At 44.9% G+C, this 255,978-nt stretch overlaps 78 protein-coding genes across 78 annotated transcripts; 35 read left to right on the top strand and 43 right to left on the bottom strand.

The window, feature by feature from the left end:
• Window positions 1–8,528: 8,528 nt before the first annotated feature.
• On the top strand, window positions 8,529–9,891 carry BHQ10_009950 (uncharacterized protein; the record flags this gene model as incomplete). The annotated part of the gene is made up of 4 exons (XM_040882921.1): window positions 8,529–8,550; window positions 8,697–8,975; window positions 9,073–9,164; window positions 9,265–9,891. 4 exons carry the CDS (start codon window positions 8,529–8,531, stop codon window positions 9,889–9,891), a joined length of 1,020 nt encoding a protein of 339 aa, XP_040738452.1.
• A 1,339-nt stretch (window positions 9,892–11,230) lies between these two features.
• BHQ10_009949 (uncharacterized protein) lies at window positions 11,231–13,074 on the top strand (the record flags this gene model as incomplete). The annotated part of the gene is made up of 3 exons (XM_040882919.1): window positions 11,231–11,350; window positions 11,408–12,222; window positions 12,276–13,074. The coding sequence occupies 3 exons, from the start codon at window positions 11,231–11,233 to the stop codon at window positions 13,072–13,074; spliced, it is 1,734 nt and encodes a 577-aa protein (XP_040738451.1).
• Window positions 13,075–15,144: 2,070 nt separating this feature from the next.
• BHQ10_009948 (uncharacterized protein) lies at window positions 15,145–17,148 on the bottom strand (the record flags this gene model as incomplete). The annotated part of the gene is made up of 7 exons (XM_040882918.1): window positions 15,145–15,275; window positions 15,336–15,566; window positions 15,623–15,930; window positions 16,004–16,273; window positions 16,330–16,591; window positions 16,660–16,878; window positions 16,938–17,148. The coding sequence occupies 7 exons, from the start codon at window positions 17,146–17,148 to the stop codon at window positions 15,145–15,147; spliced, it is 1,632 nt and encodes a 543-aa protein (XP_040738450.1).
• A 981-nt stretch (window positions 17,149–18,129) lies between these two features.
• Window positions 18,130–23,317, top strand: BHQ10_009947 (uncharacterized protein; the record flags this gene model as incomplete). Its single annotated transcript, XM_040882917.1, has 6 exons — window positions 18,130–18,196; window positions 18,259–20,290; window positions 20,352–20,641; window positions 21,568–22,231; window positions 22,300–22,427; window positions 22,476–23,317. The coding sequence occupies 6 exons, from the start codon at window positions 18,130–18,132 to the stop codon at window positions 23,315–23,317; spliced, it is 4,023 nt and encodes a 1,340-aa protein (XP_040738449.1).
• A 4,919-nt stretch (window positions 23,318–28,236) lies between these two features.
• On the bottom strand, window positions 28,237–29,842 carry BHQ10_009946 (uncharacterized protein; the record flags this gene model as incomplete). Its single annotated transcript, XM_040882916.1, has 4 exons — window positions 28,237–28,874; window positions 28,925–29,205; window positions 29,264–29,632; window positions 29,688–29,842. 4 exons carry the CDS (start codon window positions 29,840–29,842, stop codon window positions 28,237–28,239), a joined length of 1,443 nt encoding a protein of 480 aa, XP_040738448.1.
• Window positions 29,843–30,503: 661 nt separating this feature from the next.
• On the top strand, window positions 30,504–32,165 carry BHQ10_009945 (uncharacterized protein; the record flags this gene model as incomplete). Its single annotated transcript, XM_040882915.1, has 1 exon — window positions 30,504–32,165. One exon carries the CDS (start codon window positions 30,504–30,506, stop codon window positions 32,163–32,165), a length of 1,662 nt encoding a protein of 553 aa, XP_040738447.1.
• Window positions 32,166–32,202: 37 nt separating this feature from the next.
• Window positions 32,203–33,294, bottom strand: BHQ10_009944 (uncharacterized protein; the record flags this gene model as incomplete). Its single annotated transcript, XM_040882914.1, has 1 exon — window positions 32,203–33,294. The coding sequence occupies one exon, from the start codon at window positions 33,292–33,294 to the stop codon at window positions 32,203–32,205; it is 1,092 nt and encodes a 363-aa protein (XP_040738446.1).
• A 272-nt stretch (window positions 33,295–33,566) lies between these two features.
• On the bottom strand, window positions 33,567–34,649 carry BHQ10_009943 (uncharacterized protein; the record flags this gene model as incomplete). Its single annotated transcript, XM_040882913.1, has 5 exons — window positions 33,567–33,617; window positions 33,672–33,720; window positions 33,768–34,237; window positions 34,290–34,303; window positions 34,376–34,649. 5 exons carry the CDS (start codon window positions 34,647–34,649, stop codon window positions 33,567–33,569), a joined length of 858 nt encoding a protein of 285 aa, XP_040738445.1.
• A 7,205-nt stretch (window positions 34,650–41,854) lies between these two features.
• BHQ10_009942 (uncharacterized protein) lies at window positions 41,855–44,022 on the bottom strand (the record flags this gene model as incomplete). Its single annotated transcript, XM_040882912.1, has 10 exons — window positions 41,855–42,400; window positions 42,463–42,585; window positions 42,654–42,997; window positions 43,059–43,179; window positions 43,264–43,298; window positions 43,371–43,561; window positions 43,613–43,688; window positions 43,752–43,800; window positions 43,862–43,882; window positions 43,942–44,022. 10 exons carry the CDS (start codon window positions 44,020–44,022, stop codon window positions 41,855–41,857), a joined length of 1,587 nt encoding a protein of 528 aa, XP_040738444.1.
• A 1,610-nt stretch (window positions 44,023–45,632) lies between these two features.
• On the top strand, window positions 45,633–50,381 carry BHQ10_009941 (uncharacterized protein; the record flags this gene model as incomplete). Its single annotated transcript, XM_040882911.1, has 8 exons — window positions 45,633–45,669; window positions 45,727–45,833; window positions 45,892–46,002; window positions 46,074–46,460; window positions 46,522–46,700; window positions 49,146–49,573; window positions 49,677–49,780; window positions 49,884–50,381. 8 exons carry the CDS (start codon window positions 45,633–45,635, stop codon window positions 50,379–50,381), a joined length of 1,851 nt encoding a protein of 616 aa, XP_040738443.1.
• A 259-nt stretch (window positions 50,382–50,640) lies between these two features.
• Window positions 50,641–52,114, bottom strand: BHQ10_009940 (uncharacterized protein; the record flags this gene model as incomplete). The annotated part of the gene is made up of 3 exons (XM_040882910.1): window positions 50,641–51,478; window positions 51,532–51,720; window positions 51,774–52,114. The coding sequence occupies 3 exons, from the start codon at window positions 52,112–52,114 to the stop codon at window positions 50,641–50,643; spliced, it is 1,368 nt and encodes a 455-aa protein (XP_040738442.1).
• A 2,925-nt stretch (window positions 52,115–55,039) lies between these two features.
• Window positions 55,040–55,450, top strand: BHQ10_009939 (uncharacterized protein; the record flags this gene model as incomplete). The annotated part of the gene is made up of 2 exons (XM_040882908.1): window positions 55,040–55,229; window positions 55,296–55,450. 2 exons carry the CDS (start codon window positions 55,040–55,042, stop codon window positions 55,448–55,450), a joined length of 345 nt encoding a protein of 114 aa, XP_040738441.1.
• Window positions 55,451–55,857: 407 nt separating this feature from the next.
• Window positions 55,858–56,754, bottom strand: BHQ10_009938 (uncharacterized protein; the record flags this gene model as incomplete). The annotated part of the gene is made up of 1 exon (XM_040882907.1): window positions 55,858–56,754. One exon carries the CDS (start codon window positions 56,752–56,754, stop codon window positions 55,858–55,860), a length of 897 nt encoding a protein of 298 aa, XP_040738440.1.
• Window positions 56,755–57,374: 620 nt separating this feature from the next.
• Window positions 57,375–58,771, top strand: BHQ10_009937 (uncharacterized protein; the record flags this gene model as incomplete). The annotated part of the gene is made up of 4 exons (XM_040882906.1): window positions 57,375–57,649; window positions 57,712–58,136; window positions 58,189–58,313; window positions 58,370–58,771. 4 exons carry the CDS (start codon window positions 57,375–57,377, stop codon window positions 58,769–58,771), a joined length of 1,227 nt encoding a protein of 408 aa, XP_040738439.1.
• Window positions 58,772–59,795: 1,024 nt separating this feature from the next.
• Window positions 59,796–63,809, top strand: BHQ10_009936 (uncharacterized protein; the record flags this gene model as incomplete). The annotated part of the gene is made up of 1 exon (XM_040882905.1): window positions 59,796–63,809. The coding sequence occupies one exon, from the start codon at window positions 59,796–59,798 to the stop codon at window positions 63,807–63,809; it is 4,014 nt and encodes a 1,337-aa protein (XP_040738438.1).
• A 520-nt stretch (window positions 63,810–64,329) lies between these two features.
• Window positions 64,330–65,282, bottom strand: BHQ10_009935 (uncharacterized protein; the record flags this gene model as incomplete). Its single annotated transcript, XM_040882904.1, has 2 exons — window positions 64,330–64,606; window positions 64,669–65,282. The coding sequence occupies 2 exons, from the start codon at window positions 65,280–65,282 to the stop codon at window positions 64,330–64,332; spliced, it is 891 nt and encodes a 296-aa protein (XP_040738437.1).
• Window positions 65,283–68,086: 2,804 nt separating this feature from the next.
• Window positions 68,087–69,922, bottom strand: BHQ10_009934 (uncharacterized protein; the record flags this gene model as incomplete). Its single annotated transcript, XM_040882903.1, has 6 exons — window positions 68,087–68,116; window positions 68,181–68,818; window positions 68,878–69,176; window positions 69,239–69,462; window positions 69,522–69,575; window positions 69,632–69,922. The coding sequence occupies 6 exons, from the start codon at window positions 69,920–69,922 to the stop codon at window positions 68,087–68,089; spliced, it is 1,536 nt and encodes a 511-aa protein (XP_040738436.1).
• Window positions 69,923–70,375: 453 nt separating this feature from the next.
• Window positions 70,376–73,821, top strand: BHQ10_009933 (uncharacterized protein; the record flags this gene model as incomplete). Its single annotated transcript, XM_040882902.1, has 4 exons — window positions 70,376–70,512; window positions 70,582–72,358; window positions 72,414–73,150; window positions 73,209–73,821. The coding sequence occupies 4 exons, from the start codon at window positions 70,376–70,378 to the stop codon at window positions 73,819–73,821; spliced, it is 3,264 nt and encodes a 1,087-aa protein (XP_040738435.1).
• Window positions 73,822–74,004: 183 nt separating this feature from the next.
• Window positions 74,005–77,141, bottom strand: BHQ10_009932 (uncharacterized protein; the record flags this gene model as incomplete). Its single annotated transcript, XM_040882901.1, has 5 exons — window positions 74,005–75,629; window positions 75,722–75,800; window positions 75,850–76,001; window positions 76,057–76,664; window positions 76,717–77,141. 5 exons carry the CDS (start codon window positions 77,139–77,141, stop codon window positions 74,005–74,007), a joined length of 2,889 nt encoding a protein of 962 aa, XP_040738434.1.
• A 1,243-nt stretch (window positions 77,142–78,384) lies between these two features.
• BHQ10_009931 (uncharacterized protein) lies at window positions 78,385–80,095 on the top strand (the record flags this gene model as incomplete). Its single annotated transcript, XM_040882900.1, has 2 exons — window positions 78,385–79,328; window positions 79,951–80,095. The coding sequence occupies 2 exons, from the start codon at window positions 78,385–78,387 to the stop codon at window positions 80,093–80,095; spliced, it is 1,089 nt and encodes a 362-aa protein (XP_040738433.1).
• Window positions 80,096–84,012: 3,917 nt separating this feature from the next.
• Window positions 84,013–85,063, top strand: BHQ10_009930 (uncharacterized protein; the record flags this gene model as incomplete). The annotated part of the gene is made up of 4 exons (XM_040882899.1): window positions 84,013–84,088; window positions 84,147–84,205; window positions 84,260–84,634; window positions 84,725–85,063. 4 exons carry the CDS (start codon window positions 84,013–84,015, stop codon window positions 85,061–85,063), a joined length of 849 nt encoding a protein of 282 aa, XP_040738432.1.
• Window positions 85,064–87,635: 2,572 nt separating this feature from the next.
• On the bottom strand, window positions 87,636–89,475 carry BHQ10_009929 (uncharacterized protein; the record flags this gene model as incomplete). Its single annotated transcript, XM_040882897.1, has 6 exons — window positions 87,636–87,816; window positions 87,871–88,748; window positions 88,809–88,911; window positions 88,962–88,978; window positions 89,036–89,243; window positions 89,294–89,475. The coding sequence occupies 6 exons, from the start codon at window positions 89,473–89,475 to the stop codon at window positions 87,636–87,638; spliced, it is 1,569 nt and encodes a 522-aa protein (XP_040738431.1).
• A 679-nt stretch (window positions 89,476–90,154) lies between these two features.
• Window positions 90,155–96,431, bottom strand: BHQ10_009928 (uncharacterized protein; the record flags this gene model as incomplete). Its single annotated transcript, XM_040882896.1, has 7 exons — window positions 90,155–92,592; window positions 92,650–93,176; window positions 95,366–95,507; window positions 95,566–95,877; window positions 95,933–96,086; window positions 96,137–96,342; window positions 96,395–96,431. The coding sequence occupies 7 exons, from the start codon at window positions 96,429–96,431 to the stop codon at window positions 90,155–90,157; spliced, it is 3,816 nt and encodes a 1,271-aa protein (XP_040738430.1).
• A 453-nt stretch (window positions 96,432–96,884) lies between these two features.
• On the top strand, window positions 96,885–98,797 carry BHQ10_009927 (uncharacterized protein; the record flags this gene model as incomplete). The annotated part of the gene is made up of 7 exons (XM_040882895.1): window positions 96,885–96,932; window positions 96,989–97,287; window positions 97,339–97,940; window positions 98,011–98,250; window positions 98,324–98,481; window positions 98,540–98,657; window positions 98,718–98,797. The coding sequence occupies 7 exons, from the start codon at window positions 96,885–96,887 to the stop codon at window positions 98,795–98,797; spliced, it is 1,545 nt and encodes a 514-aa protein (XP_040738429.1).
• Window positions 98,798–99,587: 790 nt separating this feature from the next.
• On the bottom strand, window positions 99,588–100,519 carry BHQ10_009926 (uncharacterized protein; the record flags this gene model as incomplete). The annotated part of the gene is made up of 4 exons (XM_040882894.1): window positions 99,588–99,644; window positions 99,696–99,847; window positions 99,922–100,357; window positions 100,457–100,519. The coding sequence occupies 4 exons, from the start codon at window positions 100,517–100,519 to the stop codon at window positions 99,588–99,590; spliced, it is 708 nt and encodes a 235-aa protein (XP_040738428.1).
• Window positions 100,520–100,884: 365 nt separating this feature from the next.
• On the top strand, window positions 100,885–102,567 carry BHQ10_009925 (uncharacterized protein; the record flags this gene model as incomplete). Its single annotated transcript, XM_040882893.1, has 6 exons — window positions 100,885–100,895; window positions 100,951–101,145; window positions 101,207–101,379; window positions 101,432–101,957; window positions 102,008–102,458; window positions 102,520–102,567. 6 exons carry the CDS (start codon window positions 100,885–100,887, stop codon window positions 102,565–102,567), a joined length of 1,404 nt encoding a protein of 467 aa, XP_040738427.1.
• A 135-nt stretch (window positions 102,568–102,702) lies between these two features.
• Window positions 102,703–104,484, bottom strand: BHQ10_009924 (uncharacterized protein; the record flags this gene model as incomplete). The annotated part of the gene is made up of 4 exons (XM_040882892.1): window positions 102,703–103,171; window positions 103,224–103,847; window positions 103,921–104,330; window positions 104,380–104,484. The coding sequence occupies 4 exons, from the start codon at window positions 104,482–104,484 to the stop codon at window positions 102,703–102,705; spliced, it is 1,608 nt and encodes a 535-aa protein (XP_040738426.1).
• A 2,350-nt stretch (window positions 104,485–106,834) lies between these two features.
• Window positions 106,835–107,333, bottom strand: BHQ10_009923 (uncharacterized protein; the record flags this gene model as incomplete). Its single annotated transcript, XM_040882891.1, has 2 exons — window positions 106,835–107,218; window positions 107,319–107,333. 2 exons carry the CDS (start codon window positions 107,331–107,333, stop codon window positions 106,835–106,837), a joined length of 399 nt encoding a protein of 132 aa, XP_040738425.1.
• A 1,675-nt stretch (window positions 107,334–109,008) lies between these two features.
• On the bottom strand, window positions 109,009–112,008 carry BHQ10_009922 (uncharacterized protein; the record flags this gene model as incomplete). Its single annotated transcript, XM_040882890.1, has 11 exons — window positions 109,009–109,099; window positions 109,154–109,235; window positions 109,295–109,429; window positions 109,492–109,624; window positions 109,677–110,134; window positions 110,394–110,654; window positions 110,708–110,868; window positions 110,918–110,997; window positions 111,335–111,486; window positions 111,548–111,763; window positions 111,828–112,008. The coding sequence occupies 11 exons, from the start codon at window positions 112,006–112,008 to the stop codon at window positions 109,009–109,011; spliced, it is 1,950 nt and encodes a 649-aa protein (XP_040738424.1).
• Window positions 112,009–112,579: 571 nt separating this feature from the next.
• On the top strand, window positions 112,580–113,589 carry BHQ10_009921 (uncharacterized protein; the record flags this gene model as incomplete). Its single annotated transcript, XM_040882889.1, has 3 exons — window positions 112,580–112,739; window positions 112,798–113,040; window positions 113,096–113,589. The coding sequence occupies 3 exons, from the start codon at window positions 112,580–112,582 to the stop codon at window positions 113,587–113,589; spliced, it is 897 nt and encodes a 298-aa protein (XP_040738423.1).
• A 1,209-nt stretch (window positions 113,590–114,798) lies between these two features.
• BHQ10_009920 (uncharacterized protein) lies at window positions 114,799–115,923 on the top strand (the record flags this gene model as incomplete). Its single annotated transcript, XM_040882888.1, has 1 exon — window positions 114,799–115,923. One exon carries the CDS (start codon window positions 114,799–114,801, stop codon window positions 115,921–115,923), a length of 1,125 nt encoding a protein of 374 aa, XP_040738422.1.
• Window positions 115,924–118,249: 2,326 nt separating this feature from the next.
• BHQ10_009919 (uncharacterized protein) lies at window positions 118,250–119,544 on the top strand (the record flags this gene model as incomplete). Its single annotated transcript, XM_040882886.1, has 3 exons — window positions 118,250–118,382; window positions 118,445–118,600; window positions 118,655–119,544. 3 exons carry the CDS (start codon window positions 118,250–118,252, stop codon window positions 119,542–119,544), a joined length of 1,179 nt encoding a protein of 392 aa, XP_040738421.1.
• Window positions 119,545–119,804: 260 nt separating this feature from the next.
• On the top strand, window positions 119,805–120,308 carry BHQ10_009918 (uncharacterized protein; the record flags this gene model as incomplete). Its single annotated transcript, XM_040882885.1, has 1 exon — window positions 119,805–120,308. One exon carries the CDS (start codon window positions 119,805–119,807, stop codon window positions 120,306–120,308), a length of 504 nt encoding a protein of 167 aa, XP_040738420.1.
• Window positions 120,309–122,156: 1,848 nt separating this feature from the next.
• On the top strand, window positions 122,157–123,064 carry BHQ10_009917 (uncharacterized protein; the record flags this gene model as incomplete). The annotated part of the gene is made up of 2 exons (XM_040882884.1): window positions 122,157–122,726; window positions 122,777–123,064. 2 exons carry the CDS (start codon window positions 122,157–122,159, stop codon window positions 123,062–123,064), a joined length of 858 nt encoding a protein of 285 aa, XP_040738419.1.
• A 4,206-nt stretch (window positions 123,065–127,270) lies between these two features.
• BHQ10_009916 (uncharacterized protein) lies at window positions 127,271–128,442 on the top strand (the record flags this gene model as incomplete). Its single annotated transcript, XM_040882883.1, has 3 exons — window positions 127,271–127,748; window positions 127,818–128,049; window positions 128,103–128,442. The coding sequence occupies 3 exons, from the start codon at window positions 127,271–127,273 to the stop codon at window positions 128,440–128,442; spliced, it is 1,050 nt and encodes a 349-aa protein (XP_040738418.1).
• A 193-nt stretch (window positions 128,443–128,635) lies between these two features.
• On the bottom strand, window positions 128,636–129,618 carry BHQ10_009915 (uncharacterized protein; the record flags this gene model as incomplete). The annotated part of the gene is made up of 2 exons (XM_040882882.1): window positions 128,636–129,264; window positions 129,318–129,618. The coding sequence occupies 2 exons, from the start codon at window positions 129,616–129,618 to the stop codon at window positions 128,636–128,638; spliced, it is 930 nt and encodes a 309-aa protein (XP_040738417.1).
• Window positions 129,619–133,327: 3,709 nt separating this feature from the next.
• Window positions 133,328–134,830, bottom strand: BHQ10_009914 (uncharacterized protein; the record flags this gene model as incomplete). The annotated part of the gene is made up of 1 exon (XM_040882881.1): window positions 133,328–134,830. The coding sequence occupies one exon, from the start codon at window positions 134,828–134,830 to the stop codon at window positions 133,328–133,330; it is 1,503 nt and encodes a 500-aa protein (XP_040738416.1).
• A 1,777-nt stretch (window positions 134,831–136,607) lies between these two features.
• BHQ10_009913 (uncharacterized protein) lies at window positions 136,608–137,131 on the top strand (the record flags this gene model as incomplete). The annotated part of the gene is made up of 2 exons (XM_040882880.1): window positions 136,608–137,030; window positions 137,090–137,131. The coding sequence occupies 2 exons, from the start codon at window positions 136,608–136,610 to the stop codon at window positions 137,129–137,131; spliced, it is 465 nt and encodes a 154-aa protein (XP_040738415.1).
• A 2,485-nt stretch (window positions 137,132–139,616) lies between these two features.
• Window positions 139,617–144,308, top strand: BHQ10_009912 (uncharacterized protein; the record flags this gene model as incomplete). Its single annotated transcript, XM_040882879.1, has 13 exons — window positions 139,617–139,944; window positions 140,010–140,230; window positions 140,291–140,576; window positions 140,631–140,864; window positions 140,921–141,705; window positions 141,756–141,918; window positions 141,972–142,251; window positions 142,568–142,639; window positions 142,689–142,739; window positions 142,798–143,478; window positions 143,529–143,612; window positions 143,669–144,043; window positions 144,101–144,308. The coding sequence occupies 13 exons, from the start codon at window positions 139,617–139,619 to the stop codon at window positions 144,306–144,308; spliced, it is 3,768 nt and encodes a 1,255-aa protein (XP_040738414.1).
• A 621-nt stretch (window positions 144,309–144,929) lies between these two features.
• BHQ10_009911 (uncharacterized protein) lies at window positions 144,930–145,669 on the bottom strand (the record flags this gene model as incomplete). Its single annotated transcript, XM_040882878.1, has 4 exons — window positions 144,930–145,012; window positions 145,072–145,193; window positions 145,251–145,309; window positions 145,415–145,669. The coding sequence occupies 4 exons, from the start codon at window positions 145,667–145,669 to the stop codon at window positions 144,930–144,932; spliced, it is 519 nt and encodes a 172-aa protein (XP_040738413.1).
• Window positions 145,670–146,043: 374 nt separating this feature from the next.
• On the bottom strand, window positions 146,044–147,241 carry BHQ10_009910 (uncharacterized protein; the record flags this gene model as incomplete). The annotated part of the gene is made up of 2 exons (XM_040882877.1): window positions 146,044–146,467; window positions 146,532–147,241. 2 exons carry the CDS (start codon window positions 147,239–147,241, stop codon window positions 146,044–146,046), a joined length of 1,134 nt encoding a protein of 377 aa, XP_040738412.1.
• An 890-nt stretch (window positions 147,242–148,131) lies between these two features.
• Window positions 148,132–149,856, bottom strand: BHQ10_009909 (uncharacterized protein; the record flags this gene model as incomplete). Its single annotated transcript, XM_040882875.1, has 1 exon — window positions 148,132–149,856. One exon carries the CDS (start codon window positions 149,854–149,856, stop codon window positions 148,132–148,134), a length of 1,725 nt encoding a protein of 574 aa, XP_040738411.1.
• A 486-nt stretch (window positions 149,857–150,342) lies between these two features.
• BHQ10_009908 (uncharacterized protein) lies at window positions 150,343–151,932 on the bottom strand (the record flags this gene model as incomplete). The annotated part of the gene is made up of 3 exons (XM_040882874.1): window positions 150,343–151,618; window positions 151,722–151,784; window positions 151,880–151,932. The coding sequence occupies 3 exons, from the start codon at window positions 151,930–151,932 to the stop codon at window positions 150,343–150,345; spliced, it is 1,392 nt and encodes a 463-aa protein (XP_040738410.1).
• Window positions 151,933–153,218: 1,286 nt separating this feature from the next.
• Window positions 153,219–154,334, bottom strand: BHQ10_009907 (uncharacterized protein; the record flags this gene model as incomplete). Its single annotated transcript, XM_040882873.1, has 1 exon — window positions 153,219–154,334. The coding sequence occupies one exon, from the start codon at window positions 154,332–154,334 to the stop codon at window positions 153,219–153,221; it is 1,116 nt and encodes a 371-aa protein (XP_040738409.1).
• Window positions 154,335–155,562: 1,228 nt separating this feature from the next.
• On the bottom strand, window positions 155,563–156,689 carry BHQ10_009906 (uncharacterized protein; the record flags this gene model as incomplete). Its single annotated transcript, XM_040882872.1, has 2 exons — window positions 155,563–156,586; window positions 156,643–156,689. 2 exons carry the CDS (start codon window positions 156,687–156,689, stop codon window positions 155,563–155,565), a joined length of 1,071 nt encoding a protein of 356 aa, XP_040738408.1.
• Window positions 156,690–158,146: 1,457 nt separating this feature from the next.
• Window positions 158,147–159,908, top strand: BHQ10_009905 (uncharacterized protein; the record flags this gene model as incomplete). The annotated part of the gene is made up of 5 exons (XM_040882871.1): window positions 158,147–158,259; window positions 158,316–158,774; window positions 158,829–158,887; window positions 158,950–159,088; window positions 159,137–159,908. The coding sequence occupies 5 exons, from the start codon at window positions 158,147–158,149 to the stop codon at window positions 159,906–159,908; spliced, it is 1,542 nt and encodes a 513-aa protein (XP_040738407.1).
• Window positions 159,909–160,697: 789 nt separating this feature from the next.
• On the top strand, window positions 160,698–162,662 carry BHQ10_009904 (uncharacterized protein; the record flags this gene model as incomplete). The annotated part of the gene is made up of 9 exons (XM_040882870.1): window positions 160,698–160,912; window positions 160,971–161,116; window positions 161,164–161,267; window positions 161,331–161,381; window positions 161,488–161,748; window positions 161,810–161,993; window positions 162,047–162,228; window positions 162,284–162,374; window positions 162,430–162,662. The coding sequence occupies 9 exons, from the start codon at window positions 160,698–160,700 to the stop codon at window positions 162,660–162,662; spliced, it is 1,467 nt and encodes a 488-aa protein (XP_040738406.1).
• A 382-nt stretch (window positions 162,663–163,044) lies between these two features.
• Window positions 163,045–164,616, bottom strand: BHQ10_009903 (uncharacterized protein; the record flags this gene model as incomplete). Its single annotated transcript, XM_040882869.1, has 1 exon — window positions 163,045–164,616. The coding sequence occupies one exon, from the start codon at window positions 164,614–164,616 to the stop codon at window positions 163,045–163,047; it is 1,572 nt and encodes a 523-aa protein (XP_040738405.1).
• Window positions 164,617–165,474: 858 nt separating this feature from the next.
• Window positions 165,475–167,411, bottom strand: BHQ10_009902 (uncharacterized protein; the record flags this gene model as incomplete). Its single annotated transcript, XM_040882868.1, has 6 exons — window positions 165,475–165,588; window positions 165,651–166,199; window positions 166,270–166,608; window positions 166,659–166,830; window positions 166,891–167,249; window positions 167,310–167,411. 6 exons carry the CDS (start codon window positions 167,409–167,411, stop codon window positions 165,475–165,477), a joined length of 1,635 nt encoding a protein of 544 aa, XP_040738404.1.
• A 575-nt stretch (window positions 167,412–167,986) lies between these two features.
• BHQ10_009901 (uncharacterized protein) lies at window positions 167,987–169,683 on the bottom strand (the record flags this gene model as incomplete). Its single annotated transcript, XM_040882867.1, has 3 exons — window positions 167,987–168,692; window positions 168,740–169,533; window positions 169,585–169,683. The coding sequence occupies 3 exons, from the start codon at window positions 169,681–169,683 to the stop codon at window positions 167,987–167,989; spliced, it is 1,599 nt and encodes a 532-aa protein (XP_040738403.1).
• Window positions 169,684–170,523: 840 nt separating this feature from the next.
• BHQ10_009900 (uncharacterized protein) lies at window positions 170,524–171,377 on the top strand (the record flags this gene model as incomplete). The annotated part of the gene is made up of 2 exons (XM_040882866.1): window positions 170,524–170,923; window positions 170,977–171,377. The coding sequence occupies 2 exons, from the start codon at window positions 170,524–170,526 to the stop codon at window positions 171,375–171,377; spliced, it is 801 nt and encodes a 266-aa protein (XP_040738402.1).
• Window positions 171,378–171,424: 47 nt separating this feature from the next.
• On the bottom strand, window positions 171,425–172,438 carry BHQ10_009899 (uncharacterized protein; the record flags this gene model as incomplete). The annotated part of the gene is made up of 1 exon (XM_040882863.1): window positions 171,425–172,438. The coding sequence occupies one exon, from the start codon at window positions 172,436–172,438 to the stop codon at window positions 171,425–171,427; it is 1,014 nt and encodes a 337-aa protein (XP_040738401.1).
• A 273-nt stretch (window positions 172,439–172,711) lies between these two features.
• Window positions 172,712–173,689, bottom strand: BHQ10_009898 (uncharacterized protein; the record flags this gene model as incomplete). The annotated part of the gene is made up of 1 exon (XM_040882862.1): window positions 172,712–173,689. The coding sequence occupies one exon, from the start codon at window positions 173,687–173,689 to the stop codon at window positions 172,712–172,714; it is 978 nt and encodes a 325-aa protein (XP_040738400.1).
• A 711-nt stretch (window positions 173,690–174,400) lies between these two features.
• Window positions 174,401–175,997, top strand: BHQ10_009897 (uncharacterized protein; the record flags this gene model as incomplete). Its single annotated transcript, XM_040882861.1, has 3 exons — window positions 174,401–174,421; window positions 174,477–174,810; window positions 175,549–175,997. 3 exons carry the CDS (start codon window positions 174,401–174,403, stop codon window positions 175,995–175,997), a joined length of 804 nt encoding a protein of 267 aa, XP_040738399.1.
• A 526-nt stretch (window positions 175,998–176,523) lies between these two features.
• BHQ10_009896 (uncharacterized protein) lies at window positions 176,524–178,394 on the bottom strand (the record flags this gene model as incomplete). Its single annotated transcript, XM_040882860.1, has 4 exons — window positions 176,524–176,967; window positions 177,018–177,477; window positions 177,528–178,207; window positions 178,263–178,394. The coding sequence occupies 4 exons, from the start codon at window positions 178,392–178,394 to the stop codon at window positions 176,524–176,526; spliced, it is 1,716 nt and encodes a 571-aa protein (XP_040738398.1).
• Window positions 178,395–178,789: 395 nt separating this feature from the next.
• Window positions 178,790–180,384, top strand: BHQ10_009895 (uncharacterized protein; the record flags this gene model as incomplete). Its single annotated transcript, XM_040882859.1, has 2 exons — window positions 178,790–179,251; window positions 179,323–180,384. 2 exons carry the CDS (start codon window positions 178,790–178,792, stop codon window positions 180,382–180,384), a joined length of 1,524 nt encoding a protein of 507 aa, XP_040738397.1.
• A 113-nt stretch (window positions 180,385–180,497) lies between these two features.
• BHQ10_009894 (uncharacterized protein) lies at window positions 180,498–182,189 on the bottom strand (the record flags this gene model as incomplete). The annotated part of the gene is made up of 4 exons (XM_040882858.1): window positions 180,498–181,292; window positions 181,339–181,552; window positions 181,602–181,932; window positions 181,976–182,189. 4 exons carry the CDS (start codon window positions 182,187–182,189, stop codon window positions 180,498–180,500), a joined length of 1,554 nt encoding a protein of 517 aa, XP_040738396.1.
• Window positions 182,190–182,857: 668 nt separating this feature from the next.
• On the top strand, window positions 182,858–184,279 carry BHQ10_009893 (uncharacterized protein; the record flags this gene model as incomplete). Its single annotated transcript, XM_040882857.1, has 6 exons — window positions 182,858–183,004; window positions 183,053–183,193; window positions 183,250–183,591; window positions 183,651–183,718; window positions 183,764–183,843; window positions 183,894–184,279. The coding sequence occupies 6 exons, from the start codon at window positions 182,858–182,860 to the stop codon at window positions 184,277–184,279; spliced, it is 1,164 nt and encodes a 387-aa protein (XP_040738395.1).
• Window positions 184,280–186,397: 2,118 nt separating this feature from the next.
• On the bottom strand, window positions 186,398–186,661 carry BHQ10_009892 (uncharacterized protein; the record flags this gene model as incomplete). The annotated part of the gene is made up of 2 exons (XM_040882856.1): window positions 186,398–186,534; window positions 186,589–186,661. 2 exons carry the CDS (start codon window positions 186,659–186,661, stop codon window positions 186,398–186,400), a joined length of 210 nt encoding a protein of 69 aa, XP_040738394.1.
• A 2,209-nt stretch (window positions 186,662–188,870) lies between these two features.
• On the top strand, window positions 188,871–189,856 carry BHQ10_009891 (uncharacterized protein; the record flags this gene model as incomplete). The annotated part of the gene is made up of 4 exons (XM_040882855.1): window positions 188,871–189,453; window positions 189,510–189,538; window positions 189,594–189,673; window positions 189,733–189,856. The coding sequence occupies 4 exons, from the start codon at window positions 188,871–188,873 to the stop codon at window positions 189,854–189,856; spliced, it is 816 nt and encodes a 271-aa protein (XP_040738393.1).
• A 429-nt stretch (window positions 189,857–190,285) lies between these two features.
• Window positions 190,286–190,972, bottom strand: BHQ10_009890 (uncharacterized protein; the record flags this gene model as incomplete). The annotated part of the gene is made up of 1 exon (XM_040882854.1): window positions 190,286–190,972. One exon carries the CDS (start codon window positions 190,970–190,972, stop codon window positions 190,286–190,288), a length of 687 nt encoding a protein of 228 aa, XP_040738392.1.
• Window positions 190,973–193,871: 2,899 nt separating this feature from the next.
• On the top strand, window positions 193,872–195,967 carry BHQ10_009889 (uncharacterized protein; the record flags this gene model as incomplete). Its single annotated transcript, XM_040882852.1, has 5 exons — window positions 193,872–194,240; window positions 194,668–195,057; window positions 195,130–195,453; window positions 195,526–195,606; window positions 195,668–195,967. 5 exons carry the CDS (start codon window positions 193,872–193,874, stop codon window positions 195,965–195,967), a joined length of 1,464 nt encoding a protein of 487 aa, XP_040738391.1.
• Window positions 195,968–196,431: 464 nt separating this feature from the next.
• Window positions 196,432–200,950, top strand: BHQ10_009888 (uncharacterized protein; the record flags this gene model as incomplete). The annotated part of the gene is made up of 5 exons (XM_040882851.1): window positions 196,432–196,716; window positions 196,807–198,391; window positions 198,474–198,712; window positions 199,831–200,723; window positions 200,785–200,950. The coding sequence occupies 5 exons, from the start codon at window positions 196,432–196,434 to the stop codon at window positions 200,948–200,950; spliced, it is 3,168 nt and encodes a 1,055-aa protein (XP_040738390.1).
• A 424-nt stretch (window positions 200,951–201,374) lies between these two features.
• On the bottom strand, window positions 201,375–202,635 carry BHQ10_009887 (uncharacterized protein; the record flags this gene model as incomplete). The annotated part of the gene is made up of 2 exons (XM_040882850.1): window positions 201,375–201,464; window positions 201,523–202,635. 2 exons carry the CDS (start codon window positions 202,633–202,635, stop codon window positions 201,375–201,377), a joined length of 1,203 nt encoding a protein of 400 aa, XP_040738389.1.
• A 4,985-nt stretch (window positions 202,636–207,620) lies between these two features.
• BHQ10_009886 (uncharacterized protein) lies at window positions 207,621–209,359 on the bottom strand (the record flags this gene model as incomplete). The annotated part of the gene is made up of 4 exons (XM_040882849.1): window positions 207,621–208,265; window positions 208,350–208,894; window positions 208,965–209,073; window positions 209,138–209,359. 4 exons carry the CDS (start codon window positions 209,357–209,359, stop codon window positions 207,621–207,623), a joined length of 1,521 nt encoding a protein of 506 aa, XP_040738388.1.
• Window positions 209,360–211,963: 2,604 nt separating this feature from the next.
• On the top strand, window positions 211,964–213,393 carry BHQ10_009885 (uncharacterized protein; the record flags this gene model as incomplete). The annotated part of the gene is made up of 4 exons (XM_040882848.1): window positions 211,964–212,140; window positions 212,435–212,626; window positions 212,695–212,994; window positions 213,067–213,393. 4 exons carry the CDS (start codon window positions 211,964–211,966, stop codon window positions 213,391–213,393), a joined length of 996 nt encoding a protein of 331 aa, XP_040738387.1.
• A 970-nt stretch (window positions 213,394–214,363) lies between these two features.
• On the bottom strand, window positions 214,364–215,828 carry BHQ10_009884 (uncharacterized protein; the record flags this gene model as incomplete). Its single annotated transcript, XM_040882847.1, has 3 exons — window positions 214,364–214,977; window positions 215,048–215,333; window positions 215,451–215,828. 3 exons carry the CDS (start codon window positions 215,826–215,828, stop codon window positions 214,364–214,366), a joined length of 1,278 nt encoding a protein of 425 aa, XP_040738386.1.
• Window positions 215,829–218,394: 2,566 nt separating this feature from the next.
• BHQ10_009883 (uncharacterized protein) lies at window positions 218,395–219,532 on the bottom strand (the record flags this gene model as incomplete). The annotated part of the gene is made up of 2 exons (XM_040882846.1): window positions 218,395–219,074; window positions 219,154–219,532. 2 exons carry the CDS (start codon window positions 219,530–219,532, stop codon window positions 218,395–218,397), a joined length of 1,059 nt encoding a protein of 352 aa, XP_040738385.1.
• A 4,576-nt stretch (window positions 219,533–224,108) lies between these two features.
• Window positions 224,109–225,894, bottom strand: BHQ10_009882 (uncharacterized protein; the record flags this gene model as incomplete). Its single annotated transcript, XM_040882845.1, has 3 exons — window positions 224,109–224,513; window positions 224,601–225,557; window positions 225,619–225,894. 3 exons carry the CDS (start codon window positions 225,892–225,894, stop codon window positions 224,109–224,111), a joined length of 1,638 nt encoding a protein of 545 aa, XP_040738384.1.
• Window positions 225,895–227,143: 1,249 nt separating this feature from the next.
• Window positions 227,144–227,497, top strand: BHQ10_009881 (uncharacterized protein; the record flags this gene model as incomplete). The annotated part of the gene is made up of 1 exon (XM_040882844.1): window positions 227,144–227,497. The coding sequence occupies one exon, from the start codon at window positions 227,144–227,146 to the stop codon at window positions 227,495–227,497; it is 354 nt and encodes a 117-aa protein (XP_040738383.1).
• A 258-nt stretch (window positions 227,498–227,755) lies between these two features.
• BHQ10_009880 (uncharacterized protein) lies at window positions 227,756–228,852 on the top strand (the record flags this gene model as incomplete). The annotated part of the gene is made up of 3 exons (XM_040882843.1): window positions 227,756–227,983; window positions 228,035–228,626; window positions 228,683–228,852. The coding sequence occupies 3 exons, from the start codon at window positions 227,756–227,758 to the stop codon at window positions 228,850–228,852; spliced, it is 990 nt and encodes a 329-aa protein (XP_040738382.1).
• A 2,342-nt stretch (window positions 228,853–231,194) lies between these two features.
• On the top strand, window positions 231,195–232,721 carry BHQ10_009879 (uncharacterized protein; the record flags this gene model as incomplete). Its single annotated transcript, XM_040882841.1, has 1 exon — window positions 231,195–232,721. The coding sequence occupies one exon, from the start codon at window positions 231,195–231,197 to the stop codon at window positions 232,719–232,721; it is 1,527 nt and encodes a 508-aa protein (XP_040738381.1).
• Window positions 232,722–232,760: 39 nt separating this feature from the next.
• On the bottom strand, window positions 232,761–233,849 carry BHQ10_009878 (uncharacterized protein; the record flags this gene model as incomplete). The annotated part of the gene is made up of 2 exons (XM_040882840.1): window positions 232,761–233,608; window positions 233,672–233,849. The coding sequence occupies 2 exons, from the start codon at window positions 233,847–233,849 to the stop codon at window positions 232,761–232,763; spliced, it is 1,026 nt and encodes a 341-aa protein (XP_040738380.1).
• Window positions 233,850–234,374: 525 nt separating this feature from the next.
• On the bottom strand, window positions 234,375–235,619 carry BHQ10_009877 (uncharacterized protein; the record flags this gene model as incomplete). The annotated part of the gene is made up of 1 exon (XM_040882839.1): window positions 234,375–235,619. One exon carries the CDS (start codon window positions 235,617–235,619, stop codon window positions 234,375–234,377), a length of 1,245 nt encoding a protein of 414 aa, XP_040738379.1.
• A 422-nt stretch (window positions 235,620–236,041) lies between these two features.
• BHQ10_009876 (uncharacterized protein) lies at window positions 236,042–237,379 on the bottom strand (the record flags this gene model as incomplete). Its single annotated transcript, XM_040882838.1, has 1 exon — window positions 236,042–237,379. The coding sequence occupies one exon, from the start codon at window positions 237,377–237,379 to the stop codon at window positions 236,042–236,044; it is 1,338 nt and encodes a 445-aa protein (XP_040738378.1).
• A 1,974-nt stretch (window positions 237,380–239,353) lies between these two features.
• Window positions 239,354–241,042, top strand: BHQ10_009875 (uncharacterized protein; the record flags this gene model as incomplete). The annotated part of the gene is made up of 1 exon (XM_040882837.1): window positions 239,354–241,042. One exon carries the CDS (start codon window positions 239,354–239,356, stop codon window positions 241,040–241,042), a length of 1,689 nt encoding a protein of 562 aa, XP_040738377.1.
• A 604-nt stretch (window positions 241,043–241,646) lies between these two features.
• BHQ10_009874 (uncharacterized protein) lies at window positions 241,647–243,529 on the bottom strand (the record flags this gene model as incomplete). Its single annotated transcript, XM_040882836.1, has 4 exons — window positions 241,647–242,426; window positions 242,671–243,036; window positions 243,092–243,349; window positions 243,413–243,529. The coding sequence occupies 4 exons, from the start codon at window positions 243,527–243,529 to the stop codon at window positions 241,647–241,649; spliced, it is 1,521 nt and encodes a 506-aa protein (XP_040738376.1).
• A 1,515-nt stretch (window positions 243,530–245,044) lies between these two features.
• On the bottom strand, window positions 245,045–247,376 carry BHQ10_009873 (uncharacterized protein; the record flags this gene model as incomplete). Its single annotated transcript, XM_040882835.1, has 3 exons — window positions 245,045–245,518; window positions 245,601–245,915; window positions 245,970–247,376. The coding sequence occupies 3 exons, from the start codon at window positions 247,374–247,376 to the stop codon at window positions 245,045–245,047; spliced, it is 2,196 nt and encodes a 731-aa protein (XP_040738375.1).
• Window positions 247,377–255,978: the final 8,602 nt, after the last annotated feature.

Below are 255,978 nucleotides of genomic sequence, written 5' to 3'. Positions count from 1 at the left end.
TGGCCTTCGTGGAACAACCCCCTAGACTCTGCAAATTCGGTAACGAATTCTGCCACCAGCTTCTCCACCACCTTACCTAGGCACTTAAACAGGCTTATAACCTGGTAGTACTTCGCTATCGTATAGCGGCTCTTATTAGGCTTCCGTAGAAGCACCCCTTTAGCGGTTTTCCAGGTTCTGGGGTATATCCCAAGCCTAATACACTGTCTAATCAGCGCTATCACCTAGGCCTGATCTAGTTGCCAAAGTAGCCGGATAGCATGGAAATTAAGTAAATTGACCCCTAGAGCCTTTTCAACCCCCTGGCTAAAAATTGCGTTCTATACAGTTAATTCTGTTATCAGGTTATGGGCGTTTCTAGACCCTGGGAGGTCAATCTCGGCGTCACCCTCCAAGGCTTATGGAAAGGCCTGCTCCCTAAAGAGAGCCTCCTTCTTACTAAATATTACCGCTACCACCTCCCCCGTATCCAGATATAGAAGGGCTGGCGTGGTGCCGTTAGTAGTGGATTTGATGTAACGTAACACCATCTAATACTACTTTTCTTCTGCCTTAGAGCCCTCATCCGCTTCTTGTAAGAAGGCCTCCTAATACTCTCTTTTTGCTTGTCGTATAGTAGCGTAGTAGGCTTTCTAGACTTCTTAGTGGTCCTTCTCATTAAGCTCTCTAGCGTGATATGCCTTATAAGCCTTTGTATAGACCCCCTAAGTCTTAATCGTCTAAAGGCTTTACTAGCGCTTTAACCGGGCATAGAGTCTAATTTCCCGGGTATATGCTCTAAGCACCCTAATAAGGGAGTTCTTAATTAATATAGCTTCTTTTTCTATATCCCCCAAAGAGCAGTTATCTGTTAGGCTTGGATAGGGGCTTATAAGTCTTTTCCAGATATGCTCTACTACTTTTATCCTCTCTGCGTCCCCTATTAGAGCGCTAATATTCCATCTAGTTACTATTGCTTCTTAAAGGTTAGATTCTTCTTCTTAGGGCTCCTATGAGGCCTAGATAACTAGATAATCCAATATGGTTAGGCCTAGTTGCTCTATTTCCTAACTATTTAGTGGCCCTAGCGCCTCATTACTGATTGTAAGGTCAATAATCAAGATGCTAGGCTCCTTCTCATCCCTAGTTACTCCTTAAGAGACCTAGGTCTTATAGAGCCTAGTAGGTATATCTAGTTTGTTGTTAACAAATAGGCTATATCTATTAATAAGCCTCTCTAGGGTCTCCGCGTCTTTCCTTGTTGAATTTAGGGCATTCTATATGGGGCTATAGGCGTTAAAATCCCTAAGAATCAGGCATCTATCCTATAGGATAGGGTCCCAATTCACATCTGTAAGGGCTCTCTGGTTACGCTAGCTCATGCTAGTGTACGTGTGAGAGGCCTTTAATCAGCTATCGTAACAGTTCACTACCCTAGTACGCCTGCCTTGCTTCACGATATCCACTACTATAAAATAGGGGTGGTTTACTAGGTCTGTTTGGGCTTCGATAACCATATTAATCACTATATCTCGCCTAACTGTGGTCATCACATAGGCATGCTCTCTAGGGCCCTCTAGCCAGTAAAATAAGAAGTCTGGGTAGCTTATATTGTGCTTATCTACTAGGGGCTTCTAGAGACATGCTATCTCCGTACTAGCCTCTAACACTGCCTCTAATGCCGTATGGACTACGGCGCTAGTGCGGGCATAATTGTGTTGAAGCACTAACATAATCTCTGACTTGGGGGCGAGTCTGGAACCGCTGTAGGCGTTGCTTCTGCGTCTATTAGCTTAATATTATTTGGCTCTGGGCCTGGGGTGTCCACTAGTGCTAGGCCTAGAGAGCTCTCCTTCAGGGGCTCTGATTGGGGCTTTGGGGGTAATGGTACCACTACGCCTATCTGCTGACCCGCTGGGAGTTGGTGTTGTAGATGGTGATCCTGTATATGCTAGAGAGCGTGTTTACGCGCCTGCTTTATCAAGGGGTATTTTAGGGATGAGGTCTTATGAGCCTTACCGTAGTTGGTGCACTTGATTAGGTAGTGTTGGTATGCTTTACTGGGTCTACCCCTATAATCTATTATGTTGCAGGTATGGCTTAGTGTCTTATGGTCCCTGGTGCAGATTGAGCACTTAGGGGGTCAGCCTTTGCACCTAAGATGGTTAGAGTGCCCTATTCTGCAACACCGAGTGTATATGCTCTCAGGGTTGACCTCCTTATAAGTCTCTGTTGTATGGCGCTGAGTGCTGAATTAGAGGCTTAATTTGATTATTTTACAGGCATCTTCTTTAGAGCCTATGGTGACTACTATAGTAGCGCTTTATTGATTTCTAGTCTTTAGTTTTCTAGGGCTTATTAACTAGATAGGGTCCCGCTTGAGCCTAAATACCCCCTGGAGCTCTATCTCTTCTTGGGCTAGGCTTAGGCCGTTCTCACTGTTTATATAGCGGTGCATGGGGACTCTATGGACCTTAATATGCTGCTATTGCTCACTAATCTCTACTGAGATGACCACTGGGTTATATCTCTGTATAGCAGTGATAAGCATATTGTTATAGGCAGGCACGAGCATGTTGCTGGGTGTGTCCTCTTGAAGGAGTACTATAAGGTGCTCTGAAGTAGTGTATCCAGCGTTAACTGTTTTTATAAAGTTAGGCATGCCTACATTGCTCAACGCCCAGTTAAGCCCTAAGACGATATCCTGAGTATCCCCATGAAGCGTATCTAGAGGCTTCTTACGCCGGAAGATTAGGCGTTGTTTCTCTTTGCTCCGGGTGCTAGTAGGCTTTATTGGGACTGGCCTAGGCTCGTTAGTCGCTGTAGGCGTTGCTTGTTGCTTGCTATATTGTATGGTAGTCTATTCTCTAGCGCTTATTTGTTGGGCGTACGTTGCCCTCGGGTCCTGCTTTCTAGGTGCTGGCTCTGGGGGTGTCTGAGTGGGTTTAGGGGCTAGTTTTGGCGCTCCAGGCCTCACCTGGGAGCTTACTAGCGCTGGTGAGGTTGATTTCTGTTGATTCTCTTGAGTCTAATGCTGGGGTGGGTCCTGGGGTCTATTCAAACTAGGTGCTAGGCTACTAGCTATGGGTGCTTGCTCGTTTTGGGTAGGTGCTAGCCTAGATTTGGGAACGGGCCTTGGCACTGAGTTGCTTGTCCTAACCTCTGTGGATATAGGTGCGCTGGGGGGAACAATTTTCGAGGTTTTTAGGGCCTGCACTATATGTTCTAGGCGGTCCACCCTAAGTTGTAGGGACTCTATAAGGGCTGCCTGATCTTTGATAGTCGTCTTAAGCCCTGCGCGTTCTTGTAGGATAGGCTCTATAAGGTCCTTGTAGTGCTCTATAATCAGGCCTGAGATGTCTGGAGTGTTGTTTTTTATGCTGGAGCCGATGTGGGGTCTCTTCTGGAGGTTGTATTTGTTGCTAGGGGCCTTAGTGACCTTTATTCCACTCCTAAATGGTGCCTTAATAGTGTCTCTAAGCCCTGAGAGCAGCTGGTCTGTAGGGCCTGTTTTGAAGGCCTGTTAGGGTCTCTGGGCTTGTGGCAATGCTTGGGCGACGCCTAGAGACCCCTGGATTGATTTTATTGAGTGTAACCAGCTTAAAGATGGCTGGGTTGACGCCTGCGAGGCCTCTGGGGCCTGATTTCCTGGTGTTGGGGGTTGGTGGCCACCAACGACCCTTAATCCACCCCCTGTCGATATGGGGCCTCTAGGGGCCTTTGGGGGTCCTGGTGACGTCCACATAGGGGTTTTTAGGTGCTGAGAAGCCTAAAAGGCCCTCTAAAACATGTAAAAACGACTGTTTTTCAAAAAGTGCCGAAACTCGTGTTCCGGCCGGTTAATTTAGGTAACTTTATAAGTACCTCTTTTAATTCTTATTTATATTATTTTTTAGGTTTTAATTATATTATAATTTTCTATTTCTTAGATTTCTTACACTTTTTTTTAGATTGCTTCTAATTCTTTTTAAATATAACTTACTTTCTTTTAGTTTCATTTTTTATAATAGGCTTTAGCATCTTCTACGCCTCTAGTTTATCTAAGCTAGTATTTTTCTTTAGTCTTATCTGCGAGGATATTTTTTCTAATTTTTTCTATAGACTTATAATTTCTTTATATTTTTCTAATTTAGTTCTTAGGATATGGTTATTAATTAAGACTATTCTAGTTATTTAATTAATAATAGGATTCTATTCTTATAGCTATAATATTCCTAGTACTGTATCGTATCTACTTATTATTATAATATTAAATATGGTTATTATTATATATAATCCTAATTTTAATAATATTAATTTAATTTTAATCTTATATTCTTACATAATTGAATTTCTATTGATTTCTATAATATTAATCTATTAATTTATTTTATACTTTTTAATCTGTAGCTTCTTTATAATTTTAGAATATATATAATTTCTAGTAGCTTCTAAATTAAGTAAGATTTGTAATTTTATATTATAAATTTCTACTAGAATAATAATAGTTTAATATTTTTAGTTAATTATAGTAGTAATTATATATTTCTCTTAATACTATTCTATATAGCTTTAAATAGCTTGAATATATTCTTTTAGATAGTTTATATATAGCTTATTATAGTGATAATAGTAAAATATTACCTTACATATTTCTTTTAAGAGGTTTGAATAAAATAGATATCTATTTTCTTTATATATATATCTATAAGTTAGGTTTTTATTAGGGTATATAAATTTTACTTATATTATAATCTCTAGTATTCTAGAGAATTACTGATTGATTTTCTTACTAAGATAGTAGAATTTATATCTATTATTATAATATATTGTTTAGTGAACTTTAATATATATATATCTTTCTAAGTATAAGTAATATATATATAAATAGTTCAGTATATATCTTAATTATCTACTATATAATTAGTATCTAATAGAATTTAAGATTCATTTATATATTACTGCTAGAATCTTATTATTATATTTATAAATTAGATAATCTTAGTATATCTATTTATAATATCTTTTATATTATTTAATATATTTTTTTTAAATATATTAAGATTCTTTCTAATAAGTTGCTTTAGTAGATATATAATTATATAGATTATCTTTCTAGTTTTATTTTATATTTTAAATTTCTTATTTAGTTATCTATATTATCTTATAATTTTATTTAGCTTTATAGTTATTTATTTCTTATTTAGTTATATATTAGTGCTGTTTTTCTTTTCTGTATATTTTTATAATTTAATTTATTCTTTTATAGAGATTTAGATAGGGTTTTGATTATTCTTAATCTAAAACTAGCTAACTTATTACTTATTTATTATTATCTTATAATACTAATTAAGAATAAAATAATTTAATTAGTGAGAAATCTTTATAGTTAATATTTTTACTAGACTCTTCTGCTTCTGTAGGTTTTTCTATATTTATAGATGCTTATATCTTCTATATCTTATAGCTCTATTTATTTCTTAAAAGCATGTGGTAAGTATTCTTATATATAGCTATAAATACTTAGGTATTCTTTCTTTTTAATATTTTTTGTATTTTTTTTTTATTTAATGTTATTTATTCTTATAGGAGTTTTTCTATATTTTTAAATATTTTAATTTTTTTATAATGTTATATTNTTAATGTTATTTATTCTTATAGGAGTTTTTCTATATTTTTAAATATTTTAATTTTTTTATAATGTTATATTACTTTTTTAATATTATTATTTAAGTCTATTAGCTTGTCTAATATTTATTAAATTTCTTTTTATAATTATTTTTATTTTTTAGTTTATTATTAGATTCTTTTCTTATATTATTTTAGTAGTTTATTATTAATTTTTAAAATTTCTTTAGTACTGTTTTTATCTAGTATTATTATATAGATAGCTATTATAATCTATTATTATAAATCTTAATTAGTTATTTTTTAGTTCTTTTTTGATTTTTAATATTTATTTATAAAATATTCTAATATTCTATAATTAAAGTAGGTTTTTTTTTAATTAATTTTTCTTTTTCTTCTTTAGTTAGTGTAGTGTTTATTTATATAATAATATTATTATTTTTATCTCGAGTTCTTCTTTAAGATATATTTAACTAGTATTCTTTCTACTAGTATTAATAGTTTTAAGATTAGTAATATCCTTTTTTCTCTAACTATTATGTTTAAATCTATAAGTTAATCTATAATATAGCTTCTATTATCTTCTTTAGTATATTAGGCTGTAATATTATTTATAAGATTTAATTCTTTATANTCTATAAGTTAATCTATAATATTACTTTTATTATCTTTTTTAATATATTAGATTGTAGTATTATTTATAAGATTTAATTCTTTATATTTTTTTTTAAATTTTTATAGAATTAGTTTTATAGTTTTTACTCTTCCTATTATAGTTTACTAGATATTTAGAGAAATTTTATAATATATTTTTTAATAGATCTATACTATTTGATTCTTTTAATTTAATATATAATATTAAATTCTTTATTTACTATTCTATATAGTTAGTTTAATTTTTCTTTGAAATACGCGAAGCTATTAAAGTAATTAATTATCTTAAGATTATACTAATCTTTATTACTAATTAGATAGTTATTTATATAAGGTGTAAACTATATTATAGTATCTCTAGTAAAGAAGCTAGTAGCTATTATGACTTTATTGGCTTTGATAATAATCTATCTAATATTATTTATAAAGTAGATTTGTAGCTTTATTAGAAAAACTTTTAAAATTTTTTATTTTTTTAAGAATAGTTTAATTTTCTTTATTTTGACTTCTTTCTAGATAATATTATTATTAATATATATCTTTATAACTTATTCTTTAAGTTCTTCAATCCTTACTAGGATAAATGTGATGTTCTAGTTATTAGTAGTTATAATATTACTAGATAAATAAGATAGAGTTATAGTTAGTGTTAATAATGCTAGCTTATAGATCTAAATTCTAAAAGATACTAGTATTTATTAAGAAATAGATATTACTTTCTTATTAAAATTTTTCTTTCATAATAAGGGTCTTGAATTATTATAAATTAATAATTTATAATTATCTAGATTAGAATAAATTTATTACTTAATAGTAGTTAAATAATATTCTATTTAGAAAAGAGCAGTATGTCTAAATAATAATAAGAAAGCTAAAATTAATTAGATCTATAAATAATAGTATACTTAAGATTAAATAGTTAATTCAAGATAATAGACTAAAACTAAATATATAATAAATAAATATCCTTATATATTCTATCATTAATATAGCTATTATATCTAATCCTTAACAACTAGCTCTGATAGATCTAATCATAGCTATTATATCTATTTACTAACAAATGGCTCTGATGGCTCTGATACCCTAACCCTAGTAATTATGGATAATTTTTTGTTCCGTCGTGCATTAGCTTCCGTGCATGGGGGTCTGATTCATTGGCTGTGACTTCTTAATTTCTTCTGACAATATAGCATTTTTATAGGTGGTTAGGGCTTCTACAGGAATTATCCACGCTCTAGCATGAAGCTATTCCCACCTGGAAGCTCTCCACCTTATTATTAGAAATAAGCAAATTATTATTGTATAATATTAAAGATTAAAATAATTAATATATCTACAAACTAGCTAATTTTAAGGATATTCAATTTACTAGCATTGATCATTAAGAAGTAAAATCAATTATAATATAACTTTGAGGATTAATTTTTTTCAGTGATTGTCACGGACCTGGATCCACCTTAGCTAAATAGTGTTGTTTGAGGTATGCTAGGCTTGGTTGAACCATACAAAGGTTCGATAGTTGACATCGATAAGATAGACTAAGTATATAGAGTAATAATAGTTAGTATAAAGCACTGAAGTCTTAATATAAGTAAAATAGAAGAGATCCTCTATATAGCTTAGTATCTATATAAGTATGAATATCTTACTAATTCTTACTATATCTAAATGATTTAGATTAAAGAGCTATTAATAATATACTGATAAGTATATTTTATATAGTTTCTTTTAGTATAATTTTCTATATATATCCTGCCTATATACTAGTATATCTATTAATATATAGTACTAGTATATACTAGTATATATAGTATACACTTCCCTTTTATATATACTAATCACATATCTTCTTATTAGTTATTCTTAAGCCTATGTTTTTAGTTGACCGCCCACGTACCTAGTCATAGAAATGACTAGATGTGGTGTTAACTGCTATAATTAAACGCCTTCCCTTAATAGTACTAGATTCTGCCTAGTATCATGCAAGTTGGTTTCATAACAGTGATTAATTCTATCTATAATTGTATCTAGCCCGGCTACAATTCGATATTTATGGTTAGAATCTCCTAGCTAAATATGTGAGCTAATCTACCAAGCGGGGTCAGGCAGGATTAACTCTTGGCCTTGTACATTATTGGTGGCCAAAGCGAGCTAATAAGAACCCAGGGTCCTTACACCAATTCCCCCTCCTAGACTTTCCGCTTCCAAATTTTGTACTGAACTGCCGAATCATAAAAGGATAACATTGCTTCGACTCAAACATTTGCTCAAATCCCAGAGCCAACATGGCCACAATGCGCGCGATCGGTATGTTATAACTCACTACCCTAGCCCTAACCCATGAAGATAATGGCTATGGAAGTCATCACAGATGTAACAGCTTTTTAAGGCTGATTATTCTCTGTTACCTTCATTCCTTTCTAAACTAAATTAAGCATATTGACAACCACTAGCTATCGAAGGCGGTAAAGGCCCTGCTGCAGCGATGTATATTAGCGACATCTGTAAGCCAGTTCCGGCACCGGGCGAAGCGCTCGTGAAGATTCGTGCCTTCGGCCTAAATCGCATGGATTTACTCCAGCGCGAGGGGCTATATCCAGTATTACCACCTCAGGCACCGAAAACCATGGGTGTGGAGTTTAGCGGTGTTATTGAGGAATTTGGCGATGAGGATGCTAGTAAGGTGGCTAGATTCAAGAGTGGAGATGAGGTGTTCGGATTAGCATATGGCGGTACGTATATTGCCAATGGATCCAAGAGGGACTTGCATGCGTTGGGCTAATGGAAGGGGGAAAGGGTATGGTATTTGAGCTTACAGTGACTGATTAGGCGCCTATGCCGAGTATATCGTGGTCTCGACGAGAATGCTAATCCATAAGCCAAAGGAGCTTTCATGGGAGCAGGCGGCTGGTATACCAGAGGTACGTGATCTGATATCACATCATTTGGAGATATTGACGTCGGGTCTTTATGTATTCGAGGAAGCTTATACTCATGTTGATAATGATGAATTACTTCTAGACCTGGATCACAGCGTCGCAAGCACTCTTCTTCATTGGCGAGTTCAGACAAGGCCAATCTATCCTATGGCATGCTGGCGCCTCCTCGGTCTCTATTGCTGGTATTCAACTAGCTAAAGCTGAAGGTGCTTCTGCAATTTATGCTACAGCAGGTTCGCCAGAGAAAGTCCAATTCCTCGAAGAAGAGCTCGGTGTAACGAAGGCCTTTAACTACAAGACAGAGAACTGGGCAGCCAGACTTCAAGAGCTCACTAGTGGTGTTGATCTGATCGTCGATTTTATTGGAGCACCCTATTTTCAGGGTAATCTAGATACTGCGGCAAAGAATGGGCGCATCGTGCTTTTAGGCCTCATGGGTGGAGAGAAGTTAGCAGATGGTGTGAACATTGCGCCATTACTATTCAAAATGCTTCGTGTGGAGGCCAGCGGGCTCCGAACTCGGGATCTGGATTACCAGGAAAAATTAAGAGATCTGTTGGTTGAGCATGCGTTACCAAAGTTCTGTGATGGATCGTTCAAAGTTCATATAGAGAAGGTTTTTCCATTTGAGGATATAGTGGAAGCACATCAGTTGTTGGAAGGTAACCAAACAAAGGGCAAAATCATTTGCATGCTAGGGCCCCGATAAATCAATCTCATAGCAATGTGATGAAATGCGACTTGTTCCTGTGGAGTTCATTATGGACCACATCTTTTGTACTTCAAGGTATGTGATGTAAGTGGATATTCATTCTTCAATAGGCCGGCACCGGTACGTCGTTGATCCTGGCCATGATTGAACAACGAGTACAAGTAACTACGTACACAATAAATATCCTGATGTAGCTCGCTATTAAAGAAAAAATATTTAGAAACAACATGCGCGCCGATTTATGTGGCTTCGCCGGATTAGACATACGGAGGAGGCTGGAGTTAGCATGAGGGTGCACTCTTGGAGCATTCGATTTCAAGTTCTCAAGCCTGTATGATCGAGCTTCCGCTATAAGGAATGAAGCTATTTCATTACTCGCCACAATACATGCAGCGCTTCTGAAAACCTATCTCTAGATCATCAATGATGAAGGGCGGCATTTGAGTCTTATTGTTCAATAAGACGTCCCGGCCAGTTTCAGCTTAGGGGTTAAATTTCGCAGCAAAGGTAATCTGAAAAATACATATCTCCTCGGCCACCTAAGCTGCTGAAATGAGACTTAGGTACTAATATAGTAAGATTTATAGTAATTGAGTCGTAGTCAAACTCCACAGTCCCTCGCAGATAGTCTCCTTTCGGATCTTCATAGCCTCAAACTCAACCGTCCCGCAGACTATTCTCAGATACCGCGCGACTAGCGGTTTAGGGCCACGGGTACTGCACCTTTTTAGCAGTATGTAACAGGTAATGGATAATGATCGCCCAGGCTGATGCCATGCATATGATCATTTCACGCCAGTCAGCTAACCCTAACTGCTGCATGTGTGTGCTGTTGGAATAAATGCGTGTTATCATTATCGTGCTTAGTCTTTCTTGATCGTAGTAGGCGGGTAATAGCGTAGAGCAATATGATCAGGCGATAGGAGAGAGAGGAGAGTTGATAACCAGGGCGGTGAATATAGTTGTCTATTGGACAACACAATCTTGCGATCAGATATAACATCGAATGTACAAGGAAAATATTGGTCCATCGCTAAACTCCACGTCCTTAACTAACCCGAACCATGGTCGATAGGATAGTACCCCTTTCTCAATAGCAGTAATTCGGCTGTATCCCTCGCTTATCCTCCGAAAACATGGTAAATTTGCGATAAGGCTTCCGAGTTCCCGATCTTGCTTCCCGGGAGGGCTCGAGATCTCGGATAAGGCCAAGTAGTTACCGCAGTCGACGAGAACGAGACATAAACCACCGGAAGTATATCTTCCACTAAACGGCAATAGCCGCACTACTTCTAACTTTGCTAACAGTACATCTTTTCTCTCTTCAAATATCAATATGCCACCTGAAATTTGCTCTGTAGAGGTAATTGTGATAGGGGCAGGAGTCGGAGGCCTCGCTGCCGCAAAAACCTATCTTGAACTGTCACCGTTAACCAACCTTGTTATCCTCGAAAAGGTGTGTTCCAGTCTATCTCTCTCATATAACTAGCATGATGTAACTCAGGGGATTTAGAGAGCAACCATAGGTGGTGTCTGGTCCGAAGAGAACTGCTACGAAGGCCTTAAGACAAACAACCTTGGTGGAACGTATGAATTTAGCGACTTCCCCATGGGTGAAAAATACGGCGTTAAAGAAGACCAGCATATCTCCGGCTCGATACTACACTCTTACTTGAATGATTTCGCGGATCATTTTGACCTCCGCCGCCGGATCCGCTTCAACACCCAGGTTTTAGAGGTTGAGAAGATCGATCAGAGTTGGCGCCTAAGTATAGGTACCACCGATTCACCCTCTGGTATCGAGTACATATGCGAAAAAATAATCATTTGCAGCGGTCTGTCGTCAACTCCCAATCCCGTTAATATCCGCGGCAGTGACGAATTTGAAAAGCCGATAATCACTCACTCGCAGTTGCGCGAGGAGGGAGCACGCATCGCTCACGATCCTGCCGTCGAGACTGTTACTGTTGTGGGGGCATCAAAAACAGGTTACGACGTTGTACAGATGATGGCATCGAATCATAAGAAAGTCAATTGGGTCATTCGCGAGTCTGGGGGCGGTGGAGTCTGGATGGCATCTCCATGGGCCAAGTTTGTGGGAGTAAAAACGAAGCTGGAGTTGCTTGCAACCATGAGATTCTTTACATGGTTTAGCCCATGCGTTTTTGGAGATTTTGACGGATTCGGCTGGGTCAGGAAAGCCCTGCATCAAACTCGCTTGGGAAGATATTTCGTGCACAAATTCTGGGAAGGAATCAGGATGGATATCATTGATTCGAACGGGTACAGGAAAGAGGAATGCTTGCAATACCTCGAACCCCTACAAAGGTGAGGATAAGTATCTTTTCCGTTCAAAATACCCGTTACTGACATTAGGAAAGTTTATTTTGGTCTGCGCGAGTCGGAATTCTTAATTATCCGACCGATATTCACAACTACCTCCGCTCCGGCCAAGTCAAGATCATACGGAAAGACATCAAAAACCTAACTGGGCCCAGAGTTATCACATTTTCAGATGGTAGCAGTGTTCACACAGATGCACTAGTCGCTATCACCGGATGGAAGCTCGCTCAATCGATGACTTACAAGCCCGATGGCCTGAACAGCAGTCTGGGAATTCCTTGCAGTGATATCAGCGCAGAAGACAGAATCCTCTGGCAGCGATTAGATGACAAAGCAGATGAGGAAATTCTAGCCCGCTTCCCATACCTCTGCAATTCTCCACCTGCTATTCCCTACAAGCAGAATGTCAGCCCCTATCGACTGTATCGCGGCATTGCACCCCCATCGCTCGCGGTGAAGGGAGATAATTCTATTGCATACATTAAGATGGTCCACAGTACAAGCAATATAATTATTGCAGAGTGCCAAGCGTTATGGACGTACGCTTATCTGAATGGGAAAATATCCCTTGACAAAACAGACGTATATCACCAGGCCGCTCTCTTGAATCGCTACGGAAAGCACCGTTATCCCTGTGGATTCTCTGCGTGGTATCCAGAATTTGTCTATGATGCTATTCCTTACGCAGACATGCTCCTCTATGATCTTGGGCTTAAGCGTTGGAGAAAGCCTACTCTCAAGAAAGAGATATTTGAGGGGTATACTATTCATGATTACCGGGGGATTAATAGAGAGTGGCTAACGGCTCAAATGAAGGCAGCATCAAATATGTTATGATCTGTAAGATAAAGAAAAACGCTATTTTATTTACTGCTCCTTCTGTCGTCTTTATTGCTCACTTCTTTCGTAACTCACTCTGCTTCCGGGTTTGCTTTGCCTTCTCCATTGCTACATAGCCAAGCAAAAATAAGCACATCTTTCATGTCACGAGGCCTGATAATCCTTTTAAGGCATTAATTTCCAAGTTAGTATGTTATATATTCTGTAGGGGAAATAAGAGATCGTTAATCATTGCTTTAGATTACCAAATTTCTGTATTTTGATGCAATACACGTAAACACAGATGTTTATATATCTTCCTCAAGTAGATTTCGCGTTTTTGACCTCTCCTGTGGAAGATTCAACTTAATGGAAAACAGCTTCTATTCAGTATTTCATCCACCATGCCTCGTCGTAGTTGGCAAAATGAAATTGCAATGACTTACCAGACGGACATATCCGATAGAGCGCTAAGGTAAGAATAGTAGCCAAAATCTCTTAGTCTATCATCCAGCTTAAAGTACTCTAACACGGCAGCCTATTTCGAGGACTTAGATTCATCTACTATATAGCGATCTCCAACTTAGTAATCTGTGAGCTATTAAGGTAAAATCATGATAAAATAATATTTCCTAAAAGGTCCAATATTTATACAGTTACACTACCTTTCTGTAGCGCCCCACACCAAGAGTGGAAGTGGTGCTAGCACAACATCTTTTATCAGTCGGTTATGTACCCAACAGGAAAGACGTGCCTTTATCATTATAACATCGGTAAGAGACTACAACATTAAAGTCCACTTCCGAGAGATCAACACGCCAGGAAACGAGATGTTGATTTGGATCCTATACCCTATATTAACATAACACCCTGGCGAGCCGGCCTACTCCTTAGATTAAGTTGATTTGTAGTGATTGGCGCATATTATTCATCGATATTGTATCCGAATAAAATAACTAGCCGGTGAATTAAACGTACTTCACGGGTGGTACGCGCATAGGTAAGTTGCGCACCATGTAATCCTATACAAAATGGCTATTTACAACATATCAATATTATCACGACAAATCTATATTCTTCATTAAGAATTTAAGGGGTAGCCTGAATAAATTACTTATCAAGATCTTTTGAATATAAAAAGATTTTCCTCGGCATTCATCTATATAAATCATAACCCTAAATATTATAAGGTAATTTTCTGTAACTTTTAGTACGAAGCGATTCTTTATATAGCTTAGTATTTATATAAATATACTTGTATTCTATATATTAATATGTATAAACGTAAATTCCATAAGTTTTTTTATGTATAAATTTTGTATATTTTAATATTATTTTAGACATATATAATTATACATTTATTATTTATATTATTTATAAGTTTATATCTTTAGCTTGCTACTTTTGTACCTAGTTATAGATATAATTGGCTGTAGTGTTAGCTGCTAGAATTAAATATCTTTCCTGAACAGTGCTAGATTCTGTCTAGTGTCATGCAAGTTGGTTTCGTAACAGTTGTCTGTACCAGTTTTCAAAGTCTTATAATCTGACTAATTCTTAATTTAATTCTAAATTGGAGTATATTGAGATTGGCCAAAAGAAGCTCTATTGAATGGTATTGATCAGATAGCAACAAATTCAGGTGTAAGGGTAGTATAATACCGTGATTTTGCCCATTAGATAATGACTCGAGTATAGATAAGCACACTATTATGTTACATTGTGTCAATATCTTGCTCACTCCATCCGATACTTAGACTCGTTCACAAAGAAAGGAATAGCGCATATGAGTCTCTACACAAGGTTTTAGATGCTTCGGAACTTTTAACAAGATCCATTGATCTTTGAAAATAGCTCGCAACTTAAAAAATTGAAAATATACCAACCATGATTACGATCAACTAGGATGTGCGTTCCCTGGTGATAAAAGGCAGTTTTATAGACATAGATAAAGCACAAGGTTATTGATCACTTGATGCACGATTTCGGCAAAATATCATGTAGGCTATTTATCCAATTCCATCCAATTCATGTTAAACCGACCCAAAAGATCCGATAGTCGTATCATCTAACAATTCAAGCATGGAATTATACAGCCCTTTTCACCTCCATGACCTCAATATGCGTAGCGTCCAGAGCTTTCTTCTCATTAGTCTCCTCCAGAATCTTGGTCGCGGTTGCATTTGTGACTTCATTTGCTTTTTCTTTTCCTTCGAATACTGTTTCAGTTAGCACACTTCATTCCTATCATCTCAGAAAGGGAGGGGGAAAACACTCACAGAATGAAAGCTCTTCCAAAGTTCTCCCTGCCGTTTCGGGAAAGAAGAAGAAAATAAAAACGATTTCAAATATCAGCCAACAGCAATACACTATTAGCCATCTCCAGGCAATACGTGCCAGTCCGATAGGGTTCACATATGTCGCGAAGAACGCTGCACCGCGGCCATAGAATTGAAACCAGGCGATACCGCGAGAACGGCTCATGTAGGGGAATATTTCGACGAGATATGCTATAGGGAGTTATCAATTATCTCCTTGCTTCGAAGATTGAAGGAGGAGTACTTACTGTATGTTAAAGCATTATATCCAAGATTATAAGCTGGTTGATAAGCAAAAATGAAAAAAATGGTTGCTATGGCAGCAGCATGACTCTTTGTAACCATGAACCTCTCCATGGAGATTGTCCACGCAACATAGACGGTCAATAGACTACAAGCGCCCAGGAGATAGATTGGTCTGCGTCTGAATCGTGGTGCCAATAGGGCAGCTGTTGTTCCGGTGACTAGACCCCAGCAGGCGATGCCGATGTTGATTTTAGATTTGACTACACTGTCTGTGATGCCAATGAGATTGAGTATGTCGCTTAAGTAGTACCTATTTCAATATGCCTTGGTTAGCCAATTACCTCCCTTTTGTCCTATCCATTGAGGGTAAAGGGCCAACCCACGAAATCAAAGTATTTCCACTCCATTGCGTAAACAGCCCCAAGAAAGCAGTAATAAACAAACGCCTCCTCATCCCAGGTGTCTTAAACACATCGAACCAACTCTGCTTGGAATCTTCCATCTCAAGTTTTATTGATTTCTCTATCTGTGCCAATTCAGCTTTGACGAAGAGAGAATTAGCGTCGCCCTCGGCATGGTATTTGACTAGGATTGCCTGGGCTTCATCGTAGCGATCTTTGCTGATGAGATACCGGGGGCTTTCAGGGAGGAAGCTTCGCATGAATCTTTTCAGTGATCATTCCTTCTATCAGAAAGCAGGTATGCTCACAAGACAGTTGCAATTTGAACGCATGCCGGTGCAATCTGCAATAATGAAGGAATCCTCCACGCCCAATTACCAGCAATAGTCACGGTCCCAAGTCCAACTGAGGCTGCAATGATTTGACCGATGAAATAGGATGAATTGAAAAGAGAAGTAAGAAATGGTCGTTCTTTGGGATAGCCCAGTTCACCGATCAACGCTGAGCCTGCTACAATGCAGTAGGGGATACCGAAACCAAGGAGAAGACGGGCAACGATATACATTCCCACTGTAATACCAACGAATGAGTCATGATTAGCTATGAAACGGGCTACCAAGAGGAGTTGCATAACGTACCTCCGTTGGAAAATCCTTGGATTAAAGCACCGACTAGACTAATCATTGATCCGATAAAGATAGTCCATCGTCTTCCAAATCGCTGATTTACCCAAGGAATAAACGGCAAAGCACAGATTGCCCCGAGCGAATATGCAGCCCCAAGAAATCCTTTCAACTGGGGATCTATCACATATTCCGGGACTCCATTTTTGAGATGGCCGGTTGGTGAGCCAAAGTCTAGGCAGTAATTAGTCGGTTAAACATCCCAGTTTGACAGTAAGAAAGAGCAGCCGTACACTTATTCCAGGAGGGTACAATCTGCACCGTATTGATAATCTGCGAATCAAAGCCAGACGTCATTTCAATTCCCATGGCAGCAGGGAATAGGACCAGATATAGCGAGCGAAGTTTCTGCTTGTGGTACCAAGGGGTATGGTCATCTTCAAGGAGACCAGCAAGCATAGGGTCAGAAACATCTTCTTGCCGCTGTTTACCGATGGCAACCATTTTGACTCTGGTTACATATGAAGATCGGTCTGTCTTGAGTAAAGATAAATGATGTTTCAGATCGGTCGACCGGGTCATGGGGCAGCGTATCCTTCTTATACGACGGGGTCTATCGTGTCGGGATATATGAAAACAATAATATAGTTTTGGGTGGCTGAAATATCTTCTCTATTTCGCCATGCTTTGAAGTGGATAGGGCTAACAACTTCAAAGGGGTGTCGGAGAAGGAATGACCAATCGCTAAACTGTTCTAACTTCTCGCTAAACGATATTTCATCCATTCAGCGAACAGTTCACAGACTTTTGAAGCGACTTCCGAATTAACCAAAGTTCCAGTGGCCCCTGCGTTTTCTTCGTTCAACGTGACTTAGTGCTGAAGAAACTTTTCTCCAGATTCGCCCCATGCCAAGTGAATCCCCACGCTAAAGCAAATGCTGAATGGTGCGCAAACAGAAGCCAAGATTTGGGGCTTTCTGTAGTAGCCTCACCCCGCATGTAGACTCGGGGACACTCCCCGACACAGGAAATCATGGAGGTCAGCAAAAAAGGGCGATATTTGGTACTACTGGATAAATGCTAGAAATAATCGCGTTTTAGCCGGAAACCGTCTATCAAGCCAATCGGCTAACTTGGTTCTCCCGGTTTCGCAAATTTTAAGCATGTTGGTCACGTATTCTGCTGGAACGATAGAAGAAGAGCGCCGGGGAGACTCCCCGGTTGACTCTAAGCGAAGCTAAAATATCTGTCGTTCATTCACATGATAAGAAAAATGCTAACGAGACTTATAGCGAGATGCAGGGACAAAGTCATCAGCTCGCTCTTCGCAGACTGAAGCATTATCGAATTACTTAATTTTAATTGAATTGAAGTCACGGCTCCAAGGGACTTATGAGGACCAATTGTTGGTATGCTTCATGATATAGCTCTTCAGACCACGGAAGTACCTTCAATACGATCTTTGTCGAGTACATAACAACAGTCATGACCTTTAACGTTGATGCCGTACTGGCCAAACTGAAACAAAATGACAAAATCGCGCTCTTGTCCGGTAAGCTGCATCCGTATTCAGGATTCTACATTGCGTATCTTCGATTAACCAGAGACTACCAGGAACTGACTTCTGGCACACGCAACCCATCCCTGAGCACAACATCCCCTCCATCAGAGTCACCGACGGCCCCAACGGCATCCGAGGCACCAAGTTCTTCGCAGGCATACCAGCCGCATGCATTCCCTGCGGTACAGCTCTAGGCGCAACATGGGACAAATCCTTAATTCGACAAGCCGGTAACTTAATCGGCCAAGAATGCCTCGCAAAGGGAGCGCATTGCTGGCTAGGACCAACCGTCAACATACAGCGCTCTCCTCTCGGTGGTCGCGGGTTTGAGTCCTTTGCTGAAGATCCGCATCTGTCTGGTAAGTTGGCTGCAGCGATGATTGTTGGTTGTGAGCAAGACGGATCAGGCGTAATATCGACCGTCAAACATTTTGTGGGTAATGATCAGGAACACGAGAGACGGGCAGTGGACTGTTTGATTACTCCACGTGCACTCAGGGAAGTGTATTTACGGCCGTTCCAGATTGTTGCACGAGATGCGAAACCGGGAGCGTTGATGACTTCCTATAATAAAATCAATGGGAAGCATGTTGCAGATAGCTTGGAACTGTTGGAGGGTATAGTGAGAAAGGAATGGCAATGGCTACCGCTTATTATGAGCGACTGGTACGGAACATACACGACAATAGACGCCATGGTAGCAGGACTTGATCTTGAGATGCCTGGTGTATCGAGATATCGTGGAAAATATATTGACTCTGCGGTTCAAGCACGTCTCATCAAGCAGTCTGTAATTGATACGCGGTCTCACAACGTACTAAACTTCGTGAAGAGAGCCAGCCAGGCTAAAGTGTCTCATGTTGAGAAAGGCCGTGATTATCCAGAGGACCGAAAGATCAACCGAATATTGTGCTCTAACAGTATTGTGCTACTCAAAAATGAGGAGAATAACCTACCTTTGCCAAAGACTATCAGAAAGATAGCCCTAATCGGCTCCCATATGAAGCACCCCCAAATCTGTGGTGGAGGAAGTGCAGCTCTTCTTCCGTATTACTCAGTTTCCCTGTACGATGCCATTACCGAAGTTCTTCCCAAATATGCCGAAATCACATACGAAGTTGGAGCCTACGCACACAACATGTTGCCAGTCATCGACCGCATGTTGAGCGGCGCCGTTATGCATTTCTACAACGATCCTCCTAGTATAACAGGCAGAAAACTGCTGGGCACAGAACCTGTCACTAGCACAGCCTTTCAGCTTATGGATTACAACAATATTCCAGAACTAGATCGCTCCTTATTCTGGACATCGTTGGCCGGAGACTTTACACCCGACGTCTCAGGTACATGGGACTTTGGCTTAAGTGTCTTTGGGACCGCAAACCTTTACATTGACGACGAGCTGGTTATCGACAATACATCTAAGCAAACTCGCGGGACCACATTCTTTGGTAAGGGTACAGTACAAGAGACCGGCTCAAAAGAGCTTGTCAAAGATCGAAAATATAAGCTGCGCATTGAGTTTGGCTCTGCTAATACCACAACCATGGAAACAATCGGTATGGTTAATTTTGGCGGTGGAGCCGCACATCTTGGTGCCTGTCTGCGCATGGACGCGAAGCAAATGATTGAGGACGCCGTGCAAGCCGCTGCCACTTCTGACTATACAATCATCTGCACCGGCCTTAGCGGAGAATGGGAATCAGAGGGCTTCGATCGACCGCACATGGATCTTCCGCCGGGAGTCGACAAAATGATCAAAAGGGTGATCGCTGCGACTCGAGGTAGAGCAATCATCGTCAACCAATCTGGTACGCCAGTTACTATGCCATGGGCTAATGAAGCATCATGCATCGTCCAAGCGTGGTATGGTGGAAACGAGACCGGCCATGGAATTGCAGATGTTTTGTTTGGCGACGTTAACCCTTGCGCAAAACTTCCACTCTCGTGGCCGGTACATGTTAACCATAATCCGGCTTATTTGAGTTTTGCGAGCGTTGGGGGTAGGGTACTTTATAGCGAAGATGTTTATGTTGGATATAAGTTCTATGAAGCGACCGGGAGGGAGGTGTTATTTCCATTCGGGTGAGCATATTTTCTTCTGCTTCGAAGTAGGTTATTCGTTACTAATTCTGGGCTTTTCTAGTCATGGCCTCTCTTACACCACATTCGAACTCACATCGCCAACTATTACAATAACACCAGAAACATATGACCCGGAACACCTCAGCGTCGTGGAGCTTTGCCTCAAAAATACCGGCCAACGTGCCGGTGCACAAATCTTACAACTTTACATATCGGCACCCAACTCGCCTACACCGCGGCCAATCAAGGAACTACACGGATTCGAAAAGGTCTTCTTTGAGCCAGGACAACAGAAGACGGTAAGCATTACAGTTGATAAATATGCTACCAGCTTCTGGGATGAGATTGAGAGTATGTGGAAAAGTGAGGAAGGAGATTATGAGGTCCTCGTGGGAACTTCAAGTGTAGATATCCTTGGGAAGGCAGTACTAAGGGTTACTGAGACGAGATATTGGTTGGGATTGTAAATCATTACAGAATGGGAATAAAGATAGATTTGGTTAGACGTTATGTCCAAGCCTGGCTTCCCCATCTAAACGGACGAGCAATTAATATACTTCAGGGCGTACTTGCCGGTGGTTAGATTAAACGGCGAGCGTACGAGCTGAATAGTTCGCTCCGAAGGTGAATCTTCCAGCCTCAGTCCGATGACGTTATCCTTACAGCCATCTTCGAAATGGTGAAGATGGAAATATTAAGTTCACTTGAACAATATAGATCTAGTTAGCTAATCATATAATTTGAAGTTTACATGAAAAAGCAATTTGTGTAGTGTCGGCTCTGATTGAAAACCAGCAATAATGAGGCTAGGATGTTCGGTATAAACAGGTCCTTCTGACTGGTCAAGCCAAGAAGTTAATTTATTCTTGGTTTCCCCTCACCAACCACGACACCGAGACCGACCATCAACTACCGTGTGTATGCACTAATTGTTAGTTGTTATCATCGAGAAAGATAAAATAAATCAAAGAGATGGACGCCCCTGATTCGATTCTCGAATCAACCAGCAAAAAGCGCAAGCTAAGCCGATCTGAATCTTCTTCCATTGCAGCCACCCGCAAGCATACTCGCGTCCTAGCTGCATGCGATGAATGCCGGATCAGCAAAACGAGATGTGACTCGGTGAGGCCGGTATGCGCAAAATGTCAGAAGAAGGGGGTATCGTGTGTTTATTCGGATAAAGATCCTTTTTCGATGTATGTTACTCCCTTAATAGCAATAATTTACGTACTGATCTGATGGAGAAAGATTTGAATCTTTGGGCGAACGCCTTTTAGGCGCTATCGAGCGTCAGCAGAAGGTCCTCGATGAGTTAGTAGCTCAGAAAACAGATAGAGGACGGAATGAGGTACAGCATTTGCATACAACACTTGAAGACGCTGATCTGGAGACAATCTCGAGAAATGACACCCCGAAAACACATATCACCGGATCAGATATGATTCTCAGCTGGCCCATTTTCCCGAAAAATAAGCCAGTTCACACATTTCCAGCATATGCATATGCGGAAAAGGAGAAGAATATTGATCACTGTCAACACACCATGGTTCCCGGCTTGATTGGCTACGACAGCTCTCAACGCCGACGCATTTTAGAATTGAGGGATATCTACATGAGAAAAATTCAAATCAAGAACCCCATTGTCGACGCATGTGAATTAGATAACCATCTCATCAAGGTCCTGGAAAAGGGGTTTGACTGGAGTGCGTCGTCGTGCTTGGTGTTGCTGGTACTGTCGCTAGCTGCTATATGGGGTGATTATCCGCATAATGATCGGAGGACGAACGTTGATTGCATTGCATCGCATGACGGATTTAAACAGGCGGGGTTTGTGACGAATTCGGTTCCGAGACATCGGATGAGAGAGTCATGGGGTTATTTCTCGATGGCAAGAGAGCGAATATCGACGGCGCTATTGGATGACTCGTTACTGGGAGTTGCGTGTTTTTGTCTATTTGGGTTTGTAAATAGCCTCCTTCCTGTCACAATTTCTTGACTAACATTGATAGAATGTGGTATCAGTATAATATCGAGCCAATCCCCGGTTGGAAGATGTTTCGCACCGCGTCGATGTTATGGGAGGCTTATAACTTGAAACACCGAGATGGAACGACGGAGAGATCTAAACAGGAACAAAGTATATCACCTTTCCCTTTTATTCTCAGTTCTATGCTAAATAAAACAGGCCTTGAGCAGAGATTATATTGGACATGTCTCAAATCCGAATGTGAAGTACGCTACGAATTGACCGATCTTCCATCATGTACGCTGTACAAATCGGATTTTCCGTTCTCTCTTCCAACATTTTCGACCTCTTCAAATCTGCGTACCTCATCATCGACAGTGAGCAGTGGTCATGAACAGCCCATCGAAGACTCACCCTCGTATTACTACTACCTCGCCGAAATCTCTCTCCGCAGACTCCTCAACCGCGCACGAAACGCGGTCGTAACCCTGAACCCCGATATCGACTTCACCGCCGCATCAATCCTCGCTGAAACATTATGCAAACTTGACTGTCAGCTTGAACAGTGGCTTGAGTATCTCCCACCAGTTCTCCGATTCAACAGACCACCTGAATGTCTTCCGCTACCTAATGAGCCTGAACTTGTCAAGCTCGTGCGTGAGCGTTACGTCGAAGTGCGCGAACTTCTTTGCCGCGCTCATCTCTACCTTTGTCTTCACTGCGGCACTACCCTCAGCCATGAACAAGCTCGCGTATACGGCGCAAAGGCTAGTGAAGGACTAGCTTTATCCGTCTATCGCATTCAGACCGAAAATCCATTTTTTCGACACCCGGGATCCTGGGGAGCATGTCGCGTAAGATTCAATCATTCATTATGCTTGATTGCTGCTTTTAGAGGGAAAGTCAATGGGGTATCTTCGGCAGAGTATGTAGTCGTACCCCCCACTTGGGCGGATAGTGTGAGGGTTGTTATTGAGAGGTTGGACGTGTGGAGCGAAGAGGGGGGTGGGATCAGGGAGTTGGCTAGGTTGTTGAGATGGTTGATGAAGGACGTTCCTTAGCTATTTTCAAACGTCGTATTTGCTTCCATCATGATGTCCCATCAATTTTTACTTATAGCTGTTTAGTTCCACTGATAATTCTCAGATGCTCGCTTAGTGTCTGACGGTCATAAAGCACGCTATATGGTGTATCCTTTAAATGCCGTTGCCGAAAACACTTCGTGATCGTTCAATTTTTAGAAATCGATCATTAATTGGGACAAGGACTATAGTTTGCGCACTTATACATTCAGCACTGTATATATCAATGAACTTTATCTACAGAAAGTGAGGCCTCGCATTGACATATAGCGAGTTGGGATTTCGGGGAACAATTAAAAGTGTGGCGGATAGAATATTACTCAATAAGGACTGAGGACGTTTAAGCCAGTTATATCCGAAATATATATATCTGCCACTTATATTTGACTTTCTTATATTTGCTTCTGTGGAAGCTTTTTGTAAGAGGGGGTTTACAAGGGCGTAGTAGTACGGGGCCCAGTCCCATAGGACTTGCAAAGGTCTAAATATTTATATATTTTAATAATAATTCAGTGATTTAATCGTTTTATTTCAATAAATTATATATAGATTTTAGTATTCTCATAAATAGCTTATCAGAATTCTACAGGAGTATAGATATATCATATAGGAATGATTTAGGAGCGATCTTATTTGAGTCTTAGCCTGTTGTAGTCATTATCAAGATCTATTTTGACCAAGTCTAGAAAAAATGATTAAGAATTTATAAATATTATTTTATAATATTAAATTGTAAATTTTTAATAGATTTTCTTATAGTCTTTATAAATAGAATAGATTTGGATAGTGTAGCGGGGAAGGTGTATGCTGGGAAGCGGCGCAGAACGGAGAAGGATGAGCTGGCCAATCAGAGGCCATATTAATCTAAATGCATAACCATACTGAAGTGTAAGCAACTACATGAGCTGATAACACGATATTAAGAGCATGAATTCTTGTATTTTGAAATGAGGCTATCCCCATTGTGCGCCTACATGAATATCCAGCCGGGCCGGATCAACCAGGTGCCGAGACCAAGGCAGGCTTCGTATGCAGTGTGACGGCAGTCACCGGTACAATATTCATCATATAATATTGATATATTAATAAATATTATCTACCCTATATTCATATTTAGTAAAGTACTAGATTATAGTCTATAATAATATTAGATCTCTAAATACTGACATGTAGCCACTAGCAAAGCTAGTATTTTTTTAAATAAATATTTCAATAACCCCTAAGACCCGCACCGAGCAAGACCTAGTAAACACATTTATATCTGTTACTCAATTGACTTTACGGCGACGGATTTGAAGAGTCGGAGGTTTCAATCTCGGTCATATCAGATTTGAAATTGATGTCCGTAGAAAAGGCTGATCAATAAAGAAAAGCAACTACTCAACCTCGTACCACATCGATGTCAAACGAGCCATTTCCACTACATCCTCGGGTCGTCGAGGATGCATGGCCAATGCCTGTTGAAACTGCGTTGCGGCTTGAGCCCCGGCGCTAGTGGCATATCCCCATCCGACCTGCGAGTTACCATACTCATATGACGGATGCTGTCCTACAGCAATAGACATTCCCTCCAAGCCTTGATTCTGAATAGAAGCCATGAACAATCGTGTCTGCTGATCTTGTTGTCTGATTTGCCTCAAGCGAATCTGTAATATTCCGTTCTGAGCGAATTCTTGTATCTGCCTGCGCTGTATAGCAGCAGCCTCAAACCCTTGTAGATCATTTTCTTCACAGGCTTGCAACCAAAGCTTTCTCATCCTCGGAGAATACAATTCACACCGTGTCTCTCGAGGTATAGTACCGCATCCTAAACGATTTGCGAGACTCGTAGATTTGACAAACTCTTCGTAACATAGTTCACAAACTGAGAAGGATTTCGTTCCAAACCATTTTCGATTTTTCAATCCGTTGCTCTTCGGACAGTCAGGTAGCGCGGCATATCTCATCACGAACTTTGACAGAACTTCCAAATCCCCCTGTGCGACAGCTTCATCATATTTCTCCATATAAACCATGAAGCGCGGCTTGACCGGGTTGAAATCACATATATATGGGCTGCCATCCTCTGGACCCGATATCTCTCTGAAGTAAGATCGGAATCCTGGCGGAATCATAAAGGCCGCAACGCATCGTCCACAGATCGCAAAATCACTACCAAGGTATGTCCGTGGCGTATACCATGTATTATTCTGAATTCCCTCTGATGCGCACTTCGGGCTTTCCATAATAGTCTTAGCGAGATCTTCGAACCGTTTGTAGTTATCTTTGTCCTTTGTCTGAAAACTTTTCCATGCCATCTGAATGGACATCGTTGACATGGCACATTCAAGATGTAATTCTTCCTGTTCGCTAGTAAAAGTTACAGAGTTCCAGAGGCTACCAAAATAAAGCCCAAACGTATCCAAATAACATTCACCACAAATCAGCAAACTTCGAACTGTTGCTGACGAATACCAGTCTGTCCTACTAGCTTCGAGCTGACTCATTTCTTGGCAGGATGGCAGTTCCAGTCGTCTCTTTATATAGGGCAGAAGTTCATTCCAATCATTGTCCGGAAGGAGAGAGAGGGCAAGCCCATCCCTAATAAGTGGCACAGCAGCATCGCATGTCCATGTTTCCTCTGATGTCTTTACTAGTGGCGATACGCTGAAGAATTTCCTAAGCTCGTTCCACGCTATCAAATCCTCATAGCATATTTCACATACTGCCATGTTTGCCACGACTGATTGATCCAGTAGTGTATACCATCGCGAGCCGTCGAGGCCCGTATGACCCGTGGCGCCCTGACACTGTGGTAATTGTGCCCGCCGCACCATAAATCTCTTGATGGGTTCCCAGTCACGGGCTACCTGATAGAACATGACACGGGGTGTATTCCACTGACACCTTTGTGAAGAATCGGCGGGTCTCCATGCTGCTTTGAAATACTTCGCCAGATCGCTTAATTCGACGTGTTTTGTGTAACAATATGAACAAACCAGGAAGTTTGTAGCAATCAAAGGATAGTACCACACAGTCTCGGAGGAGATGCCAGCGTCATTGACGCATCGAGTGAGGATCTGTCGAGTCTTAGCTTGAACGCAAAAAATAAAGAACTGGAGTTAAACGTACTGGATTTTGATTAACTTCGGTTGTTGACATAGTTATCGCTTGTCTTATCCAGATGATCACATGAGTTTTATATCATGTGTAATTACCTAATTAGGAGGTGACAGGTAAGCCTCACGTTTGTGTATTGCCAGTATGCAATCTTTAAACCGAATCCGTATTATTCTGGGGAAAGATCATTTCTTATATATTCCGACACCAAGGTCCTGATTGGTAATCGTGAAATGAGGATTGTACCAGGCGCTCTCAAAAATTCGGTTACGGAGTCAATTGATTGGCGCAGCTAGTCTCAGGTTCGGTTAGAATTGACCGGTCAAGCTGAAAAGGCACCGGCATGTTCAGCTGTTACGATCAACCTGCATGACACTGATTCATATTATGACCTAGTAGGAAAGATTTATGATAATATAAATAATAAGAATCTAAACTATATCTATAATATAGAAAACGTATAAAATTAAAAATTGGCCTATTTTTTGGGAGTCCCATGGAATGCCCATGGGATTTGATTTCTTAATCTCCATGAGACTTGCAGAGGTCTATTCATAAAGCTTAGCACAGGACTGGATTACAGAATGAGATCAGTGGCAAGACGAGTTGACAGAAGAGACTACAGTGGTATCGGGTATGACACCAAGCGTCACTTACAGCTGGGAAGGTATACTATTAGACTTAATTCAGCGTGTTTATACGGGCATATATCAAGCGCAGAGATACCTACGGCTTTTAACACAAGTGTCACATTCCATATCATTTAAGTGGAATTTGCCGATATATCTTGATTATTAGCATATATTCAAAGTTAATCACACTTCCCTTCAGATGTAATCTCGATGCTTCTCGATCGATTCCATCCCAGTCTCTCAATTCGCGATAGAAATTGAATATTCAAGTGTACATATTCAAAAGGAGTACCTTTCATCTAGATTATCTTCAAATCCCTTTGTACATCCACACTGCATTCATGTCCGGCAATATAATCAAAATAGCATTGGAAATAACATAGGCCAGGCAACTATGTCTATGTACTTTGACCTAAAGCAGATCTATTCAGGGCTGAAGACCATTGCCCACGGGATCAGTTTGGTGCATCAGCCTTTTTACGACTCTGAAAATCCTTTGGTACATAACGACAAAATAATTTCACGTGTTTGCAATAGTATCAACGGGAAGTGTCCCACTGATCTACACTATTTACAGGCTTGGGGCACATTCAAAAACGCCATCGGCTGTCTCCTTTTCTGCTCTAGTTCTGTGCTGTTACGATTGTACGCTTTGTAATATGCGGAAAAGAGTGGCAAAAGGTATCACAGATACTAATTAAATGAAAACCACATACTGGTGCATTGACACTGCCGACAGAGTTCCACGTTCCAAAATCCACAGCAACCTATCTGGGTAACAACCTTTAATCATGTATACTGTCACCTTGTTGCTATGAATTACTCTATATCACGGAGTCGTTCCACACCTGATTTGGATTGTGCAATGCCTCTAATTGCTGCCGCCGGTGTCTCCTAATCAAGACATTTGCTCAAGCGCTGGCTTGCCGTATGTTGATGGAACTTGGTGGCAGTGGAGCCTTATTCAATTAGTCAGTTAATCGGATGCCCAAATGCGTGACTGGAATGAATCCACAAGGTTTGCTATATTTTCTAACGCGGGGCATAATTTCTCTCCTTCATTTCAAACACCAACTGCTAACTTCATTGTGAAATGCTACATCCAGAAAAGTGTATATCATTGCTCCTTTGCTGTTCTGAATATGTAATCGGATGTACTTACAGACATTAGGCTGTCTCATCCAAGTCTTCGCCCTTATGTACATACGCTGTCTGCTGGCCGGCATGTGCAGGAACTTCCTGGATCGACCGCACAAACGGGATCACCCAGATCAGAGCGAAAACCACAAAAGCCCAGTCAACCGCAAACTCCACATTGTAATTCGTTTTTGTTGAGTTCACCTTAGACGCGATCGCACTACCCACCGCCTCGGCGCATTTGAAGGCTCCTACGTACCGTGCCGCTTGTTCAGGTGATTCATGCGATAAGTAACCAATGGTCCAATAGACCAGGGTTTGCCAGATAGCATCAAAGCTCCCGTAGAAGAAATATAACAGAAATGGCCCAGCGTACTTGGGGCCGGATTCGATGAGATCCATTTCGTTAAGGCCGTAGTAGGAGCTGCTTGGCCCACGTCTGAGCTGTGCTGCCAGCCCGCCACCCCAGACAACCATGGAAATGATTGCGGTGATTATAAAGCCCCATATACCACGCTGGCGCCGATTCATACATTTATTATCGAGAAAGAGACCAAAAATGTAGCTTGAGACCATCTGAGCTAGCCAGTACATTCCGCCGTTGAAGCTTCGGGTTCGGATCGTGAACAGTTTAGCATTGTAGGTGTTCTGCTGGTAGTTGTATGCATCTATCATAGTGAGCATCAATTATTGAAGAGAATGATGGAAGAAGACTCACAATTTGCAGCCATCCAGAAAGGAACAAGAGACACGACCCTCCAGTCCTTTAAAATCTTCAATGTCTCTACAAATTCACCCCAAACACTGGGCTTCCGAAGAACGGCCGCACGGGAATTATCTTCTCTAATGACGTTGTAAGGTTGGAGAAGTGCAAGGGCACATATACATCCAAAGGCCATGATGCACATGAATGCAATATACGTCGAATCAGAAACGGAGCCCGATTTGGAGCTGAAGTTTAAACCAAAGGAAATTATGGAACCCAGAAATCCACCCAGGCTAAGAACGCATCAGAATCTCTACTATCATAAAGAAAAGATTTGAATTGGGATCTCACTTGAAAATAATCCAGAAGATGCCAATCATCCTGCCCTGCTGCTGGGGTAGGGGATATCCAGTCATGATTGCACCTTGTGCAATCCACAGCAACGATGCTCCAATACCAAGAATAGCACTAGCACCAATTACAAAGCCCTGGTTGGAGGTATGGTTGTAGGCCAGTAGTGAACCAGCATACAAAATGTATGGAATACCGCCAATAAAGATCGTCCATTTCGGTCCGAGAACGTTTGTCAGTACTGGAGCGACAAATATGTTTCCAGCTGCACTGACAGAAGCAAGAGCAATATGGCCTTTTGCCTGTGTGGTAGTGTCCAGTTGGCCACCTCCCCCAATACCAGAGAGTGCATTGTACATGCCAGGGCATCTCGTTGTTCTATTCAGTTTCAATACATTCACAATATGTAGTTGGAAAAACTCACCCAAAGGCAACTATACTCACTATGACAACTTGCCAGAAGGGGGAGCTGTATCTGGTGTAGCATATCTTCTGTGAGACGCTCATGATTTCTCCAATGACACGATCGTCTTCCTTTTTCGTCGAGGTAGTGGCCGTTTTCTGTGCGTTAGAATCCATTTTTGAAGTGGCTATCTAACCTCAAGTTTATTTTGCAAAGTTTATTTGAATTGGAGTCTCTCAGTGATTGCGGAGGACTATATATGGTCCGCTTGCCTGTTGGTGCCAATCTCGACTCGGCTGAAAGTCGCGGGGACTCCGCACTCCCACGGATTTTACGGGATGGAAAAACCATTGTTTATCTGATAAGAAAGTTTATCATAGTATTCCAAATCACAACCCTCAATTATCGGAGAAATTTAATCTATTTGTTCTCGGTTATGTGGGATGTATCTGATAATGATGCTCCTTTGAAGATTTGACAGATAGTCAAGCTGTGGGGTTGGCTCCCTTCAGAAGAATTAAATCAAATGGCTATAGCACGACCTCATTACAAGCAACATGTTCGAACTCCCTGTTTTACCTTCTATTAAGTAAAATGTATTACCTTACTTGGCTGTTGGCTTTTGCCGCCGTCGCGACTGCGACAATCGACTTCACAAGTCTCCCAACTCATCCCCGGTTGATGTTTACAGATGAACGTGTCAGAACAGTTCTCGAAATGAATCAGACTGATTTATACTACCAAGAGGTTCTTGGGTATCTGGAAACCACTGCCAATACTGCGGTAACAACACCTTTGTCATTGTCCTCTGCAACCTCATGGTCTAGTACCATCAGAATGAATCTCGGTGCTGTTGCAGGAATGTATCGATTGACCAATGACACAATCTATTCAGACTGGGTCATTGATACGGTCATAAAGTTGTCAAGTCTTTCTGACTGGGACCCATCCAACTTCTTGAATACGGCGGATATAACTATGACAGTCTCGTTGGGTTACGACTGGGTGTATGATGAGTTGACGGGTGCACAGAGGAGCGCGATCGAATCGGCAATTCTCAGCAAGTCTTTTCTTCCGGCTCTCAACTCCTCAATTAATTCCTGGTCTGAGCATACGAACAACTGGGCACAGGTTACCCACGGGTGCCTGATTATAGGATCCCTTGCAATTGGGGACATAAACTCCACGCTATCGAACGAGATCATTGAGTTTTCTCTGCCCAAACTCAATGTATCGTTGCAACAGTATGCACCAGACGGTGGTTGGATGGAAGGTTACTCTTACGGAACGTACGCAGGCATCTTCCTGGGGCTTATGATGGGGTCACTAGACAGTGCGCTAGGTAACGACCTTGGTATCTCAAACCTTCCAGGAATGAGCAATCTTGGTGCGTGGCTAACGCATGGATTTGGCCAAACCGGCGGATTCAGTTGGGCCGACGGGTCTTGGACATTCTCAAATGCCAACAGCCTATGGAGTATTGGATACTGGGCAACACGGTTCAACAGAGCCGAATGGCTACAGGGAATGCTTTCCAGGTTTACCGCCTCACAAGCGGCTACCTTTCAAGCCTTTCTGTTTTACAATTCCTCTCTGAAAACCACCAATATTCTACCTACTATGCCAAGATACGATCAATTTGAAAACGTTGCTGGATTGACATACCGCTCCTCATGGACCGATTCAACTGGCTGGTTCTTCGGATTGATGGGTGGCTTCAATGGACGTTCTCACGGCCATCTGGACGCGGGATCATTTGTTATAGATTATAAGGGGTACCGATGGGCGGAGCTCCTAGGCTCAGATAGTTACAGTCTTGCCGATTATTTTGTTGCACCGCGTCGTTGGACATATTATCGCTGTCGCACCGAGGGTGCGAATACCTTAAGTATCTCGAATCAAAGTCAGGTGGCACTCAGCTTCGCCAACCAAATCCCATCAGCCAATAACTCTTTATTATGGGCTGGAAGCTTTGACTCGTCCAGCCGCTTTGGTGTTGTCAACCTCACAGATGCATATGAAAATGTTACGACTAGCGTTCTACGCGGAGTAATCGTCCTAAACGATTCTCAACTTCTGATCCAGGATGAAATCAGTGCACCCGCTCCAGTAGATATTGCTGCTAGCTGGCACACAATTTCAACTGTCAGCTTAGATTCCGATAACCGCACTGCCACTCTGACGCAGGGGAATATAGCTATGGACTTGAGTCTATTGTCGCCATCCAATGCCTATCTTGAACTTACCGATACCAATCCGTGTGATGCGTATAGTGGGTGTTCCGAGCTTACCAACTCGGGAATCTATAATATTGCTGTCCGCTTGTCAAATTTGACCACCGAGGCGACCATACAACTGGCCCTGACGCAAAGTGGCACTACAGTCAATAATTTTGCCGTTACTTTAGCCGATTGGTATTCTTTATGTAGTGTGGACTGCTGGAAAGGAAGCAATGTCGAGGATCCGTACTGGCTTGACAACTCGGAAGTATATTACTAACTACCACAGATTACTGTTCATAGTGCAATCTCTCGTCTTACAGCGATACCCATTTCCTTATCCGTGCAGACTCATATAGCGCATCGTAGAGCTTTAAAAGTTTTAAGGCGACCCTTTGATCACAAAATTCGCCCTCCATTTTCCCAATTCCCACTTGCTGAAAGAACAAATCCATCTGCTTTTGAAAAGCGGCGGAAAGATTAACCTCTTTTTTGCTTAATGAGTTTTTCCCTACGATCCATCCATTCTTCTCCTCTTTCGAAAGGACATAACTTCCAGGCCCATCAATATTTAGATGTAATGATCCCTCGGTTCCGTAAACTTCTACACTCCAATCTCGGAGATACCGACTTGCCTCCCACGCGGTAAAATCCAAATGGACATTGAACGTGTCAAATTCCAGAATGGCAGAGGCAATGTCCTCATGAACAAGGGTGCCGATTGCTTTTTCTGGGTTCAATTCCCGTGCCTGGAATAGACCTGGCACCCAGGAATACCCGTGATGACGCTTTTGTTCCGGTAACTTCCTCACAGACGATATTATTTGATCAGGCAGCCCAAATAAATCAACGACTATTTCAAGGACGTGTCCACCGAGACTATAAAAGAAACCACCGATATTCCGCTTGTCTGACTGCCAAGGTTCAGCACCTGCGCCTCCCGGACAACCGCCGTGGAACCTAGCCAGTGTTATCGAGCCTAACAACGATTGTCGGACGATTTGACGAGCCGTCTCGACGGTCTCGAGGTAATGCAGCTCCCATCCAACTTCGAAAATTATACAGCGTTTTTCGATCTCCGCTGTCAGTGAATAAAACTCTTTAGGTTGGGCTACCCCGGGTTTTTCTACGAATATGCCCCTTGCACCACTGTTGAGTGCAAGCCGTATGTATTCTGCATTTTCGTGATCTCGTCCATGGATAAATGCTACGTCGTACGGGACGCTAATAAGGTCGGCAGACTCGATGAAAAGAGGGCACTGTGCGTAGGCTTTCATCTGTTGGGCGATATCTGGATCGCTGTCGTGGTAACCGAGAAGTTTGATGTTGGGGTGTTGCTGGAAGTACGCATAACGGTGGAAGATGTGTGGATGGCTCGTTCCTAGGAGGATAGCTTTGATCTCTGACATTTTGACTCACCAAAAACGGCCGCAACATTACTGGAAAGATTTTATGGGTTTGTTGGTGCACTACCTGTTATTTATGTATAATAATTTTAATTGGAATACCCCACGCAAAGCCATTCTACTCTAGGATTCGTTAACTGATTTTCTTACGTTCTTACCTATTCAACACCCACTTGTGTGATAAACTACCATTGACTATATTTCTACGCCATGTCTGACAGTTCGTAATTCAACTTTTTGTTATTTTCATCGCATCAATTACAGTACTTCAGTGACTACGCAGGGTAGGAGAGTACTTTTGAGTATCCTCCATCCACCAAATACGCCTAGATGTCCATCAGTAAGGACTCTGCATGTATAATCTGAAGTCTAACACTTACCCCACCGGTCGTAAACCCGCCTTCCAAAACAGCCAAAAATTCAATCCACCTACAAGATAAGCATGCTGCTACTCGGTAGAAATTGCGGCGACGTACCTGGCAATATCCTCTCCCCTCCCAATTCTACCAACAGGATGCGCCTCGTTCAGCGTATTGCTTTTGCCTGCACCCCACGTTGGCGCATACTCACTCTGAAAATCCCTATTCAGATCATTTTTTAGAGTCTCCAAAGGGGGCAGGAGACTTTCGTTGCGCTCAGATCGCACATCGACCATCCCCGGACTAACGACGTGGACTCTGATCCTCGGTCCAAGACTTACCGCCATTGCCATGCTTAGGCCCTCAATCCCAGCCTTGGAAGCAGCGTAGGCCTCCCCGTGCTTGCTCTGCTGTGTAGAGCGACAACTGGACATATTAATTATCACGCCGCCAGTGGAAGATTTCTCGAGGTGCGGTATGGCTTTTTGCGAGACGCGATAAGTGCCAACGAGATTCACGGACAGGATTTTTTCAAAATCCGAAGTTGGGACCTGATCCATACGAATTCCCGAGCGCATATATTGGCTCTGTTTGAAATCGTAAGTAATTATTTATTCGATGGCAGAATGAAGAAGTTACATTTATTCCCGCGTCTAATGTTTGTCAGTCTGCTCGTACATTGCTTTCTCTTTAAATGTTTATTTTCAGGGTAATAGAAAACGAACTGTTGACTAGGACATCTATACCCCCAAATCCGCGAACGCAGAGGGCAATCGCATTTGCAATCTGCTCGTCATCACTGACATTCATCGGTGACCATTTGAAATTTTGGTGTTTATCTTCGGGAACAACCGACGGAAGATGTTTTGTGCATGTATCTTCGAGAAAGGATTCGTTGTAGTCGGTCAGGAACACACGATAGCCTTTAAGGAGGAGCTCGCGTGCTGTCACTCTGCCGATGCCACTCCCAGCACCCGTAATGAAGAAGATCTTTGGCATTGTGCGGTTTTCTATTTCCGCTGTAGCAGGACTGTAAAATACTGCAATCGATCACCTACCATTCAGGTATCTTTGTGCGTTACGAGCTTTTAGTAAGTCGACCGAGGTTTCTATTCAACGATAGGTCTCACGGATTCAACGAAAGGCTATGGTGAGTGGTGGAATAACCAGCATCATCACTTCCCACGCAAGGAATGGGATAGCAAGAGGAGGTATTCTTCCGTTGCAGTTGGGTACATGAGAGGTGCCTCCACCTGTTTACTACACTTTAGGCCCCACACATAGATGGGTTGATGAAGCTGAAACTCCGCTTGGCCACAATCAATTTCAACTATAAACAGTCGTGACTGAATCAAATTCATCTATTACTAACATAGAAATATCACGTGTAGATAAGTTAGATCGAAAGTCAAACCTAAAAAGGTCATCTGTTGGATGTCTACGACTTTCGAAGCGAGATTCACGATAGGCTAGCTAGCTAGCTACATCAGGCAGGCGCTACCGCTTTCGATAGATAAATGCGCAACATTTGGTAGGTCGGCTTGAAATCTAAAGAGATTAATTACCCCGAGGAGTGTTGTTGATCACGACCCCTCTTCACGGCATATGTAAAGATTTTTCGAGGAACTCGACGTGGGATCACTCTTCCTTATCGGTCGAAAATTCTGTCTGTCCGTCACAAGACTCTACGGCCGAGGGTACTGGCTGGCCAAGGCAAAGCGATCTAGTGTTAGCCTGATCCCACACATCTATTGCTCCAAGGTTGCCCCAGCTCATACTCGGACAAAGTTCTTAGCAACAATGAAGAGCTTTTTGTAAACAGCACAAGTCAAATATTGAAGTTGGTACCCTACCTTACACCATTGTAACCTTGCAGGCATCTCTTAGATACCTTAAATGAGTGGTGGTGAGCATTTTCTAAGTAACCATTCATTCTCAGCGGTAACCGTAGGTTCGTTACACTTTTTAAACAGTCTCGATATGTCAATGCGAAACCACGACATTTACCAAAAGAAATTGCGGCAGGTAAACCACCAAAGAATAGTATATCATGAAAGATCGAAAGCACTGGACTTGCCTGCCTGGGACCTAAATACATGTATAAATTTGATACACGCAAAGATAATCAGTAAAACTACGGTAATGACTGTTTACTTTAAGTGCGAGACTAAACTATAGCTTGACAAAAAGCCAGATACCCTTTTTTGCATACTGAGAAGCACCTTCAACATTTAGCATTGGAGATCATAAGTTTATGACTGAGGCTACATATTACCGTGACTACCAGAAATTAGTTCAATTCAACAAAGCTTAACCAGGAGTCATGGCCCCAGTGATTCAAGTCAAACCACGACATAAGATCATCACCATTCCCGATACCAAGGTTGCTATCACCGAGCGATCCATCGGCTGGCAATTGAGAAACAATCGGCCTGTCGGGATGGTCCAAAAGAACATTATCCAAGACGGTGGCAATAATTCTTGATCCCTGCTGACAAAGCTCGAAGTTTATTTCATCTTCGCTCACAGAATTCAAATGTGAAACAAAAACACTCAATTTCTGGATGATCCAAGAACGTGATTGACTCATATTTCGGGTTGAAGGTATTGAATGTTGCAATTCAGAGGTCAGTATGCCTGCAGTAGGGAGGCCCATGTAGCATAGCTTAAATGATATAGAATTTAGAGTCAGCAAAGGTACCCAACAATAGGTCTAGAGTAGGGATAGAGATTCCTACATCCCACGAGAGAGACCGAAGTGGTCGACCAGACTTCGTCATTAATGTGGCGATGTCTAGCAACGTTGAAATAACTTCACAGGAAGTCTCGAAAAGCCCCTCTGATTTCCGCCCAAGCCGTTTCCAAAGAATTCGGTGCAACAGGAACTCTTGATATGCGAAATCCATGTGAATAAATAGACGGGCCTCTTCAACTTTGTGGTTGCAGACTGAGCCTGGAGAAGTTGTCGACCAACGTAGAAATGCCGGAAGATCTTGCTGCATCTGGCGAGCATCCAGGATGACCTTTCTGTAATTACGACCGAATTAGTAGGTAGATACGTACTGGCAGTGTGTCTTTTTTTCCCGCTTTAAATGCGACTAAGAATTGGGAAGAGACACATACTCGACTCTAGCTTGCAGGTCGCTAGTTGTATTGCACATCGATAACTCTAAGACTCTTTCGCGAATCAGGCTTGTTAACGTGGCAATCCGCAGCTTAACTTCGTGAGTGGCCTCCCCTCGGGTATTCCAGCCATTTTCATCTAATCCCTGAAGAGCTAGGTCTATCTCCTCGGGCGACGAAATAATCTCGGTATGACTTAGATCTAACGGCATTTGAATGAAACAATATCGCGAAGAGATCCGAGGAGGTCGTCCAAGCATGGTAGCAAATTCTTTGTCCATTGCGTAAGCACTTGACATAACTCGCTTACGTATCTCTGTGAGGAAAAATGGACATTCTTCATCATTGCTCAGTTGGTGCAACCCAATGGCAGATGTTATCGTGGATAGATCGCCCATTTTTTGCCAGGTTCGATAGTCTATGAGCCGCGAAATTAGAATACAATGATAGATTCAGAGAAAACTGAGTATATGGCGCGATACGTACCGCTTGGCCCAACCATATGATTCAGCATTACTGTTTGTTGGGCTACAAGCCAGCACATTGGATCGTTTGGGAGCCCAACAGTATGGCAGTGCTGTAAACACTTTTCACTTATTGCCATAGAACTGCTACGAAGTTGGTTTCTGTCCATCTTCCAAGGACTGAAACGGGTAAAAATGTCATCTTCTTCGTCGATACAAAAGGTAGCAGAAGCAAGCATAACAAATAATACGCCTATCGTCTCCCATCTGCAGGCAATAAGGGACGAATATTCGGGTAACGTCATTGAAGCGGTAATATCAATCTTTCCCGTTGCGTTGGTGAATAATTTTCGCGACAACGCCAGGAGCGAGAACTCAACGTCGCTCGAATTTCTGATGGCTGAGTCATATAGATTCGCGATGGCTGTACAAATACTATTCGTCAACGATGGTCCCATGAACCAACCTGGACCAACCTTATTCTTAATATCGATGACACTTTGAAACCAACGAAGCTTATCCAATTCACGCAATATCTCCATTCCCAATCGAATTTTTTCCGTATCTTCGGCCGATTGAATCACATCGCAGTTATCATCGAATTGATATTTTTGACCTTCGTCATTACCATGATTTTCAGCTAGCAGCTCCCCTGGAATGGCAATGCCCATATTACCGGGTGGCAATGGTCGCTTTTCTGAAGGTATCTGTATTCGCTGCGACAAGTATCTATCACAAGGGGTCATCGGAAGTAAGGATGGGGTATCGAGAGCATTGAGAGTATGGCACCGAGTCTTGACTGGAGAAATATTCTTATCTAGGCGAAAGACAAGTTGATTATCAGGACGCCGCTTCCTTGGCCTCTGTAACGACGGTAATTGTGGCAGCGAACTTCGTGCTGTGGGTTGTGTGAGGGGCGCCGGGTGATAGAAGCATTGCGCATCCTGGCCACGGGTAATACATCGATCGCAGATAGGAGCTTTGTGATCACATCGCAGCTTGGATTTCCGGCATGGCTCACACGAAGAGAGCTTTCCATTGCGACGAGGAGTGGCCATTGCCCCCTCTCAAGCGTTCACAGCTGCTACAATCCCTTCCTCCAAGTAGCCAGGGTACTAGTCAACCGACTCAATTATTGGTGAGTAAACTCCCGCCTTACGCTGATGATTGATCGCATACACCAGGCTCAGAGACTGATTATTAGACAGAGATCTTCCACAACAATGACAGCAACAATAACTCGCCGTACCTGAACGATCGGAATTAGTCCCTGACTTAGCCGTTTGTGGTTAAGACGGCTCGCATCATTAAAGATCCGATCGCCGAGCGCCGACATTCCTATTCGAGCAGTTTTTCGATCTGTTCCGAGACTGCTTCTCGGAGTCAAACTGCCCAGTTAGGCTGTTCTTTTGCTTACTCCGGCTTTAGGTACCTACGAGTCTACCTAGGTGGGTATGCTATGGAAGTCGGTCGTGCTTTCATACAAAGGCGATAGGTAATGTAGCCCTCTGTCGCTGTCGGATGCCAAATGATAGAGACCATCAAACGTTAAGCGCAGTAGGAATCGCTACTTAGTAGACAAGAGACGGGATGTAACGATATATATCCTTGCAGCGGCGCGGCGAAATCATCGGTCACACTCTCCATCGAAGTTTACGTGCAGGATCGTCTATATCAATTGATAGCACTTGGAAAGGATAAGTTAAATTTACATACGATGTACTTTCACCTGTTCAGCGTCAATATTTGTGCCAGGGCTGAAGTTTTGTGAGACAAATTGTTAAATCGAGTATCTATTCAGCATTACTTCAAGGGTCCGTATACCTCTTCAAACGTGGTGAAATTGGGCATTTGATCATGTGTCTGTCGTCACACTGTGCGTTCACGTTATTATCACTTTTCAGTAAACATCAATTTAGCGATTATGGATCAGTTTCAACTTTGAAGCTATTCCATCCGTCGGATATTTTACCTAACCGTGCTAAAGTGCCCGTGGTACGCGACTCATGTATGTACTAACTTTAATTTGCACAAATTCGCACGGCATGTGAATCGGTATCTAAGGAATCGGGAACAGTGCCGAATGGACATGAAATATTATATAGTATTCGGACGACGCTAAAAGGGGCAAATTCATTTTTTATCAAACTATTCCACGCAGCGTAAGTCCTCTAGAGATGTAAGCCAAGGTCGCCGAGGGAGAAGAGTAGTTTCGAGTTGCCAGAAAAAGATTATTTACTATTAGTTAGCTGTTATAAGTTAACTAAATAACGTCACACTTGAAGAGCAAAATAGGAAGTTTGCCCGCGAGTGGGTTCAAGCTTGCAATAATGGACATGTGTATTAAATTGCGTGATCATAACGGCATTTGCCTCATCGACATGGTATAAGCCACATCCAAAGCTTTCCACGGGACCAGAAGAGACAAAGTTTTCAAGCGCATGTATATAATACCAAAATTGCCTTTGACTTTCTAGACAGATGACATTGGAGCCGGGGTACTAAATATTTTACTACTTACCGAGTTGAACAGCAAAAATTGAGCCATCTGTATAATGTTAGATAATAGGCAATAACAATCAGGACCTGAATTTTTGAGGAACGAATTGAGGTCTTTATGTCTGTCATCTTATGGTTTGAGAAAAGCTTCATTGTCCTCATTTTGAACCATAGATTATCATGAAAAGCCAGACTGCAGGCTACCATGCGGATCCGGAGCTACATACAAGCTTGTCTGCTGGGCATAACTTCATGGAAAATGTAAAATGTATTCATTTCTGCTTTCTGGAGGTCCCCTGTACTGGTGGCTACTTGACAGCAGGACAGCGGAGTTGAGTTTTTTGCTTAATTGTCTCGCCTTTTGCTATCACGCTTATTCTGCTTGTTGTTAATTCAATTTGACCACCGAACTGATAATCTCCCAGGCGCACAGAAGACACATCCACAAAGACAGACATATTGAATTTTTATTTGACTTAGCTCGCCTCGCGGAGCATGGAAAAATCTCAGCCGTGTTCCTTGCCCAGTGGTATGTGGGTTCTGATGTGTATGACGGATCATTGGATAACTGCCTCAATCGCGGTCAGCAGGTCGGGCATCTGGATCCTGTAAGGATTATATCAGCAATGGCCACTGTCACAGAAAGTGTATCATTCATCCTCACGATGACCACCACATACGTCGCTTTGTCCGTTCTGGCAAGGCACATGAGCAACTAGATCACCTAACAAATGGACTCTGTGCGTGGAACATTGTCACGAGCCACACAAAGGGTAATGCTCTTGCGTTCGGTCAAGATAATATTCTCCCTCATGATGGAAGATATGTCCTACCAGACGAGTATATGGACGTAACTTACAAGTAAGAAGCCCTAGCATGATCTTTAGCGAAATATTGGCTGACGTCTAAAGACTCTAGAAATCTTGTTGGGCACCAGATTCAATTCTTTGGGATAAATAAGAAGGCTTTGGGTTTGATGCTAATAAAATCAAGCGCATCGATCATAATCGACAGTACTTCAAAGTGAAAGCCTGCACCAGGTTCATCCATCCCCACAGCGTACACCGGTATTGTTTCAAGCAGGGTCGTCGAAAGTTGGTTCACAAATTGCTGCGAAGCATACTGAAGCCATGTTTCTCAATCCCTGTAGTGTCAGACAGGAAAGAGAAGTTATTAGGGACTTGCGCAAAGCTGCGTGTAGATAGGGACGCGATCTAAGTAGTATAAGTTTCCGTGCATTGTCTCTTATATAGAACGAACGGAAGAGAAAGAAGCAAAGGCGAAGGCGAGTGCCTCCTCAATACCCTTCACTGCATGGAATAGATAGCAGTAAGCCGTAAGGCAAATAATATTGCGATTGTCACAAATCCGTCTTCGTGGGGAAAAATAATACATTTTTAGCTAAATTCTGTGGATCTCCTATGTCGCGGGCTTATTCGTCGTGGATTGCCCTTGGAAGATTACGACGCTCCTAGTTGTACGGTAGAAGAGAATCTATTCGGTAGGTCGACACTTAAAGATGATCATTATGGCTCCAATTTCCGTTGGGAGACCGAGATGACCAATAATGCTGCTGCTCTATAGATAAGACCACAGGTGTCACAGGTATTCCAGGATGAATGCCAGAGATTCGTGATATGTCTTAATGAAATTGATCATTGGCCACACTTATATTCAAGATAGTATATATGCAGTAGATGTTATGTAACAAAAGGAGAACTTATTGTCTTACATGTTTCCTTCCCTTTTTAGCGTAGACCTTGACATACGCTGGTTGTCAGCAGTAGAAATATTGGTCGTCATACAAAGATCAGACTGTGACGCAAGATGGAAAACAAGTGCGGCCTGTCGTTTGACAAGATGCCTATAACAAAAGTCAGAAAACAGATTTGAATTCTACCAAATAATCCGAGGTATGGGATCGCACGAAGCACAAAAACTATTTGTTTCTCCTTTAGTATACATCGAGCTGGGCGTAATGATCTGGTCTGGCAAAGGATCTAAACCATGGAGGGCACTTGAATGATGGAATGATAAAATTGAAACAACTTGACATGGCGGGTCATCTCCATTTAGGTAAGGATCAAAGCAAAAAGTTTATTCTTCAAGGATGACCAACTAGACCGAGTCAGAGGTCGGCTGCGTCTCATCTGCGTCCAACATATGCTGGATGCTCTTGTTCGGAAGCCAACTTTCAGCGGGGAGGATCCACCATGATATTAGCGCAAAGATCGTTACGATCGCCATAATCACAGGGGCGTAATTCAGCGTACTGGCTTCCACGGGGAAGATGTAAGGTGAGTACAAAACCGCAACCACCCAGGCATTCCAGACCACCGAAATAGCCTGGAACGGTTTGCTGAGACGCCCCAGGCTCCAAGCAGGCTTGGGAAAGTTCTTGGGCGTGAAGAACAAACGGCCAAAGGAGATCAATCCATACGCAGCTGCTGATGGTACACCGGCTGCTGAGACGAGGGATGTGAAAGCAACTGAAGAGGGTAGGATGGTGCACGTAATTATTGAAGAAACAACCCAAACCACAATGACAGCATTGCGCGGTTGTCCATCTACAACTCGTGATGTCCAACTTGAAAATGGTAGCACACCATCTCGAGCTACGGCAAAGACCAGACGAGATGCAGCTAGGATTGCAATAGCAGTATTCTTTGTCAAGTCAGATAAATTTCCATTGAATCAAAGGAAGTGTCATCATCAAAAATACTCACAAACCAAAGAGCAAGAATGCAGACCAAGTTCATGACGATGTGTCCTCCGTCACCAAGAATAACGGCATATAATGGAACGAATGGTTGGGTCCCTCCAAATGAGAACAAGGTGTCGGCATCAGGCTTCATTTGCATTACCTCGTTAGAACACTCGATTCTAATATCATTTAACATGAATTTTGACAACTTACCGCGCAGAAAAGAAATAGGATAACGACAATGAATCCTCCAATTCCACTCACTACCGTGCCCCAAAAGATGCTTCTAGCCGCGGATTCTGCTGCGTTTTTGGTTTCTTCCGCAACGTGACCAGATGCATCAAACCCGATCAACACTCCGGCGGTCGCTAGATACGAAAGACACCAATTCCACCCTTCAGGAGCTCCGGTTCCGTTGTAGGTGGTCAGAAATGCGTCACTTGCTGTTCGAAAACCAATTGTACGACTCGTCGCAACGGGTAACCATATCATATTGAGAGCAAAATCCAGAAGGACAAATGCGGTAGACACGGCGAATATCCACTTGAAGTAGCGAGCTATCTGGAGATTAGCAGTCTGTGATGATTCTCGTCTACGCGGAAGTACCAAGTAACATACGGGGAAGCAAGTTCCAAATTGCGGCGGTCGCCAACATCACCTCAGTACAAATCCATTGCACAGCTCGAAATTTGACATCGTCAGTATCGGACGGAAAGTCTAGATTGAACACCACGATTTCCTATTTATGATTCTATTGGTCAGAATATTTCCCTTGTCCCTGACGTGGAAGTAATCAGCGAACAGCTTATGACACCCGACGTACTGAAAGCATGTAATTGACGGCCCCCTGGGTATTGCCTGAACGCAGAGTAAGCTATTGACTGGTCATAATATTCTCCTAGTACACATAAGACTGATAAGTTATCTTACTTGCGCAAAAAGTCGTCCATGCCGTCGTGCTCCACCATGCGACAATGAAGCCGAGCAACCGTCCAAAACGAGGGCCACCTGCTTCTGCCGCCCATAGATATATGGATCCGGCAAGAGGCAAAGACGAGCATATCTCAGCTATCACAGCAGCCGTAATGAACGTAAAAAAGCAGGTTACCAAGAAGCTTGTCCTGGAAGATCGTAAGTGCTAGAACAATTTTTAAGATCTAGGCGAATCTTACCAGTAAGCCAAATTACCACCTGCAGCTATACCGGTCGAGAATGTCACTCTTACACCACCAATAAAGTAAAGGGCAGCTGGAATGATCACGAGTATTAAGATTTGTTTTCGACGTGAGGCAGCGATTTCTAGTGACCTACCAAAGTTGGTCGCGAAATTGTGGAAATAGTTGTAACTTCTCTTCAGCACCTATATATCGCATATACGTAAGAGTTGTGCTCGAAAATGTTGAGATTTGATAAAGACGTACTGGCTTATAGCCTAAACGTGCCTATTTTTCATGTCAGTAAATCCCTAGTCCACAATCCATGGCACATATCTTCGTCTTACCAAGATTTCATCATCAGCTTTGTTTCCATCGGACTCACCACCGTCCTTCCTCAAATCGGTCTGAACTCTTTCACCCTCCATGTTAACAAATTCAAGCAAATGATCCAAGTTCTAAATTTGTTAGAGATTCTCAGGTAATGATATCAGCAAAATTGGAGTTCATCTCCTGATAATTGCGATAGATATTAAATAACAGTCAATACATGCTTGTGTGAATTCAAATATACGAGTGTCAAAAACGTACTTTGTTCCGTAATCGAATCGTGAAATATTGGCGTTTAATGTCGCCATCGATATAGCGTAGATTTAGTCTCAAAACAGGCAAACCCCGGTACTAGTCAAAGAAAGCTCCACAGCATTCCGAAAGCCCTAGGTAGCTACGACTCGACTTATATTACGACTTTTAGTCTCTTGGAAAGGGAGTACACTTACAAACCTAAAGAAGAGGAACAAATTTACCCAGTGAATCTCAGAGCATCATGCTACATAGCTCAGTCATACAAATTTGGGCTGAATAGAGCATGCACAGGCTTACCGCAATGCAGATCATATAGTAGCACATCGAATTGTATCCCAACTAGCTTATCATTCTCATCAGACTTCCACCGGACATTTTAAAACTATGTTACTACATACTATTCAAAGCATAATACGCGTGGGACTAATCACTAACGTGGTTTGAAACTCAAAATGGCTGCTAACAGATATGAGCGGGAAGTGCTGACATATGGGGAAATGGATACGGTCAAATAGATCACTTTGAGCCACGAAAGAAGAATGGTCGAGGCTCGGGATTGGTCTCAGCGGCTATGGCGTGATACCTGCTACGTAGGTAAGTTTCTACAGGTTGATGTGGAGATCATATTTTGATGAAATTTGCCCAACCATTCACCTGCCAGTGCCATGGACGACAAGGTGAAAATTACTGCCCACCAAAAGAATCATCATCCTCTTGATGATCAGTTTGCAGCAATATCAATAGGCAAACAACGCAACAATACATCATGACATCGTTATACTATCTTCTTGCGTTAGCTGCTGTCTTCGTGTTGATTCACTTATTGTGGGTGAGTTCCAACCAATCCCAATTATGCACACTTGGATAGAATTTTGACATAAATCAGGTGGTGTATCGTGCAAGTGTATCTTCTTTGGCACAGATTCCGAGTTCTGGGTTCCTGGCCTCGTATTCGCGAAATCTATGGACTTTTCCACGCGAATTTCGGGGTTCCATAACACAGGATCTTCCGCTTCTTCATGAAAAATTAGGTATTATCTGGACATAAATATGTTGTTATCGTGAAGTAGATCATTCGCTTACCAGTAAAGGACCCTTGATCCGTATATCACCCAACGAAATATCATATTATTCCATCGGCATCTATGAAACAGTGCACGGAGCTGGGAGCAAATTCAAAAAAGACCCTAAATCCTACGGAGGCTTTGTTCAGGATGAGCATCCGGCACTATTTTCTCTCATGTGAGCTTATTTTATTTTATTTGTGATCCGAAGAGCCTTTGAGTGTTAAAATTCCTGGACGTATAGTGACCCAATTGAGCATTCGAAGAGACGCCGTCTTATGGGTCAGCTTTACAGCCGAAGCAAGATATCCGATTTGAAGGGTTTGATGAGAAAACATGTAGCACATTGGATTGAATGCATAAGTCCCCAGCGCTCCGCAATCGATTTAATGTCAGCTTGTAGAGCACTTGAGGCAGACATTGTTTGTAAGATTCTGACGCTGGGGTGGTTTAATTGAACAGGATATGACTGACCTTGTGTAGCCGAATTCAGCTTCGGTGAAGCAATTGGTGCTGTTGATGCATGGCACGATAGAAAAGAATTGGACATGGTCTCTGCAAATGATGAAATAGCTACATGGATGCCATTAGTGAGTCTCACAAATCGTACAATGTACCCAGATATTTGGAACTAACACCGTGTAACAGTTGACTAACTTTCCTGGATTATTCGGTGCGCTGAGCTCTCTCAGATATATTCTTAAAAAGACTACAGGATGCCAAATCCCAGATAGTCGCCATCTTCAAGACTTTCGTGGCGTGAGTAATCGAATTTGGAGCTTGGAAAGACGAACGCCACTTGACAGACTCGGCTGATATGACTTTTACAGTGGGCTGAAAAGACTTGCCGCAGTGCTCTCCTTGAAAAGACTCCATACAACCATAATTTGATACACACATTGACACGATCCGGTCTACCACTAAAAACAGCACTATCAGAGGCCAAAGAAAACCTGGGTCCAGGAACTGATACAACTTCAGCAACCCTCGCGCACATTATCTGGGCTCTTAGCCATAATCTTCAATTCCAAGGACGTTTATTTCAGGACCTTCAGAACATCAGATTCTCCAGCGCTATCTCCGATCTTGAAGCGGTACCAAGACTACGTGCATGTGTAAAAGAGGGAATTCGTTGGACCGGAGCTGCTGCAGTGATGTTGCCTCGAATTGTTCCACAAGGCGGAATCGAGCTTCACGGCAAATTCATCCCTGAAGGAGTGAGTCTATTCACTTTAATAATGGGAGGTTGAGTGGTATTGATGATAGTCAAATTCTCAGGTCATTCTCTCTTCTTCGCCCATTTGGTACCTTAGAGACGCGATTGCATTCCCTAATCCTAAAGACTTCGATCCATATCGATGGCTTACTCCGGATGGGTTGGAGTTCAGCCACAACCAACTTAGAGATAAATTCTATATACCGTTCTCAAAAGGGGGAAATACGTGTATCGGAGCCCAGTGAGTCTTTTCATCAGCAAGAAACGGGATCTCGAAGACAAATTAACGAGCCAGTTTTTCTTATTACGAACTCTACCTTGCCTTGTCACAGCTCGTGAGGAATTATCGCATTCGCCTACCAGGATCGGCCGAAGCTAAACATGAGAATACGACTGAGGCGGGAACAAAAGATGGTTGGGTAAATATCTCTCTTCCACCAAGAAAGGAATGGGTGGCCGCAGTCCCAATGGACCGTCTGGTTGTTATGTTGACACCCAGGTGAAGCACATCAATGTTTTGAAATATTTAAACAGGTTTTTTTCAAAGAAAATGTTATTTGAGAGTATCCTCAGTATCCTTGATTTTCATATCCGTATGTCTACGTATATCAAGTGATGTGATCTGGGCTATATTGTGAATATTGTACGAAATTTTGAACTGTGGGAATGTCAATTTGGTTGCCAAATGCCCTCCAGGATAACTGATCTGGTCGCTTCCAACGTAACTATATATTGCTAGCTACTGTTGTTCAAATGAAATAACCGCCGTTTTCTCCCTAGATCGTGAACATTGTTAAAGTAGATAGATCTGACATGTTCACACATGTAAGGAGCCTCTTTCTACTAAATGTACCAAGTTTTTCTTTTTGCGAATCGGATCCATGATGGCTACATCGAAAACTAAATCGTGGAACTATCCCTCTCACCTTGAAAAATGGCGTAAAAGCATGGTTTTTAGAACCAAAAACCCTTTCCTGAGATTGATCGGCATGATAACAAATATTGCACCTTTGTTTGTTTTATAGTTGGCTGTGGCTTGAAACTACTGACATTGCGGCCCTCACGTAGTACGGATTACTAACCTCGGACTGCTTATAGCAGACAGGGTTTAGTTGTCCCCAGCAGCTCAGGTGACACCTTGCAGTAATTTACACGCCAGTAGCCCAACAAGCCGAACAAGAGGGTCCTCAGTCGCGCATGAGATTCAGTCGACCGCGGATAGCACGTGAACTCCAGGACAAAGCAACGTTTTGAACAGCATGATTCTAAACATGAACGCCGATAGATAGAGAGTGGTTGCCGCAAGTGTCACGGGTTTGTATATTCAGAATTCTGACTAAACAATACTTCAGACATAGAACATAAATGATTGATTGTCTGCTGTGACCAATCGGTGGATGGTAGGTCGTACGCTAACTCTACAATCTAGCCACAGCCTCCGCTCGCAGTTACCTGGATTGATTATAAGACTGATTATAAGACTGATTCATGCTAAGAACCGTGTATAATCGCGAAAATATTGAATTGTGTCTTAATCTTACCACTTGTCTCTTACTGCCTCGGACCGCTCTGTCATTACCTCATAGAGGAAGTTCGGTGTAGGGGATTCATCTTAATCATATAGTGGTATATAAGAACTATGAATTAATTGCTATACAAAACATCAATCGAGTTTTCTGGACTGCTAACCAAAAAGCTACAATGGTTCTGACAGCTCTGTCCTTTCTCGCACGATTGGGAGTGGTTGCGGCATCTACGATTGTTCTTGGTCTGAATGGCGTTTTCATCGCCGACAGATCTTGGCTCACCGGGGTTCTCGTCTATATTGAAGTAATAGCGGCGATAAGTATTTTCGGCGCAATTATACCTCCATATCCGAACTTTCTATACGACTTCATATTCTTCATGGCGCTTATACTTGGGGCAGTATTCGCGCTCATTGTACAGGTACATTTATGAGACTAGTTACCATTATCACAGATGATTTTGAGAGCAAGAGCAAGATTTCAAGGCACTCACTATCACGCAGGTCTTCCAATCTCCATGCTATGGATTTCGAGTAGATACTCGTGCCAGTTGTTCCAGCTATAAGGCAGGCACGGCGTTTGCATTCTTAGCTGCTTTCGCTTGGCTGGCGAGCGCCACTTTTGTACGTCCACAGATAGGATTGAAAGCTTTTGATAAACCTGAGCGGACTGATCACTAACTTTGTATTTTGAGGGAGCATTGCGCATCCTTGCAGTCATTTTTGGAATTAGTGAGCAGCTGGACAGCAGGTAAGACCGAGTCTTGTCGATTTTGTCTCAAACGCGGTGGAGACGAGCTAATGGTCTAAAAGCAACAATCATGTTGGCGCAAACTTGGGGAGATTAGAGAATAAAACAGATCCAACAGAAGAGGTGAAAAGACAAAGAAATACGAAAAGAGTCAAGTTCAGTTCTCCTAAAAGAACTCATGATCTCATTACAATACTGATTGATCTGGCAGAGGATTTCTCAATACCAATATTGCAAGATACTTTATGTGTTATGGACTTTTGGCGGTCGTTCTAGTAGCGACTGCACTGCCCCTTCTGTGAGTCAACCGCGATAATTCCTCTATCCTTTAGTAAATGTTGAAAAGCACTCTTACGGATCCCTAACTTTTTCGAAATTCGGCACCGATATTCCTGACATCAATTGACTAGATTTGCTTATGCTGTACCTGTGTTTGGACAGTATCTTCTGGCTGGGGTACCGTTACCGGCCGTGAACATAACTTTGTCGAATCCTGGGAACAGCACAATAGAATTCGCGGTTACCAGCAATATCACTGTTCCTGACAAATTCAAAATCAATCTTCAGCCAGCAACAATATCCTTCTTTCAGAACGGCCCCGATCCAGGAAGCAGTCCATTCGCTACCGTAGATCTTCCCGAAACCACCTGGTATTCGCGCGAGAAAGTTGGAGTTGTGAACCAGACATTGCAACTTAAAAACCTGACGGAATTCACGAAGCTGATACAACAAGTCGCCTACTATCCCACTTTCAAAGTGTCAGGACGCACTAGAGCCAAGGTACATGTTGGGCCAATCAATACTTGGGTTGACCTCTACAAACTCGTCGAGTTAACAGGTACGGCAGACTAAGCTTCAGGCACACCTAAGCTCGTTTTGACGACACATATCCCGCCAGGTTTGCTAACTTTGTATATTTCCAGCATTTGATAATTTCACAGGGTTTGATGTTCGACAAATTGGAATACAAAAGCCAGACGCAGATGGTAATGACGTTTATGGAGAAGTTGTTGTGTATAATCCATCCCCAGCCAGTGTTACGTTGGTATGTCCGAGCATTCCTTTTCCTATAGGTATATCTATGATTGGGGTTTCAACTCCGCCTATGGGGCAATAATAATTTGGCACCATTTGTTAATAAATAATAGGGCGACGTTACTCTGGACGTTCTCATAGGGGACGTCGTCGTTGGTCAAGCTTCCACTACCGTGAACAATATAGTTCCGGGTAACAACACTTTTGAGATAAGAGGAAAGCTTAACTCAACAGCAGTACTGAACGATACGTTGGCTTTGGTGAAAACCGAGCTACCCTATTTTGAACAAGAGTTGGTCGTTGCGTCGGCAAGAGGCCGTTCAGTGGTATATGATGGCCAACATCTACCCTACTGGGAGGATGCATTTCAGCTGCTCAGAATAACTGCTACCAAACCAGTTCTTCCCCTTTTAAATGCCTTGGTAAATAGCACAGCAGATGAATTACTTGGAGATAACCAGTTCGCGAGTCCGGCACTCAACTTTCTGGTGGATCTATTGATCCGACTGCTCAAGAGCATACCTCCGCAGGAAGAAGCTGGTTTTGAGCAGGTAGTCAGTGAAGTCGCTGCCATTGCGGTGAAAATCTTTCAAGGATTGGGTCTGCTATAGGAACGTTTGAAACGTTCTATGTTTTTGACATTCGACCATTAGGCGCTTCAGATTCGCGGTAGCTATTCCTGCACTGTATAATTGAATCTTATCTGATGTTGTAATGAGGCAATCAAAATGTACAGTGTATGCTCTCTGTATCGGAACATGAAGGCTAGTCATTAAAGGTATTGCAAATCTGTTTTATAACACACTTATATTGCAAATAGTAAATCAATAGCTTATGACAGATTAGACTATATTACATACAGATACTTGACTATACATTCAAAGTATAATCATCGTCGCCAGGTTGCATATTGAGGCATTCGTCATTCAATGGATTTGCACTTTCATCCGTGATGATTCCTCTGTTAAAGCCAGGTAGCTGTTCATTTTCATTTTGCAGCAGGGCCAGGTACCAGGGATCGTCCATAAGAGGTATGTTCCTGTTGGTGACTTCTGCAGGAGCTTTGGTGCTATATTTTGCACGATGGTAAGGCTTTCCACGAATTTTCCTGGATTCCCTACTGTATGTCATCGTAGTAGTATTGTCCAAGGTAGCATTCAGAGTCAGTGTCCAGGGAAGGCTAGGCATCTTTACTAGGAATGATGCTGTCTCCCGGACTAACGGTGGCAGCGACTCATCGCGGGGCAACCGGCCTGTTGCCAGGCTATAGTCGATACATGTGGAGATACGCAAGTAGGCACGAGGATATCTTAGAAATGCATCAGTCCAGTTTCTCACCCTCAAGTTCCTGAAAGTTGGTAATAGCGGTTGGCAGTTGAGATCCCCACCATCAGGAACACCTGTATTAAAATCGCGCTGATCCTTGAGCCCAATCGATGCCATACCGTTCTGAGTCCGATGTGGAGACGGCTGTGAAGGAGCAGCATCCTCTTGGAGGAAAATATCCCGTGTGATTGCATAGGCCAGCTGAAGAATGTTGTTGGTGCCATCAGAGAAGAAATCAGTAATATCGTAGATCTGCCGGGATTGTTTAATGATCTCGGAAAAGTACTCGAGTGAACCTCTGCGTTCCATTATTTCCGAGTTCGAAGCTGAGAGCTTGATATCTATGGCAGATAGTACCATTGGCGTGCCACAATACGCAAGACTATATCGTCAGCCAAATACGAACGTTAGTTCTGAGAATCAGGCGTCGCTTACACTCCAAGCGGTATGTTCTCAGTCAGTTTCTTTGAACCAAAATATCCCATCGATTGAGTGATCTGCTCAACTGCATCGCGGAGATCTTTTGCGATCATAAGTAGCAGTGTTCCCGATTCTTCCTGGATCAAATCCAGGTGATTCTCAACAAGTAGTGTTTCGTGATGCGCAAGTGCCATACGTGCTGTTCTGATTCGAGTTAGCGCGCTTCGCGTATACCTTATTCCAAATGCTCTCCTTACTGGTAGTAGATATGAGTCAGGTGGATGTGCACGTTGATGCTCTCTTGCTCGGCTAGCTCAAGATGAATCAGCGGTAGGTAATGCTCATCTTTCCACCGTACAATTGTTCTTTTCAAAACTTGAATTCTGGTCAAAGTGTCCCTGAAATCCTCCAACGAGAAATACGGCACAAATCCATCCGAAGCCGAGAAGGCAATGGAAATGACATCCGTCAGAATTCTCCCCAGGTGGCATTGGGCCTGGAAAACCTTGACGAGTAGGCGTTTTGCATTTGGGGTATAAACTTGCGAGAACATAATCTCATTCTCAAAGTCTGTTACATCCGGACAGTCGAAGTTCATGTTGAATTTTGTTGAAAAAAATTGGGGGCAACGATGTCGACCGAGCCAGAGTGTGCGATCTCTCACAAAAATGGACCACCATAGTCTCTTCTTTAGCGAATTTTGATGGTCATGAATTGATAAGTTACTGAGATGGAGTTCCTTGGACATGGCATTTTGTATGGCGCATAGGTTCCAGGTCAACATCGCTTGAGGGTCTTCAGCCGTGGTGTGATATGTCAATAATAGGGCTCCCTGCGCTCTGGGCAGAGGATGATCCTCAAAGTTTGTATCGTATACGACCTGCGCAGAAATTTAGAAATTTTTTCAAAACCTACAGCAAGTTTATCATCAAAGCTGACCTTTGCTCGATTATAGAAAGTTCTTCTAGCGTCGTGTATATTCCTAAACCCGCATTTGTGGATGATATCAATGGGAACAAACTAGAAGTGTCACAAGCGATTAGATCGTAGATTCATATGCCGGTATTATAATTATAACTTACTGCACAGCTTGCTAAAAGCATTGTTTGAAATATGAGGAGCGAGATTCTCGGGGCGCAGCTCGGATTCTCATCAGATTGACCATATATATCCCAGAATTGCGCTTCATCGAGGATGGGCAACGATGGGTGCACCAGTAGAAAGTACTTTCTGACGAAGACGTCAATCACGGTTTTTGGAGGTATTTCCAGACATCCATTCACCGCTAACACATGTACATCATCCATAGGTAGCAAACGTACTCGGTCGAGATTGATAAAGTGCTGATTTGGGAAGATGTGCCCTCTTAAATTGTGATGATTATCTGAGATAAATTCCGAAGAGTCAAGGTTAAATGACGGCATCATCAGGTTTTGGAACTCCAGGTCACCCGAAAAGGTGAAATTTGTCGAAAGAATAGTATCGTCGCTGTTTTCATTATTATTATAATCGTTGTCATTTGATTCCAGTATCGCTGGAGGTGGTGGAATGTTAACGTCTATGATGGGAGCGGCATGATTCGCGATTGTATCATTTGATTCTGTAGCCTGTGACGGCCAGATTCGCTCTGTTTGCTGAAGACTCTTGAATCGTGAAGTGGAGTTTGGTCTCAAGACGCAGTCTGTCCTGCCGTCCAGTGCGCAGTTGGTGCAAGGGTTACCATGGATCGCGGCATCGCAGCGCACTTTTCTCCAGTGGCAGCGATAGCAGGCTGCCGCGGCCCTGCGGATAGGTCTCTCTAAGCGCTGTTGGCGCCTGCTTTGATCCATAGTTTTTCAATAAGGGATTGACAAAACCTTTTATAAGAGTCGTGATGAGAAAGCAGATTATTAGAGGGACGATTTGTCCTTAGTTGTCAAATGATGATAAGAATCGAGATGGTAAAATAGATACCATATGAGATATATACAACGAAATTTCTCCTCATCTAAGCCATCTTACGGATTACAAAGATTCAATTGCTCCAATGTGCTAGAAGGTCTAGATGCTGTCCCAATAATCAGACTGTCTCGTGAATCCAGTATCACGATCACCATCATCTAGGACAGTGATTTCGCTAAATCCCCGCTTTTCCATCTCGGCTACCCCGGATTCATTCCCCTCAAATATGAGTGATATTGATGAATCCTAAGGACAGGGGTGGTGACCTTCGCCACTAGCAACTAGTCTCGCCGCACCCCTGCTTGCCTCGGACCGCTTTCTCATGCAATGCCGTTACGCTCTAGTGTGCTGTAGATCGTCGATGAACGGCTTTCTCCTTGGAAGTTTGAATGTAGGTCGAAGGGGTCTATGCGACACTACCTCCGTACCTTGCTCGACCATGCCAGGAAAGAGCTTAGACTCGCATTTTTTTATTTTTTTTTCTTTTCTTTTTTTTTTTTCTGTCACGTTGCATTTCCTTAACACGTATCCTGCGATCTACTTGACATAGATAGAGCCGCGGTGTCCGATCATACTAGGATTTGCTTGTAGCTCTATCATGCGTGGATGTAAATGGAGGTCGAGAAAATTGATAGAAAAGATTGCATGAATAGCCGCGGTGAGGCCCCCAGAAAGAGCCCGAGGCACGAGCAACCCAAGTGCCTCGATGGTATCAAAAGTATCAGGCGAAAAAAACAGATAATAGTTGCGAATAAAATGTCTGATGACAGTTAATCAATTTCCGAGTCTCTTTCGGACTTATGTATGTCGTGGGATGGATAACTATTCAACTCGGTTTTTAGTCATGGATAAGTTCAAAGCGCCAGCATACTCTCCTCAACTACCTCACGGCGGCATAGATTTGGAAGCGACCGGCGACTACGAGTTCCGACCAAGCAAAACCAACTATGAACACTTCTCGAGCGCCGTGGAGCGGTTGTTCTGCGCGCTTCTTGCAGTCGTCGTATTTTTGGCATTTGTTCTTCTATATTGTAAGGAATGCCACATGTACATGTCAACGCTCTCTGCTAACAATGAATGGTAATAAAGACACATCCTGACAGTTTAAATTAGATCGACAGCAAAGGAAGGCATGAGGGGGCGATATTATTGAGGAATGGGCTGTGACTATCAGGTGTCATTGCAGGACCGCGGCGGTCGAGTCTACGCGCATTGTTTAGGTAGTGCTTTATGAGCTCGAAAATTTAATCTTTTGCATTGCCTTTCATCTACTGTGCATACATTGCAAAATACAGTTATTTTCGACGGTTTCTTTCAATTGACTGATGTCCGCTGTATGTTAGGTATGAATAATCGGTGGAATTAGATCAGCTGGAAGGTTCGGCACCTCATACCTGAAAAGCAGCTCCGAATAACAACCCTCGGCATGCTAGTCGAGGCGGCGTTCCCCGCTCCAAATGGGCGATCGGATTTAGAAATGTCTCTATATAAAAATACGATCATCAAGTCTAGTGCTATCTGCAAGCTCTATTTACTCTCGAGAATTCTACGAGGATGCTTCGTAAGCATCAATACCGTCATGATGGCCACCACGACACAACTCTCGGACGAGACTTCACTTCAGACAGAACCAAACGAGATCACACTGATAAAGCGATTTTCACCAAAGGAAGTGGCAGAGCACAACAGCCTAGAAGACATCTGGATCATTGTGGATGGCGGTGTTTACGACCTTACGAAATTTTTGAGCGAGCATCCGGGCGGGAAAAAAAGTATTCCACCCACTAGGCAGGATATTCTGCCCTAACATCTCCTTCGCTAACTCCTTATCTACACAGTTCTTCAAGGAGTCGCTGGAAAGGATGCTTCCAAGAAGTTTCACAAGTACCATCGTAAGACGACTCTTGCTGAATATAATCGGCTACGCATAGGCGATCTGGGTAGCGGAAAGAAGAAAGCCATATTTTTCGGGTTGAAATTAGGAAATTCTTGAGTGTATAGAGTATCCTGCATATGTTAGGAAGAAACCTTGGAACTTGCACCTGGAGATGATTGCGCTCCTCATCAATAGAACCTCTTAGGCTGGGGACGACATCTCGGAACAGTCTTCATAGTTTTGGGCATAGAATATTTGAAGATCCTCGTACGGCACACGGGAGACATTTCTTCTTACAGTAATGATAGATTCAGTTAATCCGAGATTTACAACACTAAGAAGGACCAGAGGCTAGCTAACGACCAAATGGCACGTGAAACTTCCGAACCCTTGCAACATCTGTTATAGGTTGCACTGGGGGTTCATAAGCAAATTTAATTAGATAATAATGATCATTGTTGAAGATACAATTTATAAGGTAGGAAAGTAGGAATGAAGGATCCCTGTACAAAATAGAGGTGGCTTTAAACCATGTTCCTCATCCGTTTGCGCATGTCTCTCATGTAATATTTGACCGGAAGTGTTCGGACAAACTTTGGAATGACAGGATATGCAATCTTGGCTCCGAGAATGATGGTTTTATAAGTTGTGCGTCGCAGGCGACCTGACTTCAACCCATAGCCTTCACGAATAGGTTCAGGCAACATTTGTGCAGTCATAATGCGCACAATGGGAAGCAGTCCCAGACGCAAGGGAAGAAACAGATGTTGGTTGTAAAGCAAGTCATTGGCGATGGTTCTCGCATGATCGGTGATTTCGAGTTTGTCGATTGTCTTGTGCCAGTATGCCCAGAATTCCTTGCGGTCTTTGGGCCAGCGCGACCGCGGCACTCTCAGAGATACAGCGAGAACGGAGTATTCTTCGTAGATCTTATCAGCCTTACTAGGCTCAATGGCCCCGTATACCTCTTCATAGATGAAGATGCCGCTTGCATAAAGCGTTGCTGCTACCCACATCTGCAACTCTACGTCGTCAGCGGAGTAGTCCGGGCCACGCACAGTCGAGTGTGCGCGATTGACCATTTCAATGATAAATTTCTTTTCCTGTTTGGTGCCGAACGCCATGCAGTACACGTAGGTGAGCGTGGTACGCAATCGGTCCAATGGGCGGTAGGCAAAACTGCTGTGGTTGTCGACGCCTTTGGCGACTCCCGGCATGGCTACCTGAAGAAGGATTGCAGCAGCGCCCGTTGCAAGCAAGACTCCCTCGCGTACGATTTTCTGCACATTGTGTGTGTTTTCGAGTGAGTCGAGTATCTCGTCTGTTGGTGTCAAGCTTAGCTCGACTGGCTTCTTTTCAGAAACCTCATCAAAATGAAATTCATTTTCCTTGCTTTTCTTTTTCTCTGTCATTTCGGCCATTTTGGAAGACTGCTTTTTTCGCCTGGACTCAATGTTAGAATCTTATATCTGGACAACTTCGCTTTGGAGTCAAGGTTCGCAGTCACTTCTCAAGTAGAAACCAAAAATCGATGGCAATAACGTCAAACTATGCTGCTCGGGGTGACCCATGTAGGTTATTTAAACATTAATTCAAAATTATGAGCTGATCTAATGAAAAGCTTGAACAGGAAGTGTGAGGCATGGCATCGGACCGTCTGCCGCGGACAGGGGCCAGGCCTCGGTCGGGCAGGAGAGGATTTGTTCATAGTGTGAAATAGCGCCGCAGTCAGCACACCACCTAATTTCGAATTGTGATATAGTTGCTGAGCGGGGAAAGATAAGAAAGTCAGTGCATGTAGCTAGGGTCCGGGGTAGGGTGTTTCTTTTGCAAGAATAGCCCCGAGCTCTCGTGTCGGCAAGGGTGTAAGTGGGCGGTCCCCCTCCTAGTAGTACTAGCATATAGCTCTCTAAGCAGATTGAATGCAGAAAATTTATCAATTAACATAACCCCAGACAGAGGTCTGCTTTTGTTTTATCGAAGCAGCAAGAACAGAACACAAGTTGAGAACAGGGAGACGAGAATCCGAAAAATTGTGACAATGCCTATTGGTGAATCGTATACATCGGCTGGAGTCATTGGTGCAAGTAGACCATCCATCGACTCCAATATCTCCGAGAATGTTACGAAAGGTAAACAACGTGAAGAGATAGAAGTCTCAAGTCAAGGTCATTCCGGAATTGGAGGCTCAGGTAGAGATTTGGTCAACCGGCAGCCCAAGGGGTTCTGGGGCACTATATGGCGACATTTCAAGCGATACTGGCTGTGCTACGGACTTTTGGGATTCGTCTTTCTTGCAGTGTTTCTGCCGGTCTTGTGAGTGACTTTCTTTCCTTACATTTACCTCAAACACAAGGATACTGATATCCGGGTAATAGTTTTGTGGTCATCTTTCCCGCCATAGCACAAAGATTGGTCGATGATGCAGGTATTCCGATTCACTCGGCTCAGATCCTAAAACCTACACCTGACGGAATTGTTTTTTCTCTGTCGGCAACTTTGGATGTGCCACTAGGACTGAGCGTTCAGATCGACCCTTTCAATCTGAGCCTTTTCAACCGTGATATAGCGCCCCGGATTCCGTATATATCTGTGGAACTGCCAGCATTTCACCTGAAAGGCAAATCTGAAATCACTATAACCAATCAGACCACTAAAATCCTGGATATGGAGCAGTTTACCGAGTTCCTTTCTGTGGCAGTTTATTCAAAAAGTTTCACGTTGTCGGCTTACGGGAAGACGACTGCGCATCTAGGTGCACTGCATGCACCGTTGACTCTAGATAAGGACGTTACGCTTAATGGTATGATTCATACATTAGTATCTCCTCGCCTTAGATACTGACAAATCGATAGGACTGGATATGCTAAGCGGCTTCGCTATTAATTCTGCTAGCCTGCAACTGCCTCCCGAATCAGACGGCTCAAATCTTATTGGAACTGCCACGCTGCCAAACTATTCAGTGGTCACGTTTGCACTCGTAAGCGACTTAATCTTCTTCCCCAACAGCTTTTAATCCAGCTTACAATTAAAAAGGGCAATGTTACTCTGAATTTAAAGGTTGACGACCTAGTACTTGGAAACGGCATCATTGAGAACGTGGAATTGGCCCCGGGCAACAACACAGTACCCTTGCGCGGCACACTAGATATCAGTACTGCTATAGCGAATATCGGCAAACTCTTGAGTGCAGAATCTAACGCGCTTTCGGACGGGAACCTAGAGCTTTCGGCCTCAGGCAATTCGACAATCTACAATGGAGTCCACATTCCATATTTTGAGGAGGTCTTGAACAATCTCACCATCAGCGCAGATGTACCCGTTCTGCAGGTTTTGTTCGGTACGCTGGCCGGCCTAATTTCTTCAAACTCGGGGATCCTCTCGAACATTACGAGCATACTTCGAAATACAAACTTGTCATATGGGCCTAACATGTAAACTCTTTTGCGGATGTGCGGAAGCTCACATGGACAATGACGAAATGTTGTATTCGAGTCCGCTAAAGGCTTTGAATGAAACGTTGTTTGGGTCCGAGCCATGGCACAGCTCACTCTTAGTTTTAATGATATAATAATACCACTTTACTAATGAAATATAATCAATGCTTTTAAGTGTCTACTACTCACTTGTACGTTACCTAAACCTAGAAGATATTTTCTTCCTGGGAAAAAAGCTACTAGCAAGGGGTACCATCTTTACCCCACGGGGTTAATCTCTTCGTACCCCTGTCGTAACACGAGCAGTCCGGCGCTCTCTTGTTATCTTCCTCGGATCAGCTCTATAATTTCAGCTTCCATGAAGTCACTTTATTTTAGCCTGCTTCATTGGCCGCCGAGGATTGCTGAGGCACCACCCGTGTTGGAAGTACGTATGTTAGCCCCAACATCATTAAACGCATTTGACGGCAGGCCGCTTGCTAGTCCGTGAGTCAGTAGCTTTGACAGGGATCTTGCCTCGGATCGCTGCGGCTCTAACGATATGGTAATTTTAACAACAGCCCACATGACGAGCTCTTTTTACGTTCATCAACTATGGCAGCCATGAAATTGTCAGCTTTATTGACCATTCTTTTAGCCAAAAGGGCTTGGATGAAGATTTGAAATTGAACTAACTAGCTAGGTATGCCTGCATCGCTAGCGACTCGTGAGGACAGTTGCTCTCAAGCTCCCCCGCACTAAATAGGTACTACTGAGTTAATCTCTCTCGGTAGGAGTTCCTTTGGGTAGCATTTGCAAAGTCCCTGAAGCGGAAGCGCAAAAAACCATTATAGCTTTTAGTATGTAGCTCAAGGCAGTGGTCACAGCGGGGTCCTCCTCGGCAAGCCAAATGACTACAATGTTAAAGCAGGATGACAGACGTAGATAAGAGCTCGATGTTTATGTTCACACGATACTTCAGGGTTTAATCACACCTCGTTGCAGGGTTTCCTGGAACTACGCTTTGTAATCAGATTTCATACAGCATGCGTGTTTTGTCAGCCGTGCTTACGTTGCTCATTTCTGAGCTGACGGCGGCGTCGTCAGACTCTAGTCTGTCAAGCACATCTACGGCAATGCTGAACGGATCCATTGTCGCCGCTGCCGTACACGGTTTTGCATCAGTCGCATCGGACTCAGGATCTAGTACAAGCTTGACACCAAGAGGCGATGCAACAACGGTTGTTCAAGGAGCTCCTGCGATTGTTACAGCCTCTACGAAAAGCTCATCCGTAAGAGATGCGCCCATACAAACGGCCTCACCGGCCTCCACCACTGCTGTAGTAGCAGATAGCAACACTTCCACTACGGGCGACGAACATTCCCCGGCGGATTTAACGGCAGCGTCTGCTGTACAGGTATTGACCGAATCAGTCTCGGTTCCAATAACAATCACACAGTCGGTGCCCGCAGCCACGGCCACAGGCAGTGCTTCCGTCGTACAGCAATCTTCCAGTGTGTCTAGTGCTCGCTCCACGCAGACTTCATCATCGTCTTCATTCTCGGGAAGTAGTGGGGATCTGGAGGGCCTTCTTTCAGATCTTTTAGGGGGGAGCAGTAGCAGTGGTGACAACATCATCACCGACTTGGAAGCTGGTTTGAAGGATTTCCTGGGCTTATTCACGCCCAGTTTCATCAACGATACAACGTACATCGTCGGTCAAGCCGCGAATTTACTTGATGACAATGTAGTGAGCAACGCGAAAACGATGATGAGCACTATTGCGGGGCTACAACCGTTGCTGTCATCAAGTAATGTTAACGGCGTCATGTCATTGCTCAATGGCAATAGCTCTAACTCTATTCTCTCGGACATTGACAACATTATCCAAGACATAATCGCGCTAGTGCCGATTATTGAAGAAGTTTTGAAAATACTGACAAGCAATGAAGTCACGGAACTGCTGCAGTCTCTGCCCTCGCTTCTTGGTGGAATCATGCCACTCTTGAAGAACGACACCCTATCCGCTCTAGAGTCCTTGATAACAACGAATGTCACACCGGAGCTTTTAAATGACTTGTCGGCAATTCTCACTGGGCTTCGGCCGCTGCTTGCCGATTTGGTGCCTGTCTTCAGCAACAGCACGATAACTCCACTTAGCAATATCATCAAGACTATTTTATCGGCTGACTTCCTCGACGATATACAAACCCTGCTTGCCGATGTACCACCAATCCTCAAGAACATCATCCCACTTCTTGGTAGCGATATTATCACGCCGCTGATAGATCTCATTAAAGCTATCATAACGCCTGATTTTATAAGCGAGCTTCAGTCCATCATTACTGCTTTGCCTCCCATAATCAAGGACATTATACCGCTCATTCAGCCACTGGAGGAGCTAATTACCGACGTTCTGACAGAGGACTTTATCAATGAAATTAAGTCTATTCTTCAGACGCTACCCGGGATTATCAACGATCTGTTGCCTTTACTTGAGCCACTTGAGGAAGTACTAAAGAGTCTCCTAACTGCAGACTTCATCAACGATATTCAGACACTGCTCAAAGATATTCCACCTATCTTGAGTGAAATACTGCCATTACTCAGTTCCGATATAATTGACCCTCTGGTTAATCTACTGAGGAGTGTTCTGACGCCGACATTTGTCAGTGAGATTGGATCGCTGATTAACGCATTGCCCCCTATCATTAACGCCATCGTCCCGTTGTTGCAGCCTATAGAGGATCTAATCAAGGACATATTCACAACAGAACTCATCAACAATATCAAGTCCATACTTTCATTAGTACCCGGCCTTCTCAACACGCTGTTACCTCTCGTGCCATCCATCGAGACTCTCATCAAGGATATTTTTACTGATCAATTTATTGCTGATATCGAATCGTTGTTATCGGCATTACCCGGGCTTCTAGACACGCTGCTGCCGCTTGTTCCGGAATTCGAGACGCTGATCAAGGATATCATCACACCAGAATTAATTTATGTCCTGAAAGAAGTCATCGTCGCTGTTCCAGGTCTCTTGAATGCCGTCTTACCTCTGTTGCCAACTTTCGAAACCTTGATTAAAGATATATTTACAGATGAGTTTGTGAAAGATATAACATCGCTGTTGCAGTCAATACCTGGGCTGCTCAACACCCTATTGCCTTTTATTCCGTCGCTAGAAGATCTACTGGAAAAAATTATAACACCTGACATTATCAATGTTCTTGAAGAGGTCATCGCTGCAGTCCCTGGACTTCTTAATGCTCTACTGCCACTTCTGCCCACAGTCGAGAACTTAATTACGGATATTCTTACCCCCGATTTTATCAGCGCTATCCAGTCTGTTCTTACTGCTGTGCCAGGACTTCTCAGCACACTATTGCCACTTTTGCCATTTGTGGAAAATCTCATCAAGGATCTTGTGACTCCCGATCTTGTAAAAGTACTTCAGGAAATCATTGAAGCAGTTCCAGGGCTAGTCAACGCTCTGCTACCGCTGCTTCCATCGATTGAGAGTCTGGTTACCGGTATCCTGACACCAGATCTGGTCAGTGCAGTGGAGTCTGTTCTCAGTGCTGTGCCTGGATTACTAAACACGCTTTTGCCCCTTCTACCATATATAGAAGATCTTATCAAAAATATAGTGACCCCTGACATTATCAAGGTTCTCGAAGAAATTATCGCAGCCGTACCAGGCTTAGTCAACGCACTTTTGCCACTAGTGCCACCAATTGAGAACCTTATCACTGGCATCCTCACTCCCGAACTTATCAGTGCAATTGAGTCCGTCTTTGCAGCAATCCCGGGTCTCATCAATGATGTTCTACCCTTGCTTCAACCCGTTGAGGACCTTGTTGAGAAGCTCTTCAGTCCAGCAATAGTCAATGCTCTCGGTGCTGTGATTGAAGATATTCCAGGTGTTATTAATGCATTGCTTCCTCTTGTTCCACCTCTAGAGAAACTTATCATCGAAACATTCACAGCAGACTTTATCAGCGAGATTTCACAGGTTTTTGCCGCTGTACCAGGAATATTACATGACCTTTTACCGCTCATTCCGCCAATTGAAGATGTGATTGCCAAGGTTCTTACACCTGACTTCATTAGTGCTATCGGGTCTGTACTCGAAGCTGTACCTAGCATAATTGGGGGTCTTCTACCAATTCTGAGCCCAGCTTTGATTGAGAGCGTCGAACAGCTTCTCAAGGCGGTGGTTACACCAGCTGTGATTGACGATATCACTTCGCTCATCACTGCTGCGATTCCCGTTCTGACTGCAATCATTCCCGTTCTGACTGCAATCATTCCCGTCCTCGGCAGCGATACCATCAAGAATCTCATTGCTGGCCTGCCTAGTATTGTTGCCAGTCTACTGCCAATTCTCAATGTTGATATCATCCTAGCTCTTGAAAGAGCGATTGTTAAAATAGTCACGCTGTCTTTCATTGCTGACATCGGATCAGTGCTGGCGGCAGTGCCACCTTTGCTTCACAGTGTGGTAACTATTTTTGGCACGGAGCTTCTATCACCTATCGAGGATGTTCTCTCCACTCTACTAACCCCGGACTTCTTGTCGGATGTTGGTGGACTGATCAGTACAGTGCCGCCGCTCTTGAATGATACCATACCCCTGTTTCATGATAACATTATCTTGCCTGCTGAAAACATTACTAAATCACTCTTGACGCCGACACTTATCCAAGACGTTGGAACAGTTCTTGATGCCGTGCCTCCCATCTTTACAAGCGTGATAGCGGTCATCGGTAGCAAGGCTATTTCTTCGATTCTTGACGCTGTGCCAACTCTCTTGAACAGCGTTATGCCTCTTTTGAACGGTGATATTATATCCCAGCTGGTTAAGGATGTTGTCGGTATATTCACGACAGATTTTGTCAATGATATTGGCACGATTCTCAATTCAATCCCCGGCTTGGTCTCAGCGATTACCCCGATATTTACAGGAAATACTCTCACAACCCTTTTCCAAAACATTATTCCATTGATCAAGGCATTGGCAGCTGTATGTTCACTTTACTCCATTCTCACTTAGGATGTTTCACAAATTCTCAACTAACTATCATGCAGTTACTACCATTACTCACGTCGATTCTTGGTTCCCTTTGAAAAGACAAGATTAAGGAAGGTCTCGTTGATTTTAGGTGGGTATAGTATTGAAAGAGATTGGCTGTTTTTGATAACTTCGTGGTGCTCTTCTGATGTCTCCACGAATTTCAAGAATCAGGTGATGCTGCGATGCTGAGTAGTGAGTGAGTAGCTTGAATTTAGCTTAATAATAATATATTATGATTTGGCAATTACAACTTCAAAAGGTTAGAGTGTACAGAGGAAGAGATATCATAGATGCCGAATGCCTCATTAATCAGGTTGAATAGAGTATTGAGACTCCGGTGAGTAGTTGCAATCAATCTATATATTTAAGGGTCATTCTAACCGGCACCAATGTATCATAGACAAACAATTTCATTTTATTAACAATCTGGGAATATCTACGACATGGAATGCAGTAAACAAGACACGGGGATGCGCTGTTTCAAGATATAGTCATCGCATCAATGTGCCCGACACAAAGTTTCAAGTACTTGTCCGACAATCATGGTTTTATCAGTTGACCACCTCGCTTCTTCATCCGCCGTCTCATCGTTCTCATCATGTAGGTCTTTGTGGCCTGCCTCAAAAACAAAGGCAGCATGGGATATACACCAGACATCCCAGAGATAAACAGACCAGATATTGCTCTCGATGTCTTGGTTGACTTTAGCATAAACTGATCGCGCACCGTGGGAGGAAGTTGCTCCAATGTAATGCGACGCACGAATGGCATGGAAACTATGACCAATGGTCGGAGCAATAGGGGTAGGCTTTTCGCTGGATGCCAAATATCTTTCAACACGGCTCTGGCATCATTCGTAACCAATAGTTGGTGTTCTACCATGTCGTTCCAATATGCCCTGAATGCGCTTAGGTTTTTTGGCCACATCTCTTGAGGAAGTTGTAAGGATGTTCCCATGATAGAAAATGCTTGATACACACGCTCTGCTCGAGCCTTCGGTAGTGGTCCATAAATTAGCTCATACATGCCGACGATGGAGGCATATATGGTGGCGGCAACCCAAAGCTGTAGCTCAGGGTTTTGTGCGTTGTATGCTCGCTTACCCTCTCCACCGACCACTCGTGAATGTGCCTTGTCGACATAATCTTTCATGGCTGCTTTCTCTGAATCGGTACCAAATATCATACAGTAGATAAACATCTGCGTATATTCAGCTCTGCTGATGGCTCGCTTAGCAAAAGTGCTATGATCTGCTACGCCTTGTCCGACGAGAGGGTGTGCTATTTGGAGCAAGATAGCTGCTGGACCCGCTACGTACGTGATACTTTCACGGGCTACCATCTTAAGCTCCATCATTGCGAGTGATGAGATCTCTGGGACGTCCATTTTCTCTTCCATTTCAATCGTGATTTTGTAGGAGCCATCGGACTCCGAAGAGATGCTTTTGTTCATTTTGATCGCTTTCGCCACGTTTGACAGATTTCCGATAAGATATAAGCGGTAGTTGGATTTCAAATTGAATACATTGGAAAATTTCCGTATTTTATATGTCTAAGTTCTCGCCGAATATTAGAATTCAGGGATTCATAGCATGTGTGATTTGTATTCTCATGGCTAACCATCATGGGATCATTCATTACACGCAGCCTTGGGAGATTTTACAAACTCTCGGACCGCAGAGGGGACCGTGAAGCATTTTCCTAAGCTTGTCAAAAGACCTCGCCGTGAATCAAATAGTAATCTCAGATATTGCTACCACACCTCGGCATACAAAGTGTCTGGTGGTGGTGGACTTGAGGCTAAGAAGCCCGCGGACCGCGGACGGCACACCAATCAAGGACAAGCAGCTCTTCATGGACAATCAGCGAGGTGAGAGTGTGGAAAAGCCTGCTAATCGACGAGTGCGTGAATTCTAGATATCATGAGCAGAAGAGATCATCAGTCGGCTTCAATTGGACATCCCCTCAGTGTTTCCCTCACCTTGTTGTTGAGGGACTTAGTGAGGGCGCGATAAGCTATGAACTCCGATCTTCTGATATAGTATAGTTACGCATGGGTTATGAATCAGAGGCGCCAAAGGCTGTCTGGCCAAGAATTAGGTTTCCCTCTTTTTACACGCCTGGATTTAGAACTGTGCCCATTGACCTCTGCTTTGCCATACTTAAATCATCACTGGGGAGACCAAGCAGTCATGGATTATGATCTAACAGGCTATTAGTCAGGACGCCGAAACTCGTAAAGGCGATTATTACGCCGAGTCAAACAGTTTCATCCCCTCATACCCCCTTCTATGGTAGGTGGGTATGATGCCGCGGTTCAACAGAGAACCCCGGTTCTTGAGTTGTAGATACAGTAGATGCCAGGTTCGTGAAGACACATGGCCTTGAATGGGTTTAGTATAGAAGTATTGACCTAAATGATAGAATATTCGATACGTCCACCGATCCTCATTAAATTACAATGGGTAGGGTTCAGCTCAGTCACGTGTAAGATTGGACCCGGAACGTTGACATGCGAAGCCTTTATTACTCTGCTGTAGCTTACCGAAAGAATCATTACACCATCTCACGTCGACTGGGTAATAGCAATTGCGTTTGTGCGAGGGCCATCGTTATCAACATAGAAATGCGTCGGTGTCCACAAAAACATTGAGAACGCTGAGAAAAATACGTCACGTCTATTAACTGTAGTATAAATATCGTGTGCACAATTTCCTCCGTTTAATATAAGCAGTACCAGTACTTTCACTACTTCATATCCAAAATTCTATAAAAAAAAAGAATTGCGTATGAAATCGATGAATCAGAACACCGACTTCACAGTCCCGGAAGACAACCACGCTTTTGCCAACATCCGTATCCCGAAGTAAAGGACAGAGTATGTGAGAAATTTGGCTTGAGAGTGGGCATCATATTGTTTGTCTACGTTGAGTTTTCATTCAATTAGGGCTGATTTTCATGATGTGGCTGCATATTATGGTCGTCGTGCCAAAGGATCTTTTTGATAGTACTATTATGATTATCAAGGTCGTAACAAATCTGTATTGATGGTTGAATCGAAATTATGGCATCAAAAAAGTTGATTCTTGCAAGTGGGATAAGTTCTTCTGCGAGCATAGTTGAAAATAAAGACCCTATGTAATGTTCATTTTTTCTTTATCGACCCAATAAACTTTGAAATTAAATTGCAACGTCTCCGAGACTTATCATAAAACGCTTTCTTGATACCTTACCCAACTCAAAATCGGTAGCATGGATCTGGCAGCTCATCTTGACGCAGGCTACAGTGCGCGATACCCCAAATTGTTCTACGTCCTATACATCTGTATGATGATACCAATTAAAATTCGAATTTTACCACGCTTTAAAGTCAGTCCAAGCGGATCCTCAGTGAGGTCGCTTTTTTTCCACGTGATAAGCCCGATATATCCTAGGTTTTTCTGGAGCATATCACCAAAAGAAGTATAATAGTGCTACTTAGGTAGCTGAAAAATCGCGCACCGCTCTTGCCGCGTCTTCCCGTTCGTTTGTGGGAATTATGATTCCGAATGACAACAAAACCGATATATACCAAAAAAGATGAGCTCCATTACTCGCGAAGAGAGTTTGGGCATACGTAAGCCCTGGTTTATCCCGCAAGATCAGCAATATAAAGTTCCTTTAGGCCAGCATCTCGGTTCACCAAATTGTTTGGAGAACGCCTCACGGGACTTGGTTTCCGGTAAGCAACAATTCCAATTATTCAAAGTACGCAGTTGTAGGCTTAAACTGTACATTGTTTCGTGCCTCGTAGTGATGATAAGATGATCAAATGCGGTACTTTCGAAGTTGCTATCTGCCGGGAGGCTTGGTCAAGTCCAATAACTTCCCAGATCTCTAAAGTGTCTCGGCATGGCAGCTGACAGTGCAACTTAGGTATCTCTACAATTACATCACATCTCTAATCTATAGATGACCATACATTTTCGATCTTCGTATTCCGTCTCTTAGCTTACCAGCTCTAGTTTACACCCCTGAACTAGTTAGATATTCATGAAAGTCGTTTATATTGATGGAAATGGTTTGTGATGAGATAGATGTCTTCAACCAGAAAGTGATGGACCGCCAGTTGATATCCTTAGAGCGATGCCAGGCACAATAAAATGCAAGGCACAGAATTCATTAGCCTGTTGTTGGCATCGATATTTCCATTCGTGTTCACAGACTCAGTGCTCGTGCCATTGGTGTACTGTTCGTCATTTATCTAGTTTCGCCGACTCAATAGATGTACCGGAAATGCACATTTTGCTAAAAGTTCAATCAGCACATCGAATTACAAATTTCAAAGATTGAAATGGAGCAAGAAACTTACCCGATCAGTAACATCCTCAAAAGAGTGTGTATAGGCAGTATCTGCTACTACCTCGCCACGCTCAACAAGTTTATCCCGTTTCTTGTTCTGGTAAATATAGTAGGTCCGCAGCGACAGCAAGACCACCTCCAAAAGCACAAAGCACCCAAGCACAATCGAAATTGCAGCGAAATACCGCGGTGCTTGGTTAGACCGATATGTCTGTGGGCCAATTGCGTTTCCAACAGCCCAGAAAACGAAGTTGATGGCAATCACAACGCTTTTCTTCGTCTGTCCAGCAATATTGCGTGTCACGAGTGAAAGAGCAAGACCGGCGCAGCCCCAGTATGCAGTGATGATGTAGTAGGCAAATAGCAGGCCGACACGCTTACTGTGCTCGAATGGGACAGTCAAGAGAATGATAACACCGGCGATCGTGGGGAGAACAGATGCCATCATAGCGAAGATGGTTTGTTTGGAGCGACCGTCAACCCACACGGCCAAAAGCATGCTGATAACTTGAATTACACCAGTGACCATCTGCAAAAGCTGGACTTGCCATGTTGAAAAGCCGAAGGAGGAGACAATGATATTGTTGAAGGCGCCGAGCCCACCAGACGGGATTGTGAGGAACAGCTGAATGAGAGCAATCGCATAGACTGTGAAATGTCAATAGATCGTTCTTTAGATAGGTTTTAGGAGAATGAGTATCTCTCACCTTGCGGGTCAGTAAGGGCATCCCACAGCTGATCTTTGCGAAATTTGCGGTTCTGCAGACCCGTACGATTCTTACGCACTCGCTCCACCATCAAGCGCTTATCGTCTTCGCTGAAACAGTGAGCCTTCATTGGAGAGTCCGGCATCCACCAGCCAACAAAGATTCCCCAGAAAACTGTTATGATACCATAGGTAATGAAGAGAGCTTGCCAGGATTTGAGCGGGGCAGTCTTTGGAACATGAGAGAAACAGAAAGCGAGGAAACCACCAACAATCTGGTTTACACCGTTCATCATAAACCTGTTCGAAAGTCAACTAATGCATTACGTACACGTACAACAAAAGCGAAGGTTACGACGAACCAAAATGTGACAGCTCCAGCTTGTTCTTCACGAGTATACCACATGCCCGATAGGAGGGTGAACGTCGGCTGAGTGGCAGCTTCAAAAACACCGAGGAAGGCTCGCAGCGCAATAATGCCTTGGAAATTTATCATTGCGGCTTGCAAGGCGAGGGTAATACCCCAGAGCGTGATGTTGATTGCCATCCACTTTCCCAAGGGAACTCTTTGGATGATCCAATTTTCCTAAATTTGAAATCGTCAGCATGTCCGGATGCGTAGATTTGACCGCGGGGATGGCATACCGGATATTCCACAGTCAAGATGATAAGGTACAGAATGGTCGTCAACCAGGAGTACTATTTTTTCATCAATACCGATTTCCCCTCAAGGTGTTATCGCCCACTGTGCTTACCTGCTGGCCGTGCAAGTGAAGGTCGGTTTGAATGCCCATAATTGAAGCATATGACAGAGTTCCCTTGTCCAGTGTTTGAATCAAGTAGGTGACAATCATCACGGCCATGATGCGCTTGTCAATCAACTTCTTGAGCCGTTTGTTGGTCTCATCGTCAATTTCGACAATAACCTCGTTGGCATACTGGGCGACTTCCTTGTCGACTAGCTCATAGTTCATATGATCCTTCACTAGCTCCATCTGATCCACGGCCGGTGCCGCTGCCTCGTTAATTTCGTCTGTCTTTGTCATGGCTTCAGCTGTCAGTCAGGGCCTTCAGAATGTGGTTGGGCTGGAGTACGACTACCAAGACAGGTACCTGGCCGAACCCGGGGAACATGCAGCCTTATCTATGTACGAAGTACTCGGAACGTCCGTTCTCTCGTTCTCCATTCGTCTAGAATGCGGGGTCCCCATAGTGCGCCCCGCGAGAATCTCATTGATGGAGAAATGCGACGTGGAGGTTGGGGGATACCCGGCGGACTGCAAGCGAGCCAATAAGCGACACGGCGTCAAAATACTTAGTTTTTGGGCGGCTTAGGCCGACATGATCGGAAAACTGATTCCGATAAATTCATCCAGCCAGCTCGCTATTTCTTAGCCGAGGAAGCTGACTGTTTGACAACCCAGTTCACTGCCTCATTTCATGTTGGAACTTGGAACCGCCTCCGTTATTCTGTCTTCAATATGTGTACGGACAAGGCAATGCCGGCCTCAAGGCCCTTGGGTTTATACCCTTTGCGTGCGGCGGCTCCAATTGGGAAGAGGATTCCGCGACTGGACAGAAATAGAATTGCCAACTTTTATACTCCAGGACAGTGGGAGAAGGTCAACCTGTTGAGGTATGCCGATTAACAGGGTGTCGCGGGTTCACGTGAGACTTTCGAGCAAGTACTAATCAAGTCCGACAGTGTCCTGAATGAAGCTGTCTTCTCAGGCGCGCCCCATGTGAAACTTTCTGTATGGGATGCTCCAGGAACAACACGTCCGAGCTTCAGAGAGGCAAGTGACGCGTCAAATTCGTTTCGAGACGCCAAAGTAGGTGACAAATTTGGCCCATCCTGGTCGACGCACTGGTTTAAAGTCTTTCTTACCCTCCCCCAAGAGGTATGTGGGAAAGATAACATCGAGTTGCACTGGGATTGTGAAAATGAAGCCACGGTATGGACCGAAAATGGACTCCCTCTCCAAGGGCTTACCGGTCGAGGCGAGCGAGTGGAATGGATCATCCCGGACTCTTTCAAGGATGGAGAAGAGCATCTTATCTACATTGAGATGGCATGCAATGGTATGTTTGGAAATGGACCTGGCCGACCGATTTTCAAGAACAACGCTGGAGGTGACTCCATCCAACCACCCGATCCGGACAAGTACTTTCAACTCTCCAAAGCAGAAATTGTGGTAGTCGACTTCCAGGCCCGCATGCTCCATATGGATATCGTCGCCATCTGTGATGCTGCGACAGAGTTTCCAGAAGATTCGTGGCAGCAGCACAAAGCGCTGGCTGTAGCCACAAGAATCGTCAACACTTTCCAAGCGCAAAACAAAGATTCCATTCCAGAATGTCGCTGCATTGCCCAAGAATTTCTTGGCCCTAACATTGACTCCACTGAACTCTTTCGACAAGACAGCTCCGAAGAAATTGATGTATTTGCGATCGGCCACTGCCACATCGATACTTGCTGGCTCTGGCCCTGGGCAGAAACAAAAAGAAAAGTTGCACGCTCATGGCTCAATCAATGTGATCTGATGGAGCGATATCCTGAACTGCGATTTGCCTGCTCGCAAGCGCAGCAATTTAACTGGCTCAAGGAAGATTACCCCCACGCCTGGGATCGCGTCAAGGCAAAGGTTGCAGAAGGGAAATTCCATCCGATTGGAGGTTGCTGGGTTGAGCACGATACCAATTTGCCCAGTGGTGAATCTCTTGTTCGACAGTTCCTTTATGGCCAGAGGTTCTTTGAAAGCAATTTCGGAGCTCGTAGCACAACCCTCTGGCTTCCAGATACGTTTGGCTTTGCCGCCCAGCTGCCACAATTGTCCAGGCAGGCCGGTATGAACCGCTTCCTGACGCAGAAAATTTGCTTCAATAATATTAATGAATTTCCTCATACAACATTCAATTGGGTCGCACTCGATGGTAGCCAGGTCATTAGTCACATGCCTCCAGTCCGAACGTACACAGCTGAAGGGACTGTTGCCGATGTGAAGAAGAGCGTATCAAAACATCTTTCGATGGACCAGGATCATACCTCCTTAATGGCTTTTGGAAAAGGGGACGGTGGTGGCGGCCCAACTTGGCAACACCTTGAGCGACTAAGAAGATGCCGAGGCGTTGCTGATACAGTAGGTCTGCTACCCAGAGTGCACCTTGGAAAGTCAGTCGACGAATTTTTCGATGGTCTTGAAAAAAAGGCAGGCAGTTTAGTCACCTGGCACGGCGAGCTTTACTTCGAACTACACCGCGGTGTTTACACGACGCAGGCTAAAAGCAAGCTGAATAATCGCAAGTCTGAATTTTTACTACATGATATCGAGCTGCTTGCTACAATTGCTTCGGTTTCAGATTCCACGTACGAATACCCGAAGAAGCAAATCGATGACATGTGGAAAGGTGTGCTTTTGTGTCAGTTCCACGACTGTTTACCTGGCACTTCAATCAAAATGTGCTATGATGACTCGGAGAAAGTGGGTGAAATAAACAATTCTTATTCTGCATATTGCAACTAACCACAGCATATAGGTCTATGGTGAAGTGTTTGCCACCGGAAGTACTCTTTTGAATGAAGCATATAAAGCTCTTGGCCTTGAAGCCTTACAAGAGAATAGTCATGAAGCCAATAATGTCATCGCTCTCAACACGCTACCGTGGTCACGCAATGAAGTAATCCAACTTCCAGATTCAAAATTGGCGGTTGCTTCTGGCAATGGAAATATTTTATCGGTTGAAAGATGTGCTTTAGCAGATGTTAAACCTCTAGTCACTGTTCTAGAGACATCAAAGAATGTGTTCCAGCTCCAGAATGACCAACTCTCCGTGACCGTTGAGTATGGCTGCATCACATCTCTATACGACCGGCTAGCGGATCGCGAAATAATACCCAGTGGCGCAAAGGCCAATCAGTTCGTAATTTTCGACGATAAGCCAATTTACTGGCAAGCATGGGATGTTGAAGTCTATCACCTCGAGACGCGACATCAGTTGCCCTGTGGAAACACAAGGATCGTTGAGAACAGCTCGCACAGAGTGAGTGTTAGCACTGAAATCAGAATCAATGATAGCAGTTCAATAAAGTCGACTGTGTCCTTGTCTGCTGCCTTCGCTGGGCAAAGGTCTTACGTCGAATGCTCGGCTGACATTGACTGGCATGAGAGCATGAAATTTCTCAAAGTTGAATTTCCAGTAGACATTCGCAACACAGAGGCTGCTTATGAGACGCAGTATGGAATTATCAGAAGACCTACGCATTATAACACATCGTATGTCATTGCTATTTTCTCGGTGACCCCTTCTCTTCTATTGTGCTAACAGATCTAGCTGGGATATGGCCAAATTCGAAGTCTGCTGCCATAAATTCGCCGATCTGTCCGAGCACAACTACGGCGTATCCATCATTAACGACAGCAAATACGGCTTCGCAACAGTCGGGAATACGATGCGGCTATCTCTTTTGAGATCTCCCAAGGCACCTGATGACACTGCTGATATGGGCTGGCACCATATCCGTTGGGCTATAATGCCACACCGCGGTGGTCTTAGCGCTGACACTGTACGTACAGCTTACGCTTTCAACAACCCTCTTAAACTACTCGTCGCCAAATCAGAGACGGGGTCATTGGCCAGTGGGTTTCCAATTTTCTTGGAAGGTGACGACAGTCTCGTGCTCGATACTATTAAGCGTGGAGAAGACGATGAGGATGTCACCAACGACGACTTGTCTGTCCGCAAGGGGAAGAGCGTGGTAGTTCGTGTCTATGAGTCTCTCGGCGGACGCTCGAGAGGATCTGTAGTGACAAAATTGCCCGTGAACAAAGTCTACAAGACAAATCTACTTGAGGATGATGGAGGGGAGGTTGCTTTCAATAACGGACATTTCAAGATTGATTTAGGGCCATTTCAAGTTGCCACCTATCGCCTTTGTCTAGTATAATTTTTTGATTAATTCTTTGGCTGACAAGTATGATCCATGGCTTGTGAGCGGTTACTTAAAAGGTTCGCTCTCTTTAGCTCCCTGGCTGTGCCTATCTTTTGTTTGAATTGTTATTGTTTGGAACTCTTGAATCTAGATTATAGATATAGATTATAGAGAAGAAATAATTTTAAAGACGGGGCATCATGAATGTACAAGACCATCTTTGACAAATGTACTCGGTAGCGGACCCAAGTAACTCTCTCTCACTCCCCCAAAGTCGACCACTATCTTCTCCAGCAGCAAATTTTGGTTACAAAGACGAATTCTAATTACATGCTCTCCACTATGGACCGTTTCGTGCAAGTCCAGAGTTCTTGTCCAGACACAATCTTGAACAGCTTGAGTCCATCCTGGTGGGAGGTCCCCAATCTTTGGCGCATCTTCCATCAGACGTAATTCGCCGTAGCTTCTCTTGTCAACCATAACTTCATAGGTAAGAGGATCGGAGGTATCAGTGTCTAGAGTTGTGGTGAAGTATAAAACCAGCTTCGGAGGTTCTGTGCGGTTGGAGAAAACATAAAAATCGTACTCAAGAAATCCCATTTCAGCAGCAGTTGAATTCTTCTTCGCGTGACTTCTTTCCACAACTCCATACTCAGTCCGACCCAAAAATGGAATGATTTGATACTGAGAGCCTTCCACAGGACGCGAAAAACGAGTCGCGGGTATCGAGATACATCCATCGCTCTCGATAAATCCTGTAAACGATTCAACGAGAATTTTGCGACGGATTATTGGAAGGTGAACATGGTCGTAGTCACCCACAGAAGACGATATCGCTAGTTGCACTATTTCATCAAATTCCGGCGGTGCACTGTTCCAGTCCACTTCAATATATACTCTAGCATCATTGGTGTCGTTATCCAGAGTTCCAGAACTGGGTGTAGCTTTAATCCAGTCATGTGGGAGAGACACTTTCCAGGTAAACAGGGCAGTTCCGCGGCGAAAAATCTCAAAGTAGCGCGTCTTCTGACCGAAGGTCTCCAGTGGAGGCAATGTTAAACCAGGTATCAGGTCACCTCGCGAAGGATGAGTCCTATCAGATTCTTCATTTGTCAGACCTGGCCTGGTTCCTTGCTCGCCTTCAACTGCGACTCCCATATGTCCGACAATAGGGTTAGAATCCTGTCGGGTCTGGACGTAGCAAATACCATCAATCATATCTCTAGATGGCGCATGCCATGTTTCGCGGTATCCGTAATGTGGTTGGCGCAGCATATGATTCCATTTTCCACCCAACAGGGAGTGATATTCTTCACTCAGATCAAAATCGGCGTCGAAGAGGTCCAGCACCTCCTGGGCAACTTCATTCGTTGTATTACGTCTTTGTAAACCGAACAACCTATTTTTCGCCTGGCTCACTCGAAGCCTTGTATATATAGATGAGGCTTTGATAGGGTGCAGGACGAGTTCAAAAAAGGCGGCGCGTTCGTGATCTTGCAATCCGGTATATAACTCCTCGGCCTGCTTTGCCAGTATCTCCCAAGCATCCCAAATGTTTTCGGCTTCGTTATAATTCAGAATTGAAAAGGTATCATGTTCAATATGCTCGTGTTTCCGCAGCGCCAATAAACGGTCAATATGATAAAGAAGCTGAGCACTCTGTGAGGAAATTGAAGGAGGAAAGTTGAGACAAGAAAATGACTGGAAAAATGACTCGAAATCTTCCATTGGAATTGAAGCAATGTCCCAAGCCATCTTCATCGCAAAGGTGATAGGAAGTTCAAGGGGTTTGATATCGCCGACATTAAAGACCCAGATTTGATCTGCACCCCGGCAATGAGCCAGGTGTAGCTGTTGCCAGATTTTTCCCTGTAATAAATCCTTAGCATTGTATCATGGGATCTCTTCAACGCACGAGTTGAGCTAACACAAGAATTACTGTTGATCCACTTATAGCTCCGCGGCTCACCCACGTACTCGAGGTGAAAGTATATCTGCATTTGTGTAAGTTCACAATTGCAAGGAGGAGTAATTTGATCCTACCCCAGCTCGCCCAGCACGATTCTCTTCCATTCCCACTGGCAAACGTCGGATATTACCGAAGTTATCGTCGGCAAACAAGAGAGTCACGTCGTCTGGGACAACAAGGCCATTTTCGAAATACTCCTGCACTTCTTTGTATAATGCCAGTAGCTCTGCGGTTGGAAGTCAGATGTTGCATGAAAACCCTGTGTGTTATCAGAAACTCACGATTCGGCTTGTCCGGGGCCCCATAAACATCGTTGATAATTGATCTCTGAACTTCAAGTATCTCTCGAAGCACGGCAGGGGGATCGTCCACGGCCATTGCTCTATCTCCATCTCCCCTCATACCTAGAGTAATATATGACTCATAACCGTGGGCTCGTGACGCACCATCTTTGAAATAATCCTGAATCTTTTCTCGACTCTTAATCCACGACCAGCTTCCTGCTGGATTCTCCGCAAACCATTCCGCCATCGCGCGTTGCATTGGTTCATGATGAGACGTCGACACAACAATTCCCCATTCGTTCGCCGTCTTCTGGTTCAAAGCGTCATCTGCAAAGAAACTATTCCCCGGGTTTGGATAGCCTGGCCACATCGCCGGCCACATGAAATTCGCTTTGAGTCGCAATAACAGCTCAAATACCTTTCTATAGAATTCCACATTGTACTTTGGGCCGAATTTTTCTAGAACCCATCCAGTCAACGAGGGGGCTTCGTCGTTGATGAATATTCCGCGGTACTTGACGGTAGGTGGACCGCATCGTACTCGTCCGGGCTGAATGAAGATGTCAGAATGCTTCGTGGGAACGACATCTGCCCACCAGTACCATCTACCCTGATGATCAGTTATGCTCTAAATCTCATAAGTCAATGAAAACTAACGGAGAAACTCCAATCTGTTCAGACAGCGTATAAACACCATAAATTGTTCCTCGTTTGTCACTTCCTGCAATTACCAGTGATTTCTTCACACTGCCCATAGGATTATCAACCACGGTCATCACGAAGGATTCCCAGCATCCTTGAATCTCATCAACATTCAATTTTCCGCTCTGGATCAAAGTCTGGATCGGGCGGGAGGACTCTATAGTGCCCACAATTACACAGTGCTTGCCCTCGACTTCTGTAAGGCTCCCTTCGTACGTAGTCAGCGATAGCGGGGATCCAGTGACCATCTCAAAGTCCTTTGACAAAAAGGACGCTGCGATATGCACGCCTTGAAAATCATCGCGGTCTAGGAGGATGCAGCCTCCTGCTAAACTGATTTTTCCTTCCTCAGGTTGGAATGTGACCAGGTTATCTGCCATAGTTGTGTGAATGTCGATCTTAAATGTCTTTTAATCGGATAGATTCGAGGTTATTGGTGGACTCGGTATAATAATAGTGAAAACTAGCACGAATAAACCCACCAGAAGACTTCGGAATTATGTTCCCGACGCGTCCAATGAGGAAATTCCGTTCCTGCATTGCGACAGGTTCACTTTCAAAATGCGTTTGTAGTAAATCCATATGGAGTCCCTCAAGAGTAGATAGATAGCTGTTGGGGCTGTTCGGGGAGAACCCCGACTGGCCTACCGCTCCACACGCTTGTACCCCTCTTTTCATCCTCGTCAAATCGAGCGATTGACTAAATCATTAGCATTAAGGCATCTTATTGTAATAGCCTCATCTTTGGGCAAACAAAATACGATGTTGGGTCTGATTTATTCTTAGTAGGTTAGAGCACCAGACTGCTTAGATTCGCCTTACTAATTAGGTTCTTAAGCTTGTGCGAGGCTTCTTATTCTAATCAAGATACTCAGAATGTGTTGATGTTTATTGTGTGGGTCGTAGTACGCAAATAGCGACGGGATGAACGTCAAATAGACAGTAAAGTCCTAAAACATCGAAGGGCTCTAATATATGATATTGCGATAGCCTCAAAGGAACCATAAAAGTTGAGCTTCAGCCATCGAGGTTAGTATTCCATATTGAAGTCCTTAGTCCTTCTTACTTGGTCTATTTGATCAGTCTCTGGAGGAAGACTACTTTTGATTTTCACCTACAATCAGGCCAACTTTTCAGCGGAGTACCCATTTCAGTCAACGAAAAACCAGCAGCCATACCATATTCCAATCAACCGAGTTTCTTGAAATTGACACACAACCGCTCGTGATGGTAAATTCCTCCGTTGGACTTGGTAAGTTCGTTACCGGATTTAAGAATATGCCGGGCGGAGTTTACCTGACGAATAGCCCTATCTCCCGAAATTTTGAAGAATGGTCTCAGTAAGCTACTGTACTTTAACCTATAGGAGATTCTAGAAAAAGTATAAGTTTGTAGGTTTTCACAACCATTGAGATTGCAAGAATCCAATTGTCGAGCTATCACTTCCGAGCCAATTTGGCCATCACCTCGCATAACAGCCTTCATTAGCTGTACCCGAGCACTCTATACATACACACTGCAGCAAAGATGACTTCAAAGCAACATCAGGCTTTAGTAATTGCTGAAAAGGGCGCAGGTCATGCCTTGATTACCTGAGCCACACCTCTACCTAGCTCCGGACAGATGCTCGTCGAAGTCAAGGCCATTGCTTTGAACCCCGTCGATTATTTTCAGAGAGACATCGGCGCCCTGATTCAAGGCTTTCCTACAGTTCTTGGATCAGATATTGCGGGAGTTGTGGTTAGTGTCGGCCCAGATACACCATCAAACACACCTCAGCCTGGTAGCAGGGTAGCGGCTTATGCTTCAGGTTACTTTCACAAGAGCGCGGCGGACTTCGGGTCTTTCCAGCAATTCGTGCTTGTGGGCGTCGAAAAAGTGGCTTTGCTACCAAATTTCGTAAGCTTCGCCGAGGGGTCTATCTTGCCAATGTCGGTCTCGGTAGCGATGTCGGCCTGGTATGGATTTGGAATGCCACACAACACTAAATACTCGCCCGGTGACAGACAAGGTATGCTGGTTTGGGGAGCGTCTACCAGTGTCGGTACAGCCGCCGTCCAGAGCGCCAAGTCCATGGGCTTCTATGTCTATGCCACCGCAAGCCCTCAAAACCACGGATACCTGCAAAAGATCGGAGCTGACCGAGTTTTTGATTACAAATCCGACAATATTGTGTTGGAGATAATGAATTCATGGAGCCAGGATCATATAACGCTTCAACATTGCTTCCTAGGTCAAGGAAACCTAGACTTTGTTTCTGACCTGCTCAATCGGCTCAGAGGCGACGGCATTGCGAAGATTGGCTCAGCGCCAATAATACCGCCGGATGCTAAAAAGATAGACGGCGTTATAGTCAATTTTCTACATCCCCCGAAGGAGGCAAAGGAATCCTACGATTATTTCCACTGGGTGTTCAATGAATGGTTGACGGAAAGACTCGCTAAAAAAGAATATATTCCTAGTCCTCGCTTGAAGGTTGTTGGGACAGGCTTAGAAGCTATTGACAGGGCGCTTGACGAGCTCAAGCAGGGCGTTAGTGGGACCAAGTTGGTCGTTGAGCTTGATTAGTAAGTAGCAGGATAGACATTTTATACAATGGCGCTATTGAAAACGCTTATTCTCCACATAACTTAGAGCTATACATGGGTTAGGAATGTGTTCCAACAACGCAAATAACCTTTCCGTCAAGTAATCTCGAGTCAATTTTGCACGTATTGGCATGCAGTGCGAATGTCCAAAAGAGATGCCACTTGCGCAAAGAGCGTTGAGTCTCTTACATACATGACTATTATCCATGGACATCTTCCGTACACTATCATCCAGTAAGATTAGGTCGCTATACTTGATCGGGCAACAGATACGCTCCGACTCTGTGAAATATATCAGACAACCCAGCAGGAGCACATTCTCAACCTTCTATCACTTACGTTATCCCAAAGAAACACACGAGCATAATTGCTCCCTCGAAATAATTGGTCTTTCCACGAAGTATCATGAAACTAACGATCAGTGTCGTAGTTATCATTATTGCTGTTTCGAACATATCAAAATGCAGGGTCATATCTTGTTGAATGATCCATCCTACCATCACAGTCAGCGGCGTCATTAGCAGTCCAATTTGTATTGCAGATCCAACGGCGATATTGATAGCTAATCCCATTTCGTCTCTCGCTGCGACCAAAGATGCAGCCAAGATTTCGGCGACGTTCCCAACGACTGGAAGGATAATGAGTCCTACGAAGGACTGGCGGAGAATGCCGTTTTCATTCAGAGCCCCAAAGCTAGATACAATAGCATCGGCACAGACGCTGATGAGGCCAGTCGATATGATTAATATTGCAACAGCTTTAATTCTTTTAATGCCGCCATTAGTCGTGCAGGCAGTGAGGTCGAGATCGGAAACGGAATGATCTCCATTATTAGACTCCATGTCTAAAAGAGGAACTTCGGCAGACATGGATCGGGACACAGAAGGAGTTGGTACTGAAAAGTTATCAGATGTCGAACTCACATCTGAGGCGCTGTCATGGTCATTAATGATTATTGAGGGGTGCTTGGGTCTACTTGTAGCTTCAGCTGCTGCGAGCGATTAGCTCGATATTTTCATAAACTATCAAGTTACGTACCATAGTTCTCCCTAGGCCACGCGTCTTCCAATTCAATGTCATCAGTCATTGAAGACTGCGTCATGCGAAACAAGTGCGAATGAGTTTTCAGTTGAAAGATCAAGTAGAGTATATAAACGAAAAAGAGAGCAATTGAAATCGCTCTGCTAAAGACCATGACCGCATAATCTGCTGTCGTCTTGTCCTGAAATGCACCATAAAATGCAGTCTGTTGATCCTGGTCAGGGTGTCTCACTACAGCAGGAGGTGCACATATAACTCACTGGAATCACCAGACTAAAGACCGTCAAGTTCATCAAACTAACGAATAGATGAGTGGTGGTGGTGTCATATACTTGCTCCTTGTGATTGATCCCCCCTACAATAATAGAAAGACCAAGGACGAGAAGCAAATTGACTAGGATCGATCCAATCAAAGATGATTGTACGACTCGTACATGTCCCTCAGATAGTGTCATGCTATTTCAAGTGTTGGTTGTCATCCCACAAAGAATTTTATCAAAAGGGGTCCAGATTTTCAATCAGTTATGGATTCTCACATTCTGCTTCCATGTTAGTCATCATGTGTAGAGGCATTTACCGTGGCATAGCTTACAATATAATAATCTCGGCCAGGTTTCCACAGCTCATATTCAATAGAGCCCCTGGTATCACCCCCATATCAGAAGCTAGTGTCTCCGTTGCCGCCGTAAGAACGATCGATAATGGGAACACTGCTATGAGATTCATCGTAAAAACCACCCCGGGGTGAATACCGTCTATCAATCCGAGAACGATTGCGACGGGTACAATTGCTAGTGCGAGGCTTGTCCGATAATTTGAAAGAATCGTGTGCGCTATTACCCAAGACATGTCAGAAAGCCGTGTCGTGAAGCGCCGAGATGGGGTAGGTAGAGGATCATAGTCTGGCATCACCGGAGATGTTAATGTGTGTCCATGGAATTCGGGGCTCTTGTAGTTGACTGGTATATATGTGACGGATGGTTCTCGCCATATATTCTGGAAATATCGCAATACACGTTCTTTGTATGCGTGATTAGCTTTGGTAAAGCGCATGAATCCCCCAAGGTCCATGTATGACTACTTACGTGCTTTGGGGGAAGCACCAGATCGATCCAAGTCCTCATTTCTGCTTTTTATCCCTTAGTACAAATGCCCAATGATGAAGTTTGGAAAGTGATGGCAACCTCGAATTTATAATGTTCTTTACTTTCTCCAAAGTCAGTTAGGGAACATTGATCTAATGCTTGAATCGTCAGGTCGCGGACTTTACTGACTCTTGTCTCATACCGAAGAGGGACATTCACCCCAAGGGAAGCTTGATCATGACCATTCCGTGTATCCGATATGACATTCTGGCACCTAGCTTCGTTATTCGCCATATGCCGAAAGCGCCGATAAGATAACGATGTAGAAGCGTTGATTGAGTAGAGAAGTTATATTATATCCCACTATTTCAGTGTACAGCCTGAGTTCGATGATGCCGAATGTCTATTTTCGAAGATTGTATGATTGAAAATGATTAGATTCTGTTTTCTGAATCTTCCCGGGACATCCCACTTCACTGCCAATCTGGCGCTAGCTACATACATGATGCTGAGGTATTTGTCCTATGGCCCCTGATCCAATCGAAAAACGGCTAGTTATAGAGCAGCTCTTCGAAAACGTGATAAAATCAGCAATGGAGTGGGCCATACTAGGGCAAAGAAGCCAATAGAAATACAGATCTCTGGGCCTCAGGTAAATCGCAGTCTTTTCCGAAATGATTTACGCGCCAAAGGATGACTTGCGAATACTTAGGCCAAAAATTGTGTGACTATTTCGCCGGATAAAAACAAAGGGTTTAGCGGGAAACTCGAATGGCTGTCAGTGCCCCTTTTTGCGGGCGGTCAGCCTTCGTTCGTAATGAAACTCGCTCTAGATTAGTTCTAGAAGATTGCGATTACGCGTTTCGCTTTAGATCTAGAAGTTCTGTCTCCGTCAAAAGAATTGGGATCAAATTGTCGCAGGCGTCATCCAGCCCAATATTTCATTGCATTTGAAGAACAACAAATTCCGAACCACAGCAAGCAGAAAATCAGTCTGTAATAGCCGATCAGCAGATCGCGAAAGGTTTGAGTTTCAAGAAACAAAGACACTCGTGCTCACTTACCCCTTGGGTGAGCTTCCGGTAGCGTGGCTTACTTGCGGGGCTACTGGGGCGGTAGTACGTGGTAGATTTTCTTAGCAGTGGGCACAATCTAAGGATAAACACACAGGTTGCCGGGACCCGGAGATTGTGTCTCGAATATTCATCTCATTTCAGTCGGAAAGAAAAGGCGCGTTGATTTTCTAGTAGTGTCGTGTATTCCAAACATTGGACAGTCACAATCAGAAAATGCGGCTTGGTAAGCGCGCTTCTTGCTGATTTCGCAGAGATATTCAGGGGCTGACTCTTTAAGACCACCGCTAAATAACAGTCCCCATACAATTCGAAGACTTATACATTTCAATCTCCAAGTGCTCCTTGGCGGTCCAAGATACCCACTTCAAGACGTGCCGCTTATAGTCATCTTGTGGGAAAAAAAGCAATGCAGAAAACGCCATTGCACTCCTCCATGACAACTTGCTGGAAGAAAAGCTTTGCTATTCAGGTTTCGCCTGGAATATTACCCATTTGCAGGCTTGGCCTCAATGAACAGGTTACATGTCATTTCATCCCACAAATCAGACACTCAGGCGATTTCCAATGACTAGAAATCGGTCACATACTGTCATTCTGTTACCGGAATCCTTGCGATTTGTCGACTACGCAACAATTCCGGTTGATCTTTATGCTCCCCTTAAGAGCTAGAGAAGAACACCAATACATCTCCCATGATAATTGTTGAACTTGGACATTTTGAAGTTGGTCCAGCGTTCATGCAGTAGTTCATGACAAGGTCGAGTCGAATAGCAGCTGAATCATTACTGTGTCTCTACATGATACTTCGAGCCTTTGACAGCGCTTGGTATCCAAAGGCCCATCTCTCTTTCAACTTCTAAATTTAGTTAGCCATAACAACAGACTCCGGCTTGTTTCAGCAACCTAGAATGGAGGTAGTCTGTTATACGGCGGGCGACCCTTTCAAGTAGTGTTTAAGGATGTATAACCTGCGTTCAATGTTATCCGTGACCTCTCTGCTAGCGAGTGTTTAAAGTCGATAAATATTTCTGCGGAACTAAGCCATACTACTATCCGATGGTGCGAATCAACAGACTCGACATACGTGCAGAGACTAAAACAGCGTATATCTGAAGAATCATTGGTCCCGATCTAAGTGTTCAAGTTACTTAAATTAAAACTTGGAATCCAATACTTTTATTTACAAGAACATGTCACAAGAGTTTAGCATATTCCGATGGCTGTCAACAGATTTCCAAGGTTGTCCCGAGACGAGGTACTTACTGCCCGCGAGACGGGAATGTAATATGGATCATCACAACACCATTTGCAAACTGCTGGAGAGTCTTCCATAGAATGCAGGTGGGCGGTGCAATAATCAAATGTAAAGTAATGTATAAAAGGGCACTCGGCAAGATGATGGTTGGGACCAGCACAAAAAAAATCTAGAATATCAAGACAATTGACCTTATCCCGTTGAGAATGGTTCTACACAAACCCGACGAAGTCCCCGTCCAAAAGTTGTTCGATCTGACCGGCAAGGTCGTCGCTGTGACGGGTAAGCATTCTACCGACAAGCAATTTCTACTTGAATATTGATCGCAGGGTTTCTACAGGAGGCGCGAGAGGAATCGGATTGGCCGTGGCTACTGCATATGCAGAGGCCGGGGCTGAAGTATGCTCTGAGTAGCGATGCGGGAATCTTGTATGACTTACTAATTTCTCGAAGGTTGCAATCCTATATCGTACCACATCAACAGCCCCCGAGACAGCATCGGCTTTTACCTCAAAGTTCGGAAAGCAATGCCGTGCCTACAAAGCGGACGTTACCGTTCCTGCACAAATATCAGCTGCCATCGACCAAGTCGTTAATGATTTCGGTAAGCTCGATGTGGTTGTCGCTAACGCTGGTGTATGCTCGGAGCATGCTGGAGAACAGTACAAACCGGAAGAATTTCAGGAAATAATGGATGTGAACGTCAACGGAGCTTTCTACACTGCTCAAGCTGCGGCACGGATTTTCAAGTGCCAGGGTTTTGGAAATGTCGTTTTCACAGCATCCGTCAGCGCGACACTAGTAAATACTCCTCAAAAACAGGCTGCTGTAGGTTTCACCATCTCATACGTACAATAAAGCGTTCTGCCAGATGGTAGACTGACCTAAGCTAATCTAATGCTTTGCGTGCCTCTGCAGTATAATGCCTCGAAAGCCGGTGTTCTCCAACTGGCTAAATCTCTTGCAGTTGAATGGGTCGATTTCTGCAGAGTGAACTGCGTCTCTCCCGGATATATCCAGACACAAATAATGGAATATGCATCCCAGGAGATGCTAGAAAAATGGCGCAACCAAATCCCGGCGCGTCGATTTGCATCTCCATACGAACTCAAGGGGGTAGGGTATAACAAAACTTTCTCACGATTACCGCTCGCTGACTTGATTACTCGCAAGGTTTACCTCTTCTGCGCATCCGATGCGTCCAGTTACATGACCGGTTCGAATATTGTGGTAGATGGCGGGTTTACTCTTCCTTGATTTCCTGCGATCGAGCTCAATGAGAACAATTGAATGTAGCCTATAGGTATAGCATTAAGTAGTAGTCAAGCAAGACTACCAGTGAGTCCACAATGACCATGTCAAAGCAAGGCAATCTTCCAAACCTGACCGATATATTCTCCATCTAGAAGTGTACCATGGAGGCATGTTAACCGGTTTATTTATAAGATCTGCCCCAAACTCTCGGGCTGGGGCCCCAGGATTCCTCCAAATCTTCACTCTGAACCCCAGATGTGGCTTTCATGTGAGGATGCAATCAATTGCCCAGAAACTAGAGTCACCGTAGATAGGATGGGTTTTCAATACATACGTAGGTTCAGCCACACTTAGATTGCTTTCTTCCTATCTTTGTTTCATGTCTCAGTACTCTATTAAAATTCATCATGGCCACTAACAAACACTTACGATGGAAGATTACTTGTCGACAGGAGAAACTATCACTACTGGTGGTAGTCAACTGCCTTGCTGGTCTTGCTATCCTCTTCTTTGGTAAACCCTGTTACATTGCTCATTACTACTGAAGACTTAGTAATAAGAAACACGTAGGTTATGATCAGGACATAATGGGAGGAGTAAACAGCTCCCAGCCAGCCATACGTCGAACAAAGGAGACTTAACTATACAGCCGACGGCGAGACAGTCATCACCAACACTCTTATACAAGGAGGTATTACCTTCGTCTACTATCTAGGAACATTGGTTGGCTCCTTCTTAGGTGGTTGGGCTAACAACCGGTTTGGTTTGATTTAGTCTCTTGCCCTCGGCACCATCTGGGGAATCCTTAGGGCATCGTTTCAATGTTCCGCTTAGAATTCCACGGCGATGATTGTATCCCGATCAACAATGGCTTTGATACTAGTATACCCAACGCTGCAGTTCTGATATACGGCTCAGAAGTTTCGGACTACGAGTCGCGCGGTGATTTAATGCTATCGAATTCACATTGAACATTGTCCGTGTGGTTATTCCCTACTGGCTATGATATTTCATCTTTTATGTCGATGACGGACATCACAGATCCAGTGACGCTTCCCAAACGCCTTCCGAATCTTCAAGCTCACCCTACTTCTAATGATTTGCTGGTTCTTCCCTGGGTCGCCTCGATGGCTATGCATGAAAGGTCGGCGCGATGAAGCGCTTAATGTTCTCACTAGACTTCGCGGTTCCGAAAACCTCCGGGCAGTCGAATTAGAGTTGAGTGAGGTTGAAGCTATTATTGAGCTAGAGAGAGAAAGTATGATGAAATTATGTATGTCCATATGTTTTTCGGTTTCGGAAAGAAGTATTTGAACATTGCCCGACGATTGCGGCTAGTGATCTGGCCACAAATCCGACAATGTTGGTCGGGAATAGCAGGTATAACAATGTACGCATCGAGTAAGTCACTCCAGTCAAAATCTACAATTACTCGCTGCGGAAGCTGCACATTAACATTTACAAGCGAACTTGAAGATCGCCGGTTCGGGCATCAGAAGACATTGATTTTCTATACCTTTGCCATACTGATCTGAGCCTCACTCTTAATCGAATTGGTCGACGATAGACTTTCTGGTGAGAAACAGTAGCTTAGGCCATTGCTATATTCCTAGCTGGAGGCTTTGTCTAGGCAAGGCTGGTACGTGAGAATAGCCAGGAGAAATGGGGAATTACAGCCACCCCAAGGGTGTATCTATATACCCTCATTTTTGGTGGTACCTGGCCGACCGTACCATGGTTATATCCAGCTGAAACTTCTCCACTGAATGTGCGGGCCAAAGGCAATGCATGGGGAGTTGTTGGCTGGAGCTTGGGCAATGGGTGCGAAACTCCTTTTTGTAGTCAGTTTTGAAATCAGGAAAACTTCTAACATAAACCAGGTCGCTCAAACTAGCACTACCATAGGTCTTTGACGTCATCGGCGCCAGCGTAATGTATTTTTTGGGGCAGTCAACATAATTATTATACCCATCGGTATGTTTGCAAATTTCCTGTCTCATGTCTACTTCAGGCATGTATTTCGATAAAACCAGCCTGGGCATTCTATCCGGAGTCAAGTCAACGTACGCTCGAAGAAATCGACCTCTTATTCGCTGGCAAATCTCCATTCATTTGGGCAGCTGTAGCAAATTTGAAGAAGCTCGTTGCAGAGGATCCAAACCTTAGGGCTGCGCACAGGAGAGGAGATGCCGCAAATACTAATAAGGTTTTGAACATAAATGTAGAGCACTCATAGATACATACAAGATCTTCGGAGTTTTACAGCCATCGATTGACATACTACATTGACAGACCAAATTTTTGTGAGTATTCGAGTTGTGTTATAAGCGCAGTATTTGAGTTTAGTCACAGAGTAATGGCTAGATCCGTGCAGCACGGTGAATCATCCAGCTACGAGATCGATGGTCACACTGAGATGAGAAAATAAAGGATTATCGTACCGGGTTTTCAATGCTTGCGATGCAGAAAGGAAAACACGTTATAGATTATTTACTTATCTGAAGTTAAACCTCGCTAGGTTCAACATAATCAAGAAAATATCAGCAAATTCAAGCTTTTGCGCTTGTCCTTCGTATTATTTGCGCTCAAGAGCTTTATCACGGTTAACCATCATCCAGTACTTAGTAGCACTTTTGATCCTCAAAGGTTTTCCAAATTTGATCATCACCAGGAAAACTAACGAGGCAGCCATGCCGATAAAAGCCGCCGAGATGAAGCAGTTTTGATATCCAAGATTTGTTAACCATGGTGTGATTCTGCAAAAGATAATTCAGTCGCATTCTTGTCCTAATGGGCAGGGATGATCTTACCCATATGAGATGGCAAATGACATCGTATTACGAACAAGAATAACAGTCACAATTCCATCAGTGCTGATATCATGATAACTGTCAATGAGATAGTTGACGCTCAAAGTAATGCCCATTGTCGATGTAAAGGCAAGGGATCCCATTCCAAATATCAGTCCAAACCAATGCACACCGTGCTGAGCTCCAACACCCCATAGTATGAGAGACGCTGGTACTGTGATGACACAGATCACAAATGGCCACAAGCGATGCTCGGCTTCCATAATGCCATTGTTACGGCGCGCAAGCTTGATGGTCAGCCAATCACTCAACCTACCAGAAATAAGGGATGCAATGACGACGCCAATACAGCATGACAAATAGCTAAGTCCAACTATTGAAGATGAGAAATTGTATGGAGCAGCTGAGAGAATAATGGAGGCTGTTGCGTTGAGAACGTTGAACCAGATTAGATACGACCCGTATGAAAATCCTGCGTAGAGGATGACCGGCCATCCCAGATATTTCAGGCTCTGGAGTGCATGTTTGAACATGTTTTGTCCCGGATTGAATTGCACAAGTGAAGTTTTTGCAACGAATGACTTTGGCTGAATGTCGACTTGTCCTTCTTCGGTCACTCGAGGGGTTGAGGTTGATTTTTCTCTGGTCGCATGTTCTTCTAGAAACACTGCTACTTGGTTGCGATCGAAGTTGGTCTCTTCCATGAAAAAGACTAAAAAGATAAAAGTTGCCCCTAGAAAGATAGCGGGCCAGTAGAATACCCATCTCCATCCCTGGTACTCAGCGATGAATCCACATATCACGGGAGCAAAGTAATTGCTACCTGCCAGTGTCAAGGCATAAATGCCCATATATGTACCTCGTTCATGTGTAAAATACTGTGTAACATTAGTCGCCCTTGTTAAATAAGTTTGTGGCTCGATCGCTTCCATACCTACCAAATCAGTGACGCAGAGTTCCGGAAGAGCTTCGATTGGTGAAATGAAGAAGCCCATCAATATGCACTTGGCTATCCATTCGCCGTTGGTCTTAACGTATGCACTTCATGCATGTGAGTTTCATGCCGAGATTTTCGATCACGATCGTCTTACCTCCAAATTGACGTACCCTTCATAGACCTGTTAGTTATATATCCTGCCCAGGTTGTAAAGAGGGGCATACGAACAATTCCTCCAAGGATAGAAATCAGAAAAGTGAGGCGTTTGCCGTATCGCAAAGAAAATGGCTGCCAAAATAGCAAACTCCAGCCCAGAAACAAAAACATGTACCCTGTTCCTTGGTTCAAGGTATCGGTAGACACTCCGGTTGCCTCCGAGAGAGGAACAAGAACGGAGTAAACGGTCGACACTGCAATACCAGTAAACCAAGTATACCTATGCTCCATTAATAATTAAGTGAAGTTTTTATTTTCGAAAAGCCTTACAGATTCTGGCAGATCAGCGACAATAGTTTACGGCGCGGGGACCAGTTGAGGGGATCGTTCGGGTCGCTAGATGGTGTCGGATCCAGAACGATATCTTGATTCTTACTCGCATGGCGAGTTTGCATCGTATGGTCCACATCGACGAGGTGGACGGTCCCAGGGATATCAATTTCGTCTGACATGGTAATACTCTTTAGATAAAAATTTCAGGCTGCCGATGAGGTGGCTCTCTGGGATACAAAACATATAGTCGTCACCTTAGGCTACAAGAAGACAAAGGGATTTCAAACCCGGGCTCTGAGGTATCTTTTATACTAATGACCCACTCGTTATCGACAACTAAATAAGAAGCACATGAGCACCGCATCACGAAGGAGAGGTTGCGCAGGCTTGAAATCTGCACTAGACGTTAAATAGATAAGAATCTAGGCGCTAGGGTTGTGACAGCCTATTTGGGAACCCCAGTGGACTCGGCGGGGTAGATTAGGTCAATGATAAGCCCTAGTATTATTACTAAGGCATGTTTACGTGTTTTCATTGGATGTAAGACATGCCTTGCTTGTCAATGCCTGATAAGGGACGATGATCGGGGGACAAAACATGCATATGAAAGGACAGACATTACATTATGGGCCTAGATAGGAGGGGGGATACGGATTGGAGCGGCCAATTTTAGCCCGACAATCCAGGCAAGAAATTTTCTAAATTGGAGGAAATTTGGATAAAGCCGAATCCTGACATCCACTTATTAAAATACTTTCTACTTCATCATAGTATTATGCGTATCCTATACTGCCATTTCAAGAGGGTACAAATAGAAAGATTATGTTGCTGAAAACAAAATAACACCTCGTACACTCATCATCTGCGGAAATGATGAGTCAAGAGCATGCCAAAGAATGCAACGATTCTATAAATCGTTCCAATGAGAAGCAAAATCGCCATGTTGCGCCAAAGCCAGTCCAGGTGGTATCCCGTTAACTGAGCGGCTAGGTCAACATCATAGAGATACGCAAATGGCGAAACCAAACGGCCGAAGTACAATTCGGCGAGCCATACACCTGGAGATCCACGCCACAACCACCCGAGATGCCACGACTCGACTTTTCTCAAAGGAGGAGCCGCACCAGACAGAATACCGACAATGAGACTGACCATGGTCGCGAAAAGGGGCGCATCTTCCCGTCGGGCGACTGCGCTGACGATACTTGCAAGGCCATAAATGCAATAGAAGTAAAGCAGGTTTGCAGCAAAGGCAATTCCCCAATTGATGACAGGAACCGACAGGAGAAACAAGGGGGTTGAAAAATGTAGACAGCCGAGGAACATGCGAGGTATCAATGAGATAACCTTGGCTATGAAGTAGGCGACCCTTGAATGACCGGCCTCAGCTTCGCGTCGCTGCAAGAGCATTTCTTCGGAATATGCCTTCACACCAGGCGCAGCAGCCACGAGACCAATCGCAATGGCAATAAGGAGAGCCAACTCTGGAGCTGAAGAAATATCTGTTGCAGACGACAAGATGCTGTATGAGTCCTTGTATGTGCCTATGAATAAGATTCCCTTCTTCGGATTCTGAGCCAGACCAAGAAGAAAACCGGCCAATGTGGCAAGACCCATTTCAGCCCAATAAGCAGACATGGCGCGATATTGCTGAAGCATTGCTCTGCACAAGCAGAGCCAGACCTGTTGGATTCTTAGCGCGCCGCGGTTTTCCATCGCTTTTCGCATGGCAGTATTTCCCAATGCTGTTAGGGTGTGTCGGTCGGTATTCGTTGCTCCCATCTTGCGGCGATAGCTGGACCAGTGGTCGATCAGGGCTTCCTTTGAAATATTGCCGTTTGGTTTGTAGTCTCTGCCATTTCCAGTGATGATATCTGTGATGATGTCACCATGGTTACTATAATCTGGAAAGTGGAAGCCGACATTTTCAAAGTAATGCTTTGCGTCGGACTGAGGGCCTTCATAAATGGTCTGCCCATTACCGAGCAGAATGAGAGTGTCGAACAGATCGAAAATCTCAGAACGAGGCTGGTGAATAATAACAATGACCGAAATACCCAGACGGGCGATGGCTTTCAACGTTTTCATCATGGAGGATGCTGAAGTTGCATCCAGACCACTCGTAGGTTCATCCAAAAAGATTGCCATTGGTGCTGCTGCCAATTCCATTCCAATGCTCACACGTTTTCGCTGTCCACCACTGATAATAGGCTTTGCGACACTACCAACTTGTGAATCTCGCACGTGAGATAATTCGAGACAGTCAATGACGGATTCGGCATGGGCTATGATATCAGCATCTTTCCATCCTCGAGGAAGGCGGCATCTGGCGGAGTGGACAATGTTCTCGTAGACAGTCAATTCTGGAAGTACAATATCATCTTGAGGCACATATCCAATGACTTTCTTGTAGCGCCTTAGTTTTCCTGGACTATTGTTCACAGCCACAATACCATCGGTATTGTTGGTCTTTCCCATCAGTACGTTGACAAAGGTTGACTTTCCAGCACCGGATCCTCCCATGACTGCGGCCAGAGTTCCACGATCAATTGAACCTGTAACGTTTTGCAAAATGGGCCTGGAACTTTTCTTCGGGTGGAATTTCAGGTCGGAATAACTAAAGGACAGACCAAAGTCGGTCGCATCGGTTGCTCGGCGCATCGACTCGACAAACTTCATGACATGAGGCGGCAGTTGGTTGTCGGTGAAACGACCGTTTATGTGTTGCAAATGATTCATATCTAGAGCCAGCTCCAGACCACTGAATGTATCAGCGCGACGCGGCATGTAAGTTGCATCTAGAGGAAGCATTTCCTGGTCTTCGTGGTTATCATTTTCGTCGCCCAGGGCTTTGTATCCAGTGATTTTGGCAGACATGCCACCAAGACCCCTTTGTTTTATTTTTCCAATTCGCTCTCTATTAGCCTTGCTGATGCGCTGGCGAAATCTCCAAAATAGGAAGGCAATAACAGAAAAGACGTCCACAACGATTAGGACTGCTAGAGGAATGAAGAAAACTTGATAGGCCGAGCCTTCCGGGCAGTGGCTTCCGACAACACATGGTGTTGGTGTTGAGGCCCCGGGTTGGCAGTATGAACCGCTTGGGCAACGGATCGTTTCCATCCCGTTTGCAGATTTCGGGCAATAGTAACCACCCTGACAAATCACTGGCTCAAAGGGACCCATACCAATATTCTTGCCTTCAAAGGTACAGGTTGCTGATGACAGTCTCACCGATTGGCAAGCGTCGAGTGGTGGGCAATATTGTGGTAGAGAGTTCGCAGTGTTGTTGGCGCCTATACGATGGGATTAGCATTGATTGATAAACAAGGCACTTATTTCTCTGAACGTACACAGAAACCCTTCGTTACATCCTTGCGACTGCCACTCTGTAATGTTCTGTATCTGCACCGAAACCGCTCCAGCTCTCCAACACGGCGCAGCATCCACCGCAGTCTCGTTATTTGCGATTTCTTGATTCGCTCGATAGAATGCCGTCGAGAACGTAGTTTGGTTTTGACCGGTGCAAGCGAGGTCGTAAGGACTCAGACTATCGTTGCCTACCCACTGCTGAAGCGAGGTTGAACCTGAATCCCATACGAACGTCTCATTCGTTTGCGGTCCATTGGAGTCATCATAAATATTTCCGTCTATAGTGGTACCGCCATTAACGGGGTTGAAGAATTTCCCACCCGTTGTAAGGTATACGTTTTGTGTCTGGTTTCCGATACAATGCCATACTGCGTTGTTCGAATTCTGCATGGGTGTTTCTTGTAATGCGCATACACAAGCACCGGTATCTAGAAAACTTGGTCCTTCAGGTGTTTCTTGAGGATAATAGGGATCCTGAGGTAGATCCGCGGCCGTAAGGCCATAAGCACTGAGACTCATGTTGTAGCTCCGAGTCTCAGACTGCAGAGTTTAGTTTGTTGATATTTGTACATTGGAGGGAAAAAGACGAAAGAAGTTTCTTATTAATTTACATTTCCAGTTTCATTGAACATACTAGCTATGATTTGTCATAGCTTAAGTTATTTTAATCCTTTTAAAAATTCTAGCAAAGCCTTACCTAGCTCGTGGTTGGCACGTACATACATAGCTCTCTAGCTACCACTAAAGAGCTTCATTCTATGCTGAGACCTGAATTGTCCCCATTTTTATCAAGCTACTGTAATGAAGCTATGCTCTATTTTCCGACAAACAAAGTAGAGCCATTTGATGTTGGTGCCAGGTGGGTCTGAAAGTCAATGAGACCCAAGCAGGCGAATTGGGGTGCAGTGAGGCTTGGAAAAACAGGGGCACTTGGTCGTTTCTAATTTAGCTTCCAGCTTATTCTTTCTGACCCTGCCAGGATCATAATAGCTTGAAGAGGGCTGAAATTCTAAAATTATGATGTGTACTCCGTAGTCACTGTAAGAATTTACTTACTCGAACACATATCAGTTGCTGGAGAAGTGCAATAATGGCACAATCAACGTCCAGAAAATACTGCAGTCATATTATTCTACCTTATACTAAAAAGGTACCCCCGTACATCTACAATTGAATGTGCCACTTGTACTTCGTTGTTACGACTAACAACTAACACGCCTTTTTCTGTCCCGTTGAAAATCAGCTGCGGGGGACCCCCTTGATAACAGACACGTTATTGTAGGATTTGGGGAATAGCTTGCGGTGTATCACTGAAATGCGCCGGGGCTGTTGTTGGTTTAATTTTGGCACGTCGACGAGCTAAAAATGCTAAATAATCGCCGGTGGACCTAATCTCAGCCGCAGCGGGACGGCATTACTGTGAGTAGTATGGTCGGGGAGATTGGAATTAACAGTCTGAATTTCAGATGAGCATGGTTATTCTATGTGCCACGCCACGGGGTGAAAATATCTTCGTCGCTCCCTTGTGAGTGTAAATCCTCACAGAGAGGCTGTGATAAAAGTCATTCCTCCGCTGTGGACACAATGTACAACGATCGCAAAGCCACACTTGCCGACAAGACGTATAACTGGTACTTAATGTAATTGAATTTGTCGAAAACAAAAACAAATATGAAGCAAAAATGTGCAAGCCCCTGGGCTTCGATTGAATCTTCCGCACGGGCTTTTCTCTAGGTATCCCCTTTCTTAGGCGTCTTTCGTCGCTGTTAGGCGAACCTATTCTGCTGATTAGCCCCCCGCAGCGCAGACTGTCGGACGTACATTTGCGACCCCCGTGGGTTGGCCACTCCAGCGGTGTTTGTCTGGCGAGAAATGAATGAAAATTTGCCTTTGCGCGAGTCGAACCAAGATACCTCACGACCTCATAGCAATAGAGGTAGCTGATCTCGTTCAACCGATAGTTCACCGTTCGGCTAATGTACATAACTCTGATTGCTGGTTGAATGCTTTGTATGGTGATTATCTCTTTTCGTTTGTAGATTCTTGCTGGACAGATCGCGACCGTGGGGTCTCAGGCAGCACTGCATGGTTCTTCAGAAGACTCTTGGTCATAAGTCACGTTCCCAGATAATGGCGTCAATATTCTATGTTAATCTGACTGAAGATCCATAGATTTGGGGTTTTGTTTGGGATGTAAGTTCTTCTCAGGGTCATTCTCGAATATTTATAAATATCCTCTAATGAAACCCGAGTATACATACCACTTCCAAATGGTTACAAGACCACCTGGCCAATTTGATATTTATGGTTATGTGCGACACGAAAGATGCATGAAATTATAGATGAAATCTTATATAGTCACAAACATGATATTGCATCCATTTCTGCTTTACGTGTTGCACCTGCAGAGACGCGGTTCGGATAACGCGACAAATTCCATGTCAACAAAAGAGACATCCTTTGAAATAAAAGTACCTATCTGGATTACGTATGAGAATACCTGATCTATGCTTATTATGCGTTTATTCATCTGATTCAGTATATACTGTATTCGAAATGGGCTTCAATTCGAACTAGTCGCCATCTGTCTGCTGAAGTTCTTTGCAACCGACTGCGCAAAATAGTCGCCAACACTAATAGGTGGACTGCAAATGATCAGGCCTGGAATATATCTAAAACCGTATAAAATTGACTTACTACTTTTTTTTGGGACCTTGCAATACAAAGTCGCGTCGCGCTTGGTTAAAGTATGCGATCGAATATCTGGAAGGCGATTTGCCCACGTCCTTTGCGCGCACTCGGTGGAAATTGGATTTCAATCGGTCATCAGACCACGCCACTTGAAGGTCAGTAAGCTGAGAATTACATATCGCTTGATAATTGGAAATGATTCTTACTCAGCATATCGCCAATATTGACAACAATAGGACCAGTCTCTGCAGCCAAAGGTGTGAACATATCACCCATGGCAAAACTGGAATGACTCTCACGCCCAGGGCAAATCTCAAGACCGTCTTCTCCATCGCGTTGAAATAGAAGAGTGACACAGCCAATATCAGTGTGGCTTCCAGCTCTCCACGTACCTTGAGCGTTATCGGAAGGAGGGTAATGAATCAGTCGCAGCTGCGTCAAGCAGTCAGGCTGAGTCGGATCATTGGCAATTCTGAAATAGTCTTCTGGAAAGCCGAGAGCAACTGCAAAGCAGGATACTATGTTGATAAACTATTAGATAGGGAGAACGACGTATCAATATCCGATACCTACAAACTTGATCGGAAACGCCTTCGCACTTCTTCATAAATTCCTTTGTTGTTTCGCTAAAACCAGGCACGTCATCATCGCTCGGCCATTGGGAATTGCGCTGCAGCCAAAGAGACTCCTTCTGATCGTACGTCCCAGTGCTCGGACGGTGTTGGGCCTTTCACAGCACGATTAGACAATTCTTCCTCTCCGTCGGATATTACTCACCTTATACTCCCAGCCGTTATTGGTTTTGGTATCATGAGGTGTCTTGCCTTTGGTTTCAGCAGGAAGATCGAAGAACTTCTTGGATATAGAGAACTGGCATTCAATCTCTTCGATGGTTATTCCATGATCCATCAGTATGAAGAATCCGGCATTCTCCGCTGCTGCTATTAATTGCTCGGTGATTTCGTCTTTTCGCTTCTCAAAGTCTATATTTCTCGATTAGCGTATATTCACTCGAGCCGGTACGGGTATAATTACTCTTTAACGAAATTATAGGGACTATTCGTGCGGCCATCTTTTCGGCGTGTCTTTTTTTTTAAAAAAACGATTCTATCACGTCACTTATTGACTGTAAGGATATTTTAACAGACCTCCAATCTGAGATCCAATTGTCGCTCAACATTTGAATTAAATATCATGCCATTCAAATATCGTCATTCCATTACCATTCTAATAGTACGTACGCAAGCCTATCAGCCTATTCAAGCACCTGTCTTATCGCTCCCTATCTCGGCAATGTTCCTCTGATTGGATCAAATCTTAAATTTTCGGAAATGTACCGCCCAAAATGACACTTCGATCGCTCGCTTAAGTCTCCGCCGATAATCGTTGTGGCTTATCTCTAGCAATACTAGGATATTTGATAATAATAAATGCGGTCTACAAACGGCTTGTGGTATAATAAAGATGGCCTGACAGCTAAGCATGGAGTGAAATTCATGAGGAAGTTCTGAAGACGGAGTCGAAAATGTCTGAACTCAACAGGTCCGCCGATAAAGCATATGCAATGGACAAGGTAAGACTAATACATAACGCGATGCTTGATGCGAAGCCCGACTAACGGACTGCCAGTCCAAGGATATAGGAATTGCGGAGACAGGGGAACGAATGCATGGGGTCAACGCCCAGATTGCAAGTAGAGACAAAGCCCTTGTTTTGCTCGGGCAAAACCATGTCTCTTTTGATCCCAATTCAGAAGAAGCCAGACGTGTTCGCCGGAAAATTGATCGGCGTATCATGCCATTGATATTTACGGTGTATCTCCTGCAGCTATTGGACAAGAATAGCTTGTCGTTTGCTGCCATCATGGGGATCAAAGATAGCGCCCATCTTACAGCGTCGCAATACTCATGGCTGGGCTCCATTGTCTAGTTAGTTGCTCTCTGGACGCGAGCCGACAAAGACTGATTTTTTTCTTGCAGCTTCGGGTATCTGGGAGGTGATGTCCCCTCAATCTTCCTAATGCAGCGACTTTCAATAGCCAAGTATCTTTCAGTTATGTGCATGATATGGGGTGTCATCGTCGCATTACACGCCGCTTGCCATAGCTTTGGAAGCCTCGCTGCTGTACGATTCATTTTAGGCGCTATCGAAGTTTGTACTGTCCCTGTAGCGATCCAGATCACAAGTGCATTTTACACAAAAGAAGAACAAGTCGTTCGTGTTGCACTGTGGTATACGACATCCGGCTGGGGAGGCGTGTTTGGTGGATTTTTTGCCTGGTGCATCTATAATGCCAAAAGCTTTCGATGGCAAGGGTTGTTTATTCTCTATGGTGGTATGACATTCGTCACGGGCCTGATCATGTTCTTTCTGCTTGCTGCTTCGCCGACAGAAGCCAAGTGGCTGACCGAAGAGGAAAAGGTCATTGCTCTGGAACGCGTAAGGCACAACAAGACGGGTACTGAAGTGTGGAAATTCAGCTGGCCTCAACTGAAAGAGGCACTCATGGATGTGCGCTTGTATATGATGTTCCTGTTGTTGGCTTCTAGTGGATTGCCTAATGGGGGAGTGACTGCATTTGGTAAGGTCTTCTTAGAAACGCGATACCGTTTTAAAACATCTGTACTTACTATGATTTTCGTAAATAACAGGACCGACAATTATTTCAGGCTTTGGCTTCACTACCGCGCAGACCACCCTCTTGAACATGGGTCCCGGTGCCGCACAAGTCGTTGGTACAATTCTCGCACTATTCCTGGCAAGGCGCACAAGCCGAACGTTTGCCGGTGCGGCTACTTTATTGCTTGCTGCCGTTGGCTGTATCATGATGTTTGTTATTCCGAGTAGTAATTACAAAGCTCGCTACGGAGGATATGTGCTAGTTTATCAATGTAAGTTGGCCAACTTGTTCCGCAGTTACGGCAAAGATAGTCAACATATGATCAAAAAGCTAATTTCAGTAAGACCCCGTTTGTGTTCTGTTCATCATCACATTCTTGACTTCTGGCGTCGCGGGTACCACAAAGAGATTTGCCTTTTCCTGTTCGTATCAACTAGGGTATGCCGTGGGAAACATCATCGGTCCCCAAACGTACAGAGCAAAGGATGCGCCAAATTACTACGTGGGTTTTACCCTCCAACTACCTTCTGTCCGATAATTCCTTGCTAATGAAAAGATAGCCCGCAAAATATACTATGCTCGCCTTCCTTCTTTTCAATGCCTTGCTCATAACAACGTACGGAATGCTTCATAAGATCTGGAATAAACGTCGCGATAAGCGTGATACTCTCGAACCAGGTGGGTTTGACCAAATTATCATTTATTGCGACATTAGAGCTGACTCTCTCTTTGACAAAGGCGTATCACGGCATGTTGAGAATGAAGAATTTATCGATATCACAGATTTCAAGTTGAGATCGTTCAGATATCCAGTGTAGGGAGAGGGATGGCTGCCATATATCAAGCCAAGAATCTATAATAATGGGTGTTGAGATTGAGTCTTAAACATAGGGTTGACAAAGTTCAATAAGAATGCAGATTTATGCAGTTTTCTCCTGATTCAACTGCAAAGTGCCGAGTCTTCAGATTGTGCAAGTATACTTAGGTAATTCTAGTCAAGTTACTAACTATAACAATTACAAAGATTACTTTTTCAGTTTTTAACAATATACTTCACATTTTGAAATCTCTTGCAGCTTCACAATCGTGACCTGGTTTCTAAACTACCCTTGGCATCCGTCCTATGAAATGGCCTATCAGCACATCTTTCTCGATCCAGTTTGAGTCACGATTAGACTGACAATTTTTGAGTTACGTCCTTGCCAACGCAAGATCCAATGAACTCTAACAACGGCTTGCCTTGGGATGTATCCTCCGTCCCGATTGACAGGACATCGCTTGAGAAAGCACTGTCAGTAAACACTTCTGATCTGAAGCTCGCGCAAAGTGATCTCACCTAACATGATTGTGCTTTTTGAGTACATGAAAAAGGGGAAGTGTTCCGGCTGGCTTGCTTCGGCTGCGGTATGCGTTGAAAAACATGAGAGCCCCTTCGGCGGTCTCGGGTCTAGATATCATTCAGTTGGATTGGCGGGTTGGTCATGGGGTTTCTTGCACTTACACTTCCCATTCTACCGATCCCAAATAGGTGGGTAGGTTTTGTGAATCCCTTAAATCACAAATATTAGTCCGAGATTCTCCTAGCAAAAGTGCAACGCCGAGAAAACCCTACAGAACTGGAGAAGTATCCGGAAGACGTTGAAATAGACCCACTGCACATTTAGGCTGGATATTTATAAGCGATGGCTTAGTATTCGGACAGTATATACGACTTACTCCCCAAACGCTTTCATCATCGGAACCATAGTACGATTGGATAGTCCTCTGTCGCACTGGTTTATTTCTGTCATACCAGAACGGCACGTCGAGATAGATAACCCCAGCTACAGGTGGAGTGAGAGGGTCTCGAAGAGGTCGGTGAGGATCGCCTGTTTATGCTTTCATCTTAGAAGGTGTATAGAATTCAATGGCAAAGAAAGTAGTTCTTTAACGCGTTTCTTACCTGCGGCATATAAGTTCATAGCAATATGTGCACCTCCAGACGAGTGCCCAAACAATATGACCTTATCGACCGAGCCCCGACCATATCTCTCTGTTGCAATTTTGTTATATATCCATTCTCGCGCAAGTTGTATATCATCTGCGCCCCCGGGATACTGAACATGAGGGACCAATTGATGGTTGATGACGACCGTTACGATGCCGTGTTGGGCGAAGAACCACCCGATATTCGAGTACACCTTGTCCGTCCACAGTTTGTCGCCGGAGAAGAATCCTCCTCCGTGCACGTACATTAATACTGGTCTATCGATTCCGTCACCATGCGGGACAAAGACGTCAAGTCTGTTTCTTTCGGCTGGCCCATATCGCTCGTCTCTGATGACGCTGACGTTAGAGGGAGGCTCTGGGTAGAATGGCTCGTATAGCTTTCGCCATTTCTACATTGATAACATAAAACATTAGCACATTACACTCTCACTGACCAACCTAGAAATAAGCTGTAGATTTCCAATTCATAAAATAAGTTTAGTATGTACCTCCTCATCCCCGAGACCAAATTTGGTCGTTTCTTCTGCGATTTTAGCAAAAACAGCGTCCATATTTCGTCAGCAGTAAGCGTGTTAGATCACAGGAACAGGATGACAATTAGATTGCGAAGATTTAAATCTACAGTCACTAGAAGTCGTAGTTACTGATATTGAACTATGTTATCAGATTATCAGTGAGGAACATAGCCGAAATACTTACCAAATTAACTAGTTGTTTACCCGATTAACGGGCTCGGTTCAGTACCAGCATGAGTTGATAACGTATCGGCTAAAGAAATTCGGGATGAAATTGAGGATACAATTTGTGTATGGATGAATTTCGTAGTTTTCTCTACTAAATCACCATTTTTCTGTTGACTGACGAACAGGCCCGGCGTAGTCAGGTCGATGTCAAAAAACCCCGGTCTTCCAGCATCATGTTAACACGGTGAGCTACGTCCCCTCTTGAAGTCACTACTGTATCTAACGATGTTTCACTCAAGATCGGAAGTCAAATGGCACTCCACCAGAAGAAGCTGTTGGGTCATCATCAACAATACGGTATACGACATCACAGACTTTGTAGATTCGCATCCGGGTGGATCTGGTATTTTGCTCAAATATGCAGGTCGCGATGCAACAGAGGCATTTGAGCCTCTTCATCGAGCGGATACTTTGGAGAAATATTTGAAACCGGAGTATGTATTGATTTGCGAATATCCATCCACAAGAACCGTAACTAATATGTCTGTATACTAGCCAGAATCTGGGTCCCGTCTCGATAGAAGAATCTGACATCCAAAACAAAAACGCAAGCAGTAAAGTAAAAGCTACTACCATCAGATCAAATAGTGTTAAACTATCCTCGATCATAAGCATATCAGACTTTGAACACGCCGCATCACAGAATCTCCCCTTGAAGTCTTTTGCCTGTGAGTGCAGTTTTAAGTTGATAGCGAAGACGATCCTGATCCATCCTATTAGTTCTAAAAACCGGTGCCGAAGACGAATATGCCGTCAATTGGAATCGGAACAGTTGGAAAGCGATACAATTACGACCCCGTGTATTACGACCGATAGACCGCATTGAAATGTCTCGCACCATAATGGGGAACAAATTGTCGGCACCATTTTTCATCTGTCCGGCCGGTGGTGCAAAAGTAGCGAACCCGGGAGGTGATATCTGCCTAACAAAAGCTGCTGGTAAACATGGCATTTTGCACTGGGTCTGTAATAATGCCGGCTTCGATGTGGAAGAGATGGCCAATGCGCGAGCACCAGAACAAACGACCTATTGGCAGATATATGCAATGACCGATCTGGCTGTTACTGAGAAGGAGGTAAAGCATGCCATTAGCCTTGGGTATAAGGGATTTGCCTTGACCGTGGATGCGATATGGTCTGGGAAGCGTGAGCGTGATGTGCGAGCGGGAATGTCCGAGACTGAGACTGATGAAGATGATGAAGAGGATGATGACAATTTCAGCAAGGAACCATCCGTCACGCGACCGTAAGCTCGCCCATTCTCTCAGCCGAATTTCTATTGCTCATAATTTGCAGATCAGTATATTCTCATTTTGACTGGGCTACTGCTGTCAAATGGCTCCAGGGGCTCACAGACCTGCCTATTGCCATAAAGGGTATTCAATGCTGGGAAGACGCAGCACTATGTATGCACTATGGCGTACATCCGTGGCTCTCCAATCACGGTGGCCGGCAATTAGACGGAGCCCCATCTGCAGCGGACACAATTGTTTCTATTCGCAAACATTGCCCAGAGGTGTTTGATAATTGTGAAGTAATTGTCGACGGCGGCATTACTAGAGGTTCAGACATTGTCAAAGCAATTGCACTTGGAGCTCAAGCAGTTGGGTTAGGTAGAGGATTTCTGTACTCCCTTGTTTTCGGAGAGAGAGGAACGAGCAAAGCCATCCGAATACTGAAGCATGAGATTGAGACTACGATGGCGTTGCTCGGTGTCAGCTCACTGGACCAGCTCAATCCTTCTTATGTAAGTGTCCCTGCCCCTTTTGTTGATGCCTTATCTGCTGACACGATCTGAACATGACCAGGTTGATGCATCTTCCCTGGATTCCGCATTTTCGAGGGCGCATCTTTGAATCGGGCACCATTGAGTTAGTCAGGCCTATCGTAACAATTATAGCCGACGACTGACTAGTCACTTAATTAGAAGCATCCATCGTACAACATCGTATAAGGAAATTCAAAATGTGAATATAGACAGCATCGATTGCTTATTCAACACTGTAGAATAGTCTCTCCAATGGTTCTGTATCTAGCAGAAAATCTTCGGTCACCACAATACTCGCATCACAATTATTTTTCCCCGTCTGATTACACGGCATAGTGTCATCGCCTAGAGCAATAGAAAGGTCAAAAACACTAGGTATATCGGGTACATCTTGCTCGGCAGCATAGGGTCTATTAGCCATTTCATCGTCTTGTGAGGTTTCAAAAACCAGAATCTGACTCATATAATGCTGAACTGTGTGATGGATCTCGGTAGATATTCGCGAGTGGTAATTCTGTATACCCTCGGCAAAACTTTCCAGGATCTCACAGTAAAGGGTAGCTTGTGGACTTGTGAGAGCAATGCTATCGAGGATGTCTCGGGCATTTTCAAAGGAGTCATCAATGTCTTTTCGAGGTTCACCGGCAAACTTGGCGAATCCGAGGACAAGAGCCGCTCCAAATATCCAGGCTCTGAATAAAAAATGTATCAGTATCGATCAAGGTCAGAGGAAGAGGATCTCACTTCAGTAAACACAGATTGCCGAAGAAAAATTCGGACGACTTTGCTGTCTGACACATATTGACCATATACATAGCAGAACTCACACAAACTTGACCAAGTTTTGACACCTTGTTGTTTTTGATATTGATATCTGTTGCCTCATCCGGATCACTTATCAATTGATCTGGTGCTCTTCCACGGAGACGAGACAATAGGTATGCAATCAGAAACGGGCGAGTGATGAGTATCACGGAAAAGTAATACACACAAGACACGTGAATATTTCCAACTAGCATTTGTCGATCGACAGGATCTAGAGAAGCTCCCTCGCCAGGATGAAAGGTAAACCTGAGAAGGACTGGAGGTAATGACTGGCTCCAGCGGCGGAACTGTTGGAGGAGCACTTCAGCGGTCGGGATATGAAGCATGTTACCTGTGCTGAGCTTGTCGACTATGTTCTCCAACAAGGAACACGCTTTGACGATTTCGCTAAAAGCAGCTTGTGAATATTGAACCATCGTGCCAGAGTTAACATGCGCATGATCGTCTTTCTCATTCCCTAAGGTAGTGGGCAGATTCCGCGGCTTTCCCAGAATGAAACTTGAGAGGATATCGACATTGCGAAGACTATCCCATATTCTGATTCTGGAGCCCAATAATCACATTCGTTAGATACGATCTAGTATTTGTAAATCAAGTTCAAGAAATGGAAGCCTACCGTTTGTTATACTCCTCTGTGTCAATATTTTGGTAATTCGCGGGATTGTGCAGACTTAGCACAATAGCTGTCCTAGCAGCTATACCCAAATATATGGAAGCCGTATTTCTACGACAAGCTCCGATCATATAAAAGGCAAGAAGAATAAATAAACGGACCATGCTCAAGTTCTGACTAGTCAGCATGTTCTCGAAGGCGACTCGTTGTGCTCGGCAGAAATAGTCCAGCTCAATTCGGGATGAAAGGTCTCCCAAAGGTCTCACTTGAGCCCCAATGGCCAGAGCAGTGTAGAGAGAAGCTGCGTCAATCTCGGTTATCGATGGCGGTGATGAGGCTTGTCCATTAGTCACGATATAACTGATGAGTAGGTCCACTTCGTCTGCTGTGAATAGATCTAGTAGGCCGCTGGACTAGAAATTGGATTAGTCGTACCGAAACATTTATGGGGTTGATAGAAACAGGAGTTCGCACGGCTTCAAAATAAGAATCCAATAGTGAGTAGATTTCTTCTGGAGAGGACTCTAGTTCCGCCGCTCCTGACGGCGTGATTTCTGCATCAAGCATAATAGAGTGGCAATCGCCATCGGTAAATGGTACCAGGCCGACATATGATCTTAGCGTCTTGCGCAAAAAATGAAGAAACGATGAGGATGTCTCGCAAACATGGACTAGAGTCAGAATTAGTTTGAATCTCAAGTTTGTGTTAATGCAAATGGATTGCAAGCATATACTCTTTTGCTTGGTCGAACTACCCATTGATCGAGATCGAGAGTCTGGTACAGAGTATCTTCCATTGTGTCCAGAGCTGCTAGCAACTGGTTGCCCATTAGTAGATAAAGTCCCTCGCGGTGTATTCAGAGAAGATGCATCTATGAGGCGACTGAAACCAGGGGATGGGTCTTCCGACGACTGGGCGCTCTGGTTGGACATGGCTTCGCTGTGTCGCGTTCGTCGGCGATCTGTCCCTGTATAGACGCACTCAAGACTTTGTCCTCGTCTCACACATGTCGCACATGGCAGTCGAGAGTCACATCTTATTTTGGAAGCTTTGCAGGACACACATGCCTTGCAGGACCGCTTCCGATCCTCCGGCCGGACCTTTGGACGCGGCATGAAGAACAGAGGGGAGTACCAGACTGCAAAGGGCACAATTGCATTTACAATATCCCCAGTGGAAAAAATCCGGATTAAGCTGCCTTGATTTTTTACATAGGGCATGTGGAAGTGAATGAAGGAGGGGTTGCTGTTGAGAGATAAGGTTTCGGAAAGGTACCCGGCAATAGCGGCTGAGGGACCAACCGCCCAACAAGAAGAATATTCGATGGTCGGCTCATCTAAATTCACTGCAGATTACGCCATATCAACAAAACCAGTGTCTTCTGTATACGATATCATGGGTCCAGGGATCAGATGCCCAGGGTTGGCATACAGACATGGCCATTAAAACGCGTACTTCACGGGAAAGTGGACTGCACGGGGTAAGCGGGACTGGTTTTCCATACAAATCTAATATCCTACTATCGCAATAAGATTATTTGTCGGTTCGTCCGGTCCAAGATCAGTTCAATTTGAATTGGGAACAGGCTGATTCGACAAGTCTATAAGGTGAGGCACAAACGGGATCTGTTTTGATTCCTAATTTCTGTCTAATTTATACATGTATTGACGTTCCGACATTAATATATGAATCTTACCCGAAAATCAAATACATTTAACAAAACCTGATAAGAATCTAGCTGTAATATTAATCTTTAAAATCGTATTATTTATTTACCTCGTAATAAACACTACAGCGTAATTTTTAGGTTTAAGAGCTATTTAAATAATTATTCAATAGAATCTTTTGAAATTCTAAGTAACTTGGTTCTTATCAGCTCAGCTAGTGTCTAATATAGTAAACTGTAGTAAATAGCATTTCGTATGGAATTAGAAGGTGTCCCACTTACCCTTGAAATACGTTATCGAGAACACAGCTTATCAGCAACCAATTGACCAATCACACACCCATACGCATTATTTTCAACTATGTGAACTGTAAATGATATTGGGCTGGTATTCTTAGATAGCTTCGTATCAAGGAAGAAATTTAAATAGATATGAAAAGTATGCGGAAGAGGTTAGCAAGCATCGCATCATTTACCGCCTCATGGTGCCATTGAGAGTCGCAATACAAGACAATTGGATCAACCTTGACCTGCTTCGTTTCCTGCGAGACCAGCAGATTTCAAAGCTGCCTCATCATGAGTGTCTTAGGCTTCAGAAGATACTGTACGAGTGTGCGGATCCATGATCTTCAGCACACTTTACATCTCGCATCAATCGTCGCAGTGGTGACTTTGATACCGGCTTAACACTGGGCGGTAAAAGTTATACTGTGGCAAGGTCACTTGCTTCTGGGGCTGGTGATATAGTTGATACTGCAATAACATCGACTTCGACCGCCAGAAAGATGGAGGTTTTGATAAGCTGTATTGGTGACAGGCTTCCAGCAGCACCAGCTGAGATGCTTTGGCCAGGCCTAACGCGCTCGATAAATCATTTCATCTGCGAACATCGCACTTCCTTTTTGAAGATCCTACAAATTGCCCCACAAGCAACAAAAGACATTAGATCAATGTTATCACAATACGCAAGACTGTTGCTTTACAAAACTAGATAAGAATATTACAAGAATGATCAGTGAACGGCTGGATTTTGGTAGTGTTTCTCTTGTTCCGTGTTTATTTTTGTTAATGCCACTTTTTGTATCTGATCTATGTCACCTGTTTTGGCTTTCTTTCCTGTACAGTCTTTATTCTCATTCATTCCCGTTTCCATTCAGAAGGTTATCTTCAACATGACGTGTGCCTTATGCGGGTTATACACATATCTTGAGTATAAAAACGCCATTCGTAATGTCATAATCAATGATCTTCTAGGCAGCATCGCATTCAACAAAGCCGTCGTAGCTAGAAGCTCCAGTATGGGTGATCAAACCAGCGTAGTCACCGTCACCATTGAAGATAACACGATCGGTTCCAGGTGATCCACCAGTGAAAACCTTGTAGGATGAAAGAATTGGGTATTCGTACCAAGGGCCGGATACGGGAAAATCGAAGCCTTCGTCGTCGTTGTATTGGTGGGGGTAGTCGTCGTCTGTCTTGCCGGACTGCAAAAGCGAGTATCCTTGGTTGAGGGCGTCATCGATGTCTGATTGCCAGTAGCATGTGCTGCCACAGTATTCAACGCAAGAGGCACGCTTCTGCACAGGGGCAGCAGCGTAGACGCTGGAGATGAGGAAAAAGGTGGCAGCGGCGACCTGTATGAAGACGAAATTAGTATGTAGGTAGGTTTGGCTGATCCGTAATCAACCATTTTTGATATAAAAATTGTATTCGAGGTGTATATTATGAACGCACCTTTGTGAACTGCATCTTGATGATTGACTTATGGAATTATTGATATTTTTGACGTTCCAGGAAGCTATGTGAGAAATGCTCGCCATTTATGCCATTTCAGAAACAGCAGAACGGGGAGATAACCGGGGTCTTGAGATATGAGTAATTGAATTGTTTATTGAGAAATGCATCAATAACGACAATGGTTAAGCCCGAGGTAGTATCTGGTGGGGATTTTGCATAACTAAACATCACCTCCTGCCTATCAGGGTGATAATATAGTCGCATGTCAACAACACCGCATCGTGAAGACTTGGCATGGCCACAAAATTTAATCAAACAGCCGCTGGAAGATCAACAAGCCCACAAAGTACTGGTCCACAAATGCAACGCAGGCTTGCGATCACACTGCCTAATGTTTAGAGACTTGAGGCCTGAAGGTGACATCGAGAGAATCAAGCATCAAAACAGTGGGCGGGGACTGTTTTAGCGGCGGGACTGTGGCTTGCCGAGCTGTATATAGCGCCTATAGAGCTGATCTACCGCGAAGTAATCTCTTTAGCGGCTCCTATCTCGTGAAAAGATGATAGGATCTTATCTCTTGTCGTATTTGTACAACCCAAGCCTTCGAAAGCCATCTTTATGCAGATCACAGCGGAGACGGACATCCAGACTAATATGGGTGGGTATGCCGGTGCAATTTATTGTTGTTTTGTTTTCTGTGCTTCGCTCTTTAAGGTCTAGTTAGAGGCTAACATTTAGCGAGCATTGGCAATGCAACCTGAGTATATATTGTACGAGTAAATTGTAGTCCTGGCCTGGCATGGGGGCATCTGACATACATTAAGTCTCTGGATTCACATTATGCCGAAGCATGTTCCAATACGTCCCGTGGTGATTACTTTGATTCAGGGTACGCAATGTTTAGGCGTCGTAGGTCCATTATCGGCAAATCTAAAAAGTGCATTTTAGGTTCTTGCAATATATTAAGCGGCTGTCTATGTTCAGCCTCTTCATAGGATGACTTACTTATCAATAGTATACGTAGTATGCTTTGATAGCACGGTCTAAGTTCGAGTTTCGTTTTAAGTCTGAAGACGGAGACCTCCGATGACAGGGGTTCAACACCCACCTCCATGCGGTGCAGGCTTACCAGATCTGGATCCGGCGACAAAATTGATACGCTTTGACAACTCCCTGATCGGGGTAGTTTGTGATTGATATCGGCAAGAAAATATCCGGGATCGTATTGACTGGGGCGTAATTTTGTTTGCAGTAACTGATACCAAACTACTAATGGGCCGTCACGGCTCTTACTTCGTCTTCGGAAGCCAACATATTACCCACACAATGATTTTTCTCTAACAATTGACATATTTGGAGCTTGACCGGGCATTTCAAGAACAAATTGTATTAGCATCGCGATTGAATGATGGCTATATTCTGTCAAATGACCACGATGAGACCGGTGGACATGCACAAACTTATAATCATGTATATGTACTTGGGCACGCATACATAGGTATATGGCGTAACGTTGAAAATTTCCAATGTAGATGGTTTTAACGCCAAATTAAATGAATGTTGTACATATAGGGTCCCAGCATAACATCAAGCTCTGGTCTTTCGGCAGAAGAGGGAAAACGGTTAACAGACAGTGCATGGGTCATACTCAATATACCACAACCCTTTCAACAAACTCCTAATAATTTTACTCCTGCTTATCCTCCCAACTATTTCTGTTGTTTCCAGAGTGGGCCAAACGCCCTGGATGATCAAATCTGGAATCGAATGAGGTTCTCCTGTTTAGCGGATGCAGGTTAGGATGTGGTCTCGATTGCGTCGCAAACGCTGACCTTGAAGCCGATAATGCACGATTATAGGCATCGTCCCTCCGGGAAGGAAGATAAATCTGTCTTTCGGTATTCTTTTCGGCTACTGAAAGGGATTATCAGTTGGTAAAGATCGCCTTCAAGCCTGCATTCTTCATAGCATACCTCCTCTTAGATCTCCAGTTGGCCTTTTGTACCAGTTCCTATCCGGGGTGAGGTCGTGGTTCCTTGATTCGTGTCGATCTAATCCTTTCAGGGCGCGTACTCCGTATGACGCCGTTTCGCTCATATAGTATACAGCTGGGAAAGATTCAGCGACAAACATATTGAACTGGATTGACATTGATAACTGTAGAACTCACTCTTGAAGGGCAAAAGAGCAATTTTACCACAGGCGACTGCAGAGCCGAAGCCTACATTTTTCGCCACTTTCTTGGCCGTATCGGCCTTCGATAGATCGCTTTTCTGTTTTCCTTTCAGAGCCAATGGATCATCCTAAGTGTGGAAGACTTAGTTTTGAAACTCTCTTGATTTTCAGGAAACATACTTCAAACTTATTGTACGCATCGGCAATGTGGGAGACTGTTGGCTTGACAATGGCTTTCATCAAGTTCCTACTCACCCCTTTCACCTCAACCAGGATTGTGGGCTTCGCTTTCACAACTGAATTTGTTGCTGTTCCTTGCCAGGCATGTGGTGGGCAATCTACCTCGTTCACATCTGCATTTCCTGATCGAACGGCTGATTTGGGAGAGGATGTAACCAGCGGCTCAAGTCGTAAGTGATGTGACTCGGAGTCTGATCCAACAGGCTTGCGTTCAAACTTGTTTGACTGCAGATGATGATAAAACGAATTCACGGCATTCGCTGTCCCATTTTCCAATTTGGTATGTTCACTTAGTCTCTGCGCGCTTTCTCGAACGTCTTGTTGCATACAGTAGCGGAAGGCTTCGACAAATTTCTCACTGAAAAAGTCTGGTTCTAGGATGGGGAAAGAACCTAGACCTGCATAATAAATGGCGGTAGACCAAAATGGCTGACTATTGTATCTATTAGTAAAGTCATATCCACTGGGGTAGCGAGAAGTGCCTACTCTCGAAGAAGGGGCAAGGTCACCATCGGCTTGCCAAATTTGAGCGCTAGATTGATTGAAGGGAATTGTCCACTAGTTAAGAGTACCGAAACTTTGGGCATGACCCATTCTTTGAGTAGGCTATTAGTGACGAATATATATCTATTTTTTGATTTGGATTAATATACTTACCGAGCGGAACACTATCCAGAACAAAAATGGTCGGAATATCAAGGGTACATCGGAAAATCTGAAATTTACTGTCCAGAAGGATGTGAACTCCGTATTTAAGAGAGGTCTCTTTGAGGGTTTGCAGAAAATCATCCGGGTTCTTCAGTTGTGCTGTATCTAGCAGAACGAGTATCGGGCTCTCTGCGGACTCCAAGAAACGAGAAAGGCCTTCAGAAGGCGTATAAGGCGCTACGATGTCCGTTGTTACATAGCCGGCGATATCTGGCATCTTATATCAGCACTAGTTTCCAGATTTCTCGGAAATCTATTCATACCAATGACATCGTCCCAGTCATCGGGTTTGGGAAGAAGACTTGGAGACCAAAGATACGTATGAGGTATCTTGAATTGTCCTTGGAACCCTGCTCCTTGAACAAGTGGTAGCTTGGGTAGATGTAAGGTAAACCTTCGGAAATGTTCGATAATACGACAGGTTCTAGAGACTTGTCAATATCGGTTCGCCCCAATAGACATCAGTCACTTACTCGTGTCCCAAGGACTCCTGCACAAGAAGATATGAAAGATAATTCTGAGCTCCTAGGTCGAATCCCCTACCTCCCTCTATCTGGGTTAAAGGATGTGCAAATCGCGTTGTTGGTGACCAGGGGGATATAGACATGATATGGAGCGGGATGGTTAGGCGTTCCGCACAATGTATGTGAGCATGAGCAAGCGGCGTTGCGATGATGGCATTGGCGACAAATGGCCTGTCTTCATGTGGTCCAGGTTGTGTGCAAGCATCCCAACATTTTCGGAGGGTATGCATGAGTATCTTGCTACTTTTGAAAACCTCTTGCTTGTCCGCGCTGCTAAGGCCAGGTATGAGTCCTGAATCATTTTTCTTTCCAGGCATGAGCTCTCGGATTCGTCAAGGTATAATCATATTTATAGTAATTACTCACCGCAATCGGATGCTGCGCGTCGTTACTGAGAGCGAAAAACTCCAACCCTGCTTTTAGGACAAATGTTTGAAAAATTGAGTGTGTAACAACTCGCACTCGGTGACCTTTCTTGCAAAGCTCTTGACCAACCAGGATAATTGACTTGATCTCATCTTTGTCGTACTTTAAGTTAGCAAGACAAAAGACAATAAACATTGTTTTATAGACTCTCACCTCTGCATCCAACAAGCATAAGTACAATGTTCATCACCTGATGGTTGGGCTTTGATGTTGTTCTCAAGTCCTCCTGTCTCTGGGCTGGAGATGAGAAGGTCGAACCGCTTGCCGGGATTTCGACTAATCTAGGACGCTGCGTAGGGATCGAAAACGCGTGAAGTGAAGAAGATGTCCTATTTCCTGCACTTAAGTCAATGCTGAAACGGTCGATATCTATGTGCTCCGAGTCTAATGTTAGTATATTCTTTTCGGGGAGATGCTTGTTTCTCCCCCATACCTTCTAAGAAGATCGACTGACGCTTGTCAATTGAGTACGATGGTGATAAAGGCAGGTCTTCTGGGGAGAGAGAATTGTATGCTGGTGGTGCTTCATCAGATTCGATTTCACTGTCAATTACACCATCTTGGTCAGAGATAAATTCATCTTCTAATGTTCTCGAGTTATTCTTAGAGTCCATTATTGATAAAGTTGCCCCTATTGTTCTTCAAAAAGTTGTAGTGTTGACTCGCTGGATATTAAAGTAAACCGATCAAAAAGTTCATCCTTTGTACATTGTGTATTCGGGAAAAGACTCGTAAGGCAGCCAAATCTTTTGGAAAATAAGTAATCTATTCTTGGATGTTATCGCGAAGTTGAAAAGAGATTCTTCCTGAACTATCAAAGGAGCCTGGGTGTCAAACCGAATACGAGATTCAAATTCGTATTCGTATTCGCATTGTCGCATAGCCCTAATCTCCACTCACTGATATTTTGGCATTTTAAACATGTATCTTATATGCAATTAAGAGAATTCGGTTCTGGTACCAGAATTTTTTACCATTCTTATCTACCTCCAATCTCACAATTATGCTGCCTACATGTAGACGAAAAACTTTGCGATGGCGAAAATGAAATGGATGGCCTATATATATAACATTCGAGTTTGCCCGAACTGCTGATGATCAATATCGAATAATCAAGTTCACATCGGATCAGCTCGAATAGCGAACATCTTCAAACACTATCTTTTGGAGTTAATTCTGCTCATAATGACCGGATCTTCCACCGTCGTTCTTTACCACTATACGCCTAGCGTGATAGCCGCAGTGTTGTTTGCTGCCATATTCTTCTTAACAACTGCATTACATTTGATTCAGCGGATCAACAGTCATGCCAAATATATGAACCCATTTATAGTTGGCGGTATTTGTTAGTACAGTATTTATTCGATCGAAATGCCCTTATGGTTGACTAACAGTTGACATAGTCCAAGTCATTGGTTACGGTGCTCGTGCGGCCTCCCACTTCAAACAGACATCCACCATTCTCTACGCCATGCAATCGCTCTTTCTTTTACTCGCCCCAATCCTGTATGCAGCATCAGTGTACATGCTTCTTGGAAGGATCATTAAATTTTTGCGAGGGAAACATCTGAGCTATGTGCCAGTGGAACTCATGACGAAAATCTTTGTCGGGGGCGACATCCTATCTTTTATCGTTCAGGGAGCAGGTACGCGCATCAGCTATAGTCACTCACACATAAAAATCTTAACAGTCTTTTCTAGGTGGTGGTATCATGTCTCATGGATCGGCAAACACCTTGGTAATTGGCCAGTGGGTCATTGTCGCAGGTCTCTGCATTCAGCTTCTTTTCTTCGGAGCGTTTCTTCTTTCGTCCGTCCTATTTCACCGCAGGATTCTCAAATCACCAACTTCACAGTCAGAACGAACACTACAAGTTCAGAGAGATATCTGGCCTCGAGACTGGAGAGGACTGTTGTACGCATGTTACGTCGTCAGCGGATTGATTTTGGTCCGGTCCATTTATCGTCTCATTGAGTTTGCACAAGGTAATGACGGTTATTTGATTGACCACGAGGTCTTTCTGTATGTTTTTGATGCTGTGATGATGGTCATTGTCATGGTAATCATGAATTCATTCCACCCTTCTGCCATTTTGCAATCTGACGGCTCTGAGCACTGTCCGTCAGAGGGCAGCTCTCTTGATGCTTTGAAACAAGTGCCAGAACGTGGAGATCAAGCAAGTGCCGAGGTTTGATCGTCACATTTCGAGAGCCGGAAGATCTAAGCGTTACCTTAGGTTATCGGTTACAATTCAGAGGTAGAGTTCCTTGTTACATGTGCCTTTTCATTTTGTTGCGTCTGGAGTCTATGAAGTTTTCTATAAGCATTTCTTGTTTACAGCCTTGCTTAGTAAAAGTTAAAGGTTTAAATCTTTAGACAACCGGTTAGACACAAGAGATAGATAGTTGTATAAATAGAGAACGCATAGATTTATAAGCGTGTTAGGATAAAATGTATAAAATACATAGCATAAAGTGTAGTTGAACCTTTTCCTGAAAGACTCGACTTGGCTAAATCTCTAAAATCTAGTATATCTACTCTGCGTTTTCTGCAATTTTTAATATAGATCTGTTGTGACATCAACAGTGAATTAAGCAAGGAATCTATAGAGGTCTTTATTTGACACTTTTCTTATTAGTGCTCATATTCTGGACTATAGATATGATTAGGATTGTAATTTGGATGGCGGTAAATATAGAAGAGGGGATTCTGCTGAATGTCATCTACATATCTGAACAATATAATGTCGTAACTTACTGAACCGTAAATTAAAGGCTTTTAAGTTTAATGGCAGCCCCTCAGTTCCTATTGGGCTCTTAGATCAATTACATTGCATATATACATTCAAACATATACTTTATATTATTTTTGGATATTTTGAGTCGTAGCAGCGGGGAACACAACACACCATATTGATATGATATGGCGTAACACACGTTACAACCCGCCAAATCTGACCTGCATATATATCCACTAGCTAGTCAGTCATCGTATGGATATATCGATACATCGATGCATTTTTACAACTATCAACGTGATCTTTCCACTCCAGTGATGGTTTGACTCAGCATCATGAATGTTGATTTGTAAGAGAAGTGGCTAGATCGCTTAGTCAGTGAGTTGGTCAGGCCGCTTACTGATCATGTCATCAGATAGTTACTACCGTATAATTAGGCGAATATGCTACGTTGTACATTGCTACATAATCAAAATTCAAGTTTAGATGACCCCGTTTCCAAGTGTTTCAACCTCATGAGATTTTCAAAGCAAAGTGAGCCGTCATATGTGCCCTCTGTGATATTCAGAAAAAAAGAAATATAGACATTGCGCATACGTGTAACTTCGGCCCTGCTGCCTTTCTTCTGCCATCAGAATCTCTTGGGCCGCTATTCCTACCTTCTCAATGGCTGCCAATACTACCGAAACCGCACCTAAGAATGAAGTGCCCATTGCTACTAGTCCCTTTAAGCCGCTATGGAAGTGGCAAGCACCCTCAAAGTATCGGCGAATCAACACCATTGATACTCATACCGGTGGTGAGCCGACACGCATCATTGTTTCAGGTCTTCCACCAATTCATGGCTTCAATGTTCTCGAGAAGCGTCGCTATTTCCAACAGCACTATGATCATCTGCGATGCGGACTATTGCTGGAACCACGGGGCCACGCCGATATGTATGGCGCCATCTTGACAAGCCCAAGTAATCCCAAGGAAGCAGATCTGGATGTGTTCTTCATTAACACCCACGGGTACAGTTCGATGTGCGGACATGCTACTCTAGGTATTACTAAAGTTGTTTTCGAGACTGGACTTGTGGAAAAGAATGGCCAGGAGAGCCGAGAAATCAGATTGAGCAGTCCAGCCGGCATAGTCAACACTCGTGCGACATTCGATGACAAGACAGGCGAGGTACTGCGGGCATTTTTTCTAAATGTGCCTTCATTCGTTTATCAGCTGGATCAGACTGTCGCTGTTCCTGGGTTAGGAGAAGTCACCTTCGATATTTGCTTCGGTGGCGTCTTTTTTGCCATTGTCTCACTAGACACCCTTCATATCCCCCAGCGACTAGAAATGGTGTCTGAGAATAGTACCTCCTTTGTTTCTCTTGGGCGAAAGATTCGCAAAGCAATCCTCGACTGTCCAAAGATCGTGGTCGAACATCCAATCAATTCAGACCTAAATGAACTTCATGGGGTCATTTTCACAGGCCCACCTTACGATCCCCGAAATCACAGCAGGAATGTGAATGTTTTTGAGGATGGCGAGATCGATCGTAGCCCTACAGGGACAGGAGTAAGTGCACGCGCTGCGTTGCATCTTGCAAGAGGCGAACTAGAGCTCGGGCAGGAGTTCACTGTGGAAAGTATTGTGGGGAGTACGATGACAGGAAGGGTAATAAGGGAGGTACAACTGGGAGGTTTTCGTGCTGTGATACCTGAAGTAAGTGGAGCGGCCCATATCGTATCTCAGACTGAGCTCTTGTTTGATCCGAGTGATCCTTTTCAAGATGGCTTCGTGTTACATTGAGTACTCTAATAGAGAAAAGGTCTAGTCGCGAGTGACCTATGACAATACAGGGGCGATAATCTGCAAAAGGGCACCTTTCAAATATGGAATTTAAAACTGGTATAATATACTGTCCCCTAAACACAGAGCTTAATCTAGAGCTATAAGAGTCTATACTTCTTATTTCCAGAGCAAAGATCTACCTAATATACTCAGCCGCTGATATAAAGCATAGACTAATAGGTAGCTAATATAATTAAATAATCCTAGACCTTTTCTAACAAGCAATTAGATATAAATAAGATAGTATTCTCTATATCCTATCTCTTAAAGTAAATATCTATTTATATTTTACATCAGGCTCTAGCGGACAGCCAAAAGATGTTCTATATATGTACTAAGGTCTGGTTATGTTTTAGTAAGATTAAGAGGTCTGATTGCTTGTGTAGTTAGAGATATAGATTATATAGGTTATATCTATTTCTTTTGATAGCAGTATTTATGAGATTTTCTTTATATGAAGTTATGGTGTGATCTTGGTTTTACTAGATTCTAGTGATCTATTTACCTATTTATGTGAGGTTGATATATGTATTCTTATCCTATTACTAGCTACTATACTTAATCCGAGCGACTATAAAAATCTATAAGCTGTATGTGTTACTGAGAATATTCTGATCATTGATTGAAGCTAATCTAATTCTTTTTTTATGCAGGTGTACCTCGGAAGCACTGGATAATATAATGGAGTTGATAATTTTAACAGGTTGCTGACGAGAACAAGGTTAATTTTACCCCTGCAAGTATATGCAACGCTCGATTTGCGAAAGAAAAAAAACAAACAAACTAGGAGGGTAGATTTAGTCATTAGTGGACGTAGTTTTACGAGATATAACAAATCTTGTCATTGACAAGCTTAACAATTACAAAAGGAAGTGATAATTGCTGGTTGTTGCAAAAGCAAATTCTCACATAAGAGTGAATCCAAGTTACAGCATGGTTATTGTTATATGATCCGCTTCCATACATGGTTCTAAACACGAAGTATGTTGGGTTTTAACTCTAGATTGCATCTTAATGTATATAAGGTCGGGAAGTGCAGTGGAAAAGAAATCCTCCTTTAGACCACTACATCTCGTGGCATATTAAATCCAAGCAATCTATCATCGTCGCAGCGCCATGTCATGAATTCGAAAGGAGATGAGGATGGGGATTAGACATAGGGCGGGGGACTTCCAGTCAATTCTTGCACTCCTCTTCTTTTTTTTCCCTTTTCTTTCTCTTTTTTTCTTTTTCTTTTTTTTTTTCTAAAATAGCTCCACGATGGTTCTGACATGCATATTGAAAAGCAAGTATATAACAGCACGATGCAAGATCTTAGTGTCTCAGACCGCGATACGCGACAACAAGCGGAGGAGATCTTCATCAACGAAATGAACGGGTCTAGAATACTCGGAAGAACTGCCTGTTGAGGAATGGAGCAAAATGCCTGTCGATGCATGGACCCGCTGCAATTACCCTAACCCCACCCGCGGGCCGCGGTGTTTCTACACGTGGGCTCACAGTGCGTTAACATTCGCAGCAATCTGATTTCTTAGTAAAACACTCGCTGTGATTGGCTTCTGGAAGAGAAGAAACAAGCTTTTGTCCTGCGTTGACAAGCTTCGGCGAAATGTCACTGTTGGAGGCTTAGAGGCTTCTATCTATCAAACTACTCCGGAGGTACCCTGTGAATGGCGTTGCAGTCGACGATACGGTCGCGTGTCTCTTCACCATCTATGTTCTTACACTTCGAGGCAAGTACTGGCGACAGTTGCTACCATGCCTTCGCTGCTGAGTAGTCTGGCTATCCTGACGAAATAGCTGCACGTCATGTTGGAAAAACGTGCCTTGCGAACCTTGAAATCACCGATCAATCCACCAAAAAGCTTTTACATTCAAATGAATTAAATCTCTGGTTGATTACCAGGTGTCCGTGCCCTGCATCATTTTCCCAAGATGGTTACCATTACAGGCCTAGTTGCAGGGATGATTAGGCAAAATCAAAGCACTAGAGCTAATGCACCAATTGTGCTTGCCGTTTCAACGATCGATGGCTTGCTTCGCCGAACAAGGTTTCGAACCAATACAATGGAAACCCGGAAAGCTTCTGTGTAGCTTCTATGGCCATTGTCGAATCATTTGGTGTCAATCATGCACCTGCCAAGCTATCGCCTGATTCATGTTAGCTGATATGTGCAACCACCCGTGACAGCTCTTTGGCATAAAAGGGCAGGGTATGTCCTGAATTGTGAGTTGAAATGGACGTTTTACTCTACTGTGCGTAATCTCGAAGTACAACTCCAAGATGGCCATCTCTCTTCGTTCCGTTCTATTGGCTGGTGCCGTGATTGGCGCCGCCTCTGCGAAGACTCAGAAGGTCGCCGGATCTGTTGCTGCTCCCAAGGGTGAAAAGACCCTTACCCTGGGCGTTCTCGGTGGTATGTCTTCAGCTATCTGTTTCCACGTGTGCATGTCCCACAATTGACTAAACAATTTGCAGACTTCGGTTGGAGTGGTTGGAGTCCCGCCAACGACTACTTCTGCAATGAAGTGACTCCCGTCTTGACTGCCAACAACATTACAATCCCTCGCGAGTTACAGAATGACTGTGACACTGGTGACCGCGCGGCTGCCCAAAATGCTTCGTGGTCTCAGGGTAGGAAACAAAAAATGTAGTCTTACACCATTTTTTTACTAACAAACGTCATAGCATCTACTGCCACGTACATTGGACAGATTTGTGCCATGAAGGACTGCTCAGCTTTCATCTCCGTTGGAGACAACTTCTACGATAGCGGCATTGGCTTCACTACCACCGGTGTCAACCGCTTCCAGGAGACCTGGGTCGACATGTACTCCGAGGGCGTCTATGAAAATGCCACCTGGTACCAAGCCCTCGGTAACCACGATATCGTTTACGGCCAGGCTGGTGTTGATTTCCAAACCAAATTGGCTCCCTTGTACGATGACCGCTGGTACTTTGGTACCGAGGGATTGCCCTACTATACCTACGACCTTGCCGGCCAGGACTGGACTGCCACCTTCGTCGTCGTCGACTCTGACTGCTTCATTGAGAAGTACCAGGAAAGCACTTCTGTTTATCAGAATGAGTATACCACCTCGTGCTATAAGACTAAGCAGACCCAGGTCGACTTCGTGACTCAGGCGTTTGCTAAGTCCAAGGCCGACTGGAAATTCTTGCAGATCCATCACGGTTTCCTGTCATCCAGCACCAATTACACCGAGCTCTGGCCCATGATCTCTGTCGTCGAGAAGCACAACGGTGTTGTCCTTAACGGTCACGATCACTGCGCTGCCCACTACGTCGGTAACAACACCAACTTTGTCCTCTCCGGTGCTGCTGGTTACCCCGAGGCTGGCGATTGCAATAACGGTGTCGCCTTGGGTTCTTATGTCAAGTTCTTGGGTGCCGATGCTGCAGGTGCTGGCAACGGTTTTGTTACCTTGGATATTAGCTCTGAGAAGTTGGTGTTTGAGTACTACATGCGCGACATGCAGTATGAGGGTGGAGATCTTTACCCTGTGAAGGATGATCTGAAGCCTAAGTACTCCTTCACCGTCAAGGACAAGGCTAAATAGACTGTATATTGTATAGATATTCTATAGTGAATTAATAAAAGAGGATGCACAAGCCTGGTCGTTTCTTTTCACAAAACTTGACTGGATTTGACTTAGGGTAGGGGCAGGACACTACCAATCGGGTCGATCCGCTCCGAAGCTCCGAGAATGCCTATCTCAGCCCCAAACATCAGGCCATAATTCAGCTTTCTACACGTTCATTCAAAGACAATAGAAGCTCCCAAAAGTAAGCAGTCAGATTCAAATACGTGACGAGAAACATGGCTTCCCGGCTGGTCTTCGACCCAATGGCTGCTCTCGCCTTAGCCCCTCTCATCTCATCAACCTGCACACTGTGGTATGCATTTGATCAACACCATTTCCTGCGCATCTTCACCTCGCCCACCAACCGTCCCAAATCCGACTTTATTCTACCCACCTACTTCAAAGAGTTCTTCACAGCAGCACTGCCTCGTGTCGTCGGGCTTCTCGGCTTGACTTTCTGGACCTCAATCGGGAACTATTACTGGCGCTATGATTCGTTGGTCGCCAATCGGTCGCTACGGTGGTATGTAGCAGGTGCATCGCTTGCGGCTAGTCACTTGCTATTTGTGCCTATGGTGGCGCCGCGGATTCGCGCGATTGTGGAGGATGATCGGTCAAAGGGAACGCCGACTGATGTTCTCGATGAATGGTTGAATATTCATTTGTTGCGTACCTGGACGGTTGATGTGGCTGCTTGGACTTGTTTGGCGTTTGCTACTAGTCTGAATGTGAAGATCTAGCTATAACCATAGTATTTCTAGAACGTCTTTGAAGGGATGGAATCGGCTATGGGTATAACGGTCTCGATATGTGAATTGATTCTTGGTTGTATGATAACTAAAGATCAATAATTCAACTGGATAAGATAGATATGGATCGACTTTTCAAGTCGTAACATCTTTCAGACAATATGCTGGCCAAGAAAATAGGTCACGAAATAGAATTCAGTACGTGGTCGCTTGCGATGGGTTAGGAGTGGGATTGACGGTAGATTGAATTTCTAGCCGTCGAGAAGAAGGATCGGAAAGAAGAGCTGGAGGCGTTTCTCACTTTGCTAACATCAACCCGATAGCCTACTCTACGCGTTCGGCAGCATTGCCTCTTAATGCCACCAGGGGACAGCCTTGAATTATGGGTAGTCTTCGCGCATTCTACGCAACGATATTGATCGATGGGTGACAATTCTACAAGATCGATGCAGCTAAAGTGCTGCCAAGAGTAGCAGTTGGTAGAAAAAACGCCGTGCTGTTGTGAAAAGGTACGCTTACCGCAACACGGGATAGAAGATCGATACTGTTACACGGTCATCTTGTCCCGTTGAGGCACAGAAACATAGTAACACTGCTGTGTCGTAGGGGAAGCCGTTGCAAATGCTATAACATCTCGCCATTCTAGCTCCCCAAGAATCACATGAAGTAGATCTGGTTGGAAATTCCGTCGCCATCGTCCTTAAAAGAGCCCGGACTTCCAACAATCTGACCACAAAATGCGGGTGAGAGCGCGGGAGCCAAGGGAGCATTTTGTTGCCGAGTAATTGCTCAGTAGGGCCAGGTGTTTAGAAATCAGGATGACATCAACCGACAGTTGAACGTATGCAACATGATGAGATGAGAGGAGGATGTAGTGGACTGTGTGCTTCCCTTTTGTATCACCAAGCACTGATCTACCTTTCGTAAGAGCGTAGATGACCGTAGCCTCAGATTGGATATCTTTTTGTACAACAACAACAACAACAACAACAACAACAACAACAAAGAAGCCATGATACCAATATACGCCATTCCCAGTGCAGTACTTGATTTACGAGTACTTGATTTACGAGGCGAGTGAGTTTCAATAAGTAGCCAAGATGCAATGACATGTAATGGTCTATAAGTTGTACGATTGTGGTAAGACTCTACGCGACTTCCTGTTATTCTGGTCCATCATCTTCTGCCACCCTTTGAAGCTCAATATATCATTAGAGATACTAGATTTAACAACTTAGAGCATCCAGCCTGCAGCAGGTCAAGCTTATTGTCGTTTCAGCTAATCAACTGTAGACTCGTGATATATTTAGCAACCAACACTCGTATTGAAGGCCTATTGGTTCAACTTTCTAAAATAACGGCTCTTTCTAACCAAGATGCTTTCAGCTTTCAGCTAAGTGACCAATCTGTTGAAGATCTTGAATATGCCGGGAATTAGAAATTATGCCTTATTGGCTATCTTCATCTATGTCTCCGAGAAGTCTCCGCATCAGCCGCAGTACGATGGAGAGTATGCTTCGTGCCTATGATACCGAGCATTCTTGGCTAAAGCGATCGATCTGTTATGAAACTTGTACAAATATTTTGAAGGTGGGAATCTATGTAGGACTCTACTGGCTTATCTCCATATGTCTCCGAGAAGTCTCCGCCTCAGCCGTAGTGCTCGGAGGGTACCTATGCTTTTTGGTTAAGAATCGCAGCTTCTTGAAGCTATAAATATCTTTCTGCGTTCATGTCAGATCTTCATTTCTGACAGACCAAAATCTTCATCTAATGCATTCTTCCTACTTAAAAACACTATCACTATTATAGTAAAATATCGACGAGCTCACAGCCAAGATGTCCTTGTCAAACTCATCAAAATGGGACAACACCGCCGCTGAATACGAAAAGATGCCCATTGACGGCCCATTGTCTATACCTTGTACAAGAATGCTGAATGTCGTGAATACCACGCTCCCATTCAGCACTGCTTCGACCATCCTCGACATTGGATGTGGGCCTGGAACGCTGCCTACTTTACTCTTCAAGAAATACGGAGAACAAATTCCAGAGACAACAAAGTTGATAGCCACTGATTTTTCAGCTGGTATGGTTGAAGCTGCCAGAATGAGAAAGCAGAAGGAGATGCACTCTGAAAATGTTCACGCCGCGAAATGCTGGGCCAGGCTCGAAGTGGATGTAATGGATGCACAGAATCTCGAGAAGTTTGCTAGCAATAGTGTGTCGCATGTGATGGGAAGTCTCGTCTATTTCATGTTGCCGGATCATAAGAAAGGTTTGTCGGAAGCACACCGTGTTTTGTTAGCCGATGGTGTCTTTGCATGCACCAGCTGGGCAAAGGTAGGGTGGATGGGATTTGTCGTCCAGGCGGCTCAAAAGATAACCCAGAAGAGTATCGACTCACCGGTAAGGACAAAACCAAATAAATGCTAAACTAAAGCTAACAAAAGTGAAAGATGAAATTTGCCGAGATATGGAAATCACCTGAAGGAATCAAAGCTGAATTGGAGGCCGCCGGATTCCGAGATGTTCACGCTGAATTTGTCGAGGTCAATTGGCAAGTTCCTGAACCAAAGGAGTTTGTCAAGACGTTTATGAAGAGCTCCAATCCAGGATTGACGACGATCCTGAAGGATCTAACTGAAGAGCAAGTGGCGCTGTGTAGCGATGAGTGGGTAAGGTTGGTGGAAGAGAATGGAAACGTCTGTCATGGTCAAGCAGTTCTTGGTGTTGGGAGGAAGTGAATCTAGTTCAACCTTAGATGTTATTTTCATCGTATCTACAAATTTGTTTGATATAGAACACAGACCTTTTCTCATAGCTGAAAACTGCGCTCCTTGAATGATGTCTGCCACGCTGATTATTCCAGATGCTGAAGGCATTGCGGAATTTCTTCAATTTCTTCTCTAGAATGATTGGCTTCATCTTTCCAGCTCGGAGAAATCCGAGAGATTTCTTCGTATGGACTATTTTCCCTGTACTGGTGCCTGTCAAGCCTACGCCTTTTGCCACAAAATATTCTAATCCTAGAGGGAAAGCCATTTTTTGGGAGCTAGAATAGATTGGCCCCGTGACCATCCACTGGAATAACACACGTATGTACTAATGCTGATGCAGACGAGTACGCCGAGTCGACGGACGTACGTCAAGGCTTGTTTATATGCTCGCGGGCTTGAGCTTGTGACTACGATACCGTCTGCGCCGCTGTTTGTCATCTTATTTGTGTCTGATGTTATGTCCTATATATTGATTTAGTAAGATGTTTCCATGCTAGACCTGGAATCATGATCTGCTCAGAGAAAGTAAATAAGTTAGTCTTCATAAAATCGATAACCGCATCACCTAATTTCTCACAGAGAGCAACCTTCTCGGAGCCACCGTCTATCGCAAGTACTATCAGGCCCATTACTTTAGTATATTGAATTACCCTATATGAAAACTAATCAGCTTGTGATTGACATCGCCTGTATTAGTCCTGGAGTGTCTTACAAATGACTAATGCCTAGCCTTGCACCAACAATTGCAACCCATTGTCCGGAAGAAGTTGGCTGTTCTTAAGCCGCGATATACGGTTGTTTCTAGTCGTAGCAATTGCATCGATATCTCTATATGGAAAAGGGATATATTTACCTGCACTTAATATTGGTGCAGCTTCTGACGGAATACATCTTCAGGGATACGAAGGTATTCACTATCCACCAATGTGTAGACTATGTGAAATGTCAGAACCTGTTCAATAAAAGTCATAGAGAAGTATTCCGCTGCAAAAGCGCCAAGTAATAGGCAAATTGCAATCTGTTATGTTCGGTTCTCGATAATTCCAGTGCATATCCTCACAGTTCCCCAGCAGATTACTGCTGTCGGGGAAGTTCCTAGAAAATGGTCAGATTTTTGGCATGTTGATTTGGGTATATCTGAAGCCTACCTTAGTCCGAGATACTTCAATAAAATATTAGTCGGCAGTTCTAGCGAGATATAAGGAACCAGGAGCAAGGAAGCACACAGCTTTTAGTCATTCGAGATCAGATCCAAGGTCAACAGTTCGAGCATTTCCTATGCCATAGCATATATCATTTCGAATTCACGCAGGATAGACACCAAACGTATTACGAGACACAATCGTACCAAGATTGGCTTTGTCGAGGAACGACATCATGTAAAATATCACTAGGATGGGCATGATACGGAGATCCGTCACTGGCAACAGACGTTTCTCTTCCTCTGCTGAGATGAAAAACTCGGCAGATGCATCTTCGAGATGATCCGGGGAATAGCCTTTAGACTCAACGGCCTCTTCATTCGTAGCCGTGGTGATTAATGACTAGCAATTCTTAAGTATTTTCTTAAGAGTACTTCATCCGTCGTAGTCAGTGAAGAAAGAAGTGCTGTCATCTCAATCAAGTTTAATATTGCAATTTAGATAGTCAGATTGTGTACAAGCTTTTCGCACTGATTGAGCAACCAACTAAAGGGTGCATCAATCTGATGAGAAGTATATAGTGTCGCAATGAGTGTTAACCTGGGCAAACTAGACATGATTGTGATGCTTTTGTTCATCCGACTGCGGGATGCCTCGAACCGTCGGAACGGATACTTGGATCCCGAAGTACCCCGGACTATCAATGGGCAGGACATCAGTTTTTTGCCCACGCTTTTGTTTGATGAAATGCTAGGTTTAAATACAGAAATGTTGTTCAAGCGACACTCGTCTTCATAGTCATTTCTGGATTCCGTGCTTTGCGCTCATCGTGCGTATGAAGACCAGCAACGTAGTCAATCACTCTAAGCATCCTGGCATTGCTAAAGATAAAAGGCCGAAGAAATATCAACCAGCGACTGCACAAGTATAATTATGTAGCTCAATGAACCTGAAATGGACTTCGAAAATATTGATCTGGGAATTCTGCTGCCTCACACAAAGCTCTTGCGATCCTGATATGTCTCGCCGCTAGGCTTGAAAGCAATAAATATTATTGGTTTATTTAAATGACGGAGCAACATTTATCCATTCACATGGGCCTTTCATTGCTGGACTCTGATACGCATCGCCCAATCCAGTCTGGCTGCAACTCCTCGGATAGATTGAGTTCACCCCTTCTTCGCCGACGCAGTCACATTTTTGTCATCAAAGATGAAACCAATTCTCTGTATTACTTAACATTCAAAGTTTTCTAACCAACCGGTCAGAGACGGAACAGTTATTCTCCATTCACGTGTTGCCTTCCCATTTGCCCCGATTGGGTGTACGTCGTAGGGTTAGGGCTACGATACTAGCCTCGGCTTTTGCCAACGTGCCGATCGCGTGTTCTTTCACAGCTCTTGCGATCACTTGCCAGACTCCGACTAAGCTGAATCTTCAACAAAGCTAATTCCGGACACCTTCTATTTTTCCTACACAGCTCTTGTGATCAATTGCCAGACTCTGACTGGGAAGCATCTAAATATCGATGGGCCGCGTCCTAGGTACGGCACTGAGCTCTCTGCGCGCTATCTAGGGGGGTCGATTACCAGCGCTAAGCCAAGTAAGCTTTCAGCGCAAACTCTCGGCGCGCACGCTCCGCCATTGAGCAGTGGAATTACCGATGATCAGAGATCCGACCGTTCAAGGAGGTCCAGCTGTTAGGAGCCTAGAAGGCGAACGGTGGTTAGCGTGGAGAAGAAAAAAAAAGGAGACTAACGCACAAACCCCGATTTCCAGTCCGTCCAGTTGGCAGTTAGTCAGTTACGAATTACATTCTAACAATAGTACGTAACGCACAAAAGCCTCGAATGGTGTGATCCCAATGCCCATTGCCGTTCCAAAAATTGAAAGTTTCCACTGGTCAGGCTAAAATTGCCTGCACGTATAACGTTCAGCCACTACACGAGAATGAAACGAGGTCAATGGCCGGGAGTCACCGTGGCGCGTTAGGTGAAGAAAATATTGTCCGCAAAGGATTGCGCTAGACCAGACGAGAAATCGTTTCGACAGTCGCAGAAATCAGAAATACATTATTACATTTAATTGCTCGTTTCAGCTTCTGTCTGTCGTACAGGGGAATTTTTTGTTCCGTGTCTTTGAAGCAACCCCCTGAAATAGTAAAAAATATATGAAAGAGTTCGTACAGCCATCCGGGCGAATGGACGGACGCTGTTGGCTGAGAAAAAGGCGCATATGCTCGTATTCCGTGTTTCTCCTTTGGTCAAACAGCCCACCACCCGCGAAAAAAAAAAAAAAATGCAGAGGAGTCATTTCTATTATTTCCCTACGTATTTTACTTATTTTTCTGCCTACCAATCTCCTCTTTCCGCTTTGGGTAGGACGCAGCGCTCCCCATCCGGCGATCGCGACAATGCTACCTGACCCCAGTCACTCAGTGTAAAGCCGTGTACCAACTGGAAGAGACTGACCCCGCGACTGGCAACTCCCAGGTTGCGAGGTCAAACGGCCTACCAGAGCTGCAGAACCAATACGCGGTAGAAACATGGAGCCCGGTGCTTCCGAGGACGGTCAGACAGCAATTTCCATACTTTTGTCAGGTAAATTGTAACAATGGTACCGTAAGTTATACACAATACCGTAACGCGGACACGGACAACTTCAGGCAGACGCATAATTAAGTTACAATTACAACTCAGCATCATCGCGGACTGCTACTATTGGTTAGCCCGTCTAACAAAAGCAACCAACACTAACCGCAGCAAGTCAGCCAACAAAATTCGTCGCCAACGTGACACAGCTGGAGCAAGACAAATTGCGGCTTAGCGTTGAGCTTAACTCTTTAGTCTTGAGCTTAGCCATTCAGCCTCAGGGTCTGTGTGCGCCCAATCATCGCCCGCACAACAAGCCGTGTTAATAATAATGCCGTTTCGCTGGCCCTGCTGGCAACTTTCTGCACTCAAAGTTACTTTCCCCTCTCTAGTCTATGTCTAGTCCATGTCACTCTCCCCATCTTTGGTAATCTGTCAATATGACAATGCCTTCCCTCCGTGTACGAATCCTGATCGTGCTGTGTGCTGTGCTGGTGCTGTCGCAGCGGTGGTGGGCGCCGCTTGGTAACACCTTATTCAACCTGGTGTCACTGTCTAGTCGCTGGAGACACGCTTCTGTTGAGTCGTGGATTTCGAAAGATCGCGATGATTTTGACGTGACTTTTGCGTCGTACCCGGTCAATCAGACGACTGCTGGACCTTCGTATCAGGATGTCGTCCCGCCTATACTACACCATATTCATCTAGGACCAAATGCACCGCGAGCAGAGTGGCTGGGCGCGCGAGATGAATGCATCAAATATCACCACAACTGGACGGCGCTCATCTGGGACGATGCCGCAGCCGAGAAGCTGGTCAACGAAGAGTTTCCGCATCTCAGCGACATGTGGCATAATTATCGATACCCGGTAGAGCGAGTCGATGCTCTGCGATACATGGTGCTGCAGACGTATGGCGGTAAGCCCCCTATTTTGCTTGTGTAAATGAACTTTCAATCCGATCATCGGCTGATTATCGTTTTATCAGGTGTCGTGCTGGATTTCGACCTCGCGTGCAAACGCAGCTTGGGACCGTTGAGGCGATTCGATTTTGTTGCTCCGGCCGCTCATCCGACGGGCTTCTCGATCGGCTTTATGATGGCCAGCAAGGGCAACGAATTCGTCAAAAATCTCGTTAATAATCTCGCTCCCTATAACCATGTATGGTTTTATTTGCCCTATGTCGCAGTAATGTTTAGTACTGGCTGCCACTATGCTTCGTAAGTTTACACCCCCCTCTCGTCTTGGTACGAAACCACTGATTTTTTTGAAGTACCATCTTCACCCTCCAAGAAGACCGCGCCTCCCTCCGAATACTCGGCGGCATCACCGGCTCACCGCGCCTACACATGCTGAACGGCTTCGTAGACACGCCGTTATTCCGCCACTTGGGTTCCTCGTCGTGGCACAATTTCGACGCTGCGCTGATAAACTGGATCGGGCATTTGCGGCGGGGGTCGATTCTCGTCTGCCTCTCGTTTATGGTCTCGCTCATGTTGACCGTGTACTATCTCACGTCTCTGCGACGACGACGATGCGCTGCGAGACGAAATAAATCTACGGCCGACAAATTCGATTCGGAAAGTGGAATATCTTGCCTCAAACACGCATAGCCGGTTTGCATTTTTTTTAATCTATTCATCGACACGTATATTAATTTCCTTCTTTTTCTTCTTCTTCTTCCTCTCCTTCAAAGTTTGTGCATCAGCGGTCTGTTATTGTCCTAGCCAGCAACGGCGTTTTTTTTACTGTACATTTAGATTAGAAATACGACATTTTATACAAATTAAGCTATGCAATAATTAACTACAGTCTCTTCAAATCGTTAAACCACATATACCGGCTGACAATCAGGTACAGCACCCGGTCCCAGGAGTATTGCGATGCGTGCTGCTTGAACGCCTGTCGCCCTTGCATATATAAGCCCCAATCCGTCACGAGAAGAGCCTTGTCGCCGTATTTATCTCCGCCCTCTGGCGGTGGCACTGGTTTGTCTGCGACCGAAATGGAAGTCTCGTATCCTTGTGGTACCGGTCTGATAAGAGCTTCCAATATTCGCCAGGTAAATGGCACCGACGTAGGTATCAAATCGAACAGCGACGAGTATTTCCTCAACAAAAATTTCGACTGATTCGCGTACACGGGCGGCATATGGTCATGTTCGTCACAGAATTTCTTCACGCCCTTGCTGACGGATCTATGGTTGACATGGCCAGAGACACCGTAGTGGTCAAAGGTGATTATTAGGTCGATTTTCCATTTTTTGATGTACTCTTCGAGTATCTTTTCGACGATGGAGTCATCCCACCATTGTCGCGGGTTATCTTGTAGGTCTTTATTATCGAGTATCACGCAGTTGTCGTCGCGGATTCCTAGCGCGGCGCAGGAGGCTTTTGTTTCTGTGCGGCGATGCTCTCCGAGACCATTGAAATTTCCTGTTCACTGTCATTTCACCGCCGTTTTTTTTGTTCTGCTCACTTGGTCTTACCAGACGATAAAACAAGCAAATGCCGATTTACATGCGGCTTCTCTGAATTGTGCAGAATACTCGGACTGAAGAACAACGACTCATCATCCGGATGCGCTGTAATCAGCAAGACGCTGCGAGCATTGCGAATCGCGTGCGGGACTAATCGTGGATCGTTCGCGAGTATGGTGCCGAGTAAAGTGTATAGAAAGATGGGGACTACAAAGAAAATGACAAATAATAAAGAAATGACGGAGAGCTTGTGTCTGTAGGCGCGGCGGCCAAGGTGCGTCGCGACTGCTAAGATTCGAGACTTTGCCATTTATTCGTATTGTGGCCAGAGATGGATAGAAACAAAGGTCATGATGATAGAGATGGAGATGTATTGGTGAGAGTTGATGTCTGTCGATGGGCGGCAGATTAATGGCTTGTGGCTGCCTCACCGCCTGAGCAGGCTGCCAAATCACATGCTAACTCATGCCCTATTTGGGCTTTCCTTTAGGCTGTCCGTTTGCAGCCAATTCTGAACTTATTGCCGTGGATTCAAACTTACCAATGTATTGCGATGTCAATTTACTCTAATGATTGTGTGAAATTTGAGATACCATCGATATACTTATCCCTAATTTTCGCAACGGGTACTGGTTCTACACTTCGCCTGGAGGCTCCTTTGACTTGTGCTTAGGGGCTTGCTAAGGCCGTCAATCGTGGAGATCGGTCCTAATAGCGCCCTCTTAGTGCCCTCTTAGCGCTTACACCTCTGGTGTCCACTTCCCGAAGCTGCCGCTACAATACACGTAAAAGGGAACCTTTGGAGAATTGTCGCCGGGTCGCAATGGCTTAATTAAACCGCCATCAACTGCGCATTATACTTTTCCCTGGCTAAACTATCACGACAGTTCTCATACAGAACCTCACATCTAAACCATGACGAAGCTTGCAACTCAACCTTCCAAGGAGGTGCCGTCTTTAATTGCTCAGCATCACAACCAAACTACCAGTCCTGTCGTTGCTTGTAGCCCCAGAATACTGGATTTGATTCAGCATTTTGTCACATTCTAACATAGCTCTCACATTGTTCAGAGCCATCATGAATGTGGAGAATGTATTGATGTTCATGTGTCCTGGGCTGGATCAAGGATGCTCCCGGACGACGAATGCTCTCGTATTGCTTCAGTGCGTTGTGTAAATCCGTCTGCGAGGCAAGATATTGTCGTAACGCATCAGAGTCTGAGCAGCCTGAACAGCACCTTGAGCAGGATACGGCAACATGAGATGGCAGGCGTCTCTCAGTAGGCATGCCTTTCCTGAAGAAGGACCCATGTGGAGAGAATGGGCAGATCGCACAGACACCATTTCAAGGAATTTTTGAATAGTTTGCATAGCTTTTGTACGCGAGGCTCCCACGACTTGAAACGCTTGTGGAATTCTTGATTGTCGCCTTTGACTGTACAGACTCCATCGGTGGTCTCGTTGTAGGAGGTCGCGCAAACGAGGATGTCGTACTAGTGATGATTGTCTCTACCAGCTCCCGAGATACTTATAGTCCAGCATATCCGTCAAACACGACTGATCTAACCATTATAAGTCCGAAAAATAACATTAGGACATTTGCGAGCATCTACGTCTCTTCAACATTCCGCGTTGCTACTTTCACTCTCGTTCTCGACAACCTCAACCTACTCAATGGTCTAACATCGTTTGATGTATACTAATGCTGCTCAGCAGCCATGGTCCTACTCCTTCAAGTTTTCTGGGACCCTTATTTAAGTGCCTCACTTGATGTTCTTTTAACCGAGAATTTCTCTAGGGTTACCGCAATTCAAGTATTGATGGCCATCTGCAAATGTCTTCGGCAATTCAGCAAAAGCGCAACCACGCACAGATTCTCCTCTGTTGTGGACAAGTTCGCGGATGTCGTTACAAAATCCGTGCTACCAACCATGCGGCAACATATCAGTGGTTCGTGTCACCTTTCTAATGCGGAAGAGAAATACCTACTGATCAAGATAGCGTCTTGCAAATCTTTCTCTTGGAAGGTGTGACCTAGTTCAATCATGCGCCCTTGACTGCCCAAGCGGACATAGCTAATCAAACTACATGTTATGGAAAAAATATAGTACAGATGCAGTTGTCTCTTAGTCATCCAACCTTTGATCTTCATCACTACCGTGAGAATAATGCCCTTACAGAAGCCGCAAAGGTGATTTATCTTTCTCCCAGGATTCTATGTATACAGAGAGAATGTCATGAGATGACCCATTTCAATCTGTTACTCGGCAAGTTTTGAACTGGAATGATTTTGAAAATTTTAAAGTAGATGTCCTAGTAGCTAATCATGGACATAAAACCACTAGATTCGAATGGTTGGAAATCATACATCACAGTGAATACCTCGTTCCAAGTCTCACTAGAGTCAGTGTCTTCCTCTCGGTGAATTCCTCCACTCCAGCGATTCCACCAAACCTTTACATAACCACTCTTACCACCTACAAAAACCATTAGGAAGCGGTTTTTCAATAATGCTATAACTTGGGATTGCTTTCTGGTCGTTCAAGATTGAATGTAAATACGCAGATTAGTGGTGAAGCAATTGCTCGTGCAGTGAGGTTGACCTATGCTACGCTTTAGCAAGAACCAGCGTCCACAGACGATGTAATGAAACAAACACATTAGTGCATTCCAAGGGCTTATAGCAAATATCACACACACAGCTCCTCTTTTCACCAGTATCTTTGTGCCGGGTCGATCAGATGGAATAATTTTTTCCTTGATGTGAGTCACCGAACCAGCGGTGTCTCGAAGAATCGTTGCTCCTGCGAGAATATTCAACTTTACGTGCGAAGCAACTGTAGAGACCTCATTTGACAGAATATCAGCACCATCTTAAGAATCTTCAAGGTAGCTCGTCAAGATATTTGCCGCTCGGAGAAAGATGAGTCGTCGAGGTAAAGACGTACTCTTTGACCGGGATTTGAAAGCAGTGTTTGCATGTTGAATTGCAATCTCGTAATATTCCACACTGGCCGGTTGCACAGTCAAACAAATTTTTACCAGTCATAAGGTTCGACACGGAGAATATTTTGTTCGACTGTGCCAGAACTTCTTGGCCGTTGAAATGCAGTTGAAGATGTTAGTAAAACCGATTGTCGATTACAACTTGATATGATATGTTGAAAAACGTAGAGAAACAGTAATCTACTATAATGTATTCTATTCCTACTCATTTCCATACACTTCTCGAGTTGATTCCGAGGTGTTCGCCTCCAAGTCCGCCCAGGGACGTGGAGCAACTTGAAATATAGGTACAATCTTTCGATATGCAAGATTTAGATCACTCTACAGCATTCAATGAGAACCAGCCCGTGATCTTGAATCTAACAATGAATAATGACTTGATTCCGGTCATGTGTGGAGGCCTATGCGAGGAATGCTTAAAGATCCATCTGCTGTGCCTTCTTTTTCGAAGTAATTAGGGAACATATACCCGGGGCTTCTATGACCGAGCTAGCTTCCCCCTTCAACTCCATGTCCAACATCTCAAAGCGCATTAGACAGAGCTCAATCACCACAAATTTGAGCCTACCTCGAGATGAGAACATGATACTGCAAAGTTTGAAGATATTTGACATCTGGCAGTCCGTGTTGGGTCAGAAGCGCACCGTTGAACATTAATCCCTTTCTTCCAGTCCGTTCTTCGATCTGGGAGGAGACTTGGTTGACGCAGCGCGATTCGTTGCTACTATGCAGCAGCATGGTATTAACATCACTTCGGATGACCTCTTGGAACATCCAAGTTTGGAAAAATTGGTTGATTTTTTGGCATGATACTATTTCTTTTGTCATACGTGTTTCATGTTTTACCATATTTAGTGCTGTATAGACTTGTCGAGGTTTGATATTTAGATTCTTGTTTACTGCTTGTACAATCATGACTATCTTTCGTAAATTCATTTGGAGACCTCTTGAACCAAGTAAGTCGATCATCATCCACTACTTAGTCTATATTATCATTCAGACAACAAACACAATTACTCATACTGCTTCCAGATAGCCCCCAACTGCGACATCTCCGCCATATCCCCCGTCGGAGCAACATTCATGCCTAACGCCTGCTGAAACTGCGCCGCACCCTGCGCACCAGCACTGGTCTCGTACCATCCCAATTGTGTACTACCATACTGATACGGATGATAATTCGACGATGCTGCAACAATATTGTTTGCTCCTGTTAACATGACAGAGGACATGAGCAGTGTCTGTTGCGTTTGCATGCGCATCTTTGCGATTTCAAGGATTTGGCGCATGCGTGGCACGGTTGCTAGATATACCTGCATCCTTTCGCGAAGGGCGGCGTTGAAGGGTTGGATGTTGTTTTCGGCGCAGGCTTTGTTCCATATGCCGCGCATACGGGGCGAGTAGCCGTCGCAAATGCATTCATCGGGACGTTCGCGGGGGGTCAAGGTGTGCGCGAGTTTGGTGTCTCGGAATGCTTCTTCGTAGCAGCTTTCGCAGATTGTTGCTTCTTCACCGCAGTACCATCGACGATTTACATGTGGAACATCCTTTGGACATACCGGTAATGGAGAAAGTCTTGCAACATAATTCGAGAAGATGGAAAAGTCTTGGAAGGCTATCGCCTCATCGAGCTTCACATAATAGCTATGTGCTCGGGGTATGCTTGGATGAAAGTCGCATACATGTGCTGAACCATCTGTCGGGCCATTGATCTGCTGAAAATAGCCACCCATTCCGAACGTCTGGACTATTCCAATGTAGCAGCGAGCACAGATTGCGAAATGAGGATTTCCATTAATAGTATACCAGGTCACATTCTTGATTCCTTCTTTTGTACAAGCTGGCAAATTGGGGATTGTTCGTGCTGCGTTTTGCCAGATGGCGATGTTCTTTTTGTCGCATGCTTCAATCCAAGCCATAGCCATGGGTAATACGTTGGTCGAACTTGCGCATTCCCACACTTCATTGCTCCGGTTCGGAGGGACCTGGACTTGCGAGAAGTTCGCAGCCAACGGAGTCAGATCAGCGCCGTCGTGGAAACAGGCACCGCATATCAGAACATTGTGGATTGGTGGGTGAGGCATGTACCAAAGCGTGGACGAGCAGGCTGCTCCCGAGAGGGCCTTGCAAGCTGGGACTTTGAGTCGCGCAGTTGCCCATTCGACAAAAACAGGCCAGTTCTGAGACGGCGCGTGTTCCAAAAGACATTTCTTGATGAAAGGGACACACATATCACAGGTCGCCTGATTATTCTGGTTGACGACGTTTTCATCTAGAATAAACCTATCTCGGAAATTTGTCGCAGAGACTACATCCTCATAGCAACCCTCACAGCACACGAAGCCTTCAATCTCATTGTTACCGGGTCTATACCAACGGTAACGATTAGTGATCGTCGATATTCCGACGGGGACCCCTGGTCCAGTACAATTCTGAAGTTTGCCCCGGTGAATCATATACCGACGGATTGACTCCCAGTTGTTATTGCTGAGGCCATACGCTAGAAGCGACTCCATGCGCTTTGTGTTCCAGAGACATAGTCTATTGGGATGCGGGGCTAATGTCTCTGATTGGAAAAGGCTCGCAAAGGGTGGTGCATGGCTGATTTTATCTGTATAGCATCTTGAGCAGATGGTAAAATCGGGGCAGTCTCTAGGAAAGAACCATGTTGCTGTGTATGAAGTCGCAGAATTTTCAGGACATTGTTTGATGGTCTGGAGAATTAGCATTGATATTAGTCTTCCTTGACAGTTGGTGGATATTTCGAATCAAGACGACGGCATCGAATACCTACTTTGTAACTCATCTTGTCGATGTGACGCGTATAATGTGCTCAGATGCAACGACTCAGATTGTTCAAGTTTTTAGTTTTAAAGTTATTCAAAGGATCTATAGCTTATATACAACAAAGATGCCCCTCGATCGCGGACATTTGCGGCTCTGCGCCTCATCTCGTTAGAAATTTCCCAACTCGGATATTCGGAAGGCGCCAAGTGGGTGACCATGAGGCTTCGCTGCCTAATTTCAGCCATGCAGCACCCATGCTGCTACCACAAGGAGTGGCTGTGTGTTTACAATCCCTACAATTGTCCGTGCAGCACTGTGTGCTGCCAACACTCGATCTATCCATGTTGTATAGTGGGATGATGGTGGAACAAATCAAATATACGCGGTAGTCACAATTAGGCTGATCGGTGATTACTGATCTAGCTGCGTTGACTAACCATCTAGGCCCTGCATTTTCAGGACTTGACTCATGAGCGAGAGTGAAATGGCATGGCTGTAAGGTTCTCTTACGTGGGTTGAATGGCAACCCCAGCAAATTCCTAACAAATCTGGAAAGCAGGATAGCTCCACAGTCTAGAAGTACACTATACGATCCTAATAGTATGATAAATCGCCCATAAGTCCGGGTATATCAAAACCGCTACTATGTGTCTTCGGTAGTCCGGTATGGACACACATGGGTAGGATATGATCGCAATAGTGGCTGAGTGGGTAAAAGTGCCCTGGGCCAGGAGGTTAATTCCATTACCATAATTCTTACGAACTAAAGGCTCCAGATGCGTATACAAAGGTTATCGGCATATTTCCTGGGGGTGTTCTGTCTCTGCAAAGATTAGGTTCCGGGAAAAAACAATCGAGCTTCTCGTCCAATGGGTTGATGTGGCGAAACAGAAAAATATTTCTTCATGCAATCCTAAATGCAGAGATCGTCCGAGAAATTCCGTACGTTACATCTTGGCCTTAACATCGTGAAAGTCGTTCGCAAGCTATAGTGAATCTAGATATTGATATTGAATGAAGCAATCATCATATTCGGTGCTGCTTCGATGCCGCCGGTGTAGGGATTAGAGATCAGGTATGGCTCTCTCGGATCGGTCGAAGGCTGGCTAGATAAGCAGAAATAAACAATAAACAATAAACAATACAAATGGGAATTCCCCAGAGTCTGGAGTATGGTCGATGTCAAATGAAAAGGGCTTTCCGACCGTGAAAAACCGGGCCAGTTTGCGGCAGGTCACGTGCAAGCCGCGAAGGAGAAAAAAAAAGTCATCGACCCGCAATCCCCGACCTTTATTTGTTCGACGTCTCCTCTCTCGAATCCTGCCATCTATCAACATTCGGCCTGTTTTATCCATTGCCCATCAACTACATCTATACACTCAATACCGACCATATTATCATCGCGCGCACCTCCTAAATTGGTCTGTCCGCGGTAGTCGACCTCCTCCCGACCTCCATCCTTGACCACCACCACTTCCATTTCCTCCTTCATACCACACACACATAATGGATCACTCCCGCGATCCCTGCCCCTGGGTTGCTCTTAGTGACTTCGGTGGTGCCTTTTCTATGGGCGCCATCGGTGGCGCTGTATGGCACGGTGTGAAGGGATTCCGCAATAGCCCCTACGGTGAGCGTCGGATAGGTGCCATCACAGCCATCAAAGCGCGCGCGCCTGTGCTTGGTGGTAACTTTGGTGCTTGGGGTGGTCTCTTCAGTATCTACGACTGCTCGGTCAAGGGCATCCGAAAGAAGGAAGATCCTTATAATGCTATTATCGCTGGTTTCTTGACGGGCGGTTCCCTCGCCATCCGTGGTGGTTATAAGGCTGCCCGAAACTCTGCTATTATGTGTGCTGTTTTCCTTGCTGTTATCGAGGGTGTCGGTATTGGTTTCCAGCGCATGATGGCCGATAACACAAAGCTCGAGGTATGATGAGCACCTCTATCACGTGATGTACGGCAATGCTAACAACTTTCTGTCATTAGCTACCACCTCCTCCTCCATCGGAACAAAAAGCTTTTGCTTAATTTTCTCTGTCTACTTCATGACGCGATATTGACCTATCTACCTTCGATCGACCTTCCTCCCGTCCTCTTTTTTACCGCCATTTTACAACATGCCCGCATAAAGTCTCTCTTCTTCGGTGTTCGGTTTGGGTCATCATTTCTAAACGACATAGCATAGAGGTTTCTGTTTTTTTTTTCCCTCTCAACTTTTCTTCAATTATATTATACCGCCTCCCCACGGGCTTGTGTTGTTCGGAGCGTTGGAATTTCTTCGTGGACACTGGGGTCATTCTTGCGGCCGGTTCCCGTAACCAGCGGGTTGAATTCTAGACGTGCGGCGATGGACGAACTATTTTCCCAGAAATCTATATGGAAAGAGAAAAGGCGTCGAAGACCGGACCGTGTTGGATACTTGTACATTAACGCATAGCTCATTTAGAAGCATAATATGTATTTTTTCAGCATATATTGAATGTTCGGGCTTCGTTTTCAGGTCATATTCGATGAGAGAAGCGGCGAAACAATCCACGAGATGACAAGAAAGGACATATAGCGACGCGACACGTTCTTTCTTTTTTGTCCCTCTCTGATAATTGCTATCTTGGGAATGTGAATTTCTGGAGTCGGTATGATTGAACGATCAAGCATCGAACAGACGGTCTCGTTATCTATGCAAGACCAAGCAGCTCAACAACTCGCAGTACCTGGAAGGAAGAAAGAGACATGACAAGCTCCCAAATCCGCGGTCACCTAAATCGGTATAGCGTAGTCACTAGTCTAAGAAGACAGTGCCCACCATACTCGCAGTGGTATGTAGGAGATATCGAAGTTTGCAGGTACCTACCTGGGTATACGGGACCTAGGTGATGGAAAAAAACATGAAACCCATGTGGCTAGGCCACCGACAGACAGCTGCTGCAAACTAGTTAGGTCATCTCTGGTTGCAATTCCAGTAATGCGTTTCCACAAATTGTACACGATATCGGTCAATTCTAGGAGTCTTTGAAATGGCTGGGTGATCCTTGAGTCGTGCCGAATGGGAGACTCTGCGAATACTGTTCAACTTTAGACCCAGCTTTGAAGTAGCCAATGTCGAAGCTGTGCCGGCGCACTTTTGATCAAATGTCCATACGAACATGTCCGTACGAAAATATCCCAAATGTCTGAAGGCCCACAATTATATATCCGCTACTCGCAGAATGCTAACTGTATCGGGGCAAGCTCAATCGAATCTCTATAAAAACCAAATATTTGATTCGTACGTACGCAATACATTTGTTTAGTCATTTTAGTCCCAGCAGGTTACATACAACAATTACCACCATACTTAACACGTTGTCCGATATTACGGCCTATTAAGCACGAAACATCCGAAGTGTTATGTACATCCGAGTGATAATACCGAACGTGACAATACGACATCGGATGTAGCGGAGAAGCAACCGCAGCAAGCCCCTTTCTTACTACCTGTCAGTCTCGCGTATTTCCAAGCTAGCAATAGGTTCTTACTTTGCATCAAGTTTGGCCTGGAACCAACCAACCAACCAACCAATGCACTATATTGACTTGTCATCATCAACCCACTCATAAGATTGAGATTCTACAAATGCCAGTCGTAGGATTGCGAAACCGGGCCCATGTCAACGGCAAAGTGTTCCTGTTTATTTAGCCCGACGCTCCGAATAGTTGCTCTAGGCTTCTGGAGCTCAAAAACAAATCCCTGGGCGGTAGTCATTGTTGATATCGTCTAGACTACGCTAAAATAGATTTCACGACTGCTATCTTTGTGGGCTGTGGCCGTTGTACATCCTTAACATTCAATGTACAGCCATTTCAAGGCCATATTATTTCGGCACAACATTTTAGCGCCAGTCTTATCACATGCACAATAACAATGGATACACACTAGCAATTGTGCTGCCTGACGACCTTATATCCAACGTCTACAGGCGATACCACTAGGAAATACCATCAAGGTGGAGGTGAGGGAAAGTCAATGCTCCTCGTGGCGAGCGAGCCACTTCACCTCCCACTATGTGTTCAATAACGGACATGAACAGCTGGTCTGTTTTCAGCAATAGTCCAGAATGCGGCACGCAGACATTTACGCTGGTGTTCGCAGAGTCGATAATGACTCTTTTGCCAACATGCTTGGCCATAATTGTTGGTGTTTTGAGGTTATCGCAACTTCGGAAGGGGTCGTATAAAGCTCGCAGAGAGCAGTTATATGGGCTAAAAATGGTAGTACCCATACTATGATTTTCTACGGATTTTGGGTTTAGAGCAATGCTAAATCGTCGTATAGGGCTTTTGGTTGCTGCTTACAGTGCTACAGCTAGCCCAGTTGGCCATCACGGCTCTACCATCAACTCCCAAAACGCGAGTGTCAATAGCCGCAGCAGCGGTTAGCTTTGCTTCATCCATACTCTTTACCTGCGTGTCAGATTTCGAACACAGATTATCTACCAGGCCATCAGATTTCTTGGCAGTATTCTTATTTGTGACTATGGTGCTGAACATTATCCGTCTTTATTGTCTGTATATTATTGATGGCACGATCGTTGTTGCCATTATGCTGACGACAGTGGAAGCCGTGAAGTTTATTGTACTAATCCTCGAATCATGGAGCAAGCGAGGTGCATTGAGGCAACCATACTCAAATTATCCACCAGAGGCTCTGGCTGGAACTATCAGTCTATCCACTTTCTGGTGGCTCAACCGCTTGATGTGGCTAGGATACAAGGACTCGCTGACTTTGAATATGCTGTCTGAACTTGATCCAAAAATGAGTGCGAAGAATACGTCGCACAGATTCAGTGCTGATTGGAAACGAGGTATGAAAACCCTTACTTATCGTACCTAATTACTCGGCTGAACGAAAGCTAAAGTTATCATTTAGTCGACCAGCACAAACCCGCTGCTTTGCTCAAATACTGTTTCTGGAGCAATAAATGGCTTTTGATAGCTGGTGTCATTCCTCGATTGTGTCTTATTGCATTTACATTTTCACAGCCATTTTTACTAGCGAGGGTCATTGCTCATGAAGAAGACCCCAATTCATCTCAGGCGTCTCGTACCTGGGATGTGATTGCATACGTTGTGGTCTATGTCGGCATTGCTGTAAGCCTGGTCTAATGCTTCCGGGCGTTGTGAATACTCTATTATTGACTTTGATCCTAGCTTTCAACCGGCGCATTCATGTACTTCACCACAAAATTCGTTACCGTAATTAGAGGGGGCCTTATAGGGCTTCTTTTTGAAAAGGCCTTGGAACGCAACCCAAAAAATACCGGAGAAGCCGTTTCCTCCACCATCACTCTTTTGAACAGCGATACCGAGCGAATCAACCTTGGTCTCCAACAGATTCATAACACGTATGCCTGTTTAATTGAGATTGGTATATCAGCGTGGCTTTTGGCTCGTCAGCTGGGTCTTGCCACTGTTGGAAGCGTATTGTTTTGTTTCTGTAGGTGAATATCGTATTCTCTACTCCTGATCTGCGGGCTGACTAGTTTTACAGCATGTGTCATAGCCGGCAATATAATCGCAACAATGGCGAACAAATGGCTCAAGTTGTGGCTCGGTGCTATCGAAAAACGAGTCGATTTTACGACACGGATTGTGAATCAATATCGATCCGTGAAAATGGCTGGTCTCTCTAAATTGCTTGCATCCAAGGTGTCTTGGTTCCGCGAGGATGAGATTAGGATTTCCAAGACATATCGGACGTATATCGTTGGGATCTTCAGTTTAAGTATGTTTCCCTGAATGTGCAAAGTTTTGGAAGTTCATACTAATGCCAATGTATAGCTTACGTGTCGAATACGATTGCGCCGGTACTCGGCTTCACGATCTTTGTTCTCTCCAAAACAGTGCACGGTTCTCGAGTTCTGGATTCAACTCGTGCCTTCTCTGCCCTTACGGTTTTTTCTTTACTAACTCAGGCAGTAAGCATGTTCATTCAATCGATCCTCGAGGTGATAAATTGTCTTGGCTGCTTTGGGCGATATCAAAAATATCTCGCCGGAGAAGGAAAATCCGAGGAAATCAATGTGCCAAACCCGCTCGAAGAGATTGAAGAACGATATGACACGTTGCCTCAAGCCTACGAAATGAACACTAGTTTTGAGCTGGCTGGCTTGCAATCCTCGCCCAGCCATGACACATTCACCGACCTTTCAGTCGATCAGACTATCGTCGTTGCCAAAAACGCATCGATCGGCTGGGACAACGAGCGACCCATCATCTCAAGCGCAACATTCACCATAAACCAGGGCAGTTTGACCGTTATACAAGGCGACACTGCTTCTGGAAAATCGACGCTGGTAAAAGCCCTTCTCGGAGTTGCGGTTGTACAACGAGGCAGTTTTGCACCGCGGTTCCAAAACGCTGGGTATAGTAGCCAGGATGCCTGGCTCATGAAGGGGACTGTGAGGGAGAATGTCGTTGGTCCGTCAAAATTTGATGCCAAGTGGTATGAGATGGTACTTGACTGCTGCGCGCTGAATATGGATATTTCGCGTATGGGGCAGGGGGATCAGACTCTTATCGGAGGTGAGGGTATTCGACTAAGTGGTGGTCAGCAATCACGTTTGGTTCGTATATCTACACTGCTGATGGGGTGTTAGCTGACTGTTGTTTCTAGGCGCTGGCTAGAGCCGTGTATTCACGGCATGGCGTTATGATATTCGATGATATTTTCAGTGCTCTTGACCCCGCCACGATGAACACGATTATGACTAAACTGTTCGCTCAGAACGGGCTCTTTAGGAGATTGAAGACCAGTCTCATCATCGTGTCGAATAACAGTACATCCTCTTCCCATCAAAACAAATCGTCGTATGCTGATATGGCTATACAGCTTCCCTTGCCCAACTAGCAGATTCCATCCTCAAGATAAATAACGACGGAGGGATAGAGGAAACAATCAACGAAACCACTCCTATATCAGACTCTTCATTCCAAGTTCCCGAATCCGAATTCGTTTCCAACGCTTCTGCGCCCACTCTTAGTTTTCAGACAGAGAAGCCGCAGCATAGGAACTCCGCAGTAACAGCTCTGCCCGCGGTAGACGGGAGCCCAGAAACCAAAAACGCGATCAAAGGGAAAAAGGAGCAAAAGGGTAATGACAAGGTGTATAGGTATTATTTCAAATCTGCTGGAAGAAGGAATATTGCGGCTTTTTTGGCGTGTGTTATTGGGTTGGTGTTTGGGCTTTATTTTCCACGTGAGTACCATTCTCCGATTCTACGATATGACTTTCTGATTACTTGGTCAGAGATTTTAATATCCTGGTGGACGACACCCGGTGATACAACTCACCGATGGGGTGATGGTGTTTATCTTGGTATTTATTTCTCACTAGGAATATTTTCTTTGATTTGCATTGGTTCGGGGGGGCTGTAAGTACAGATAATACACACATTGGAAGACTCTGCAACTAATGCGAGATTTCAGGATACTGATGTTATTGATCGTGGCTAACTCGGCATCGAAATTACATGCTTCGATGATCGGGACATTATTTAGGTTCGTTGGGATCTCACTTTTATGTGAAGCTTCATCTTACTTTTAGTAGGGCGCCTGTACTGTGGATTCTGCAAAGAGACGATGGCGATGTTATCAACAGGTCTGTAACAACCCAACAATTGAAAATGCGACTATCAACTAACGAGATTGGATTACAGATTCAGTCAAGACCTAGGCCTGGTCGATGCCGTCATACCTCTGTCCAGCTTCGTCACAGTCTTTTCCGGATTGACATGCATTATCCAAGCAATTTTCATTTGCGTCTCGTCCAAGTATCTGGTCATCGTCGTCGTCGGTTCCATCTTCATCTTATACATCGTTCAGATATTCTACCTCCGTACATCACGACAACTACGAATTCTGGATCTAGAAGCAACAGCACCCCTCGTTTCGCAGGTCCTCGAAGCCCTGCAGGGAAACATCACCATAAAAGCTCTCGGATGGGAATCGGCCTTCCGAGAACGACAACTCCAATTACTCGACCAATCCCAAAAACCATACTACCTACTTCCCATGGTCCAGCGATGGCTCGGCTTCGTCCTCGATCTGATCGTAGCCGGCATCGCAGTTGTCCTCGTCTCTCTGACTGTGATGGTAAGAGGAAGCGCAACCACTACTTTCCTGGGCGCCGGTCTCACTGGTGTGATTAACTTTGCGCTGAATATGAACTTGTTGATTCAGAATTGGACGATTCTGGAAACTGCTATTCAGGCAATTTGGCGTATTAAGCTATTTTGTGAGGATACGCCGTCTGAAGAGACGGGGTCGACTATTGAGCCTCCACCGAATTGGCCTTCGGCGGGCAGGGTTTCGTTTCAGAATGTTTATGCCTCTTATGTGTAGGTAGCCTGTGTTGTTTACTGTTGGTGCAGGACTGAAATGATACTAGGGATGGAGCGATGGATGTTCTTGAAGATATCACATTCGAAGTGGAGCCTGGTGAGAAGATTGGTATTTGTGGGCGAACTGGAAGGTATTCCTCATCTACCTTTGTAACATATGAATTTACTGGTTGACATTGTGAAATAGTGGCAAGAGCTCCATGCTATCCGCACTCTCCAAAATCCTCCAAACCTCTCGCGGGAGCATCACAGTCGATGGCCTTGATCTAAAATGGATATCACCGGATACTCTACGTGAGAAAATACTGACGCTCCCACAAAATGCGGTCCTGGTACCAGGAGACATGCGAGAAAATGTCGACCCGAGCGGCACTCTGTCCGATAGGGAATGCATTTCCTTCCTCGAAAAAGTGGGATTGTGGGAGTTCCTTGAGCGGCAAGGTGGGCTCCATGCACCTGCGAATGAGCAGTCGCTTTCGGCTGGGCAGAGTCAGCTTTTGGTTCTGGCTAGAGCACTCGCGCATCCTAGTTCTATTATGATGATGGACGAGATTACAAGCAGGTAAGCAATCTCATCTGGTAAAGACATCAGGCAAAACGTAACATTCCATGGCGATAGTCTCGACGCAAAAACGGACATTCTCATACGAGACCTTATCAAAGAAAACTTCAAATCCAACACAATCATCAGCGTGGCGCATAAACTCGAACATTTGATTGAATGCGACAAGGTAGTGGTAATACACAATGGTCGTCTTCAAGAATACGATGACCCTCGTGTGCTGTTGGAAAAGTCAGATTCGCATTTCAGAGCTTTATTCTTTTGATATGCCAAGTTTTATTGAATACTGTGGGGATTGAGCATATCATGATAACGATATATTATAGATTTTGAAAGCATAAGGGTTTTACTGTTCATGGCTAGACGGAGATCATATGGCACATGTATAATTGAGTAGAGGTTTGATGCATTCATATTTGAAACCGGAAGAAATATCATTGCATCCGTTTACAGGTTAAGTCATTGTTGGAGTTTAGGTATAAATATATATGTGAAAATATAAAGCCTTCAGTCGGATCAACTTGACCAATAGGAGATATATAAGGTGGCGTCCCGGACTTTTGCTAACTTGAAATTAGCTACAGGAATCTTCTAGTCGCCCTAGATGTTGTCTATAGCAGCATGTAGAGAGTTTTGCCTCGAGCAATATGAGGGCGACAAACGTATAGAAACTCCGGGGCGTTACGGCGTATTTACGCAAAATGTGGGGTAATATTCCACGCGCAAGCCTCGACATATCAGCGAGGTGTACGTAATTATGGTAATACGAATACATCATGAGTCCGTATACCTCGGAGTTATGCTATTCAGGTGCTTTATTTTGCGATTTAATCTTGGCAACAGATTTCTCAACTAGAATTAATCAATTATTGAGCGTAGCGGTATCTCATTTACCACCCGATTCTACTTCCTCTTGCTTGAAGCCATCACTTCCCAGCTCCTGTCCATTGATCTTAACTGGTTCGGCAGCTAGATATGAAAGCGTCAGAATCCAGTCTCTTATAGAAGGTAAACAAAAGAAGCCATACCGGTCAAGATAAAGTAAACTCTTGCGGGTTTGTCTGAGTAATTTGTCCAGCCATGGATGGTGCCTCGCTGGACACACACATCGCCGGCTTTCATGTCGATTCTGACTCCGTCATCAAGGTGGCTATTGGAGAGAAGAGAATTAGATGTGGCTTTGGGGTATATTGGCAGTAGAACAAACCATGTAATCTCTCCTTCATGAAGAATACCGAAATCGAGTGATACGGTGCGATGATATATCTATGCAGATCTTATGAGTACAGTGAATGCACCCAGCCACTCAGACTTGAGGATCGTGTCTTCTCATTGAAAGGCGGGGTAAATTAGACCGATTGAGAAACTCACTGTAGCTGTGTTGGGCGGAAAATCCACCACTCTCAAAACAACACCGTCCTTGTTTGACAAGTCCGTCGTTCGAGTAGTGACCGGATCAACCCACTCATTGTTAGACGCTGGAAACTTGTGGGTTTCGTAGAGAACAGCGAAGTTGCATTTGATCGGTGTCGGCTCGCAGGGAATTATACTGTCTGCTACCACGATAGACCGGCCTTTGTCGTCGTGGCCAGTGACGATACGTCGTGGATCGGGAAGTATGCTCATATTTGGGATGTGCTTGTTGTATACGATAATAAAGAGCAAAAAAGTCTAGGAATACATAATCTGAGAGCGGATGGAGAGTTTATTTATATCCCAGACAGAATAATGACAGGTCATATGCCGAATGCCGCAATGCTTTATGCAGAACTAGGGTTGGTATCGGAATTGCAGAATGGGGTTCGTATGCAGCACATCCTTGTAAGTATTCGAAAGGTGTTCACCGCATATTATGAGTTAGTAGATTGTGGAATCCTATCCAGCCCTTGAGTACTATCAAATAATACGAAGTGTTTTAAAGTCTAAATTTGTATATAACTATTGTTTAGAGACCTTTCACGGCTAAGAATGTCCGTCCCATGCGTTTCCGCCATCTCGGTCTACCTCGCAGTAAAAAGAGATGCTAATGCGCTATCCCGAAAGAAGTCCCTATCCTTCGCCCATCCTTTCAACACAAAGTCTCTTCCAATCGTTAAGCCTGCAACGATCACATCCGGCGGGGTTGCATTCAGTACCTTCTGGGGCCGCCTATTGTACCAGGTGATTAGATGAACACCGACGTATATGGCAGTCCGAAATGCCATTTCGTCGCTCAATGTGCCGTAGCCGTCAATAACCCCTCTCATAATAGATATGGCAGTGTCAAAATTGCTGTATATTTTTCGTTCATAGATATCACCGATTATTTGGCCGAGATCACAGGAACGGTGGCCAAAATGAGAGAACTCCCAGTCGATAATGAACAACTCGTTATTCCTTCCTTGCAATGGCGACTCTCGCCAGCCGGTACTACCAATTAGAATACTGTCATCGGAAACGTATATCAGCAAACTTTGAAGCATCATAATGGGTTAGAGTTATCACTTACTTGCCTGACCAGAAATCTCCGTGTAGAAGACTATAACCATCACCACCCTCTGCCGACATCCTCTCGTCTTCCTTTGCTAGCGCATCACCAATAGTGTCGAGAGTTTTCTTATGGCTCTTCAAAAGCTCTGGGAAGTTTTCAAGTGCCCTTATAACCCCACCGTAAGTGAAGGAATACTTCATTTCCCGCATAGGGTCGTTCTGCCACATCTGCGCCCGGAGAGCAGCTTGCTTTGGCGCTAAAGACCAGATATGAAAGGACCGAAGCCAGAACCCTAGCTGGTGACCAATAGTAGCTGCGCTAAGCGAAGGAAGATGATTGTTTGCGCCAACGGAGAAAAACATGGTCTTGAATCCCTGGGTATTGGAGAAATCCTCCAGAACCTGGGTATTGGTCTCTCGATCGTACAAGTAGAGTTGCGGTGTCTTGATAGTGGCTATGGTATTTGATAGAGAGAAATTAGTCAGTGAGTGGAGTAAAAGCTCTTCGAACGTCTTAGGCGCTCTATCTGCATAATGCTTGACTATGATGCTCTTAGCCGCGGTGTCATCTTGCGCAGGGATGGGTCGAGCCAGGATACCGCGGTAAACAAAGTTACCCGGCCTGCTGCTCAGTGGCGACAGCGACGAGCAAGCATATGGACTCCGTAATAGCTGCTGCAAAAGCGCGGTGGGAACTGTGTCGTCCACGGCGCGGTCGACTGTCGACATGGTTCTAAGTGCCGGGACTCAGTAGGTAGTGACGATTTCGTACTGATTGAAAGAGCTACTCACAGTACACAAAGGTTTATAGTGGGTTTGGACTGATATTTTTTTTAATCGTTGCAACCGCTAGTCTCCTACTTAAATTCGCATGCCAATTTTTAATAAAATGGTGACATTGTGATCCAATGGAAATCTTCTTTTGTCCATGGTGAGACCCCGCATTGTAACAGATGTGCGCTTCGTAATGATCCTTTCTAAAAGAGCGAGACTGATTTCAATTCTGAGAATCCATGACTTTCCTTCCCACAAAGTGTCCAGACTTTGGAATTTCGAGTGCGCAGCAAATCACTTTGCTCGTCCCGTTTATTTTATTTTATTTTTTTCAAAAAAACTTTCAGTATTTTAGAGTAGAGACTCGCGGCTAATTAGGACAGTGAGGGTTGGCGCAACCATGGCTGGGCTTTTCACTCTTATGGTATGATGGATTTCTGAGCCGCGCCCAGAAACGTCAGCCCTATTGGGCGCTGCATGAGTGAGTATAGGCGTCTTCAGCTTGCATGCCTGGGAGGATCTCCCTGTCCAATTCATTGTTCTGGCCGATAAGTAAAGTTGTAGGTACCCAGGTATCTGCCTATCCACACATACAACTATTAGCAGTTGGACATTTTTTCATGGCAAGGATGGACATACAAACGACGCGTGTATATAACGCAAGCAATTGGTTACATACCCAATGATATATTGAACCTTCATTTACATACTGATGTGTGCAAACGAGAAGATCCTTTTGATATGCCAGTAATTGATATTACAGAAACGTAAATCCACTTTGAAGAAAAGCAAGTACACAATTTAATTAAAGCCAAATAGGCTTCAAGACTGGTAGGCTATGCCTATCACCTTGACTCAATGATAGGCAGAAGTAGATAAGATGCCCTGGATCCTCCTCCATAGATAGTAGTTATACCTCCAAATATCTCATGAGGTCGATCCTCAGGATGTGTGTGCAACCACGGCCCAGAACCACGACCAGCCCATGCCTCATTACCATCCTTCGTCGGATCCGTGCGTTCAAAGTCTTTTCCACTCACCTGAATTGCAAGACGGTATCCGGCCGGCAGCAAGATGTTTGTGGGCCATATTTCGACATCGAGCTCATAAATTCGATTGGGTTCGAGTGGTTGTATTTCATCATGACTGTGATAGGGTCGATAAGGTAAAGTCCTCACTGGGTCAAGCTTGCGATGCGAGGCTCGAAGCCAGCCTTGCGCTAAGGGTGTGTGAGGATCGACAGTGCCTTGGAATTCGACTTCTCGGCCATCGGGTGAGAAAGCTTGTAAAGTGACGAATAGATCCAGATCCGTAGTCGAACTAGATGCAAAAATCTTTGCAGCCAGCGGACCTGTAAGTTCTGTAGCATGTTCCAGAGGCAAGGATACAAAATTGACAGGATCCTGAAGTGCAGAAAAAGACACCGAACTCTCCTTTTCAGGTGTCGAAAATGAAAGAAGTTTTTCCGAGGCGGAAAAGTAGATGGGAGTCCACTTCGTGTCTTGCAAAGGCCATGTCAGCTCGTGTCGCACTTCAAATTCCTCGCTGAATGGACGTCGCAGCCGGAGCAATACAGGAGGCTGCTTATCCCATCCAATATCAACGCCCTTGAGGAAATGATCCAAGAAGCGTTTTTGAATTTCTATGCCTTCTTTTAGATAGAACCATTCCTCATGACGTCCTGGATGACATTCCAACCATTTCTGCTTCGATGCAGATTGTGTGAATGCTTCAAAATTTCCTCGTTCATGCAGACCAAATCCAGCCCAGTTGGCAGCACTCAAGAATGGTACAGTGATTTTAGAAAAGTCCGCCGATTTTTGACGATAAAAATCACCGTCTAGAGGGCGACGGAGTGCATCCGCAACAGGGTTCGAGCGGTTCTTCTCAAGCTGTTTTTCATCAAGCAAACTGGACGGTGGGCCACTAGCTCGATCATTGAGCCAGGAGTCAACGATAGCATCGGGGTTTCCGTGTTGAATGCTGACCACCTGCCTATGATACCACATATCGGTGAATGTATTCGACAGGATACCACCATGACGACACCAATCGCGGTAAGCGTCTGCAACTCCTTCCCAAGGTATCATGGCAGTCAGATGGGGTGGTTGAAGGGCAGCCACTAGCCACTGATTGATTGCATAATACGATATACCATTCAGACCAACCTTACCATTACTCCATGGTTGGACACCGGCCCATTCAATGGCTTCGTAATAGTCTCTTGTTTCGCGTGGAGAGAAGATGTCCAAGTAACCAGGCGAGCGGCCTGCTCCTCGGCTATCGACTCTTATACACACGTATCCCCAGGGCACCCATGTCTCTGGGTCGACTGTTTCCCAGGTCATGAATGACCGAGTTGAGCCGGGTAGGATGTCTGGGTGGGTTTTAATAAGCCACTCCCACTGGGGTCTGTATCCATCTTTGTAGTGAACACCTTTGCCATACGGGCCTAGAGTCATGATGACCGGAGCCGGGTTGCCACCTTTAGGACGGAATACATCCGCTCTCAAGGTGATTCCATCTGATGTGGGAATCGAGACATCACGCTCAATAATCATTTGATCCATGGTGGATGACAAGGACGAGGATACACCTAAACAGTATAGGAGATTGAACAATAGATTTTATGGATGGAATGTTATTTTACCATACTGCTTGCCTATATTTATATAGACTTGATGAATACAATCGCCTAGCTGGCTTCCAAAAGTCCTTCCATTTTCCGAACTATACGCGCACTCCGTCATACCCGAATTTCTTTGTTTGAGAACAGAGTTCGACGACTTCCCCGCACTTCATCCCTGAGCACGGCCACATTGCAATGCATTGGAACGAATGATAGATGAGTACTCGGTTATGATGAGCCAATCCATGAAAAGAGATCGGTCGGCAATCGACAACTTATACGAAAGGCCCATGGTGTTTGTATGTACGTAAGTGGTATTGCTTGTTTGTGATATATTTCTATTTTACATTCAAAATTAGGTAAGAATTGCAAGCAGAGAAAAGATCCATAACCGAAATCCCTGAATGCAGGCTTCCCATCGTCAATTTTATCTCAATTGGATGGGCCATCTCTTTCGTATGGCGCCTCCATACTTGTAGATAATCAACGGGACAGGAATGAGACCAAGACTGAGAAACCCCAATAGAGAATTGCCCCATCCAAGACCCAGTGCCTCATACATCTTTGGTCCAGCAAGAGGAAGCAAACCTCCAAAAAGACTTCTGAATGCTGTAAGCCCCGACAGAGCCGATGCAGCAAAAGGGCCTCCTACATCAATAAAGTAGGTTTGGACGGGAATAAGAATTCCCATTAATCCAAATCCGAATGGTATCAAGCCAAGAATAGGGACTATCCAGTGGACAGCATAATCTGCAGACCAGCCGTACCAGAAGAAGCTGATAGGAACAAATAGAGCAAATATGACGCAGCTTGCCAGTCGCATCTCCGGCTCGTAGACGCCGTTATTTGCTTTTGAAAGACGTATGATGGCAGCATCAGATGTTTTAGCAACGGTTATGATTCCGGTCATGCACCCTAGCCCCAATCCCAAGTAAGCCAATCCGCAAAGTTCTGGTTGCCAGTGGTAGGTATTAATGTAGAGGGCAGTCAAAGTGGTGAAAAGAAGATATAGCAACCCAAACACGAATGCCACATATATGGACAGGAAGAGCAGGATGGGAGTGGTGAATAGCATCCTCAGGGGTCGTATCAAACCGCGGCGTAACACAGAAATACTCGATGCATCAGACCCAGCTTTGGCGTCGAGGACGGATCTTAATTCTTGGCGATTCAATTCCTTGCGCAGTCTGTTGGTCTTTCGTCGCAACAAAATGACCGGGCTTGTCTCGGCGCTGAGAAAAATGTTACCCACGGTGACGACTCCAGCAGCACATAGGGACACCCAATATGCCCAACGCCAGCCAGCTCTCTCGGCAATAAATCCGCCGATCATGGGTCCAATGATCGGTCCAAATAGCGCTCCGAAAGTATAAGCTGATGCTGCTAGACCACGCTGCTGAGTTGTGAAAAGGTCGGCGATAATCCCACCGCCGATCGATAGACACGCGGAGCCACCGACACCAGCTAGGAATCGAAAGGCGATTAGTGAGCCGATATTGGGTGCTAATGCGCATCCAATTTGCCATAGTGTTAGAAGGGAGTTGCAAATGTTGAGAATGATTTGTCGTCCATATATTTCACTCAGCGGCGATATAATCAATGGACCGCCCGCGAAACCGAGAACGAAAATGCTGACTGCGAGTGAAGCTAGAATGCTTGATGAATTGTTGAATTCGGCATCCATATAGCTGATGCCGGGTGCACTAATTGTTGAAATCAATGGACTGTTTTATTTAAAGAGTAATAGTCAGCATAATCACTATCTGCAATGAGTCTAACTATCGTGAGTGTTATTCTCAAACTCACCTCAGAAATGTAATTGCGGCTATTAACGTCATACTTCTAATCTTTTGAACGCGTGAGAAGTTCCTGTTGGTCAAAAAAGTCAGTCGTCAAGTTGGCTAATCTTCAATACACCGCAATAAATTGACAGAAATCCGAGCATACGAATATGATTGACGTACCTTGGGTTCTCGGGATCATCCTGGCTCTCCCAACCCACGAGCCCTTTCTCCATATCCGATTCTGGATATACCTCGCCCGCCAAATCTTTGCTTGGTTTGGAATCATTTTTAGCATCTGTAGATGGCTGTCGACTTAAATTTGTTGATGACGAAATCGCGTTTTCCTATTGAGCCTCTGTCAGACGTTGAGTTGTTGCCACAGCCCGTTTGTGAGGTAATTTTCATTCTTCAGAAAAAGCCGATCATACTTTATCTTCGACACCAGGAAGTGCTCCTTTCTCCAAATCTTCCTTCCCCGACATTCCAACGTTGTCTCCCTGCTCGACGTAAGAATGGATTCCAGAATTCAAATGTTCGGAAGTTGTGGCAAAATCTTCATTGGTTGTCGAGATATGGATTCATGTAGCACACAAAGCGGTCCAGAAATGTTCAAAGAAAGAGTAAGGAGCTATCTTGAGATTTTTTCTTTATGGCAATCTTCTTTTTATCATTTCGGCCCCTACCCCATTCGTCTAGCACTGCAAAATCACAAAGTGCCGAACTTCCGGGATCTGCCTCCCACGTCCTGTCGGATTTAGCACCGACCCTATGTCTAGCTGTGACTGGCTTGTCTAGATGCACTAATTACAAGGAATGACGGAGTAGTGTTGGATGGTCTGCTAGATCGAAATAACCATCCACTGTATTACTACGTGTGACGCTACGCCGTTTGCCCTTATCTCCACTTAAGTCCATCACAAAAGTACTCCGTCGGAGTAGAAACTGCGCAAAAGCCGCAGATCGATATGAAATGGACTAGTTGACTATTCTGTATGATTATAGATTACTTGAGCTATGTTTTACCACGCGAGAATGTATTTTCCGATTCTCTTAGTCTCCAAAATCTCACGACCGTGCAATCCATTCACAGCGACAGGCATCATGAGTTGACTCTACGCGCCCAACCCGCGCGCTACCTAACCATCTGGCAAGCAGCCTAGAGCCTACTTGGGCTAGTGGAATACCCTGAACAGATTTAGCTGCTGACGAAGCCTCGGTGACTGTGAGCACCGAGGCCGAGGGCGCCTACGACCTGCCAGCTTGATTGGCTTATTTTTAAGTACTAAATCATTCGAGGTTTGATTGACTAACTATTCCATGGAATCTTAATTATCATAGGGTTATCCTTTTGCGTTTAATATTTGCATTGATATTGACGTTTCAATGAACCGCAAACTGTACTCTCGGATTTGAACACTCAGAATAGTGTTTTTCCACTATTAAACCAAAAAACCCTGACAGTTCTCAAATACTCAACAAAAGGAAGATTAATCTGAACAGCATTGAGAAGATGAGCAATTTATGGCGCCAGAGAAACAATCCTGCCAATACCGGTGTACTCAGCTGCGGTATCAAAGGCCTTCTTCCAATCATCCAAGCCAAATTCGATCGTCTGGACAAAGTCCGAGCCCCGTGGGAATAGACCCCTTTCCAACATCTTGACAAATTGTAGGATATCTTCTCTCTCGTACATGAGCTTGCCTTTAAGCATCAGGCTTTTGTTAACGAACTGCCAGCCAACGACAGGATGAGCGATGAAGCCCATCGCACTGATTCGCCCATCATGTCTTATGGCGTTTATGGCGCTCTTGATATGAGTCGACTCTCCTGCAAACGGTGGGGAAACATCCAATACGGCATCAATCGTACCAAAAGCCTTTAGTGCTGCTGTATCTTTGCTTTCGTCGTTTGTGATTTTCACGGTTTCAATAGTGGCAGATGGTAAACCGATTTTTACCACTTCTTTGATTCGCGCAAGCTCCTTTTCGTTCCGGCCCATGGCAATTACCCTACACCCCATTGCAGCGACAACATGGACACCAGCACCGCCAAAGTTACCAGTGGCTGGACTGACAATCACTGTCTCACCTGGCTCGACCTTAATGTCTCGCAGCCCCCCAAATGCCACTAGAAGGTGGGAGAGGTAAACCAGGTCCTTGGCTGTGTATCCTAGTTCCTTAAATAATCTTCCCTCGTCAAGTGGGATACAGTTCTCGAGAGGCACCTTCATGTATTCCGCAAAGGCTCCATCATGCCACACATTATGCGACAACTGTTTGCTTCGCTCGTCCATGCCCTCGTGGATGCCCAGAAGGTATGTACTGTTCGGATCGTCACGACCGCGAATTACGCAATCAATCCAAACGAGTTGTCCCGGCGTCAAAGTCGTTGCGTCTTCCCCGACAGCTGCGATACGTCCAACGGCACTGTAACCACCCACGAGTGGCAGTGGTAAAGGATATGGGCGCTGTCCACTGTAGATCTCTCCATGATAAGATAGTACGCCAGCCTGAAGGACACGGCAGACAGCGGTTCCAATAGCAGCATTAGGTGTTGAAAGGGTCTGGATTTCCAGATCTGAGCCAACTTTGGTCACAACGAGAGCTCGATGCTGGGATGGGATTTGGGATGCCATAATTGAAGCAGGGTGATTGATGTTATGTTGTCAAAGAGAGAAAAAATTGAGATCTATCAATAAGGATAAAATAAATGAGCTGGTACTTTTCATAATGCACTTTATGACAAACAAGTAGCTGTTTATATACCTGTCCGGGAGGTTTATTAAATCCGCGAGCGGCTTTCTCACTGCGGGCTTAGGCTTACCAGTTGGAACGATATAGATTGGCGTAAGCAAGCCAAACGACAATAAAACTGGGGGGCTTAGAGTTACCTAACATATACACTAACTACCTACACGTAACCTGGCTTGGGTGGGCAGCTAGAAATTTTCCGTCATCTGTTCCGCTCCGCTGCTTATGGCCGCACTACATACAACAGAATTGACCTTTCCTCTAATAATTACACAATACTCGTGGAAAGTAACTTATGTTAACTAAGTTACGGGCCTATTCAATGGAAGACTAGCCGCGACGAATATAACCTGCAAAAATGGACTAGCCCGTGTCAGGATTGTCCAGCTCTTGAGCTTGGTCATTAAAACAAGCCTATTTTACATTATCTCCGCCATCCTAGCCGGACTCTTCTATATATTCTAGGTTACGGAGGGTCAAGTCGGTTAGTCCTTCGTACTCAAGCATTAGTTGAGTATATTTTGCAGATAGTATTGATACTTGGAGCACTGAATTCTGGTCATTGTGTAAATGAGAAGATTTCACAACATTAGCCACCTAAAACCTTGTTGACCTGTTTCAGAGGTGCTGGCAAGCATCCATTGCATTTTTGCACCGGTGCTTCTTGGGCCCGTCAATTTTCCAATGACTATTCAGTTAAATTCCAATTCTTCATTATGCAGTGTTACTAGCCTATGAATATATTGTTATTTAAATAGATAAAAGGTACCCGGTAGTATTTAGCTATGCGCTTTACCTCCATCGGATACTACCTCGGACTTGACTTTCTTTCATTGATGCATTAGCGTAGCGTTGAACAATCGCAACGCAACTGCACTTACGTCTCGTCTGAGAGCTTTCAATTATAAAAGGTTATTCCGGTATACGCTTCCCTGGTGTGAAGTAAAACATGTGTAGGGCATCTCGTGACTATGAAAGTGATATCTTAGTTATTATTTCATGTGCTAGTCTTGCCCATCCAAGCAGTTTGACCTCTCGACAGATATATTGCAAGTCTTCTACAAAGTCTTTCATGCGCAGGTTTTCCGATAGGTAACAATTAGTAAAACAAGTTTAGTACATAGAGGACAAAGACGCGGTAGCTTCGTCCAGGGCAAGGTCCGCAGCATTCAAAATATCATCAAAATTCAACAACGGCGAGAAATCCTGCATGTTCAAAGTGACATCATACAATGGACTGGCTGGTAAACCTATATTTGCTTGTATAGTTGCATATGACATTTGTAGACTGTCTCTGGCGCTCTCAATCATTTGTTCTTGGAGCGATTGACCCAGCGTAGGATCCTCCGCTTTGGTCAGAACTATGCTCAGCTTCATATGTAGCTTGACATTTGTTTCGCCGAACTTCATGCGTTGGGCCGATTGTGACCGTGCTTCGTGTACAGCAGCTACGAGCATGGATCGGTAATCCCAGGGTTGTTGCGTGATTGGGTTGGATCCTTTGTCTTGGATCTCAATTAGTAACTCTGAGGCTAGTGCCAGAGACACATGAATGATACGGTTCTTGAAGATGCCACTGCCGCGTAGCAGTAAATGTGCGAAACTATCGTCCGTTGTGGGGGAGAGTAAGGTAGCAGCAGCATCATAGCTTATCTTTCGAGAAAAGTAGGACAAAGGGCCTGCATGAGCTCTACAGGCCCAGGGGCGATGCAGGCTTAGTAGAAAACGACGAATCAACAAATCAGACAAGTTATGGCGGAAGACATCGCTTCCAGTTTGGGGATCCTTCTTCACGAACTCGCGACAATTATTGCAATGATTGTTAATTTCCGATGTCAGAGCAACAATCTTGTCCCTGCTCATGTCTGGGTTGAGACCGTTCATCATTCGTAAAATATTCAATCTAGGACGCAGACAATCGAATAGAAATATCTGTAAAGAAGTATCCGTCACAACAGTATGTAGCTTTGGTGAGATCTTCTGGGTAGAATCGTCCATGTCAGTGTCATCTATATTAGACGGTGGCTCTGTGTCAAAATCTTGTATCGAAACAATTGGCGGCATTCCGGCATCCAGTGACGCTTGTACGTTCAACTCCATTATAGTCGCCCAGAGTCTTCTTCGCAACTCCGTGTCCCTGATGAATGCAGGAATTAGTACTATCTCTATCATTCGCTCTATCGGATGACTCACAAAACACTCATGTCATCGTAATGGCTCGGATCGAGGTGTAGACCCATTTGCATTGCCGTACGAACAAGGGTTCCCATTGCAACCCAAATCAGATCTCCACTTATTGATAGGCACTGGCGTGCGAGAATCAGTAAACATTGAATCTGCAATCCACTTATCCCAATTCGATTCTTCTCCAAAGGAGCAGACAGCCATGCCTGTGCGGAGTAAACCCATTGACATACTGTCGAGTACACTTCCAAGTTATCAGACTCGTGGTAAATGCTGTATCCCAAGGCAATAACGAGCTGGACCTTTAGCTTCATCGCATCTGGAACATTAACAGGATCTTGCCAATATGATTCATATTCGGTCCAGAATGATGGGATATGGAGAATGCGAAAACACAGTTCAAAATGTGACACATATAAACGGGCCATTGTATCCGCAAACACCCTTTTGGGCAGTTGGGGCTCCACGAGCGGTAAACATCTAGTCGGCCTGGATGCTTTAATTGTTTTGGCGAGAAGCTTGGATTTCTGGAGTAACATGTGTATCTCTGATTTCAAAGTCTTGACGCGTTCGATGTCAGTTGGGTCGTTCGTTTCTATATTCATAAATTTACTTATTCGTTTGAACTACGGTATATATATTTTTAGCTACTTTGCCAATATACAGGTGTAGACACTTACCTCAGGAACATCATTCGTCCAATGGGTTCGTCCGAAGAGTCGAGACTTGTTTAATATTGGCTTTGCGCCTTGTAAAACTGGATTTGACGCACATCCGCTTTCAGCCAGGCTCGTGGCGCGTGAAATATCAACACTGATTTTTGGCTCACTACACGAGAGCAGATTTTCCAATCTTCCAAGTCGACTTTCGAGCTCATTGATTCGATCATCGCGCCCCGGCTTTACATTGAAAATATTATTCGACGATTCATTCACCTCTGGGGGTGGATCCTGACGCGTATTTTCATGAATCGGGTCAGCATTTCCACATGCTTCAGCAGGCACCGGTTCCGCTTGTCGTGGCGTGATAAGAGATCCATTAAGTTGGCTAGAGCTCGTGTCAATCAGTCTACTAGTAGGACCACTGCTAAACACACAATGTTTTCTAGTTGTAGTACAATGATTGCACGGCATTTGTCGGTCACATTTGATTTTACGACGCCGGCACTCAACGCAGGAACGAGCAGGCCTTCGGCGCCGCCTCGTGACTCGCGGGGTTTGATCTGTCATTCTTTTCTTTTATTGATGATCATTGGAGAACGGGGATTGCCCGAAGAACAAAAGAGGGAGATGAAAAGTGACGGACAAACTCCGATTTAAATTTCTAGCGTCAAAAAAAGTAGACCATCTTTTAGCGAGTAGTTAAACCCGGTAAACACCGGCTATCCCCTGACATTTCACCCAAGGATGTTAATAAACGTTTTTCAGCTTTCGGACGGTCAACATCAACTTGCGATAATTGTAAACTCAGGCATAAGCAAATTGATCATAAACAGGGATTCCCGGAGGACATGATGACAACCATCACAGTACTCGCTGATGATAACAACAGTCAATCAACTATCACTCTCAATCCAAGTCATACAATTGCCAATATAGACCCGTTGATCTATGGAGGATTCACGGAGTTCGTCATTCATCCTCTTTTTTTGAGCTAATTGTTGGCTGATTGCGAGGATCTAGGCATATGGGCCGCTGCATCTATGGAGGGTTGTATGAACCAGATAACAATCACGGGCTGGTCAACTCGAAGGGCTTTCGAATCGATGTGATTGATTGTTTCAAGGAATTGAATGTACCGGTCGTGCGATACCCAGGCGGCAATTTCGTGGCTACTTACCGATGGCAAGATGGCATTGGCCCGAAAGACAAGCGACCATCACGTCCAGAACTAGCTTGGAATGGCATTGAGACCAACCAATTTGGAACTGACGAGTTCATGGACTGGTGCAAAGAGGTCGGTACGGAACCATATTTGTGCCTGAATATGGGTACTGGCACTTTGGAGGATGCGTTGGCCTGGCTCGAGTATTGTAATGGCAACAAGGATACGTACTATGCAAACCAGAGACGCAAAAACGGTCATACTGAACCGTATAATGTGAAATATTGGGCTTTGGGCAATGAGATGTGGGGGCCATGGTAAGCGAGATCTCGACTGCACCAGCAAACACTCCAAATTAACCCATAGAGAAGGCAGGTCGAACAGCATACGAAAGAGGATTATGCCAAGAAGGCTATCCAATGGGCAAAAGGTATGTCAAAATCATGCCGCGGGGGAAAATATTGTTTTGATCGACTGACTTGCCTGGGAAAGCTTTAAAACTTCTAGACCCTTCCATTCAGTTGGTCTCTTGTGGCCAGGATGGCTGCTCAGACTGGGATCGATATGTGATACAAGAGTGCCATAGCTGGGTCGACATGCATTCTATACATTTTTACTCTGCCGGAGAAAGGTAAGCATGTTTACCCCAAAGTTCATGGGCATATATTAACTACTTTAGCCATTATCGAAACATATCCAGCCCATATGCTGCCGAACGTGCTATCCAAGTGACTTCAGCCCTGATTGATCTAGCACGATGTGAAATCGACTATTCCCCCTGGCCTAACACCGCCAGAATATACACAGGACCAAGAGGCAAGCGCCGCCCGAAAATTTGTTTTGATGAATGGAACATCTGGGATGCGGAGAGAGCACCGGGCGATAAGGGTGCTGAAGAGCAATATACCCTTTCTGATGCCCTTGCCATGGGAACATGGCTCAATATTTTTATTAGAAACTGCAAGGAGCTCGGAATGGCTACTATTGCCCAAAGCGTGAATGTCATTTCACCTTTAATGACCTCGTCTACCGGGCTATTCAAGCAGACAACATATTGGCCGCTGCTACTATTTTCCAAATTCATGAGGGGTCAAGCTATTGCAGTACATGTTCAATGTGCGGCATACAAGGGAGAAACAAGACCGGAATGGATTCAATCAACATGCACTATTCCGAAGCTCGATGTTAGTGCAGCAACTGACGGCGAATGGGTCAACCTTGCGGTGGTTAATGTGGACGAAAACAGTAACTTTGAGACGGAATTGACAGTTCTGGGGTCGCAATCAGAAGTTGAGGTTTTTATCGTGGGGGGAGAGTCGCATCAATTGACGGACTTCAACAGTCAGGGCAAAGAAGTGGTCAAGATCCAGGAAACGGTCTGGAGACCTGAGGGATCGACAAAATTCACTTTTCAGAAACACAGCTTCACTCTTTTGCGTTGGAAGATGTAGCTGGCGAGCAATACCTATAGCCATAGAATCCCGCATGATTCAAAGCATGGCCAGGCTATTGTGTAGACCAATAGAGTCCCTAATCTCAAGAAAAGCATCCTTCCTCAGTTGACAACCTTGTTAAAGTCTGGAATTTAAAGCCTAAAACGTGCTAATCATCATAACTGCCGGGCATGTGACTTCAACATATTTGTATATACGTAGTCAGAAAGCCTCGGTCTTTAGACAATACCTGGGAAGACCCGCCACGAGGATCCAAGTTGAAATAAATCTCATAGCACAGTGGTAGACAGGTCGACCATTCTTGTTCGCTATTCCTACGGTGCGCAATCGTATCTCTCCAGTATAACCCCGGAATAACCCCGGATTTTGATTGAGAATCCACAAATGTAGCGGAAATCACCGGTTTAAGCCGTACACTTCTACAACAAAGCTATAGCGTGAGATAGATACCTCAGGAACGGCCATATGTGGCTGAATGTAAGCCCCATGATTTGATTGCCCAGTCTTGCACTTAATTGCAGTTTAGTAACGATATGCCAGATAACGGTAAGACTCGGTCCACCAGCCGGTAATTTAGCCGGTGGAGGTATTGCCTATAGATAAGTGGCTTAAACCATATCTTGCTCTCCCTAGTCATCAGCAGGATCTGATAACTTCTTCTTTCCGATGTAGAACCCGGAAATTTGATCCTAGGGTACTGTTGTAAGCATACATATGTAGCGTTGTCAGCCTTTCAGTCGCAAATTTAACATAACTTTTCATGGCCAAATAATCAAATCGCCCGTCATGGACTCCACCGCTCTCACGATGGCCGACGTGCTGGCCAGCCGCAATACTGGTTGGTTTGCCAATACCGGTATCATCAAGCTCAATGCCATTTTATGTCTATCACTCGTCTCAAGCTACGCAACTGGGTACGATGGAAGCATGATGAACGGACTCCAGAGTCTAGACGAATGGAATGCCTACTTCCACAACCCTACCGCAAATACTTTGGCTCTGTAAGTTCGTCGAACAGTGGTCCTTCTGTTTGCAGTAAAGTAATAATGGCCGATGTAGGCTGAATGCGATTCAGAATGTCGGCCAATTGGCTGCCATTCCATTCTGTGCCTATGCTTGCGATACCTTTGGTCGAAAACGAATACTGGTCGCGTCGTCCTTTGTGCTACTAATAGGAGTTTGCCTACAAGCCGCGGCACAGAACAGTCAGTACAATGAAGTCTATCTCAGTAGACCTACTAACTTTTTGAAGATGGAATGTTCATCGCCGCACGTGGTATACTAGGAATCGGGCTTGCATTCAATATAACGGCCGCCCCTCTCCTCATCATGGAACTCGCCTTCCCATCGCAACAAGTAAGAAACCTAGTGACGGGCCTGGACTACCTTTATTAATCCATAACAGGCTATATTGGTTAGTGTGTACAACGCGTTGTGGAGCTTAGGATCAATCGCAGCTTCATGGACTACGTACGGTACCTTTCGAATCAACAACAGCTGGGCATGGAGGATTCCCTCTGCACTACAGGCGCTCTCCAGTGTCGTTCAGATAATGGCGTTCTAATTTATTGTGGAGTCTCCCCGTTGGCTCATTGCTAAAGATCGCGAGGAGGAAGCGCAAGCTATCATCACCAAGTATCACGCAAATGGAAATCCGCATGATCCGATAGTAGCGGTTGAGATGCATGAAATTCGCGAGGCCTTGCGCATTGAACAAGAGTTCGCGCAAAATAATTCTTACTTAGCCTTCTTCAAGACCAAGGGCAACCGCACCCGATTTTGGCTGATTCTCTGCGTTGGATTTTTCTCGCAGTGGAGTGGAAACGGTGTCATTTCTGTAGGTCTTCTCGCGTATTACGAGTCAAAATCACCACGATCAAGTTCTGATTTTGATTTAGTACTACCTTACACTTGTTTTGGATTCTATTGGGTACAAAGATGAGTCCACCCAAACGCTGATCAACGGTGTTTTGGCCATTTGGAGTCTTATCTCTACCACAATCGTCTCCCTTTTTGTCGAGAAGTTCTCTCGCAGGTTCTTATTCTTAGCATCCACAGCAGGAATGCTAGTCTCCTATATCGGTGCGAAGACTGACAGAAATCAAGAAAAGTTCTTTCGCTAATATATCTTTCAGTTTGGACGGCCTTAGAGGCAGAGTATGAAAAGCAAATCGATGCTGGCGAAGATGGGAGCCCTGCCTACGCTAGGGGCGTTCTAGCTATGATAATCTTATTTAACACTGCCATGGCCGTGGGATGGGGTCCACTACAGGTCACCTACGTGGTCGAAATTCTTCCGTATAACTTACGAGCTCGAGTAAGTCAAGTCCGGCGCCAAATCCCAACCGTTTCTAGGGCTTACATATTCTTAGGGCTTGGTATTATACAATCTCTTTGTGGCAATGGCATTGATATTCAATCAATATGCCAACCCTATCGCACTGACTAATATCAAGTGGCGCTGTAAGTAAAATGTAGCTGTGGTGTGGGTTTTTTCAAGATTGCTGACAAAAGCTAGACTACATTGTTTACGACGTCTGGCTCTTATTTGAATTAATCGTCGTCTATTTTCTCTGGGTAGAGACCAGAGGTCCTTCGCTTGAAGAGATTGCTGCTATACTTGATGGCCAAGAAGTCAAAGAGAAGTTGATAGAGACTGCAGCCGATGCTGCCTCGCGTGATATCGGACACTTCAATGATGTAGACAATGAGGTGAAAGGGGGCAGGGCGCGGGTTATTCAGAGTGCATGAATCCTGACTTTCTATTCAATTATATCGGCAGAATACTCTGTATTCCTATGAATATCATCTAATATGATGCCAAGATAGATATAACCTTACATGCTGTCCTTTATTAGGTAGCCGGCCAGGTTCTACGCATGATACGCATAGGCCCTACTTGCAGCCTAAAAATCGACGCCCTCGCTCTATTAATGTCTACAGAAATGGACCAAGATTTCTCGTTTAATCAAAGGTTAGTGCTTCAAGATATGAAAGAGGCCAAGGCTACTTCTCTTCGCCATACATGGTCTGATAATGAATCTTCCATATTTCCTGATATGAAAACTGAATATTCCATAGGGATAGCTAGTATGGTTTCCTTGTTCTGCCGTGTTACTAGTAGAAAGACAAGCTAGTACGGCACTTGAGCAGCGAAATAGTCCAAAATCAACTGTAACCGCTCGCTAGTCGCCGTTTCTATCATTCTGTATTCCGCGCCAATCAGGAAAGTCTGATTTCGGTCAGGCGAGTTTGTTTCCCATACAGCAGGCAAAGCACCCTTATTGTATGTCCCACCCTCGTTAGGGTCAGAAGTCTTCATAAAATTGGCCCAGTAGCTGCTCAAAATATTAGAGACATCATAGGCCTCGTCTGTATAGTTTTCGCTTTGGGCCCACAGGTTCCCTAGTACATAAACGATTTCTGATGCGTGCGTAGCTTCGCCGTAGTTCCAGTAGTATGTGTATGTCTTTACTTGATTCGCAGAACTGGCAAAACCATTCATGTACTGCCAGCTACTGACTCGGAAGGTGTCTCTGATGATATTATTCTCTTGCTCGCCAGCCTGGGTGTCGTTGGCAGCTGGATATAACTCCAAGAATTGAGCTGCCCATTCACTACCTAATGTTGAGTTGAGCCACTCTTCGTATTCACTGACTGTTGTAGAAACAGTCGCCGCTGCACCATCTTCGTTGGCATTGTTGCCTGTTATGTAAGGTACTTTGTTACCGGCGCCTTTAGCCAGCGTGTCGATATATGTAGACGGAATCGCGTAGTAATCCAGAATAGGCTTAATAGCCATGCCGTAGGAACCGGTCGCATTGACCAGAGCCTCTGTATCGAGAGCTCGTGCTTCAGTGATAGAAGTCACGTTCAGTCCCTCAAGAATTTCGGCGCCCAATTCTTCTGCGTCGGTAAGGGTTGAATAGGAACACTCATATGCATTAACATTGGGATCATTGGGTGACCGCACGCCCGACTCGGAAATTGCGTTTACAATTCCGAGACCTGCGGTCAGTTCACTGTTCACAATGTGATATGTTGCAGCAGCACCAAAAGATTGCCCAATGATGGAAATGTGATCTGGGTCTCCTCCGAATGCTGCGATGTTCTCATGGACCCATTTTACAGCAGCAAATTGGTCAAGAATCCCCCAATTACCAGAGGAATTTTTTCCTGAAGTCTCTGTCAACTCGCTGTTGGCCAAAAACCCAAATACGCCACTGCGGTAATTATAGGAGACGAAAATGATTCCTTTGCTAGCGACTCCAGCGCCGTTATAGGTGCTCTCTGGCGGTGCGTTTCCCGCACCATAGGTCCAGATGGCGACAGGGAGTTTTTCGTCCGGTGACTTGGCTGGTGTCCAAATGTTGAGGTTGAGACAGTCCTCACTCTGGGAGTAGCCCTCCAGCGCAGATTGACTGGCCGGACAGATGTATCCAAAGTCTGTAGCATCGAGAGTGCTTCGCCATGGAGAGGCTGGCTGTGGTTCACGCCAGCGGTTGGCCCCAGATGTATCGGCACCGAAGGGAATGCCTCCAAAGAAGGATATATCAGCCCAGTTGGTCACATACTCTGCCACAGAGGAATTAAGGGCGGCCTTGCCCTGGACGGAGCCGTAGCCTGGGATATTAACGAGGTTCTTGTAAAGAGGCTCTGTGCTCGCAGCAGCTAGAGATTCGACAAGTATAAGGGAGAAGAACATGATGATGATTTTGTAATTTACATCTAAAAGCCTTTAGGATGATTCTATGAGGAATGTGTCCCACATGTTCCTTATATAATGTTTTCTTAGAATCACGCACAGATACTTCGCTTTGTTAAGACTTGGCTCAGCCGGACTTCACATGGTTAGATTATATGAACCGACGTACATGATGTAGTTGCATTAAATATTAGCTCTCACAGTGGAACACACACGCGAGATACTAATGATCTACGGGCGATCCTCGGGTTTCTATTGTAGAAGTCTCCATAGATACACGTACAGGTATACGTAAGCAATTACTAGTAATCCGTGCTACGTAGTATTGGATGCCCTCGAATTGATTCAACCAAGAATGCAAACATCAGGGGATTGCCGCTAGCCTACACACAACCTAGACTACTACATGACCGCAGTGTCTGCGCAATCTACGGGACCTATATATTTCCGTCAACCTGAGCATGAAATTAATGTTCACTAGGTGACTAGGTACGTAACACTAGGCCCAGTGCCCGAGTCGGCCGAGCGGCCGAGCGGCCGAACGCCGGCCAGCAGCGTATCCTAGTGATGGCCCGAAAACAGATACTATAATCGTGGATAATGGCAGGGTCATTGCATAATAATTGTGGATGGCCTTTTTCAAACATTGAGCCGTGCTGTTTCCAGACAACAATATATACTAATATCAAAGCTCAAAATACCTAGGTACTAAGAAGTTTCTAATTCATACACGGATTACGACCGCTGAAAGTTAATATTGTCAAAGAGAACCCTGGCGGACTATCTCCAAGTATGAAAGAAGTCCGGAATGAGATCATCACTGTCTCTCCACCATAGGTCTCCAATCATGGAGTTGTCTTAGTTCTCGATATGAACGCTCTCAATCGCCTGCTCCTTCTTGCCCAACTCCAAATTATCAATTGCCGAAAAGTCGGTAACCCCAAACAACTCGTCCATTCGTTCCAGCGAGATCTGCCGTACCCAGTCAGCTTCAGTCAATCCAGTCACGTATACAGCAAATCAAAGAGACATACCCCCTTAGTCTCGGGCAAAAAGAACGCAAGACAACCCATCGCAAAACAGAAAGAGCCGTAAATAAAATACGTGCCCCAACCTGTCTTCCCACCAACCGTAACCAGCATAACAGGCGTAACCCTCGAAACCACAAGGTTGAACAACCACTGACTCGCCGCCGCAAGCGAAACATTTAATCCTCTCAGCCTATTAGACGGAATCTCACTGACATAGATCCAACACACGGGGCCCCAACCAAACTGAAACGCAGCCGCAAACAGATAAACCATCACCAGCGCCGCATACCCCGCCGACGAAATCGGTGCGCCAGTCGCCGGTGCATCGAAGCGCACATAGAATCCGAGATAGAACATAAATATCCACATTGCGAACGCGGTCCAGACGAGGGACCAGCGCCGACCGAGGGTATCTGCCAAAAAGGTGATGAAGATGCCGCAGGAAACCATTTTCACGATGCCATACACCCCCGTGGCGAGGAGGCTGTTGGATTCGCCGGTTATGCCGAGGGAGGTGAAGATTGTGGGGGCGTAGTAGTTTATTGCGTTTGTCTGTTTGTCCCAACCCCTTTTAGTCAGTATGATTTGTTAATGGTAGAGATAGGAGAAGAGGAGGGCTTACGCCGGTCCATTGCTGGCAAACCATCAATCCAATCGAGAGTAAAGCTCGATTTCGGTTGCCGGGGATGAGCCAACATTCTTTTTGCAGGGCCCAGAAGCCATTTCCGCCTGCTGAGCGACGCTCTTCTTCTAGCGCTGTGCGCAGTTCGAGTAGTTCCTGCTGGATATAGGGGTGGTCGGACGGGAGATGGCGGACACTGACAAGCACCTTAGTTGTTTCTTCCCAGTTATCTTGGCTTGCGAGCCAGCGCGGTGATTCTGGGCACAGGAGGATACTGCCGAAAATCAGTACTGGAGGGAGCGCTTGCATTGCTAGGGGGACGATCCATGATGCGTGGCCCTGTATCTATCAGTGAGTGCACAGAGCTGTCTGAATAACAATAGTCTGACCGGAATATGCAAAAGCGAGCCATAATCAATAAAGAACGCAATCATAGCACCCATCGTCTCAAACAATTGATAAAACCCAATCAAAAGTCCACGAATACCTCTCGGCGCATTCTCAGAGACGTACGTCGGCGCCAACATGGTCGCGCCTCCAAGTCCTAGCCCTTCGATAAATCTATACTCATATCAGTCACCCTACCTACCTAACAAGACATAACAGAGGTGGGTGGCATACCGCCCGATATAAAAACAAGCAATATGCCCATAAGCAAAAGCCTGCAACAACGGCCCAACAAACGCAATCACAGCAACAATCAACAGACTCTTCTTTCGGCCAAGTCTTTCTGCAAAGGGCAATGCACCAAGCGCACCAGCAAAGGCGCCTGCTTGGACGGTGGTGACCAGGTTCGCGGATAGGTTTGCGCGGGCGACGGAGTCGAGGTTACTAAGACCGAATTCTCTGCTCTCGTCAGCTATACACACTTGAAGAATTGTAGTTGAGGAGAGGTTGGCGTACTTCTTGAAATCGGGAAGCGTCAATACACCACTAATGATTCCAGTGTCCATGCCGAACAGCGTTCCTCCAAAACATGCCTGCCACAGACAATAAGCATTTGTTCATTCGCCATTCGATCAAGGATGGAAAGATTGTACCGCAGCAGCAAGCGCAAAGGCGCGCCAATTGTAGACTTCGGGAGGATCGGATTTGATGGCGTCGTTGCGCACGATTTTGCGCATTAGCTTGTATCCGTTCATCTTGACGATTTTGTCCCCAGCTAGGGTATGCTCCGGAATACTTGCCAATTATTCCTCATTACAAGATAGAGTAAACATAATTTCACGATTACATGGGTATGTGCCAGTTACTTATAAAAAAACAGTCAGAAGTGTCTCATTAGTGGAAATAAACATTTCTACTTTTCCCAACACCTAGACATCTCTCGAGCCACTCATAGCTTTAAGCATAACCCTGAAATGTCGCTCATTGCCATTTTTGGGTTTAGCTCGTTGGATTCTGCCTGAATGTATTGCGAACTAGCTAGCAGTAGCTGCAACAGAGAGTAGAAGAATGCAACTCGAAATGCGGGGTTGGCTTGGCTGGGGAGATTTACGTACATGGAGTTGTAGGCCGATGTTGGGGTCTGAAGTTGTGTATGGGCTGGTTCGGGGAGCATCAGCTCAGGGTAAGATGCGCTGATGGGTTCGAAATACATATCTATTTGGTCGGTGTATTTACGTGAGATTTAATAAATGGAGGCAGAATAGTGAAAGAAAGTATTCAAAGTTCATTCAATCCTAACATACATCAGACATACGACGCTATATATCAATTATACCTTCTCAATATACTGAGCCTCACCGCCCTTCTCGGAACGGTGTATCTCGCTAACAGTCAGACCAGTCTGCTTGAACTCATTGTAATGCTTCTTAGCAGCGACAGCAAAGACGCTGACGTCCTCGCCGAACAAGAAGTCCATTTCCTCGAGAGGAACACCCTTGGTCTCGGGGACAAACAGATACGCGAAAGCGAGCGCGACAAGAGTGCAGGCAGCGAAAAAGTAGAAGATACCAAAAGTGATGGTCTTAACCATGTGAGGCAGAGAGTAGACGACCATGAACTGGGCGAGCCATTGCATGCAGACCGAAAACATCATGCCGAGGGTACGGACACGGTTGGGCAGGATTTCAGAGGCAATGATCCAGGGGATACCGTTCCAGGAGAAACCGTAGAATATGGCGTAAATATAGATCATGGCGACAGCGGCGTTGGAGCCAGAGTCCTTGGGTGGGATCTTGTGGAAGGAGCCGCTGAGCTCGGAATATATGCCGAGGTAGAACATGGCTACGGCAGCGCCGACGGCACCAATAAGCAAGGCTGGGCGTCTGCCAAATTTGTCCACGATGAAGACCATGAAGACCATTGTCGTGGCCATTTTTACCAACCCATAGACACCAGTGGCGAGGAGCTGGACAGAGGTACCGGTGAAGCCGATGGACTTGAAGATGGTGGGAGAGTAGTAGTTGATGGCGTTGATTCTATACACTATTAGACAAATTCAATAGACCGAGGAAAAAGAACATACCCAGTAAGGTTTTGCAAAAGCATGAGCATGACAGAGATAATGATACGGTTACGGATTCCAGGAGTACCGCATTCGCGCAACATCTGGAAAGCGCCGCGGGAACCATTGACGAGTTGGAGTTCGTGTTCAACACCAGCTTGAATATCGGCCATCTCACGGAGGAGGTAAGGGTGGTCCTCGGGTAGGTTGCGGACCCAGGCCAAGTTCTTGATAGCAAGCTCATTGCGGTTCTTGCTGGCCAACCAACGAGGAGACTCAATCATGAAGGGCATGAAGATCAACAAGAGACCAACGGGGATGAGCTGGATACCGACGGGGATTCTCCACTGCTTAGAATCTGTGCCGGAGATGTTCTTTTGCACGCCATAGTTGACCCAGAAGCCAAAGACGAGGGCGATCTGAAGCATAATCTCAAACATGCCGACCATGCGACCACGAATCTGGGCTGGCGAACATTCTGAAATGTAGATAGGAATGATCATAGAGGTACATCCAATGGTCAACCCAGTCAAAGCGCGACCAGCGTACAACAATCCGAGATGACCAATGAGTTGGAGAATCACACCAACGATGAAGACCAGGCCGAAGAGAATGATGACGAGCTTGCGACCGAAACGTTCGGCCAGGAAGAAACCGAGGATAGCGCCGAAAAAGGCGCCGGCTTGGAAGGTAGAAACAATGTTGGATGAGAGGTTAGTGGTAGTCGCAGTAGTCAGACCGAAGGAGGTCTGGAAGGAGGGGAGACTGAGGGTGCCTCCGATGAAAGCAGAGTCATAGCCGTACATGGCAGATGCCTATGCATGTTAGTCAGGCACTTATTAATGTCGCATTGATGGAATACGTACCCATGTAGCCGATAAGGCAAGCAAGTAAATGCGATATCCGAAGATCTGGCTGGGAGTGTCATCTCCGACAGCGCCAGTAAGGGCGAATGGGTTCCTCATGATGTCGTGTCGTAGTACAGACCGTAGATATGGGGTGTCAAAGCAGGTGGTCGAAATAGGAGAAAGAGAGAGAGAGAGTCTCGTCTGGGGAAGAGGCAATAAATAGTAATTTTCCGTGCCTGAGGAAAAAAAACTGCAGTTTTACCTGCACGTGGGAAAAATGGCATGGGGAAGGCGCGGGTCCGCCCAAGCAGCGGTGGGGAAACACACTCCCCCGCAAGTCGACTAGCTTATTGCCACGGCCAATTAAAATACATAACAGTAAACGAATCACAGCTTGGTTTTTACTAGCTCACCAATCGTGTCGCTGCGGTGGAGAGCTTACCCGTTCTCCAGACCCCGAGCGCGCATCGGCTAAGTAAAGCGCCGTGATGTCTCTCCCAGCACCAATCGTTTTTCTTCCTCGCTGTTTTTCTCCAGATCATCCTCCGTGTCATCTCCATGTCCCCAGATTCCCCTGGTTATACGCTGGTTATTTGATTCTCCGCATTTCCAAAATTCGCTCTCTGGGGTTGGTATACCGACAAGTCGTCTCCGTACGCTGCTATGGTGCATTTTCTGAAGAAAGTTTAGATCGGACCGGTGTGGAGTGTGTAGAGTGTATGGTTCATTGGCTGGGCAGCGATGTCGGCAGAACACAGAGACGGCGGGCTTCTCCCCGGGCTTGCTGCTTGCTGCTTGTGTCGTTGTCGGCAAAATTCAAATTGACTTTAAAACAGTTGTTATTAAGTCGACAGTTGCGCATTGAGTCTACCGGGGTAATCGCTGAATGTACGCGTCACCTGGACAAAGCGCACTGAGTCAAAGCAACAAGTGATCAATCGATAAACGAACCGAAATATGATGAAACTCCCCCAGCCGATCCCGGATCGCCTCAACGGCAAAACCGCGCTAATCACCGGTGCGGCTGGCAACATCGGCTTCGAGACAGCCCGTCGCTTTTTAGCTGAAGGCGCAAAAGTGTCGCTGATTGACATTCAAGAGTCTGCTCTGACTGAAACAATTAAAAAACTGCAAGATGCGTTTCCAGACGACGAGACGCTCACTGAACGCATATTAACGATACAGGCGGATGTCACGGATCAGCCTGATGTAGAGAGATTTGTGAGGCAGACTGTTGAGCGGTTTGGCGGGTTGGATACGGCGTTTTTCTGTGCGGGGATATCGTATTCGTCAACGAGTATACTGGATACAGATGATGAGTTGTGGGATAAGGTTATTAGAGTGAATACTCGATCGGGTAATCTACCCAATTCCTCTCAAGTCGAGTCACAATGCTAATTATTGAGACAGCCTTTTTGGGCATTAAATACGCCGGTCGCATCATGCGCGACTCTGGCAAGGGCGGCAGTATCATCCTGGCCTCATCCATCGCCGGTCTGCGCGCTACGCCTGGATTGTGCGCCTACTCGAGCGCCAAGTACGCGCTGAGAGGATTATGTCTGACTGCCGCCGCTGAGCTCGGTCAACACCAGATCAGAGTAAACACCGTGCACCCCTGTGGGGTAAATACACCTATGTTCCAGGCTACTTGGCCGCCCGAGAAGATGAAGCAGATGTTGTCGACGGTGCCGCTGGGAAGGTGGGCTGAGGTTGAGGATGTGGCTGCTTTGGTAGCGTTTTTGGCGAGTGACGATGCGCAATTTCTGACGGGGGGTGCGCTTAAGGTGGATGGGGGGATTGTTTCTTCTTAGTTTGACATATACCATAGACTATTCTAAACTTTTGTTAAAACATTATTCTACGATGACGCTTTTTGGAGCTCCGCTACAAGTCTTTTCCACGATTTAATCCCCCTTCTTGCATTCTCCTCAGGCCCATTTTCCTCATCTCTCATCCTCCAGTCAAAAATTTCAAGCGAGACATACCCCTTCCACTTCTTTTGCACCAACCACGCCTTGGCTACCTCTATAACCGGCATATACCCTCCATATTCCGTCTCGAGAGGGAAAGGCCTCGAGTTTCTCGACCAGGTCAAAGCAGACGGAAAACTGGCATCGTAGAACCGATGATTGGGGTTCAAGGGCGGGGAAAATCTCTCTCCATCCGAGAGCTGCACGTAAAATACCTTTTCAAGCGGGCAGGTTGCAACAAACTCGTCGAGTGATTGTCTCAGAACTTTGTCCACATCTTCACCAGTCTCTTTCCTGCCAGATTCAGTCGTGATATCACCCCACAGCCGCGCAACGACATGGAACGAGTCCAGACACACGCCAAAATTATTTCTGTCTACCAACTCCACAATCCGTAACGAGTCCTGCCAAGTATCGACATACCTGCCCCAAGCAACGGCTTCATACGCAAGTTTCAGGTCTGGCGCAATCTCTGCAGCCAAATTTGCCAACTGCTGCAATTCGGGAATGATCACATGTTCATCTCCGACACTGTTCTGTGTATCGAATTGTGACGGGATTTGCAGATGCTGCGCTTTGAGTAGACTGGCGATTTCGATCCAGTGTCTTGCAGAGTCGAGTCTCTCGCTAAGCGGTGAGGAATGGCCCTCAAAGTTCTTGAATGGGTTTAGTGATAAAACTGCAAGTTTGTGAGAGGTGCAGAGAGCAGCGATTTCTTCGGCAGCGGCTTTGATGGTTATTTTAGGTTGTTTAGACGCTGCATAGTTGGCGAGGTCGTTGTATACGATTTCCAGGCCGGAGAAGCTGTTGTGCGATGCTGCGGCGATTTTGGAGGGGAGGGTGTGAGAGGGGTGTTGGCCCAGGGAGACTGTTGCGATTGCGATGGGGTTTTCCATTGTCATATCGCTCGATGTTTAGTTTAATTTTGAGTTCGATATTTAATTCTACCTAGGTAGGTAATATGGGATTGTCGTGTATATACTATATATTGATCTCTCGGTGATTTCTCCGAGATGATTGTTTGACTTTACCCGACTGTCACTTGGCGCGGTTAACATACCTAGGTATACACGACTACATTCCCTGGGCACTTTATTGCACGTAAATCATGGACCAATTGATTATGATATGAGAGTCAATCTTTTACGCCGAACAAAAATGGTTAATCGTATCAATCAAACGGCAATAGACTTCAACTTCTCCTGCAAAGCCGCAAAATTTCTCTTCATCGCATTCGCCGTAAACTCCTGCCCTGTCACCATGGGATATTTCTTCAGCGGTCCTTGTATCTTCGCATCCGAGCACGGCTGATTAAAAAATGCGATACTATACCTATCGCCATAATAGTCACCCTTTTCACACGGCGCCTTCACCCGATGGAAAGTAGACTTGAAACGATCATCGGACCAAGACATTAGCAAATCGCCAATGTTGCAAACAATCTCGCCGGTTTTGGGCTCGATTTTGGTCCAGACATCCCCGATGCCGAATTCGGTGACGACTTCGCGGCCAGGACAGATTTCGAGGCCGCTTTGCCCAGCTTTTTGGAAGAGTAGAGTCAAAAAATCCCAGTCGGCGTGAGCACCGGCGCGGTGGTAGACTTTGCCGTCTGATTCTTCCGGGAGAGCAAAGTAGTGTAGTAAGCGACACACGGTTTGTGAATTTGGTCGCGAGACGTCGTGCGCGGTGATGAAGAAGTCCTCGCGAAACCCTAAGCCGCGCGCAAAACAGCGCATCAATTTTTCCGAGATTCCCTGCACGCGAGTCATGAATTCTAGAGAAGCGGTCTTGAATCCAGGAAGGTGACTCTCATCAATCCAGACATCGTTCATATTCTCCCCAAACTGGAGTTGATACGATTCCTTTGTGTCGGGCATCCCCGTCGACGGCCGCACCTGGGCATTTTTCTCCCATCCGACGTTCTTGGAGCTCCAGGGGACGGTGGCTTTCACATCGTCCGGCAACGCGAAAAAGCGCTGGGAATTGGAGAACATGCTCTCAATGTCTTGGTCGGAGAGGCCATGATTGATGACGGTGAAGAAGCCGACGTTTTCGGCGGCGTGAATTAGTTGGGCGGTGATTTCGTCGATGCGGGCGTCGAAGTCGTGGAGGGAGATTTGGGGGATGGGGCGGTCTGTGTATCTTGTTGCCATTGTAATGTTGTATCTGTGTTTTTAGGATCGAAATAGTCCTAGGTAGCTAGTTGAAAGGTTGTTGTGAGGAGAGTGCGAATGATCAGAGATATATCCTGAGGGATGGAAGCTATATATCGGATATTTGCAAGAAGACAAAAATCTACACATCAAGTGATCGGCCGACTGACTTAAGAATCTGCCACAGCCAATATAACGCACTTATTAATAAAATCAATACGTATTGACTATCGAATATCATTTGTATCAATGTCCAGGTCGTACAAGAACAACAGATGCACTGCCCCACCCTCGGCCGAGGCTTATCAGCAACCCGTTGATGTGGCTGCCTGATCACTGAGGCACCAAGAAGAAGTCCTTATCGCGGGAAAGGCGCGATGGACTCGCGACTTCCACGCTGAATGAACGGCGGCACTCGCCGTCCGATGTCCCTCGCTTTTACTGATACTCCATGGCTCTGTATGTTTTTCCTGTCGCTGACTGCTCGATTGTGACCGCTCGAACCCTCGGCCGAGCATATTGTGTTTGTGCACAAAGTCTGGTTATACGTCTGCGCGATTGACATTACAACGGAAGATTGTTGCTTATAGAGATGAGTTTCTCAATTCGCAGAAAGCGGCTGGCATGCTCGGAATGCACGCGGCGAAAGGTCAAATGTGACAAGACCCTGCCTTGTCGCAATTGCATCGTGAAGTGAGTCAACCATTTTTGATGTGGTGGACATCAACTGATGTAAGCACATTCTAGAGGCATCAATTGTTCGCGCCCAAGAGGCCACATCGACCAGGTCGACACACCGCGTTACGAGAGGACTGAATCGATCGACGAAAACCCGAACAGAGCGCTGTTGAGCTTGGTGGAAAACCTCACCGCAAAGGTCAACACTCTTGAATCCAGACTTCATCAACAGCAGGCTTTCTCGGACACAATGTCGAATGAACCGCTCCCACTATCTTCAGTTAATACACCAGTGATCCCTCAGGATATCGACGGGAACAACGAGATTGATGAGTCGTCACAAAGCAGTTCTGAAGTTGAAGACGCCGCTACGATCCTCGAGTTTCTCGCATGGGGCCGACGCAAAGACCCGAAATACCAAGATCTGATTACCATTGGCGACGGTAATTTTCCTCAGCATTCCCCGAGAGACATCGACACAGAAAATTATACACCCTTCTTCCCGTCCAAAACGACGCTTCTTTCGTATTTACAGTCTCTTCTACCCGGGCGATCTCAATTACGCACCCTGGTCAAATATCATTCAGACTGTCTTCTTTGGTATCATGGTTCATTCCACGCAGTAGTGTTTTCGAGATCGCTGGATGACTTTTTTGACAAGAAGAATGGCTTGATTCAACTATTGGACATGGAATTGCAATGGGCTAGTCTACTGTTTGCTATCATCTCAGGTTCTATTACCTGCGCGCCACGCTCATTGGTTTCGTCATGGGGCTTCAATGATGACGAGCGAAAAGAGCTATCGCATAGATGGTTTCAAGCGATGAATTTGTGTCTGCAATACTCGGATTATATGTCTTCGCATTCTATATTCTCGGTCCAAGCGATCGCTACTGTGACTCATTCCGCCCACATGCTAGGTCATTCGAATAGTCATCCAGTGCTCCTAGCTTCGGCCGTTCGAATTGCCCAGAGCATGGGTCTGCACAGACTGGGGGATGAGGCGGAGAGTGACCCTGACAGATTGATCGATCGAGAGCTTGGTCGGCGTGTTTGGTGTCAACTCTGCACACAAGATTGGTTTTCGATACCATTTACAGAAAGCTATCTCATAAATCGTACCTCGTTTAATACTGCAAAACCTAGGAACTGCAACGACGAAGACATGATAATGAAATCAGACGACATACCAACCACGACGAATTACATGCGCCATCACTACGACGTTGCAGCTCTTATGCCTCAGGTCCAAGACGCCATTGTCTCCTCAAACACGCTGTACACAAGATATGAGAAGGTTTTGGAGTACGACCAGCAATTGCGACTTTTGGCTACCGTCGGTCTGCCGTATTATCTGCAGAATGTCCCACTTGATCCGTCCTGGCCGTGTTATGTTCCATGGGCTCGTCGTGCCCTCGCCATCAGTACATCGCACAAGGTCATAATGATCCATAGGAAGTTCCTAGGCATGAGTTTTGTGAATCCGATGTTTTCGCGAACTAGACGGACGTGTGTCGCAGCGGCGAGGACTATTGTCAAGGAACTCAAGGAAACCGAGACTGATGGTCCAGTTCTTTGGATTCACCACGCGTTTGTAGTAACAGCAGGAGTAAGTGAATTGTCTGATTAGTGGCGTGTGCTAATGCAAGTAGATTATATTATGTCTTGACATGATCCACTCTCCAGAGTCATCACGCGAATGCGACGAACATCGCCGTCTCGTACAGGAAGGTCTCCGCATGCTGTCAATATGCGAGACAAATATGATCGCAAAGCGCGGAGTCCCGTTACTACAAGCTATGCTAGCAAACGAACAAAGGATTCGAGAAAAGACACTGCAAGTGGAATCTCATCATGAAAGTATGAACAAAACCGATAGAAGGAATCTTGATATCAGCGAAATCATCCGACATTTCTACCAGCAGGATCGGCTGAACTTTGCAGCTACATCTAGGATGCCTCGGACCGATTGGTTTGAGGGGGAGAGTAGTTGGCCGCCAGAAAGCAGGCCCACAGAGGGACGAGCAATCATGGCGCCAAATCAGTCGATTTACGGGATTGATTTTCCCGATAATTTTGAAGAAGTATTTGCTCTGGCGGCGAATTATATAACCTGATGAACTAGAATATTATAGATTAAGATATATACAGACTATCTACATCGACTCGGACAATTCAGACTGTCTCTGCCATGGGAGCATAGTACTCTTTGCTCCCTTGTCTTCCGGAATCACCAAATTCAGCAAGACCCCAATGACAGCCGCAATAATGAATGGAGTCTCAACAATAAGATTCAACCCTTGCTCAAATCCCTGCAAATTGACGTTTGGTCCGCTATAGTCCAGAATCTTTGCAAACCAGCTCGGTGAGACAATGTCAATAAAGCCGATTCCCAAAGCCGCAGTCAAGATGAATCTATTTCGTCGGGTGAACTCAACGAGACTCAAGACACGAATTCCAGCGATTGCGATTGTGCTATATAAGAACACTTGCATACCGCCGAGAACTGAGGGGGGCATGGAACCAAAGACGGCGCCGAATTTGCCGAATATGCCCATCAGGACGAGGAAGGCGGAGGCACACCAGCCAGCGCGGCGGCTCTGCATTCATTAGCCTGAAGCCTTGACTTTTGTGGTACCTGAAAACTTACTGCGCATCCTGTCAATGAGATTACACCGTTGTTACCAGCCTGACTGACCATAGGCAGTCCAGTGCCCAGGGCACTAATCAGACTACCAATGCCATCACACATGATCCCGCCTTGGATACGACTGTTGAATTCCGTGCCGTCGATGTCGACTCCGGAAAGCTCGGCAGTCGCCAGGATATCGGGCATACAACTCACGGCTTCGCAGACAAACATGATCATCAGCGGTAAGACGAGCGCTCTGTCAACAGAGAGTTTGAATGTGTGAACCCATAAAAAGGTGCCGACAGGGGCAGCATCGATTTCGGCTCGGGACCAGTACCCAGCTGCGCCGGAGATGATGCAGCCGACAGCCAGACCGAAGATGACGGATGCAGAGCGCATGAGCGGAGATCCAAAAATTTCGACGAGGATGATGGTGACGAAGACGCTGAAGCCGAGTCCGATCAATTTGGGGTCGCCCCTATTCTTCGTAAGCACTTGAAAATTATCTCTCGGAGGAAGGTGGAATACCAAGGCAGCGGCTTGGGAGCAGCCGTATCCGGACACAAAGCATAATACCCTGTCCCGCCATTGCAATTCGAACTTCCACCCCAATTCTCCATCCCGTTTCCGATCAGATACACACCCACCAGCACCAACAAACTACCCGTCACAATCTTGGGGAAGATCCGATTGAGGATCTTGGGCGGGACGAGAGACATCAATATCTGCACCCAGACGGTACACAACATCGTGCCCAGCATGGCGCCCCATGCTTCTGGGCAGGGCAGTTTTGCGCCAGTTTCGTCGACAGGACATGTCCCGTTTGTGTAACGCATGTCGGTATAATTAAACGCGATATTGAGAATATCAAACGTCGGCCCAACGACAGACAACAACCCTGTCCCGATAAAGAACGGCGTCTTCGTGATGTGTACGCGCGTGACTTGCAGTGCCGTCGCGATACCAGTAGTAATAAATGCCGCCGAAACCAAATACTGCGTCTGGGCCGAATTGAGATAGAACGCACCGCCGGCGATGGCCAGCGGCGGCGAGACTACGGAGCCAACCAGCGTCAGAGCATGTTGGAGGCCCAGAATGATAGTAAGCAAGATCGGGACGTGGTCGTTGAGCCCGTAGAAGGGCGTTGAGAAGTCCTTGTATTTTTTGTTGAGGGGCCAGATGTTGGGGGTTATGAGGTACATGTAGTCCTGTCACCGTCAGCGTTTATCGCATATTGGCTTGTATGGATCGGTGGAAATGTACGTAATCACCAATCCAGCCATCGCGACTGGTAAAGTAATGCTTCAGATATGCCCATCGCGAAGAAGAAGACGAGGCGGGCTCCGTCATGGAAAAGGAGGTTTGGGTGTCTGCTACTTCTTGCTTTGTCTCCATCTTCCCTTCTGTCGTTGCTGGTAACTAAATTGCCTTGAGTCAAAACCTCGACGTCAGAAACACGTGGGAAATCAGTTTATATCTTTATTTCACTCATAACCACCCATACTAAGAGCCTATCGCCATGTCTAGTGAGGCGGCTTATCATTTTATCGATGATTTTGTTATCTCCAGATATGAATGGAGGATCTTATCTATTGGGAATCTTCCCACTTTGGGAGCACCGTTAGCAGTGGGGCTCGGCCGAGGAGCTTATCTTCATCTTTTTTTATTTACATGTTTTACATGATGAAATTCGAAAAGAAGAAAAACGAGGAGAGAGAAAAAAAGATGAAATGACTTGTTCTGTCTCGCTCACGCCCAATTCAAGGTCTAGTTAGTATAATACGTCCATCATGGCAGACAACAGCAGCTCCATCCTCTTCCACTCCGCTACCATCATCACCCTCAACGCAACGCGCCAAATCATTCGAAATGGCTACATCCACATCATTGCCGACCGCATCTCCTCCATTGGGAAGAACTATCCTTCTTCCAACCTTCCAGCAGAAACGCGCATAATAGATTGCAAACACAAACTCATCATCCCGGGCCTCATAAACACGCACGCGCATCTCGTGCAGTCGCTGCTTAGAGGATTAGCGGAGGATCTACCGTTGCACAATTGGCTCTGCGATGCCGTGTGGCCGTTGGAAGCGGCGTATGACAGCGACGATGGTGCGGATGCGGCGAGGCTGACAATAGCGGAAATGCTGAAGACGGGGACGACGTGTTTTTTGGATCCCATGTTGACGCACAGGGCTGGGTTTGAGCGGGTTTGTGAGGTTGTCGGTGAGATGGGTGTTAGGGGCTGTTTGGTTCGTTCCTCAACCCTTACTTTCTTAGGTCTTGTGAGATGCAGGGGTTGATGGTGGTGGTGGTATGGTAGGGAAAACTGGTCAAATTCACCGAAACAAATCGTCAACTCTCCATCACCGACCCGCGCGACAAGGATTTAGTCGCCATGTCCATCCCGGCACTTGTTGAAGCGCACGCCGCACTCCACGGCTCGTACAACGATAGACTCCACGTTTGGGCAGCAGCAGGTACACCGCGCGGCGCACCCAAATCCGCGTTTCGCGAGCTGGGCGATGCGTGCGATGAGCATGGGATATCGATTACGATGCACTGCGCCGAAGCGCCGCGGGATTTGGACATATATCGCGAGAGTTATGGGTGTAGCCCGATGGAGTTTGTGCAGGAGACTCATTTATGCCCTCTTCCTGCTGCTCCTCGGTCTGTCGAAGCTACGAAATCGCGACAACTAGTGCTGGCGCACATGGTAAATCTAGACCTGGAAAGGGATATCCCCTTGCTAGCATCAACAAAGACAACAGTCGCGCATAACCCTTCGTCGAATCTGAAATTGGCATCTGGCATAGCCCCTGTACCGGAGATGTTGACCCATAGCGAGTACATAAACGTCTCGCTGGGGACGGACGGCGCGCCGTGCGCGAATCATTATGATATGTTTCAGGAGATGCATCTGGCAGCCATTTTGCACAAAGGAGTGCGCAACGACGCATCGTTGATACCCGCTGAGACGGCGCTGGAGATGGCAACCATCAATGGCGCGAGGGCGCTGGGTTTGGAGGACGAGATTGGCAGCCTAGAAGTTGGTAAGAAGGCGGATTTGGTCGTGCTTGATCCGTATGGGAAGGGGAATATGGGTGTTGCGCCGTGGGATGATGGCGACGAAAAAGGAGAAGGGGTATCGCCGGTTACGACGGTCGTGCATGGTTGTACGGGGAGGGATGTTGATATAACGGTTGTGGATGGGAGGATTGTTGTAATGGACGGGCTGTTGGTTGATGGGGGAAGGCTTAAAGAGATAAATATTATTGGTAAGGCGCAGAGGGCTGCGAGGGGAATATTGCAGAGGTGTAATGCAGATCGAGAGGACGGGGGGAAGATTGGGGGTCGGTTGAGGAAGGACTGGTCTTATGTTTAGTGATTACTGCCGAAGACTATGTTTCGTTTGAGAATGTAAGCATGAATTAGGTAGGTTAAGACAGCTACAGTAAGGCTACTACCATAATGATCAAAATACCTCATGTCTTTCCACTATAAGACTGTCGCATTAACCCTCACCCCCTTCGAATCCATCTTCGGCATCGCAACCTGATAATCATACAAAAATCCCACATCCGTCTCATCCGTCGCGTACAACGCCATATCGAACCTCCTCACCAGCGCGGCCGTCATGAGATATAATTCCGCACCTGCCAGCTCAATGCCCAAGCATTTACGTCCGCCTCTGTTGAAAGCAAACTGGAACCGACGGCGTTCGCGCGCCTCCTCACCGAGCCATCGCTCCGGATCAAATGTGAACGGGTCCGGGAAGACGGTTTCGTTGGTGTGCGCACTCAGAGTCGTGATGCTGACAGGTGTGCCAGAGGGAATGGTGTAAGATTTGGAGTTTGTGGCGTTGACGTATTGGGACGGAGTGTATGTGAGCGGTTCATAGGCGATGCGAGCTAGGCGAGCTGTGACACCGAAAGAAAGTCGATTGGCTTCCTCGATGACTGCCGACAAATATGGGAGCTGCTCAAGCTGGGTCCAAGTTGCGTCTGGTGGCAGTGTGTTGATTTCGTCGCGTAATTTGCGCAGGATGGACGGGTTGGATAGAAGATGGTAGAAGAGAATCAGCAACGATCTGCTGGGTGATTCGGTGCCGGCGAGTACAAGCAGTGCACCCTCTTGCTCAAGACGGAGAAGCGACTTTTCCTCTGGCGGTAGAACAGGACTGTCGAGGACAGAGTCGTAGACTGACTCCTTGCCTGTTGGGCCTACGGGTTTCTCGCTGGCGATTCCCGACGATTTTGCTTTCATGATGGCCAGCAGTTCGGTGCGCACTCTCTGCGTCCCGTTAGTAATATCTTTTGTGGATAGTTGGTGCACTTACTTCAAACAAGTCCAACATGTCAATCAGCCCAGGAGGCATCAAGGGCTTGCTAATAGCCAGCGGCAGACTCTCGAGGAAATCGGGCAGCCATGGAAAGTGCTTGTTGATGTGAATACCTTGTAAAAGCTCATAACTGTTCTGGCGCAACGTAGCAGCCTTCGCCTCGTCTGCCAGATTATTGCTCTGTTGCGCGAAGAGAAAGTTTGTAACGACACTACATAGCATTAGCCGTCAGTCACCTCGCAGAAGGATAATAGTCATACTCGTTCGAAAACGCGAAGAAAACATCTGACAAATTGACAGGCGTCTTTTCAGCCGCGTGTTTCGCAACAACCTGGCACAGCTGCTCGACCTTTTCAGCAATCAATGGCTCTAGGTACACCACATTGCGTTTGCTGAAAAAGGGACTTAGAGCTTCACGTCTTTTTTTGTGGACGTCGTAATTGGCGGTTGTGCCCACGCCGCCTGGAACGCGCAAAGTCTTAAGTTGGTACTCGTACTTGTCTCTACGTTTTGATGAAGGCGCGTATACACTATCCAAAAAGCCGATGTCGTTGACGTGAAGCTCGTCGGGCGTGATGCGGATGATGGGTCCTGTAACGTTAGCCTTAATCTATGCCGAAGTGTTGTGGCATACCGTATTTCTTGTGTAGTTTCTGAATATGGAACACGTACTGCCCTGGCTGGACAACGTCGTAGTAGAACTCATACCACCAGGTCAGAGCGGCCAATCTGGGGCCTGGGATGTGCGCCAGTGGGTGAAAGTACAACCGACGTATCGCTCCTGCTGCCGTCAGCAGGAGCGATACGAGCGCGGTGGTCTGGATGATCTGGAAGATAGCGACAGCCATTTGAACAATTTCTTTAATTCAGAAAAAGTTCGACTCTGTGTTTCTGCTGTCTTTTTAGGCACTTTTGTAAGTGGCAGAAGTTAGGCAGAGCCGGGCTTTCCGACCGGAGCTTCCTATTGCTGTAGCTAAGACCCATGGGTTTTGTCACGATCATCTTTGTGCAACGACGAACAAAGAAAAGCACATTGCCTGACTCCGCAAATTGGACCAGTCCAGCCCAATGATTAACTCGTGTCCTGTAAGACGTGAAGGTATCGCTGTAACATTCCGCAATTCAGCCCCATCTCCAAACGGTCTGGGAGTAAACATCCACCATTTCAGATAATAGACATGCATGTTACCCACTGCGCTGGCGATGATCGGCGTACACTTGCTATAAGTACATTCAAGGATCAACAGACTTCCCCTCCTTGCACAACCTTGCAATAATATGTTGCACAGTACTCGTCCAGACTGATCATCGACCCCGCCACGATGCATATTCAAAGTTTACTAGAAATAATTAGTGCATGCATGAGAACGCCATCTTTCGAGCTGAAGAATCGTCTTGGCAGTCAGACGTAGGCAACGCCTCTTACACGGTAAAGAGAGCTGTTTTTCTTCATCTATTCCCTGGCCCTCTTTTCGACTAGACACAGATTCCATATTCCATATTACTTTTGCTAGTCATGACTTACGCCACACCCGCCGCGGTCATTGTTATAAGCGTTCTTTTCCCCATCCTCGGTATCCTCGTCGTCTCTCTGCGCTTCTACACGCGAGGAAGGGCAAAGATTCGGCCATGGATAGACGACTGGCTGACCATTCCGGCATTGGTACGTGTCTTCGTACTTACTACGCATCAATTCTAACCCGAAGATCAGCTGCTGGAAATTGCGCTCGCCGGCCTTCTCATCTGGGGCGCTGCGACGCATTCGCTGGGAGACCTTCTTCCGCCGCCGAATGTGCCTGGTCCGGATGGTTACTTGCTATCGGACTCTGATCAGCAGATTCGGCTTCAACAGGTATTACCTGGTTACTCTCACAATCAAGTTATCATAATGACAACTCAATTGTGCAGATACAATACTTCTTCGACTTCATCGGCGTCTTCGCATTCGGCACGCTGAAGCTCAGCATCCTATTTTTCTACAGGAAAATATTCTGCGCCATACCATCGACAAACAGTGGCCGCGCTCCAATCTTCGACATTATCACCACGGTAATGATTGTCCTGGTGGTCGTGTGGACGCTGGCATTCGGAATCGGCGCAATCTTTCTGTGCGGAGTGCATCCCAAAAATGCATGGGCGCCGGTGGCTGTCGTTGCGGAAAAGTGTAGTGCGCAATTGATATTCCTCGAAGGATACGCTATTTCGGATTTTATTATGGATGTTATTATATGGGCGTTGCCGCATCCAAAGGTCCGTACCGTCAGTATCCAGTCCCTCTGGATTTAGGGCTGCAAGACTAATTGGATTAGATTTGGGCTTTGCATATGGACTTTCAGAGAAAGCTTGCCGTGACGGGTGTTTTCTTTGTCGGTCTTCTGTAAGTTTGTTCTTTCGTTTTTATTCGTCCTACTGACAGGAAAAGCACAATCGCGGCATCCGCTACACGAATGGCGATTTACATCAAATACATCGTGAACGCGTTCGCCCAATCCGACGGCGAGAGTAGGGACCCTGGTCAAACTTTCCTGAATTCCCTACTAACAGTTACATAGCACTAATAACATACCTCCTCTTCTGGACCATGATCGAATGCGGCCTCGGTGTCATCGTTGTCTGCCTCCCGACACTACGCAGTCTGCTCGGCCGCTGGACTGTCAAAATATCTCCCGGATCCATCCTCAGCAATATACGGAATGTGTGGACTCTGCACTCGTCTACAGCCTCAAACACCGAGCAGCGCGACAGTCGATTCTACGGGTTCGATAAATCGGATAATCCGCCGTATCTGCTTTCAAATATGCAGAGTAGTAGTGCTGGAGGGGTGGGAGCGAGCGTGCAAACGCATATTGTGGGAGCGCCGCATGATATGGAGGGGCGCGAGTCGGTGGGTAGTGGAATTGGGTTGAAGAGAGAGGTAGAGCAGTTTGAGTCTTGCTGATACTACATATCCAGGATTGAAGTCCGGCTCCGACTTTGGCCCGTTAGTGGTTGACTGTATAGTAACTTCTAATATTAATTTAAAAACAGGCGCCGGATGAAGGCTTCCATGATTGCCCCTCAGCAACACTAATCCTACACACTTGCACATACGTAATGCCAAAAGACGAGTGAAAAATACAAGTTATCTTCCGGTAAATACCACATCATTCCAAACGGTTGAAACAGTGAAAATAGGCGCATGACTAAAAAAACGGGATTTGGCAGGGATGGTTGCATGCAACTTCGGCGATCCCTTGTGATGTGTCGGATATCCAATCGGACTGGGCTGGGCTGTACGCACTGCGCAGCTATCCCTGTAGAATGTAATCAACAGCTGTATAGGTAGTATACGTAGCATTTATTTCGAATCTATTGGATAATCCATTGGACAGCTGATTCAGCCCAGTACTAAAGACGTTAAAATATATGTTGTATAGCATTCATGGACGTAGACGCGCTGATAGATGCCGCACAAATTATTACTTATATTAAGGATCAAGCCGGGTTGCTGTTTGAACCACCCAATTGACGCCCTCTGAACTAGATCTGCGGCTGACGGGCTGCGCACGTATAACGACCCTTTAAGATTGGCCTACCGAGGCACATAGTAAAGAATGGGTTTCATGCATGCTCTTGATTGGAGCGTTTATTACCGGTAGCTCGTTCATCGTCCGACGGATCTGATCAACGGGTTCTAAGTGGTTGGGTTTTCGCTCAGTCTGCTAACATGCAGGTTGGGGGCCGGCCAGAACGGGGATCGGACTCATTTTAATACTTACTGTATTTTTCGATGAATGAGGCAAGTTGACATTTTGTTCGCGCAGTTACTGACTGGAGCATGCACGGTGGATAATCATTTCAGTTAGCTAGGTAGCTGCGATATAACACATTTGTACATACGATCTAGACTGGAGAAGTATATTACAACTCGAGTCGCTAAATCAATAAACACACAACGCCGGATGGCTGTGTGAAGTAACGATCATGTTTCCCAGATTCAGATCATCAGAAGCAAAATATACGTCTCTAGACGACAAACAAAATAGCGAAACACGTCCCGTGTATCGCCATACCACGGATGCCATAACCCTCTTCTGGCGGGAAGTGGTGATCTTCTTTCTGGCAATCGTATGCGCTGTACTCGCTTTGAAACATGTCTACTACCCTGTAGAAGTTACTGCACACAGGGCGACGGTCCCGGAATATCGTGAGTTATAACCTTAGCCAGCGAGATTGCAAAGAATGCAACTAACATATGCCCGTATCGACAGAGCTCACATCCTCAGACACGCGCTGGCGTCAATTCCAATGGGACAGCGGCATCTACAGCTCCCCGGACCCAGAGGATGAGCAGGCCGTGAATGAAGCCTGGGACCGAATTATGCCCGCCCACGGCATCGTGGCAGTAGACCATAAATGGGCCGCATCGCATCATCTGCCTGATACCATGAATCTGCCATCCGACTCTAGTAAAGGGGTTTATATCATCGACGCGTGCGTTCCCTTTCCCTTTATCATAACCGATACAACAAATCTAACTATGTGGTAAACAGCTACCACCAACTCCACTGCCTAACCATAATCCGCAGAACCTTCAAAGAGCTATCCATGAACCAAGCTCCAACAGTCCCCCTGGGCCACTCACGGCACTGCTTCGATAGTTTGTTACAGTACCTCGTGTGCGGGAATTCGGGGGATACGTTGCTGTATACCTGGGGACGGAATCAGACAGGTGACGGACAGCTTAGGAAATGCATTGATTGGGATGGGCGTCGGAAATGGGCGAGAGATAATACGGCGTGTTATGTTGATGGGGATCATCCAATTCCGTTGAATGACCATTTTGGGCATTGTGAGGGGCATGAAGATGATGGGGTTAGGATCTATAATTCACTTTGATAGACTGCTTTATATTTACAAGATTGAAACCGTTATAAAGAAAGCCAATTTCAATTCACTACCTAGACAGGCAACTTTGACAAATAAGACGCATTGTAATCATTGATCGTATCCCATTCCACCTCAAAAAGAAACATAGAACTAAAACGACAGAAACACAGTCGCCTTTGACACGACTCTACCATCCTTCGGCAATCTGAGTACCGTCCTCGATCTCATCACCGCGAACAAAGATTGCTGCGTCATCAGATCGCTTCCAACCCTCGGCGATCTGAGTGCCATCTTCGATTTCGTCGCCGCGAGCAACGTTTGCTCCTGGAATCTTCTTGTTAGAGTTTATGACATGTGAGTGGTTGATCATGTACGTACGGGCTGGGATAGACAGGGCAATGGTCTGAGCGGCCAGGCACAGGCTCAGGAGCGATAGGTAGTTGAATTTCATTTTGGTGGGTTTACTTTGGGTCGATTGTAAGGATCGATTCAAATAACAGATTGAACGGAATTATTTGGAATACTTTGACAGTGGATTGATATATTGTTTTTTTCGGAGTTTGGTGTCCTCGAGCTGCAAGTCTTATGTATCTTTATAAGGTACAACAAGATGACCCACGTGCGGACATATTGAGACGCTGACTGTTAAATTACAAGCTCGGTCTACTTTATTGATCCCTTAGGCTGATTTCAGCAGGAGCATCACAAATTGATCTACTATGTACGCACTTGCCAACGCTTGGGGGCTGAATTTGCTTGTCCAGTTGTTTTGCGCCGAGTCTGCGCCGCTGCGCTTAGACGAAGCTGTATGCCTTAGCTGCTGATTCGTGATCGACTGGCAGCGGCGATCACTGGTTGACGGGAAGTATGTCTCATGCATCAGTTCGTAAAAGTGTTCATATCAGCCGTGTTCCTACGCTTACGGTATTACCCGTAGGTTTACTAGATAAGCGTGGTAAACCGCCGCTATTATTAGGTCATTTACTCCGATAATTTCAGGAACTATCACAGTAGGATTAGTTGATTGAATACAGAGTGCTCTACTATCCTGCCTCCGCAATCCACCAAAATGTGCAAAAATGTCTTCCACCGAAGACCGATATCGAGATGACTATGAGGTGGAGTCTTGTTCTACAGACGAAACCAAACCATCACCAAGAACTACGAGACCATCAATTTCATTACTCTCTGTTCCGTTCTCGTTGATCATACTCTGCCTGGCATTACTCATTAGTAATGTCAGCCTGTATAGACAAAACCAACGATTGAAGCTCGCTGCGAAAGACGACGGGTTTAGTAAGTGCATACCCTTTCGTCTTATGACTTTCAACATCTGACAGCCTCCAGCTGGAATACAAAATCAAGAGAAAAGATGGACTCAGTTTCACACCTATACCAAATATAGTGATGTGAACCAGTCGGTATCCGACGCAGCTTGGGATTCATTTACGACAAACGGTTTCGTGGCAATCCCGCACAACGAAGCAGCGGAATTCGGCCTTCCGGCTGCAGAAAACTTTCCTGATGATGAAAGTAAGGGGGTTTATGTTCTTACGGGATTTCATGATATTCACTGCGTGGTAAGTTACCTTCTCAACCTGGCTTTCTCGTGTTAACTAACTCGTGAAAGATGTATCTGCGAGATGCAATAAAAGATTTAATGGCAGGCAAAAGTGTAGAAGACAAGCTCGTTCATATCAACCACTGCTACGACTCTCTGCGCCAGTCAATACAGTGTCGCGCCGATGACACTCTGTTGTATATCCCATACCGGTCCAGGCTAACGGGAGACGGGCAGTTTAGGCGCTGTAGTGACTGGAAAGCTTTAACGGCATGGGCGCAGGAGCACACGGCTTGTTGGCCGACGGGTCATTGCGCGGATCTAGAATAATCAATAGATAGCCTACTGTAGTAGTCAAAGTATATCGAGCGTATTATAAGCACAGACCTTTATAACCTAGAATGATGCCGCTTGAGCTAAATTAAACCTTGCCAAAGAGCGGCAATATTTGGTGTCCAATAGGGCATGTAATCTAAGGTCTTGGTTAAGGGCTGAGCGTGTATACTCGATAATCAGCTCTATCCGAAGCTAGCCCGAATCACAATGCATGTGCACTGTGGAGCTTGTGTGAGTGGATCCAGAAAACGAACTTTATGTAGTAATCTACTTGTTCCTCGAATGTCGTAATTGCCTAAGAGTCTCCTGCATTGCTTCGCGTTACGTTACCATACATATCCCGTCAATAGGTAGAATAGGCATTGCGCCACCACTTGTGGAAGGGGGCCAAAATTGCGATAGGGACGGTGATCATCACGCATGGTGATGGCCTTGCGCTTTTAGAAAGCTGAAAGATTTTGGTGTTCATTTAGCCTTGGCTGGCTTATAGTGCAGCGCCTGGAAACGAATTCTGTGCAATGATGTACTCTGATTAGCGCCAACGGTGCGTTGCTCAAATTTATACTCTATCGTATGATGCTACGCAGCTGCAATTTCAGAATCAAGTCATCGTTCAGTACTGACGGGATCAGACAATAATATACACTATCACTAAAGAGTGAAATTGCTGCACTTTCAGAAGCCTCTACCATGAGGTAGCCTTGAGGTTCCTTGAGGTGACCGATCACTTATATCCATATTGAAGGAAAAAAAGGCCGGCAGAATGTTCAAATACCAACGCGTGGATGGCGCAGAAGATGCGAACAGATCTAGCTATGACGAAGACACCATCGAGAGCGAGAAGACGGTCAACAACCATCGTAGTCATGGGTGGAACCTCCGATCGCTCGGCGTAGGAATGATACTCGGCATCATCCTCAGCTCCCTTACCTTCATAATCATTTCGACTGAACCAAAAAACAAGTGCGTACAACAGGTATCAACTTGGTCACCCGCACTTGAAATCTTCAACGATCAAGACCTTACCCAACAACGATTTGACGGCGCGCTCCGAGATCCCAACAAATTCCGTGGTCCTCCGAGCCAGGACATTGATGAAGCGTGGGAAGAAATCACCTATCCCAGCGGAGGTCTAGTGCGACTATCCAAAGACCAGCTCGATCGAGTTAACGCGTCTGAATATGCGGCCGAATACACGGAAGAGATGGGTGGAGGGTATATAGCTGGTATTGAGGTGTTTCACCAACTGCATTGCGTGAATATGTTGCGGCAAGCGACATATATGGATTATTACCTACCAAGGAACAAGGAGTGGGAGGATCAGAAAACTTTGAGATATCATCTCGGTTAGTCTCTTCATGGACAAACTAGAGAGAAGTGAGGCATACTGACTGTGTTCCAGATCACTGTATAGATATGCTGCGTCAAAAGGTATGCTTCTTTGTGAGCCTAGGAACATTGGACACTGATGCTGATTTTTTAATAGCTCATGTGTGATCCAGACGTTGGTATGGTCACGTATGTTTGGGCCAAGGGCTGGAAGCAGGCATTTCCAGACTTCAACACGTAAGGCTCTACACATTATTGCCCTCGGAATAGTTGAAGCTGACTCAGTCCTTATTTAGCGTTCACAAGTGCAGGCCTTACTCGAAAGTAATCGACTGGGCTCGTGACAATTACGTGCATAGCAGGAATGTCTCCGAACTCGAACGTGCCCCAGGAGCTCTCGAAAGAGATACGCGGCCCTAAGAAATATGTGCTTAAGAAGCTCATTTAATTTATATCTTAGAATAGAAGCGTGGAGTTGATGTTTAGCTTCGTTTGGTCCTGCTGTAGGGTCATATGCTGCGTCTGGAAAGGTACACGTGCGAACCTTTGACATGAAGCATCCAGAAAACGTGCTAAGTCATCAGAATCATAAATGTTTCCTTTACCATGCCACATCTATCATTAAGCCTGAAAATTGCGCAGGTTTGGCCTATATTCAAAAGGCGTACGTTTCCGTTTCACATAGCACAAATGACTCTGGTTCAATGATATTCATCTCCTAATGTTTCAAGCAATTTGCACTTGATAGAATACCGGAACAACCGGCATGACCCTCAAAACGACTTAATAACTATGAGACAAGAATTAATGCATAGCAGAAGTGTAACAGAAATAAGCGAAATACCAGTTTTAATGGAAGCCACCCTTAGCACGCACTCGCTTCAACACATCAAACCCCAAATCCAGGCCTTTGATGAGTTCTTGGGTCTCATCCCTATCTAGGATTTCAGGATGCTCGTAGACAATAGTCGTTACCGCATCTCGTATATCCTGATCGGCTGCTGAAGTCGAAGTGTAGACCTCTTTTGCAGCGAGCAGGAAATCACCAGTGTCCCAATCTTGGTCAGCCTCGACTCTGAATTTCTCGAGAGCAAGTGCTTTCAGTTCATTGATGTTGTACTTCTTAGACAGAGCATAAACCTTGGCATGAACCACAAGACTACTCGGCGATGGGGCTTCAATTGGTAGAACGTATTCCTTGGCGCAGTGTGCCCCGTTGCTCAAACCAGTCTCCGTGACTGATGCGCCATTTGCCTGCGTTGTGGCCGTCAGAGCTGAGGCAGAAGACAGTCTCTTGTGCTTTTTCTTGTTTTTCTTCGCGTTCTTAGAGATAGTTTTTATGGGGGCAGACTCATCGAGGCCTTGGGCGGAACTAGATTCTTCGATCACAGCATCTTCTGATGCTGCTTCGTGATGCGCATCCATTTCTAATTGGCCATCACGCTCATGTGCACCAGTCGTGTAGCCATTGGTATATTCTTGTCCAACACCTAGATTGGGAGAGTAGTCTAGATGGTAGAGGTAATGGACCACCATCTCAATAGCAGTGGGATCATCATCTGGCAGGGTAACAACTCTTTCATGTGTAACCTACTCATTGATGTTTGATACTTGTGAGCAATTCAAGATTGTGAAATTCCGCATTTACTTGGTATCACACTCACTTCAGACGCTATTTCATCACAGGCAGAAGCAAAGAATTCGGAGCGTGGGCACACAATAGCCTTGTGTACCAGGTAGTTCCTATCACCACATGATATTGTGAGGTCTGAATATTCTGCAGTATCATATAGTCTGTTGTTACGCCCTCGGCATTAGCATTCGCGCAGGTACTGGTCTCAAAAATGATGGAATCCAATATACCTTTTCAAAGAATTCAGTAGCTCTTCCTGCGCCTGACTAGCCATGATGCTGTTTTAGTTTTCAAACGTCTTGCTCCTAGGGATGGCAACTCAGGAAGAATTCTATCATGAAATGGAAGCCAACAAAGCAAAAGTGAGGTAACTATCTTATAAGTTCAAAAAATCATTTCTACGGAGAATGTCATGCCCAGCGAAAAATCAGAATATTGCAAAGAGCCTCAATAACCCCAATGAAACATCCTGTCAATGATCCTATCATCGTGACTCAATTGATGCCTTACTCTCTTTGATTAGGCAAATTAGGTATGTTCAATGCAATACGACAGGGCATTTCCCCCAGTTGCCCTTGAAATCAGCCCGATTCCGCACGACGCAACAACTTAAAGACATGTGTACTACACCGAATAATATCAAACATGTTTTACGTTTGATGTTATTCGGTGTAGTACACAAGTTTTGAGACTTGCTAGGCTGGTTGATGCAGAGTAGGGAGAGTTTCCAGAACACGTCAGCAATTGATCTATGAACGAGGATTCGTCCAATTCTTGTTTTGTCCTATATATCGTGATTGATAAATGAATGGAGCGTGTTTATTGGAGAGTAATGTATTTCCGTCTGCATGGATGTTGGGAAGCAATTTACGCAAAGCGTGCACAACCTTACCGATCAACCGGTACTAAAGATTGGAAACAAATACGTAGACAGTCCGATAATAAATCGAACCTGGCTCAAACAAGTCACGAGGAAATATTCAATATATTTCACTTTCAAGAACCAGAATGAGGCCGTTATGCGTCTTGTAAATCAAGTAAAGGAGGATGGAATGATATGCAGATCGTCGCGAATGAAAGGAGCAGGGAAATGTTATGAGAATAATATCATCACCCGTTCTCCTAGTTCCAAGTTTCTGTACGATCTTTTGTGGAACACGTAATCAGTCTCCTGTACACAACAGACACTGTTTTGGGAAGCAATTATGCAAGTACCAGAATGACACGCAGCATATGCAAGCATCCATATGTAATATATGCGACATAAAGCAGGGCAATATTGTGTCTTAGAACTTATGATTTTGACACGTCAACGCGATGCAAGTTGATTAAGAGGGTAGTTATCAGGGAGGCTGGGCAAAATGGAGTATGCCAATTGGTCGTTTAGCGCCTCGTCGAGAGCTAGATCAATAATAACGGCCCAGGGAGGCTGTACATTCCTTATCGGAGAATTATTTTCATTTTGAATAACGGCTATCACCTTTCTGGAAGGAGAACTTGTGAGTTCGACATGCTAAAAAAGTATACCTATCTCTTAAAAAAAGTCGTTGGTATTTTCGTAGTAGCTCTGCCACCAAATCCAGTCAAAAAAGACATGATACCGCAGTCATTACTATCATTACTACAGATAAGCGCTTCTTCAGGGGGACCACGAGAATGAGATTGCTTTGGTCGAAATGGATTATCCAAAGGAGGTATGGTATGTACCCCCTGAATTAGATGATGGCGTTGCTGGGGGCCAACGGAAATTCGCCCCAGCCTCCCTACTTCCCGAGATTGCCTGGAAACCTGAGATAAATATTCACGTATCCCGAATGCAGAGAGAAGGTGGGAAGCGATGATTGGAACATTTTCTAACCGAGCAAGATGGACAACAACTCTAATGAGTTTCGATTGGCGCGTGAGTAGTTCTCAACTATTCCTCGGGCGCGCCTTACTGATAATCTTTTGGGCAGATTATCAGCGCCTGATCTAACAGTATATTAACTGACCAATCTTCATACATTTCAAAGAGCCTCATCCAAACACAACCGAGTGTAGACTAGACTCAGCAGTGGGTACTGCATTCGTGCCCGATGACGGACCATCCTCGCCAAATTACTATTCGTCGCCATTCCTCCCCATCCAAGCACCGGTAACAACATGACAACGGCCTGGCAAATTACCGAATTGATTGAGACTAAGACTGGTTATAGGCGAAGAAGAAGTATGCGTATCTATGGCAGTGCGTGAGTGGGTTGTTCTATCCAGATCGGAGAAGGCCGGCCGATGGACGTGTACTGACAACGTCGAAACCATAGTGTAGTTGCGGTCACCCGGGCATCAATATCATGAACGACCGGTGTCCAAAATGCGCTACCCCAAGATGTGCCTATTGCAAGACGGTAAAGGTTCAAGTGAGGTCGAACAACGAATTGAATTAAATGAAGATCCCGGCGATATGGTCATGAACATGAAGCAAGATCCGTGGTGTCGATCGAAAAGATCGAAAACCTATGGGTTGGTTCAGGCTACAAGATGATGGAACATCAATGTCCATTGGCATGAAAAGTTTCTGGTTCACTGGTTTGATTCGGCCGTTAGTGCGTTCTTTCTGTATTGCTGTTGGTGCGAATATGGGTAGATGGGGAGGATTAATACACCGAAGTTGTATACTAATATGGCTTGTTTGCTTGTTCTTTGTGATTAATGTTCCTTTCCCAATGAAGTTTGATCACTGAAGATATTTTGAGAGTAGAGGCCTCTTTAGTCACGATCGCAGGATTACTTTGATGAAACTCGGTGGCCCGTTCTCTCTTGACAATGGACTGTTTGACTAAAACATGTCCTCCCAAAAGTTGGAACGAAAGGTTCCTTACAGACCGCAATTTCAAGGAAGAGGAGCCTTACGTTAGGATGAAAAGCGATGTGCAGTCAGTCTTTGGGGGCATCGAAAACTTCATGCAGGATTCAGAAGTGTCACTGCCATCAGATCAAATTGACGATGTGGTTGAATTCTGTCAGGGCAGTCGTCCAGACGACCTGCGATCAGGTGGTGGGAATGCTGGCAGATATCGGCGTGCATGGCTAGATGACAGAAAATATTCCCCTGATGAGGCCAGTGGAGTTCCCAGGAAGTATGCCCAAAGTCCTTTAACGCCTTCTCAGCTATACAAAATACTACAAGCTCGGGTAAGAGAAACGCCTTTGTCAAGATCCCAAAAATCCGAGATGGGACGATAGCTTCGAATACTAACTCGTGACGACTCTAGCGATATGACAATGCAGTTATGCCAGATGCAGATAGACGCTTGATGTACGTCCTATACTTCTTCGGAGAAAAATTGGCTAATCCCTGCAGTTACATCACGAAGATGAGCCCACACTACATGCTTGCGCTTACCGAAACGGCGCCATGGCATCAGGTGGAGTCATTAAGAGATGCTTTATGGAAATATTTAGCATCTCAGATATCAGTCAGAGTATATCTAGTAAGTTTTGAGTTCAATCTGGAGGTTTCGGGAGTTTTATCATTCATAGACTAATGGCGGTTTTTTTAAAGCCTCAGAACTACTCAGTGTTTCATTTGGAATTTCATCTACGCTACCTTTCATTACAGCGTGCTCCTCGAGAGCAACAATCTCAAAAAGTGGAGTATGACAGAAACTGGACTGATCTGTGGTTCCTGAAGTCTCAGAAGAACAACTTGCACCACTATCGTATTCATGAAGCTCAGATTTCGTTCGTCATTGTAGGGTCGGACAATTACAGGTGGGACGGATATTGTTTTGCCTTCGATGAGGAGGAGGATTTACTAGATGATGACACCCATCCCATCTTCAAGGATGATCCAATCTCTTGGGACGGGAAAAGTTGTCGATGTGATGCAAATCGCCCGATTTGGGATCCTAGGAAATATTTTCTCGCCGTCTTTGAAAGCCGAATGTGTCAAATTTTAGCCGAGTTTGAACGTCTGGTTCGAATGATAGCAAAGAGCATCAATCGATATGTAGGTTAACGATTTCGCTATCTTTCCAAGAGCCTCGACAAAAGTACACCTTACTAAAAGCTCGATCTCTAGGAAAATGCTGCTCTCCTTACTTTGTCACAACACCCGCAATACCAAGCCTATGATGCAAAGGGAGATTTTGAGAGGGTCCAGCTAATAATGCGCCTCCTACGTCACCTGATAAATGTCTTGTCAAAATATGATCAAGCTTGGGAGAACTTTAGCAGGCATGAGGGAGATCTTGGTTACTTTTTGGATATTGTGGAGGCCAACGATCTCTCATCTGCACAAGCTCGCCTTTCGATCGAGGCTATTAAGCAGGCCTTTGTTAGATTACGACAATGCAAACGAGAATTGTGTGACCTGGAAGACTTGTGTAAAAACTCAGCGCGAATAGTAAGCTACTTCGTTCCAGTATCCCAAACATTTTCTAGTCGAATTTGCCTCTGAAAAAACTCAAGCTAACAGACCAAGCTCCAACTGCAATTGACGCTCGCGGGCAGTAACTCGGCACGAAATAACGAAATTGTGACAGGACTTACAGCTTCGGTTTGTTCTTCATGCAAAATATTTTCCATTGGTATATCACCGGCTAATTTTCCAAACTTAGATTGTCAACCCAATCGCTGTCGCTGCAGCGCTGTTTTCCATGCCAGATGCGGTGAAAGTCAACCCTAAACCATTTGTCGTTGCTATCATTATCAGCGTGGCCCTGATGAGGCTGCTCATGTCCATCCCTGGCCTTTTCGGGTGGTGGCCTGGGGTCAATGCAAGAATAAAGGCTATCCAATGGGATCCGCGGGCATATATGAAAGTGGTAACCACACAGACACGGCATGGCGCAGACGAGGCGATCTATGATGTGGAAATGCACCCCGTCGATAATCATGCATGTAATCTTGAGTCATGAATGTATATGGATACCTAAACTGTTTTTGTACTATATAAATTAATCCCATTCTTAACTTGTACTCCCTTCATCGCTAGTACCTAGGTAGTGATATCAATCTGTAGGGCTTCGATCAGCACATCACATGTGTCCTCATTAGGCTCATGGATTATTGGCTTATCGTTCGCGGCCTGAGCTCAGTGGTACTGCGCACTAAAGTAAATGCACAACACACTTCAGGAGTTGGCAGATGGATGGGCTAACAACCGATGTCATGTCGGCAAAATCAGTCCAATCCCAATTGACCACGGAGCTTGCTGCCCAAAGTTATACAAAGCTTCACATTTGTTCACACCATTGATGGATCTCTGGATTTTTGAATACTTAATATACTGAAATGTTTCGAAATACCGAAATCCGCAATTTCAACATTACCGGTATGGCCAAGGCGGGTTGACAAACTATACGATACAAATAAGTCCACCATGACGACCTCTACCATCACAGATCTTGAAGCTCTGCTTGAACGACTGGAAATCAAAGTCCCAATACCCCAATTTCCTTCAGCAAATGTGCTGAAACGGCCCTTGGATATCGGTCGCTCTTACTTAGCAGATATCTTCTGTACCCTTCTTGAAAGCGACCCAGAAATTGCTTATAAGTCTATTACTTGGCCTAATGATATTTTCAGCGGCGATTTGGCAGTCATATTACCGAAACTCAGCCAAGGTGGTAACCCCAGCGCGGTAGGATTTGACATAATCAATAAGGTATGGCAGCCTTCTTTCCTTTCCCCTTTGAGACGCACTTCTTGTTTTATGGCATAAAGATATTGAAATTGTGGATATGATTGATTCCAGTTTCCTGACCGTTCGCTGTTCATGCTCCCTTTCCAAGATGGCGTGCATCTTCGCATAATGTTCAACACTAGCACGCTTCCACGACTTATACTCCCTTACATAAATGACCGACTGGACTCTTATGGGCGAGATGACTCTCTTGGACTTCGAGATCCTTCCTCCCCAGAAGTCGGACGCAAGAAATTGTTGGTTGAGTTCTCGTCCCCTAACATTGCTAGTGAGTTCCAGGCGAGGCATCTCCGAAGTACTATCATCGGTGCTTATATTGCCAACCAATATGAAAACATGGGCTGGGAGGTGACGCGACTCAATTACCTTGGAGATTGGGGAAAGCCGATAGGACTATTGGGCGTCGCATGGGAGAAGTTCGGCTCAGAAGAGCTTTTCCAAGTTGACCCGGCTGGGCATCTACATGAAATTTACCAAAAGGTCCTGGAGCTGTTTGTCCCAGAGCAGGCTGCAAGCAAAAAGGTCCGTGATGAAGGAGGTGATCCAGCCAGCATTGAAAGCCAGGGGCTCTTTGCAGAACGCAACGCCTTTTTCAAAAGAATGGAAGAAGATGATGAGCAAGCAGTTGCATTATGGAAACGTGCTCGTGAGGTCAACATCAAAAAGTATACCGAGCTTTACTCGCGGTTGAACGTTACTTTTGACGAATATTCTGGAGAATCCCAAGTCCGGTCGGAGACCATGACGGAGGTTGAAGAAATTCTCAAGCGCAAAGGTATCTCCGAGGAAAGCGCAGGTTCCTGGATGATTGACCTTAAAAAGCATTCAAAAATTTCTGGTACAGCCATCATTCGGGACCGCACAGGAAGTAGCACGTACCTCCTACGAGACCTTGCGGCTGTCTTGGAGCGATCCCGGAAGTACTCGTTTGACAAAATGATATACGTAGTAGCAGCGGATCAGCATACCACGCACTTTTCTCGGCTTTTTAAGATTTTGGAACTTATGGACATGTCCGATCTCGCAAGTAAATTGCAGCACGTTCACTTCAGTAATGTATCCAAGATGTCAGAGAAGCTGGGCTACGACCAAACTCTAGACGAGATCCTCGACCAAGTCCAAAAGGCAACTCATGATTCGCTTGAAAGGTACCCAGAAATGGCGTCCATCCTTGGTCATACCGAAGAGTCTATCTCCACCATTGCGACAAGTGCACTGGTAGCTGGGGAGCTTTCTACCAGGCGAGCGCAGGACCACGCATATGAAGTTACTCGAATGACTTCTTTTGAACCCGGTACTGGACCACATCTACAGTACTGGTATGTGAGATTGTGTAACGTTTTCAATGCACATTCGACCTGCATAGCGCCTTTGTCAGAGGAAGCTGATCCTCTTACAGATGAGGAATTTAGTCTTCTTCGTCTGCTAGTTCAGTTCCCTGAAATTACCCATCTTGCATATGAATCTTTAGAGCCCGCGACTATAATGACATATCTTGTCAATCTAGCCGTACAACTATCCAGTTGCTTTGATGAGTGCGAGAACTTGGCTCTTGGAAATCTGTCCCACACCAATCTGTACGACGCTACACGAAGAGTCATGGAGAGCGGAATGAAGATTCTTGGGATCGTACCAGGTAAGATATATCTGATCAATCCACTTGGTAATGAGTATCTTCATTCTCTTCGACCTACTAACTTGTCTCTTTCTGACTAAAGCCCGGACTCCCGATGAAGTGTCGGTATCAGAGGATATTGTACAGTCAGAGAAGTTGACTTTGATTGAAGAAAATCACCCCGAGGATGGTCAACCCGCTATAGAAGGATTGTCAGCCAAGGCAGAAACTCTACCTTCCGAGAATGTCCAACCATTAGTAGAGACTACGTCGTCTTACTCGGTTCAGATACTTCACGAGACTCAAGCATCCAACAAAGACCTAGCACTTGACGAAGTCGCGGTATCTAGCGATACTAATTCCACTGAAGTTCATCTAGAGTCAAAGGAGATGCCCACGGTAGAAGAAATTTTGCCTGAGAAAACTCAGAGCAGTGAAGAAGGAACACCGCAAGACCATATTTTAGTGGATAAAGAGGTAGCAGTTCCGAGCAGCATACTCTTGAATTGACTCCGTTATCCGAAGAAGGAATTTCAAGACATGAAAACTCGTCCTCTGAAGCTAAAGCTGTGGGCACGTTTGACGAAAATGTCACAAAAGAAACTCATGATACAGAAGAAAGATCACCAGACGTACCTCCAGAATCAGAGTATGTTGCAAATGTCAATCAAGATGACTCGCAAGATGCAACGATAGCCGAGGAGATTAAGCCATCTGTTGAAATTCAAGTGATGTAGTGGAGGATGTTCAACCAGGATCCAAGGCACTAAGATGGGATTGAGCCTTTTCCATTATATATATAAAACCCAATATCGCGGCGTGATCATCGGCTCTTTATACTTAAACATCGTTCAATCATTATAGGTGCCTCGTAGTCAAACAAATTGTAACAGCTCTTGTCCTTGCCGTCTGTCCATTCAATCTGTTTAGTATACGTCAAATTGGCCCAAGCCTAGGTAGGACTGGTAATCACTTCGAATGAACATAAATGCGCAACCAAGCAAATGTTCCGAGCCGGGGATCACGTTTGCCGAACTCCGAGTCCATCTAGGAATAGATCGCTAATGCGGACTAAATGAAAGTCATTAGACATAAAGATGCTCTAGCCAGTCCAAGCCTTCATGGAAAATTCATGCAGTCGCATGTTTGGCTAATCGTAGTTAATGGTTTCCAGGCCTCTATGAAAGCCTCCGATGAATTTTCCACGGCCCCTGGATACTTGTACATCTACCTAGAAGTAGTAGACAAATACACAGTTATTTAAAAATTGCACCGCCATTCGGCAACTATAAATCGCGTCCTCTGAAGCTAAGAGATATTTATTGACAATTTATTCCTTCAAAAAAGCCCCATCTTTCACCAGAAGAGGACATGACTCCCAATTTCCCACTCCGAGTACCACTAAGATACTAAGCTGTCATATGGTGATTGATAATCACAGCATGTGTGACTTCAGCCAGTACGGCATCCCGAACGAGGAATGGCTACGCCTGGCGTCAACACTACCATCAACTCCAGACGTGAGCATCGAAGAGCTCAAGAAGGTAACAAACGAGGCGAGAGCTGTGGCAGCGCAGAATTTGATGAAGCAACTTGATCTTGCCAGTAAAGTAGTCACGCAGGATCACCTGATTCCTGCAAGAGATGGCTTTCAAATAGAGGCTCGCACATATCGTCCACTAGTTTCAGCAACGCCGGCGGATGAAAAGTTGCCTGTCTACATGCATTTTCACGGCGGTGGATTTTTATACGGTTCACTTGAATCTGAAGATCCGCTTTGCTCTATCGTGGCCCTTAGACTCAACATCCTCGTGTTGCACGTCAACTACCGCCATACGCCCGAATACAGATATCCGATAGCCTGGAACGACACTGAAGATGCCATGGTCTGGCTTTGCAAAAATGCGCCCAATATCAGTGCTGACCTCAACCGAATTGTGATCGGCGGATCTTCAGCTGGTGGGCAGTTAACTGCATCTCTGACGAGGGTCGTGACATCGCAACCTTCCCTATTGCAATTATCGCCGCGACCTACTATTCTCGGGCAGGTTCTAATGATTCCATCGTTGGTATTTGCCGATTGCTACGAGTCTCAGATGCGCCAGATAAAGAATCCAAGTTTATGTTCGTACAATCAATGCGCTGAAGCAAATTTCTTAGACTCGAAGACCAGAAAGATGTTCAACGATGCGTTAAAGGTTGAGAATCCGGACCCTAACGATAAGAGACTGAATCCTGGACACTTGACGGCAGAGGAAGCGAGGAAGATGCCACCGACTACGTTTGGGATTGCAGGTTACGACCCATTCCGGGATGAAGGATTATTATTTGCGAAGTTTTTGACTGAACAGGGGTATGTTGGATGTCACCTACTCAATTCTTCAGACAGAACCTAACAACATCTTATTGTATAGCGTGCCTACCGACGTCCATGTTTTCAAAGGTTTGCCACACGGCTTTCGTATGATGGGAAATAGGTTATCAGCAAGTGCGGAATGGGATAAAGTTTTACTTGGTGGTATTCGATGGGCTTTGAGTAGACCCACTGGAGCAGTTGAGCTTGTAATTAAGGAACACTAATAGATCCATTAATTAGATATCACTCAGAGCATTGGATTCAATCAGATCTGTAGAATCTCTAGAGAATGATATATAAATGCAGAAATTGAATTGTCTTCAATAGTTAAGTACATACAAGAAGCGAATGATTCACCAATCTCCTCTTCATCCCCACAAAATGCATGCTGGATGCAATGCAACAGTAACGAGCGAATTTCCCCTATTCTGGTTGAAAAAAAAGTACCAGCACCAGGAAAGTTAACAAAATGATTGAAGAGCAATAACTGTATCCAACGAATGTTTGTTGAGGCAAGAATCTAACAATTCTTTTCCTCACATCGCCCTTTTGAACGAATGGTAGACCGCGAGTCTTCGTGTGCTTAGCGAATGATTGTATCTGACTATAGTCTCCGTCTTCAAAATGGGGCTATCGGCACAACACACTTTACTGGCACGAAGACCAGTAGATGCTTTCCTCGACACATTTGTAAGGGGAAGCGCAAACGGTCGATCCGGTATAACCTTCACCTCCACACTACAGAAAAGGGCTAGTCAGAAAGTGTTCATATGTTAGGAATCATGTGAGTACTAACCTGTCCCCACTGGGCCACCGGGGTACCAGTGGCGGTAGCAGTAGAAGTAGCAGTAGTGGTGGAAGTGGAAGTGGTGGTAGGAGTGGGAGAGGTGGTAGTGGTACCAGTTCCACCGCAAGGAGAGCCAGTGCTCAAGATACTGGCGGCCTGTTGAGCGTAGTTGCATCCATTAACCACGTTGGCATCAGAGAAAGCAGCGTCCCACATCATGATACCGCCCCAGTTAGAGCTGGTGTCAAAGGAAGCGACAGTGCTGGCCAGAGCACTGGGAGACTGGTAGTAGGCGGCACCGCTCGAGGTTCCAGTAGATCCAAGCTCGGAGGCTGGAACACCGATGACGAGTTTGGCATTGGCGGAAGGAGTACCGGCGACGTACGAAATCCAGTCATCGTAGTTGAGGGTGTTGGGATACGAGCAATAGGCATTGTTGTAGAACTGGATCCAGAGATAATCGAACTGAGCAGCGGTAATAATCTCACCCATGTTAGGCTCGGGGATAGGGCATTGGGGAGCACCGGTAATGTAGTATGTGTGGGCCGAGTCGGAGGCAAAATTGGAGCGAAGCTTGGAGATTAGGTACTGGTAGTACTGGTTACCGCTGTTGGCTTCGATATCAAAGTCCCAGCCATTCACATAAACGGACCCGAACGGACGAGGAACGCTGCCACCAGAAGTGTTTCCATACGCGTCCCAAAGGTTCTGACCGATTTCCTCGGCTTCGGTTTGGGAAGTGAGAGAGTAGGCACCAACAGCACCTCCAAGAGACAGGATAACCTTGACACCATTGGACTGGCAAGTAGAAATCTGACTAGCGAGGGAGTCACAGTTGGTACCTTCGCCGCTGGTGCTAATAGAGCAGTCCTCTCCAATGACACCGGAGGGGATCGTAATGCCATTTCCGTACTCGTAAAGGAAAGCAAGGACAACAATGTCGATACCGGAGCTGGATGTGCAGTAGGTCGACAGGTCGTTATTTTCACTGGCTGCGGCTGCGTTCTGGCCCCAGTAAACAACAACTTCACCACCGGGGCCGCGAGTCTTCATTCTGTGAGGAGCAGCGACGACGGCGCTGGCCATAAGGCCGAGGCTGATCAAGGCGGTTGAGATCTGCATGGTTATATACTGAGCTGTGCAAGACTGGCAAGTGAGCTGGATAGCTGTGTTTGAAAATTTATATACAGTGAATGTTAATGATGGTCAAAAGAAGGAGTGTAACGATCCGTCAAGGATCTATTCAGTGTCAAACTGAGTGAGGGGGTTGTAAGGAGAGACTGGCTCGTGAACTGAGTGAGTGATGGTTGAAGAAGGGGAGAAGAAAATACTATAAGCTTGGGATACCAGGTCATACTTATAGTAACCTTGGGGGAAGATGTTAGTTGACAAGCCGTAAAGTTTCCGAGCTCTCCTTTCCTATTTCGGAAACGTAGTCAGGAGGAAACATCTCGGGAACCACACTGGGTGCTACCAGAACATAGCGCAATCAGTATTGCATGCCCACAATTTCGTACTCCGTGTCTTTCTCCTTAAAACATGGATGTGAATAACCATGTGTTCGTGCAGACGGTTACATGGCGAAGTTGCTACTGAACCCTCCTCGTTCAAAGCAATGGCTTCAAGTTTGGAGACATCAACTGACCCCCATGCAGAAAGGGTTACAGCGATACCTGCCATGAGGCTGATGGGTACAAATGTCCACAGCTCTTGTTCCACTGAGGGGAACAGATCAAGATCGGGGAAGAGACAGTATGCAGTTTAAGCTAGGACATTACGTACGTGCTTCGGGGCTCGAGTATTAAAGTTAGGTTTTGTGACACAGTAGCTGGTGTGGGTGCTGGTGGAACCAATAAGCAACTGAAGTCGTTAATTTCGTCTAGATCTACTAAATTGAAGAAAGTTTCCGACTGGGTTTCCATCCAGCTTACGTAGGTATCTGGTCCATGAAGCTTACCTCGCAGTTACACAGCCAGCCATTGCTGGCAATCATACGTTCTCCGCCGAAGAAACAGAACAACCAAGAATTGAACATGATCTGAGAGTGTGTTTTTGTCATATCCACCGCGCCCAGACGTCATCAAATCATCGAAGAAGGTTTAAAATAGAATACTGACCCCCAGTGCCGGCACCTATGGTGGACGGCTTGTATACACAATGTCATTTAGTCAGGTACATATCTAACCTAGTCCAGGGCTATGGCATATCAAAATTTTAGGAAACGGGACTTTGAGGTACCGAAATGATGATGAAACGTGTGGCACATTTGGCGTCCGCCATGCGATTCTTGAGTAATGGGCATTGGTGAGCTGTGGTAAATATGATTACAACGTCGTAGCTACTATAACCGCTAGCCAGTCATCAGCCGGAGTCTCGAGCAAAAAGATGACACTAAAATTAAGCTCCTTTGGGAGAGCCAGTCATTGCTAGCAATGGCGCCGTAGCAATGTGGCGTCGACTACGGATCTTAAGGGACTGAACGATTGTTTTAAATAATTGGGGGGAACATAGATTGAAGAGAGATTGAATGAAAGATGAAGCTACACAAAATGTATGGAGTAGACCCAGATTAATGGTTTTGTACCGCGATTAAATGAATTAAGCGAGATTGCTAACACACACAAATTAAATTGCAAACTTTCTTGACGTACAATACAAATGAAATCGTCAACGACAGAAGGACCGATCGAAAGCTGCTTCAAAAGTTCCTGTACTTACATAGTCATCATGTGTCTCGGGTTTCCTGACTTGGTATGGAAGTAATCCCCTGCTGACCCTACGGCATCCCAGATTGCGACGCCACCTGACTTGGTCTGGTGGGCTTAAGCATAGGAGTAAGAAGGCATTTAACACTGTGAAAGAGTTTGGTTTATTTATCTGGCGTTTCATCTCAGGGTAACCCCTTGTTCCTCTAGCGTGATTGGTAGAGGGGGGAAAGTGGGAAGATTAAGCCGGACTATATCGCTTGGCCTTTTTGTCTTCAAGATGTGATCAAATACAAACCATGTATCGCTTCTTATTGGATTATTTCTGGGTTCATTCAAGGTGTCTTTTTATCATTTCGTCTCTAAGAGCCGATAGAAAGCCTGATAGATGAATGCGTTTCCTTCACTGGAGTCCAAAATGAGCTCGGCTTAGTTTACTCGTCGGCAAAATATCCTGCGCCCCCACTTATTCAAATTATTCAGGTACCGGATTACTGGGAAAGTTGTTGGTTGATTATTTTAGTGATCAACTACGAAACTTGGACATCTCCTAGAAGTTTCCATAAACCTTACATCGAGTGGTTCATCGTAATGCATACTACACTTGGTAGTAAATTCGGTAGGTACTATGATCTGGTTTTGCGAAGTGCGCTTTATGTCGCAGCGAAAATGGTGAAACGTGACTGCATCTTTATGTTTTGATCTCTCTGCTACGCGACTCATTCTGCTATTTTAGCTGAGGTACCTTGAACTCCGTAATCCTGTATTAATCGAAAGCAGATATTGTTGCAGAGCCAGCGATTGGCCCCAGCGCCACCATTGCCATTCTAGGCAGGTCATCCTGTCGGCTCTTGGTAGCTTCAGGTCTAAATTAGTCGGTTACATCAACCGATATAATCTGGCCTATGTGATTACGCAATGGAAGAACCTTTAAACCTGGATCTAGATTCACACTTTCGTACTAAGCATGATCACTAGACTTGATACTATCTACTAATTGATTATCACGTATCTAGGGATTCGATTCGAAGCTAACGTTAGCAGGTCATCACATCTACAAGACGCAGAGACATACATATGAAGATAAGGACCTACAGCTGCAGACCCATACCTACCTCGAGATTTCAGAAAGGCTGTAGGTAGGGTAGCAGTACCGAGGTTCTCAAAGGTTACAGACTCGTTAGATAAGAACACATCTGTTTATCACGCTAACAGGAGACTACAAATGCCGGTATCATAAGCTCATTGATTATTATGACACATCCATGCTAATATCTAGAGCCAGCATGGCATTTCCCGTTCTACATCACCACGTCAAGGCCCATGGGTAACAACGAGGTAACAAAGCAGGGAATATTTTAGATGAAATTATATCCCTTGATGACTGCAATTGGGCAACACCTTCATGTTTTGCGAACGGTTGGTTACACAGACTCTTATCTGCTCTCCCCGGGAAGGTGCTCGGTTGATCAGTATATCTCGTGCGTTTAGACATGCTATTGCTGTTCATATGGATGCGTGACTTCATGGTATGTCCATGTGGGTAGTATCATGCTGTGACTTCTCAAATGACACGCGAACCATGGCTTCTGCCGTTGAACGCACAGGGTTTGTGCAACCCGTAGCCAAAACCTACATCAAGTCTGTTGGCTGTTCCTCCATTTGGCCGGACAGTTTGAACTTTTACTTTTTAAACAGGTCCTCCTTTTCCATGATACCATGATTCGGAAACCCTGATTAGCAGCAAGTCACCTGTAGCACGTTTCACACCAATCTAACATTTCCTTCTATCTTCTTAATAGTTCAATTCCCTCTAACAAGTGTGTATGTACAGGCTCGAAATGATCATTAGCCATGAGCGGTTAGCTTTAAATCATTCCAATGAGGAGGTAGAAGATGCTAGGCTGTCCTCAGTTAGGAGATATATCAAACAAAGTCTTTCATAGTCTATCGCAGAATACTCTGCGAAACGTTGTTTTTAAACGCGTTTTGAAAACCTGGGGCAGAAGGCGCTAAAGCAAAACAATGGCATTAATTTATATGGAAGTCCTCATGACAGTAACAATACATGATGTACGTTTTGGACTAACGAGTAGCTCCATTCAATGCCTTCATTGAATCAGGTATAGGGGATCATCATCTCATATCTCAGTACCACGTATGATCACCTTATCATTTATGTTTTCCAGGAACTCCTCACAAGATAAACGTCTAGCAAGCACTGACTTGTTCATAAGTCATTTTGACCATTCTCTCGATCCAACCAATTGATGTTTCACTCCTCTGGTACATGAGGGGGAAATGAGCATCATACCCATGTTTTTGACCTTCTAATGCTTCGATCTCAAATCTGTAGGATATGCTCCACATATAGATCTGCTCAATACTAATCTCGGCGTTTGAAACTTCTAAAGTACATGAAAATTAGGCATTTTGCTATCAATTATGTAGTCATGTAGATTGGCAGCCGCCGAAAGAATTCAAATGGTCTGTATTTCAAAGCTGATGTCGTTCATAATAAAGATAACTGGCTAACATATTAAACCTCCCTCTTGGTTTCAAGTCACACGACATAAAGCCATCACTATCAAAGTACGGTAAAGATGTCGAATTAGGCTCTTTGTATCAATAAGATCGTCCATCGTCTGATCTGCCTCACAGACCACCACTTCCATACTTCGAAACGCAGTTGACCATTCAGCTCTCTGCAAAACTGTCATAGTCGGAGCAAAATGGGTCATTGTGGCCAATCATGCGTAATTATTGGATCCACAAACTAGGGTTAGGGCTAAATAGCATGCACACTTCATTGGTTTCATCAAGCCATTTTTCTAAGCTTTAGTTTCCTGGTCTTGTATTTGATCAAAGGTCATGGCATTAAAGGAGATATTTTAAATAGATCAAAGAGAGTTGGAAGACCCTATTTTATATCATTATGGTCGATGGTTTGAGAGACCAACAATACTAGAATGAGACTGTGGCCCTTCCATTAAGTGTAAATACGCACATGAGTGAGAGAATATGATATTTCAGAGTCAGCAGATCATCCAGATCCAAATGAGAATGTTTTTGCACATCGAATTGTAGTAGACCAGTCATACTATAGTCAAGATGTCAACCATTTTGGTCCTAAGTGACTGATTTCTAGGGATGTATGCGCTAAGTCATAACAGACGTTCTGAGATTATGCACTAGCCTGCTCGACATCCCTATAATATCACGAGGATATATGTATAGTTTGACTTCTATTAACACTATCTATTCGCCCTGCTGGAAGTCAAGCAGAAGAGCGACAAGGGTTAGACCCTTGTATACACGAATCAGGACATGCTATGACAGAGTATAGCCTTAGAATAACCTTCAACAGGCTATTCAACATTTAGTGTCTTATCATTTTCAACCTTAGTAGACGTAGCGGAAACTGCGATTTTCCTTGTCCGTCAATCCTGACCAGGATTCGACCTTGTAGTCTTCGCTCGATGTGTCAACCACCTGTGGCTCAGCGGCATCGCGGGCATCACGACGCTTGTTCTCCCAGACATAGTATCCGTACAGAACAACTGCCAATACTCCAGCAGCTGCTTGAGTAGCAAGGACTGCGATCTTGGCAGGATGGTATTGTGGTGCGTCCCTAGCCTGGAATGTTTGCGGTCCAATGATGTTGCCAATGGAAAACGAACCAGCAACAAGAGCACTGCAAAAAGCACGTTTGGTGTATCCAGCGCAGTTCGCGGCGGTCCAGTGGTAAATGACCGGGAGAGGCGCAACAATCGCATTGACAAGGTAAATACCGATCAGACAACCGGCTTTGTTACTACTCGGTAGAAAAGACATCAAACCACCGCCGATTATTCCAGGGATACTGCACCCAAAGACCCAAGCCCAACGGTTCTCTGCTTTGCGAATACCGATACCAACAGCTAGAGTAGAGACAATACTGACAACGCCACTGGGCATGTTCAGAAGGGCAGCATGTGGCGAGCTGAAACCCATGTTGCGGATGAGGGTTGAGGAGTACGTAGTCACGACGCCGGACGAGACGGATTGCTTTTTGAAATGTTAGCTAGGTTCCAATTCCAGATCATAGCTGTCACAACAGAAGAATTACTGCATGGAAAGAAATATACGTACCAAAACCACCATCAACGTCAGCAACCACACCTGTACATCAAATACAGCCTCAAAGATCTGTTTGTAATTGAACTTTTTGTTCCAGACACCGGTCTTGTTCTCGCTGATATGCTTCAAAAGCGCGACCTTCTCAACCTCGGTCAAAAAGCTGGCCTTCATTGGCGTATCCGGAATATAAAAAAATACGACTGCACCGACAATCGAGGTCACGATTCCAAGCACAATGAACATGATGCGCCATCCACTGATCGAGGCATGGTGAACATGTTGAAAGCCGTATGAAATCAAACCACCGATGATTTGAGCGACACCAAGACCAAGATACCAGAAGCTGAAACGGGGTGCTTGCTCCTTCTTGGTATAGTACTGGCTGCTGATGATCATCAGGGAAGGGCCGATGGTAGCTTCAAACAAACCTAGGAAGACACGCGCTACAACTAGAGTTGTGAAGCCCTTGGCACCGCTAGTTGCAGCGACAGCGACACCCCAGATGATGACGTTGAACCCTAGCCATTTTCCGGCTGGGACCTTTTGCAAAAGGAATGCTGTTGTGTTTGTATAAGTATACTGCAAGTTCAACATCTTCAGACGACGGGAGGTACTGCTTGGACATACTGTTCGGGACTTCTGCAATCAAGTAGGCGATGAAGAACGAGGTACTGGCATTTGTAAAATCGTTACCGACGAGTTTCAACTCAACCGATAGCCCCATGACAGCTGCATACTTGATATAACGGTCAGCTACTCTATCACGATGCGACGAGACTTCCATGCGTCAGCCTACTCACGTTGATAATGACCTTGTCGATGAATTGCAAAAAGTAGCACAAGAACATCAATGGCACAATATGCCAGTCCACTTTGGTTCGCAGCGCCTTGAGATCTACGGCATCAACTTCCGCAGCGCCGATGCCATTGTGGTTCTCAAGATACCGCAGTGCCTCATCTTGCTTTTCGGATGGAAGCTGTTGAGCAGCCACCTCGGGCTGCTTTGATGCTGTATCCGACATCATGTATGATATGAATTTGTGCAAGGGGAATCAAATCAAGAGCTGCACGTAACCACGTACAGATATTGTCAAAGATCGACAGTTGCACCAGAACGACCGGGGTTTGATAAAAAGAAACGAAGGATTAGAACACGAGGTCGATGCAAGAAATGAACTTTGGAAAAGTCGAGTGAAAAAAAGGAAAGACACACTTTGCCGATCACTAAAGATGCAGAAGGAATACAACCCAACGTTTTTCTTGTGCAACCTTGGCTCATAGGAGTTCTGCATAGAAGAATACAAATTCCTCACAGCACCATGAACGTGGCCAAACCCGATTTAACTAAGGCTTAATGAGAACGGCAGATGTATAATTCATATAAATTACTCCGATCATAAATCACAATTACGAGGTCGGAAACCCTTTGCCAATATCCCCTGTGTAATTCTAGTCTTCTTCATATGAGCGATAATCTAGTGTCCTACGCCGGATAGAGGAGCGAATAGGATGACAGTATTCTTTTTAGTAAGTACTAAATCCTCACTAAAACATCGACTGATTTAGTCTGGACGCAGGTTTGTGGGACCTTTCGCATACGAATCGCCTAGTAAGACTTAAGTTACAGCCATCTCCGTGGTTTGGATAATCCCGACTTCGTTCCTTTTCCCGTGGCGATGGAAGTATTACTCGATTGGGTCAAGAACAAAATATTCTCTTTTCCAGATCCCCCTAAATTGACCATTTTCTAAACGGAGCAATAGTGCGGAATAATCCGCAGCCAGAAGGCACTAAGATGCGAGAGGCTTGACAAGGATCCGTAGATGGGACGAAGCTCTGCCCTTGGGTCGTTAGGTAGACGAGATGATACTCGAGTGACTTGAGATACAAGGTGAGAATAAGTTGCTACAACAACTCAGCCAACAGACTCTCATCCGAAACTAGACGTATAGAATTGGAACAAGTCATTTATGGTCCATTGTATTGTTTTGTTGCTCCAGCTCAACCTTATTTACTCCCCATTTGAAAGACATTGCACATCGAACATCAAATCAGGACTCATTTTTGCGAATCACCAATGAAACCCTTGCCTCGATAGGATCAATCAAACAGGGTTACAGAGATAGCATCGAACGATCCAGAAGCATTGAATTCAAAAAGCGAACGACGGCCATTCGCTGATAGTTCAATGAATTTGTGAAATGTCGTGATCGACTGTGACGAAGAGCCACGAATTGCAATCTTCCCACTCCGGACGTCGCAGTATCTCAATCAGATCCAACAGCTTTAGTTGTGGTGTCCTTTGGCAATTGCATTTTAATTGCTCAATTCATTTCCATTCTGACACAGAATACCCAGAGATACCGAAGAATACCCAAGAATACCGGGAAATGAAAGAATGTATGACTTCCCAGAACGCTGAAGCTCGATTCAGTTAATGGCGAAAAGTCAAATGTACAAACAATGGGGGCGGGACGGTGGGACCTCATAAAGGCCTAACCATTTAGCTTTTTCAGGGTCCCGGAGGAGCCACCGGAGGAGCCACTAGATGAGGCCGAAGCACTACGTAGTCTATCGTATTCCGGAGCTCGCAATAGAAGAGAAGACCTATCGTGATCGTCGTAACTAGCTGCTGTTGGTTAGTAATCGACCAATGGGGACTGTTCGCCGATCTCTGGAGACGACTTCGTAAATTTGTATCGCTACATAAAGTTGTACAAGTCGATATGAGTTAAAGGCTTGGACAATAGAGTTTGGTCAAAAACCCTTACACTGGGGTTAGGGGTGCTGGCATAACTTGGTAAAAAACACAAATGTGTACTGTGACCTGGGGGTGAAATTGAGTTCTGGCAAAAGAAACGAAAATGACCGAAAGTTTGGAAATCCTTCCATTCCACAAATCCCGATTGTAGTTTAGTCAGAGCCCAGCGATCAGCCAACAGCCAGTCAGCCACATGCAGCAGAAAGGCAAGGGGCATTCATCTCGTGAATGGTCGATACGTACCAGGTTCATTAATTACAGATATTTTAGTGCATCCAGATAATCCTATGCCGGCCTGGTGGTCTCATCTCACCGTTGCCCTAAATTGAGCCTTTTTCAAGAACCTCGTCTACAGACGAAGGATGAATATTATAAAATCTGGTACGCAGCCATCAGTACCAAATCTTATTGAGCTATACCCAAAAGTTGTATTAATACTTCGTACAGTAAGATTCTGGTGGAAGGCATTTCACACTGTTGAAGATAACGAACAATCCCTGCTTTGATTCCTTCGCTGTTTAAACCCTGGGAAAATGTAGATGTGTAGGCGTAACCTGTGATTAGTCGAGAAGTATGATTCAAAAATCCCTATTATCGATTAGCTGTCGTAATAGATTCGATGGTTAGCTTCCAGGTTTCCAGTTTTCGCATGTTAACCCGTCGCTTTACAAATACAGTGCGTTACAGGGGTGGGTGGATGCAGGTTGGATCGCGTTACCTTGTAAGAATAGGGCAAGATCGGTTTGAACTAAAAAAGGATATGCATGTGGTATAATACCCTGCCAGTGCTTCTCTTCCATCTCACATTCTAGAAACAAATCTGATATCAACATCGTGGTCTGTGAGGCTTTGATCGACTATCAAGATGGGCTGGATATACAACGCCTCTCCGGAGGTCGAGTCCATGTCGAATTACCCAGCCATCATTGCTGTGTGTATTGTTCTGACATTTGTGATGACATTGACTGTTTCAACTCGTATTGCTGTACGATGGCAACAGCATCGAACGGGCCCCGATGATTATATCATGGCCGTTGCAATGGTAAGAACGCATTCTAATCTTGAAGACATGATTAGCTGAACTTGACTTTCACACTTACTCTCTCATAGCTATTCAGTATAGTATACAACACACTCTGCATCGTTCGTACGTGAAATCCATCATTCACCCTATAGTTATCAAGTGACCTGATTCTCCAAAAGAGACCAGATACGGATTAGGTTTACCTATCAGTGCTCGACCCAAGCAAAACCTAGACACATATACCAAGGTATAGAGCTCAAATTACACATAGAGTACGAGACGCCGTGCGACAGTATTAATGAGGTGATACAGGTCAACTACTCAGGTCGACCCTTTTACCAATTCGGTATCGGTCTCTTCAAGTTGGCCCTCTGCGTCAGTTATTTACGTTTGCTGTCCGGTACATCGAAGAAATTGTATAGAATCATTATCATTGCGATCGCTACCATCTCAACACTCGGCCATTTCGCTTGGACTTTAGTCCTCATATTCAATTGCCACCCGGTTCGCCTTACAATTGCTACCTCTGACACATATCTATATGGACCATACTTACAATAGCATCTTTCTAGGTTAGCAAATCATGGACACCTACCGAAGCAGGAAAATGCCTGCCATTTGGACCCGTCAATTACGGAATGTCTGGGTTTACAATTGGTTGCGACCTCACAACCATCCTGGTGCCTATTCCGATATTCCTAGACTTGAAAGTTCGACCGGCGCAGAGAGCGGGTATTATTGCGCTTTTCTCGCTGGGACTTTTTACTACAGTCTGCTCAATTCTACGATTGACTCAGATCCGAGTGATTGCATATGGAGACGGGAATTCAACATTGCTTGTGCTTTGGGGAACGATTGAGTTCAACGTCGGCGTAAGAAACAGCCAATGGTTTTACTCCTATTGTATTAAAGCATCAACTAACGTCTTTGACCTTGATGAACAGAACATAATTACCTCTGTGCCATTCTTGGCTCCCCTCTTCAGACGCTGGGTGTCCGACTTTGGATACCGTATCGGATACGGCAGTCGATCGCACACTGTCCGTACCACCGAGAACTACATACTCAAAGGTTACGGAAAGAATAGCGTAAAGTCCAGCGTCAATCATGATCCTACCTCCACTGTATCGAAGCGGACAGTCATGCGAACTCCGAGCGAAGAGCTTATTCTGGGAGCTGGCGATGAGCCGGGTCCTCACGAAATCATGCGTACAACGGAATACAAGGTTGTGGTGGACGAGGATAAGACAATCAAAGACTATAATAATTGAGACTACGCCCTAAGTCTGTACTGGGCTTGTACGACTACACGTCTTCTATATGGACTTTTTCTACTTGATCGCTTTATGGGCATTTGGGTTTCTTTGGAATATTAGGGTTAGGCTTTCGGTATTGTAACCATGTACTGCGTACGTACTAAATAGATAGATTGCGCGGAGTAGCCTTCGAAAGCCTTGATTATTAGGTGCCACTCTTCCGGTCTCTGCGTCCCGTATTTAGTATGAAAAATTCATTGTCTAAAATACACATTCTCTTCTATTCATCGCTAACCGGTGCCGATACCCCGAGATACAATAGATCTTACCATCCTGGTCAATAATCAAGAACCCGACGTAAATACTACGAACAGTCTCAAGATTTGCCAAGGACCCGTCCTCGCAGAAAATTCTATACCGAGATCAATTACGGCCAATGCGTTCTTGAGCGATGATTAGTTACCAATTTCGATCATTGCATGAGGGAGGGGTGCTCCATCGTAGTACACAGTGTCGTACACCAAAACAAATTCGTCTAAGATACGAAGGGTGCAGGGATTACAACTTGCGTAATAAGCTCAAATGCATGGAGAAGGATTCGGCGCATCCTTTGAGCCAATTCCGAGGTGCCATTGGTGGAAAATGCCAGGGATGTGATATGCTAAAAAATAGTCTACCAGAAAAAGTGATGAGAAACTTGCATGCGCTACTCCTCACCAACCAGACCTCTCTTGGTCGTGGATATGAACTAAATTGTCGCACCGATAAGGGCGTAAAGTCGGGATTTTGGGGCTTTCGCGGTTTTGCGTGTCTGTATTTTCGAGGACATGCGATACGATAACCACCAGTATGTGATTACTAAGTATCATTCAGCCAATAATAATCTTGTTGTTACTGCAATACTTTTGGTATAATTGAATCTAGAACTCTATGTTTCTAGCCTTTTTATGATCAATATAGGTCTCATGCACATGGTCGATGGTATCTATTTACTCCTACGTGAAACTAACGGGCTCTCCTCAGTCACCAACGAAAAGTCATGAGCATCAAGACAAGCTTGTCGAGCGTTTGTCACGCATGTTTGACCTCGCGTCAGTACATCCCGGTCATACTCATGTAGAGCCTGGTCGAAATTTTCCCAAGTGACTTCCTGATGCTGATTTTTTTGTTCTATCAAGGGACCAACCCTTTTTGCGAAGTCACACGCATCAGTAACGGCGTTATTCCCACCTTCGCCACGAACTATACGAAGAAGATTTTGATTAGTCTCGAGGAGAAAATCGCCGGAACCAGTGATAATTAACTCACACATGGTCATAGTATGAGCTGCATCACCCATGAGGACTACACGTTCAAGCTCGCGTTTCGTAGTTGGGAACCAATCGGCTAGATGAATTGCGGTTGCTTCCGCATCGTCCGGAATGATTTCAATCAACCTTCGTAAATGTGGCGTCCAGTCGGATGTAATATTTTTGATTAACGCAATACGCTCCACGTTGCTTTCCGGGATCTTGATATCCTTACTCTCGGCCCAAGAGACAATGACCTGGCAAATGTAATTGCCGGTATCGTTTCCCGTGTTATATGGAGAGTTCAAGACTACCGACCACGATCACGAGATCTTAGCACGGTATTGAAGGGGTTTAGGATGTATGTGGGTAGAACTTACAGCTGAAGAATAGGTAGATGTTCGAATCTGAATGAGTGCCCTGAAAAAAGTATGGATCGATGGCCAAAGCCGAGGCCACTTGCTCAGGGCTGTAAGAAACTGTTACACCAAGCAAACGTACCGGCACAGGAATGTTCTCAAAGGCCGACGGATATAGGTATTTGCGAATACGAGAGTTGGAACCATCGCTCGCCACTAAAAGCCAGCCCTCTGCAGTTGAGCCATCCTCAAATGAGATAGTGACGCTGTCTGGGCCGGTGGTAATATCAACGGCTCGTTTCGACCACTACATATTTCGATAGCGGTCAATTTGTGTGCTTTGCGTATATTGACGGCTTGGATATGTAACAGCCAGAAAAGGGAAGATGAGACGGAGGTTTCAAACCATGAAGAGCTAGCTTACCTCAATATCAACACCAGTGGCCAACAGAGTCCGGAGCTTGGACCGTATAACACGTAAGCGACCTGTTTTCGGAAAAGTGGCAGCGTGCAGCGATTCGCCCGTTTTGAGATCCAGAAATCTATACTTGCCCGCATCCTGGGCATTTGGATTCACGTTGCACTCCCCGAGGCGTTCATACAACTCATCCGGCAACAGTTCCTTGAGTGCTGGAAGACCCCAATGGAAAGTGAGACCCCAACCTCCTGTGCGAGACTCGATGGATGCATCTCGATCGAAGATCCGGAAAGGTATGCCAGATTTTCGTAGGTACTGAGCCAGCGATAAGCCGCTGATTCCAGCCCCGACGATGAGAATGGGAAGGGTGGTTTCCGTCGCCATGTGTTTTTCTAGTAGTTAGAGTGCTCCGTACTCGTATTTATTCGATACTTGCAAGAGTAAGATCTGAGTATTTTAAATCACAGTGTCGGAGGGCTTGAGACCCTTGACTTTAGGGCTTAAAACGTGCTTGAAATATCTTAGTTGGAACGCTAGAAGGCTCAGTAGGCGGATACATCAGACAACCACGGGTTTCCAACACAGTACTAAAGAAGTACGCGGTAGTTACCGTATGATTAATATACGTATATTTGGTAAGCGGCTTTTCGTACTTACCTTGTCTTCTATGTGTTCCTGAGTGCGAGGTACGGAGTACTTTCAAAGAACTCTATCGTTCTTAGTGTAGCGGACTCACTACTATTCGACCCACTGCTCCGTAGACCCTGGTTGAAAGTAAACATTTAGTGCAGTGCGACGAAAATTTTGCTTCAAATTAGCCCGTGGTCCCATGTGACTAAGAATGGGATACTTAGCGTACCAGTGCATCCTTCGATATCTTAGGCAAATGGTTGTTGTACGGATTACGGAGTGGAGTGGCCCCTACCCCGAGGTTTGTATGAGTCTATGAGAGCTATGAGAGGGGCAGATGGAGATTTTTCGGACGATCCCGGTGGATTCCGTTGCTGTGGATATTCCAGCATCCAACAGCCCAAACAAACTCAGCAGAGGACCATTCATAGGCTACGTAGGCGTATGCTTTCATTGGAAGTGGTCCACTTGTGGATAACATACGGATTTGCGTTACTATTGTACACGTTGGCGTCTCAAATGCTACGTTTCGCGTAGGACTCTAAGGGCGGAACGTGGGTCTAGACTTCGCTACAGATTCAGTGCATGATTACTGTAGTGAAGCTACGTTGCAGTAATTACCATTTCACCTCTGGTAGACGTACTAAAGTAGGTGATTGGACCAATTAACACGGGAACGAAATTTGGGCTCCGTATTGTTTCCCACAATGACATGAGCAAAAAAGTGAAATTGGTGGTGATATTGAGTTGATGCTTCGAATATAGAAAGAGATGTTTTCGGACAAGAATGAGGCAAACAGATAACAGGGCGGCATGGCAGATTGGAAGGCAATATTGAGGCTCCTTCCGGTCTTCGCGATTAGAATTGCGTAATTGAAGGTATCTGAACTGTATTTCAAGAAAGCTCCCAATCATGATAAACCTCTGTGAAGTACCTACACTTCTCTATCTAGTTAGGAAATAATAATAATGCAAATGAACCCCAAATTCCCTCTCCATCCATCGATATTTGTGTACACAGGCACTCTGCTGCGAACATAGTGCAATAGATACATATGTGCTACGTACTACACACACTAACCGAGTGCGGGATATTGGTTGAGAGGGGTTAACTGAAGAAATACGTGTGGGCTCAAAAGCTCTGTTATAACTCATCGGTCTTACTTTATAGCTAAGCAGATGGCAGATTACTGGTGTATGTCCAAAATATCGTGCTTGCTTCCCAACAGCTCTCGACAGGGCGTTGTCTGTTGAAGTGCTTCAGAGACTCATGGTTCCCATAGAGAAAAAGGCAACCGAAAGATTTCGCTCCGCCATAATTGGCTCTGGACCGACTGGCAAGCTGTTTGCCTGCTCGGTAGCGCAGCATCCGCAAATTGAATTCACGCAATATGAAGCGACGTATTTACCTTTATTCCCGGAGCCCTGCGCATTTACGGCTTTTATCGCTTGTCTCACTCCAATGGTGAGCTGACATGTAACTACATATTAATTCCTGGTACTTCAGACGAATATCGACTAACTGTTATCCTTTCCCTTTCTTAATAAACGGCACCGTAATCGACATCCTCGTGTCCCATATCGAAGTCGATTTTGCTTGTAGCGCCGCGTGTGTGCCGACATTTTTCAAGATGACGGAAGAGGTTATTGCTCTATTCTTCGTTCACATTCTGAGTCGCTCATATCATGAGAGCTGAGGCGACAGGAATGGCAAAAATAGAATGGCGGAGGACCTATTGACTTGTCGAATCTGAGCAGTAAAGATCGCAAACCGCGTTCTCATGGGTTATAAACAGACCTTGACAAAGACGATCAGGAGGATGGCATGAATTCCCAAGAACACATTATCAAGAAGAGGATGGAGTCGCCTACTGCCATCAAGGTCCAGACTGATATCAATGTGGCCGTCAATTATGTCGAGTTACCAGATCCCAAATGCCCATATCAAAGGACTCACGTATGTATGCAAGAACTAGTGATGGAGCTCAGCACATATTGGGCCTACAATTAATATGATATCTATAAATTTGCCTTATAGTACTCATTGTATTTGTTTTCAGTTGAATTAAACAATTAGATCTTGCTACCATCAGTTCTTATGAGCTACGTCGAACCACACATAATTGTACGGACGACTTAGAATTTAAATCCAAATATATCAAATCGGCAAAGCCAACTTGAGTAATATATTAGTACGAATGCAGAAACCCGGTAAGCTCTCGTTTGGTTTTCTTTTCAAAACAGAGCATAAAGAGTACATGTTTCTTTCAACCCCGGCCCAGATAAGAACACGAATGCCTCACTCCAAAATTCATCATCATTATCCAGAAAAGTGGCCGTCATTGGAGATTGCTTGAAATACCGCCATTGTATGGTCCCAGATCTTTGTGCGGACTTCTTCTTTGCGGATGTTCTTGTATCCTTTTCCTAGCGGAACCTCTTCTCCATTCCAGTTTACTCTGTAGGCTCCACCACCACGGATTCCATCTGAGGACATCGCGATTGTGATGTTGCCAATTCTGGATAGGGAATGCATTTCTCCACTTAACGGCCGAGCTGGAAAGCGAGGTGAAGTGTGGAAAAGCACCCGATCACCACATTCTCTTGGGTTTACGCTGAGGGCTTTAAATAGCGGGTTAAGTACTGTGTAGACCCCCTTAAACCAGCCAGGGACACCGTCGCCTTTGAATGCAGGAGTAATAACTAGCATGGGGAAATAATGGGACAAGGATATTTTCCCCGGGTTGCCGGCGGCAATTCTTTCAAAGAAAAATGTAGTCATGTATGCCGCGTGGGAGCCCAATGTGGTGAAGTTAAAGTTCTGAGGTTTTGAGAGAGAAAGATCGTCCAAGATAAGCTTGGTGTCACGTCCAGGGCCAAAGATAGAAACGACACGTCCCGGGAGAGATGAGGCAGTGAGCAGAGGGAGAAGCTGAGTAACAAAGCGCATCCGTGAGTAGTAGAGTAGAGACAAAGACAGAACTAGTCCTTCACTAGTCACTATGTTGTCCAAGTCAGCAATGCAGTCTCAGCTAAATGATATTAGGAGGAATGCTTCTACCTTGCCGTTCTAACTTACTGCCAAAAGCGAAAAAAGCCTGAGACATGACAAGCAAATCAATGAAGGCTGCTTTGCCCGCGCGGGCTTCTTCCATATTCGATATCTCCTTGCAAACGCGGTCGACCTCTCGAAGAGAAGCAAGATCACTAGCGCGCACAAACTGAAAGTCCCCAACAGGACATGCTTTGACACAGTCAGCGATGATTTTGTTGGCGGCTGTCTGGTTCCGGCCGACAAGATATACTCGTAGACCATGACCAGAAAGACCGTGCAAGGCTGCCAGAGCACGCAAAGAGTACTCCCCAATGCCTGAAGTGCCACCCACGAACACGGCTGTGACTGACTGTCTGTTGATCAGCGCTTCCCCGCAAGCTCTGACATCGTCGAGTTGAACCATACTAGTCAATTGGCTCGGTGATCTGGGTAGCAGCGATAATTCGAAGGTTAACTTGAAGGCGACGAGGAATTTTTCAGAGCAGATGATATGGAAACAGTGATTGGAAACATAGCTAAAAAGGCAAACTGCGACTGCCTTTAAATAGTTGAAAAACCGAAGAACTTATCATAAATGCACTCGCATCGTCACTTGTGATCTGAAACGCTCCAGAGCCCATATGCGAATAAAACAATCACTAGCTTTGGATGGAACACGAGTCGAGGCTAGCGCATATCCTTTGAGGCAAAGAGTAAGTTCACCACCAACCCGACTCGACTTCTCCGTCGTGAGTCAGTGGTTTCGATGCCTGCATCTTGATCAAAGGTTTACTAGCTCTGAAGAGAATACGAGTTGAGGTTAGCGCGTGCCTGTTTCTAATCGGGGCAGTCGGCGTTTAGGCCTCCGATGCCAGCAATACGAGACGAGGTTAGCGTGCTTCATGCCAACATATAAGTGGCGGCCAATCACACCACTTGGGAAATAGCCAGTTGTTCCATTTACATAGTCCAAACAATGCTTTGGGCTATCGACACAATCTCACTCCTGAATTCGGCATCGTCTCTTCGATACAATACTCTAATCCCCTGGAGGCGTGTCAACTGATATACATCTCGACATGGTACTGGCACTTCGGGAATGTCCTACTAATTGTGATGAAATCCCCGAGTAGGCTTAATTATCACTTGCTAGTGATGAGAGTATTTATTAAATTTCATTTGTCTTTCTTTCTATTTGTCCCTGTCTCCATCTTCTGCCTGGTCTTCTTCGCGCTGACGACTCGAAATCATCAAGTAGTCATCCATAGCTTGCTGGATAGCGGACTTGAAAGTATTGCCTTCAATTCGGTCTACTTAAGGCCATCATTTCAGCATGGTTAATTCACGACAAGCGGTTAATACCGGCGACAATGTACGAAAACGAAGAGCGCATCGTAAATCACGATTAGGCTGCGCCAATTGTAAGCTCCGAAGGGTGAAGGTAAGATGCCCTTGATTATGAATACTTTGTTGCAAGCCCTTGTTTGACTGATTATCCGTACACACATAGTGTGATGAAGGATTGCCCGAGTGCTCTGAATGCATGTCTTATGGTGTCTGTTGTAACTACGACAGCAGGATTTCCGACCTTCAGCCTCGATACATGTCAAGCCAAAAGCTAAATTACACGACACAGATTCGCAGTAATGCGCCACTGATCGATTTATCATTTGAGAATGCTACTCTGGAGTTGACTGTCCAAAACTTCAGTCGTTTGCGGAGATTCAAAATCAGAACAGCAATGTCACTGGGGCCTCCACAGTTAAGAAGCATTTATGAGGATAAGGTGTATGAATTGACGCTCAAGGTGAGCATTATCTCTTGCCTTCTTTTTTAAAGACTGCTAACCTCGTTATGTCCTAGCATTCTTTTTTGATCCACTTGGTGCAAACCGTCACTTCTATTCATGATCGGTACCTGTACGTATTTGGGCATATTTCTACCACGTAGCCTTGATTCTCTTTTAGCCGTGGTTCCTAAGTTACTCGTGGGAGCCTCGAACTCTATCTCTGGTTTGAGATTACCACCGCAGCAGAATCTAATTTCTAAACTTACCTATCATCGTTCTGACATTCATCATAGATCACCAATACCCAGTCGACGGACATACGAAGAAGTTTATCACTGGACCAATGGTTTGACTCTTTTCAACAGAAAGCTCTCCACGCCACTGAATCGAGATGACCGCGACGCAATCTGGGCTGCAGCTTCCATGTTAGGCGTGATAACGTTCGCTTCTATCGAGGACCCGAGCCTCGAAAAGACCTGGCCGCTCGCTTCTTCCATCAGCGCTGAGCCTGAATGGCTGAAAATGGGTCAAGGCAAATCTGTACTCATATCACTTGCCCAGCCGCATAGGCATGATAGCATTTTTCATCGTCTTTTCTCAACATTTCCGACAATCGATTTGTCATTAGAGAATGTGCCATCAAGCTTTATCAGCCTATATCAGCTTGATGCACTCGCTGCTGAAGGCAACCCATATGCCACTCCTTTGATGCATGTATTCGCCCCATCAAGTGCGGAATGCCCATCAACATCGATGATGCTCTTTTATGCATTCAACAATTGTATGGAGAATGAATTTGGCAGTTTGGTAATGAACAAAGATCCCCGCGCCCTTCTGCTCATGGCTTATTGGTACTCCAAGATTTGCATTGGGCAGTGGTGGCTTCGAAGGCGGGCTTTTTTAGAGGGTCGAGCGACATGCACATACCTCGAAAGATATCATGCTCACGACTCCATAATCCAAGATCTTCTGAAAGTACCCCGACACGTTCTGTTTGACCAGAGCTTGTGAAATATCCATGGATATATCTGAAGCTTTCCAGCAAACTTGCAATTCTTTGCCCGTTTTATCTAACTCTATAATCTGGACTAAGTATGTGAATATTCATGGAATACGAAAACACTTTAATTACTGTTGGAAACTCTGCATTGTAAAGTGTGCTCAGTGTCTGTGTACTCCTCCCAGGTACTTCAAAGATACCGCATCCACACCTAGCTGGGTAATGAATCGATAAACAACGTTGATCACTATTGGCTACTCTGAATATAAAATTGGCTATATATATTTCGCAGTAATCTCTTTTTTATTTGCATATTTCCAACTGTTGACGCAAAGCGAATGTAATCCTGACCCTAACCCTACAGAAATTGACAACGCGCTGTGATTGGTCACCGAAACAGTTTTAATGGGGGAAACAAAAATCAGCTTCGGTGATTTCGACATCGTCTTTGTTCATGATACGAGCAACACCTATCGACACAAGGTGCAAATACTCTGGTACATAATGTTAAGGACTAATCACGGCTGCTGGAGCTGTAGAATTCGAAGACAAAAATGCGATGAAACAAAGCCGTTCTGCATAACTTGTACGTCCCGCAATGTCACTTGTCATGGTTATGGCAGGAAGCCAGCATGGATGGATGGAGGCAACCAGGAGAGAATCGTTGCAAATGAATTGAAAAGGCAGATTGCACATAATCGTAAACGGAAGAGACAAGAAAATACTTCGGCAAATTCGGAGCGACTTCAAGTGAGGGCTATTGAAAACCAGGTTGTATCAGTTGCCAACAATGATGAGATTCATGACACAGAAACGCCCGGAAATCATGAAAGCTCAATTAAAGATTCTCATGTCAGCTTACAGCTACCGTTGTCATTCGATAAACCATCCATAGGTCCAGAGCGTCTGACTACTTATCGAGAGGCAGAGCTCATCATGCATTACATGGATGCAGTCTTTCCACTACAATTCCGATTCCATGTTCCGGATGCAAGAGGTCGCGGATGGCTTCTCTGGTTGTTAGCTCAGTCCGGGCCGTTATATCATGCGGCTCTGAGTCTGAGCGCACTCCATCAGTCGATTTATATGCCGATGCAGTTCCAGAGTAGCTATACTGAATTATCAGGTTACCATGCGCAGGCCTTGAGCGACCTGCGGCAATTTTTGCAAAATATACAGGAAGATAATGCCAAGGATGAAGGAAACAGGAAGATTGAATTACTTTCATGTGGAGTCTCATTGATAAGTTTTGAGGTAAGTATTGTTTTCGCTTGATTGTCACGCTCTCTTTGCTTACTATACGCGATTTAGCTTTTTCAAGGTGGTATTAGTGATTGGCAATTGCATCTCAACGCTTTGATTTCTATTCTTGTTGATGACGATAGTTCATCGGTCATGGATCTCTTACGCGAATCAACGCATAACAAAGCCGATGAAATCGAATCACTGTCGTGGCAAGGAACAGCATTGTCGTTCCTCGTCGCTGTGATATTATGGTTCGATCTGCTCTCATGCGCATCCACAAACTCCACACCTAGACTGCCGTTTCGAGAATTGATAGACAATAACATGGTTGATATGTCTACTACCATGGGTGTTCAGAACACTGTCATGAGGGCTATTGGGGATATAGCAACCTTAAGCACCAGCGATGAACTTGGCCGTCCAAGCACCGAAACCGATATTCTAGACAAATGTCATGAGATAGAAAATAATCTACGACGGTCATTGAATGCCATTCATCATGATTCGCTATTATCAACATCTACTGAACATAGCTCAGTTGTTCCCGAACATCTCGAGAAAGTGCGCCATGTTACTCAGGTCTTTGCAACTGCCGCTCTCGTTCAACTTCCTGCCGTAATACGCGGCTTTTTACCCGAGACTCAGTCGATACATGATACGATAAACGACAACATAATAGCCATCAAAAGTATTCGGAACCCCCAAGATTTCCGTGGACTGATTTGGCCAATCTGCATCGCCGGTTCGATGGCCGATACGTCCGACCAGCAAGGATTTTATGAAAGTACGCTGAAATTGGCACTAAATGGAGCGCAGCGAGATTTTGGTAATTGTGCCACGTTACTCAATATCTTAAAATGGTGCTGGAGCACTCGGAGAGCGGGCAATGGGAATCATAGGAAAGATTGGAGGCATGCCATGGCCGATATCGGCACTTGTCTTCTTGTTTGAGAAGCGAGATACTCTCTATGGCCTGTTATCCAGTAGACCACGAACACAGCTCAGTATACGCAACAACTTCTCATCGGAAAATTTCCTTCCGACAAGCTGAAGTGAGACAGGCGCGCCCTCAAATCGCGCTGGGCCTTCGATGTCGCCATATAAATTCCTATACCACTCATCCAAAGATCCCATAGGATCACTCGACGCTGGAGCAAATGAGTTCCAAGTGTCAGTCTTTTGAACTTTCCCAACTGGGAAAACGGCAGCGGGATAATCCAGCGCGTTAAAAACACAAGTGTATCCCCAGTATCTTGACTCGTCATGAACAGATGCAACGGAAGCATGTGCTGGACAAAGTATGGCGTCGACATCTGAGGTGTTCCATTGGTGAGCGTACAACGTTCTCAGTCTGTCTAGCTCCCTATTGACCTATGGCAATAAAAAATCCGACATGTTAAAAACTCGTGCATATAGTGGAAAGAAGCAGAAGGTCGGGCAGTTAGAGGCATTACTTACTTTCCAAGTCTCCTCAACGGTGTAATGTCTAGTGGCTTTCTCATCCAATAGCCACTTTATAATCGGTACTGCAGGTTCTCTGCCTTCATCCAATTTCTCGTGATACTCCGCTCCGCCATCGAGAAAATACACTTCATTTGTGACATCATGTAGGTCTCTGTGCAGACTCGCATCCCAGTCAATCACATAATGTCCAGCATCTGTTAAAGCTGAGACCACTTCTTTCAAAGCGCGTGTAATTGGAGGATGTGGCTGCACTACCCCATCGGACCATATGACGCCAATCTTCAATACTTTCGGAGCTTGGGTCTCCTGTCTCCAGGGCATCTCAATAAGTGAAGGTTCATACTTCCATGGCTCGTGGTTTAAAGCAGCCACGCAAAACAGTTCCAAATCTTCGATACTTCGGGCTAAAGGCCCTACAACTCCAACAAGATTTTGCATCCCATCGTGAAGACCGGTCAGCCCGCTGTGCGGAAGTCTGCCAATGGTTGGCTTGAAGCCGTATGTGCCACAAAAGGCACTTGGAATTCGAATTGAGCCCCCAATATCGGTACCAATACCTAGCGGACTACCATTTATTGCCAAAAGTGCACCTTCGCCGCCGGTACTTCCGCCGCACGTTAGGTTTGTGTTGTGCGGGTTTGTTGTACGTCCAAACAGATTTGAATTCGTCTCGAGAGCCATCAAAGTCTGTGGATTGGTTGTTTTGACATAGAATATCGCCCCCTGTTCGCGGAACGTCTTGACAATCAACGCATCTTCGTCGCTGACATCATTAGCCCATGCAATCAAGCCAGAAGTGGCTGTTGTCCCTTTGATTTTGATATGCTCCTTGACAGATATTGGTAGGCCGTGTAGCATGCCCATTGGTTTGCCATGAATAGCCATATATTCATCCAATTTTCCTGCTTGCCGGAGAGCCTCCTCAAAAAGAGTTTCAGCAAGACAATTTGTCTGTTCACGGTCGAGGAATTTGTCAGCACGCTCTCGGGGTTGATCATCTCAGGTTACATACAGCTTGATGTGCAATAGATGCTCGTTTACAGAAAGCTATTGTTGTTTCAGTAGCTGTAAATTTTCGCTCACGAATTGCAGCAAGTATCTGAACAGCGCTCAATTCCGTAATGAGCAGCTCTTTATCCGACAGCAATCCGGAATCTCTTGGAAGGTCAACAAAATAATTTCCTTGAAGTTTGATCTCCCCTACTCGCCATTCTGAGAGTATCGTTTCTTCAATTTTTCTCTTCCTTTCGGATGCGACCTCCAGCCATGTTGGTTGGACAGACCCCATTTTCACCTCTGGCTAATTCTATCTTGAGGAAAAGTTGGGGACAAATTATTCACCATCAAGCTCGACTTGAAATCGACTCTTAGAAGACTTTTAACCCAAAAAAATTCTAATGTAGTCCGAATCCTTCTATCCCATGCACGCTGACTTGTCATCATACAAGTCGATGGCCAAGTCGAGGGCAAGTCGAGTCGGGTGGAGTCAGACCCGCCCGCAACGACTTTCCCTCCCATGATAGCGACGCAAATTACCTCTTTGGGAATACGGCAGCATATTTTCGACAATTTTGACGGTCGTGACCTGGAGAAAGGTCCGGATAATATATACTTGATACTGACGATGCGGCGATAGCTACCATTTTGATCTGAAGTTGTAACTCTCGTGGTGGAATCTTGACCCAACAGCACGCCACCCAGCATTAGCGAAGGCGACTACATCATCAGCACAAAGAAGCAGGCAAGGTCCTATTCAGAATCAACTTTCATTATATCAACGGACTTTACAGCCATGTCATGCTCATTCCAGCAACCGAAAAGTGATGAAGGTTATTTAAAAGAAAAACTCAATACCATCAGAATCTATAAACAGAGAGGTAGAACTCCGCCGGAGCCTACTGGCTACATATCACTTGCATGTATTTGCATGCTGACGGCTCTCTGTAGGACACTATGACTACGGCACAGTGCACTCAATCACAGACTCGACTCTCGTTTCCCACGTTGCTTTCAGCATTAAGGATGAAGATGGCGAAGACACTCCAGTCAATCTGCCTTTGACATGCGTTTTGGGCAAATATGATCCCAATGCCGAGTACAATAATTATACCGACCAGGAACTCGACTCTAAAAACAAGAAATCAGTTCTTCACGGTCCAGCGGAGGCGTATCTGCACGGAAACGCCGCGTCTATGTTGTATAAAGCAATCAAAGAAAGTGGAGATAAGGGTGTGCGAGTTTGTATCACTTCAACTAAAGGTACGCACTTGCCTCTCGTGTCATATATATAACCGAAGTAATACAGTGGTAAACCTTGTTTGCTAATTTCGAGCGATCACTTGTATCTAGTCGACGGCGTTGTTCTTTTCCTTACGCCAAATGGACACTCGCTCAACTACCGATCAGCCGTACTACATGGCACGGCGAGCCTTGTGCCAAGCACTGAAATCAATAAAAAACACTGGGCAATGCGTCTTCTGACAAATCACATGTGGCCGGGTAGGTGGGAATCAACTTATCCAGTTGCACAATCAGCAATGAGGGGTGTACAAGTAATTGAAGTGAAGATACGAAGTGCTAGCTCCAAGATCCGAGCATCTAACATTGGCGACTTTGAGCCTGCGATTGTTCTTGGACGGTCGCCAGACTGGCAGAAAAAAGATGTATGGTCCGGAATTGTGCCGGTTTATGAATATTTCGGCAATCCGGTAGCAAGTGGGGTGATGGATGGAGTGAAGAGGACAGATATTACGGATGATGAGGAGCGATTAAAGCTGGTTCGACTGAACAAGAACGAAAATTCAAAGGAGTACTCTGAGAAAGCTGCCGCTGCTGGTGCGGTAGAACAGGACATGAAAGAACGGGTGCGGGAATGGGAGCAAACATTGTAGTATACACCAGGTATCCTGGCCTCCAGGATTCAGAAGTTCTTCAAGTATTTTTCGTATGAGCTCGATGCATAGGAACCTCTCAGTTTCTTTGAATTATGATCGAAAAGAAGATATACTTTGTGTAACATGGGTCTGAGCTTCCTGCAGTGAAGATCATCAGAAACTAGCACCCCGCATTTAGCCCCTTCCTTCCCAGAGCCTAATAGCCTGTCTCAAATTATAGGCTTTATTTTATCTTGATTATTCATAGAACATACAATGAATGATTTTCTTTACTTGCTCGACATTCTTGCTGTTCTGGCATCTCTTGCCCCGGCACAGAACTCTCTAGGTGCCTACAACGTTGATCCCGACTTAGTTTCAATATCCGGCTTTTCCAGCGGCGGATTTATGACTGTGCAACTTGGTGTGGCGTATTCAGATGTCTTCAACGTTGGATTCGGCGTGTTTGCTGGTGGTCCTTATGATTGTGCTCGCGACCAGAACGTAAGTTGGTTTTGGTGATCAATTGACAGCAGCTAACTTGGAATTTTCTAGGCTTTTGACAAATGCATGTCTAACGAAATCCCATCTATTGATATACCAATAGCAAACATGAAAGCTTGGAGCGGCAATGAAATTGCCGAAGCCACCAACCTCATGTATCGTAAAGTATACATGCAAACTGGGTCTGCGGATGTAGTCATAGGTTCAAACGTGATGGGGCAATTGAAAGACCAACTGCAAAAGTTTACCGATCCCGATAATGTCATCTATGTCACTACAAGTGGTGCGGCTCATACCTTTCCAACGGACTTGAATGGCCATGATGACAATCCATGCGACAAGTCTGAATCACCATACCTCAGCAATTGTGGCTATGACGGTGCCGGTGCAGTTCTCGACTGGTTATACGGCGCCCTTAACCCGCGAAATACTGGATCTCTATCCGGAAGAGTGATTTCTTTTTCCCAGACCGGTCTTTATGGTGCCCCCGGAATGGATGATACCGCTTATCTGTATTTGCCCGCCTCTTGTCAAAGCTCATCCACTGTCTGTAAGCTACATACTGTACTTCACGGCTGTACTCAGGGCTATGGCATGATTGGTGACAAATTCGTTAATAATACTGGGTATAAACAGTGGGCTGGTATGGAATGATCTCCCGAAGTACTAAGGTCTATACTCCTGACACCTATATCATAGATACAAACGACATCATCATTCTGTTTCCTCAAGCAGTTGCGGACAACACTGTACACAAAGTCTGGGATGGCACACCACGAAACAATTCATTGGGCTGTTGGGACTGGATTGGCCAATATGGGAATAATACTGATCAGATCGGAGGTGAACTCTCCTTCAATTACGACTAATTTCTTTTCTCCAAGCTAATGAAAATGTATATCTTAGGGGTTCAAATGGTCGCTGTCGTGAACCAAGTGAAAAGAATTACGAGTGGATATCAGGGTGACAGGACACGGAGAGTGCCACAATCGATACTCTGTGGCTACTTACATTCCAGCTTAGGCCACATACTATCCTGCCCTGAATACGGATGGGATTACATCCCCAAAGCCATGAATCTATTACAATGAAGAACTCTTTTTTACAACAACAATATGCAGCAGCATCGATCCTAATCTCTGTTTAATGTCGGACATCGGGAAATTCGAGATCTCAAAGCATTCATTCGTTCACTCGGTCTCTCAAAAGCCGTCCGGTTTGGATTATAGTTGATATATAGGCAGAACATAAAGAATAGCGTCTTTATTATCCATTAAATAGCGCACATGATACTTTTGCTGAACTGTGACGCGTCCCGAATAGCGCTATTTACGAACACGGATAGAGGACATGAAACGACAAAAGTCTTTTGAAGCTTTTACATTCCACCCTACCTCGATATTTTCGAATTTTTTTGGTCAAGACAAGTAAGAGGCATATTGGCAAGCCGCATGTAGAAAGTTTCTCTTCCGTCATCGAATTTTCAACAATGTTATCATGACCCACGAATCTCTTCTGGTCACCCAGTCTGGAGGCCAAAGTAGCCGTCATCGGGCTAGATGTGTTTTGGAAAATAACACGCTATTGCAACGCATAAGTCAAACAGAAATCCAAATGATTTCATGACCCCCATTGGCACCAGACGTCAAGAAGAGCAAGAGTTACCGTTGGAACATGAACTTCGTGCAGGCATATGTTGGCTACTCCGAGAAAGCCGCAGATAAGAAACGGGTGGCTGACCACTTCTGTGACTCGGATGGAATCAATTTCGTTATTGATGATGAAAAGGACACGTGAGCTGTGGAATGTGAATGATTGAACTGTTATGCTCGTGGTTTCAAGCCTTTTCATGATGGTGGTCCTTATTTGCTCAAAGTCTGGGAAGGCATTCCTTGGTTAGTTCTGGTTGATAGAAAGTAACCGGTGGTCAGTTGGCCTCTACAGGCGCAAATATTGAAGAAGTACTAACGCAATTCTTGGAGCCAATTGATGACGATAGAAGATATTCGTCGAATGCTGGGACTTGACTCTGACTCTCTCGAAAGGGACTCGGTACGTACATATAGAATTTCTTCTCTAGTTTATACCTCTGCTAAGCAAGTGGACCTTTTGAAGCACGTCGAAGTGGTTGAGAAAAAGAACCAACACCTCGAAATAGGAGCAATTACTATGTGAGAAGTCAAGGGACTCCAGGACGAACAACGGATATTTTCTTGAGGGAATCATTGATATGATCAGCATTCTGTTTTTTTCATCCCCATGAACGCAATAATGCATCATGCATATGGTTAGCTAGGCATCATAGTATATCATTTGACGCACGGTCGAGTTATCTAGAATGTATGATCACATTGCGAGAAATGCTTCCCACTCATTTTGTTGTCGAAAATGTGTAAGTATTGTTCAATTTGAAAATTACTACGGCGAAATTTGCAAACTGCTCTAAAAACGATAAAGTGGAGAATTTTCGGATGTCGTCTCGGGCGTCTTGGCCCATCGCCGACTTCAACTTCTTTTACCCTTCAGTTACCTTCGTAAATACTCGATAAGTCATAGAAAAATCGACATTTCGGTACTTCATCAGTGCATTAGCCAAGCGACTTGAGACGCCAGCACGATGTCCGCTCCGCTCAATAAAAATAAAGCTGGTTTTAAACGTCAAAAACTGCGCAAAGGAACATTCAGCTGTTGGGAATGTAAAAACCGCAAGATTCGATGTGAATACCAGTCTCCTAACAACCCAGTTTGCAAATCCTGTCAGCAGCGAGATTTAGATTGTTTAAGCCAAGAGTATGTTGCAGTTGATGGGCATGGGAGCGGTAACGTCAGTCAGCGCATTAACGATGTTGAGACAATGGTCAACCAGCTACTCAGAACGAAGAAAAACACGAAAGAACATTTCAATGATAGTGATCGAGCTCAAAGATATGATTACGGCGGCCAGAAAATTTGCAGAATGAGAAGAACGCAGGGAATCACTTCGTTAGATCTCAACATGTCTAGTTTTTCGGCACCATCAGTTAGCTCCCCCAGTCAGCAAAACTTGAACGATAGCTTTTCATTGAGCCAGTATCTTTATTCTATTATGCCCAAGAAATCAGTCACAATGATGATCATGACCCAGGCAAATTACCTCCAAATGCCATTTCAGATGTTCTGTCGGCTCCGGAATACAACAGATGCAGAGGGACGCGACGGACCATCACCACTTATGCATGCGTCAAGGAAACCACCACCCACATCTCACCCGGTAATATTCGCACAGAAGCTTTACAAGCTCGCCCTCTGCATGCTACAGCTTGAGCCGACTACATTCTACGAAACGAAAAATGGCCTTCAAGAACCGGTGCGAGACGCTTCGAAACGACTTGTGGAAATTGCTATGAATCGCGTCACCTCGCACGACACCTTGATGAATAATTTGGACGGGCTCGAGACTTTAATGCTTGAGTCCGGATATAATTTCAGAATTGGAAACCATCATGCCGCCTGGCTTACTATTCGACGTGCAATCGGTCTTGCTGAGCTTATGGGTTTACGAAAAATGAAACCTGGTGATGATGGCGCGGAGTCGCTTTGGTATTTACTCAATTACTCTGATCGGTTTGTGTCGGTTATTTTCGGTCTACCATGCAATAGTTCGGACAACAGTTTCGCATCCGAGCGTGCGCTTGCAGGTAAGAGTGTAGTCGAAAGGCTTGGCCGAATTCAGGTTGCCCTTCTCGGACGCATTATCGACAGAAATATGAAGATGCAATGCTGGAGTGAGGCCGACCACTCTGACGATGAACTCAATACGATCTATGAACAAACTAGATGTATCGATCGTGACTTGAAAGAATCAGCCAATATCATCCCCACTGATCCTTGGGTGATAACAAATTCGAGCAGTTCTGCTACGGACAAGGATGTATCAAAAAGGACGGGGATATTGCAGGTCCAGATGCATCATTACTACTTATTACTACTTCTTCATCAACCGTATTTGCTACGAAAGTCTTGTCATCCGAGTCAGGCGATGCATGACCCGATTGACTATCTATATAGCAAACAGGTCACCATTTCAGCAAGTCGTAATCTCCTGGACCGATATTTGATTCTAAGAGATATCCGTCATGCAACCGCTTACGGAGGTCTGGATCACAAAGCATGGCTTGGTTCTGCAACTCTCCTTTTGGCCTATATTGACACACATCAATGGGCTCCTGGTGTATACTCGGGGAACCAAAGACTGCAGGACATTGCAATGATTTACAGACTTATCGACCGATTCAGAAAAGCTGCTTACCGTGATGCAAGTGTTCAACAGATCTGTAGTTTGCTGGAAATAGAGGCAGGAGCAGCAAATGGGAAACGATATTACTTCATGTGGAGCGAGGGTACCGAATTTGTGAGAGTTCCGGGTTGTTTACAATTATCGATACCTTACTTCGGTGCAATTTCAGTGATATCCGCGAAACTAGAGATGCCACAGTCATCTACAAACTTGCAGTTTCCAGAACTTATATCATCTGGCTTGAATGACTACGAAAGCTTTCAGGACAACGAATTTTCGCGTTCCAATCCAGTCGCTCATTCTGAAATATCGTCTACCAAAACCTCATTTGAAAGAATTCCAGAAAGTTCACATACATTCGATACGACCTTGTTACTTAACCCTACAGATGACCTCAATTTTGAATCTGAATTATTTTTGAAAGATCCTCTGGGATTTGATGGCGACTCGGGTCTCTTTTAAACGACGCATCATATTCACCATCAAGATTAATACTTATTCCTACTCCAGTGGTGGCGTATCGCCGTATGCAAATCCAGTCTTACTCTGGAAACGCTCTGCAACTATTTCGCCTGCTAATTCCCGGAGAGCTTTCTCTTCCTCTTCCGTGATCGTCACGGAAGCGCTTGCCAAATTCTCGTCAAGTCTTTTGAAATTGCTCGTTCCTGGAATTGGGAAAATATCATTGCCCTGCGCCAGCAACCAGGCGAGAGCAAGTTGAGCTGAGGTTATTCCCTTGGTCTTGGCAATCTCGGCGATCTTGTCGACGACTGCCAAGTTGTTTGCCAGATAGTCTGGCGCATACCAAGGCAGAATGTGACGGCGGTCACCCGGTCCACTGACATCTTCGACGGTGCGAAATCTGCCCGTCAAGAATCCGTTTCCGAGAGGACTGTAGCATACAACGGCCACACCAAGCTCGCGTGCTGTCTCGAGCAGTTTTGTCTTTGATGACTCGATCTCACGACAAAAGAGACTGTATTCAACCTGGATGGCCGTAATCGGATGGACGGCATGAGCTCGACGCAGTGATTCGGCACTGCATTCACTGATACCCAGGTGTTTGATCTTGCCCTCGTTTTTGAGCTGGACTAAGGCCTCAATCGTCTTTTCGATAGGGGTGACTTTGTCCAGACGATGGATATAATAGAGATCGATGTAAGGTAACCCAAGACGCTTCAGGGATTTTTCGATTGCTTGACGGCAGTACTCTGGCGAAGAGCTTGGCTGTAACTTGCCATCGATGATTCTAATACCGAACTTTGTCGCCAGAAAAATATCCTTTCGTTTTTCAGGGTTGGCAGCGAACCATTTACCCAGCAAGTCCTCTGAATCGCCATACTCGTCGGCTATAGACCCATGTTAGATATGTGATGAAACACAGTACGTGACCATCTAAAGTAGGAAATTACCAGTATCCCAAAATACTTGTCCCTTATTGTAAGCGTGGTCTAGTAATGCCAGACGCTCGGAATCTGGAGGTGGGAGGTTATATGTTCCACTTGTGTTCATCAAACCTAATCCAAGTCGTGGGAGTTCTGGCCCAAGTTTGCCAAAAGCTCGAGTCGGAACTTTGCTTACAGCAGGCATTGTTCAATTCTTAATGCACTCGGCACTATCTTGTAGTTTTATATGAAGAACTCAATATATATGAATTGGTTACATCTATTTCAACTGATCAACGTTCCCTTAAAAACTACATTGGTAGGCTATAACGGCGGAATTTACGGCGGAAGTTGTAAGTCAATAATAGTCTCCACGTTGTCTCTACATACGATGAAGAACTTCGTTATCCATCTAACACTGCCTTTCCTCGACGATATACAAACCGAGTCGGAAGCTTCCTTAACACCCCCGAAATTCACGCTAACTCCGCCGTTAACTCCATCGGCGTGGAGCCATAAGAGTCTTTAGGTATTGGATAATATGTTCTTGCACTAACCATTAATAGTAAAGTTGTATTAATCACTGCCTTGAAATACGACAGGTTTTGCAAAAAGGCTCCAAATTTACAAGAAATAGGGTTAAAAATTTCACGTCAAAATATTCGCTAAGTACTGGAATGTTCAATCTACTTATTTCTATATACTAAGCACGACCTAGAGTCCAAAATGATCAAGCAACCCAATCCGCAATCGCCTGCTCAAAGTCAACATTGTACAACCAACCCATATCAAATTCTCCCTTTTGAACCTCAGAGCTGTCATTGTGGTTCGGCAGTCTTCTTTTGTCAATCATGGCATTGAGTTCAAGGACTTTGTCGATTCTTGCTTGTCTACCCGCCTGCCATCGCTTCAAGCTGACACTTCGCTTGCTAGCATCAGTCGTATTTCTTCTCTCAAGTGCGCCGACGACACCAGCAAATGTGTAGACATCTTCAAATGCCTGGTTTACTCCCTGTCCAGCCGTGGGCGGAATGGCATGCGCCGCATCACCCATGATCACAACCTTGCCGCCCGCAGACACCCATGTATCGAGTTTCGGCACAACGTAGAAAGGCCAAAGATTGATCTTGTTCTTGGGGATATTGCTGACGGCGTTGGAGACTAATTGTGGAAAGTCCTCGGCGCCTTGACGGAGAAAGTCTATGCACCACTCTTTATTGTTGAGTAGATCTGCCCAACCTTCCTTGTCAAAGGTCTCCGTGAATCGTCGCTGCTTACCAATAAGCACTTCGCTGCCATCGGGTAGTTGTTGCGCGATAACGAATGCGCCGTGTTTGTTGTTCATAAGGGTCAATGGCGTCTCGATACCCGTGGGCAGTTGTAATTGTGCTGTAGGCACGGCGGCTGTCACTCCAATACCATTTGTGAAGCGAGGCTCGATATCAGGATACATGTATCTGCGAACCTGGGAATGGATTCCATCGGTTCCGATAAGGAGTGAAGCTGATGCCTCGGTGTCGTCGGTGAAGGCCCAGGTTACGGCCTCGTTTGTCTCGGAGAGGATGCGAGAGAACTTCTTGCCGTATTTGATTGATATACCTCTCTTTTCGAGGATTGCTTGATGCAATACCTCAATCAATTCGTAGCGATAAACCCGCAGAGCCTGATAGCCATATTTTGACGAAGAGCCGAACTCGAAGGCGTCGACAGGAGTCATGGCTTCATCTGATTTTCGGAAATAGAGGGTGTCGAATTCATAGCTTCGTAGTCGTAGTTGCTGATAGACATTTAGTCCGTCAAGTACCTTTAACGCGTTAGGAGACAGCATGATTGCGCCGCCGATGTCGAGAGATGCTGGGCGCGATTCGTATATGGTGATGTTGCTGAGTCCATTTTTGTGTAGGGCTAATGCCAGAGCGAGGCCGGAGAGGCCAGCGCCAATTATTGCAATTTCTGATGTTCTTGGTGAATTCATTTTCTTTCGTAGAGTTTCTTGATGCCTTGACTTGACTCGGATGTGAATTTGGTTTCTTAGTGGAAGGTTATTGAATTGCTGTTGCTGTTATTCTAATATCTGATAATCCGTGGCATATCAACGATCTTATATACAAGCTGGTACGGCATACATCTAAATTTTATCGGCGTTGAGACATCGTATTTCCAAGCTTCGGGGATATCGAATGATGTTTTTCGGGAATAAGGGTTGTTGTTCCTAAATAGGAAGTCTATCCCAGATTAAGACCGAGCTCCGAGGTCAATCGTTGTATTTTCAAAGCGGATTACAAACACAACGCGTAGGAAAACCATTAAACTCGGAGATTGAACGTATAATAAATAGTGAAGATACAAATATTTAATAGTATTCTTTAAACAAGCTATAATGTCTTCTACTTAATACTAAATAGCCTCATCTATCGCCACCCGTCTCTCTAAATGCGGCATACCAGGACCTCGCTCTTTGGTGTTGTACATGAAAATCCCAGTCATTTGGTCATCGGTGATAGTCATATGGACATTAAATATTCGCGATGGCGGCGGTATATATGTGATATCTCGTAACGAGGCGATTTTGGTGGCAGTAGTAGTCGACAATCGCTTGAATTCTTCTTCAATCTCAACTTGAAGGGTGAGCCTTCCCATCAGCGCAATCAAATTCGAGTCCCAAGGCCCTTCTCGGTGCGGCCATGCCTTGAGACATCTCAGGGCTTGTCGACGTGTATCTACACAGGGGCAGGTGAGGCACACGTACAATAGAGGCGGAATGATGCCCATGTCTAGCAAGAGAGTTGGACGAGAATGACTGTTATTGTTGTTGGGATCGCATTGCTCGTCGAAGCTTTTCGCTATTTGCTCGGACATTTTGACTATTTCTTTGAAGCCATCGATATGAAAGTCGTATGTCATGTCTTCTATATCAATGTACGTCTCTAGGACTACCGCGAATGTCTTGTGGTGTAGTCGGATCAAGTCAACTGCACGCTGAGACTTGTTATCTAATGAGCCCCGCACTCGAGTCTCGAATTTATTTAGTCGGTGCAAGTATCTTGCAAGTTCGATCCGCAGATCGGCTTGCATATGTGCGACATCTAGTCGCGTGACATTCGAATTCGAAGGCCCTCCTTCGGAAGCCAACAGTCTGACCGCGGTCATGAAACGAGAGACAGGCTGCAAGAGTATATCAAGTTCTTCTCGGGCTTCTGTGATATCGCGAAAGTCTGCAGTGTCTTCGGACTTGGGGCGAATGAATCGAGGATCAGAAAAGTCAGCTCCAAAAAATGAAGATTGAATATGCAAGTGCATCAATGCATCCGAGAGGGACGTCTCAATGTACTTTGATGAATCCGAAACGGACAAGCTTTGGGACTTTGTATCTGCCGCTTTCAAGGAACTTAGCAACGAGAGTCCCTGCTGCAGATGTACAAAAGCTTCATCGTACAGACCGCGAACTAGTTCGAAGACAACAAATAAAAGACAACACGTCAAAACAACGTCTCGCAATTTCGGGTCGTTCGAATGTCGGCGGGTATTGAGTAGAGACAAAGCTCGCGTGTACTGTTCGAGTGCGAATCGTTGACGCTGATTCGTTAATTCTACCCTGGCTAGCGGTACACCTCTTGCCTCTATATCCTCATGTAGTGCACTCAGTGCAACAACAGCATGAGTAACAGCCCGCTCAGAATGGCTCATGGGAAGCACCAAATTGTTCCAAAGCTTGCTGTCGAAAAAGCTGCTCATTTTCGGCACAGTCCAGTTTTGGAAAAAAGCGAACCCTCGTCGCTCATCCGAATTATTTCCTGGTAACGGAGCTGCGATATGTTGAAGAGAAAGCGACTGCTCACTTTTAATGATGTTGGTAGTGGTGACTTTAGTGGTGACTTTAGCGGTGCTGCTTCCCCTGCCAGGGTGAGCAAGCCGGTTTTCGTCATAACCGTCGCATTTCCAGCCTGCAGATGCACAGTTTTTACAAGCAATTGGTGTCTCGTCGCATTTTACGTGTCGCCGGCTGCAGTTAGATGATTTATGTTAGCAAGCAATGCCGCGGTCACAAGAAAAGGAGAGAGAAAAACTGACCGACATGTTCGACATCCCGTGCGAGACCGTCGTGTAGAAGCTCTTTTTCGTTCAGAATTCATATGTGACGTGTACTCATAGAGATAGTTGCAATACTGTTTTCTTCGGAGATCGGTAATGACTCATGCAGCCTTCAATCAGTAAATTAGACTTAATCACACTAGTAACAGCTTCACGCCGAACCACACGATCCATTAGGTGGCGCAAATTTACCTAGTAGAGCAACTTCAACAACCGCCTACTAGTAATGGGAATTTTTCCCGACGACCCGGTAGCCAGCGTCAAAAAGTGATATTATAATTGCGAGGTGATTTGAAGATGGCAACGCGCTGGGAAAATTAATCAAGGCGTCTGCTAGTAAACTTTTCAAGGTTTTTAAGTTCTTGTTCAGAGGGCGGAATTAAGGCGCCAGGATTGGGTCCAGTTTCTATGATAACCAGGCAGCCTAGAGCTGAGCAGCCCCGCCGGGTACTATTTTTACACTGCATCAAACCGAAAGATCATCACTGCCCTAAGATTATTTATGGTCGTGTATGAACTTTTTCCGTTCAGAGGTCACATGTGGTACGGAAATGGTCGCCATGTCACCTTGTCCTTGAATTTGTACCAAGACAATAACTGTCACACCATCTCACTATACCGTGGAACACTCAGTACGCGGTTGTACGGCTCTAGTTATATTTACCGAGGTATCTTCATCATTGAAGTCAATCAAAGAGACCAAAAGAGGACGGAAAATTGACGCGGCTAGTACTTATCATCACGTTTAATCCCTTCGGAAGATGATTATCGCAATGACAAAAACCCTTCGACTCGAGTAGAAATCGGCCCATCGATGAGGTCGACAACGAGATGGCCAGACTCTCACATTTGTTGAGCACCTGCTTTAGCGATTACATTGTATCTGATAGATCCGTGTTATCACAATGTTCCAGCCTTGAAAACTTGACGTTAAATCAAATCAATCCGACGATGAATGTTGTCAAAATATTCGGTGCTAAAACCAGACTGTGCCAATTACCAACCCACCAATAGAAGAATGATGAAACAGAATTTAATGCAAATACTACATAGTAGTCAAGAATGAAGTACAAGCGCTTGTTGGCAAGCTTCAAAGCGGGCGTGTCATCGCCGGAAAATTCTAGTATGGACTGCGCTCTGCAAACATGCTCCCACGCGACGTAAGCGACGGGCGTATCCAATTGTCATACTCTATGACTGGTCTACACTGTTTACAGCACATTACAGATACCTAAATTCAAAAGAAGAAGCCATCTGCCAAGCAGAATTCAGGCACCGTGAACTTCTGTGGTCGATCTAAGGGCTCTGCAGCCTCTGCTAAAATTTCTACGTACCAACGTTCAAGCTTCGATTCGGTACGTTTCATCAATAAACATTCTTAAAATGAATAGATGAGGCACTCTTTGGCGAATATACGTGGTTTTGTTTGCGCTAATCTCCAGGAGCTCCACCTTGTGTGGTTGATGTCTAGATTTGCCGATGCCATGATGTTCGGCAATTTCTAGCGATATTGTAACAATCGCCTATTTTAATCGGAGGCTGGGACCTGTCGCTCCATTATTTTTTTCTGTTTGGTTCTCTCATTTGAATAACTACGGTCATTCTTCATTATCGATCATGAGCAGAACAATATTGCTCCTGGCCGCCCTGCCAGCTTTGTCGGCGGCCGTTTCGGGAGGCAGCTCGTCTGTGACTACGGTAGTAAACTGCCAGCCCGTACCCACCACACAGTACATCGAGAACCCTGACTTTACGAGCGGCACAAGTGGCTGGAGTGTGCAATACGGCAACAGCTACGATACCTATTATGGTGCCTACCCAGGCGGGCGTTATGGCTACATCCTGGCCCTCAATGGAGACTATCTGGATGACAATACCGTTTCGCAAGAGGTCTCAGGCCTCACTCCCGGTGACACATATACCCTCAGCATGTGGTGGGAGGTACTTGGCACAGGAACTGGAGCTTGTACCGTGTCCGTGTCTCTTGACAATGTCGATCTAGGCTCGCAGACTCTCACCACGGACAACGACAATTGGGTCTGGAGGCAATTTACCGCGACGTACGATGCTGTTGATGAATCCGGCGAGCTCGCGATTGTGTTAAGATGTACTCAAGGCAGTTTCTCAGCCAGCTCTGAAGTCAACTTTGCCGAGATCACTTTAGAAGGGCCTACGCAGGTGTGTTCGACTGCGACGGTGACCCCGACCACGACGCCAACACTAACACCAACACCGTCCATAAGCTCATCGGTCGCAATTCAATCCTCATCGACCGTTGTTGTTCCCTCTTCTGCCGTCATAACAGCTTCTAGCAGTGCCGTCCAGATTGCTAGCTCTTCGAGCCCTACTGGTTCCTCATCTGCGATCAGCACAGTTTCAAGAAGCAGTGCCACCCAGGGCATTAGCTCAACTCATCCGCACTCCTCTTCTGCTGTCAGACCCACCCCAAGCAGGAGACCCGTGCGAACAGGCTGTTCAAGAAGTAGTGCGGTTCATGATATTAGCTCGACTCATCCCATAATTGGATCCACCAGCTCCTCTACACTAACTTTCTCAACCGAAACTGCGTCTGTATCAAGCCAACAGACATCTGGCTCACTCTCTTCCGTCTTTACAAGCTCTGCATCAACTGTATCTTCAACCACTCAGGCCGCATTGACCACAGCTCCGGTCACCACATCCACCGTATACTCGACTGAGGTGCACACAATCACATCCTGCGCTGCGTCCGTTACCAACTGCCCGGCAAGAGACCAAACAACATTCCTCGTGACCGAGACTGTCGTTGTAGGAACAACGATCTGCCCTGTAACGGCCACAGAGACTGGCTCAGCCGGTTCAAGTATTCATACTTCAGTTCCATCGAAAGGCGGCAGCTTGGGTAATGGTATACCGACAATTCAGGTGTATACTGTGACTTCAACCGGCCTTGGGGGTGTACCAACTACGTATCTGACAACAGCAACCGCTCCTCTTAACGCTGCAACCTCTATCATTTCTGCGGGAGTTGCGGGAGGTGCTGGAGGCTCTGGAAGTGGTATCAGTACCGGTGCTCATGGTGCATCTCTCAAGTCCAACTCTCCAGCCAGCACAAGCACTGGCATGGCCACTGGAGGTGCTGCTCCTGCTGTCGCCTCGTCTGCTCGTACTTCGTCTAGCCCTGTTGCAACTCTCCATACCAGCTCCTCTACTGGTACTGGCACAGCCACCGAAGCTGCTGTCCCTACCTACACGGGCGGTTCCTTTTCTTTGAAGGTAGACGTCATGTCTATTCTCCTTGTTTTGGTGGCAGTTTTGATATTGTAAACATACCACTATCCGTCGATTGGATGTTCTTTTCTGGCATTATACTTGTAATTATACTTTCTATAAATAATCTATTCAGGCGGCCCTTTTCAGCTTTGAGTCGCACTATATCAAAAAAAAAAATTGGTCTTTTCCGGCACCATATTCATTGCTAATATGCAATCCTAGATTCGGAGGGGCAATTGCATGAAATAAAATACCACTCTGAGCATGTGCATTTGAGCTGTTGGTGTCGTACACAAGTATACACTTCAATTGATCGTCCCACCTTTTCTAGATTTACACCAATTGATAGTCAATGCTGTGCAAGGTCACGGCGCGGATGCTCCTGGAACTCAAACAGCCTCGATGACATAGACAACCGACTGGTCTCCAGATTAACTACAGAGGACGAGCAGCTAACATATAGGACTACAGCTAGGTAAGCTCGAGTACCAAGAATTAAAGCTTATGTGTAAGGACTGATTGTATTGCAAAAACCATATAACCAATCCGAGCACATCCCGAAACACAGCATAAGCCCGATTTGCCAGCAAAAATCGGCGCCTAGCTATCATTTTATATACATCAAACGCCGAATCGAGAGAAAAGACCTAGTGCAGTCTTATCCCTGAAGTTTGCCAACCAAATTCACAGCACGAGCTCGTACAGCTGTCGATGACTCGGAGCACTGGTTTTGAAACACACGAAATCGATACTTCTCACCAATATAGCCGAACATTTGCTGAACAAATTCCCTTTCGATCGTTCCTTCGGGAAATGTGTCAAATGCCACACGCAACGAAAACATCAATCTGGATACCAAAAAACCAGGAACTGTTTTCAAGTAGTATGGCATACTTCGACATATATCGACAGCAAGCTGGTAGCGTTCCGAGAAGCTCAGAACCGTGTAAATACCGTCATGATCACCGCCAGCTACGACTAGACGGAGAGCGCGATATAAACACATGGTTGTAGCTAAGAGTAAATCCGGGTAAATGAGCACGGGTGGCTGCTCTATATCACCGGATGACACATTTTGGCAGTAAAAACGTGGAATCTCGGCATCCCTCAAGTAATCTTCTGCTGACTTCTCCGTCATATATCCATGTTCGTAGTGCAGTACATTGACAGAATACCACAGCTGCAGTCGCTCGTCAAGAGTGGTCGCGGTCGACTGTATCTCATTCTGTGTGATGAGAAGTTCCGCTTGAGATAATTTGCCCTTCACCAAGGCGGTCTTGAAAGTGTCATACTTGCCGAGAAAGGCAGGAATATCGACTGCTACATCAAGAAGATGATGAAGAATGTCTTTTTGTAGGCCGGTTTCGGTCCAAGGCAACGTCAACCAGTCGTCTGAAGCGAGAAATGTTGCCTTTCTACTAGCGATGGCAGTTGTTACCTGGGCAGGTTAGTAATTGAATGTCTATATCAAAACGGAACGCTAACCCAGAACATCCGTAGATCGATATAAAGAGATTGATCCAACCCCGTTCGATGCCGATAGGGTGTTCGTAGACGTAACAACTCCAATCCACCCAATTGATGTTTGAATATTGCACCCGGCGAGCTTTGATTAAAGGCCTGCTCATCCATACGTACATTAGCAAGACGACAAGTGAAACCGGCAAATTTATCTCACTGACTTCAATTACGGTCAAAAGAACGACCATGGTCAAAGCATCGGTCGAAGTACATTGTTGTGGATCATCTACTGTCTTTTGTAGTAGTCTCAGAGCTCGATGATACTGGTTATTTCCAGCAGTCAAAAATTTCTGATTTTGGTCTCGCTGTCCAATGAATATCAATGCTGTTGCGTCGAAGCCAGCGGCCAAAAGTGGGGAACAAATTCGTCTTTCAGCAGCTGCACGAAGATCAAAGACTCGACCGTGGATATTTGTCGGATCGGGTGCAAAAGCTTTGATTACCTCGCCAACGAAAACTTCTAGAAGGAACTTCTCCGGGGACGACGACTGTGCCAAAGCATTCCGTAGACCGGTTGCAGAGAGTATCTATAAGTGTTAGATTGAACTTCAGCAACACTTTCGGACCACTTCAGTAACGTACTTGCGAAACAGTCTTCTTGTTCGCGTCGATAGCCGCGACCTTCGCTTTCAAAGCAGATCTGTCTGGCCCGACATTTCCTTGCAGTACGACGCCATTATGTTCGGTGAGCTTTTGCTCAAGCTTCCTCACTTTCGCCCGGAGTTCTTCGATAAGGTCTGATTGCTCAATAAAGCCCCGGTCGTGTTTCGTAGTTCCGTATTCGCATTGGGCGGGCACGCCTCGCAAACAACAAGCTCGACACGGTTTCACACGGTCACACTATCAATGAAACAACGCCATCAGTCTGCAATTCATGTACGCTATGCTAGCTGCGCAACATACCTTTACTTTACGCTTCTGGCAACTGAGGCATGACAGTGTACGGCGTGATTTCTTGCCAGCGACCAGCTGGGCTTTCGCTTCAGCGCTGTCACTCTTGGGCGTCTCGGCGTCTCCCATGAGGGCGTCATCGTCTGGTCGGCATCAATGGGAGATTCGATTTGGTCGAGCTGCTGCGGGCGCGGTGTAGCCTTTCTATACAGTATGCGTCCGATTCCTCCACCCAGCTTCAGAATCTCATTGAACGCAAAGTGATGTGGTGGGCAGGGGGGGGTTAGAGGGAACTGACTGATGTCAAGACTCGGGAAAACCAGTCTTGCCGTTTTGGTTGTGGATTATGCACTGGGATGAGTAATCTTCGGGCCTCACCCACACTAAACGCGGGATCGACGGCTCTAATTGGTTACTTAACGGCTACGCGGATCTGGTTATAATACGATACCGTATCAAACATTATCATAATCAATCTAACCGTATTTGGTCACCAGTCGCTGTCGTAACCCTAACCCAGACTACAAACTCTGAAATGGACAGTTTCAGTTCCGAGTAAGCCGATCATCTAGGGAATTTATCTAGGGAGTTCGTCTACGGAACTATATCCTCACATGTTGTCGTTGGATTAAATTCACAAGTTCCTATGGCAGCCTAGGATATTCCGAAATGTCTCCTCGAAACTACAACCCCTGCACCATCCTCACCGACTGTCCGAAAAGCTTGGATGCATAACCATTCCGTAGTCTTGGGTATGTGCCTAATTTGGGTGGGTTGACAGCGGGAGACTGCAAGAACTGGGACCGATTTCGATGCATGGACCGACTTCGATGCATGGGAGCCATTTTAGCGTCGATCTACAGGCCGTATAACAAGGCCCGCGGACATAAATGCCAAGGGTCAGAGACAGGCAAGATCTAGGCCCTGCAAATTCTATATCGAGTGGTTGGCTGAGATGTGTTCTATGCCAGAAGTTGTCTAGTCTTCATGCACTTCGTGCAACGACCAGCGCTTTGGTAGGGTGCTGCGTTCCTAGTCTACTTTGCGCCATGTTCATAGTAATCCCAGAATGCCGGGGTGTGGGGAAAAAAGTGAGGCTACAAGACGATAATCACCCCTGCTAATGCTTACACAAGCCTACAATACGCGTACATTGCAAGTGATAGTGCCTGGAATCTGGTCCATTGTATCAGACACAATGTTACTGTACTCACAGACCAGTTAAATAATGAGCTTTGACATTTGGGCGCAATTCAACCACCTGAATGGCATAGATAGGATCATCGGGGCTGCGGAGTTCAATTCCACAATTTGCTCTTTCGATCCTGCAGTGGTTGTTTGACACACCCATACTGAGAGTCAATTGCACATACCAAAAGACCGGATTCACAAACATTCCTTTGATAATGCTGTGTCTGATTATCTACCGCGCATTGGGTCGAATCAATCGTGTCCACTTTCCAGAAAGATTCGGGTTGCATCGACAAGGCGTTTGGTCCTTGCTTGCTTTTTAATTGAAATATGTTACCCGTACGGCTGAATCACTCGTAAGATGCGCAGTCTCAAGTCCGCATTATTGACCGAGATTTAATAAACGACTATACGAGACAAAAGAAACGAGACCACCAAATTACATGGCATCAATCACCCCATCAGCACAGATTCATCTGCTCGTACCACGGATAAACCCTCTGGATATTGGATGCCCCTCAACCCCCATCTAAACAACATCTCATAGTAGTCAACATGGTTGTAGATCACATCACGCCATTTCTTTTCGCTATCTTTATGTTTCAGGAACGAACCCATGAGCCTTGTCTCATTTTTGTACGCCGACACAAGAGTAGTATGCAATCTGTCGAGGTCATTGGCCTGCTTGACAGACAAGTTTTCTAATGGCAGGCCGAGTCGAGCATCGAACCAGGCGAGATAACCTTCGCACAGGGATTTTTCGTCACACCGGTCAATATCGTCGCGAAGCGCGCATCCTCTATCAATGAGCATGGTGAATTCGCCACCAATGCATTTCGGGGTTTTGGAGATGTGTCGGGGGCAGAGAAGTCTGATTTTGCTTTTTACAAGCCCGCATCGTGTGACACAGTTTATTTTCATACAGCCCTGTGACAAGTAGTCAGGATTATCTGCCTCAGTAATACGTATCTTCCACGAAAATACCCTCGTTTTCGAGGAATTGACATACCGGCGGTGGCTCTTCCTTTGGAGGCCCTTCAATAATCCAAACCTTCATGAAAGGGTGGAATAGATCCGGAAGGCCAACCCCTTCTCGATCCGGATCGATTTCGGTCCAGCGCTTAATGGAGTCATTGTGCGCCCTCGGTCCGCTCTCGGGCTCCCAGTTAGATGACAATTCGCAAGTATCGTCTTCGCCGCATGATGTTCTAGCGATGATATCCCGTGGACCAAAGGCTCTTCGCGGTTCACATCGCACGTACCACTGATGTAACACTTTTCCGCATAAGGTCACTATTCGGAATTTACAACTATTTTCGGGGGGCTAATAGATCAGCGCCATGCCTAATAATAGAAATTGAAAACTTTTCAAGCTCACATTCTGATCTTCCAACAAAACAAGACCATGTCGTCGCCACTGTGACGGGAAAAAAATGGACCACCGAAATTGGGTATCTGGATCATATCGACTTTTTCGCTCTTTTGTGATACCGGCCCATGCATAATCCCCGTATTTCGACTTTCCATAAGCTTCCTCGGCGTCATCCAAGATCAACGCGTGGATGAAATCGTCATTCGCTGTTCCGATGTCTAGGATATCGAGATTCGCCTTCGCCAATGTCACCAGAAATGCGAAGGTGGATGGGTATCGGTTTTTCTTTTGCCGGTATATTTTCCCGGGAATAGCTACGCCGTAGACAAGCTTATTTACGTCTTTAATTGGTATGACAATGCCGTGGTTGAACAGAAAGACATCTTGTCCGGTCATAGGGCTTGTATATGGCTTCACGGTTATGGCTGACGCTGGACTGTTTTTGAGAATGAGATCAAGTCGGTGTTGCAATTCTTGATCTCCTTCATCAGATATATCATCCTCAGAATCCTGCTCGTCGGACCTATTACGATCCTGTTTCCATTCATCATCCGATTCAATGCTCTTACTGTAAGATTTATGAAGTCCGATTGGTTTTCCAACCTCACGAGATTCAAACTGAACCGTCGTTTTTGCTGTAAACTGATCAGACTCCGTTGAACAAGTGGACGAGTGTCTCTTTGCTGAGAATCTTGTCGAAGATATCGACTTTGTCTTAAGGGCAGACCGTAGCGGCCTCTTCTTGTTGGTATTGCTTAGCGCGCTTTCTTCGCCATGCTGAGAGATGCTGGTGTCAAGGAAATTTGTCTCTGTGACGGCAGGCCGAATAGGTTCTTTGCCCTTGTTTGTATACAGGGATTCTGCCACAGTGAGCCTGGTAAACTCTGATCCATCGGTTAACGAGAGTCTGAAAGCACGTTTGATCAAGACTTCAAGCTCGATGTCGTCACCTGTGCCCTCGTTCCCATCAGGTGATCTTTGTCGCTGTGTCGGAACCGACCTCTGGGCACTTTCAACTAGGTAATTCACACCACCGGCTGCGTTCGCTTCCATGGCAGTTTCTGTTGACTTGTGAGAAGAAGTATGAGTACCTGAAGATTCTCCTCTCTCAACGCTGTGAGTACTGGCAACACTTCTAGCCTTCTTGGTCTCTCGTCCAAGAAGCTTCTGATCCATCTGTGTTGATGGTTCCTGCTTATCCGTATACAGGCTGAACAGTATCTCTAACCACTGAACAGGAAAAGGATAAGCCAGCGATGGAACATTCAACGCTTCGACATTCCTATTTTTAGCCTTCGCTTTGAGCAGGTTGATTGCATCATCAGCGGCAGCGGCGCTACTGTCAAATGATTTCAAGGATTCGCTCGATGACTCAGTGATGTAGGATAGACAGAGCGAGACTGTTTCAGCCATGGCGCTTATTTACGGTATATCCTATGCTTCGAGTATGTTTGAAAAATCTGGATAGAAAACCGGGGAGTATTGATGTTTACGTGTTTATGTTGCTTTAACGGAGTATAAGAAGCTTGAGAAGGAAATGAGGTACATTGTCTAGATGGTACCTAAGTCACCCAACGTGGTACAAGAGTCTAGAATACAACCGTGTTTCACATTTTATGGGCTGTCCCTATTTTCTGGCATGTTTTCTAGGTTCTGACTGGCACAGAGTTGTCTCAAAATGGACAAGTATCCCGGAATTGTCTCAAGGATTAAGCATGGAAGTAGAAAAATCATTTCCACGCATTGGTCTTGTGGCTGAAAATACCCCATCAGGTGAACTACGTGCCGGAACTTGGTGTTGTTCTAAATCCCTCTAACAAGTCCTCAGTATCACGGATCTTAAGTGAATTGGGTTACAGTGCCTCCTTTTCACCATCACCTAAGCATGATTAGTTGGCTGGAGTGAACGTTTGACTCATAGCAGTAACTATTCTGGTACATTCTGACGAAGTAATAGTCATTGTTACACCATGTAGTACAAGGTAGTAGCAATCGCCATATTTTTACAACATCTTCCAGGTAGGTACCCGGTCCTTTTATTTATCAGCCTCTTATGGCCTTTACATTTGTCCAGAGTTTCAAACCCCGACTACGTAGGCATTGTTCATTCAACTGTGGATATTAAAAAAGTTCCGAGGTCATTCACGTCAGTGAAACCGGGTGTACATTTCAGGGGATGGATCATAATCGTTATAGTGGTAATAATGAAATTCGTTAGCACGAGAGATATGCATATTTCATGTGAGCTGTGATTTACCTATTGTGGCAGAAATGAAGCCTGCCAGGTTTCTTTTTCTGTTGTCTGAAAAAGTTCTGATTGTTTTTGGCCCAATGGAATATAAGCAATACCTAGGTAGCAAACAAATATCTTAAGTAGCAAGATTGAGAACTGTCGGCCTAGCGTGCATCAGTTTTGGGTTTAGATTTTTTGTGCCTGTCCTGATGGAGGATAGCGCGTGTGATGCTCGTCGACTATACCAACCTCAAGTGCGTTGCTCGACGACCGCCGCTCAAGTGCATCCCTGTTTTTCTCTATCTCAATAATCTACGCAGCCTTGGGAGTCACTAGCAGCCCGTGATGCATCTAACAGCTGAAAATTGAGTCTTTACGCTGCGCTGGTAGACTACGCCACCGTTACATTTGATGATTCTTTTCTTTTCATTTCCTCGTGATTGAAACTTCAGGAAGTGTATCCACAAGATAGAGAGTCTCAACGTTTGAATGAGCCTATTCTACATTATACTTTCTATTAGAAGTAGTGGTTGGGGCATAGCTTTCTTACGTTGGACTTCATATGCTTTCATTGCATTTCGAGTGCCTGCTTTTCAGCTTGATACGTGGTCCTATATAGTCCCTATAGACTTGCACATATTGCAGGAGGTGAAGGTGCAGTCAGATATTGCGTACCTTCTCCTCATCTGGGATGCTATAGGATAGGATGAGTCACCGTGTCTAGCTAGCCACATTGTAGATAGAATTTGGAATTCTATCGAGCAATCTCCACTTTCCTATAAGTGTGAATATCTAGCTGATTGGATAGAGACGTCGTTCTGTGCCAGTGTAGGCACCGGGCTTTATCGTATGTAGCTCAATAAGGATTAGACTGGTTGCATAATGATTATAGTAGTGCAAGGATCATGCGAGTTAGTTTGAGTATTGCCTCTTTCTGTCTATCTAAACCCATTTTAAGGGCCTCAGACTGGCTATATCACTTTTCACAGTCGAAGGAAGATCGATTTGAAGTCCAACTTAACTTTGTAATCTACATCTAACTAATATCGGGCATCCAATTGATTGATATTCAGGCGGATAGAGTGCATGAATTAATTTCTGACGGTGATGTCCTAATGCAACTATGAAACCATGCAGGAGGGTGTCTCCATATATCCAATGAGCTGAAAAGCTGGCTTTGAAGAGCCTATAGCATTCTGCCAGTGTTGCATGTAGAACATTTTGATCTCTATGTTATTATCGATTAATAGCGCAATTCTGCCTATGGAACTGCGCAAATTGATTACAAGGGTCCACTGGAGGAACCCTCCAGTCACCTTGCTGGAGCTCTGCCTCGTCATCTTGGGGAGAAAATCACGAATCGGAAGACAAGCTTATTGGGTCAAAGGCCTTCTACACTGCGCCACGGTTGCGTTTAGTATGCTCATAAATCTACTAATTCAGGATCTATCAACCTGCCCTTCTGCTACAATATGAAGTTCCAGTGTCTAAGGCTATACTAGGGCTACAGGACCTCGTTCTCGATCTTTGCGCAGTCCCAATCGGATTTCTCTACCAATAAGAAAAATCCCGCACTTAGAGCTACACCACTGATAAAAGCTGGCTGATGTAGTTTCTACTGCTTATATTCCAATAAATTGTTCAACAGAAAATCTAGATTAGGTTAAACTGCGTGATATATTGATCTGGAATAATCCAAATCAGTCTCCTTTGTGACAATGGCCGACACCGCTGATTGTTGCTATCTAGGGGCGCGGGGTCTACTGGCAAGATTGAGTATGAAGAAAGAAAGAGAACAAGAATGAAGCTATCCGCCTAGGCAAGGGCATTTATGTGCTCCTTTGTGTGAAGGCTTTTCCCAACTAGGCACCGCGCTTCAAGCGATCCGAATCTAGCAACCCCAGGGCTCAGAGCCCTATCCGCCTTGGCGAGGGCCTCTACCACATAGCTAGTCCGTCGCTCTATTACATCACTCTCCGCTCCTTAAGATGCTTGCCTACGAGTGTCTATAGTCAACATGTGATCATCTTTATAGTCCTGCATAAAGCAATCCTCATCCGCTGCCTTGATCTATACGTTGAGCTGAAGAGGTATTCCCTTCACTTCTAGATTAGCGTCGTGAAAAGCCTTCAACGCTAATAGTGCGTTCTTAAGGTAACTTGCAGGATACTACTTTAGATCTAGGTGATATCCTAGCTAGCTCACCTGATATTAGAGCTTCTTTCTTAAGATCTAGGATACTAAGATTCTCTTAATCTCTTACTCCAAGTTGCTGTCAATCTGTAATTTAGGGCTTTCGAGATGAAGCTATTACCGTGCATACAACAACGGGTAAAAGGCCTTCCTTGGGTGTTGTAAAATGCTCAAAACCCACACCAACGGTGGTATGCCGGAAAAGTACGTTCGTACGTTGGTCTCCATCGAATCGGTCCATCCTCCGGATCTACATCCTCAAGATAGTCACTACAGACAGTGCATAATCTCCAGAATGGGATATTGCTCACGTTCAAACGATGATAAATGCGATGGGTCTGCTGTCTAGAAAGTTCCGGTAATAGTTCAAACAACTTTCTTAGAGCTCGGTAAATTTTAGTGGTTTATACAGCGCCTTGCAAGTGCGGCTTTACATGTTTTGCAACTCTTCGACTCTTTTTCGGCGCCACTTATAACAGCACAACAAGGTAGCTGTGAAAAATCACACCAACTAAGTAAATACGTCAGAATTTCTATCAACAGCTTACTGACTTGACCTTTCTCATGCTGGTTCTATCTGACGTGGCATATCTGCCGCCATGTTGGGACTCCGATCCTAGAATCCGCGCACGCATCAGAATGAGAGTTTCTGTAAGATAAGATTGTTTTCTTTCTCAATCTTCAGTCTCTGTAGGTTAGCAATAGTTCCATTATTAATGAAGGTCTGAAAGCATCAAATGCTTATGTCATATTGATAATTCTCCCTGCCCAACTTCCTATTACACCACTCCTCTACCCTACTCTATACTAGGCCTAAACTAGTATTTGGGTATATTACGATAGCATGGGACGTAACAGTACAATGATACGGTAAACCAAGCATGGTTTGTAAGTTGAACTTCCATACGGAAACCGACTGCTCATGCTAAAATCTATTCATGACCAAAGCAGTTGTTCGGGGTCATATTTATGCCACATGACCTGAAGAAGCAACATTAATCAGATGAATTCCTTTAAGTGGTCTCGGTGAACTGACCGTAGTCTACTTCATATTTGCGCCTAGAAAATTACACTACTTTATATTCCTTTTCTACATATGTATACTAGAATACAATAATATATTCTGCTTGCAATGATGATACACTACTCCTTTAATGAGCTGCCTGTTATCCAGCTAAATGCTGAAAACGTGGCGGTGTCAAACTAATCCATATCTTTTTAGTTTTGGCCTTCTCTGGCGGCGACAATGGGAAAATAATCTCTAAGAAATGATGAAGCGGCTGATCTTCGTTGAGGATAAAAGGTGGATTGATGTGTCTTCCATGAGTGGATACGTTAGTTACCGCGTTAGCTAAAGTTTGTGTTGAAACTTTCCGCCGAGGCTGCGGAATTTTCTCCATAGTGAGCGGTATGGATTACTCTTATTCATCCAATCATTAAGAGCACGAGAGGCTGACATGGAATCTTTGTGGCTGGGCCCTAACACTTTGTTGCGCAGGTAAGAGCATTGTGTCATCAGGGTCAGGGCATCTTGCATTTTCCCCTGAAATTTCCAAGTATAGGCAAGGTTTGCCATGCTGGTCAGAGTGTTAGGGTGCTCAGCTCCTAGCACTTTCTTGCTTGTCTCCATTACTTGCATCTCCAGTTTCTCAGATTTATTCTATCGATCCTGCTTTCGGTAGGTTGCTGCCAGGTATGCCATGCTGATTAAAGTATTAGGATGCTCAGCTCTTAATACAATCTTCATTATCTCTATTACTTGTTTATTCAGCTGCTCAGCTTCATTCCATCGACCCTAGTACCAAAATGTTAATGCTAGATCCCCTATACTGCTTAGAGTGTAAGGATGCTTAGCGCCCAGCATTATCTTAAATATCTTTATCACTTGCATCTGCAGCTTCTCAGCCTCGTTCCATTGACCCTGATTTCAGTGGGTTGCTGCCAGGCTTGCCATGCTGATTAGAGTATCAGGATGCTTAGCTCCTAGCACTATCTTCCTTGTCTCCAATACTTGCTTACTCAGCTGCTCAGCTTCATTCTATCGACCCTGGTACTAAAATGTTACTACCAGGTCCCCCATGCTGCTTAGAGTATAAGGATGCTCAGCGTCCAGCATTATCTTAAATATCTCTATTACTTGCATCTGCAGCTTCTCAGCCTCGTTCCATCGACCCTGATTTCAGTAGATTGCTGCCAGGCTTGGCATGCTGATTTGAGTATCAGGATACTCAGCTCCTAGCACTATCTTCCTTATCTCCAATACTTGCTTATTCAGCTGCTCAGCTTTATTCCATCGACCCTGACACCAAAATATTGATACTAGGTTCGCCATACTGCTCAAAGTGTCAGGATGTTGAGTACCTAGCACTCTCTTATACATCTCCACTAATTGCACCTCTAGCTTCTCAGCTTCATTCCATCGACCCTAGCTTCAGTAGGTTGCTGCTAGATTCCCTATGCTTGCTAGAGTAATAGGATGCTCAGTACCCAGCACTATCTTGCTTATCTCCATTACTTATACCTCCAGCTTCTCAGCTTCATTCCATTAACCCTGATTTTGGTAGATTACTGCCAGATTCCCCATACTGGCTAGAATAGAGTGATGATTTATGCTAGATTTCTTCTAATTAATCCTTATCAGCTTTGTATAAAGTATCTCTGTTTCTTAATATCTTCTATCACTATTAAGACAATCTGCAATATTTTTGATTAAATCTAGGTAATTACTCTCTTGTATCACAAATTCATTTTCATGCATAAGTGCTAAAGCGTGAGGAAGGTATTCCCGCTAAAGTTGTTGTTTGGTGTGATGATCATCTGGAAATATCTTCTGCATATGATCAGCCATCTTTTGGATCTAGTGATTGAATAATGTATTCCTTCTAAGCTAGTTTTGGGTTGTAATATGTACAAGTCTGTGCAAATTAATGTTTATATCTTGGCTGCTTGTAAGTGAGTATGCATTAAGAAGTCCTAGAGTGTTAATTATCTGTTTCCTGGATGTTTCTTGAGAAAGGAGTGATTGAGGAATATTTTGTGGATCAATGCAGGCCATGAAAGATAGATAGTCTGCTGCTACTTGATCTTGCTGCTGGATCTGTTTGAATGATATTAACTAAGTAGTAATTATAGGATTCTAGATATCCTTATAGTATCCTAGATCTCTAAAGTCTTCACTTAGAAGTTCTACTATATCTTGTTCTTGGTCTTAGAGTAGTACAAAGTAGGTCAACAAATTGATACCATTTTCAATAATATAGACTGATGCTTATACAATTACTAAAGGCAGAAAGGCTAGTTGTGTGAGAAGAGTAGTAGATATAGTAAAATCTCTTAGCATATCTTTGTGTGCTAGCATCTTCTCTAATATTTTAGATACAATTTCTTTATCCACATCTAGAATTGAAATAATACTAAATAGTGCCAGCTTCATTACAAGTTTTTGATTTCAGCTGGTAAATAGAATACAGCCTTGTCCACTTTCAGGAAGAGAGTCTTCAAGAGATAGAGCTATATCACTACCTTTTAACCACATCTCTACATCATCTATATTATCAAGGATTAGAAGCCACTTTCCTGCATACTCAGAACTAAGGTAATTCTTAATCTATTCTTTGATCTCTGCCGGATTCATATCATAAAGTTCAAGTTTTAATACAATTTAGAGAAACATCTACTTAATTATAGCATAGCTAGTACAAGGGATCCAGAAGATTGATCACTCTTGATCTTGGTCTTAGATGTGGTGCACGAGCTTAAGGGCTACTTGGGTCTTTCCGACCCCTCCTAGTCCGGTTATAGCAATCTTCCTGGGACCATGTTGCATTGTTAATGATTTTTCCAGTTTCGCGATTTCATCCTCTTGCCCGACAAAGTTTGGATTCTTTGTGAGTGAGACTATCCAGTGCTGTGCTTTCTTGTTTTTTGGATTGATATCTATGCAGCTTATAGGAATAACTGATAATAACAATTTTGTATAAGCTGCCACAGTTAACGCCGTATATCCTTGCCATTGCTTCTGCTTGTAAGAGTCACAGTAGTCGCATATTCCTCGAATAACTAGTGTCGGAAGCCCATCCATTATCTTGGCCGCTTCCATCTCAAAGCATAGGATTCTATACTGCTGTGCTAGGCGGTTGCGTGTTTTTGAGTCCTTCATCACTTGGTCTCCCGATGCAATTAACCCATAATGAATTTGAGGTATTCTTGTCTTTCGTGGTTGTCGTTTATATAATTCTTCTTTATCACACCTTTCACAGCCATCCTCACCGGCGGTATGATGATAGGAGGAATGAAATAAAACGTCTGTATGCTGTTCTGGGGGCGAAAATCGCTCTTGCATACTAGGGTTCTGTATCAAGGCTTTGTCTACTATCTTAGAAAGACCCTCCTTGCCTTTAATCATGTGTTTTGTCTTTAGCTGGCCCATATGTGTCAAGAGCACAGGTGGTGGTTTATTTAAGGTTCCTGTTGACTCGAATTGACCGTCTTGAATCGCCTTACCATAATCATACTGGATCATTCCACCGTGCTTTCTAGCTGGTTTGCTAACCACGACATCACCCAGTCGAATATCATTTGTTTTGCTTGGTACTCCACCTCCAATTCCTACCATCAATCTATATTGGAGCTGAGGAAAGGTTGAGCGCATGTGAGATACGATGGTTGTGGCAGACACTTTGCTATATATACCGTTTGGTAGGCTGGCAACAATAATATAGTGGCTATTTAACTCGCCAAGTTTATAGGTATTCGGGTCAGTGGAAGGTTTAGGCAAGGGACTATGAGTCCTATCTAGCATGGCATGGGCAGCCGCCATCTCTAGCGGTAAAGCGCATATCCACGCGATTGTGTAGTGTTTGTGTGTTAAAGAGGTCATAGTGGGTCAAAACAGGTCAAAAAACAGATTAAGTGCAGATGTTCCGTCAAGCTCAAATGGAAAAGCCTTTTGATGACGGGCAGGAAAATGCAACATTATTTATCAGGCTGGGAAGGAGGGTGAATAGCTACGCGCTTGTACAAGGCTAGGGACTTAATGGAAGTGTCAGAGAATCGCTAAACCACAGCCAATGGATACGTACACCCATGATGGAGCCAATGCACCCTGGAACAATGGATTATCCGGACAGGGATAATCCTAGCGCGTTGAACGCAACGAACGCACTGAGTATGACCAGCGCTCCTAAGGGTCAGGTTATGCTAGGAATCATAGGATATTCTATGATGATTATGATGGCAGAAGGATATTTAAGTACACTCATCTATCCTGTATTCAGATTCTAGTTTACTGTCTTGATTTAACTGCGATAATATGAGTATACGGTTCTTCTATCGAACAGGTTATTCAACTACTATAAGACTTAGCCGGCCTATGGCCTTTTGTGTTCAGAAGGAAATAACTTCTTCCGTTGTTATAAGTATCCTAAATGTCGTAACGGCGTAGCCGATGGGTGAACTTAGGGCTATGGACGCTGCCCCCCAGTTTCCTGATTCGAGAGTCACATGATCAAATTCACGTGATCCATGGTGTTGATATGGAGCGAGCGCGTAGCCTTATATTTTGTATTCTTCCTGTTTGTTTGACTACGG

This window comes from Talaromyces amestolkiae (genome assembly GCF_001896365.1).
Source record: "Talaromyces amestolkiae strain CIB chromosome Unknown scaffold27.1, whole genome shotgun sequence".
Classification (NCBI taxonomy): domain Eukaryota; kingdom Fungi; phylum Ascomycota; class Eurotiomycetes; order Eurotiales; family Trichocomaceae; genus Talaromyces; species Talaromyces amestolkiae.
This window is presented reverse-complemented; position numbering and strand designations above follow the sequence as displayed.